Source organism: Cyrtonyx montezumae, unplaced genomic scaffold (genome assembly GCF_038088225.1).
Source record: "Cyrtonyx montezumae isolate F1298 unplaced genomic scaffold, pur_monq_1.0 scaffold_29, whole genome shotgun sequence".
Taxonomy (NCBI): domain Eukaryota; kingdom Metazoa; phylum Chordata; class Aves; order Galliformes; family Odontophoridae; genus Cyrtonyx; species Cyrtonyx montezumae.
This window is the reverse complement of record NW_027072033.1, coordinates 2,860,724-3,080,602: the sequence shown is the minus strand read 5'-3', so window position 1 is coordinate 3,080,602 and position 219,879 is coordinate 2,860,724. Positions and strand designations below refer to the sequence as shown.

Here is a 219,879-nt window from a genome sequence, read left to right as displayed (position 1 = left end):
CAATTTCACAGAAAGAGAAGGACTTGAAAACTTCTTTCACACAGCCTCAGTGACTGAAACCACTTCTGACCCCGCCCTAGAGAGCATCCCTTGCCGAACAGCCCATATGTTCCTAGAGATTCTCAGAATCAGCTTATACAGAGTTGTGCTAAGGAGGCTAGAGACACCAGTAGTCAAATCTGCTGGCTATTAAGAAGAGCTAGATGATGAAGCAGATGTTAGAACAGAGAGAGCAAGCAGGACTACAGACAGTCTTGCTGTCAACAGCGACATTCAGGAGAGATTTATCTGTTTTCTCTAACCATTTCCCTTTTTTTAAAAGGCTGAACAAACAGATGAGGCTTTGGTTAATGTGACACCAGGCACTGCTCAGGTCAGTTTATCGATACAGTGGGAGCTGCTGCTAAAGAATTAGTTTGCTGTGACAGAATGACAACAGAAAGGTTTTGTAAGAAACATTACTGAGACAATGAGAGGAAAAATAAATGTCCAAAATACCTGAGGACATGCTTGACTTCATGGAAGCACAGCCACCTCCAACCTGTGATCCTGTAACTGATATTTCATGTGTATGGAGACTGCACCTGAGAACGTGTGCTTGTAATAAATATATTTCTCAAAAGCAGTTAATTTTTGGGCAAAAGAAGCAGCAACAACAGAATGGAAAAGAAAAATCAGAACAAGAAGATGTTGTCAGACGGGCTTCTGCCTTTTTCCTCACATACTTACTACTGACCCTAACATCACATCACACAGCATTTTTGCCTTATGATGTTATACGTGTGGAAATACAGCACTAATGAGTTTCATCCTCTCCACAGCTCCAGATTAGGAACTGTTGTTATCTCTGAGGTTCCAACACTCCGATACACAATGACAACCTGACCTAAATTCAGGAAGCCTTGGGTAGCTCATGTTTCCTAAAACAAAACATGCAGCTCATGAATATACAGCAGAGTAGATGGCATATAAGATAACTGACATAGCTCCCACAGCTCCCCAATTTTCTAAGCACGGGTCATGAACACTGTAAGTAAATTCACAGATGTGAGAGTCACCTAGAGCTAGACAGAAAGGAGTCAGCAAACTCTGTGTTCTCACTTGAAACCTAACCTGATTTAAAACAAAAACACTAAAAACCAATCCGAATGACACAGTTTAGGTAGTAAAGTGACCTGCAGTGGTCCCCGCAGCTGGATGAAGCTGCTCCATTCCCACACTACAAGCACTGCCTCTGTTAATTGCGCAACATTTAAAACAAAAGTAACCTCAGCTTTGACTATGAAATGCAGACTTTGTTTGTGAAACAAACAAGTAAATAAAATTAATCACAGCAAGTAATAAAACATGATTTACCTATTCACAAAATAAATAAATGCATACTTCCTGAAGTGTGACAGAGCTCTAGGGATAGCCTTAGTACTGGTTAAAAAAATAACAACTGTTAATGGAAAAGAGGCTCAGGGGACAAGAATCAAGTGTGTGCTAGAAGGGAGAAGGTGTATACATCCGACACAAAGCTGCACTTCCTGAGGATGGATTCAGGTAGTTGAGAAGAGCATCCCATGGTTCCACAGCTCTGTTCTGACAGAAGCATCAGGGACAGAAATCCAGGTAGAAGTGAAAGAGAACCTGAGGACTTCTCTGGGAATTCCCAAACAAATTGGAGTATGTTGCCATGGGGCTGAAACCAAACCTTTACTGTGACAGGTGACGTGAACTGGTGTGCTTAAGTCACCATGGTCATGAAAACCACCAACACGCACTGGTGGCTGCCCTTCAGGCAACTCCCCACTCCCAGGCATTTTCCACTATGAAGCAAGACTCACATTAGAACACAGACCTAGAAACTGTGCCCTTCAGCCTCACTGCCATGTTTACTTTGCAAATGAATGGTCTCATTCCATTTTTGAGAAGCTCTCTGAATTTGGTGGTCAGGATTCACAGGCCTTAATGCAGCCGATGTCAACGATCAATTTCTGATTTAATGCGTTCTTCCTCCCCCCTATAAACGCACATTTTCATACCTGTTTGAAAATAAGCCAGACAGGAAAGTCTCCAACTTCAGCAAACTGTGCCAACTACATACTGTGTCACTGCTTTCTTTTCCCCTTTGTTGGAAGGACTGGTTCCAGGATTGCTACAAAAGCATGAAACTGATGCAGCAGGGCCTGATGAAAGTTACACTGTCCTTGAAACTGTTGTAGCAATTAAACAGGGCAGCCTTGTAATTGGAGATTTCCCTCCCTCCCTCCCAAGGAAGCGCAGGGAACACACACTGTCCATGGCTGCAGGCACACACAGACACTGTCGTCTGAATTCCCATCAAGATAAAGGCTGCTCTGAAGCAGCCCTGGAATATTTTGTCATTCCCCACTCAGGGAATATCGTAGTTCAGAAAAAAAAATCTGATGCTTTTACGCATCTGGATTTTATAAAGGTGCAGCAACACATCTCTTTTTGGGAGCCACATCAGTACCTGCACATTTTCATTGCTAAATAAGATTTCCTGGTTGTCTTTGCAGACATCAAACCAGGAAAGGGGGGATTAAGCAATCAAAACAGTTATCAGACATTTAATTACTTCAATGCTGCAATTCCAAGGAGCTCTGCAGAGTTCACAGCCCACGCCGAGTGCTGGGATCACCCCGGCCCCCTGCAAAACCACCCCACGAGGGACATGCAGTCACTGCACCACCAGGAAATGCAGCACTGAGGGCATAGAGAGACTTTGCATATAACAGTCTGTAAGTAATTATAACAGTCAGCTCACCTGCAAGTCAAAGGCATGCAGAAAGCCTCCTCTGGAGCCTGACAGAAGCTTTTGTAAGCACTAGACTACACCGAGTACAAACCTCACCATCTCTAAACGGCACACACAGCAGCTCCAGCTCTTTTCGGGAACGCTGATGCCCTATAAACGGGCACACGCAAACTTCTTGTGCTAATGCAGCTCCTTGCAACCCGGACCCCTGGGAGCTGGCAGGTGCTGCTGCTGGAGGAGCATGCACTCGGAGCCTTCAACCCTGAACGCCTCGCTTTCATCAGCCACACCGCGTGCGGCCGCTGCTGTTTTATTTTCTCCTGAATCACGGACCTAAATAACTACCTCGAAAATCTTTTTGGTTACACAAAAGAAAAGCAAAGTCATCCCAACGCGTCGCTCTGCCGCTTTCGACGGCTGCGCCCAGAGGTTCAAGAGAAGCCCTTTGGTGGCCCCTACCGGAGCGCGGCCGAGAGCCAACCCCCCGCGCTGCCCGCAGCCGCCGTGTCCGAGCGCAGGAAGTCACTGTGGGATTCCGGAGACGGACGGCACACCGCGGGAGCGGAGGCTTACAGACAACACGCACGGAAGAGCTCCGCTGATGATCCCCGCACACTCAAACGGCACGCGCTTTCTCACCCTGAAGGAACACCGAGACGGAACGGGTGTGAAGCAGGGACACGCCGCAGGGCACGCGTCCGAGGGGGTGGCCGCAGCACCGCCCCGGCCCGACGCGGGGCCGGCTCCTTTGTTTCACGGCTCCGCTAACTCGAAACTCGCCGTGACCCAGTTAGCCGCAGCGCGAGGCACGGCTGGAATCCACTCAGGATGTGCCAACAGAAAGACTTGAGGAATTTCGACTAAAACAAAGGCAGCCCCAACCCCGCCGTCGCGGCTCGGCGCCTCCCCTGCGGAGAGGACGAGACCGGAGAAACAAAATCCCTGCTTCACCCGAGGCGCTGCCGCCGCTTCCCACGTCGTATCGCGCTCTCCCGGGAAGTACTTAGCACGGAAAAAGTCACCGAGAACCGCCTAATCCTGTTAGCGACGAGCCGCTCCCCGGCCGCCCTAGGTGCGCGCCCCGCTCCCACCGACGAAGAGGAGGGGGAAGGGAGACCCGGAGCCGCACCTGCCCCCACGGCTACTCGCCTGCTGTCGGAGCGGGCCCGGAGAAAGCGTCCCGCCGGCCCGCAGCGGGCTGCAGATCGCCGGGGCTCGGCTGCGGCCGCTCCTGCCCTGCCGTGCCGCCGAGTCGGGCGATTTCCTGCCGGGGAGAGGGCGGGGGAAGAGCGGGGCGGGCTCCCGGGGCAGGTGCCGGCCTCGCCCCGAGGTGGGGCGGCGGGGACGGGACGGGGCGGGCAGCGCAGCGCAGCAGGAGCGCCGGCCCGCCCCGTCCCTGCGGTGCTTCAGGCTGGAATTCGGCCGGCATCAGCTTTCTGCCGTCCTGCTGCAGAAAGGAGGAGGAAGGCGAAACCAAACAGCCCGAGCAAGATTCTTTGGAGTCGTATTTCTCCCGCGTGTCACCAAGAATCCCTTATCTCCTCTCGCCATGAGAGCTTCTCTAAAATTAATCTGTGAAACAGAACCGGCTCGGAAGACCGCTGGCACTGCGCCATCCGCCCTTTCTCAAGGGCAGGTGGTTTGGGCTAAATATTCCGGATTCCCGGAGCATTCCGCACTCGTTTCCTTCTCTCTAGGTTTGTTTGCACATGGAGCCTCAGACAGAAACCGAGATAAGGAAAGGCAAACACCGCTCCTCGCCCAGGCACTGAACTTTGGAAGGAGGCCGGTGGCGGGGGGAGGCAGAGAGAGCCCATTTTATTGACATCACATTGAAACTGGACTCAAATGTTACTTATTTTCAAAAGAAAAACTGGTAGCTGTAGTTAATAATTAACGTGCCTCTGCATGCAGCGACCACAGCACTCTGTATGCTCTAAACAGCAAAAACAAATGAGGAAAAGGGCTTAATTCAGCAACTTGATGTTTTCCATCAGCTCTTGAGAAGCTCTGCCATCAGTAATACCACAGCAGCCCAAATCAAAGCGCTAAGGAGTGGAAATGTGGCCTGACACCCAGGCATGCCACATTATTTGGTTTACCCAGTGTCAGGTGTCTTTTTTCCTTAATGAATATTTTAAAACTTCATCTGTTCATTCTTTCTATCTTTTTACTGCCCTGAATTTACTCTGGCAACCATGGCTGTATGATGCTCAGTGCTGGTACGTCCTGAAGGGGAGAAACACTACTGACTTGCTATATTCCCCAGAGGTGCCACAACAGGACAGCAGCTTGCCCCGGTCTCCGTGTCCTGCCAACACCACCAGCCATTGGGTACAGCTAATCTCTTCCTGATTGTCTTCCTCCCCTCCCATGCTTCCGTCTTTATTCTGAATGTTCTTCTAAGTATTCTGGCAGGCCTCTCTTCCGTCCAAGGACTCACTCCTGCAGACTCCCACACATTCCAGCACTGGTTAGTACAATGATGGAGTTCAACCATTAACTGAAAGCTGAAAGTAATTAAACTTGATTTGCCCCCACACCAATCCCCATCCCCTAACTCACCTATGAGTTCTTCAGATCAGGTCTATGTCCCGTTTCTGAAGCTGCTCAAGGACTTCAGAAATGTTAAAGAAACAAGACAAGTTAACATATGGGACAACCATGCAAAGAGGAGATAATATTGCTTAAGAGTTACCACAGTCAGAAAGGAAACAAGCAAGAAACATCAGCCAAGCATTTAGGCACGTAACTCATGTTACAGCCACGACAGATGGAAAGCAGTTATGGCATGCTTAACTCTGCTACCTGAATGTACCAGAGGACTCGCTGGTGCAGAGGAAAGAAATGCTGAGATGTTCAGGCTGTAGGACAGGAGCAAACACTATCACCAACTGCAGAAAGGGTGATTAGTTGTTGGAGAAAACTCTGATACACCTTAAAAAAAACAACACACCTCACCTTCTCATGAGTACTCAGTAGAATTCCAGATGCCATTATTTATTTTTCAAAAGCACTCTACATGTTTTTTCCAACTGAGGATAAAACAACTGTTCGTTCTGTGGAGAAAAAGCTATCAGCAACACAATTATTAACTGTCTGTAACGAATCATAGAATCACAGGGGTTGGAAGGGACCTCAAGAGATCACTGAGTCCCCCCCCTGCCAAAGCAGGTTCCCTACACCAGGTCGCACAGGTAGGCGTCCAGGCGGGTCTTGAATATCTCCAGAGAAGGAGACTCCACAACCCCCCTGTGCAGCCTGTGCCAGTGCTCCGTCACCCTCACCATAAAGAAGTCCTTGCACACATTCATGCGCAACCTCCTGTGCTGCAGTGAGCACTAACGAGTCTCAAAGGATTTTCTTTCAGCTCTTCCTTATCAAAGAAGTGAAGAAACAAATGACTGACATGACAACGAGTTTGTAACTGTGGAGCAATCTGCTAATACAGGTAAGTTACAGAAGTAAAAAAAATACCACGGAAAACTTATTTGTCTTTGGGCAATGTAACATCAGGATTACAACTCCTCCTGTGCCTCCACTCTCAGGCACGATGGCTGTTTGAGGCCTTGCCCTAACTCAGAATTCCATACCAGTATTACAGCTGAATGAATCATAGGACATGACTCACTTCTTTCTGTATACGTGGATAAGAATCCCTCCTTCTATCTCGCGGATGCTATCTATCTTTCCTCGTTAGATTGAACTGCACTGTTACTCAGCTAGCGAAAACCAGGAAACATTTGCATAAATAGCAGTAGCACTAGAGGAGAAGGGGAAGGCATTTCAAACAGGAAAGCTGAAGTGCTCTTAGAAAAGCCACCCTGACTAGCAAAGTCCTGCATGGAATCTTTCAGCATTTTCAGAAACACTAATAATTTAACATAATGTGCACAACTGTGGTCTTTACCATCACATGTGGAAATAACACCCTCACACAGTGAATTCTAGATGCAACTTTATCTTCATGTGAACAACTGTATGAGGGAGCTCCAGGTTGACCTGATAGCAGCCTTTCAGTATCTAGAGAGGAGCTGCAGGAAAGAAAGGGAGATTCTTCAGCAGGGTCTGTGGTGATAGGACAAGGGGAAACAGCTTCAAGCTTAAAGAAGGTAGATTTAGGCTATGTATAAGGAAGAAGTCTTCTACAGTGACGAACAGTTTGCCTAGAGATGTGGCCTCATCCCTGGAGACTTTCAAGGTGATGCTGAACCAGGCCCTGGGCAACCTGACCTAGCTGTGTGCGTCCCTGTTCATTGCAGGGGAGTTGGAACAGGTGACCCTTAAAGGTCCCTTCCAACTCTAAGGATTCTATGATGATGAAAGGGCACAGAGAATGAGCCTCAAAACATGAATGAGATACACACTGATGACTAAGTTGCATGCAAATTACTTAGGAAAGTAATTTTTAGAAAAGTCAGTCAAAAAAATAATTAGACAAGTTATATGTGATTGGGCAAAGGAAGAACCAGGAAGAAACATCCCTGATTCTCTGATTAGGCAAAGAGCATCTTATCCAGGTCTGTCTAAATAGCTTTTGCAATCACTAGGAGATTGATCAGAATACCATCACTTTCCATGTGCTTTATTTTTTTTTAAAGTTCTGAATTCAAATAGCAAAAAGGTATTTTGTTTTAGCTTTCATTTTAGAAAAAAATACTATATACCAGTTGCTAGTCATCCAGTTGTTTCTATTTCACATAAAATTCTCCTTTTCTTATTTTGATTTAAAAGCATGTAACAGCTTGCACAATTTACATGATCACTGTCTGTGCAATCAAGTCATGATTGTGGTGCTCCAAGGAAACAGTACTCTCTATTTAGTTCATGGAGATAGATAGTTGGTAACAACATATACTTCAAATGCAAGTGCAGGGCAATGATGCTATCTAGAATTAATAACACTTGTAAAATTCTAGCTAGTCAAGCATCAAGACAAACTAATCAGAAATGTCCCAATGAACAAAGAGAAAAGTAACTTGCATTGAACCATCTTACACCATATACATATAACGTAATATTTTTTTCATTGTATTATCTCAATAATCAGTCAACAACTGTGCTTCCATTTCAAAGGCAATTAAAAATAGCCAGCAGCAATAATGCAGCACTACAAGTGCTAAAGCATTCTTGAGGTGCAAAGATGTGTAAAAGGTTTTAAATACTTCTACGTTGTATCACGGTGAAAATCCAAGCCCGCTTACTTAAGAAATGCAGCAGTGCAAATCTTTGCCAGCATGACACAACCTCCATTTACCAGCTAAAACACAAGCAATTACATCTTTTTGCTCTATGAAGAGTAGAAATAGGTAGAGAAAAAAATCACAGAAAGAGAATAAAGTATCGGCAGAGAGATTGTTGCACAGCTTAAACATTGCACAGCAGCCTTTTTGATTCACGTGATCCTTACACACAGACCTGTAGGTAGTTAAGCTCAGAAAAATATCCCCATGTCAAAGAATCCAGAACTTGGAGAAATAGCAAGTTCTGCAATACTGAGAGAAAAGTTATGTCCACCTCACAAAATACGAGTTTTCCTCTGCCACAGTCATTTTCTTCATGATATGCTCAGTTTGACTCTCCTGCATTATTTACTTGCAATAACAGTAAAACCTCATCAACAGCTGCAAATTGTAATGCACTGCATCACAGTATTTTAACTTACATCATTGTGACTCACAGACATTTCTTGCTTTGGCTTAGTATCACACCAAAAAATGTTTGGCTTTTGTGCACCAGTCAGAGGTCACCCAACCCCAGTCTCTCCATCTGAACAAGAGCACAGGCAGCTGACATCAGCTGTAAGATAGTAAATGCAGCGATGGGAATGGACACCTCATCTACCTGTACTGCACGGATACACATTCAAGCTGCATCAGAGAAAGTCAGACTGAGCACAAGAGAAAGATATATTATTTTCATATTGTTGCACATGGCGACATCAAGAAAACAACAACAGAAATAAGCTCAGGTACTCAGAGACCAAAGAAGTGCTTGTGGTTAAAGTCTTCAAATTTCCACGAGGTAGAACATCGTCAAGTATCTTCTTTTCCAGAATACATTAAGCAGGAGAAATCCAATTTAGTTTTTAATGCTGCTGAAAGTTCTTTTGATAGCAGTTCATGAAGGGATACTCTATCATGTGAATACACCCAGTTCCGTCCAGTCCAGTCATAGCGCTTGGGCCCACTGGAAAGCAAAACACATGCTGTGAGTACAGGCTATTCACAGGGAGATGCTGGAAGCACATGTATTTATAACGTAACCCAGAAAGTGCCCAGAAAGAGCGTGAACACGGATGTGTGGGAAGTGGAGCAGAAAAGGCCAGAGCTGCCGGCAAGTGCTGTGCCATCCAAGAGTCTTACGTGAAAGGTGACAAGATGTACCAGTTGCTCCAAGCTGACACAAGCTCCTTTGCTTCTTCCTTTTAGCACTAGTCATCCCCATCTCCTCCCTCACCCACATAACTCCCCCATAGGCAACTATCGTTGAGGAATGTTTGCATGAGGCTAAATTAATGCCGACCTTCGTAGCCACCTATTTTTCCACACCTGACACAGAAGCAATGATTGAAAGATGCTCACTACTGCTAACATTAGCTACAGGAGCTAAGAAAAGAGAAAGGAATAGAAGTTCAGCAGAGAGAAATAGATGAACCATCACTCTTATGCTTGGACTTGAGCTCAAGATGGGAAAAATGCCACAGAACTCACACAACCTGCACACAGGGTCTGCAAGAAGACAGGCTGTTCCTGTGTGCTTACAGGGGACAATCTGCAGATTCTCTTCAAACATTAAAAAAAACAAATCTGAACCTCAACTACCCTGAAGTATTCACGGTATTTAAAAGGCAAACTTTTAGATCACTAACCAAGCTATAAGAAGTTACAAAATAACTTCCACTGATATCTCACTTGCTGTATGTGAATGGGGAGCTTCTTTGTCTTTGCAGCATTACCGTGTGTTTATACCATCTTACACCTGGAAATGTGACTTGGTAAATACTAGTGATAAAAATCAGCAATGAAACACCACCACAGTTCTCCAAATCTCAATAACACTGTAGAAATATAGTGTTTTCATTTTTAATTTAAGCATGGATCATGTGAGCTCTAACAAATGCTTACAAAGGCTACGTATATTCTCACACAAGGTCTGCATACGTTTTTAAAGAGCCACAATAACACCTTCAGGTATTACTAAAGGATGCTATAAGGTTCAAAAGTCTTTCCAGTCAAAGGAGTTGCATCAAATTACTGCAGCTGCACTGCTGCCAGATTACGCACACAGTTTTTATCTTTTCTGTCTGTCAACAAAATTAGGCTACAGAAACACAACTTCACTTGGGTGTACTGACACATCATAACAAAGTGAAGCTCAACAATACTCAAGAAAATTTCACTATGTTATCTGTTAAGGAAGCACAAAAAGGAACACTTGTTGGTAAATCATTTTTCACAACAGATGCTGAAAAACACCGTCAGAGGACTTTCAGGCTTCTCTCTTGTATCTTTTTCCACTACTGAAACAATTAAAAATACTACAGCTTTGGTATGTGCTCACTAATTTTACAATTCAGTGCCTGGATGTCTTAGCTCAGCTAAGATTTGGCCCCAGAGAGGTAACAAATCTCTGGACTCTGGTTTCCGTAAGTAGATGAAAACTTTTTGTCAGTGAAACAAAAACCTCTTACGCAGAATCAAGGCTCAGGAATTTTATTTTGTGCAAAATACATGGAATTAATGAATGAATTAGTTAATGGTGTCTGAAGAATAAGCTTGCTAGGGCAGTGCCTTAAAAAGTCACATACTTTTTGTTTAATTAAAAAAAAATGGGGGAACTCTGGGATCAGAGAGGAGCTACTAGTAGAGAAACATGACTCACACCATAAGCTGTACAGCAACCTAAGTTTGCTACAGTAAGGTCAGAATTTTTTTTAGTCAAATTTCACTTCTATTAGAATTGTTTTTATTGAAATCTTAAACTTTCTACAAAATTTGACTACTGCAAATTATTCCCAGTTCTGCAATTCAGCCTTCTAGAAGTACGCTGGCTCATAGTTTCCAGCTAGCTGGTTCTTTCACCAGTAACAGCCACCTACTCCCTCAGTGCTCTCTGACGACAGGTGGCAGAGGACACTGTTTTTTGGATGGGGAGTCAGCTATATTTTCCCCACATATCTGACTGCTCTCCCAGATGAAACCAGCTAGAAAAACTAAATGGATCAAAACGCAGCATTAGAGAAGGCAGCAGAAACAGCCAGTCAAGACTCCCATAAAGTGCAGAAGCTTGACAAAAGCAAGCAGTGGGAGAGCACATATAAATAATATAAAGCAGGAAATCCCACAAGCTTAAAGGGGAAGGAGCCACCCTGTCTAAACACAAAGAGCAGTTTAGATAATAACACTGCCATCCCTCTTTTTCCAACAGAGCTTTGTTACACTTTTTTTTTAATCGTGGCTGGCTGCTTGTTTTTTTTTTTGTTTTGTTTTGTTTTTTTGTGGTTCTTGGGTGTTATTTTTTTCTCCTATTACTAGGCTCTATTCCTGCAGACATTGGTTTTGGACTAGAACAGCATATGAAAACATTTTATTACACATTTCCTTGATTAATTTGGGCATATCAGTATACTACATCATGCCACAAACCTCTGTAACAAAATTCTTAACAAACATTTAGATTAAATAATGTTTAAAGCATACACTAAGGAATGGGACTATTTATGGCATTAGATAATCCAGTCCATTCAGTGCTAAGAAAAAGGGCAAATACATTCCCGCTCAGTCTCCAGGTATGACGTACCTTACATGTAACTTACCTCGTGGGCGAGGACAGCCAAATCTGCCGGTTTGGTGTTTGCTTATTGATTACATATGTTCCCAGGTCTCCACCTAATTTAACTGTTAAAACTCCACTCTTAAATCACAAAGAAAATAAGTAGAAATTTAAGTTTGTTATGTGTTACTTGATAAGAAATAGATAAACACAAACTCACATATTGCATCACATTCCCAACTATTTTCCAGATAACAATAGTTTGGAAGAATTAACATTATGAATAAACAACATGCACTAATACTTAAGAAAACCTGAATATTTTTGAGCCTAATCTAGGCTTCAGACCTTCATTAATTTAATTTACTGTGTTTGCACCATTCACAATAGCACTACTTCAACAATACATGCGTGCTTTGACCTCTTAGAAGAGCTCATTGTTTTGGAAAGGCTGAAACGTGACTCAACACCATTTTTTTGTAAGCATGAGCTGGTGTGGTTCAGTTAAGGATCTTTATGTGCTGAGACTGAATTCCTGACATACCCAATTTTCCTTAACTTTTAGCTGAAACACCTAGCACTGGCACAGGCTGCAGAGAGAGATGGTGGAGTCTCCTTCTTTGGAGACATTCAGGACCCACCTGGTCACCTACCTGTGCAACCTGGACTAGGGAGCTGCTTTGGCAGGGGGCTTGGACTTGATGATCTCTAGAGACCCCTTCCAAACCTCTACAATTTCATGATGCTGTAACTGTAACAGTTCCCAAGAGATAAACACAACTCTATACTCCAATAATTCTGATTAAGTGCCTAGATCCCAAATCACACCTTAAAAAATGTTCCCCTTCTGATCTCCAGAAGGCCTGTTTTCTTTTAGGTGTGCCAGTGTTAGACCTTGATCCTAGCAAGCATTTCTGTTCTCCTTCTTACTCACATTTCTTAATGACAACATGATTCATCATCTTTCTGACATCTGCATTAAGTATATACTGAAGAGAAGCTGACAAAAATGTTTATGGCCTAACTTGAAGCAAAGAAAAACAGTATTTGGACATGAGTTAACTGACAAGTGATCTGAATTTATGCTGGTCAAAAATTCCATCTTTACCAACTGTAATGTGATGATTTGAGTAGAAAAGTTGGTCGTATTTAATCTATAGTTTCTCAAGTACTTCACAACCTACAGCACAAAAAAGCTGCTTTAATGGGTCAATATTTTTCTCACCTTACAGTGTATTAATTGAGCTATTCTTCTAATGCTACTACTTGTGTATAAACACTTAACTGTGGGGAGAGATCATTTTCAGCTACCTACTGCCTTCCCCTCTTACTCTGTAGCATGCAGCAGCTTAGTGCTGCTTTCTTCTCCTACAGAGTAATGCAACGTTCCTGACATATCTGGATAATTATCAGCAATGAAATAATACTCTCAAGGTCTGATTTTTTTTATTCCAATCCCCATGCTATTTGTACTTGATAATACCTCTAATAGGTGTGAGCAATAACATATACATAAAGACATGGCTGGTTACTGCTGCCCTCAGGTTGCCCAGCCAGTTATGTTAACAGGAAATTGCTTTGTAAGTTCAAGAATAGGTGACTACTCTGGTCACCATGAACTCAATCTTTTCTGTATCTCAGCAGTCCTAATCTGTAGAGACAGAGCAGAACACAAGCATGCAGGATAATTAGCCCTGATGAATATGGCAACAATAATCTCAGCATTCTTCTGTGGGCTCCTCAGTGCCATACATTAGGAATTCAGCATGACATTAAGTTGTACCACAAACAGACTGTAAGAAAATAGGTTTCTGAGGAATTAACACAATTTTTTACCAGTGCTTACAGTACACGCCAGCAGTTGGGGAGTGCTACTGCTTGGTCAATGCAAATTAAATAAAAGTCAGTTTCTATTGCTAGGTTTAAAATTCTGAATCATGTATTTTACAGTATCTTTGTAATACTACAAATCACAACTCAAGTTTTTATGAACTTAAAATATAATATATTTGAGCTGTTTCAATACTCTGGCATGCAATTTGTACTACTGTATGAATGTTTGTTACCTCCTGGTAAAACATACTTATTTACCATAAGAGATTCTCCTCGCACCCTCCCTGGATTTGAAATTACAAACTGTGTGAGAAACTGAAGTTCCTAAGAACTCACAGGCACGAGATGACCTTTCCCATGTCCGCCACCTTGTGGCTTGCTACAGTACTCATCTTGCTTGTCTGAAACAATCCCTGGTAATTTCAGTTAAGGGAATTTAACAGAAACTTTTAAGATAATATGCCATTATACAGTCTGTGCAACGAAAGACTACTTTTAACTAGGCTGGATGTAAAAATAATTCTGTAGAGTCTCACAGGGAGTGAATGTCGAGCACATAGCACTCTTCAGTGCCTGAAGATAAAATTAGGGCAGAAAGATGACTCACGATCCTCACGCAATGAAGTGCTTAAAAATACTGAAGAGATTAATGATAATCTTTTTGCTCATTTTGTCTGATATGCTAAAATATGCTGAATAGTAATGGTTAAGCTATTCACCAGAAAAGTAATTAGCCACAGCACTATTGCATATTTGATTAAACCAACAATAAGTACAATAAGTACAATAATAAAGTACAATAAGTGAATAAGTACAATATTTCTATCCTAGCTATGAAAAATAAATAATGAGCATGATGATGACACAGTTACGGAGCAATGAACTACAAGTTGGACTGTTTGCTTTGCACAGGGCAACCCAAACCACGTGGTTCAGTACCCCGAGCACAGAACCCTGACTGATGGGGCTTGTGGACAGCAATCTTCAAGTGGTAAGATGCAAACTGACAGCAGCAATTTTGCAAAACTGATAAAATGCGTTAAAGGAAAGACCTGTGATGGCAGTACAGGGAGACATGCAGTCTCCTCCAAGACACACAGAAGGCTGTAAAATACAGCCCATTTCAGGAATTTTATGTAAAACTGATAAAACTCCTTAAAGGAACACAGCAGCATTTCTAATCAGCCTGTCACCTCTGTAAAAGAATTTCAGTGGGTGACCTGCTAAAGGCTCCAACTGTCAGGCTAGCAGCTACCCCACGTCCCATCAGACTGCAGTCTTCTCACTGTGGCAGATTCACTTCTCATTTTTGCAGCCACCTACTGCAGTTGCTCCTCTCCAGCACAGGAGACTCAGTACTCAGAGCATTCATATGAACTGCTCTATCAATAACATACAGTGATGCACATGTTGTGTTCTGAGTAGGTCCGCCCTAGTATTTACCTTGAGGGAACTGACTGATGATGTCAGAGGTCAACATGAGTTTGGAAAAAAATAGGGACAAATAGGTATCAGTTTCCTTCTCCCCTTGGGCTCATCTATTATTCTATGCAGTGTCTTTTTCACATAGACTAAACTGTCTTTAAATCTTCAACTTACATGAAAGGCACATTTTTAGCAGTAAAGCTGTATAAAAAAAAAACAACAAAAAAAGACATTTTAACTACTAATACTAAGGTGAGTACTGCAAAATCCTCTTTCAAAGAAAAAAAATCTACAGGAATTAGAATGGTTAATACAATCATTAAAACATACCCCTAAAGAGACATCATAATCTTCTGGGGTGAAAGGCTTATCTGTGAGGTCCTCAAAGAAATCTGCCAAGGAGTCCAGTGTTTCTTCAGCCAGTTTTTCGTAAGTAGTCTCATCTAAAAAGCTACAAATAACATACAGTCACATAATCAGGAGGGGGAGAAAACATGGAAGGTGGAATTTAATTATCATTTTTATCATAGGCAAATTACCAATATTGTTTCACTGTTAGTCCTTCCTCTAAGGACACAAATAGTCCTATCTTCCTTACGGTGATGTAGGTTGCAATGCACCTTACACGTGGAGGTGGAATTTTACTATCTGGGTAGAGTGTATTTAAATTGTGTACTTAGTTTTATAGATATAAGGCCTCTGAGTATTAAGGAGACAGACCTAGACTTCTAAATATGGAGAAAGGACTGTGCACGAACCAGTGTTTGAAGCTCCACAAATAGATTCAAGCATCTCCTGTTGAGGCACATATGCCATTTGACAGTAAGGAGCTAGAGGCAGCCACAAGCAGAGCTAGAGGCAGTCACAAGCAGAGCTTTAGAAATATCAACGTCAAACACTACACCTACATGCAGCATTAGGTCTGTCAAACTTCACAGAATCTCAAAGCACCTTTGTAGCCAATAATTAAGGCTTACAAGACATGTGAGACAGCTTCTGTCACCCTCTTTAAGCAAGAAGTGAGAATGAAGTGTAAATAATTTTAATTAACCACATGTAATGAAATCACCTATGTTCTTCCACCTATAGCAGCGTCACTTCTGAGTGTGTAGGTGGCTATCTCTAGAAACAGACAACTGGGCTATTTTGCTAATGGGTGTAGCAAAACAGCTGTTACAATGAACTAGGTGACTCAGTGTCTTTCGACTGACTATTTTGGATTTTTATGTTTCTTATAAGACCATTACTAAAAACTGCACTCCACTTGAGTCACGGGATGCCCCAGGAACACCTACGGGTGTGGATGACTGAGGGCCTTAGGATCAGACAGGATGTGTGCACTGATTCTGGATGCAATTCAGGATCTGCAGTAAGGCTGTTCCAGGCTCCTAGTAGCATTTCCTGGGCCTCTATCTGCTGCTGTGTTCAAGGTCAGCTCTCTCAAGAGCACCACACCGCAACCTGCCACTGCACAGCAGCAACCTGATGTTCCCTGCTGTATGTGGAATGGTGAGTTGCCTACACTTAGGCACGAGTCATTTCCTCTGTAACTTGTCGAAGTCACACCAAATGATCCTCCCAAGAACTACACTCTTCTGGTGCATGGCTGTATTGTTACATTAGTCTGACAGCCCTACCAGCCTAAAGACACACAGATTTTCATACGAATGAAAGTACTCCCAGAGTATCCTTGGAAAAAAAATTACCTTATGTCATTCAGAGTTCCTGTACTTCTTAAATTCATGAAGTGAACAGTACTGCTCTTCACCTCTGAAGCATATTGCAATTGCTGTTGAAAGTAAGTTAAAGGGAATTAAAACGTGAAGACTATGAACTGAACAGCAGTCGCATAAATCAAACAAGAACTTGAAGACTTTCTGTCTCCACATTAAACATTCATATTCTCTATTCAAACCTATTAGAGGAATAACTGTAGCAGGAAGCCTCCAGTGGCTGAGGCAGACTATAGCACTCACACTTTCTGTTACAATCTACAACACATGTTGGAGAACCAGGAAGGAGAAGCACTAGGACTATTGGTGTAGCACAGAAACAGTTTGGGCTCCAACAAAGTAGAGATCTCCTCGATAAGAGTCCAGTGGAGGGCTACAAAGATCGTAAAGGACGTCGAACACCTGTTTTATGAGGAAAGGCTGAGGGACCTGGGTCTGTTCAGCCCTGAGAAGACTCAGAGGGATCAGATCTACGTCTACAAATATCTAAGGAGCGGGAGGCAAAGGTACAAGGCCGGACTCTTCTCAGCAGCGTGCGGTGATAGTTTGAGGGGCAATGGCCACAAACAGCAGTACCCATCAGGCCGGTGGCAGAGAAGGGAGACCCGCCGCACCGCCGAGCCCCGCGAAGCGCACGCCGCCGCAGCTGTGCGCTCTCGACACTCCTGGGGGCCGCGCACGCGCACTGTGAGGCCGCGGCCTCGTCGCCGCCGGCACCCGGCGCACTGCCACGGGCGGGCCCGGCCAGGCCTCGTCCGGCGCTGTGTGACCGCAGGGGCTGAGGAAGCGCCCGGCGCCGCGCCCTGTCCTCCCGTCTCCGCCCCGGGAGCGCCGGCACCCCGCCCTGCCCGGCGCCGCCAGCTCGCCCCCTCCCGCCCAGGGCGAGGGCCGCGCCCGCCGCCCGCTCGCTCTCACCGTCCGGCCGCGACAAGCGGCGGCGGCACCCGCCCTTAGGGCCTCCCCGGGGCCGCCGCTCTTCCGCCGCGCTGCCGCGGCCGCCACCGCCCGCACGGCAGCGGCCGCCCTCGGCCGCCACATGTCGGCCCTTCTCGCTGCGGAAGCGGCCGGGGCGGAGCCGGCCCCGCGCGGCCTCTACCGCCCCCTGCCGGCGCCACAGAGCATGCGCGGGGTCGGGCTGAGGGAACAGCGGGAACGGGAGCGGTCCGAGCGCGGGAAGCCGGGAGCTGAGCGCCGCCGTGCGGTTGGAGAGCGTCGCTCCGAGAGACGGGAAAGGTAAAATCACAGTGGCACAGAATTGTAGGGGTTGGAAGGGACCGCCAGAGAGCTATAGAGTCCCGCCCCCTGCCAAAGCAGCTCCCTAGCCCAGGTTGTCCAGGTGGGTCTGGAACGAGTCCAGAGAAGGAGACTCCACCACCTCTCTGTGCAGCTGTGCCACTGCTCCGTCACTGCACTGGGAAGAAGTTCCCATGCACATTTGTGTGGAACTTCCTATGCCTCAGTTTGTCACCATTCCCCCTCGTCCTTCACCAGACGCTGCTGAGAAGAGTCCGGCCTTGTCCCTTTGCCTCCCACTCCTTAGATGTTTACAGACATGGATCAGATCCCCTGAGTCTTCTTTTCTCAAGGCTGAACAGAAACCAGCTCTCTCAGCCTTTCCTCTTAACAGTGGTGTTCCGTATCCTTTATCACTTTTAGCCCTCTACAATACTCCCTCCAAGAGATCCCTGTCTTTTTTGTACAGGGGAGACCAGAACTGGACACATTACTCCAGGTGAGGCCTCACCAGGGCAAAAGAGAGAGGGAGGATCACCTCCCTCCGTGTGCTGGCCGTACTCTTCTTAATGCACTACAGGACACCTTTGGCCTTCTTGGCCACCAGGGCACACTGCTGGTTCATGGCCAACCTGTCATCCACCAGGACACCCAGGTCCCTCTCCTCAGAGCTCCTCTGCAGCAGGTTTTCCCTTCATCTGTGCTGGTGCATGCAGTTATTCCTCCCCGTAAAGGCACCCAGAGGAAGCAGTAGCAATCTCTGAAGGGATGAGAAGCACTTCTGAGATGAAACTGTAAAAAAGTGTATTACTGTGGGAACAGAAAAAAAATCAGGTCTTTGCAAAGGACAGGGTTGTGTGGGTCTGTGTGCTTGCTGCATTTCCCTGACAACAACCACCAAGAAATGGTCTCCTGTTTCTTGAAGACCAATCCCACATGCTTATCACCTCTAAAAGAAAATCATTTACGCTTTCTCAGCTGCAGCAGTCTAAATACCAACATAAGTCTGGTAGGGAGAAACAGCTTTCATCAGACCCAAGAATGCACCAATAAAGTGGTTTCTTTTTCATACCTCGGTGAGCAAAGCAGCAGGAAGAACGGCAGATTGCTTGATTATTTAATGTGTAACATTTGATTTAAGTAAAAGGTAGTTCTTGTTCACACCCCAGCACTTTGGTGTCAGCCCTCCTTAAGCTGGCATTCAATAACCACCCAGCAGCTCCAGGTGCATAAGCAGCTGGAGGATCAGCCCTGTGCCCTCACTGCGGGCAGAGCTGATGTTCTTTTGCAAGCAAATGCATGCACTCCAGCAGAGGGGTGAGAAAACGGCCTGTATGTAGAACAGGCAGGGTGCATTACTAGCTGCTCCTTATTGCTGCCTGTCGTCCAGGATTGGACGAGTAGTGCTGAGTTGGATGAAGTTACCTGTGCATAAACAAAGCCAACAAAAAAACACATTTTGGATCAGGAATTTGTATTCTCAAGCTACAGGGTTTTAGTGCTAGAAAATGAAGTACTCAGTTGTTTTTTGTGTTTTTGTTTGTTTTTGTTTTGTTTGTTTTTTCACTGGGAATGACGTTAAGGTGCCTTTGCTAAAGGCAAAACCTGGCCCCTGAATGCTATGTGATGAAGCTACAGAGTTATACATACAACACTGGAGTTACTCCCTATGTATCACCCTGCAAACATCAACCTGTGCTTTTTTTCTCCCAGACAGTGTGCAGGGCCAGAGTATCTGGATTCCTTAGCTCACGGATTCCCCACATGTCAGTGACCTAAATGTTCAAGTTTTGCTCCCTGTGATGAACTCCATCTGTTTGGTCTAGGAGAAATAGACTAATATATCACTATAACACCCTGGAGAGTTGACAGTGCCCATGCCTTCTGCGTGCATTTCACTTTCATTTGACATGTATTGCCACGTTGTCTTCACAGATAAGTAAGCCGAAAGACAAATATCTGGACACCACACCCTGCTGGATATTTGGGAAAAATGTGATAAATATTTGCCTTCTGGAGGTTAGCCCAGTGCTAAAAACTTTAATTTGCCCCAAATAGAACTAGTGATAACTAACTACTTTGCATATGGCCACACTTAGAATGTTCTACACACTATGCATGATCAAGCACTTCTAATCTACAAAATTTTCTGCCCCTAGGGCATGTAGGTTTGTCTCTTGTATTTCTGTGAGGAATGACACGAGGTAATTATTTTGCTGAGACCGAGCAACCTAATTTTAAAGCATGGAAAAGAGGTAATCATGAAACACAGGCTCAAGGTCAATAAAGAGGCTCTACGAAAAGAAAATCAGTTGACTGTTACATTTCTCTACTCTGCACACAGTAACAGGGAAAGAACCCCATCCTTGTTAATGTTACAGTGTAAAAGGTACCAATGCAAAATTCTTCATAAGTACAAACCGTCACCTTGGGAATCAGCTCTTGTTTGGCAGTCCATCAGGTTGAACTCTACTTATTCCTAGAATAGCTGCTATTATCAGTGACTTCCATAAACTTCCAAACTGACAGCTGGGTAGCTGCTGCTTTTTTTGTTTCATTCTTGTTTTTAAACACTGCTGCATCAAGGTAAGAGGTCTTTGCCCGATGGTAACTGGTGCTTGTGATTGTCTCTCAGCTGCTAGGGAAATGAAGGGAACTAAAACAGTATCTGTATTTATCTTGAAACAATTGCTCATAGTGAAAACCTGACATGCTGCTGTGAAGCTCTTGAGGCACTGTTATACCTTTTGCCTTTTCCTTTCTCTTTTCTGTGTAACTTTAAGATTCCCCTCTTCGTTAAGGAGCTGGCAGAAGATAAATTCAGATGCCATCTTACAGTCTGGTTGATGCATCTCCTGAGATGCCCCTCAGGACCATGAGACATACCAGAACAGGAGCACACCGACGGCTGTGATAGTCTTGAGAACAAAATACTTTATTCATCAATAAAACTATAGTTTACAGTAGTATTTACTAAATAAATTATATAGTTTCTCCTTTACAAGAAATAAACTAAAATCAAAAATATTTCAAAGACAATATATATACACAACATAAGGCCTTGTTATAAATAACATTTTTTCTTTTCACCAACAGTGAAAATGTCTTTGAAGGCTCATTTTCATATCGTATGTGCTGAGGCTTACCCCACACCATCAACTTCGCATCAACTTCTGTGGATCTAAGCAATTAGAACTGAAGGGTGAAAATATGCAAAAATTAATTTATTTTATTCATCACTGTGCTTATTTTTAAATAGGTAAAGCAGATAATATATACTTTTTGGGTGCATAATTACAAGATGCATGCAAATGAAATCACTAGAGAGCCAATAAGAAAATATTACTTTCAAGTCCAGAAAAGGTGATTGGCAATATAGTAGAAAGCAGCTCGAACACACAGGTCTTCACAGCTTAGCAAGCAAGAGCAGATGACAGCAGAGTGCGGAATGTTTCACGTCACTTTTGCCAAGTCCATCCATCCTTTCTATAGTTCAAAGATCCTGACATTTCTTAGAATAAGTTCAGCTGATTATTACTCTCTGTCTACAAGGCTCAGGAAATCCCTCCTTCTTAAATCAGGAGCGCAGAAAGTGCTCTTCATTAACCATGGTCACTTCTCTGTCTCAGTTTTAATTCTTCTTGTGTTTTCTATTACTGTAAAAACAGAAAAAAACAAAGTTAGAAATTGTGTTTATTTGTTTTCTTACAGAATTATAAACTGGTAACATAGTTATTCCACTGCAGAAGCAGAAGCACAGTTCAAGTAATCAAAGCCACTGGGTACTCATCTTCGTACAAGAACCAACTCCTACAGTTTTGCAGACACTGCACGGCACTTACGTTTCCAGAATCCAACCACTTGTTTATGCAAAATGCTGAACACTCTGGGCATCACAGAAGACAATACAAACTGAGGGCACTCAGCAGCTCCTAACTTTTTTTTTTCTCACCTCAGTGAAGTACTTGGGGCTGATTAAAAATGTTGGGGGAAAAGTGAGGTTTTTGCTTATCCTCTGTACAAGTCCTGCTAACTTCCACAGGACATCCTCCCAGAAGAAAAAACATACCTATCCAACCTTTCACACACAACTGATGTTCTCTCTCATTCTATTTCATGAAAAAAAAAAAGACTTAATATTAGTGAGTTCATTTTCTACCATATCTTCCACAGAAGCATTGTTAAATAATATAAACTGCTGAGTCACGGCCTGAGCCACTGAATGAGCACCTGAAGGAAGGACCTGGTCAGCTCTGGGAGCATGGGTGAAGGCAATTCACCCATGTGACCAGAGGGGTGGAGCCAGGCTCCATCTTCTCTTAGACCTCATTTAAAGGCTGACTGACAATAAGGAAAGATCTGCTGGTGGAGCTCTCTCCTTTGTGGAGTTCCTTCCCTGAAAGCCTTGACCTTCAGAGACAGGTGTGCATTCATTTTCCTTCTTTTTGTAACAGCTCCTTGTTCATACTGGTCTCTTTGCCTTTACAAACTTTAAAGAAAGACATTTATGTGCTGCAAACTTCAAGCCTTCTGCTGTGTTGTGAACCAGTGTCATGGTCAGGGCATTCACAATCAGTGCTGGTTAGCAAAGTACTGCCTTCTCAAAGACTGTTCCTTTTCTTTGGACAGCTGCAGTCTGGCTGCCTTAAGGCAGAAAAGTAGTCAGGGAGTATGTATTTACAGGATGCAGAGCAATTTAATATGCAAACGAAAACTGTTGGACAAGTGAGTAAAATTAAGTCCTATTTTAAGAAGAGCATGACATGAGAATAAAATGTTGTTTGTTTTTTTTCTTTTTTTTTAAGCAGTGAATTACCAGTTTGGCAAAAAAGGTTCAACAGTTAAAAGTAAAGCTAAAACCTAAAGCTTTATGAAGCCAGTATAAATGTGATTAAATGTTCTCTGTCAGCATCCTGTTTGTGGCTGAAAGCTCAGAACTGAATGACTGCAATTCCATTTTGACAACTATATTGATAATTCAACACAATTTCAAACCTCCAGCCTTGTCACTTCTTTTCACTCTCTTGGCAATACTGCTGATGCTCACTTTTTGCTCTGCCAGTAGTACACAATTATGACTGACTCCTGTATTTTTGTTCCTTTAACTCAGACCTTTCCAAAGCACTTCAGGGGGATCAAGTATGGAAAAAAATACCTGCAAAAGTTACATTTCAGAATTGGAAAAGACTGCCCTGATAGAAGAATAAAGCAGCTGCCTGAGTGAGTCACAGAAATGCTGTGCATGCAGCAGGATTTAATCATTCTTGTTTGCCACGTACAGTCCACTTCTGTGCACATTTCTGTGGAAAAGTCTACAACAGAATGTACATAACACAAGCAACTGTCACCACTACACAATGTTACAGATGTAGAAAACAGCATTTTCTGATGGAGGCTGCATTTGACCACAGCAAGTGCATTTGAAATGATAATTAATGGCAAATGACCCTACTAGACACCTTCCTGTAGTCACTATCTGAGATGTCTCATTCTGGTTCTGTAACATACCTACAGTATTGGGAGTCTTTTTGTGCTTCAATTCTCTTCTTGTGGATTTAGTTTTGATTTCTCCATAAAAAATTAAAATCTTTAGGGCATGAGAACTTGTAGTTCAGCAACAGTAGAAGCTGTCATTTTAGCACATGGCATACTCAGGGTAATGTACTAACTGTAATCAGAAACAGTATGCTTTTAATCTACTCTAACTCTTTGTTCCAGTATCTGATTTACAGACAAGTGTTGCTGTTGCTTTCTACGTAACATTGCTTCTGCAAAAACTCTTCTAACCAAATGACATTCAAGAGCTTGGTTCTTGGAGCTTGGTTCTTGTTTCACCTTACACCAACCTTCAGTTTTATGAGAGACACAGGCTTCTTTTCCCCTGATAGAGAAGATAATGCATAGCTGAGTACAGACATAAAATAGATTACAGAGAAGAAGTGAGCTGTTCCTCACTGTGTGGAACATCTAGGTCTTCCCTCTTTAAGCCTTGTCTGACCCTGCTTCGAGGAAACAGTGCTTAACTGGTTCCTATATGTACACGGAACAGAAAGATTTTTCTGCTCTCAGGGGAAACTCACTCCAAGTGTCTGTAAATAAGGAGGCCTGAATTTTTTTCTCACAGTCCCAAAGGTAACATTCATTTTCTAACAGTATCTTCAGTGGAAATGGCAAAGCTCCAGAAAGAGAGCAACATGTCTAAATATGAGGTATACATCACAGTGTGACTGCGCATTTAATTGCTGTTTTTTACATGTATCCCGTCAGGGAAATGCTTTAACTTCCGTCCTGGTTGTGACTTCTTCACAACAGTGCTCTGAAGAAAACTACAATATGATTAGAGTTGGATCAAATGCTGTAAAATACAGAGAAGCAAAAGGTTTTTGAATGAAAAACAAACTTTGTCAAGGAGTTACGGTAGCAGGTGCAACACCATAGCCAAAGTATCTAACAAGAATCATAGAAGTCATTGGTTTGGAAGGGTCCTTAACAATCATCTTGTTCCAACCCCCTGCCCTGGGCAGGCTTCCCTACCTGGCCTTGAATGTCTCCAGGAATGGGACATCCACAGCCTCTCTGTGCACCCTGTGTTACTGCCTCACTACCCTCTGTGTTGAATTTCTTCCTAATGTTTAATCTAAACCCACCCTCTTTCCATTCACAGTCATTACTTCTTGCCCACTACACTCCCTGAAGAAAAGCCTTCCCCATCTTTCCTGTAGGCCCCTTTTATGTACTGGAAGGCCACAGTGGTCTCTCCAGAACCTTCTCTTCCCCAGGCTAAACACACCCAACTCCCTCGGCCTTTCTTCACAGGAGAGGTGTTCCTATCCTCTGATCATCCCTTGTGGGCAGCCTCTGGACACACTGCAACAACTTGAAGTCCTATTTACGCTGGGAGCCCCAGTGCTGAACATAGTACTGCAGGTATGAGTGAAGGTTCATTTGATCAGTCAGGTGAGAATTCTTATTTTTATCTGCAAGAAGAGTTCACACTAGGAGAGAGTAATAGTGCTAATTCAAAATTAGCTGTAGGGGTGAAAACATTTCTAAGAGGAAGTAATTGCAAAGATGAGGGATTAGATAGTAAACTGGCTGTTGGAGGAGCTGAATACAAACTAGGAAGTGTTCAAAAGGAGAATTAGGCAAATACTTAGCTATAGGAGTGAGAACAGAAGAAGTGCAGTGAAACATGAGAAAAGGGAGGCAGTTTTGCTAGGTTTCTAAACAGCACAGACAAGCACTCAACAGTCTACTTAGCTATGCATCTACATCCACAACACACACAAAACAGATCTCTTGCTAGGTTTTACAACTTCAGAACCATATAATAAAAATGGCATTTGGTCATAAGCCACAATATGGGTAATTCTGAATGTAATAACATTATTGATGCCATTCATCTGACAGATTGTAGCTACACTAACTAGACTTCAAATATGCTGAGCCTCCTCATCACTACAGTTACTTTTGTCTTTTATTTCACTTGAAACCCTTCTCAGTCCTTTGCAATCCTCTCTTCAGTGGTAGTGTCTTCCTCCAAATCATATACAAATAACAGTTGGCAATGTTGCATTCCCACAAAATTATTTCTCTACTACCAAAGAAGCTTCTACTATAGTTAAAAACAGTTCTTCAAATGAAATAGAATCATAAAATTGTAGAATTGCTCAGGTTGGAAAAGGCCTTCCAGATCATCAAGTCCAACCACAACCAAACCATACTACCCTACGCTAACAACCCACCCCTAAATGATGTCTCTGAGCACTACATCCAGATGGATTTTAAACACAGTCATGGGTGCTGACTCAGCCACACCCCTGGGAGCCTATTCCAGTGCTTAACAACCCTTTCTGTAAAGAAGTGTTTCCTTACAACCAACTTCAACCTCCCCTGGTGCAACTTGAGACTATTTCCCCTTGTCCTGTCACTGTGATAAGAGACCACCCCCACTCTCACTGCAGTCACCTTTCAGGTACGTGGAGAGAGCAATAGCATCTCCCCTCAGCTCCACTTTTCCATAGTCAACAGCCCCAGCTCCTTCAGTCACTCCTCATAGGGCATATTCTCCAGACCCTTCACCAGCCTTGTTGCCCTTCTTTGGTCGTGCTCCAGCACCTCAGTGTCCTTTCTGCACTGAGGTGCCCTAAAATGAACACAGTACTCAAGGTGGGGCCTCATCAGTGCCAGAGTGAGATCTCACCAAGGGGAAATTACTGTTCATAAATGAAATGCTATGGGCAGGATGTATACTTATTCAGATTTGTATTTACCACCAGTTGATTTCAGCTGTAGAGCATCGTAACAGAGCAAACTTAGGTTTGTCACTGTAGAAATTTACATGCACGTTCTTATCCCACTATAAACATACTGAGAATCAAACTACTTACAGTGAAACATCACACACAAAATCACAGGAGTTGGAAGGGACCTCAAGACATCAGTCATCCTAATTCTTAAACCTTACTACTCTGACTTTACTGACACTGTAGTTTGTCTCCTGTAGTGATGTCACCTGAGAGAACACAGTGGAGTAGTTTTTAATTTCATGTTACTCTTTCATGGACAGAAAGCTTAACATTGCAGGCAGGCATAAAAGGGTGACTTAACATCATATGTTGTTTTTTTATTTTATTTCTACATCAAAATGCAAAATAGAAGAGTGTTTATCCCTCTGTACAGAAACACCTTTTATTTATCTCATGTGGAGATATGTCTTCAGTTCCTGAGTATCTGTTCTACCTTTGCACTACACATTTAAAGAAGCAAGAACCCTCTAATTTTCACTTTTGTGGAATAACATTTCAAATTCCCACCTACTAAATACATCTGGTTCTATCTCTGTAATCTTTAATGAAAAACTGTAACTGCTTTGGTAGAACATTAACAGAATCACAGATTCACTGGTTGTTTTCCACTGTTTGGTATGAGGATATTTGGAAATAATATGAATTGGGTTATACTTCCTGCTCAGTGTGGATTGTAGTTAGCTGTGTTGGGTTTGTCTGTTTGTTTTTTTGCCTCTAAAAAAGTAGTAGCTGGGTTAAAAGATTTAAGAAGACATAAATCAATTACATTTTAAACTCAATTTGGATTTAGTGTTGTTCCTAACAGTGCTGCTTAGAGTCACAGGTGAAGAAAATGCTGCTTTGCTGAACCTGGTCTTTGTTGATAACTGAGGAATTCTGCACTCTTGAGCTACAAATTTAAAATGTTTCTCTGTCTCCTAAAGAAAATTTTTCACTTTATCCAGATCAATTCTCAGTTTGGGAAACAGCTGCAGTGAGTGAGTCTGCATGGGAGTGCTTTGATGTAAAACTCCCACAACAGCCCTTACCTGTAGGGGAATCTCTGCTCCTTCATCCTTTATTTACTTTCTGAATTTGTACACAACACTATTCTGACAAATAACATTTAAAATATGTTTTTATAGGAAGTGAGGATAATGCCATTTAACTACTTCTTTTTCTTATTCATGAATCAAAACATCCTAGCTTCTAGTTTATGATATGACTACAGTCTGTCTGAGAACTTTAGCATTTCAATGCAGGAGGCAAAGACACAGAAGGGACTAGTGGAGAGATTTAAATTAAGGAAGTTATTTCGCATTGTACTATCTAGTAAGTAAGACTACACTAGCTTGCAGAGGAGGAAGAAAGGAGATGTTTGGAGTGATGGTGTTTGATTTCCCGATAAACTATTACATGTGATGAGCCCCGATTAGGGTGCTCATGGAAGTGGACCAAACATTGGAAGTTGGAAGTGACCAAACATTTGTCTGATGATGGAAGCACTGAATCAATTCCTTCTGCTCTGATTTTACACGCTGCTTTTGATTTATCTGTTATCTCAGTCCTTGAGTTTTCACACTTTTACCCTTCTGATTCTCTCCCCCTCCCCACTGAGTGGGAGTGAGCATGCAGATCTGTGAGGCTCAGCTGCCTGTCAGGGTTAAACTACAAAAGCTGTAGATAGCAATAAAAAATTTTAAACACCAATATAGAAGACATGAAGACAACCAAAGACACAGAACTGAGCTTACTGCCTGTCTTTCAGCCATATAAACTGTTCACTCGGAAGCAAAACAGCAAGGAAAAAATAACTTTTACAAATATACTCCAGCCACCCTAACTGGAGAACCCTTCAGAGCAAAAAAGGAAGCTATTAATGTACTTCATGTTGTGCTCTACATTTCTTCAGAATCACTGATGTAGACACAAACCTTGTCTCTCTGGAAGAATGTATTTCCTCAGTTGTGGAATATTGAATATGAAGACAAAAGATATTTGTTTCCTCCTATAAGCACGAAAAACAAGCAGTAAACCACCCCCACTCCCCCTACCATTACAGAAAACCTGAAAGAAATTTCAGTATAATTCATTATTAACACAATATTCAATACATACAAAGATTATTGAAGAATTTGTTTTGGAAAGGTATTTAAGCATATGTCTAACTTAGAAGTACCTCAAATAACCCCTGGTTCTTTAAGTTCAGTATATATTCAAGTCCCTTGCTGAGCCTCCATCAGAGGAATTACAGGAAAAAAGGCCTATCAGAAGCAGACTTACCAGGTAGACATCCAAAACTGAAGCATTATCATTTTCCATTTCCAGTGTGCTCTGCTCTGATGTCATATAGATGGCACTATCTTCTAAAGTGAATGTTGAACTTGAAGGCAACTCTTTACTGGAAAGCAAAGGGAGATTACTGTCAACAACAAAAAATACGAGTTTCAGAGCTCACTCACAGCTGAAATCCTAAAATTAATTTCTTTCTAACATACAAGCTTCAAATACTTCAGAAGTAGGAAAATGAACAAGTATAGGCATATAGCTAGTTAACTGGGGGCTCAAATTTGACTAACATATGCAAACCATGTTATTTCTAATTTTGTCGTCCTTAGAAGGGTACCGTGAACTCTGCTGGAAGAATTAATCTACACCATAGTATATGCGTGGTAATTTCATTAATACCCACATCACAACAGTATAAATCCTGAGAACATTTTTAAGATAAAACAGAGGAAAAAAGAGACTTAGTAATAATGCACAGTAGCATTGGACTTCCTCATGTAGATAAGACACCACTTGCAGCCAAGAGTTCAGATAGGAAAGTGGGAGAAGAAAGAGAGCATACTGATATTAGAACAGCTCTGCAAGCAAGAAATGCTGGCCAATCAGGTATGCAGTGTTATTTCAATCAGGGATATGATTTATGTTCACTGATATGGAGAAAGAATGTGAAACTACAATTACGTCTGCACAAGAATCTTGTTTTGTACATAGTTGGAACCACAAAGCAGACTGTTGTGCTTTACAGGACTTAAGCACCTTTATCACTCATCCTTAGTGACTGCCAGAAATGAAGGGACTTCAGTTTTGTACAGCCATATTTCAAATGTTCTTGCCTATGTACACATGAAGTGAAATGCAAACAATCCTGCATTATAACTGGCTGTTAAAACATGGCCACAGCCATCAATCTGGAAATGAGGAAAAGATTTATTTTCTCCTCCCTTTGCAGTACTTCATGGTTTAGGTATGTTTCAGATTATCAATTAGGAAGGGTACAGCTGGAAAGCAAATAAAAATGGTCAAGAAAATAATGAATCATCAGTCATCCTCATGTCACATCAGTATTAAGTGCACAGTGCTACATGCACCGCCATATAATGCTCCTTTCACTATATGTGTGTATTAGGCATCTCTTCAAGTGCAAAACTAACTCATTTGTCCTGAGGGAGATTCAGCTCCCACTGGGTTAGCAGCAGTTTTCTAGCACCCTCTACTTGCACTGTATTATGGAACATATTTCAGACATAGCAGCTTTCTGCCAACACTTCATTTTACTAAAAGGAAAGGAAGAAAAAAAAGGGGCTGCTGCCAAATGGTGATTATGTTTTTATCATCTCCCACAAGATAAGCTCTGGCATTAAAGATACTATTTTTGATAAAAGAGAAAAAAAAAAGCCACTTTTGCTTGGTTGTGTAATTTTGACTGACTGTGATGCTCAGTTCAGCCTCAGAATATGACGAGGCCCATGTAAGGAAACCATGTGACACCAGATGAATATGCAGAAAGCAGCTACTACTTTTATAAAAAGTACGCTAAGTCAGTGGTCAACTGGAAAGCAATCCTTGGCATCACTAAGAGCAGGTCAGGCAGTCTGGAGCATACTTGCTTTTTATTCCTGTATTATGTAAAATATAGAAGGAAAAAAACAAAAACCTAGGAACAGCTATTCACTTCATGTAAGTACTCAGCCACATCAGTGCTGTTACACTTCTCCCACTCAGAAAACCTCTGGCACCTGCACTCAGACTAGGTGAGATTTTCCACAGTACACACCAGTGCATTTTATTTTATGGCTGCCTTCTCAGAAGGCCAAGGCCTGGTCCTGCTGTTCTTCTCTGGTTAATTCACCAGCTTACTGTTACACGTACTTTTCCCTTTCTCACTTCTCCACTACCATGTGGGGTTTTTGTGCTGCTAGTTTGTTAAGTTATCATCTTCACATTCTGATGTTATCATTCGCTTCACAATCTGCCTTGGATTGAAAACAACAGCAAAATGAGTTCAGCACTCAGTGATGGGACTGTTAAGCTACTGCTCTGTGACATAAAATAAAGACCGTGCCATCTGCCCCTCAGAGTACACTGCTTTTTATGGTATGCAGTGAGTCATGCAGATCTGCCTGCTGCAGAAATCCACTACACAGACAGGAAGAAAATGAAGGCTGACACAAAAACAACATGGAAAGAAAAGTCAAGGAACAGCTCCTATTAATGTTACAGCTTGGTTATTTGTTAGTGAACTTCCTAAAAAGGTTCTAGAGAACATACAGAAATGGGTAACATACAATACCGTACAGAAATAAAAGAGAGAAAAAAAGAGAAGAAAGTACAGAGTAAACTTAGGCACAGAAAACCAGCAGGGGATAAAGGCTCTTGAACAAAAACAGGCATGAAAGAATATTTCAATTACAGTCAAATCCCCAGAACTTATTTGCAGGTAACAATCTTCTTGCTACTGCAACATTCACACCGAACAGTTAGAGATCAATTCTAATACTCCTGAATGAAGAAATGTTTTCTAAAAGAACAGAACTGCTGAATGACAGAGCTTTCTTTCACATATCCTAAGTTCAATAACTGGATAGATAGGGCAAATTCCAGGAACTCTCTTAGAAAAATCTTCGTTTTATACCTAAAAGAACATATACAGTCCATTTCGTGAAGCTAATCAGGACTAAGTGCATAAAGCAGAAAGAGGAAATTTGACGTCACTGCCATGCTAGCCTGCCTCTAGAGCCCATGCTGGTGTCAGTAGGAATGCAACAACTTCAGCCAAGAGCTGAACTCTGCCGCAGTTACAGTATACTGCTTATGTGCAATAATGCAATAACACCTGTTTTAATTGTATCTTTCTAGTTAGAAATCAATTCCATGGCAGAAAATCACATTTTTGTTTACTGAAATTGCCTTGTATTGACATTATGAAAAAAAATGCATCCCTAAGATGAACATAACAACATTTCCAATATTCCTATGGAAAGTGAGGAAAAACAAGCTTTTTATTTTAAGTCTCTGTCTTAATGTGGTCCGCTTTTTAAAAACTAAATAAATATTTTGGTCTTATGATGAAACAAGGAGAAAAGCTGTACGCGGGCCTTTCTAAAACAGCATACTTCATCACATTTAATAATAGCAATAAAGCTTAAATTCTCTTCTTCTTTGGTAGAAAATCAGAAACACTTCATTTTCAAGAGTCCTTCTGATACATCCTCCTGGACATGAGAGGCAAAAAATTAGCTCAAAAAGTTGAAGTTAGTTAGGGATTGCTTCTTTTAAGAATGGATAACAGGCTTTGGTGTGTAAAATCTTCAGCAGGATTGTTATGTAATTGTTATGCAACATTTTAGAGAAAATTAGCAGCTCACTGCGTCATAAACTTTAAAATGTGTTCACAGAGGTTAATCAGAAGAATGTCTCACAGGATCAGTGGGCAGTAGAACTACTGTTACAAGATACTTCTCAAATAACAACTACTGTGGAAAATCTGCCTTGCATACAGCAGGTGTCTGTGGGTCTGTTCAACACTGGTCTCGTGTTTACAATGTAGAAATCAGTTCTAAAACTCCATCTTGTGCTTTATAAATTTCACACGTCTGAAAAAGTAGGACAGACATAAAAGCTTTGGCAAATGATCTTTTACTAATGCTGTACACAGGCATCAAAGCTACAGACTTGAAAAAAATCTAAATGCTGCCTTTGCCTTCCAAGTGATGGACTCTGACACTGATTCTGTGCCACTAAACTCACACTAATAGCAAAACACAACGTGTGGACTGAGTCATAAAAGTCACGCTATGACTCTATGGTTACATGAAGGTGAACTAATGCATAATTTAATTGCAGGTGCCAATTAAAGTCATAAGGCTTGTTATTTTCACACCTGACATATATATGTAGTTGAAGAGCCCGTAGGTGTAAGCAATCGGAATTCAGGAACTCAGCCTAGGCTGTGCAGTGTTGAGTAATGGCAGCCTGGTGAGGGATCTACACATGAAGTCTGCTTGAAGAAGGTCCTCAAAATCTTCCTTGCAGAAAGAATTAATTGTGAAATAAGAACTCTGAGGATAAGTATGGACTATCATATGCACCTTCAGGGACAAATTCATGCAGGGAAACTCTTGCTCTTTTTTTCTGTGAAGGGAAGGACCCATGCTCTTTTTAGGTCTCTATTAAAACACAGAGCGCACAGGTATCAACTCCTGAGTGGGATTAAATGCAGTTAATTCAGAAAGCACAAATGGAAGCATGCCTACTCTATTACATACACAGAGATCTTCCTATGAAAACTCATAGCAACATGACAGACATCTTTTAATGGGCACCAAAAAGAACAACAACAAAGAGCACAACAAAGCTCGACTGCAATGTCAGATGATGTCACTTCTCTCATCTAGCATAATGGTCAAGGAGCCTCATGAAATACAGAAATACAAATGTGAGAATTCACTGTTGAAAGTGATGTTGATGAAGTCTGTAATACTTCTGCATACTCACTTCCTATACGGCAGTATGTCCCAAGGGAAGACAGTGCAGAGTACCAAGGTCTGAGGTGATACTGTGTACTTAACAATAGCAAATTATCAGAATGTTCACTGCAGTCAGATATGTAGTACTGTTTTTATATACTCAAAACAGTGAGATTTAAAATAATAAAAACCTGTACAAAGGTGTGCTAGTGATGTGCTAGTGAGACAAGTCTTGCCAATACCTATTACCCAGAAATCACTAATCCCATTCATTTGATGGTTGGGTCAGGTAATGTCATAAGTACCAGCAGAATCCCAGATCTACACAGAACTGCTGCACACAGCACTGCCCCTTCTCAGGAAGGTTTTATTTTTCTGAATTAGTGGAACCACCTTGTGAATGCTTTTACCAAAAGAAGCGTCCTTCAGTGGGACCATGTGGGCATGTGTGAGCTCACAATTGACACATGAGGAATTGAGGAAAAACTGAGGATGAACCCAAAAGCAGGTGACACCCCTTGTTATTCATCAGAACTTATTTTAAGAAATGTACAGACTGATCTTTTGAGCAGAAAATAAACTAAACAGGCACAATGCAAATAGAGTACTATATTTACTGCTCTCTGTTAATTATTACATTTGCCTGATATCTTGAAGATTTCTGTAACTGGTAGTACTGTCTAAAGATGTTTTGAGAGGACCAACTTTTTAATCAGGAAATATGGTCACCTATGAAATCACAGAGAGTAGTTCTCTGAAAAAAATTGTGCATCTCTTCCACATACATATACATAAGGTTGGAGTAGAAACAGATGAAACTAAAGGGTTATTCAAGGCAATTACAAAGCGCCATACTGTACCACTTGCTCAAAATAGATGGAGGAACCTATGTTCACAAGGCTAGCCCTTTACTCTTGGTGTGTTTCTGGTTCCATCGCATTGCACACCACCTTTTGCTTTTCAAGTCAGCACTGATCCCCTCTAGGGAAAGAACCTCCACTTTACAAAAGACCAGCCTTACGAAGGACTCCTCTTATGCACTTTCATTAAGGAAATACTCCTGCTAGTTGACAGAAAAATCTAATTTCAGATTTATTTTTCTCAAGACTATAAAGACCACAAGACAGAGATCATTATACTAGCTGTAATTTGAGACATGCCTTAGTAAAGGTATCATCAGTGAAACTGGAGCATCATCCAGATTTACCTTCCACTTTGCATTTCAAGTGAGAAGCTGTTTTTGTGGTTTTTTTTTAACTTTATTACATGTCCAGGACAAGCATTTACTGTGCAAGATAGATCCTCTCTTCTATTTCCACAAATGCTTCATAAAACATCTCCAATAAATCCAAATATTAATTTTTGACACTACTGGAGATGGGGAGAATTCTGCTTGCTTAGACGACAGTATTATATATGCTGGCACTGGAAGAACAAATTATCAGACAGTAAAATTAAATGCATGTTAATCTTCTCTCTAACTGTTTTCCAATGCTCCTTCAGGACTGCAGGTAGCAGTGTTCTGCCCTTTAAACTAGTGTTTTTCACTTGGCTTTTCTGCTACATTTCTTCTTCTATTATACTTCACAGAACTGCTGTTCCAGCAGAATGTAATGGAAGCAGGACAATTTTTTAACTCAATTAAGTACCCCAGAATACTTATACAGATAAAAAGGCATATTGCCTAGGTCATTGACTACTACAGCAGCAATCTTATACCAGAAGAAAGGAAAAAAAAAAACCAAACTGATGGATACGAAGCTCCGCAGATATTACAAAATACGTGTTCTACTAGTACATAATGAGATTTCCAAACTACAGACTTTTCTAAAATTAAACAAGTGAGCTGAATCTAATATGGATGTGAGGCATGTATAGGAGTAAAAATTACTCATGTATGTATGTACAGAAGTATGCGTGTATGTAAAATACCATGTATGTAAAATACAAATGTGATCAAATACAAATGATCATTCTGTTTGAATGCAGACTTCCAGCAGAGCATTCAAAGACAAATTGGAGGTGGGGCAGGATCAGAACAAGAGAAGACCCTATACACATCGTGTACAAAAAAACATGTCACAGGAGCAGAGGTTTTGTACAATTTCAGCGATGCACGGAGTTCCAATTGTTAATGTGCAGATTGAAAATGGAAAGAAAAGACAAGCAAAAACTTAATTTTTACAGTTATTTCCTCCCACTCAATAAAGATTACCCATGAGTGAGCTCAACTGCGCTGCTGCTCTCATCATCTTAGAGGAGTCTATTTTATATCTTGGCTCTTAATTCAAAAACAAAACACAAACCAAAAACACAAAAAGCAGAAGTAATTCCGTCAAAAAAGAACCAGGAAAGCCTTATTTTCTTTAAGCTTCATATTACATATTGCGTCAGTTGCATTCAAATTTTCTTTCTTTTCCATGGGGATTTCCCCACTGTTTCTGTGCTTCTGTTTCTAGCATTGAAGTCTTCTTTCTCCACTTAGTTGCACATTTATATTCAGCCAGCATACAGCTAATTTTAATCAAATTTAGGCAGATTTGTCTAATGCTTAAATATAACATACAAGAGTTTGCCCATACAGAAAACCAGACTCACATAAGGCATATTTCTCTTATAGGGGGAGAAGTAATAACTTCAAATTCTTTCCACTGAGAATAAAAACAGCAGAAAGCTACTTTTGTTTCCTAAGCAGTTTTAAAAGAGATTATTGGATAAAATGTCAGGTCCTGGACATTGCAGTTCAAGCCGGGGAGTTTCAGGAAGTTTTAACCATGTAAAAGAAAATAATCCCTTGAAGACTTCCAAAATTTCAAGTGGTCTGCACCACAAAAATAGAAAAAAATAGAAATGCAAGATTGTTCACTGAAGTTTAAACACAGCTAAGAATCACAGAAACATCAAGGTTGGAAAAAGACCTCCAGGATTATCCCAACCAACCATCCACCTTTCACCAATACTTCCCCACTAAACCATGTTCCCTAGTACAACATCTAAGTATTTCTTGAACACCTCCAGGGACAATAGCTCCACCACCTCTCTGGACAGCCCATTCCAGCATGTGAACACTCAGATAATACATCTTTCCCAGTGTTCAACCTGAATCTCCCCTGGCACAGCTTGGCCATTCCCTCTAGTCCTACTGCTAGTTACAGGGAAGAAGAAAACCTCACCACATCCTCCCTTCATATACTTGTACAGCATGATAAGGTCTCCCTCGAGCCTCACCATCTCCATACTAAACAATCCCATCTCCCTCAGCCACTCCCCAGAAGACTTGTGCTCCAGACTCCCCACCAGCTCCAGTGTCTTTCTCTGGACATGCTCCAGGACCTCAATGTCTTTCTTGCAGTGGCAGGCCCAAAATTGAATACAGTACTCGAGGTGTGGCTTACCAGCACTGAGTACAGCAAGATGATCACTTCCCTGCTCCTGCTGGCTACACTAACAGAATGCTATTGGCCTTCTTGGCCGACTGGGTACACTGCTGGCTCATGTTCGGCTAAGCACTGACCAACACTCCTTGGTTAATTTCTTGCAGTCTTCCAGCCACTCTGCCCCACAGCTGTAGTGCTGCCTGGGGCTGTTGTCCTGAAAGTGCAGGACCTGGCACTTGGTCTTGTTGAACTTCATCCCACTGGCCACAGCCCAGCAACCCAGCCTGTACAGATCCCTCTCCAAGGCCTTCCTGCACCCAGGTAGATCAGCACTACCTCCTAGCTTGGTGTTATCTACAAACTTTAAGAGTGCACACAATGCCCTCATCCAGGCTACCAGTAAGGATACTGAAGAGGACAGGCCCCAGTACTGACCGCTGGGGAACACTTCTCATGACACATCATCAGTTGGATTTAACTCCATTCACCACCACTCTCTGGGCCTAGCCCTCCAGCCAGTTCTTTACTCAGCAAAGGCTACACATGTTGAAGTCATGGGCTGCCAGCTTCTCTAGAACACTCCAGGACACAGCACTGAAAGTTTTCCTAAAGTCTAGGTAGACCATGTCAACAGGCTTTCCCTCATCCTCTCATTAACTCAACCACAGATGGAGATGAGGTTGGTCAGGCAGGATCTGCCTTTCATGAACCCACACTGGCTGTGCCTGATCCCCTGGTTGTCCTGCACATGCCGTGCGGTCTCCCTCAAGGTGATCCGTTCCATAACCTTATCCAGAATGAGGACAGGCTGACAGGCCTGTAGTTCCCCAGGTTCTCCTTATGATGGGAGTCACAGTGGCAAGCCTGCAGCCCTCTGGGACCTCTCTGGTTGACCAGTAACACTGATAGATAATGGAAAGTGGCTTGGCTATCACCTCTGCCAGCTCCCTCAGCACCCTCAGGTGGATTCCATCTGGCTCCATGGACTTGTGGCAAGTCCAGGTAGAGTAGTACCTCTCTAACTGCCTCCCAACTGAATTCTGGGGAGGTTATTCAGTCTCCCTGTCCCAGACTTCCAGGTCAGGAGACTGAATACCTCAAGGATAATTGGTCTGACTTTTAAAGACAGATATAAAGAAGGCACTGAGAATCTTAGCCTTTTCCATAACCTCAGTGGTCATGTTCCACTCCTCACCCCCCAACCGTTAAAGGATGGAGATTCTTGTTAGCCCTCCTCTTACTGTTAACACATTTGTAAGAAAGTTTTCTGTAATATCATAAAACCATGACAATGATTACATCTGCTATCTTACTAAATGAATACTTGATCTTGCTAACAACAGGACTTCTTAACTAAGAAACAGCCTTTTGACAAGCAAGGAAGCCTACACCTGCTGAATACTGTATCATATGATGTTTGTCCATTTTTTCCTTTTTACTTCCCATTTTTAGATAAAGTTCCTTCTACACTTAAAAAAACAACCACCTTCCCCTCCACACTTACCCTTCTGCCACTCCTTCATGCTGCCTAGGTAACACCTCAAGTTACTGTAACTCTTCAAGGACTGAGGAATAATTTGGCGAAAAATAACCAGCAAGCAGTCAAGACAAACACTCAGAATCTAAGCCATACGTCTATGACTGCTGCTCAGTTCCTCTTTTTTCCAGGATAACCGGTCCCCCAGAACTGCTCTGCATTATCTACCAACTCTGATAGTTCTCGTAATATGTGCAAAGTCAGGATTAGATAAACGCTCCTCAAATGACAAAGTCTCAGGAGCCAGCTCCAGCTCAGCAAATCACCTCTGGTTTATAGCCACACTGGCAGCAATTCCTCACATCACAGATGCTGAGCAACTCCAAAGGTAATGAGCCCTCTTCTGAGATAAAATTCTCCCTCCTTAGATAATGTTGTTTGTGGTTGATACAAACAAGGTAATTCCAAGAAAATAAGGTTAAAAATATGATGCATGCCTCAAGGTATTCAAGGTACTCTCTTTTTTGTGAGCCAAAAAACAGCATGTCTTCTCACTGTGTTGACACACACCGGTCATTGTCACTGCTGGGAGTTACGGAGCCATACATACACTGCATTGGTACTACAGGATTTATTTCCCCTTAATGTCATAAAACAAATTTCTGATCAGTCGAGAGGAAATTCTTGTACTCTCTACTTTGTGCTAGGACATTCTGAAGGAAGAGGAAAGTAGCCTAAAAAAATGCCAAGCTAATTCTATTAAATAATTTAGAGTAGAATTTCATAGTCAATAACATATTCAAAAACTGAAAGCAGGTTCACATTTGTAAACAAATCATTCATTTAGGCTTTGTTTCAAAGTCTGCTTTGGGCTTTATGTTATCAGAGACAAATAGACAAGTGCTGAGTCCTCCATTGCAGCATTCTGTAATACTCAAAAGTGAGAAAAAATTTAAGGCATCTAAACCTCAAGGCACCATTATGTCTTCGGTGTTTTCATTTCCCACCTTTTCTCATGGTAGCACAGAAATGTCTCAAAGGTACCACAAAAATATGAGTAAAACTTCAGCTGCGTATACAAGGGCTGCTCTGCAAGTAAGATTCCATTTTATCTTATCTTGCTGGCTCACAGTGTCAGGGGCAGCTGCTGGTGGTGGTACAGCAGTAGAGGCCCAACCTTTCCACCAATACACCATTACATGTTTTTGCCATGTGACAGATGGCAGCACAGGGGCAACTCTGACTTGATGGCATCTGACACGGAAATGCAGATGAGGCAAAAGTGTCACTGAATTCCTCTATGGCGAAAAAATGGCACCCACTGACACACACCAACACTTGCTGAACATTTAGAGAAATCAACCAGTGGATGTGAGACCAGCGAGGCAGTGGGTGGTATATTTCAGCAGTGGCAACAGTAGTGTGAAAGATGAGCCATGTCCTGTCCAGCCATGCACATTTTCATCAGTGCAGCATGCAGGCTCTTGTTCATTGCTGGTGAAAATGCAGAGCTAATGGTGACTACATTTAAAAATAGTTTTTGTAGCTGAGAATTTGCTCTATCAAACAGTGTTGTTGTACTCTATGTGCCTGTTGTAGTTTCCATGGAAACCAATGGAAGGCACTTTCAGAGCAACCTACATATTAAATAGTGCCACGAAGAAGGAAGGATCGCTGGTGAAGAAAGTGGAACTTGGTACCAAGCTGCTTAATCCTGAATTGAATTTAATACTCAGCATATTCAGCAGCTTTCTTAACCTGTAAAAGAAAGCAGTTAGCTCCGAGACAGAAGCTAATCCTTGTGAACTGTATTCATATTGTGACATGAATTAGAAGTTGGCTGAAAGAAAAAAGAAAAAAACCGTCACAAGGAAACCTGGCTAAAAAGGTTACAGCACTAGCAAACTTGGCTGAAAAGTTACAGGGGGGCCAGGAAGGATGCAAGACCTTAGTGGTAAGGAGATCACATGACTATAGTGCAAGTCCTCTGTCTGACAGAGAGCCACATGCCTAGGAATACTGATGTGAGGTTTGTCCTGATAGTGTGCCGTGTGGTACTGATAAATCAGAACTAAATGTGGCCTGCAGATACCACAGTCCTTTTCTGATTTTATAAGGTAATAACAGGTAGGGTTGCATTACTGACAACATTTTAGGTAGTTTGAATCACATCTGGAGATCAAATCTAAACATAATATTGCTGTCTAGATCTGCTAAAAAATTGGTTCATTTTACAACATATTTACATGAAAAAATCATGGCTTGCTCATACTTTTTCCCTACAGTTAATTTGTAGACAGCAAAAAATATTTGAAATATTTTATTTGCAGTAATGAACTCATTATTTAATGAGTCAGCTCCGCAGTTCTCCTTTGCTGACTGATGATAATAAAATACTTACAAAATATGATGCTTAAAGAAAACAAGAAAAACTAAATCTAATAACCTTATTAGACATTAGATATAAATACTGCTTATTTAACAAAGCTAAACCTTGTTTCAAGACTAAGGAATTTTGAGGCCCTACAACCATCATAAATTGGACAAGACTTACAGAAGTTAAATTGAAGGAGCTCCATTTCTGCTAATGCGTATTCAATAGTAATGCTATTTGTCATACATATGAAAACTTGTCATAGTTCTGTAACAAAAAACTCACTTCCAAACCATACCTAATACAGATTTTATTTTTCAAAACAGAGCTGTGCAAGATGCCACATCAGTGAGCTTTCCTTCAATTTAAGAAAGATGAAATCCTCAAGGAGAACTTTGACCAAGGAACTCTGCAAGTTGTTTTACTTTCTACATGAAAGCAGTTGATGAAATTTTAATAAGGAAGTAAAATTCTACTACCTCAAAATTAGTTGTAAAACTCCTTAATCTTTTTGGACAACATACTAACTATTTCACGGTACATGAATTACTAAATTACTAGATTTACACAGACACTATATAATGCAGGATTTCAAATTATTACATAGAAAATTCAAGATGCTTGATTTCACAACAGTTACTCTACCTGACAAAAAACAGATAAAGAAATTGCTAGTCTGTGACATCACATACAGCAATAAGATCTCTAAGCAGGTAAGACTGTACAATATAAAATTTCTCTTCTGCGATCTTTTGGTAGCATTCAGGTACACAATTTCCCACAAGCCTTACTGGCATAACAATGGTACTGTACAGACATAGCAGCAAGGTATCCAAGCTAGCTCACAAGTTTCATCCAAACATTCCCATTTTTATCTGTTCTTGATTAAATGGGATTGGCTCTTGTCACAACCACTGGTGAAGGTTCAAAGAAATTCACTTCAGCAAATGGTCACTTCTAAAGAAGTTAAAGCAGACCATTCAGCACTGAGCACCTAGAATAAAAATCAGCTATAAAGGAGTTCTCTTTTTCTAGTAAACAGAAGGTTTTTTTTTTTTTTTACAGCCAAGCTACAAGTAATCCCAATCTTAGTACAGTTTGGCTTGTGGAACATGCTAAGTCCTACGTAAATTTTTAATGCCTAGTTTAGCTTTGGAAAATGATAAAAAATACTGTCACATTTATGCTTTTTACGTTGTGATCCCACTGCAAAATACATAAATCCAGTAGGATTATAGCAATTCTCCTCCAATGGAAATGGTCAGGACTGGTCTACACAGAAATCTCATTCAGATTTTCCCTTTGCAGAGCCTCCTCTCATTAAACACTAGACTTTTACCAGACGGAGGGGGAGTCCTCTTCTAAATGTAGCTGCTAGGATAAATTTACCTGCTAGAATAGAGCATAGGCTGATCACGTTGATAACGCTCATCTACACTCAAGGAAGAAGAAGAAATCGTGGTTGCCAGAGAAGCTGCTTCAAACAGAGATGGAGTGCTTGGCACTAAATCCGGCCGGCGGCGTGAGCCCAGTACTGAATATACAAAAATAAAGAACAACGTTAAGAACTTTCATTTCAAATCGGACCCAAGAGTCCTTATGCCACTATATGGGGTCACCTGGTGCTCCCACCTGTTAAGAGGCTTCAAGAAGCATGTCTGAACAGCTGATACTGTGATATTAATGTGCCCATACCAACACCTTACAGGGCAAATTTCAACTACTAGCCAGTATATTTATCGGAATAGAAAGTAACCTGATGGACAAATATTACAGAGCAGCATGAATATACAGTGAATTCTTCTAAGAGCCAGGACTGGTCTCACACTATGTGAGCCTTCTTTTCAGATGGGATTAGGTGGTTGGTTCTCCTCTGCATCTGGCTGGAAATGATCTCTGAAAGAGGCAGATTCTCTCTCTTTAAAAAGACTCTTAGGCAAACAAATTGAGCTTGAAAACGATGTGACATATTCACTTAGGAGTCAGAGAAAAGACGAGCTCTGGCTCTGGACTTAATCTGGTAACTATACTGGACAAATTGTTTTAGGATCTCCTGCAAACCTTGATATACAAACTACTTTTTCCATGCAGTATCCAAGAATATTCCAAACCTGAAGTTCTGAAGACTAGCCAGACTTCAGACCTTCTAGTTCAGGCTTTTACAAAATTCTTATAAAAATACAGTTCAGACTGTTGATTTGAAAGGTATTACCTTCCTCATCAAGGCTGGAGTAACTTTGTCCTTCAGTAATAATGCTGTGCTTTTCATCCCTCCACTCCTGGCTAACGGCAGACACTATTTCTTGTGATGTTGCCTTTAGGGCTGTGATGGAATTGCACCGTTTCTTGGAAGGTGAAGACCTTAAAGCTGTGTCACCAAACGAACACAGGTGTTGAATTGTCACTTTAGCGCTCTGTACATCTTTAACAGCATACAGAAAGGCAGGCCACCTACAAAGCTAGAGCTTCTGGGTACAGATTGGACTGCAGACTGTATACATCCAGATTAAAAAAACACTTATCAGATAGCTTAGAACTTAACCCGCAGGCACCGGCTGGATGCTCATCTATGAGCAAAATACTTCTGTATGCTTGCTTTCTGGAGATTCCTACTGATCACAGAACAAAAAACTCACATCGGTCAACTCAGTTTTGCATCACTGTTAGAAGTCTCCTATGTGTTATCAACCTGCATAATCAGAGAGATTGATACATAAGAAAACACAGACAGGAAAACTGAAAAGTTATGGTGTCTTCTGAGCAGTTACGACCATTTCCTTGAGCCGTGAATTATTCCTATATAATGATGTATGTGCTATTATGGAATTTCTTCCTCAGCAGCACGTGAAACCTGAACATTTTGGGGTAAAATAAACACTTCCAAGATGTCAAAGGATTGCATACTCAGAAAATGCTGTTTACAATTCTCAGTAGGGATTTCCTACTTAGAATAGCACTTGGAGTGATAAAGCACAGTAGAAATACATATCAAAGGGAAGAATGCCTACATTCAAACACGTTGGAGATGGTATTTAATCAATCTTCTCTTATTCAAATTAAATAAGGTCACTGAGGCTATTGCTATGACCAGAAGCAGCACAAGACACAATTAACTCACATGATTTATCTATCAATGTCAATATATGGAAACCTATCTTATCTTCATGTGTCCCTTAACACAACAAAAACAAGCAAACAAAAAAACACATAGGAAATATTTCTACATAATTCCACTACCAGAGTACAATCCCAGTATCTCTAATGAAGAAACTCAAGCTCTGCTAATGTAAGTGCTACATGACCATAAAGAAAGGACTCTTGTACTACTAAGACAGAAGCATTGCAAAATAATGACTATGAAAATACCTAGAAGAACAAACCTGACTATTTTCTTACCTTGAACTTTCTTGAAAACTCTTGTATTCATAAATTTTAAAAATCTATCAGCATAAAAACTTGGTCTGTGAACTGAAACTGTATCCTGCAAGATTGAAAAAGGTCTTAGTCACATTTTCTGTAAAAAAATCAAAATTATATTGTCAAGATATAAGTTCAGCACATCAGGTAAACTGCACCATATGTTTCTGGTCTACTCTACAAAACGTTTGCAGAATTTGAAAATGGTATTTTTCAGAACACGAGTTTGTTAATGCCTTGCTAACTAGCCACTGTCCTGTGTAAGTCATAAAGGCAAGACCATTCTACCTGCTTTCTGAAAGGTCAACAAATAAAATCAGAGCATGTATTGAGAAATCAACCTAAAAGATTTCAGAAACAGTTTAGATGATGTGGTGACATTAGACTACAAAGATACCAGAAGTCTCTCTTCCCTGATTAATATAAAACAAAGTTCCATTACTTAAAGAATCAGCAATTAAAAAAATAAAACCAAAAACATTTACCCCATCATAAACAAGAGCTTTCCATGAATGTTCCAGCTTCTTCATTAACCTAAGTGTAGAAAAAAAAGAGTCAGAACTGCTCTATAAAATTTCCACATTCACAAATACAAGTATGAAATTCAACTGTCACTCACCTGTAAGACTGTAGAATATCAATAATCCCCATAAACAGAAGCAGCTTTTCTCCTTTATGGCTTTTAGCTGGAATACCTCCCATTCTGACAGAAACAATAAAAATGTACTTAGAATATCTGGCTGTTGCTTTGTAGATGACCTACTGTACCTACTTACAAATCCAAAGAAACAAGACAATTTTAAAGCTAGGTGCCATGATGCAAATTCAGATGTAACTCACTTAGCACAGAATTGATTTTAAATGGCAAACTTGAAGTACTTTAGATAGACTGGTAAATACTTATCATAAACAAGGTATATCTGGGGATGACTTTTTGGTAAGACTGCACTGTGCTTTCAGCAGCAATACTGCCCTTCTAATTGTCTGAGTAGCACCCATTGTCATCACTGTTACATGATACCTTGTCTTCTATACATAATAACCACAGGAGCTTTCTTGGATGACCTATGTAATCCACTTTATCCTTCAGTAAAAACAAACATCTCAAACCAAAATCCAAAACCAACACCCCCTGCCAAAAGGGCTCGCCCAACACCTCTGCCATCATACAAGAACATTCATCACACCATGTGTAAAATACATACTGTAAAAACTTTATGAAATTCAGCTCTTTATCTAATTTGTATTCTAAACCTTAAAACATATGAAAACTCTACAAATGCTAAGTACCATGATTCTCCCATTTGTCTGCTGCAGGTTTAAATACGTTTTTATATCGTTAATTGTATTTACACAGACAGCTCCCTTGAAAGCTGTGAGAAAAGTAAATCCTACTAATATGCAATTAGACCCTCATTATACTCAAGAATTGACTATACAGACTAAGAACAGTGATTGTAATATCCTCACTGATTCTGAATGTATTTCAAAGGAAACAACAGAATTATACAGAACAACTCCCTTATAAATACATTACTACAGCAGCTTTTGCTAGACAGAAGTATAAGGGAAAAGCAGCCATTCTTAACCTCAAGAAATACTGTACATGAATAGGACTGCATTCATCAGTGATTATACAGGCCTATGTATTGAACATACTACTTTGACATTGTAGAAACACGTTTCAACATTAATAGTTTTCACTTATGGCTCATCAGGCTGTTACTACTTAAGACTAGATTATATCTGGCACTTGTATAACGGTTGTGTCATAACATTTCTTTCATAAATGGAACTAACAAGATTTGCTATCTGGCATTTAAAAGTATCAGTCAACTACTCAACAGTTTTACTTTCAATCTCCAGCAAGCCTTGATGGCAAAGCGTTGAAAAAGTTAGAAGGTAAAACCTTTCAATTCCTGAAATGCAAACTGAGTCGTGAGTGTTTTGCCAATAATTAACACGTGATGCTGACTGAAGAAATTTTAATGTCAACACTAAGAGCGTGTTATGGCACTTACGTGTTTGTTGTCTCTGTTACAACAGAGTCCCCTGACTTCCCAGGCCCCTGTATAGACTCCATGGCTGTGGAATAGAGAACTTTCTGACCTCCAGGACGTTTCCCATCAGACGCGTTCTGGGAGCTCTCACCCTCTTTTTCCCTCATGTTACTGTTCAGTATGTGTATTCCCAGTAATAGACTGTAATCCATGATCTTAAAACTTTCTAGAACCTATGAATAAAGCAGAAGCGGCTGCAGTGAAACAAGAACAGGCTACATACAATTGCATTATGTGGCAGCATTTTGAGAACCGCAGTAAAAACAGGCCTTCATAGCACACCTCCCCGTGACTGAGAAAATGTGCAATGTGAGACCCAAAAAATAATCTTTTACTACTCTTGTTACCTCCATGCTTCTTCAAAAACTAGAAAGATACTAATCTGAAATGAAACATGATGTTACTCTGTAATAAAAAAAAGACACATTCACTCTTTTTTGTTTCTTTGTTTATAGCATATAATGCGTTAACAGCTCCACTACGCGCTTATGAACTACGCATTTTTTCTAAAGTCATCTCCAATGTTTGTTCCAGATCCTTTATGGAGAAATTCTGCCTATGCTAAAGAAGTACTCTCCCCTCCAGTTCCTTTTTTAACACAAAAAGTACTCCTGAAGCATTTCTCAAAGTCAGAAAAACCTCTTTCTTTTCTAATGCTTGTGTATCATACAATTCTTGTCAGTGACATCATTGTGAGATCTGCCATGCCTCCATTAAAATGCAATATATTCAAGTCAGCGTGTAAACGTGAAGTAAAACAAGCAGTAATCACAGCTAGTAGGGTAACAAAAATGTTAGCAGACAGAGGCTGCATTAGTATCCCCTATAATGGCAGTGCTGTGTGGAAGGAGAGAAATCAGTTGCAACAGGAAAAAAATTTGCAGCACCATTCAACTCTCCTTCAATTCATGTAGCTCAGCAGTGATTTATGGTATGTTTTAGCACGCAATGCCCAAATGTAATGGTGTAATTTTGGCTGAATTAAGAGGTAGCAGTACATCTTTTTACCTCAGTGGGAACAAAATGTGATGACAAATAAAGAGCAGTAACTCTTAATGTCAGCTTACCAAATGCATAAATATTTTTACACAAAACACTGAGTTGGCACGTGAACTCTATGACATATATTGCAAATCCAAAATGAGATTTGTTGGCAACCTCCAGGAAAGGTTTAATGTTCTGTGAATTTGTGTAAGAAGGAAAAGGTAGTCTACAACTTAATACCCATCTCCAGAGACAATTTTGACTTCAATGACCAAATAAATGCAAAGAGGCAGGAAAGCTCCTTTCCACTCCATTTATATTTCTTTTATACTTGTCAAAGTAACTAGAAGCTGAATTATTTCCTGACAGCGGTATTTATTTCCATGAGATACAATTTTTGCACCACTGTTAGTACATGAAGTGAAGAAAGCAAGAGTAACACAAAGTAACCTAAGTGTGGAAAGGCATGGGCTCATACTGATTTCTAGAGAGAAAGAAGTAGATGAGACAGTGTGGTAAGTTCAACCTTACTGAGAATATCCCACACCAAGGCAGGTTAGTTGTGAACGGGACAAGAAATATGCACACATAGGTATGGCTATTAGCACTCCAGAGCACCTTTTTTAAACAGAACCCACCCATCTCCACTTCAGGATGCAAGAAGAAAACATATTTTAAATTACCATGTGACAATATAAGGAAATGTTATTGCTCATTGTCTGTTGGTGGCTATTAGCTTCCTGTTTTATAATCACAAACTGCAAGAATAGCACAGCAAATAGATGTGAAAGCCCAGACACTTGGCATCAAATAAATTCTAGAATTTCCCTTAACATTTGCTAGCTCCTAAAATTTGCAAAGAGTTTCTCATTAACTGCATTATATAATAATGTATCTAAAATATGCAATCAGTAGAAGTCTGCCACCACATACTGAACTAGTAGCTGTGCTGGCTGAAAAAAATACCCAAACAAGAAACACAATTTATCCTTGATAAAATTACCTCAACAGATCAGCTAATAACACTGTTTATGCAAAGCCAGATTTCAGCAGCTTGTCTAGCTTGGAAAAAAAGCATCATCACTTTTTACAGTTATAATTCCTGGCAATTTTTCCTTCAATCTATTGCTTACCCTCTTCTGAATTAGATTACATTAGAGTCATTATGATTTTACTGCATTTATTCATTATCTGCATTCAGGATTTGATGCAACCTCATGGAAAGCTATGCTATTATGTGCTGGTCCTTCTTCCTCAGGGGCCTCTTACGTATTAAAATTAATTTTTCTGACTACATCAATTCATCACTGCCACTTAAACCCACAGAACTTATACTGTAAAACAGACAGAAAAATATTTTGGACAACTTAAGATTGTGTTCAAAATCAAAAAAATCACTGGAAAGAAAAGAACTAGGAAAAAAAAAAAGAGGCATTCTGCTGTCCTAACTACTTTTCATAAGCAGCAAAAAGTTTTTGCTATAAAGATATTGAAATAAGTTCCCAATCTATTGCAAAACAACAACAAAAAACACTAAAAGAAATCACTGTTCTATGAAGGCACGTATTTACAGCAAAATGAGAAAGTGAAAGAAACCCAATCTTTATTCATGTAATTATTCTGAGACATGCCTTGCCAGCAGAATGGTACTGGGAATCTTTTGCAAGAACATTCTTGTACTTGGTAATGACAAATGAATGTTCTTGTCATTAATCCAACATGTACCTGTTTGTGCTTATATACCTGTGTTTCTCATCAGGATGTTGTCAGCTGGCCACCACACAGCAGGGCAATCTTTAGCAGCTCTAGCAGCCTCCAGCTGCTAAGCCTCCCAGGATCCTTCTAGCTGTAAAAACAACCTTGTCTTCATACTACATAAAAGCCCAGTCAAGCTACATCTCAAAATACATCGTTTCTGATCAAGGAAAGGTAACTCCTCGAATTAGATTTTCTCCCTTCTAAGCTAATCAGATGTTAAAGTGTTCCATGAGTCACCCTAGACAAAGTCACATCGAACAACTTCAGCCAGTGACTAAGAGAAAAAAGCACATATTTGTGCTATGTAATTTCCTTTTTATACCACATACAGGCCAAGGTAAGTTCCGACAGTGAAACTGTGTTCATGCTGCTAACCACAAAAGGCTACTGCAAGTCAACACGCAAATTTCACAGAATCAAAGAAGATACTACTTAAAAAAAGGATAATTTTTAAGTTTATGAAAAGAGAACTTGCAAGGCTTTAACCACAAAAGCAAGCAATTCCTCTCCTATAAGAATTTCAGAAAAGGGATACAAGAACTAATATGACAAATATGTACTTAAAAGCTGATTATTGATCACATTTCAACAAAATGAGAAGCGTTTTCTTGTTCTGAAAAGAAATAAAGGAAGAACAGAATATCTCACAAAAACATGCACTTCTCAGAAGCAAGTGTACAAATGTCCAATGCCTATTGACAGGCATCAAACTAAATAAAAACAATTTAGTCGAAAAGAAAAATAAAACCTTACTTAATACATGACAAACATTCCTGGTCTCAGAGTGAGCTGACTTTTCAATTTGTGCAAAACAACATCTGTCAATGTTTTAAATCTGATAGATGTCTTTAGCAGGCCCACTGAGGTGACGGAGAAGAACAAATTCTGACTTTATATGCAAGCTACTTAATATACTTCATTAGGAAAACAAAAGCCACTCTTGAGTAACAAATGAAGATCACTAGTGCTTTTATAAATACTATTTTTCTTTCTTCCTCACCATCCCACCCCCCCCCCTTTTATTATTATTTTTTTAATGTAGAAGTGGAATAAATCTTAAGGTTAGTTTTTAGAATATCATGTCTTTGCAATTTCTCTGGGGAATTTTAACCTCAGGATAAATAAATGCTGTACAATTTGCATATACAGTTTTTCTATCTCCTGTATTTACACCCACTGCAAAGTGTTATGCAAGAGGAGAAATACTGGGAATTGCATTCTCGCTGATAAAAAGAGGTTACTGCAGCATACGTAGACAAACGTCTTACTGAGCAGACACTAAGAGCAAAAGAACACTGCTTGGAAGAATTTCTTCCATTTGGCCAGTTAGTACAGTTAACTGAGCTGACATAAAGCCTTAACTAGCCCTTTACAATTTTGTTTTCTCTTGGATCCACCTGCAGGTGGAAAGGGAAAACACCATCAGCCTATTTTTAATAGAACAGTCCAAATTCCTGCATATCACTATTCAAGGCCATTCTGTATCTGTGCGAGCACATGAAACAAAGATTTACAAGAAAAAAAATTCCATGGCTATCCTTCTGAAATTCATGTTCTCATTTCAGTTACACTAATATGTTCCGAAGAGCTTTTCCTACTGTAATTTTTAACATATACCCTATAAAATTCTTATTTTTTTATAGATACAAAATTCAAAAGGCAACTTTCCTTACTCATATGTTTGGACTGTAATTTCTTGTACCTGAGAACATGCCTGATGTCTCCTCCTATGCTTTCTACCCAGAAAGTAGTAGTTTGCATATAGGAAATTACCTAAGAGCTTCAGTAAAGACCAAGCACACAAGAAAGGATACCCAGCCTTACTTGGACTTGGTAGCACCTATGAAAAACAAAACATTACTATTGATTCAGTTCTAGGCTTTATTACACAGAGTCATGCCCACATTACTTGCACCTAAAAATTCAGTGACATGGCTCATTCTTTACCTAAATATTCCTCCATACAGAATTCCTATGGGATTAGGTGTTTATAATAAAAGACAACAGATAACTTTGATGTTTGATGTGTTCATTTTCTGCCTTTAACAAAACAAAAAAAAAAAACATTGAAAATGCACCTTAGATTCTTTTACTGATTTTGATTTTGCTTAGTATTTGCTTAAAGCTATTATATCTTTGTCTCACCCTGATAAGAACAGTTTCTGTTAATTGTCAGAATGGAATTTTATTTGGTAATCACAGAATTTGCCTTGTTTTTAGTAACTTACAGTTTCACACAGCATAAGCATAAATAACAGCAGAATTACTACAAATAAAATACAGTTTAAATAGCAGTTATTTAAACAACTATCTTTTGATACTCTCAGTATTTAACGTTATATAAAATACAGGCACACTGGTTTCAGAAATTTGAGGTGAATAAGGCTTCAAAGAAAACATTTTCAGTGAAGGTGTTCAGGCCAGTAAACGTGTACCAGTTAACATTTTGGCTGCATTCCCTCTCTACTCCCCGTCACTACAATACTGCCTGCACACAGGAATATGATAGCTATTCTAAGTCTCCATGATAGTATGGAATTTGAAAGCTAGTTCAAATTTCCAACTGTATTTACACTCCTTTACCATAAACCAATTAATCGGTATGAACACTGTAATATTACAATTTTTCACTTAGCTAGGATGCAAAAAGCACAAAGATGTGGATAAAGCTTTCAGTTCCTACCACCTTGACAGCAAACACAAGTGTGGGGACATTGGAGCTGGATGTAAAACACACTGAACTTATACATGTCCTGAAACAGACAATCCAGAACGGAAACTGGAAGCAGCAGCCTGTGACAGATTTCCACAAATCACTCAGCTCCATCCTCTGTCTCAATAGGTATCCTCTTATTGCTGCAAAGAGGAGCAATGCATGCAGACTAACTCTCTAGCCATGGCCCAACTCTGCCATACCTGCCAGCGGACTTCCCGGGGACTGAGCTTGGCTGAGAAAGCCACAGCATGGCTTGAATGGGAAAAGACCATATAGCTGGGACAAAACAGACAGGCTACAAAGAAGGAACTGAGACACATGACCTGGACAAGTAAAGACTGCATACATTGTCAGTGAGACTACCTTTCAAGGTGAGGTGTTTAAGAGGTGTCTTTGGGCAGCAAGAAGAGTTTCTAGAGCTACAACAGCACTAAAAGGCTGACCAAGGAAAACGTTGGCTTGCTGCCGGGCTGGGTGTGCCTGTGACAGCAGGCACAGATAAGGTAGTTCCTCATCATGTTCTCTCTTGCCAGCAGAAAGGCCTGCCAGGCTTCTTGCTTACAAGCTGGGGATATTAACATTAAAGAAGCAAGAATAAAAGGTGCTGCTTACTGACTCTGAAGTTCCATACAGCACTCAAGTAACACATGCCAAGATTTAACCAAAAGCTTCTAACAAAGCTGGAAGAGTCCACGTTCATACACAACAAGTAAACTATAAATTCACATTTTTACTTTCCAGTTGTTCCCCATTTTAGATTGCTTATTACTTTCCATGTAACAGGTTACTCTCCAAGCTTTGCCTGGGTAAGTAACCTTCCACAAGTGGAGGAGTGTGCACAAAAGGATGTCCAGATGTGACATTCTGCATTATCACACATGGCAGTAACTCAGGAAACGCTCACTGCAAGGGGCTACAAAAAGAACAATGCATTATGTTAGATTAATGTCTAATGCTGAACATGCAGCTGAATGTTAGCTCAACCAGCTTTACAAATCAAGCACAACACGTTGCCGAATTCTGTGTTAATTAAACAAAAAGTACTATTCATGTGCAAAAAAACACTTTTCCATCTTGCACCAGAGGTGGCAGTGAACAACCAACTGATGCACTGGATGCCCCTTCTACACCTTCTTCCATCTATGCATTTTTCTATTTTATTTCCAAAGATTATTAAATAAGTCTTTTCTTTCCACAACCCTCTTTGATTACTTTGGACCTCTGTGGGATTTGAATAGCTCCTCTTTTTTCTAACTTTACATTTTCCTTTTTTTTTTTTCCTACAGAAAAGAAAACTGTTCTTTTACAATTCTATCTACAAGAGACACTGATTCCAGTTGACAGGGTCACAATGGCAGACACCCCTCCCTACCTCAGAAATCTTACGTGGATATCGACCGGTGCCTTTCAGCTTGGGGAACTGTCCCCGAGACTGCTGCCACAAGACACACCTCCATCATTCAGCTTTTTAGTTTCTGTCCACTTAGGAGACAGACTCACCAAAGCAGTGCTGTTCTTGCGACTCTTCCCTCAACACTCTTCAGTCTTACATATCAACAGTACTACAGGTCTATGTGCTGTGCATCAGAAAAGATTCATTAAAAACAATTAAGTGGAAAACAGTAATAAGAAATTTTTGAGCTACTCTCATAGATACAGCTGTACTTCCACGAATGGGTCTTAAATCCTATTAATTAACTAAAACACAATCATCATCGATGCTTGGACGTTCTTTGCTTTTTATAATTAAACTGCACGGAGTGGGACATGGCAACATAGAAAGCCATATCCTGCTCCCTGTTTTGTTGAAGGAAATCTGTAACAGATGTGAACACAAAAGCTGACATCATCAATAAGTTTTACTTACTCGACAATCCCGCTGCAATGTTTTCATTAATGCGCTGTGAGTTTCAGAGTCAAAATACAACCCCTCATGCATGTCTTGCAAGAAATCCAAGTCTTTGAATGTTGGGTTGGACTTCTCCCTCTCTTTTCTTGATGCTCGCCGTTTATACGTGGAGCCTTTCAAGTCATATGTGAAATGCATTCTCAAGGCTCGTGGCAAAACATTGTTCATTACAACAATTCTAATATTAATGCCTCCTGACTGAACACAATACAGCCCATAAAATTTGGGTAGAAGAGTCCTTGGATTCTGGTTCAGATTCTAGAATAAAAGAGATACTTTTAAATATGCTTATTTAGATTAACATACACTCTTGTAAGTTATTTTTATGCCAAAGAACACTAACAAAGAGCGAGAGAACAGAACATGCTTTCCTCTTAAGTGCAGTTTCCTTGAACAATTGATTTTCTTAAACACAATAACTATTATGAGAAGAAACTGAAAGTGAGAGGTCTACCATGGAACAAACCTCCTGTGAAACCCAGAGGCTTCACAAACCATACTGTTTTTTCAATGAAAAGGGAGAAACAGAAGTCTTGAAAGAAAAAAGAAAAAAAGGATGCTGCTACCAATGCACACTGCTTCTTGCCTGCTGGTTCCAATTTAGTTTGAACTGCCACAATCACACTTCCTGACAAATATGAATGCATCTCTGATTCTGCATGTATGGCAGGTTTCTCTTTCCCACATCCCATGGAAGTGTAGACTGAGCTAAACTTAAACACAGTCCAAAGATTTAATTCGTTATTCTGATCTGAAAAACTTTTGCATTTCACGTGTGGGAAGAAGTCTGGGTCAAGTGTAGTTCTCGCAGCCCTAACATGGCTTCTGAAGAAGAAGAGTCCCTGTCTCCATGAGGCTTTTAGTAATGAAGGTTAGTGCCAAATGATCGGGTTGTCTCCACTTGAGTCTGAGGTCATAACAGAATCACGACATATCAAAATAGAAAGGTGTTAAATGATCCAAATGCCACAACAGGTTAAAAAAAAACAAAACACATCCTTCTGAACACAACTTCTCTCAGTTTTTGGCATGAAAATACTATGAGAGGAAAAACTAGTTCAAGTCTTGCATTATTACCAGTTACAATATATACCTACGTGAATAAACTGCTTTCGTGGAAACAGATTAAAGCTTTACATCTCAGAAACCTTTGCATATGTTAAGAGCAAGAATAAAGCTTCTAGAAACAAGGAAAAGTAGTCTTACATTTACTTGCAATAACACTCAAATTTTCGCTGAGCTGATTATCCTGATTACAAACAACAAGAAAAAGGAGTACCCTGTCACTGTTTGTTTTTTTTTAATGCTATCACAGCATCAGTTTTTTATTAAACAAATACTGAATTCCCAATATATTACTGTAATAACGATTACTTAGTACAAGTGGGAGGGTAACATTTTAAGTGTTTGTTTAGGAAAACAAAAAAGAAAAGAAAATTTGGCCAACAATAATTAAAAGTGTTGTATTCGAAAGCCTTGTAAACTACCCAGAAGAATCTCTGTTTATACACACATTGTATAGCTTACGTTGAAAAAAAAAAAGAAAAACTGATTTATTTTGAATTGATGATTTCCGTTTTTAATGCCTGACATACATAAAGCCATACAATCAACTTAGCATTAGCTCTCAGAAAAGCTCTACTTAAAACTTAGGTATTGAACAAATTAAATGGGTAAGAATACTTTCAACACTGTTATTTTAATGCATGAGAAATGGAAGTAGTTCAGAAACAAAAGAGAAACTGACCGGTCTAGTTTCTTTGTCCACTCTGATTGAAATGCAGAGGGTAGATAAACAAAAAATGGAGAAAAGAGGTTGAATTAGAAATTTAGGATTCTTATTACTAACTTATAAGAAGCAAAGTTTGGAAGCATTTTTAGAAGATGAAGTTCAGCTTCATCTTGAACGCTAAAGGAATAACAACAGTTATCTTAAATGTTTTCTTGATTAATATCCATTGTTTCTGATGGATGTGGGAGTACAAATTTGAAAGGTAAAAAATGTAAAAAAAATATTATGAAAAATATGAGTAAAGTCATGAAATTAAACTGAATCCTTAAAAGTGTGATCTGAAACTGGGCATATACAGGTAATAATTAAAAAGGTGGAACAAACTTCAATTACTTACCATATAATAACCTGGCAAGAGCTTTTGAAGAAACTCAGCTTCTTTGTGTTGAACTGTTTTGATGATGAACTCGTCATCACTAGTTACAAAAAATAAGGACCCACTGGCACCTGGATTGGATAGTTCAATTAAAGGCTCACTGCAGATTGAATACTGTAAGAAACAAAAAGGGTTTTTTAATGGCAATGCACACATTACTCAAATGGAATTTTAATACAAAGAACTGCAGCTGCAAATTGACAAAGTCCTTTGGGCTCCAACGGCAAGAATACTACCGTACCACAAGCTAGGTCACAATACTTTGAGGACACACTACACAGTTATGGAAGCAGAATAACTTTCCACATATCATCCCTCTACATGAACCACTGCTCCAGATTAATTCCCTAAGCGAGCAAGGTGGAAACAATCCATCCTCACACCATCAGCACTGCCAGTCCATGAATATGAAGATGATATTTTCTTTGTAACTGTTCACTTTTCGCAGACATTTATTTATGAAGCACATGTGGGAAGTATGTCAGAAAAAGACACAAGGAGTACAAGTGTTGTACAACACACAAATAAGGAATTCATATTCTATGCAACCAGGGTTGATATCATTAGATATCATCTCAGTATAACTGAGAATGTAGTTTTCTGATAACTTACCTGCTTGAAACAGGATAACTAAGTATTAGCAAGTAGGAAAAAAATGCATTATTGACCATTATTTTCAAGGCTTAGACAGGCATTCTCTTTACAGAGACTCAGTAGTACTTATGATCACATTAAGGGGGAAGAAGTAACAAACGAGTATTCTTTACTAGTAGAACCAGTCCTCACACAGAGGCTAATGCACATTTATTAACCTTCCATTAATTTACACTTCATGCTTCATTCAAACTAAGTGGAGAAAAGATACTAAGCTCCAGAGACATAGGGAAATCATAAAACTCAAGAACTTATTTGAAATATAGTAACATTAAGCTTTTCTTCACACACGCTTTTCTTCTGTTATATATCAGTGGCTTTAGATATTAGATGACCTAGCATGCAGTCCAACAGTGCAAGACTTCAATCTCTGAAAGAAATAAAATTACACAGGACCTGAATTATGAGCAATGCAAGCACCAAGAAATCATTCTTAACAGTGCAGCAGGTCATAACAAAAGGAATAACTGTTTCAGTAACAATGTAAACTTGGCTTACTGGATCAGTGCCTGACATGACTTAAGCATTTCCATGGCAGAAAAAAATAAAAGAAGAAAAAAACCAAGATCAACAAAACCCAAAAAGTTTTATTTACTGAAAACCACTTTCATTAAATTTAACCAGAATCTGGCCAGTGATTTCAGACAGTTCTGATAGCAAAGAAAACTGATAAAAGAAAAGGTAGCAAACGTGGGGATTTTTTGACACGTAAGCCAAGGAAGCACGCCTCCCATGTGGTCAAATCGCTACCTTGTGCATCTTCTTATAGTGGTGCCAGATGTGATTTTTCACATTCTTGAAATTTTTAAGACTCGTGCATGCCATAACAATTTTGCCAGTTCCTCCCTCTGCTTTAATGTTCACTTAGTTCCAATTAATGAAAGCTTTTTGTTGTCTCATAATAGAAATGCAATGGTCTCATAATAGAACAGCACTAGTAATCTATAAAGCTACGTAGACCTTCAGAGCAAAGCACTGGATTCCGAATCTTTCTTGACAAAATATATGAAGATTCACTAACAATTTTCATCACTGTAAGCATATGAATTTTTTCTTTTATTACCTTAAACACTAAACACAGCTTCAACACCATTTATTGTAAGCAAGACGTAGAAACCTCCACTGTATGCTGGTTATTTTACAGTTGAGTTAATTCCTGTAAAATAAAAGCCTAAACATCAAACAATTTTTTTACCTGCTGGGACTAAGTGAAATAAAAAACTGAAAACTACCAAAACTCCCCAAAGCCCAGCACTTAAGGACTTTGTGATCAAGAATTCCCACACAAAGGTAAAACCATAAATCTTCTAGGCTCTGTTGATTTGCGGAACAAACTCTATAACTCAATTAGGAGTTATAAAGCAGGTATGTACTTTGCCAGCAGATGCAGGGAGATAACTCTGCCCAGCTCACACACTCTACTGTCTAACAGACAGCTCCTTATAGTGTACAGGTATGGATATACATAAACACCTAATACATATTTATAACCTATCCCGGCTTCATATTACAGTGAGTTCTAGAAGGGTCTCTTCAAGCTTGCGCTTGTACAGTGTCTCCTGTTGCCCATGGGTTGTGGTCTCAGGGATGAATAAATACTCCTCTCCTTCGTGAATTCTCCATGAACTCAAGGTGTGTGCAGGCACAGTCCCACCAGGCAGACTGGAGCTGGCCTTTGGCTGATGCTTACCTTCCAGACCCTCTCTTATCAGTAAGCGTTTACCAGTCAGTTCCTTCCCTAGTGACATCCAGGGTCTTCAAGGCCTTCACTAACAAACAGTGAAGATCCTGGCAAGCTAAGTCTTTCCTAATATGGTGTTCGTTTATAATGAACCAAGTCCTTCTAAGTTTCTCCCTTCCTAGTGTATGTCTACTTACTGCTCATCACCATCATTGCAAATTAACCATGTAAGCCTACTTTCACTTGCTCTAACCCTCCCCTTATTTTGCTTTACTTTCTCTCTCCTCCCTTCCTGTTGAAACAAAAATTTGCATGCTCTTACAGTGAAGTGTGTCATTTTAGATTCTGGACAAGAATTATGGTCACTGCATGGCAGATCCAGATTTTACAAAAGTAAGCAGGACTACTGAGTCAGAATCCCAACACATGCTACTGAGAGGAATACTGTGATCACAGCTGATGGGGAACAGCATCCCAAACTAATTACAGTACACCACTGATCACAGCTGCCTCTGGGCCACAACGAACTGCAACCTGCTCTGGTTGCAATGTGACGCCCACTTAGAGTCAGAAACAACAAAAATGGATTCTAACTTGCTTGCAGAGTAAGTACAAACTCAATGGATGCCTGCATCACTTACAACAACACACTGAAATTCCAACAGAATTAAAAAAAAGAAAAAAGCTGAAGGAAATCTGCTTTAGTATTTTTAAGAAGAAAAGTGGTATACTACTGAAACAGTTAAACCCTCAGCTATCTGGAGTACTGTGCTCAACCTTCCCTCACTTTAGGGAAAGAGGAACCTACAGCAACAGGGGAAGAAATGTCCCAGACACATTGTCCCAGACACACTTCCCCCACACAACAGAACAGAGAAGCTTCATCCTTTTCTTCCACCAGAAATCAGAAGTAGCTTCTGAAGTTTCTCAACAGCTGCCCAAATTGAGTGAAAATTCAGAAGTAAGAATAAAAAATGCCCTTCTACAAGGTCTGCATGGAAACAAGATGTCAGTTTTATTCAGCTTTTTTTGTTTGCATTTGACTACTTAAATGCTTTCACCATTTCTAGCTCTTTAAACAGAGCTGGTCCTTTTCCTTGGTGTATTTTGCTCTTCAGAGGAGAAAAATAATCCAAAACAAGTTGCCTTCACTGGAAATTGCCAACAGTGATCAGTCACCTGTGATTTTGTAGCTGAACAAAGTGGCACAAATTTCCATCAACAGCAAGCATGGTCTTTTTGTAATCCTTAATTTATGCTACTGCAGATATTTCTTCAGGTGGAATAAAAAATGTAGGTGACAGTATTTACAAAGTACAGTCTTTACATGGAGCTGTCAACACAGCCTGAATACTTAGTATTTCTCTAGGTTCACAAAAGGAAGTAGAACATTTTATATAAAAAAACCTCTATAAAACTCCAACTCAACAGCATTTCCTAGCAGCTATCATCTGTAATTCAAAGGAATTATCTGTACTTACACGTAAGTATTGCCTGAGGGCTAGTAAAACCAATTCCACACACAGTGCTACAAAATCAAAATCAGGCACTTGTGTTCAACATAAATAAAAGCATGAGCAGCTCTGTTCTGCTTTTAAGTTCACTGCTTATGTTATGTTTAAACACACAGTCTGTGAAGAAATATATCACATAATATTCCAACACCATTTAATGCATACATTTTATTCAGTGACACTGACAAACACCTCTGATTGCAAATACTCAGCCACCACTAATAAAAAAAAAGTATTTTAAAACATGTTCTAAAGAATTTAACTATAAAACAGATGCGTAAAACTGCTAACTTGTATGGGGGCTCTGATTTGCCCTCTGGACCAGCATGAGAGAGGCTGGATGTGAGAGAAACATCTAGAAAAAACAGCTCTCCCTTTTCACTCCACAGTTCCAAAAGTAGGAGGAGAAGCAAAGTAAGAAGATCCTTGTCTCTGGCAGTGCACAAAGTGATTCTACCATATAAAGCCTGCTCTTATGATAGTAGCAAATACATAATATTTTTTCTCACGTAAGCAGCTGAATATTGAAGAAGAATCTGACTTTCAAGTATACACTATGGATCCAAAAATATATACTCTAAAATGTTTACTTCTTAGGCCTCCACTCCAATTTTCTCAAGGTTAGATGGGAATGTTTGCAGACAAACACACCTTTAATAGCGAACAACACAAAAGCATTTATATGCTACGTACTCAGTACAGAAGTACTGAGTATAACCTCTAGAAACAATGAGCTGGAGAAGCACTACTCAATAATGGATAAGTACTACTCAAGCAACTCTAGTTATTAACAAGGCAGGTTTCTTTTTTAGCAATCATCTCAAAGATGAAGAATTTTGTAAAACTGTAAAAATATTCAGTAGTAATTAAATGCCACAAATACAAAATTCACTACCCGTTTGGGTACCATCAAAGCATCCTCCTCTGTACAAAACTAGTGTATACTATAACTACTTGTAACTCAAAAGAAAACTGCAAGTTCTTACCAAGTAATCATCAGGCTTGATACCAAAAAGTTCTCTGAAATATCGGAAGGCAAGAGGTGCATACGTCTTAAATCTGAAGTCAGGGTAATGATGAGCAGGCGTGAGATTGCTCCCTTCACTGTAAACAAAAACAGACCAAACTCAGTTACTGCCGAGCAATTTTTAGCCACTTCCTGCAAAGCCTATTAAAGTAAAGCTGCCTAACTCAATCACTGGCCTTACTAGCGTCAGGTACGTAGACAAATCTACCATTCATCAGTGTAACAGAAATGCCTGAGAGTGACAGAGTATCACCCGCAAACTCCTTTCACCCTCATTTCACGTAGTAAGTCTTTTCACCACCCACTTCCACATTCACAGAGATCATATTTAAACTAATGCTACAGCTTCTCACATCCCTTCAAGGTAAGCCAGTCTAACATCTCTGACACAGAAAGGGAAAGCTTGGTGAACTGAATTGGATCACAGGGTGTCAGACAGAGATACTAAAGATAGTAAAAATGCAAAACAAGTAAGAAGATAGAATAAAAGGATAGTACAGCATAGCAAAGAGGGCAGGAACTATGCAGACAGTAGTGGGAAGGAAGCAGGCCTACCAACTTTCTTTTTGTGTGCCAGCAAGCTCACCACTCTTTACGAAGTGGCATTCTCAACACTGATTTCTGCAGGCTAATTACAGTTACACTATCTCACTGTACTTGCTAGTACAGGGCAGAACTGAAAAGCCACCCTGTCATCGCTGAACTTTAACTGGTTTTCTGTTTGCTCATCCATCACAACACATATTCTATCCTGTCTCAGTCTAAACCACCACTGGCTTACATCCCCAGTTAATTAGGAGCATGAGCTATATAAAGTGTGGGGAATTACTGAAAATGGTATTCAGTTACACATAAGATACAAACTAGAAGATGCACAGAGGAAAACTACTGAGGTGGTCAGTCTTTCTCATAAAGTAGATAAGAAGAATGAAACCCTCATGGTTCTTTTTCTTATTTTACATCAACACTCCCTCTCTACTTTCATGATGCAGTTGTGTGAGTAATGAGAGGAACAGTACACTATTTAAGCTGAAGGAAAAGGTTGGCAGGAAGATGCTGCCAGAAGAAAAACATACAAAAAAAATTCGTCTGTGGTTTCCTTCATATTGGAAATTAAAAGAAGGCTTTAAACACAGCAATAAAATTCTACACTGTAATTTCAAAGCAAGAAGGAATAGCATGATGATAAAAGTTTTGTTACTCCATGCATGAGTTGGTAAATATTTGAGTACAAAATCTATGAGACTGGACACAGTGGTGAAAACCAGCTCTTTTGACACTGCTTTATTCATTTACCCTAATTAAATTATTCAGAAATGCAGTATGTATCTACTTGCTTGACAATAATATATAAAGTATGCGAAAAGCAAAAAACAAACAAAAAAACCCAACAGTCAAGAATTCACAAAAATATGAAGAATGAATGCTAAGTAGATTTTCTACAAAGACTAATTTAGATGCTATAAATCTGTAATCAAACACATCTAAAGAGCTTTGATCCTCTACAGTTAATGTTTGTCATATGAACTTGTCACCCACAATAATCAACAAGCTAATTACAGAATTCTTCCCATCCCATTTAGCTGCCCCTGCATGCATACCACCAAAACCCAACACAACTAAACTGCTGCTAATTAGGCAGTGTAAGCTAGACAAAGGGCTTTCTCAGGCTCCAGAAAGGCACCAACTTCAGATTCTAGAATATGAAATGAAAGAAAGAAAAAAACAACCTGTTTTCTGGCTGGAAACCACAATTCAAAAGATGTCTATAAATGAGAGAAGATGAGTACACATATCAGAATACCAGTGCTTCTTCAATTGCTAAACAGTATGGCTAGCAACTGGAAAACACTGCTACTTCAATTGCATATTTTGTAGTCCAACTCATAATGACTATAAAATACACTTATAGTTTTCTTACTTTATAATGAAATAATAAAGAGAAGTCAATAAGTTAATAGGCTGAACTTAGTACTTTTCCTTATAGCTAAGCTTGCCTAATGCTTTCCTTATGAACTCTTACTTCCAGCATGCCAGTTATCTCAAATGAAAGTTTACATAGCTGGATGCATCTCACTGCACTTTTCTGCAATACAGGGATGTCAAAGGGTAATACATAGCTATACTGGGAACTGTTCCAGTGCCTCATCACCCTGATTATAAAAAAAACTTTTCCTTTATATCCCATCTAAATCTCTTCTTCTTTAGTTTGAAACCATCTTCCCTTGTCCAGTCACAACAGACCCTGCTGAGGAGTCTCTTTCTTTCTTATTGCCCATTTCTTAAAGCAACCTGACAGGCTGCTGCGAGGTCTCCCCAGGGTATTCACTCCTCCAGGCTGAACAGCCCCAGCTCTTTCAGCCTTTTCCTGGGAACCTGGGGCCACGTTTCTAAACACATCACATCACTGTCACAAGTGCTAATCATCTACACTTTATTATGAAACCTTACCTTTTAGAACATGCTTTTACAAATCTGCTTCCTGCAGCCATAACTCAATTTTCTATTTTGTGAAAGTGTGACAAAAGGCCACACACATCCTTACTCTGCTAGAACACACAACATCGCTGAAACTTTACCTGGGGCCGAAACGAAGACTGAAAGTATTCTGTGATAATACCACGGGCTCAACTCTTTCCATAAATGCAGTATGTAGAAAAAGGACCACTAGTTAAAATTAAAACAGATCCTAAGATGGGAAGAAGTAAATAGCATGTGGAAATTTATTCCTGAATATTTGGAGAACAGAATAATTATTTTTTTCAACAGCACACACGTAAAGAACAAGTCCGCATAAAGTAAGCTTGTGTGCTTTATTACAGATAATAGCCTACTTCATTATGCAGACAAGCTCCTCTATTCTTTGTTAAACTGTTTTTTTTTTTTAATAAATCTTCTTACAAAGAATCTGCAAAGCTTGTTATCATGTCCTACCATTTCTGTAAACTGGTTATTTTCCATTTCATTGCCTAATACAACTGAAGATCCCAATAGCAAGCTTAACTGATGCAAGAAGCAAGCCTGACACAAATTTAAGATTTCTTGGTTACGTCTATGTAAGTAATTCTGTAAGGTTGTCTTGATGTTGTATCTTTGAATAGAGAAAGCACTGTGACTTCAAGTAGCTTCTGAAAACTGAAATCCTTTTGGCTGGGTATGAGCTTGCATTCACCTGAAAAGAACAGTTTCCACTGTTCAGATGTAAATATATTTCTACCTTATTGAAACATGGAATTGCCCACTGTGCATCCCACACTTACTTGAAAACTCCTGTAATAGCTAGGATGCAGTGCACACTATTTGCAAGCAAAAATGGCCTCCAGGTAGGAGCATTATCAGTATTTCAAATTACCATAAAAATTGTTATAATGAAATTTATAATGAAATAAGAAGATTCCTCTATTTTCTCTCTAGAAATAAACTACATCTCCCAGTCTAATTTAGTCTGTGTTTTCTCCCTGCATTTTGTTGGGGGCATTGTACAAATTAATTTCACACTGGCTGGATTAAAGAATATGTGCAAAGTACTAGGTAACAGAGTTTCTAATCAGTCTAGGCAGTTAGAACAAAAATGAAGGATTAAGCTTACTAGCCCAGTTGGCTTTTAATACTTAAAATACATGTCCTTTTAAATAATGCTAAGTGCGTCTTAACCTTTCTTCTAGCAAATTATGAGGGTTGATTAAATGTAGCCAACGCAATACTGAAGTAAAAATGAACTAAGCTTGGTGATATTTTTAATGGTTAAGCCTGTAACTTGCAAAAATTTTATTAACCCAGATGTACTCCTTGGCAGCTTATCTTTCCTATGGCTTCACCCCCGTGGGAAGAGCTGATGAAACAGCAGAGTTCTGAAGGTGCAGGGAAGACGAGCTGCATCCCTTGGTACCACAAACCCAGGACAGAGCAGCGTGAGACCATGATGTAGTTGTTTACAAAAGAAACAGTCACATTGCAATCATGGGTCTATGCATGGATTCTGTATGTAAAAAAGATTGAAGAGGATTAACTGAAGAGGAGAGAAATCTCTCAGTCCTCTCATGTGAAAGCAACTCTTCTTTCAAATCCAACATAAAAATAAAACATCTACAATTAAATTCTCCCAATATTAAAAACTACCAGAGCATCCAATCTTAGTACTTTTCTTGGAAAAAGATGCTCGTTTACAATACAGCAAGATGTGTTTACATATTCTATACAAGAAAAACAAACTGCCAGATCAGTGTCTACTGCAGTTCAGGTGCTGCTTTGGTGTTTCCTATGCACTATGTCAGGAAGTAAATATTGTCCCATAAGGTGGAAGTAGGCATTATGGCTACCTGTACAGACAGGTGGTATGCCTGGCTGGGTGTCTCCCCCCCACACACATTGTGGAGCAAAGTCTTGAAGTATACTCTTGCTATTCACTAAATGTTCTCTATTTTTGGTTACTCTACGTTATAATGAGCAGTCCCCTGCAAAAGAAGCTTTAAAACAAAAGCTTTGTGAAAAACAAATAACTTCAAAACAAGTCAAGCCAATCACAACTGTGGAACAGCTGAGTATACATGCATTTTCTTATCATGATGACATGACTACTGAACAAAACAATTAGATACGTCATTAATGAAAAGTGTCTAAGAGTAATTTTTGCATAGGTAAGTAGGTCTACACCACCATGTAGCCATCACATAATCACACAAGTATCTACACTATCCCTGTTTAACCAAGAATTTGATACTAACAGAATTTGGCAAGACCCATAGCTCAGCACACAGTTTTTGCTTTTGTTGTCACAGTATCACCATTTCAAATACTGTATGTTTTGCAAAAGGAAACTACTTTCCCCAGATTTTTGCTATCACTCTACTTGCGAACTATAAAAATAATGTCATAACTTGGGTCATTCTAAACACCTCTGCAACGGAAGCATTAAAAAAGAATGGTACTTAAAAAAAATAAAATCCTTCAGGCCATTTTCTTAGCTGTCTTGTGAATGTGCCCAGCAGGAATCATATACATTCAGGTAAGTTACATGACAGCTCAGCATTAGTGTGAACATTTAAATACCATTCACACTGATTGCATGAACATTAAGTACCACTTAAGTACCATTCACATTCAGAGTATTTTATGCTTCTTTAGTTACAAAGACACTGTTTGGCTCATCACATAACATTATCATTTTAGCATGAAGATATTTCCAAGATTGTCTGGTTTTCTCACTTTTCACAAAGAAAAAAAAAATACCAGAAGATGTACACTTCAGCTTCAGAAGTAGGGTAAACTGACTACTTGAAGTTTATCCAAGCTTTTACTCTTCTCAGTAATTTTCACTACTGATTCAAGTGTCACAGAAACACTACCTTACAGCAGTATTAAGCTTTGGATATTAAAGAGCAAAAAGAATCTGAATCATCTTTTACTGGCATCAGAAGAAAGCAATTTGCAATGAACCAGCTCCCTGAGCAGATGACTGAAGCTAGAGTGAGCATACAGGTCAATAGCATCAAGCAGACTAGTTTAAGAAGAAACCATACACAATGCAAGATCCGCACCCTGAAAATAAAGGCTATTAGCAAGGGGAACACAAGAGTGACTAACAACTTGTTGCAAAGGGTCAAAGCCACAGCTGTGCTTAGCAGCAGCCTGCATCTCAAAAAGCAAGAAGAGATGAAGCCTTTCTCCAAATGTTCTGCATTTCTGAAGCTGCATACAACTGAGTTCAGCTCACCAAGCTTCAACATAGAAAACATGCCTCCTCAGCCAGCGTTTGCTGGATTTGCTTAGCAAGCTGCCCACATTCCCATCTCACATGTGGCTGCAGAGCATAGTGACTAGTTTGAACGGCCACTGCCAGAAACTACGAGGCACGTTAGCTCAGCACCAGGCCTCACCATGGACACACAACTCCAAGCTGGCTCTGAACTTGAACCAATCAGTTGTGAGAATATTTCCATATCCACAACACACAAATGGAGGATTTGGGAACAAAATGAGATATCAAGACATGAACTGTTTCACTTCACTACAGAGGTTGGGGCACTGAGCATAAAGCAGGAAGACAAGAAAAAGCCCGACACACCTGAAATAATGGGCAGAGAAGGGAGGAGAGAACACTGAAGGATGCAGAACTTTCCCACAAACCTTCTGGTCATTGCTGCAATAGATAAGCTCCAGATAAGCATCTCCTTGCTGGATTTTCAAAGCAGTGTTTAAAGGCAGCTTGTGATTTCATGTGACTTAGACCTACAAGGGGAGTTAGGCTGAGACTTCAGATACCATATCTCCAGAATCAACTGGGTCATTGTAGTCTGCACTTGTTTTTTAGCACAAAGGGCACTTATGCATAGTATCATTTACACTCAGTCCTGACTGCAGGTCTAAATACACTCTCTTATAGCAGTCCCTAATAATACTTAACTCCCCAAAGGAATGTATTTTATACTCCTTAGGAAAAGGGAAATTTACAAATGGACAATGTGAAGCAGAAAGTAACAAAAGGATTTCCACAGCTGCAATAATGTACAAACAAAAGCAAGCAATTCTACAGTTCAGATCCATTCCTGCAAAGATATCTATACTTTAATGAAAGTTACTTCCTGAAACAAAGGTCTAAGAAGATCTGGGATAAACTATGACCCAATTTAACCCAGTTACAAAGTAACTCTGGACCAGGCAAAACCTGCAGTCCATGGGTTAATCCTGATTTACAACAGCTCCAAAAATAAGCTGCACAGTTATGTTCAGTATTATCTGTTCCCTTTTAGGGAAAAAAACAGTTTTCTCCCTCCTTCACAAACTCTGAACACAGCAGGAAGTTATTTTTCTATTGTCACCAAAGCTGAACTAGTCTGAACTGGGCCCGAGTGGCATGCAGAAGCTACTCTTCTCCGTAAATTACTTTTCCCAAAAAAGGGCACAAAGAATACAATTTTGCTTGCTGGAACACAGGCTGTTGTTTTGTTGCACTTCTACTACCTCAGATTTATTCTGTCACCGTCACTACAGCAGTGTTCATGCTGCTGCTAAAGAAGTCAGTGTGCTTGTGACTGCAGAACAACCATCCTCTCACCTCTGACCATATCACACTTGCTGAATGAGGCCATGGAAATTCAGTTAATATCCTGCCTGGAGTTGCAGCTAAATTATGTGTACTCTGAGCAAGAAGAAAAATGTTGCTTCTTGCTCAGTAATTGACAAAGCACCACTTCTGCTGCACTGCCTTGCCAAGTTCTTTTCCAGGTGCAGTTTTTGGGCAAAAGCATTGCTTCACCTCAGCTTGCTCCTGGATGCTCATCACCTCCCAGGCACCAGTCAGTTCATGGTATCTGCTAGCGTAACTAATTTCAACTTAATTCTTTTGACACAGACCAGTCAAAAGGGGGGAGAAAAAAAGAAAGTAAAAACCTAAAAATTCAGAGGACACAGAGTTCTTTTTCCCTAAACTGCATTTAAGTTGTAACTTAGGAAAGTGTAAAGAGCACCTGAACTACACCTTTGGAGCTCAGTCTCATACAGAAGGGACATGAGACCTTAATTTTTTACCTCAAGCTGTGATAGTGAAGCCAACTGTTGATAGGACTCAGAAGTTATCCATATAGCACCAAGACTCAACATGCTAATACCCTCAGTCAGCAAGAGTGAAGTCTGTAACGCTAAATTTGTACAATTCATTTAACACTATGCTATCCTGATTTATGAAAGTTAGTAGCACTTCAGATTGAAAACATTTTAGGCAAACATGCAAGTAACACAAAAACAAGAGAAGGACTTGAAATCTGAAATTTGTCAGTTTACAAAGTGAAGTATTAGGATTGTTCTTAAGAGACTTCTAGGGATAGCCAATTGTGGTTACACAGAGTGTTACCAGCAAGGACTCTATATAGAAAGGCTCTTTGTTACAGTCGAGATGAGTCACTGTATTATGAGTCATTGTATTATGTACTGCTGCTTTCTGGACTGCTATACAACAACAAGCAGTCAGATCACTTGCTGCTCTAGTTATTTCTTTCATTTATATCATTTTCCTCATGCTCATTTATTTATTTATTTTTGTTATTGTTAAGAAAGGAGCTATTAAAGCTTTTAGGATCAATTTTATGTTAGTACAAATTGGCTATTTCTTTTTTCTTTCTCTTCTCTTTCTCAGACAGAAATAATCTCTCCTAGTTCTCCCTTAAAAACATTACCAAACAAACACAAAAATGTAGTTTGAGTGTCCAAGGATGCAATTTTCATAAGGTCGATGATATATGAGATGCTGAAGACTACAAACTATTTCACTTGACCTTTCACAAATACATTAAAAAAGACATTACTTTTTTTTCCCCCCAAAGTTGTGCTGCATCATGAAACAGTTTTAGCATATACGTTTCATTTTGTTCCATGAACAATGAAGACAGTATAACAGCGGTGACTACAAAACCCTGCACAGCTATCACAGTTGAAGCCCTTCACTGATACAATGGCTCACTCATTTAAAAAAGAAGTGAATAAACTTTTTTACACGATATACAAACTTTTCAGTTGTAACTTCTGATCTGCTGGGTTTTTTTTGAAGAAGTGAAAAACTGTGATTACAGTGAGTGAGAAGATAAGTATAGGTTTGTTACCTATGTACTTATCACCAAGAGAAAGATCACAAACCTTACACAGCATCAGAACACATGATATGGATACCCTCAAGTCCTGCAAACTAGAGAATGTAATTAAATCCTTCATTTCACATAAGAAATACAGTTTCTTATTCTTGAAAAATATCCCAGTTCAGAGTAAATTAGGAGTTCAAACTAATTTACATCAGGAGAGATCAACTTTAAAAGTACCTACCTGCAATTATTCTGAACGTTGTCAATTTCTCCTCCCATTCATTGACATTAAAATTTTCTAAGCATCGCAAATTATTAGGAACAGTTTATGAAGTAACATTCAAACTCCACACATGAACCAAACTTGAAAATAAGATAGAAAATATTCCCCAGTTCCATGATTACTGCACAGAGAACATGTCTTTATGAAAATTATGGGAACTACTAGTACCTGCTCAGCCATGCTGGTTTCCTGCTTCCTATGCTTTATTTCTTACCCAGGGGGATGAAGAGCTCTTGTGCTCTCAGAAAGGTGTCCTTAAAGAGCTGTCAGCTCTGTTCCATTCCTATATTCCCAAGGACACTTTCCCAGGGGATCTCATCCAGTAATTCTTTAAACAGCTCTCCTTAAGTACACGGCACTGACTCTGCTTTTTACCAGCCAGGTCCAATAACACTTCACTTCTGGTTAGCCTGTCCAACATGCAGACCAGGAAGTTATCCTCGGTGGACACCAGGAGTCTCCTGGATTGCGTGCAGCCTTCTGCTGCCTTCTCTGCTGACATCCAGCTGGTTGGAACCTCCATCAGAAGGAGGGCCTGCAAGCATGATACCTTTCATAGCTAAAGCAAGAAGGCCATATCAACAAGCTACCCCCAATCAGGCAGCTTGCCGTAGGTGCCAACTACCATGTCCTGGTCCTTGATTTTTAACCACAAACTCTTAGCCTGGTCATGACTGTTTCTCAGGGGTGGCTCTTGGCAATCTATCTGCTTCTTAACATAGAGGGCAACTCCCATGCCCCGGATGCCTTGTCTATCCCTTCTAAAAAGCTAGTAGCCCTCAGTCATAGCGTTGCAGCTTTGCAACTCATCCCACCACGTTTCTGTGATAGTGATACTGTCATAGTTTTCTAATTGCACCATGGTTTCCATCTCCTCATGCTCATTTCCCATCCTGAGTGTACTGGTTCAGAGGTACTTCAGCCGGGCTAGCTACTGTGTTACCTTCTGTGAGGAGTTCTTTAAATTCCTCTCAAATAGATCTTAATTTTTTCCCCTGCTGCTTCCTAAAGTGGCACCATTCCCTATTTCTCCTCTGTCTCATCAAATCTGTTTTAAAGCTCTGGTGATAAGGCCAACCAGCTTGCTGCCCAGCATATTCTTGCCCCTGTTGGACAGCTGTACCCAATCCAACATCAGCATGCTCCATCTCTCAAAGGTCCATCCAAGTTAATTGTTTCCAGAACCCTGTGACCATCCATGCAGACATTCATTCAGCTGATCCAGTCTCCTTCTGCCCAGGTCCCAGTGTCCGACCACAGGGATCAAGGAGAACACTATCTGTGCTTTCAATCCCTTTAACATGTTTGCACCAGATGTAAAGTCTTTTTAAATATTTTTATATTTTCTAGTCACAAACTCTGCCAACCCAGCTAGAAAAAGCAGGAGTGGACAGTAGCACTCTGGCATTATCATACCTGGTAGCCTATTTCTGATGCCTTAGATGTAGGCTCCCAGCAGGGAGCAAACTTCTCTGGAGAGATTATTCAGGCAGCAAATGGGTGCCTTGGTGTCCATTAACATGGAGTCCCCACTTACTAATACCTTTCATCTTTTTTCAGGAACACTCATTCTGTCTTGGGTCTTTCATTAGACCATCTTAAAGTGGTCATCCCCTTCTGGGTCTGATCCATTATCTGCATTCTCTTCTCTTTCTATGCTCAGATCTTAATATTTGTTGCTTAGGGGCACTTCAGGGGCAAGAAGACTTCTGCCCTGAGCAGAGATGAATGTCCAGGCTCCCTTGTCTCAAATGTTTTTGCAGTCTATCACCTAAAGGTTGGAAGCCAGCTTATCTTCTCCCCCTTGCAGAAACTTATGACAGGACTAGTGCTCTGCCCACATCACTGCACGACAGCAGGCATCAATCTCTCTCCAATTGCTGGACACTGATCAGCCTGCTGGTTTCCTCACACAACCTAGCACCTGGATCAAAAAGTTTGCCAAGTGCCTTATGGCCACTTCCAGACTCTGGATTTCCCTGCAATGGATGTTCTGGTCAGCTCTGCTGCTCCTCAGGAGGTCTGCTTGGGTGCAAACATCAGCCTGGGAAGGTTGAGGACCATCTGTGTCTGGGTTTCTCCCTCAGCTTGACCACTGTGGTGCATGGTTACTTTCCTTCCTTAGACATAATAGGCTTCAAACCTTCCACTGAAGTGTGTTCTCAGTTTTTCCCCCTGCTTCCATTTTCACTGACAATATCAAGACAGAAGCATTTTCAAGTTGTTCTGCCTCAATCTACCAACTCGTTTTTGCCAGAACTGTAAAACAATCCTTAAGTTAAATATTTAGGTAGAATTTCATTTTGAAATCCTGCTAGCAAGTAGATTAACAGGCTTGTCCTTACCTGGGTAAGAAGACACTTTCAACTACGTAGAAGTCTTGCATAAGAACATCTCTATCCGGTTTTGAAGTAAGATTTCCTACTGTGTATCCTATTCCCAGCTGGATAGCACCTTTAATAGCTGAGGACGTAGTCTGTAAAGAAAGTAAGAATTCAAGCAACAGTTTCCTACAGATAGATTTCAGTTGTTTAAGAGTAACAATATAAATTTGTAATATAAATGCCACATCACCTTTCTTTCTCAGCCTTTAAGAGAAGAAGAAAACTTTCAACTAGAGGCAACTTCTTATCAGTTGAAAAGATTTAAAGAAATTCTGTGTCATTCCAAAAGCCTATCAGACACTCAAACCTAATCCAGCATCTGAAGCTGCTCATATTACATTCCAGAAAAAAAGTTAAAATTCCACAAAAATGCACAATGGCTGCTCCAAAAGTAATACCTCATATTTTACTATGTTGGCCCACAACATCAGAGGCGAAACTCAGCAGTATGACAGCAGAGGATGAACCTTCCCACCAACACTCTGCTGTATGTTGCTGATGTGTGATAAATGCAGGCAGAAAGACACTGACAAAATGGCATCTGACATGGAAGTGCAGATGAAGCAAAGAAAAGATGAAAGGACTGAATAAAGCAAATCACTGAGAAGGTACAGAAAGTGGATGAGAAGGGAAAAACTTCCCTTAGCATGGTGTACTTCTACTTGTTCAAAGATACCATTTTGATGCCTGTTTTCAGATGTTACCTCTCATCACACTAGACATTGTATCAGTGAAAACACCAGAAGTTCTATGGCCAGTACTCCTGCAGCGCTTGAACAAAAATACTTCAGGAGAGCGAGAATTACATAAGAAAGGGTTCACGTACACAAAGCTACACTTATTTCAGTTCTCAGAACAGCACATGCCAGAGCTGCTGCTTATTTTTAGAAAAGATAGAGATGCGTAGTTCCTCATTAAGACTGCACACCAAGCAGAAGTTGCAATTTGGCTGTTCTGAACTGTTATAAAAGTGGTGGGAACAAACAACGTTACTATTCTTTGACTGCATAAAAAGATGTGGCTTGTGGTGTAAGAAGATTCACATTTTTCGTTCTTTGAAAGGACTCTATTCATGCACCATTAATGCCCAACACAAGCAGCAATTATGTAACTTGGAACAAATTAACATACATGTACCTATAGTTTGTGCTTCATAGCTGGACACCCATCTTATTCGCTGCCACAGTGACGGGCTACACCTGGAAAACACAGCAGCTAACACAATACTACTGCATTTTACCAAAACCAGAGGATACACCACACACAAAAAAAAAAATGCCCATACAATGGCTTCTAATGACAGAGGCAGATGTCGGTGGTATGGCAGTAGAGCATGAACTTTCCCACCAACGTTCAGTTCTATGTTGTTATTGTGTGGAAAATGGTGGCAACACTCTGACAGAATGACACTGCACACAGAAGTGCAGATGAAGCAGAAGTGAGGAACTGAATTCCCTCATATGGAAAAAATTGCACCTGTTAACACTCATTGATGCTTGCCAAACAGTGGATGTGAACACAGGGACGCACTGGGTGGTGTATTGCAGCACTGGCAACAGCAATGTGAAAGAGAAGACATTTAGGACAGCCATGCAAATTTTTTACACACGGTATGCAGGCTCTTATTCATCACTAGAACAAATGAATAGCTAATGGTGGTGACTATGCTAAAAAATAGTGTTTTGTAGCTGAGAATTTGCTCTATCAAACTGCGTTATTGTGTTCTTTGTATCTGTTGTCATTTCCACAGAAATGATTACAAGGCATTACTGGTATTACTTTCAGAGCAGCCTACATATTATCAACACCTTCTGAAGCTCCAAGGAATCAAAGAATGAGGGCAACCTGGAAAATAAACAACCTCAATTCATGAATTATATGCCATGAATCAAATTATTTACACTGTGAGTACACCTGTCTCTGCTAGCTAACATGCACAAGACAAAGCTATTACCCTCATTTTGCTGTGATAAGGGTATCACTATCTATTGCACAGGTATACTGGTAGGTTTTGTACTGACAATGAAGACTGAAATGCATAAAAATGCTATAAGTATCTGTCTTTCATTGGCTTTTACACTGTGAATTCTAATGTGCCAGGCTCATAAGTGACAGGTAATTGCAAATTTTGTATCCTCATACATTTTATCTTAGTTATCTGCCTGGCTACACACACTAGGAACACATTCAGAATCTAACTCTGTACTCTCTGCAGTTTTAACTCTGTATATAAAAGCTTTAATTGTCTTCATTCTCTGGGAACAAACTTTTGTTGTTTGTTGTTTTTTTTTTTTGTCAAAAGTAACTGCATCTTTTCTCTGTATGTCTCCTTTACGTTTGCTGATAGCCCCAGAGATATGAAAGGTGATATGCAGAGTCAAAAAGCATAGTAAAAGGGAAAAGGGTGAAAACAGGATTTAATAAAGAATACAAACAGTTTGGAATATGGAATATCAACAATACATATAATTAGGTGCACTGTCTTATGAAACTACCAATCTCCACATAACTTGTTTTCCACTTTCTATTTCACTCTAAGCTGAAATCCTGTTTCAGAATAGCAAAATAATTGAGAACTCAATGTCTTTCAAATCAGGTATTCAGTTTGCACATGATCCATGAATGTACTAAGTAGAAATTTGGCATAAATTTTCCTACAAACATTCAGACTATTTCTGTAAAGCTTGAAATTGTTATTTTCATAAAAGGAAAGTATTAACTGGACATTGTATGTATCCAGTTAACAAGCAAACAAAAAAAAAACCACAATAGAAGGAATTTTAAATCAATGGAAGTAAGGTACAGGGTTATTGAAAGAACTGGAAAAGTGTATCCTTAAAATAAAAGAACAAAACTGTAAGTGCTATAACCATACTATACACAGTAAGTACTGAAACTATATTATATATTGCCAAATAATTATTTCCCTTAGAACATGAAGGTCATTACACTTTCAACGTAAATGGCTAGCAAAACTAATTAACCAAAAGATCTATAGGTAAGACATCAGTTCTGTGTTCATAGTAAACAAAGACTTCAGATATGGTAAATACTTTTAACCTTTTAAATGTTTTTTCTTACACGTTATCTATCTGTATGGGACCATTAATAACAACAAATGAATATTTTAAATACCAATAAACAGCCAACCATGAACAGAACAGAACTGCATAGGATTCAGCCTTAATTTTATCAAGTTCACCCTACTCTCATTCATTTTTTCCATTCTTAAGACTCAATCATTGTTTACTAAGTCTCTGTACTCCCCACAAGCAGTTCACGAATTCCACATTCTTGCCCTTTTTAGCATGTCCTATGAATGCCATACGGAACTTCATGGATGTGAACTTTGTCTTTTCTTATCTGTTTTCCTTCTTTATAACTCATTTTACTGCAACTGGAGCTTAGCCTATGAACTTTCAAGTGCAAAGATGGCAATTCTTCTGCAAGACAGTTGGCTTATTGCCAGCGCTACAAAGCACCTGCTATAATGCAGATACTCTTTTCCTCAGAAACTTCACCTCATTATAACTCTGAAAGGCAAGGTATTTTTTCCCCCACCCTTTGTACTACAATTATTCAAATAAAAGTAAGTATAACAATTCCAGTTTTTAAATTTTTCTAATGAAATAGTAGAGCTAACCAAATATGACAGACCTATGCATGACATGGGGAGCAGAAGGCACCTGATAGGAAACCACCACTGATTAACACTGTTCTGCAGCTGTTTTTCCCACACAGCTGCCATTAGTTCATTTCTTTTTACTACTATATGGGAGAAAAGGCTGCTCTTATCTCTTTCACCAGCCTGTTCTGCTGCATGGTAGGACTGAATCAATGAATTGGTTGTCTACTTCACAGCTCTCTTCCTTGCCAAAACACAAGATACCTCATCTCCAGTTAGTTGAAAAAAAAATTGCCTCATAAAAGAGCTCACACTCTTCTCCACACCTCAGCACCTGGAGCTTTAATAGATTGCAGCTCTTTAACATCAACTCTTCAAAACATTTATAATAATACTACAAGAAGGTATTTCTGCATTAAATGTTATAAAACTACTACATTACCCTGAAATCAGAATAAGATTGTAAAGAACCTGAGGCTGGCAATATAGCAAAGATTCCCAACAAAAGATATTCCTTGACCTGTTATTTAAACTGAAACACAAAGCACACTGCCTAAATTGTCAACACACTTATTTTTTAATACCATCAAAATCACCCCCAAGCAATGGCATTTCATAAAGGGATTGGTATAGAGCTGCATACAGAAGCTCTCCTGCATGCCGCAGCCTCGGTGAAATTAATAAATAAACAAATAAAAATCCCAAGGGCTTCACTTAGTCAAAATTAGTCTAGATGCATGGATTTTGAATTTGCTACTACAAGTAAGCATTTGTTCTTCAGTTATACTGGTTACCACAAATACTGGTAATCTAACACACCACCTCTCCTATGCAAACAGAGTTTATCTTTTCCAAACCCATGAAAAGAAATTAAGCTTCCATACTGTAAACTCCTAGGTCAAACCACCTGAGGACAGTTGGAAAACAGTAAGCCTTTTCCATGCACTATGTTAAAAAACTCTCTTTGAACATTAAAAAATTGCCATTAGATTCAATAGAGCTGTGCAGTTATTTTGGACTCCATTGCTTTTGCACTGTGTTTTTCCTGCCTTCATCACTTGTCGTAGTTTAGGTCTCATTGGCAGAACACTTCCAGCAGCTGCTTTTGCTGAAGCTTTTAGAGGCAGCAAGACCACCTCAGCATGCTCTCTGCAGCTGCCACATTTGAACTACCAGTTTCCTTTCAGAAAAAAAAGGCACATTAAAAAAAGAGCTACTAGAAAACTTCACTGACTATACTCTTGTGTTTCTCCACAACTCGCATTCTTCCACAGTTTCTTAAGTTTAAACTGCCTATTTCTCAGTCAGCTACTCACACAGCTGCCACAGGTCAGACTTGATCAATCTGGACTTCTGCCCATCTACTCCATCTCTGTATTGTGCTGTGGGGAGCAGGAGTTAATAGCTACTACTAAGTGGCCCCTCCTACAGAAAAAAAAAAAGTTACCTGAGCACTGCTAGTCTGCTTTGCAAAATGTACCTGTGACCTCCAGAGGAGGAAAACTCTACCCAAGGTTTTTGTTATGATAAGGCTATCTATCATAATAGCAAATAAAGTTTTTAAAAGGAGGTACTTAGTTTTATAATCCAGATGTAAATAGCAGTGGTGTCACAGATGTAGAAAAATACTTATTGTATTGCAGCAAAGAGAAGAAATATCCAGAGTGTATCTGTTCTCACTGAAAGGTACCAATTATACCAATCTATGCCACACTCTTTGGTCATTCTTTTTCTTTGCACCCTAGAACTATGCCTGAGTACGAAGCAGCGGAGCATTACATGCTGTTCTACATGGTGTTGGCTGTACATTCTATACTGAAGTCATCAATAGCTGTGCTTCCACAATATAAACATACATATGTACTTTTCTGACATACTGTGCTGAATGCCAGTATAAAGCTTGGTCATTAAACAAGTGCAAGTGCTATTATTGTATCATTTTCTTTCTTTACAAGTACAAAGCGTTCAGTAGTATGCCACTGAAAGCATATGTTCCAGTGCAGCACAAAGTCCAGAAGGGAAGTTATGGTGTTTGCAAAACAATTATTCTACCCACACTCATTGGAACTGGGATATAAGCCAATGACAACAGTGATGCAGCAATGCTGTCTGCCCAAGTTTGCAAGCTCTAACAATAGGCAGCTGATTTCCTATTTTTTTTTTTCAGATAAATTCCCTTTGCTCCTGGGCAAAGTGACTGACGCAAGACACAGCCAGTTTTTAAACAAGGCAAGGTGCTAACTGTATTGCACAAAGAAGAACTGCAAAATGTGTTACAACGAAATAAAACAAGTATGCATTTGTAGTAGCCTTTGGATTACAAGCAGAGATTTCAGTAAACTGGTAACAGGTTTCCAGAATAAGACCACTACGTGTTCTGATCTGATTTTCTTCTACACTTAAGTGCTCCAACAGATTTGTTCATGCCTCATTCTTGCTACCAGTATACTAAGTGTCAGGAAGTGGATTAAGGAACTAGAGTGTATTACTGATCACACTGCAGTGCACTAGCTGCATGTGTGTCAGCAGATTCTCAGAACTGAGTCTGCAAAATATCAGGAGAAAAATAAGAGATTGTTGCATACTCAAGATTTCAGTGGCAAAATTGCAACGGATATCTGTGAGAAGCTCTAGTCTAATGACTACATTTTGTTGCCAGGTTCCCTTGCTACTTTGCTCAGGAACTTCCAGCATCAAATGGAACACATAACTATAGCTCCTCTCTGTTCCTCAGTTTTTCTCTTTCCAAAACAAACAAACAAAAAATACATCAACAACAAAAAGTTCCTCATACACATCCTCAAAGTTTACATACTTTGAGAATTCTCACAGATCATAATGCTTGCAGCAAATAACTGCAGCTGAATAGCCCTACAGATCTACCTTAAGTAATACAATTTTCAATAGAAGATGTGAAATGGAAGTTTGCATACACTCAACCCACAAAGCTGAAGCAGAAACCTTCACTAAACAGTGTTACACAATTAAAAGCTAGAAAAGCATCTGTGTCAGACCAAAGAGGCAGAAAAAATAATTTATACCAAAAAAAAGAATGAATGATTCAAAACAGAAACTATGCCACTGCACTGATCTAGTTATGGATTTCAGAATCTGTATATGCTCATGTAAGGGCTTTAACAAGATTTTAGTAAATCAAGACATTATGTTTAGCTGAGCTAAGCAAAGTTATAAAGAAACTACTGGAAGAATCTAAAGTCCTAGAAATAGAACTGACAGGTCTACAGACTACTTACTGTTACAGGAAGCTTTATCCTGAATGAACTCAGAGATGTTCTCCTGGAGAAATCACAGGATGGTATGGTTTGGAAAAGACTTTAAATGTCACTCAGTTTCAGTCCCCTGCCAGAGGGATTTATGATGAAAACAGAGTTGTTAACACACTGATGGTTTACACAAAGGGAAGGACTTTTCATCTTCTCATGCTGCCCTACCAGTGAGAAGATGGGGGTGCACAAGGGGCGAGGAGGGGACACAGCCAGGACAGCTGTACTATCCAGGTCCTACAGGACCAAAGCTTCACCCTGTACTACTTGAAGCTGTTCATCAATAAAAGTTGGGGTTAAAGAAGGAAGAGCATGGGGTGGTGTTCTGTGTGATAGCATTTGCATGATAAGACATGCTACCCAGGAACTGGCTGAATATCCTTCCTACCTGCCTGTGGGGAGTCATGAACAAATTTCTGTTTTGCATTGCTTGCACACACCACTTTTGCTTCATCAAACAAACCATCTTCATCTTATTTCACAAGTTTTCTAACTTTTACCTTTGTGATTCACTTGCATACTCAGACATGGAGAATGAGGAAATGGCTGTGTAGAGCTGAGTGCCCAGCAGGGTTAAATCACAATACCTTCTCCCAGGCTGAAAAGGCTAGGAATCTCTCTGTGAGTGGCCCTGTCAAGCCCTCCCCTATTTAGAGCTACAGTGAGGCAAAGCAAATTGATGCACACACAATGACTTTTCAAACAGTGCTCATTTTCATCAATGAATGATTTAGATATTTCTTAAAGAACTACAAACTAATTTATCATAGGTAACTAGTCCAGAGATGACCTGCACTAGGTGATACCATCCTCAGCAGCGCACAGCCTGACAGCATGAACATGGTGCAAAGGACAGAATTTCAGAATGGAAACAACAGAAAAGGGAACAAATTAGAGTCTTTAGTTCTAATTCATCCTCCAGCTGCCCAAACTCACTAGCTACAACTGCACTGTCATACTCCTACTTCAGTCAATCCACTCAAAGCAGTATCTACACCAGATCCAGACTCTTTGGAAGTAAGGGCGAGTGATCCACAAGGAAAGAGTGGTGAATGTTTTCTACATGCCACTGAAGAAAACCTTTTCTTTTCAAATAACAATTGGATACAATTTATCTTCAATGGACAAGCTTAGTAAACAGTCATTCATCTTTCAGTCCGTGACACTGACTGTACAGGGCTAAACAAAGCAGTTTCGTTTACACTAGATATAAGCTACCTGTACCTCTCTCCAAGAAAAAAAATGTTTTTAAACATACATAAAATAAATTAAAATAAAAGTAATATATTTGCAATTATTTTCTCTAATTTTCTTCCATGTTTTCCTTATGAAGAAATTGTTCACAGTTCTTAGTAAGGGATATTTACATTTCCAGATCAAGCAACAAAAAAGTTGTTTAATACATATTGATTTGTTAGGCTTACTTCTCAGTGAATCTGACAAATGGGAAAATGCCTCCAAATGCACAACATTTATTTAACTTTATCCTATGAGTCACTGAATTTGACATCAGACATTTTCTATGCATTACTTTTCCTATTTGCATGCACTTTACACGTAAATGTGATGAAAGCTGTACAGACATAATCCTTCCACAATATTGTGAAAAAATGAGCAGACAATATAGCTAAGCAAAAAGCAAAAATTATTTAAAACAAAGTGATAGCTTGATTTTTAGAGACTGAGAAATGCTCCCTCTACCCCACCATTACACAAGGAAATGATAACCTTTCAGCAAGGTTGTATCAGCACATTACTTATCCATAAGGATTTCATTTATTTTTAGCATTACAAAGAGAGCAAGATCCTCTTCTACTGCTTGGAGATAGAGGCTAGAGAGGCACACTACAGCATTTTGCTCTGGGAGAAGGCTTAAGCTCAAGGAAAACTTAAAAGACTAGATCATTCGGCTCATGACAGATTTGCTACTGAGTCTACATGTGAAACACATGCAGCCCACAGCAGGAGATACAGGAGGATGACATTGACTCTTCCTTCACTAAGCCCTCTGTGATGGAAGCCGAGACTGAAATTGTCTGCAGGTTTCAGGATGATGAACTCCTGGGATTAACACTAGAAATCCCTTGACTCACCACGTAGATCTCGTCATTACAAAACTTTTCTAACATCAGTGTTTCTGAACTACATTTTAGTTGCTCGTTCTTTCTCTGGTTATATTCTTTGCTGCTCTGTTGAACTCCCTTAGATGTGCATCTCACAATGCAACTTGTTTGGCTACCAGACCAACTAATGAATCTCCTTAGAAGGATGCATCACTGGCATGAATATTCCAGATCAAAGATATACACAGTTCCATTTTAAAAACAGCTAGACAGCCTCACGTTGCAACTATGGATGCATATTACACCAAACATGTCACCTGTTAAACACTGTTTCTTGACAAAAGAAGAAGTGCACTCCGGCAAAATACTGAAGAGGTATTAAAGTGAGTTTGTAGCTCAGGCATATGGCATAAACATTCAAAGCATTTGGGAACTTGCCATGCTAAATTTCTGACAAGTGTGTTTGTGAACAGTTGCTAAGAGCAAAGAACTTCCACCAATCTAGCAATAATGTATACTTTAAATCTCTACTGCATTAGCTTATCATTTCACAGAAGGAATAAAATACTTTCAAATAACCTACAGAACATGCTTTGTTTGTTCTTTATTTAGTTCTGACGTATAGTTCACTTACAGCACATTTAAAGTACGAATACAAAAGGGAAAGTATGATATGAAAAGGTTGTCTTATTTACCTTTTTATATGTTTTCTCTTCATTTGGCTTTCCAGCAGTAACATCTCCATTTTCAGTAACCGACGACATCTAGTAACAGAAACTTAAGTTACATATTAAATACTTACTTTAGAAAAACAAGCATTAGGAAAAATATCATATAATTTATTATCCATTTTTTGCTAAGTTCAAATTTAGAGTACAGCAAGCCACCAAGACTGGTGACAGCCTATGAGAATTACATTGAAGTTATCTTAAGCTTTTGTCTTTTCCTTGCTTAAAACATCTCGAGCACTAGAAAGTAAATATTTTGTTTATAATTGCCTCTTACCTTCCTACAGGGGTAGCTCAAACTGCACTGGCGTGTCCTGTACTCCTACTGCAACTAAAATTCACTCTTTATTTGAAATATCAGACTTACTGCTAATGCCCTCATTATGTTTTACACTGATTATTTTACATCATTCTCTCTTTGAATAAAAAGCAATATGCTTTTAAGTATAACATACTGCCTATATTCCTTACCCTATTTGCTCTTGATTATTTCTTGTTCTACTACCTTTATGTACTTAAACGTTCTCAGCTCTAAACAAATGTCCCAGACTTGGTCTGTTAGGAGATGCTGCCAGCAGGCCACTGACACATTCAGCAGGAACCAGCTTCATCTCCACTAAAAGGGTTAATACTTTTACCGTGAACACTGAATTGCTGTACAATTGTCATCTGCTCTCTGGCCCTCCCCTAAATAAACCTTTACTTTCTCAGAAGTAAACATTCTATCTCCTCTCAGGTGAGCATGCTCCAGCCACATAACCACTCCTAGCACCTCTGCCTTCACTTATAGCCTACACAGAAACAAAGCAACTGCAGCTTTCCACACCAAAGGGTTATCAGCTGCCAAGAGCAGCAGCTCAAGTACTGGATATGCTCATGTCGATCCACTCACAGTAGCAAGGGTGGGTCTGCTGCTATTGCTACCACTGTGACTGCCACCATCATGTTCCTCTGGTACTAGCCAGGAGGCACTGCACTAGGCCTACCACAGCACACATGACATATACTGCTAGTTTCATAGGTGAATTCAATTACTGTTATTCTAAGTAATCTTCTGGATAATTAAATAAATGCTAACACAGCATCTGGCAGTAACATTAGAATTTATAGGATAAATTATCGATTTTCAACAGCTTTTCTCTACAGGCACTTCATAGATTAAACAACTGTTCATACCTGAAAGTCAATCTTTTAATGAACTTGTGTTAGTTTCTAAATTACTTGACCTGTGAGAACTCTAGAGAAAAGCAATGTCTGTTTATTAGATGCCTTATGCTGGCAATCAAGAGGAGCTTCCAGGCACTCTACAGTACACAAGGATAACACTTAGTTCACTGACCACATGAAACACTTATTGAAACTCAGAGGAATTTTATTTCCGTGTTCTCCTTCTGAGTTATGTCAACCATGCAATTTTCTTCCAAAGCAAATATTTTGCTTTTGTTTCATACAGATTTCAATAAAATAGGTAAGTTGTTCACATTCATACTGTCTTTGAACAACTGTATTTTGAAGACATCTTTAAAAACCTTCTTCAAAAAAATGATGTAAGAGAAGAACATTGTCTTCTATGCTGAACCACGGTGCAAGCAAGCACCTTAGAACCCTGCAGTACAAAATGAGTTATCAGAAGAATCACCCTGGGAGGGATTTTACATGCAGACTGTAAGGAAAACATTTAAACTACATCCAGCACACAACTCTGAGTCAAAATTAACAACTTTTTCTCCACACAAGTATGCAGCTCTGCAAGAAGACAGAGCAATGCAATCTTGCTCCTCAGAAGATTGCATGAGATTAAGTTGAAATGAACAATGACAAGCAAAATCAAATGTCTCCCGAAACAGATATTCACTGGCATTTCTGAGAGACCTGAAGCCTATGGCTACACTGACACACAGTATCTCCTGCAAAGAACATCTAAGTATTGACACTGCATTTCATCATGGCTGTAATGTAATGTTAGATCAAGAATAAAGGATTAAGTTAGAGATCACATGGATCAGACACTTAGAGCATGGCTGTCAAAGTAAAACAAACAAAAACAGAACAAACAAACACACACAAAGAAACCCAAACTAAAAAGCAACACGAACACTATTTAAAATGATACTAGATTTTGCCAACAACACTTTCATAAATGGAAGAGTACATACCCTTATGAAAAACAGGGCAAGTCATCTGGAGCTGGGAGCAATGATCAAGTCACTCATTGGTGTTGCTATTTTCCAGAATCTATTAAAAGAAAAATCTTTTATCACTATGCCATTACAGATGGACATCTGACAGAACAGCCTAAGATTTCTTTTTTCAATTGTTCTTCAGCCCAAGTAAATATCCTGCTAGATGCAACACCATTCAAGTATTGTCACAAGTAGTTTAGGTCACCTAATGTACTTAGGAAACTAGCAGCATTACACAGGATAAAATTAGCACAGTCCAACTTGCTTTTAGCCTAGAGATGTCACTGCTATGGCACCAGCATCTCTACTATGAAACATTTATATAGAGCAGTATACATACAAAATGTGGAGCTCTGCGAAATTAAATGCTGTCTTTGAAGAAATGGGCAGGGCCTGCCCATCTTTACTGGTGAACTGGACAAGGGCACTGAGTGCCGTAAGTTTGCAGATGTCACTAAGTTGGTTCGAAGTGTTGAACTGCCTGGGGGTAACCAGACCCTACAGAGGGATCAGGACAGGCTGGAGAGCTGGTCTGAAGCCAATGGGATAAGGTTCAACAAGACCAAGTGCTGGGTCCTGCACTCAACGCCAGGATACGCTACAGGGTTGGGGCAGTGTGGCTGGAAGACTGTGTAGAGGAAATGAACATGGGGGTATTGGTTGATGCCCAACTGAACATGAGCCAACAGTGTGCTCAGGTGGCCAAAAACATCAATGGCATCCTGGTCTGTATCAGAAATAGTGTTGCCAACAGGGGCAGGGAAGTAATTATCCCCCTGAACTCAGCACTGGTGAGACCACACCTTGAGTACTGTGGTCAGTTTTGGGGCCCTCACTGCAAGAAAGGCGCTGAGGCTCTGGAGCGTGTTCAGAGAAGGGCAACGAAGCTGTTGAGGGGTCTGGAGCACAGGCCTTACAAGGAACTGCTGAGGGAGCTGGAATTGTTCAGTCTGGAGAACAGGAGGCTCAGGAGAGACCTTTCTGCTCTCTATAACTCCCTGAAGGGAGGCTGTAGTGAGCTAGGGGTCAGCCTCCTCTCTCATGTAACTTGTGATAGAACTAGAGGGAATGGCTTCAAGTTGTGCCAGGGGAAACTCAGACTGGATGTTAGGAAATACTTCTCCAAAAGAGAGGTCAGGTGCTGGAATGGGCTGCCCAGGCAGGTGGTGGAGTCACTGACTCTAGTGGTATTTAAAGAACATTTAGGCACTGTGTTGTTGAGAACATGGTTTAGTGAGAACCAGTGACAGGTGGACAATTAGACTGGATAATCTTGTAGGTCTTCTCCAACCTTGGTGATTCTATGATTCTAAGAAAAGTTTTAAAATTAAATAGCATTATGCACTATACCCTTGGCATAGCCTATATTCCTCACCCCCAAAAAACAATAAAAAAAAGCAATAGGCATGATAGGTTGGAGGAATGCACAATGAATAGTTGTACATAAACTCATTATGGACATTTTTAACAATGGTATTAGCTACCATCATAATTTCTGTGAGCATTCTTGTTGAGGTGAACAATGTCATTGTTAAAATGGCTTAAATAAGACAAAATATTAAATAGATATATTTGACAACTCCCCAGAATGAGTTTGTCATCCCATATTACATAACTATTCTTCGCTCCATCACTAAACCTAGTTCCTCAACTTAATTTCTTAACAATTCTGAAAGAAAAAAATGTTATTTGCCCTTAATCAGTACAAACTATTTGAATCTAAAAGTTTGTTTTAAAAAAATAATTTTTTTTTAAAAAAAGCCCTTATTCACTGAATTTAATTTTCCAATTATCTGAAAAGTATCTGTAACATAGAAGACTTTTTAGAAGTATTTTCATCTCATTCAGGGATGTAGACTAAAAATCATTCCTGAGATTAAGTACATAAAGGAACAAAAAAAAAGAAACATAGAAAACTGGGTTCTCTGAGAATGAAGCAACGTATCCTTCAAAAAGTCTTTTCTGGTGTCACATACTAGTACTTTCCTACTGCTGCTAGCTACGTTGTACATCGTAGCCTTCAAGCAATTAATGTATTTCAGTTTCATTACTTGAATATGCAATGCCATCATCCTACACATGAAAGACAACTCAGTTTTGATAGCTTCTGGAACTGCCTTTATCGAGCATGTCTGTACTTAGAAATTTAATTCAGCTGATTCATGTTTGTGGCTCCACCATCACACAAACACAGACTTCAAGAACTTCCATTAAAACAATTTCAGTAGGCAGATTAAGTTTATTTTTTATTTTTATACTGACCCCTGAGTAGAACACTGCCAAAAAGAACCCACAAATCACTGTCCTCCACTCAATCTTGAAGGATTATTGGTACTTCTACTGCTCACAAAACTTCCTAAAATATAATCAAACACACACAGCAAAAGCCAAACCTGAACACAGCACCTGAATTTTCTTTCAGTAAGATATTAGCTGAAGAATGCAGTCATGCCAGACATGGAAGAAAAGTCTGTTCATCCCCAACTATTAGAAAACTATTGTGAACTCATTCATGTGAAAACACACATCTGCAATACTGACAAAGATAGGAAAACAGCAAGATCCCAGCTGCAGTAACCGCCATATATGAAAAGTCACACAACATAAAGAGAGTAATTTTTTCTTACCTATGCCAGTTCATTACATTCCTAGAGGCACCTACAATTATTTCAGTTCCTAGCCTTTCAAAAAACAGCCCACCATTCTAATTTAAACGCAGCTCTTAAACATCTTTCAAAGCCTTCACTAGGACAAACTTCTCATATCCCATGCAAAAAAATCTTTACAAAAGCAAGTGTAACATGGTGTATTTTCCCTCTGTGCAACAGCAGTGGCACAGGGCATCTTCTCTGCTGCTTTATGCTGTGTGTATTACAAGGTACTGACTCAGCTCTGCTGAGCTTTGGCAGTGAAAAGACAAGCCACTACTCACTTCTGGGACCCACTTCCAGCCCAAGCTATGGCAGCTGACTGATGGACTGACCGACTGCAATGGTAGGAAACTGCCATAGCTGATGCGTAGGTCTCTGCGTGCATGTGGCAACAGCAAGTTCACAACACAGCAAGGTTGGGCAGGGGCCTAGGAGGAAAGCATCTAGTTTCCCAAATACTGTTAAGTATTCAGTGAAGGACTGGGCTGAGCCACTTGGAACACCACAGTCCCTACCTCGTCACATGGAAAAGAAACCAAGTCCAATAAAAGTTTAAAGAGCGCTACAGAAAGCACTGTAGAGCACAGAAAGATAAAGCAGTGAATCCTCCACTTATTAACTAACAGAAACCACGATTTCCATGATTCTGAGGAACTTTAATACAGCACTCTAAGAGGTGAGGTTTGCAGGCTAGCACCTGGCCCAAATCTGGCCGCACTCACCATGTTGCTGGGCTGAGACAGCCCAGGGAAGCTCATTTCATACCATTTATCTTTCCATGTTCCTTATAGGGCAGAAGGCATTCATTCTGACAGATTGTAAGCAAATACCTGCCTTTATGAAAGCTGAGTTGCTTAGCCCCAGCTCACTGGCATTAACAGTTTGATGACCTTTTAGCTCAGTTTCAAGTGAACATCAGTGTTCCTAACAACATCACTGAACGCAAACTTCTATCAGGAATGCTGTAATTAGGTTCCTACAGGCCTCATGCACAAATTGAAGAAAAACCTAGTTCTGCTTGCTTTCTACTGTAAAATAAAACAGTGAAACAAAAAACCTATTTTTCAGCATCTTCTTATCATTTTCTTACATAAATCACACATTCCAACTGTAAGCCATAAAGCTTCTTACTACAATTGGTGCCTTGCCTGGGCTGACAGTTAAAATCTACATTTATTTTCTAGGTTTTGAGAGAGACATTGCATTGGATATACTGCTCTTACTCCCCCAAAAAAGATATTGCTTGCCTGGGCCACAGTGAATGAAGAGGAAATGCCTAGGGCTGCACTTACAAAGGCTGCTCTGAAAGTAATGCTTCTTATTTATTTCCACAGAAACTACACAAGCCTGTATGCCTCACCTGTAACAATCTGCACCAGCAGAGGTGAACCACTGCCACTGTCACTGCTGCTGAAATGTACCACTTAACCACCTCTGTGCTCACATCCATTCCAAAAATGTTCAGCAAGTGTCAGTCATTTTTTCTGCAAGTAAGAATTCAGTTCTACACCTTCTCTTCATATACACTTCCATCAGGCATCATTTTATCAGATTTCCCCTCTGCTGCCATCTATCACATGGCAACAGTATGAAACAGAATATTGTTGGGATGGCAGTACAGTTGAATCTTCCCAAGTATATCTACTTCTGGTACCATGGGCCAACATAATAAAATAGAAGGCATTACTTTCAAAGCAGTCCTCACAAGATAAATAACACAGTTCATATAAATACATAAAATTTACTTTACTTTTTAATGTCTTTATTAAAACATATAGAAAAAAAGAGCAACAAATACATCCTTTAAAACAGCTGTTTCCAAATATACACACTGCCAAAAAGCAGTAACATGAATAAGGTGTGATTGTGAAGTGAGGGATATTTTTCTCTGGGAAGACAGAAGTTATAAAACTCTGGTAGAGAGATAATCAAAAATTTTATGACAAATCTATTCCATTTGAAAATTCTCAAGTAATGTACTTAGCTGACTGAAAACAGTCAAACCAAAGAACTGATCAACTTTTTTTGGCAATCTTGAAACCCATTTTCCAATTCCTTTTGTGGAACGCATGGCTACATATTTGTCACTGTTCAAAGGACTGTGTTTAGCCAGTGTATCACAGTGCAAACAAGTATCTGCCATCACTCAGTTAGGACTGCACTGCACCCTCCCCATGACCCAGTTTCAGCCCTGAGAATGCCCACAGCACACCAATGCTTGGTTGTGGTGAGCAATAACCACACAGCTGGGGTCGGGCTGGGCCGCTTGGAGGGAAGAGCTGCCACCATAATAGCGTGGGGCAGTGGGTGGCCACAGGGCCAGCTGGGCCAGGCTGCGGGTTGGACATGGTTAGCATGATGTTTCATTTTAAATATGAAGAGTAAAAACCACAATGAATAAAAGGCAAAACAAAACTACCCTTAGAGTTCCCCAGTGTGCACTAGGAAAATACTGGAAGTTCAAGAGTACAAGCAGCAGTCATATCTGCTTTAGACCAGTAATATAAAAATGAAATATACATCCAGGTGTTGATAATTATTTTATCCACCTTAAGCAACTGGAAGTTTTCAACTGAAGACTGCATTCTTGACAGAGATAGTTCGTCAGAAAAACATGAAAAGACAATTTTTACATGTTTGTTTTACAGACATCTTTAAATCTACAAGCAGCATTCGTTACGTATTCCTTTAAAAAGAAAAATCATATTCACAGTTTGTTTGCTAGCCTTTGTCACTCCTCTGCTATAACACTGAGTCAGCATCTGCTAACATAACTGAATATTGCAACAATCAAACTGCAATACTCTGTTTTACAGGTAAAAATTGCTCTGTCATACTTGTAGCTGTGAAAAGTACCTTGTCAAGTCACTACCTCACTTCAGAACAAAGACCTGCAGATCTATCTGGTATACTTCCACCAAGCTACACCGTGGACAGAAGCAAAACCCTATCAGGCTTCCTCTCCAGGGTGAAACTGGAGATTTTTGTTACACAGTGATGCAGGAAGCAGAAAAACTTCTAAAACAAAAATGGTCCACAGAGGAAGAAAGCCATCAACACTTAGAAGCTACTCTCTTTCTAAGTACTTTCCTCCTGAGCTGACCTCAAATGCCCTGAAACTGTTCAGGGCACTGCATTCCAACTCTCACTGCCACCAGCCAATGGCCCTGTGTTACACTTGTGCCTCTTCCTAACACACTTCCCGCTTTCAAATCTTTTTCATCTATCTTTTCCTTCACCAAATACTCTCAAGTTATTAACAGTAAGGTTCACCGATCAGACAACAGGCATAATAGACAAAACTGCCTGCAGCTTTCTCATTCCTCTATGATCTCTCAGTTTCAGACTGCCATCTAACAGGAAGCGTGGCCAGTGTCTGAAAGATCAAAAAGATAGCAGACTCTGTACAAAAGACTTTCATGAACTGCCGTGTTCTCACACTACCACAGGGGGAGGGTGGGGAAAGAGTGGTTCCAAGAACAAAAGACACTAATAAAGTTAATCTGTTAAAGCAGATTCTCCTACCTGCTTGGAAATAAGGATGACCAAGACTGGAGCTTACACCTTCTTAAACACTGAACAAACAATTCTCACAGACAGTGCAGTTACAAAGCCTCCCTTCTAACTGGATTCTACAACACTCAATGTGATACATACATCAATCAGTAGTGTTTTTCTCTATTAAGTGTCATTTTAATTTGCCTGTTTTTCCATGAAACTCACTAGAATCCCAGACCACTATCAGAATTTGTTGACAATGGTCAACTAAAACTGACAATAGCTTTCCTGTTTTATCTGCAGCAGAATTTGAACAGTATGAATATTTTTAAGATTATTTGCAAAGGAAAAATCTTGGCACGCACAAGACATCTTCTGATAAACACACAACTTTCGCATATACATCTTGTTTCCATAGGAAAGCAAGTTAAAAATACCAGCATACTTCTGGGTGTCCCTGGGAACAGGAACTGAAGAAAGGACCTCAAAGGTTTTTTTGTGTAGTACTATTTTCAGAACCCTCAGGAGGTAGCTGAAACTTTAATGCGAAGTGAAAAGTGTGACCTAAATTGTTAGAACTTGTCAAAATTAATATTATTCCCAGACAGAAAGTACATTTTGGTTTCTTTAGAGGTTTTTTTTTTTTTCTTTAATTGCTTAATTGCTTCTGTTTAAAGGTGAATGGACAATTCAGAGCTGTTATTAAGAACCTGCAAGCAATGCTAGGTTTTGTGCCAATTAGGAAACATAAACAACTGAAATATGTAACTTGGTGAGTTAAATATATATATATATAACTTGGTGAGTTAAGTATATATATATATATAAATATATATATATACAACTTGGTGAGAGAAAGAAGACAGGCAACTTAAGAAATATATTAAGTTTTCTCAGTGGTCATCACAAATTAACCCCATTACCAAATAGCTTGTATTTTAAATTCACTTAAAGTTCTTTACATATGAGGGTCAGGACAGACAAAAAGCCCTGAAGTAAAAAGCAAGATTGTTTATGTAGTCATTCAGTAATAAGTAAATACATATACACAAGTGGTTTATTGTTTTTCCTTTAAGGACTAGGTATTTGTCTTGTCAAAAAGAGCATGGGCAGCAGGTCAAGGGAGGTGATATTCCCACTCAACTCTGCCCTGGTGAAGCCTCACCTGGAGTATTGTGTCCAGTTCTGGGCTCCCCAGTACAAAAAAGACAGGGATCTCCTGGGAAGAGTATAGCAGGTCTGTTCAGCCTTGAAAAAAGAAGACTCAGAGGGGATCTGATCCATGTCTATAAATATCTAAGGAGTGGGAGGCAAAAGGACAAGGCTGGAGTATTCTCAGTGGTTTGCGGTGACACGATGGGGGGAAATGGCCACAAACTGAAGCATAGGAAGTTCCACACAAATGCGCATGGGAACTTCTTCCCAGTGCAGTGACGGAGCAGTGGCACAGCTGCACAGAGAGGTGGTGGAGTCTCCTTCTCTGGAGACGTTCCAGACCCGCCTACCTGTGCAACCTGGCCTAGGGAGCTGCTTTGGCAGGGGGGTGGACTCTATGCTCTCTGGAGGTCCCTTCCAACCCCTACAGGTCTGTGATTCTATGATTCCAGACACCAGTCTGTGAAATGGACTCTTATAGCAGAAATCATGCAGCCGTCTAAGATCAAAGATTCTTGTATGTCCACATATCTTAAATATTCAGCATAAAAAAGCTAATATTTGCAGACTTGCATATCTTAAGTCATTGTTAACATACTGCAATGCACAGGACAACCATTAGAAGTTCTGAAAAAAGCTCAAATTCTGAAAAACTCTTTTTACTAAATCTGAAAATTCAAGGGGAACTGCAGTCAGATCCTTACGTCTGTCTGGCCTTACTGCCTGTCAGCCTCTTTAGTCTCTAATGTCAACTGCCATGGCTTCAGCTCTTCCCAAGAACATGGAGGATCACTTTTTTGTCTTTCCAAAAATGAGCTGCGAAAATGGGAAAATTTTTACTGCAGCAGAGACACCACTGATTTACCCTGCTAGAAGTCCATCAGAAGAATACATTCTGTGAATTGTAAAAGAGAAAGAATGAGGACAGGTAACAATTAGTTCTGTTATCCTGGCAAGTTTCCCTCCCAAACTCCAAACTGGTTATAGCAGTTTTAGATGAGACTGAAAGTCACGCCTTCTGGGTGAAATCTGAAGTAGTACCATAAAGGTTTTTGCCCTACTGAAAAATTGAAAAGGTTTCTAATTTCATTTTTAGGATGATTGATGTAAAGAGCTAAGAGCTGCACTGAGCTGAAAAAGCACCTCAGAAAACGTACAGCCTGTTACACCTCCTGCCTTGTACCCCTAGAAAAGAATTATTCCTAAAACAATCCACCTCATTCTATGCAGTTTCAATCTCCAGTTAATCTGTAAATTTTTTCTAGTTACTTTGCTATTTTGCCTGAAAGATCACAGGGGCATGCAAATAACACAGCAAGCAAAATGAAGAACTGCATATCCGAAATAAAATAAAATAAAAACCCAACAAATTCCTTCCTCTCATGGCCTCCATAATTACAGTGCAGTACAAAGGCTGCAGAGAAATGCATCATAAAGCTGCCACTCAAAGTGTTCACGTAGTTAAACCACCTCAGCTGTTCAAACCAGCCTTATTTACCAAGGCTAATACCTCACTTTTTATTAAGTGACGTGACAGATTTTTTAGAGTATCAGTAATTAAGCTGAGCTCAGCACTGAGATTCTGGTACTCTGCTTGATTCTCTCAGCCACCCCCGCTTCTAAGAATATAGTAGAACAGTTGAATTCAAACAGACAAAAAATAAAAGACTGCAATAGGAAAGATGTTATTTTCTTAGTTTGTAGGTATAATTTGAGATTTTTCAGAGCAGTTTGTACTTTGAAATATGTTTCTCTTGTAATGCAGGAAACATCGCATCATCTTTCTGCCTGTAGCTTCCAGAAAGGGAAAGCACATAGGAAGGGTAGAATATCAGCAAATATCACCTCTGTCTAAGTTTACAAATGCTCAAAATACAGACTACCAGGGAGATTTGACAGTTTACAAAAGCTGTACCCTCCTCCATTTAAGGTGGCATTTATTAAGCTGCTTTCTAGTGCAAAACAAACTACGTGTGCAATAACCACATGGAAAAATCCAAAACAGCAGCATAAGTTGCACAGTCTATTTTCTACAACAAATCACATTATTTGTTAAAAAATAACCTGTTTTGATTTTTCAGATGGAAACTTGCTGAAAAACAATGGAAATAAAACTGCAAATCTGCAAAATTAAGCATGGTGTACAAATTGCTTGAAACACAGCATGCAGTGCTCCTGTAACAAAGCTTTGTTTTTGAAATACTACATCTCAGAGGTAACTTGAATGTCCTCTTCAAAGTGTTTTCTGTTTGTTCATATGTTTAACTCTTTTCACAAACTTTTAAATTCAGAGCTTACGTCTATCTTACTTGTCCAAAGCCATGATTTTGGTCTTCACAGAAGCATTAAAGTATCTCTTTGCATCTTTTCAAACATTACCTACAAATGCAGTGCAAACTTTTTCCTGCATTGTAGGTGGTGCTCATTCATTAAGAACTATGGGAGTTGTCCAAATCACTGATACTAGTCCAGTAATCAGAAAGAACTAACATTTGATCCCTGACATAATTGACGTCACGTGTGTATTCTGTAGAAATTGCTAACAAGCCCTTCTTTTACAAAGTGAAATAGCCTCATAAATTTCTCATTATTTTCAACAGCCTAAAGGCACGCAGTATAGAAAGACATACTTGCACACAGCCAAAGAAGGCTTCCTAGCTCTTGTGTTAATAATCACAATTCTATTTGCCAACAGCAGCTTTTAGGAGATAATCATTCTATCTACACAGTCAACTGCAGTTGCAAGACTGAAGAAATCTCACAGTCAAAAAACGGAGTTCTGCTTCATTACTTTAGGAACTTCAAAATGACAGTGGTCCCAAGGCTATCAACACATATCAGACATTTCACTTTGAGACATTACCTCATAGTGCTTACTCTCTAACAATTTCTCCCATATATTGGGATAAATGGTTGATTAACAAAGCAAAGAATACAATCAGAGGAAAAATTCTTCTAAATTTGACTTTGATAGCATGCAGAAACTTGAAATGACAGGAATCACATGACACACAATGGCCAAGATTTATGTAAGGAAAGTAAGGCAAGCATTATTACTCACATAATTGGGAAGTACGATCCAAGAGGAATGGTGTTACATACAAGGAGAAAAAGAGATGTGTTCCTTGTTTTCTAAAGGAATGACACAAACAGAGACGCAAAGAAACCAAGCCTGCTGGATGAGGATTATCTATGAAAGAGGAGTTTGGTCATGCCAACCACTTTATTGGTCTGAAACTCCAGAAAGAATTATTCAGAAAATGGAGAACAGCTCAAGTGGCTGAGCAAAAGCATAAACTGTATGGACTGAACACAGAAGACCAAAAGCAAAAAGCGTGGAATGAGATAGAAAGAGACAGAAATAGAGGGGGAAAAAAACAGCAAGAAAACAATTTTTCAGACAAAGGAAACAGATTTTTTCCAGATACTCTTCACATGCTTAAAAAGTCACTCATCAACGACATCACCAGACTTCAAAATATACAGTACACCTTTGCAAACCCTTCACTGAAGGGCCATGCTAAGTTGAAAACTATCAGTAACTGTGATGGGATTAAGTATTCATGCTTAGAGACACCATAGGTTGTTTTTTTTTTGTTTGTTTTTGTTGTTTTTTTTTTTAAGGCTTAACACAACTTTGGTTTATCAACTATGATAGGCAGATTGCAAATATTCTTGCTGTTAGTACAAGAAAGACAAAGTGATAAGAAAGACAAGAACAAATTGAGTCCAGTGCTGTCTCTTTCCCTAGTGTGCTATTATCATGGAATCCTTGATCTTAGATGGCTACATGACTTCTGCTGTAACAGAGTGAGTCCATTTCACAGACTGGTGTCTGGATTCACAGAATCATGGAATCACAGACACGAGGGGTTGGAAAGGACCTCTAGAGATCATTGAGTCCACCCCCCTGCCAAAGCAGCTCCCTAGCCCAGGTTGCACAGGTAGGCATCCAGGCAGGTCCTGAATGTCTCCAGAGAAGGAGACTCCACCACCTCTCTGTGCAGCTGTGCCACTGCTCCGTCACTGCACTGGGAAGAAGTTCCCATGCACATTTGTGTGGAACTTCCTATGCTTCAGTTTGTGGCCATTTCCCCCCATCGTGTCACCGCAAACCACTGAGAATACTCCAGCCTTGTCCTTTTGCCTCCCACTCCTTAGATATTTATAGACATGGATCAGATCCCCTCTGAGTCTTCTTCTTTCAAGGCTGAACAGACTCAGCTCCCTCAGCCTTTCCTCATAACAGAGGTGTTCCACAACTTTTATCATCTTTGTGGTCCTCTGTTGGACTCTTTCCAAGAGACCCCTGTCTTATTTGTACTGGGGAGCCCAGAACTGGACACAATACTCCAGGTGATGCCTCACCAGAGGCAGAGTAGAGAGGGAGGATCACCTCCCTCCACCCGCTGGCCATACTCTTCTTAATGCACTCCAGGACACCACTGGCCTTTTTGGCCACCAGGGCACACTGCTGGCTCATGGCCACCCTGTCATCCACCAGGACACCCAGGTCCCTCTCCTCAGAGCTCCTCTCCAGCAGGTCATCCCCCAACCTGTACCAGTGCACGCGGTTATTCCTCCCTAGGTGCAAGACTCTACACTTGCTCTTGTTAAACCTCATCTGGTTCCTTTCTGCCCAACTCTCCAGCCTGTCCAGGTCTCACTGAATGACAGCACAACTTTCTTTTGTTTTTCCTTCCTCCCAATTTTGTATCATCATCAAACTTGCTGAGGGTGAACTCTATCCCCTCATCAAGCTCACTGATGAGGATGTTGAACAGGACCAGACAAAGCACTGACCCCCAAGGAACACCACTAAGTACAGGCCTCCAACTGGACTCTGAGCCACCAATCAAAACCCTCTGAGCTCTGCCAGTCAGCCAGCTCTGAACCCACCTCATCATCCAGTGTAGTGTTTAGAAGATCTGAAGTGGATGCAATGATAGTGCTCCAGTTAAGTTTTTTGCACTCTACCACTTCCTGAAGGGGGGTTGTGGTGAGGAGGGGGTAGGCCTCTTCTCCCTGATAAGTAATGACAGGACGAGAGGGAATGGCCACAAGTTGCGCCGGGGAAGATTTATATTAGACCTGAGGAAACATTTCTTTTCTGAAAGAGTGGTCAGGCACTGGAATGGCCTGCCTAGGGAGGTGGTTGAGGCACCATCCCTAGCGCTGTTCAAGAAGCGTTTAGATGAGGTGCTAAAGGACTTAATTTAGTAGTTGGGTAGAGATAGTGATAGGAGGATGGTTGGACTAGATGATCTTATAGGTCCTTTCCAACCTTATGAACTTATGAACTTATGAACTTATGAAGTTTTCAAAAGAATCCCATGAAACATTCCCAAAAACTTAACAGAAAAGATAAGATCTGCGTGAAGTTGCTCTGCAGTATCAGTAAGGTTAAGCTGGAGTACTTCACCCAGGTTTAAGTACTAAACTTAAGGAAAGCTAGAGTACATCTCAGATCATCAAGGGTAAGAACAAGAATAAGCAGATATTTAAAACAGGAACTATGCAGGAAAACATGAAAGAAAATGAATTTGGTCTAAACCACAAAAAGTAATGACTGATGAAAGAAAGACATTAAGTATAATCACAAATTTATAAATTACTGTGATGAAAAATACATTAGAAGTAACAATAACTTCATGCTAATTGTAATGGTGTCTTTCATGACCTGCACCTTTTCTCCATTCACTATAACCTCAACAAAATGTCATCCATAATACATTTTTCTTCACTAACTCAGAACTGCTGTGCAAACATAATTATATGCATCTGTTGTATAGTTAAGAAATTAAGAAGTTAATGGAAATTATTTGCTTATCAAAACTGAACACTCACTGAAAGATTGTTAACAGACAACACAAAACAGCTGTGGCCAAAATAACTAGCATGCACTAACACAGATGGCATAATTTGTTTATCAGTTCTCCACAGGTTAGTCACAACTTGCCTCTAGTAATTATTTTTCAGACCTTTAGCATATTAGCACATAGTCAATCCTAAAACAGTTTAGAGAAATGTGTTACAGAAACACTGGTATTGATGCTGAAGTGAATTACTATGATTTTTGAAGTCTTCTATGTCTTCTTATCTGGTTCCTGCAAGCATAACTTTTCTACATACTTTAAATGAGTGTTAAGTTAAACTCGGATTTTCAGAAGCCACATTAACCTTTCTGGGAAACACAAGGCTCTAAACATCCCATTTCTGTCTATTCACCTAGAAAAACAAACTAACAAAATGCAGGAAACTAATAATAACCATAAAGGAATTCCTTATGTTTGCAAGCACAGCTTTCACATGGACTCCCCTGAGATAAGAAGAAATGGGAATCGTGAAAAGGCTGAGGTTGGCAGAGACAATTAAGATCTCTGAGCTCCAACCCCACTTCTGTGGGTAGGGCTGCCACCTACCAGATCAGGCTGCCCAGAATCTCATCCAACCTGGCCTTGAACATATTCACGGATGGGAATCCACAATCTTTCTGGGCAACTGTGCCAATGCTTCATCACCCTGAGTAAAGAGTTTCCACTTAATACCTAATCTAAATCTACCCTCTTTTAATTTAAAACCACTCCCCTTTGTCCTATCACTATTATTAGACCATGAAAAAGTGAGTTCCCTCCTTGCTTATAAGCTCCCTTGAAGTACTGGAGTGCCACAGTGAGGTCTGCCTAGAGCCTTCTCTAAGATAAACCACACTAACTCACTCAGCCTTTCTATGTAAGAGGTGCTCCCATCCTCTGGTCATCTTAATGGCCCTTCTCTGGAGCCATTCCAACATCTCCACATCCTTCCTGTGTCAGAGGCCCCAGGCTTGGACTATGCTCCAGACGGGGCCCCACAACAGCAGAGCAGAGCAGGGCAATCACCTCCCTCCTCCTACTGGCCACCTCTCTTCTAATGCAGCTCACAAAACTGCTGGCTTTTCAGGCTTTAAGTGTGCAATGCTGGCTCATGTCCAGTTTGTACTCGTATCCAGGATTGTCCAGACCCAAGAGCAACACCTTGCACACAACCTTGTTGAACCTCATGAGGTTCACATGGGTTCACTCTTCAAGTACATCCAGGTCCTTCTGAATGGTGTCCCCCTCTTCTACTGTGTCAATAGCTGGGTATAATCTGCAAACTTGCTGAGGGTACACCCTATCGTCCCATCATCTGTGTCGCAGGTATCTAACCTTTGGCTCACCTGAGCCACACCGAGTGAAGAAGAATTATCTTGGGCCACATGCATGTAAAGCTGCTCCAAAAACAATGTCTCCTTTTTATTTCCATGGAAACTATAAGAGATACAATGAGCACACAAAGAAAATTCTCAGCTGTTGTTGTCACCACTGCTGAAACACACCATTCACAGCCTCACTGTGCTCACATCCACTGTCTGGTTTCCATATTGCTCAGCAAGTGGCGATGAACGTCAGCTATGTACATTCCATTTGAGAATCTGCAGATAATGTACTTACGTTGACTGAAAATGGCATTGCAAAGTTGATGACATTATTGGCAATCTTGAAACCTATTCTTAAATGCCTTTATCAGAATGGATAGCACAGCAGCATATTTTTCACTGTTCACAGGACTGTGTTTAGTCAGTGTATCATAATGCATACAGTTATTTGCCATCACTTGAGTTAGGGCTGCACTGTGCCTGCTTTATTCCCCGGTTTTGAGATACAGCAATCAGTATTGATGTTTGGTTGTTGCTGAGCAATGGGTGCACACTCAGCAGGGCAGAGTCACCACCGTGAAGGCCCAGGAGCAGAGAGTTAGCCACACTGCAACCTGTGCAGGATGCAGCCTGCACACTGGACACACCTGGTCTATGTCATTGACAAAGATGCTAAAAAGTACCGGTCCCAAGATCAGCCCCTGGGAGACACCACTCATGAGCAGCCATCACTTCCACATAAAGACAGTGATGACAATCCTCTGGCTAAGACCATGTAACCAATTTTTTATCTACTTAGCAGTCCAGCCTTCAAATCCATATTCCTCCAATTTAGAGATAAGGATATAGTGCAGGACCACATAAAAGGCCTTGCACCTTTGGGAAGATGATCTAGAAGGTGATGCAATATGTCAGACCTTTCATTTCTGTTAAACAAGAAATCCAGTGTATCGTTGTTTCATTCACTTACATACTTGAGCATAATCTCATGCTTGTGAGTCCACTTGTGACAAAACTGATACGCAAGATGGAGATAGAAGAAGGAAGTGTTAAAATCAGCACCCAACTGGCTGAGCAACAGCACTAGAATTAAATTCAAAATAAATTTAGGAGAAAGATCTGCAGTAACATATTTATTGGCCTGCCTTCCCTAAGGTATATTTACACAGTGACTTGTTTCTCTGGCATCTAGCACACCTGAAAAATGAAGTCACTCAAGAAAGGATACAGAGGAGTGATGTAAGCACCAAGTTTAAAATATATACCTAAATTCAAAGGCGAGACACTAGCTTACTGTACTGAACAATGAAGTCTATTATGGTTTAAAAAAAAACAACAAAAACACAACTTTTCCTCGGTAAAGCTAAGACTCAATTAATAGAAGTCCCTGGACTCTTCCAATTTAATTTTAGTTAGAATTTAATAGAAAACTCACTTTACTACTGGAAATCAGTTAAATAATAATATTTTTAAAAGCTTCTCATATACTATTTCCAGCACAGAACAACTGCTACATCAGTGAAATTCCTTTGATTAGATTATAAGTCCTCAGCTTCCTGTGAAGCAAGAGTTGCTCAGAGACTGCTCAGAAACATATGCAAACATATGGAAAGGGAGAGGATTACCTTATTTTATGAAATGGTCTATAAAATACACAAGGTGTAGACTTTTAAAGAAGAGTCTTCTCAACTGTTTCTTTTAAAACTACAGAGAAAACTTCAAGGGATAAAACAATTTGAGAAGCTGCCTCAAGAGAGAAGCTTAAAAAAAAAACCAACCAAGAACAATACAGTAAAATCAAATTTTGAACCCAATCATGGAAAGAATTATTCTCAGTGTATAAAGAAATAGCTGCTGTTTCTCATGGCTGCTGTCTAGCTGTCATCAAAGTGAGATTGCAATTTCACATCCACTGGAGTAGAACTGCACCATTAAATGCAGCAAACCAAACAGGTTTTTGTTTGTTTGTTTGTTTTGTGGTTGACTTAATTGTATAGGTTACTACTATCCATAAGCATTAATGCTTTCAGATACAGTAGCACTAAAAGGAATTGTATAGTTTTGTTCTTTTAGTCAGACTTAGTTAGGCAAACCAGAATGAGCACCTGAATATTTTACATCCTGACAGCACACTGAATTTGGCAATAATCTAAAGTTACAAACACACTTCTACTGTACTTTAACAAATAAAAACACATCAGTGTACATATGCATCCTACTGGCATTAAGAAACATGGTATATTTTGGCAAGGAATGACAGAGCTGTACATACATAGGCATGGAAAGTCAGTCATGGATTTTTTAAATGTCAACACAAACATATTCAAATAAGCATTTTAAAACAGTGATTTATAGCCAGGGATATGACTGTTTCCCAACAGACTTTCACCTGCCAAACCATACTAAAAATCCTCCTTGCACATTTTTGCTACCAAGAAAGTAAAGGCCTTAATCCACATTAATTGCACCAACATGAACATTTCTTACGCATATTTTAAAAAACACCCCACACACAAACTCATAAACGATATGTGAGACACCGTTCTATTCTCCCCTTCAGCTAGCTAGCTGCACTATTTCTTTTTTTTTAATGTTGTAGGAAAATTTAAAGTCTTGAGCACTTAAGAATAAGTCTATTATTAAAGGATCTATCATAAATCAGCTTTGTAATAGCACATAAGGAAAAGTGAAAACAATAAGAACAGGACTTAACCAGAAAAGGAGACAGTTCTCCAACTCCCACCAGTACTAGTAGTGGGTGAGCACTCTGAAGAACTACACAAAGCCTGACACAGCTAAACTTCAAAAACAGGCCAGAACCTGCCAGCTTTTCCAAAGGAGAGCAAGTACAAGTTTTCCCACAAATGAAAGCGGTCTCTGATTTCTTGAGAGGTCTGGATAAGAATCTCTACTTCACACAGAAGCCCTCTGAAGGATTATCTACACCTCTCAATACTTCATTATGGCCTGGTTATAATAGTCATACAGTGTTATCTGTAGCTCAGTTAGTAAGCCACATCACAGTTTTCAAAAGGCTGAAAGAGAGATTTCAGTATCCGTAAAGAAAAAGAACCATGAATCACACTACCAGAACTCCATCCCTCTTACATAATCTGTATCCTTTCAAGAATCATTAACTAAAAAGAGAACAAAATCCCAGTATGATAAAATACAGTCATTAGCTACAAACATTTATAATTTTCATAAACTGAACTGAAAGAAAGAGCAATCAAATCAATAGGTCCTTCACAGGAACAGAGAGTTCTTGCGATTTAACATACACAACACAAAACTCCACTTTCTGATATGCCTCACCTGACATGAATCAGCTGGAACACCTAATTAAATCAACTTGATTTCTTTTTGTCAGATAAGAACTTCCTTGCTATCGGATTGCTATTTTTTTTTTTTTTTTTAGTTCAAGGTGATGTAAGTCAGTATATTGAGCAGCACATATGTTTTACAAGTACTTACAGAAAATTGACTTTCAACAGTTGCTGTTAACAGCGTGTACTTAGTACTTCCTAAACCACCAATACTTCTCGCTCCTAGGAGAAAGCAATCAGACAACTAGCTAGGTAACTGGAAAACGACAGACATCAATATTTGGGACTGTCTGGTTACAATTTTGATTTATAATAAACAAAGAGATTGGTCTTCAATTTGCAATATAATACCCTCTGTCAGATCATTCTACTGCAGACCAGAACAATTTAATTAGGACCACCAAATATAGAGCACGAAGAAAACTGAGCCAAATAACAGCAACCCAAACAACCCTGCATGCCTACCCCCTCCTATTCATTCTGGCAGCAAGAGGAGACAAGACAGACAGAGATGCTCCCTCACTGCAGAAGCAGGCACAGCAGAATGTCACAAAAATGGTGAATGACAGTATGAACAGTCTTCATGAAAGGCATAGGATTATTCAGATGTTTGTAAGAAAAGGCCAATAATTCAAGAAGCTAAACAGAAAAGGAGCTAAAGATCTTTAACGAAGTACTCTAGTTGGCGCGTTGGTATGAGTGCTCGTTAGCACATGTACATGCATGGAGTGGAAGGCAAAACACCAAGATCCCTAAAAACAAGCTAACAAGCAGTGTCTAACACAAGTCTAGCACAGATGCCAGAAAAACTTGACATTATTTGTTATCTCCCTGCAAAGAAAAGTTTTTCAGAAGAAAGCTCTGTTTCAGAGATATAAGACTCAGAGATAAAGGACTAACGTTGCATTTTGGCTCAAGAGGATGAAGGAGTTGGTGAAACGATGGATGCCAAGTGAGGCTATAAGGAACAAAGATACAGCCTTAGTCTGGTGACATCTGGCAAACTATGATCCCTTCAGAGAGGTAAAGCACCAGTGACAACAGTTCTGCACTCTCTTTGATTGACTCTATACTTGCATATACCTGTATCATGGAGATAATGAGTTTGTCTAATTAAATAATATTTGATTACTTGCTCTACTAAACAATCTGCCTCTTTTGGGACAGTAATTTCTGGACAACCCCTCACAGCACTAAGCAGGCAGCTCCCTGCACAAGTTCTTCCACACCACCAAGCTTTGGGAAGCACAGACATTCCACTTCACTAACACAGATGTCAAAAGCTGACAGATGCTCAGATGGGCAGATGGAAGAAGAACCTATGGAGTATTTCATACTTGCTTATGTCAGTGAGGGAGCCCTTCATCTAGATCCTCAGAATGCTGTCAAAGCCACGGAAACTCTGCTGATATGAGCTTGCTTGTTTTCAGTGTTGTGTTTATGTCTTCACAGCAGGAAGAAAACTAAAACCAGCTAAAGAACAAATTTTTTTTCACTCTGAAGAAGGAAAGGGTACCACTGAACAGAGAGAGCAAAACAGGATAGGGAACAAGAAAGAAAGAAAGGAGAAAAACAGATGAAAAGGGCAGAGAGAGACTCAGTATGAGATTCTGCACTGCTAAACTGAGAGAAGAGGAATGGGGAGGAAAGACAGATGAAGAGCACAGGAATCAAATTAGACTGGAAATATACATGGATAGGATATACATGGACATGAAAAGCTTTCTGCTTTGGTCTGTTAAAAATGGACACACAGTGCCAATACTTTTTGATAGACAGAAAGGATACATAGGGGAGGAAAAAATAGAAAATTTATATCTGACAGTATAGAGTTATGGTGTAGGGAAGCCAACAAAGAACAATTTCATTTTATCCCCATGACAATATAAGTATTTTTGTCCCAACAAGCAGAAAGGTTAGTTCATTGTGGAGAACAGGTATATTCATTTAGGTCAGAAAAGGGACTTAAGATATTCAGTCCAGCCTCATTTGCCTACCATCAGGTGATTACTGCCAATACAAAATGACACTGACACACTGTCAGGAATAACTCAACACAAGCGAGATCAGTTTTCCAACTTTTCTTGAGCTGAAGAAAAACTGGGAGAACTGCATCTGCAAAAGCATCAGTGAAGGGGGCAAACAAAATGGCATCTGCAATGCAGAAGCCTCTTACTGCTCAGATGATCTCAGCAGCAGGCAACAGTAAATTGCTTCTGTTTATGTCAAGCTATTGTGAAGACTGCATCCTCCTGGCTTTCTCTCATTCACATATTTATGAACATTATTAGGTGGGCCACAAGCTACAGAGAGAAAACCAGTCTTCATGTCTAGCAAAACATTACAAACATTTGCCTCCAGTAGTTCCACCATGCAACTGCTACACCAGATGATGTGTATGATGCCTAGCAGTGCACATTCAGTGCATGGGATCATGCTCTCACACTGAGGCAGGATTTTTATTACAATTCATGACAGGCACAGCTCTTTTTTTTTGTTCTTGTTGTTATTTTTTTTAATGCCTGTAATTTCAAACAGCCAAATTAGAGAAAATAAAAATTCTGCATACCACTCTTGAAAAGTTAGAAGTCTTTACTGATGCTTCTCACCTCTTCTAGTTAGTAAGCCTCCTTATCCTCTTTAAGTAAGCGCCTGAGTACTGCTGGCTTGAAGATAGCCACTTACCCTGTCGGCTTTTTTATTAACAATAATATTTATATATATATATATAAATATATATATATATATAAAAACTGAAAAGTTTTTATATATATACTGAAAAGTTTCAAGCATCTCAATGATAAATAACTGTAAAGCAATTATTTACAGATAGATCAATCTAAACTATTACCCATGTATTTTTCATGTAAAATTTTGGCTGTGACAAAAGCAATTATAACAAAGCATTCCAGCACCAGGCAATCAGAGCAAAAGCAAAAACAAACAACTATGACAACCACATGCATCAGTTCTCTAAATTAATAACCCAATGTAACATTTATAAAAAGAAAGAAATGCACGCAAGAATTCAGCCAAGATATAAAATACTGCAGCTATTTTTTACAGTACATACTGCAAATACATGGAAACATGCTCCTGCAGTTACTTCAAATATATACCTACTAGAAGATGCTGGAAAAGAGTATTTTAAAACATCTTTTGACCATACTTGTGATGGCCTTCCAAATGGTGTTTTACTATGCAAAATACACAGAATTGGAAGTTAAGGTTTAGAATGTGCTATAGCAGAAATCAACATCTGCAGGCAGAAAGGAGTTTTTACTTCCATATTCTCTGTGCAGGATAGTTTGATGGTTAAAAAAAGAACCTCTGAACTAAAGGAAGCAGCCAATGGAGCAAGACATGAACCTGATGTGCTTGAACTTCTTGTATTTTGCAAAACTTCTGTTATACTGCAGTTGCAAACTGAACACACATGCTTCAGCTCTTTTCTTATCTTACACCACAGCCAGAAGTAGTCGTGCAGGGAAGAGATGTAGAATGACAATTAAACAGAAAAGACTCAGATGTCTGAAATTACCTCTGCAATGTTTTCTGTGTTTCTTGTTTTTTTTTGTTTTGTTTTTTTTTTTTGTTTTTTTTTAATGAGAGCCTTTATCATGGATATTTACACCTTACATACTCTTTCTTTTCCTCTGTCATTATATTTTGCAAAATAGATCACCAATTAGAGAGAACAGAGAATGGAAAGACTGTATGCAAAGTATTTTCCTTCTTATAACTCACGTCCATGTTAAACTGCAGGCACTGAGAAAAATATACAGGATATCACCATTGTGATTTACCTGCATTTTCATCTCACAGCCACATTTTCCTTAACTTCAACACACAGTTTTCCCAAGTGAATATCTCTGCACTGGTTTCACATGAAGTTCACACAAAGATGAGAAAATTGAGGGTGACAGAGCACTGAAACAAGCTGTCCATAGTGGTTGTGAAATCTCCTTTTCTGGAGATATTCAAAACCTGGATGCCTTCCTGTGTAACCTTACTGTAGGGAGCCTGCTTTAGCAGAGGAGTGGACTAGATGACCTTCAGAGATCTCTTCCAATCCCTTTAATTCTGTAGTTTATAACTGCAGAAGGAGCTCATTCTTCTATTTCTGCACAGACCACAGCAACCCTGTTCTTTTGCAAGGTCCACAGAGAAAGCATTGTGTTTGTCATTCAGTGCCTGAAGCTTTTTCCTCACAAATGAGAATAAGCCATCCAAAAGCCCAAGTCTCCCGCAGCATCACTCAACTACGATATGACAGCATAATTTCTAGGTATATCACCAGACTTAATACGTCACATATTCACAAATTTTAAAACATGGTTTTTCAGAGTGATGTTTCCTACTTAAAAGCTGCACCATCTTGTCTTTTCAACCAAGCCATGCATCAGCTAGATAACTGATGTTCTGAATGGTACTGACTACCCAATCCAAGAATAGTTTTCAAATTCCACCACTAAATGGTACTAGTGTTCTCAGGATAATCTGAAATAATTTTCTTTTCTGAATTTCGCAGCTAGCTTTGACAACTATTACCAGGAAAATGTGTACTTGATAGTAAGGGAGAGATCTAGCACAATTCTCTCCCAGTCCCAACACTATGCGTCTAATGAAATTCATTAGCTTTTTGAACATGAAGATAGTCCATACATACACTCTGAGCAGGCTTTTTGTGGAACGCATCACTTCATCAGTGTCTTATTTGAGACAGGAGTCCAAGAACTGCCTTTGAAGCTCATGAAATGATTTTGACAGGACACTGCAGTATCAGCAAGCTTCACCGCTAAATTCCCACACTCAACTTTGTCACTGCACACTGTCCCAATATAGTTTCCTCCTATCACTTGGCTCCATTCAACGTTATTTCTATAGCCCTGTAATATTTGTAAAGGTGCAATGATAGTGCCAAGACTGACTACATGAATGACAAGCTGTCCATAGCCACTCCTTCAAGGTGTTTTTCTGGACAACATTTATAAACAATTAGGAACAAGATTAAGCAGCCCAGGAAGGGCACAAAAGCAAGAGAAGCAACTTTACATGCTGTCTGAAGGAATCTTTCCTTCCAACTACACATGTCACGATGGCCTTAGTTTGGATTACTTTTACCAGCACACAGTGTTAGCCCATAAGAAATCACATGATGACAAACAAGAGCAAAGGAGCCAGCCAAACTGCAAACATTTTACTCGCATTTGAGTTTCAAGACTAGGAAAAGAATAATACTGCTATGTTTAACTGCTCGCAGAAGTAGGTCATGTTTCAAAAAAATAATAAGTGGAGGTATCTATATCACAAACTGAACAAAGATGCCACCTCTGCTGCAGTAGCTGCAGAAGTATCCACACAGAACAGAAACAGCAAGATCAGTCCAACAGTAATAAGAGGATACCACCCTTCTCCATAAACTCCACAGTTCAGAGCTGTCCAACAAAGCTTCTCTAAGTGGTTTGCCTTACGTCTGAAATTTCCCTTTAACAATAAATTCTCATGCACTGGGTCATCAACACTCACATCTTAAGCTAAGAAACATGTCCACCTCTTACGGGAAGAGATTCTGTAATTTACTCAGACAGCCAAGAACCTTCTGATCGTGGAAATACAGACTCTCCGACATCCTGATTTACTTTACAGAAATATATCATAACGCTCCTGGCACTTTCCTCATTCCTCACTTCCAAAAATGAAACTACATATTAACCACATTGCTGCAAGGATCAGCTGTTATTCTAGATTTAAAAGCACCTTGACTATGCTATTGCCTATATTGACTTTGCTTTGGAAGCAATTGGATTGCCTAAATTACAGTAAACACTGAACTATCTAGAACTGCAGAATTCCACAATGGCAACTGGTTCATGGGCAACAGTGAGACAGGTATTTAAGAATCCTAGACTATTTAAATGATGCCCTTGTTTCTGACATCTGTTTGATGTTCTGTATGTTCAGTACGTGTTTAGCTAACATAAAATTTGATTGTTTACACACAGTGATATCAAAGAAACTTCATGTCATTTGGAACAAGTCTTCAACTACTTGTTAGATAGAAGTATGACCTGAAGATTAATTTAGAACGGGGAGCGAGCTGTAACAAAATATTCATCTGAAAATTTTTCTTCCAGACAGGAAGAAATGATAGTTACAGCAAGTTTACAGCACAAAAAAAATGCTTACGTTCACAAAAAAAAAAGGCAGGAGGAGAGAAGTAGTAAGAGCATTAGAAGTCTGCTGTGAGAAGCAGGCCTAAATCAGAAACATACAGGAAAAAAAAAGTAGTTCTTGAATTTTCTATACAACAAAAGGCACTTTTAAAAAACCACATGGTAGCTAATAACAGAATGTCTAAACAGCAGTATTTTCATTCCACCTGAATGACCACTAAAAGAAAAGAAAAATGTAGAGTTTGAAGTTGTGAACTTCCTTCCTCAGGCTTGTTTTTTTTCTTCTTCATAAATGCATATCTCCATTTCATTAGTTATTATGAACACAATGAAGTCATATAACTTCAGCTTTTCCTAGTATAACAAAATTTGGACTTCCTTGTTTTTAAAAGTTACGTTTACGTGTATGTAAATAACACTACAATTTATTTTCATATATACAGCACCTTTCTCACCTGAAATTAGGAGATGAAAGTCCAGCACACCATATCTAACACAGGAGGCAGGCTACAGAGACATCCGTAAGTGTCACCCCAGCTAACATAATATACTAAACAGGTCTCAGGAGTCTGAAAAATTTGAAGAAAACACAGGAGGCCAGAAAAGTAGGTTCTCAAATTGAGAAGATCACCTTGGTGGATAAAGAGCAGGAAAGTGACTTAGGGAAGATCCCTCCTACAGGGCAATGGAGACAGAGAAACCACATGTGGTCTTGCAACAGACTGGAAAAAGGGAGCGCACCTCATTCGTTTGAGGGTGCCTCAAACTGATAGTCTGTCTACTCTGCAACGTCCCAGTGCCAAGCCTCTAATGTGAGATGATTTGCATGAGTTACCAGTAGTGCACATCATAACGCAGTCAGTATATTTCCTATGAATCAGCTGGAAAGAGTAAAGCCACACAGGGTCATCAGAGAAAATATTTATGGAAACAGTATCAGAAGGAGACCTGGATCTACCTCAATATGAAAGCATTTTCAAAGTAATTTCTAGTTCCACAAGTATTACTTGAAGTTGCTTGTAGCACATATCCAGAAGCAAAGTCCTGTTGTTAAGGAACATTGTTTTAAATGACATTTTTATGTTACAGCTATACATTACATCTGCTATACACCATGAGTCCAGGCAAGACTAACAAGCACTACTTCCCGTCCTCCTCCCAGCCCCACTTAAGACATATCAGCAATAAGCATGCAGAAACTGACAAGAGCAGCTCACTTTCCTACAGTCCTGCATTAAAACAGTGTATCTAGACAGCCTCATGAGGACTAATTTCAACGACTTCAGGAGTTGCATATGCTTCCTGAAACACTGAAGGAACAAGAATCTTGTTTTCCTAATTTTGTTTGCAGCCTGTCTGCATCATAGGTTGGAAGATGAGGGGGAAGGCTTAAGAGAAGTGAGAAGAAAGCAGGCTTTACTGAAAATAAACTAGCTTGTTATTCCAGGTATTCAGTCTTGCCATCTGCTTCAGTTTTTCATTAAACACATAGCCCAACTTAGATGGTAGACAGCAAAGATAAACTACCAGACTTTTCCAACCATGCAATACAATTTGCAGATCAAAACCAATACAATTTGCCTACATACAAGAAATGCTCCGAAAGTAATCTCCTATTTTAAGATGGTGGCCCACAGTGTCAGAGATAGATGTAGGGTGGTATGGCAGTAGAGGCTGAACCTTCCCACCAATACATCTTGTTGCTGTATGACAGATGGCAGCAGAGGTACCCCTGTGACACAACGGCATCTGACATGGAGTGTGTATGGGGCAGAGCTGTGGCACTGAATTCCTCTGTGTGGAAAAAATGCCACCCATTTACATTCATTGATGCATGCTGAATGTTTATAGAGACCAAACAGTGGATGTGATCAGTGAAGCAGTGGGTGGTGCGTTTCAGCACTAAATTTGCTCTATCAGATAGTGTTATGTTCTTCAGCATTATATAGGAGGCATTACTTTCAGAGAGATCTTGTAGGAGACTCCTTTCCTGCTAGAAGACAGAGTGGCAAAAAGACCTTGCAAGCAATGACACTTGAACACCAAGCATCACACTTCAATTCATGAATCACTTCAGAAAAGTTGTGGATTGTAAAGCATCACACACTTGATGCAGGAAGTTAAACGCCTTGTACTGTTTCTATACCCAAAGAAGAGGCAAGAGACTGAACTCCCTGATAAGCTTAAAACTCCACTTCCATTGTGAAAAACAAATTTTCATCAAACACGAGCAGGAAACGTGTTGCTATTAGTTATGGCTTATAGCAATTCTGCTGGACACTCACTAAGGGTAGCAGGAAGCATAATTATGCACATTTGCAAACACTGTAATGGCATACACTCATCTTTCTCAACAGTTTACATTAAGACAGCAGGCTAACAGAGAAAAAAAATTTTCCTTTTTTAATTCTTCTTTCCCCAACACAAACTCTGTTGGTCACACAGCTCAAGTGTCAAGCAACAATGTTGTCAAACACCTACAGTATAGTTTTGCCCACTTTAATGATGGCTGTGAACACCTCAAAAGGGGATGCCTATTGTTTTCACTACAGTACAGCAAAGCTCTATATAGGTGCTTCCAGAGGCCTATTTGAAAGAGTATTTTTCATTGCCAGTCTCAGTTGCACAATAAATACATACAGCTTCCAGCTTGCAAGCTCTCTTGACTTACATCAAGGAAGGTGTTACGCACTTTAAAAGCATCCTCTAGGTTTTCTTCTAGCAAGCAGAAGCTGCAAGAAAGAGCCAGCCCAGTGGATGACAAGACACCCACAGCATAAGTAACTGATTACGTTTCTACAGTCAAAACCTAATTATGCAGGATGTGTTCAAACTCTTACAGTGTCACAATAAAGATTCAGGGGAAAAAAAAAAGACCTCCTTAGCAAGTATAATTCCCCACCATAACACAATTTAAGATCAAAAAGGCTATACCACCAGTATTCATTAACTTACTCATCATCTCTTCCACTTTAATAGATACCATCTTGACCTTAACGCTACTTTAAGCAGACTTGAAAAACAAAGGAAAACACCATGATCTTTTAATCCCTGCAAAAACATTTATTTAAACTATATGCAGGCTTATTAGGCTGAAAGGAAATACAGAAAGCATAAATCCATGGACTCCAGACAGAACCTTCAGAAGTAAGCTGAAGAACATTTTCACATATGCATTGTTTACATATATATATAAACCTATAATTATATATAATTTATATTGCCTACAATATACATTTCATCCTTTATAATTTTACGTTTTACTATAAAGATGTTGTACATATGTATGCTGTACATATATGCTGCCACTAATAAGAGGTGACAAACTGCATAACATCCTCAGCAGAAGGTAACATCAGAACTGAGAAACAGTAAAGCAATTTATTCACATCTAACTTTTATACTAAGATAATTGTTTGTCAGTAAAAATCTAACATTATATAACAAATACAAGTTCTTATAATGTCTGAAATATAAATATCAGAGAACATATTTGACTGTTCTTACAAAAAAATCACATGAATTATTTGAATCACAAATAATGAATAACAGGTCCTTTTTCCAAAACCCTAACAGATATTATGCTTTCTATACAAAAGAAATTAATACTAGTTTTATACAGTATTTAAAATCGCCTACAATTTTGTTGTGCAGCACTGCAAGACAGCATTATAACTCAGTGACCCATGGCTTTTAATTCCGTATTTTTAACATAGCAAATTAGACAAGTGATTTTGCGCAGTTTTTTTACAACTCCTTATTCAGTTGAACTTGCTATTTTTGGCTGTAGTGCTGCACAAAAAGAAAAAAATTTGGTCTATTTTTGAACAAATATGGAGAATATTTTCCTAAGCAAATTATCCTGACTCCTTTGACCAGGTAAAAGATTCTCATTCCCTATAAAAGGGATACTTTATACTAGAAAACTAGGACATCATCAATAATAGGCACAGGAGCTGCACTGCCAAAACATTAACAGATCTTGTTCAAATCAATCTTGCTGTGGCAGAACAGCAAAAGGAATTCTTCCTCCCACTGCAACCTAAGTATCTGAGAATAGTGAGTCTCTGCACACAGGCTTATGAAGAAGACATTATTAATCATATTTTGCACTAATTCAGCATAATTCAGTGCAGTGGAAATGAAATAAGCCCTGTGCCATTTCCAGCCAAGCTAGAGTAACAGTTCTTCCAAGTTAGCTTCTGCTACTATTGTCATCTCCTTGTTATTTTATATCCTACAGCACAGCAAAGTTTAAACTGAAACAAATGATATTACTTTTGTCCCTCTACCTTTAGTAACCATTGCAGACTTATGAAAAGAGAGCCGATTCTCATGGATCAATTTCGCCACAGTATCCGCAGTGCTGCAGAGAGCCCAGTACTCTTGAACATCATGTAAACAAACAGATGGAGGAACCAAAAATGACCTTAAAACTTTCCAGCACCGCTGCTGGCATATCTAATTATTCAGCCATTGCGAAGTCTAATTCTCAGACCCTATGGTTCATCAAAACAGATACAGTAGAAGATATTATATTCCTGTATTTTGTAAGGACAAAGAAGAAGTCAGTTAAATGAATACACGACATGAAATACATTGTCAGGATCCATGCTGCTTCACAACAACAAATTTAACTATGCTGGAGTTTGCTAGAGAACCCACAGCCGAAGCAGTTCTGCAGCTGCCATTTTCTTACCATGCAGACAGGCAACCCTATCTGCTCTCCTGCACTACAGTGACAAGCTTAAGTAGATAGGTCATGTAGACAGCAGCTATCATCCTAAGATGTTATCCTTCTATATGCCCAGTATCCTGTATTTCTTATTTTACCAGTTAGGTCTTTACAAGTTCCAGCTCTTAAAACTGCATTGCTTCATGTCTCAAACACAGTGGTGAGCCTTTATAAGAACCTACCAAGACTCAACAGCTCCTGTAGGGTAAACCACAGTTTTCCTCTCATATGCCAAGTTTTAAACTACAGCTTGTTATTGACAATTTCACATTGTAACTGCAAGTTTTTTATGGTAAGGGAAAGCTTATTTTTTTATTTAACCTAAGTCACATTGTTGCAAAATGTTGCAAAATGTTTTTACACTGTTTATCACTTTATAGAGTAGATCTGCACAAAAAGAAATTATAGGAATCATGTGAAGCTCCAGCAACTCCTCAATCCCCATGTACGAACTAGCTTTAACTCTTCAGTAACATAAAAATGCATCAATCATGCTCTATAAAATTTTTGTGAACTTCACATACAATGCTAACAATCAGAAGACGGTAATCCGCAAACCTGATAGAAGTTACAAGAAGAACATGAAAGAATTGGATTCCTCTTACTTCCATTACCAAATTACCACCATACTACCATTCTCACTTTGTAGATACTCATTATTACACTCACCTAAAGATGACTGCAAATTGAAGAATCGACTCAGTTTTCACTTCACATTGTCCCTCAAAATATACCATAAAAACATCTAGTAGTGATGCTTTATCACCATATTGCAATGCTATCAACACTTACAAAAACATTTCTATTTCAATAAACAAGTTAAAATCCTGAAAGAAACCACCGTCCCTGTCACTGGTTCCACAGTTTCAAGTTAACAGAGAACAAAATAGAGAACACTGAAGGAATTTCAGATCATGTTACACCGACTAATCTTAAACCAAAGTACTGTAATATCTGTATGTACAACATACAAATAGAACAGATATTAAACTAAATCCTCTGGTATTAAACAGAAGCACTTTCTGGACCCCTACACAGCCCTGAGTTCCACAAGGACCTATGAGCTGTTTGATGTTAGCGTCAGAATCAACTCCAGCAAGAGCCATGTCATGCATGAAACAAAACAAAACAGTTTTAAAGAGATTTTATCATAATTACTGTGGTGTGTGTTTCAGAAATAAACCACTATGGAGACTTACTCTGCCTCAGGGTACAAAAAGAATAAAAATAGAACAGTGCACCATCACTCCTTGGAAATACAATGACATAACCAAGGATGGAATATGATATAGCATATGACACCAAACAACATGGTGGTTTGTTTGTTTTCCCCAAATGGAGAAGTTAAGCAATTCAGCTTCTGGTACACAGCATGTACAGAAGTTACTACTACAAATCTCAGTAAATGTCTTAATTTGGTAAAAATGCCTGCTGGCCATACTCTTCTTAATACACTTCAGGACAGCGACCACTGGGCCTCTTGACCACCAGGGCACACTGCTGGCTCATGGCCGGCCTGTCATCCACCAGGACACCCAGGTCCCTCCCCTCAGAGCTCCTCTCCAGCAGCTCATCCCCCAGCCTGTACTGGTGTATTCAGTTGTTCCTCACTAGGAGTAAGACTCTACACTTGCTCTTGTTAAACCTCATCTGGTTCCTTCCTGCCCAACTCTCCAGCCTGTCCAGGTCTCACTGAATGGCAGCACAGACTTCTGGCGTGTCAGCCACTCCTCCCAGCTTTGTTCATCAGAAAACTTCCTGAGGGTAGACTCTATCTCCTCATCAAGGTCATCGATGAAGATGTTGAACGGAACCAGACCCAGAACCAATCCCTGATATTGTGACCAAGGAGACCAGATAGTCCTCCAAACAGGTCAGCCGGAGGTGATATACATGCAGCAGATCTTGATGGCAATACATGTCACTTAAACCCTCTGCAGTTCTCCATTTGCTCCAGCACAGGGCTGATGTCTCTCAGTAGGTCTGGGCACAGTCACCTGTGGTGCTATGCCACAGTTCTGACAAAGACCACAGTTTAAGTTGCTTCAAGGCATGAATAGCTCTTGCACTCAGAAAAGAAATGCAGGCACACATGAAGAAGCTCTGACTGGGCAGGAGACCTGCTTCAATCTCTGCACAGACCTTTCCCCAGCAAGGCCTTGACTTCTGAGACCAAACATGCAGACTTCCATCCCACCATCTCAGCACCTGTCCACCTCAAAGGGATAACTACTGGAAAAAAAGCTGTGCAGCAAGCTAACAGAGGGAATGTAAACAGGGATGGCACTAAAGGCTCTTGATTAGGCTTTAACATCCTGTGCTCGCAGACTGTTACCTCATACCTATTGGGAGCTATGATTAAAATGTTGATGTAAAGAGTGCTTCTGAGAAGGACACAGTCTGTAATGTGTACACATGCAGGGAGGAGTCAAAGAGAGTGCTAAAGGTGACTGCACTTAATTGCACAGATGCTCATGCCTACTTACTAGTTAATGATTGACCTCCATGTAAGGTCAAGCAGCTGTTAACAAATTCTCATTTTTAAATCACATGTAAATAAACTCGGGCAACAAAAATATTAGGACACTCTCACACTACACAACTGCTTGAGGGTTGCACTGAAGTCACAACCTGATCTTAAACACACTTAACTACAGTCATCTTCCCTTGAGCGCATTGAAAGATGAGTTATTTGTTACACAAATACTATCGGGATCTTTACACCACTTTTCTCCTTGGAAAACAAAGGTAAGTAGAGCACTGGTTTCTCAAAAGAGCTTTGTATATCAATCTTCAGATCTATCTTCCATGTTCCTATAGGTAGGTTCAAACACCAAGAAGACTTATCAATAACATGCCACTCTGAGCATTACTACAGCGGAGTTCAGGTACCAGAGGAATACAGCTAATTCTATAAACTGAAGACTCCAGAGACAGATCACACCACAACATGTTTTGCTCTCTAAACAAGACTTTTACACGTTCACATGGTAAGAAATCGCTACAAAAAAAATTTAGAGATAATTTATTTTCTTAGTTTTGCAAGCTAAAGTTATCTAGCTGCACAATCAGCCTTTCTAAGGCAACTGCAGTGACTTCTAAAATTCAAGCGAGACACGTATCTAATAACTGCCCCTAACCTCTTTACACAGACAAGGTTATGCAGGAAAGCAAAAAAGAGTACTAATTAGGAGTAATGAGTTTAATGACTTACTGGATTGCTATTGGAAAGGCAAAGGTAATTGACTATTTCAGCTAACAGATGACACTAAGATCAATTTGAGCCACAGCAGGAAGAACTAGTAAGTGTAAAGAGTGATCTGAAATCCTTTATTTACACCGATGCCTTCTACACTAGCTCTTCAAGAACTAATAACAAGAACCAGTAACTTGGAAATGTGTTTTGAAATGTGTTTATTTTACATAGAAATTTTGTATACTAGCTGTTTACTAATTACAGCACAACAGGCAGGCTTGTGCTCACTTCACCCAACTAACTAGTTTATTAAGGAAATAAATGAGGAAAACACTGATTTCATTGCAGACTATACAGGCTGCATGTGACTTGGAAGTATTCCTTCACTGCTCAAAACCTCAGGCTTTGCTAGTCTGCTACAAGCAAAGTCAAATAAGGCAGACAGCGCTACGTGGGATCTGTCTGTCTGCAGTAACATTTCAAACTACACTATAAATATAATATAAAGTATGTTAAAATAAGTTGTATTTAAATATATACGAATGTGCAACAAGACATGATTTCTAATACCATCAAAAATTAAAGGAAGAGAAGCAATCTTGTTAACCCTGAAGTGAAGGCACAGGACAGCCTTACAAAATATCCAGTCCAGCTAGGCATTGATACCTTTCTCGGCTTTTTGGCATGAGAACACCACAGCACGCTAAATCTGTTATTTAACGTATGCAATTGATTCAAGTTTTCTCCACAGATCAAAATCAGTTGCCTGTATAACACAATTTCAGGCAGAATGCCTGGGACTCAGCAAACATGACACCCTACCCTTACAGCATCCCAAGATTCAATTAACATTTTGAGCTAGCACATCAGACGTTTCTGCAACTACTGGAATTTCTTCTTAAAAACACTAAACATAAGAGTTTCAACAAAACATCCTTAGGAGTACATTTCAGACCTGAAACAGTACACAAACCATCTTAACTTAAATATTTATAGTTATGAACTACTACTTCATTTAGTCCCAGCTTTGAAAATCTACATCTGTTTTGAAAAAAGAATTTAACAATGAACATTTTAACAGGTATACCACATAAATGAAGGAAAAACAATTTACCATTTGCATTTCTAATTATGTGGCCTTAATTAATGACTGATTTTTCTTTTTTTTTTAAGATCTGACATCTTTTAAATTTCCTTCTCAGTTTCAATATTGGTTAAAACTTCTGCCAAAAATTACTGTGTCATCTAATAACAAAAGAATTAAAGAATTCAAAAAGATACCTTAAAATTATACGGGCATTTGCATTTTCATTCAAGGTTTGTTTTTTGTTTGCTTTTTTTTCCACCATATACTTGAATTCCTTATTACCACATCCAGCTGTATCATGTATGTTCTACCTTGGGACAATATTTCAAACCACCCTTTCAACAACGTTATCTCCGCTTTCTGCGTGTGAATTACTAAACTGACATGACTGAAGATTGAAGCAGTCCCAGCAGCACATCTGTGTAAGAGAGCACCATCTCACACTTCAACATAAGTACAACAACCCAAGAAAAAGTAAACATGAAAGAGAACATTCCTTTGTCATCCACAGATCCAGTAGCTTCCAACAATTCCACATATGAGGACAAGCAAAGCCCTGAAGCAAATAAGATTTCAATTTGGGTTTCTACAGCTGCTCAGAAATACACTAGTATTATTTGCTAATACCTTAGTGTCCTACTGTACTGATCTACAAATAGCTGGCAAAGGGTTTACAGTGTAAACAAAATTTAATAACCTAAAATGTACAAGTATCATTATTTAATAAGATGGCTTGTTACATCATCATGTTTGTATTAAAAACAAAACCAGAAGCTGGGGACTCCTATGAAAAGGTTTTCTGTTTCCTAGCCAAAAACCTCCTTATAATACTTCCTTTGTTTCTCTGTTGAACAAAGTGACTGAACTTCATGGGATGTCTCTCTTCTCCCCCAGGACTCTTCCACTACTCTGAATGTGATTTTTTTTTTCTCCCCTCAAAGCACATATAAAGTTAAGTGGTGAATAAAGGACTAAAGCACTAGTCTCTCAAAGGCTTCTACGTGCACCGTCTTCATTCACTGAACTATATCTTACACAACTATCCATACTGACTTCCACCAGTTTAGCTCAAGGAGAGACACGAGCCTTGACAGAACCTGAGCGCCATGTCTGGCATTATGCATGATCCTTCATTGCAAGTTTAGTCACACATACCTTCTTCTTTCCAGGTCTTCCACTCAGGGCATGAACAATGCCTTCAGAGCCACAGAAGTACCATCTCATCTCTTGTCAGACTGGCAACTAGGAGCTGGGTGGACTGAGTAGGAGACCTCCGTAATCAGGATTTGCATGGTAGGAGGCCACACAAATCAGAACCACACCCTCTACTCCTTGAACAGACTCACACAAAATATACCAGAAAAGAAAATGGTGAAGGTCCTAAAGAGAGCATGCAAATGTGGATCTGATGGTTATGCTTTGTGCTATGAAGAAGTTAAAGGTGCAAATGATGAGCCAGAAATGATCAGACAAGAGATTGCATTGCAACCTCTGCATCAGCTGCAATGATAAACTCTATCACAAGATAAACCTCTTCTAATATGGTCAGCAGACACTTTGGGGAAAAAAAGCTTCCCTGATGTATCACTGAACAGGAGCATTTACTGCCTTAGCAGTGATGTTTTAGAATGATGCAGACAAAATTCAAATAAACCATATAGCCAAATCAAGCCCTCTCAAACATGTAAGATACTAGAAGTAAAGTCACACTGCAACCTAAAGCCCAGGACACACCTCACACATCTCATACTAGAATTCAGAACTGAAACTGAAATAGCTTTAAATAATGTAAATTATAAAAAACAAACTCAGCTCAGCTGACACTACTGATTACGATAAAGTTCAGTGTTCTTACCTAAGACAGTTTGGGTTCTTTTACAGCAGTTAAAAAATGCCTCTCTTTATCAAAGACCATCAGATGAACCACATTCCACTGAGCGCACACATCATCCTACTGAGGAGGAAGCATCAACAAGCTATTCAGTGCGAGCTGACACGCTGTAAATCTGGGCATGGCCTCATACAAAGACTGCATTGCTCTCAGGCAAAAACACCTGATGCATGACACATTAAAATCAAGCCTCTAATTAGGTACAAAGGCAAAGAATATCTGCAGAATCTTTCAATGCAGAAATCCACAGAATCCATACATTTAATTCAATCATCCATGGAAGATTTCTGTACAAAGCCATACCAGAAAGCACACAAAATTCTAAATTCTGTTTCAAAAACCTTGCATCTTTACAGTTTGGATTAGGAAACAACTATAAACACAAAAACTCTCATACTGAGCCCAAATAATTACTTTCATTAATCTCCTTCTTAAAGGTTGGCAGCAGCAGTTGCTGGAATGGGTTTTTTAATTACCCAGACTAAAACTTGGCTGCTCCACACTTCTCTGTGTCTTGAATGCTTACAATGGTTTACCAACAAATGAGTTTGCTGGGAAAATGAAAGCAGACAACAGAAAAACATTCCTAAATCTTGTAAACCAACTAATTGCAGTTCTCCTGATCTCTCAAGAGACCAGCAGAAATCTTAAGCAAGCCAGAAAGGTTGGATATAAGGAAAAAGTCTTTTACAGTGAGGGTGGTGAGGCACAGGGACAGGCTGCCCAGAGATGTGGTCAATGTCACATCCCCAGAGACCTTCAAGGTGAGGCTGGATAAGATGCTAGGCAACCTGATCTATCTATAGCATCCCTGCTCATTGCAGGGGAGTTGGAATAGATGGCCTTTAAAGGTCCCTTCCAACTCTAAGGATTCTACTCAATGGCTCTAACTATCAAACCATTTGAGACGTTGTATCTCATGCAGTTAATCTCTATTACCCTCACATCATATACACTCACATCTTCAAATTTGGGGTAAAAAAAGAGCAGCCTCTGGAGAAACCAAGAACTCTCTCACTGGCTCCCATGGTCAGTGGCTAACAGCAAGGAACTTCCCACGAGTTCACTCATCCAAGCAGAAGCAGCATTCCAGAGCTGGGACCCAGACAGCAGCAGCACAGTGGCACAGGACAGAGAGTGCTGCACAGGGCAGAGCGTCGGTCCCAGTTTGGGCAGCAGCTCCCACCACTGCTGGGACTAGTTGTGCTAAGGCCAGAAGAGTGATAGGCACACCCCTGCTACAATTAAGCTCTCACTTCGTTGTCATTTAGCTGACTTGCGTGGGTACCCAGGCCAAGAACTTCCCATGAAAACAAACTCTGCAGGAGAATAAAGCAAACGATTTTCCCAGATAGAGTTAACTGGAAGTTCTGAATAGAGAACAGCCCAAGGAGAATTTGTCCCATTTACCCTCTGCAGACACAGACCAGCTTTGGGGTTTCATTAGCTATGGCTTCTGGCTGCAAAGCAAGACCCAGACTAATGCAGGTTGGAGACCTGGTGTGGACAGCAGCTGTTGCAACTAAACGTATTTCCTTCTCTTGAGTAGATTACAGAAATGCTGACAGCAATCTCACATATGATTCTCTCAAGGTGGAAAGAAGCAGAAAGGTCTCTACCTGCTAACACTGTTTCTCAGCCACTTTCCCATCACCATTTGCAAAGTCCCTAGGTGCCAAAGTGCAGCCCCCCAAATGGCTGTACCAGCAAATCACCCACTGATGAGTTAGCTGAAAAACAGCTTCCCTCCACACCAGTATCTTTTGTTCTTGCAGTTATTAATACAGATCAGTTCAGTGATCACATATTATCACTAAGCCTCACCAACCGCTGTGCAACCACAGCCAGAAAAGTGGCAAATTGCCACAACAGTTGTAGTAGTTTATGTCAACTTTAGTACTGAAGGTAACATCCTATCGCTGCTCATCAAGCTTTAGATTTCAATACTAGTAGTTTCCTCCAGTTCAAAGAACACGGCCATGTTTCCAGAGCTGTAAACAAGAATAATCACATTTGTATTTTACATTACAATATTACAATAGCAATATTTCTAAAGCTATTAAAAACATTAACTATTTATAAAATCAAACCATCTTCATACTTGTGCTCATTTATAATTCTGACCATAAACTAGCAACTCCAGACAAAAGACACTAGGTTAGGCCTTTTAATTTAAATTATCATTTGCCAGGAAAATGCAAATCAGTGTATTTGTGCAGAGTCAAAAGGAGTAAAGTGGAACCCAATGCTGGATCCCTTGTACTTGTGCATGTAATGCAGACATTCCTAGGCCTTGAAGAGATGTCTTCAATGGTGTATTGCTGACTACAGGATTTCAAATACCACAGTTACACAGATGACATCAAAAATCAAAGAATGACAGATACAGGGAGCTGGAAAGATGGTGTGTGGTCACACAAGGCACCGATCTCAAAGACAGAACTAACATGTAGCACTCAACATTACAAGACACAACTGCCCTGCATCTATGCACGTACTCAGCATCATGCAGTCAGCTTCACAAGTAACTTCCCTCTTGTCTATGGAAGAAATCACAGCTGTGTCACACTGAAGAAATTAGTAACAGCTTACCATTAACTTAACTGTAAAAAACATAACAGATAAATCATAAAAAAAAAATCACAGCTGGACAATACACAAGGTGCCTGAAAGGTCTTCAATTTCCCCCTACTTTGACAACTGCAAATAAACAACAGTAAAATAGTAGATGTTGTACCTCGCAACGGGATCATGGTTTTTTTAGTTCACAATTGGAGAGTGAAGAGGGAAGGTAAAAGATGGGATTTCCAGGTCACGGAAGGAGAACCTGGTTTCTTGTCCCAAAGAAGGAGTAATAGCACTTTCTGGACTGTACAAACATGAAGAGTAAGACAACATGCATGATCTCATAACCACAGCAGGAATCTGCGATGACAAATCAGATACTTGATCAATTTAGAAAAAATAAAATTCAGAATATCAGCAGTGTGGTCACCAAGCAAGTACAGTATAAGAAGGACTCAAATACAAGTTATATCTACAGAGTGATGATGAGCAGCAGCTCTGTACCTAATGCCAGATAGCAGTGAAGGTTTGAGCACCCCCTTCCCAATCACTACCTTGCACTGCCACTGAGACTTCAGAGTAGCCTTTCATTGCACTTAGCTTGTCCTCGTTCTGCTAGTTTGTTTGGAGCATCATGGGGTTTTGAACATTACAACATGCAACAAAATGCTCATGTGTATGCTTCTAAGTGCACATTTTCTTTGGCCCAATTAGAGAAGTTTGCTTTTTGGCTTTTGCCATCTGTAAATTTCAACTACAGCACCATGTAACTGCCAGTAATAATCAAAGGCTCACTTTGCAACAACAACCAGTTGCAATCACTGTATAAGATTAATGCTCTCAGTAGCAGCACACTACCATGTCCTGCAAGGCACTGAAATCTGCTCAGACACTGTGCTCCTTGTAGCTCCCCTCAAAATCCAACAAAAAATGAGGACGAAGAGAAAGCAGCACCTTCTGAGCAACTGGTCTGGCACCTGAGGAAAGGCTGTTGCCAGCTTTTGTCCTGTAGCGGCTGGGAATGCCAAAACACTTGTCATGCCTTGGTTACACAGATGATAAACATACAGAGCAGACACTGCATACATGAAGCTCTAAGAATCAATAAGCACATTTTTAGCACTACCTGGACTACATGACGCAAGCTGCAAAGAAAGCATTTTATTTTGTTCTATTTTGCTGATGCTAGAAGTACAAAAAATTCCTTAGCTGCCTAGAGACTCGATAATAAACAGAAAGGAAAAACAACCAAGACCACTCCAAAAGCACACCAAACACTGTTACAGCAAACAAGGTCAATGCATTCTTACTTTCATGCATCGTGGTTCAGTTCTCAGATACCAGGAAGACTTAAGTATGCAACTGAGGAATACACATAGCCCTACACTAGCAGCAGCTGAACCCAGTGAAAGAAACCCCCACAGTTTTAATGATTCCAGGATCAATTCCTAAACTTAGAACACAATTTTCCACTTCATGCTTTATCTAAATGGGGGAAGGGAAGAATCCAGGAGAGATTAAATGAATTAAAAAAGAAAAGCAGGGAAAAACATTTATACTTGCAGGCTTTACTTTCTCTTAGATATACTAAGTATCAGAAACTCACCTTTAAAAACAAAACAGATTTGAGTATTTATGTTCAACTATTTTGTGAATCATTTTTGAGATAACCAAGAGGCAAAAAAAGAAATACAGTAAGGATGGAAAAAACTGAGCAGAATAAATGATGTTATAAATTTAAAAAATGTTTTTGATTTTTCTTTTTTTTTTTTTAAGTCCAGGGAGAGCTAGGTTAGAAACTTAACAGGCATTCACCTAACTACCTACTCCGCACTCTGAAGATCAGAGACCATTTAAATAACTTTATTAAAAAGCATCTCAGCCATAATAAGCCACGGGATAAACATTCCATGAATTTATATGGAGATTTAAATATATATATAAATGCAGGTGCTACTGTAAACATTCGCTAACTCCCATACTGCCAGCACACCTCACAGGAGGTTCATTTCAAACACAGTTTGTGTTTTTCCTTTTGATCTGAGCCCTCCCCGCCACCTTACATTATCCAAATGAAGCTCAAAACATTTACATAAATACATAATTCTCTATCAAACCAGAAGAACTGTTTCTTCACCTGAAGCAATATCCTCTCAGAAGAAACACAAAACTAGTCTACCTACATTTCCTTTGGGAGAGCTAACACAACACCTGCACAGAGCTCCCCTAGCACAACGCTACCCACAGCTCGGTTTTAAAGAAGTAGCACTAAAAAAAAAAAAAAAAAAAAAACAGAAAAGAAAAGAAAAAGCCCTGAGCACCTAAGCAGAGCCAATGGAAACACTGCCATTTTAGGAAAGCCACCTTATGACACCAAAGAGTGAGTTTACCACGTAGAGGGCTTTCCGCCGGTGGACGCGATGCAGGAAGGTGAGCATCCCGAGCAGAAGCGTCTCGGTGCAGCCCAGCCCCGCGTACAGCAGCTCGGCGGCTGGCAGGGAAGCTTCCCCGAGGCGTAACTTAAAGCACGTGAATAACCTCATCTAGCCGCAGCGCACAGTTTAATCCGGGAAAATACAGAGCCTAAGGCACGCGCCGATCCTACTACTTGCCGCTCTCTTACGCCCTTTTATTTATTTCTTCATTTACTGCTTTTTGTTGTGTTTGTTCTAATAAAAGCTACAATCCACCCCTCTCCTCGGTGGTGAAACTTGGGTGCTCGCGTCAAGCCTCCCTCCCACCCCCGCAGGCAGAAATCCACGTACAAACGGGCACACAGGTGAATCCACCGCCAGCAGCCGGAGCCGAGCAGCGCTGCCGGGGCCGCCCGAACCCAGCCCGCGGCCGAGCCCAGCCCGCAGCCCGCAGCGCCCGCCCCGGAACAAAATGAGCAAAAAAGCCTTAAAATAGACAATAAAAATAACAACCATGAAAAAGACAGTGCGCGCCAAAGTCCCCGCGACAGGACCCCCTCCCGCTCCCCGCACGAGAAGGAAAGGACGCACGGGCGCCCCGCGCCCGGCCAGCCCGCCAGGCCTCACCCGCCGGCTGTCCCCAGCGCAACGCCGCCCCCAGCCGCCCGGCCCCCTCACCTCCAGCGCCGCTGTGTAGCGGCGTGCGGCAGCGCGGGTCGGCGCGGCGGGACGAGGCCCAGGCCCCGCCCGCGGGACGGCCCTTCCCGCCCGCTCGCCGCCGGGCCGGGGCGGCGTGGGCCGCCCGGTGCGCGGCGGGGGCGGGCGGTGTCTCCTACCCGCCCCGCCCCGCCCCGCCCTGCCCCGCCCGCGGGTGGGCGTACGGTGCGATCCCGTCTGTCGCCTCTCGAGCTGTGTGTGCGGCAGCGGCTTGGGGAAGTCGTGGCCCTCTGAATGCGGTCCTGCCTTCGTGCCCAGGCCGAACTGACGGCGGGCGTGCTTGTCTCGCTGTCCTGCCAGCGCTTCGGCAAGGCTGCGTGCGTTTGTTCCTTGTCTGCTCCCACCTACGTCCTGGAGTTGTGCTTTGCAGTCAGCGCTGTTTTGGAGCAGGCCCACATGTGTGCACCCTGAGAGGGACAAGCAGAAAACTGAAGGCAGAACTCCACATGGGGTGCTGAACGCCGGGGTGTTTGTTGATCACAAATCATCACGTATGCTCAGCATTCATGTTCCACGGGCTGCATGGCGATGGACAGTTAGGCTATAAATCAAGTGTTGACTAAAGGTTGTGAAAAGGAAGCCGGGGGAACAAACACGCAAGCAACAGGGGGTTGGGAAGATCACATCATGGCACCGCTGCCTTCAGAGAAGCACCTCTAACTGGCAGAGGAGCCTGGGCTCTTTGCAGAGCAGGGTGGTAGGGCTGCACGGCCAAGGCTATGCTCCTGGACTCCCTGCCTACCTCAAGGAAGGCAGCAAAGCCCTAGCATCTGCTCAGGACCTTTTTATTCCTGATAGAGTAGGCTACTCCCAAGCTACACAAGCTGAATGCGTAATAGCTGTGCATTTATAGCTGTAATTACTGATATCGGATAGGCTGACTCATGCACGCTGAATTCCAACTGCAGAAGGAACTATTGTACTTGCATGCATATTGAAGAAAAGGAATCATAACACCATTTCAAGATGCTACTTCCATTTTGTTCAAGATCTTTACTGCACCCTGTTTTTTATCAACTATGGTTCTTATAACAAATGATAACAACAGTTACGCTGTATGTTTACTCAAATCAATGTGCAGTAGTCACAGTGCTTAGATAACAGTGACTTCCCTAGGTAACAGCAGCAAGAGAGCCCTCTTGTAGTCTTGTCTTCTGACACCTTGTTTTCTGCTTTTCACACCAGTAATACAGTAGCTTAGACAGAGCAGTCAGATGTGCCATCTGGCTCAGCTATAAATCTTGAGAGTGAATAACACTTTCTTAATGTATTCAAAATCTACAGCACTAACAAGCTTGTGGTCATAGGAGTATTTGGAAGGTTAAGGGTAAATAATTCAATGCAGTACAATCTCAGAATTTCTTTTCAGGCTTTGAAGTGGACTGCTTCAAATTAGATTTCATCTAAAGTCAGTGGATGTATGTGGAGAACAGTCAACAGTCCCAAACCAAAAAACAAGAGCAGATAGAACTCCTAACTCTTCTTCCTGAAAACCAACTAAATAAATAAATAAGCAAGCAACACTGTAAGGTAAAAGTGACACTATTCCTTGTTTATGCTCAGTCCTAAACTGAACAGGTACCTGAATGTTCTTCTCCATCTATGTGTATATCCATCCAATCACAGTGCTATATGATGTAGGTTGCTCTGAAAGTAATGCTTTGTATTTATTATCATGGCAATGACAAGAGATACAAAGAGCACAATAAAACTGTTTGATAGAGCAAATGATCTTCAACATTAGCTCTAAATTTTAACCTGCAATGAATAAGAGCCTCCATCCCATGCTCATAAAAATCTGCTTCAGTGGAGGTGACCCACTGGTGAAATGCACCACCCACCACTTAACTGTGCTCATATTCACTGTTTGGTCTCCATAAACATTCAGCAGAAAGTCAATAAGTGTCAGTGGGTGCCATTTTTTTCTGCATGGAGAAAATTAACTAACATTCTTTTGCTTCATATGCACTTCCATGTCAGATGCCATTCTGTCAGTCTGGCTCTCCACTGCTGTCTGTCACACAGCAATAACATGTAATGGAGTACTGATGGCAGGTTCAACCTTTACTGCTATCCCAACAACATCCACCTTTAGGTAACATGATAAAATAGGAGGCATTACTTTTGGAACAGCCTTCATATTTAATGAAACTGTCAGTTGTCAGTGGTTTACGGGCAGGTTCGGCCCGGTTCCATGATGATTGGTGTGGGGGACCCACGGACCCATGCCCCAGGAAAGGGGAAGGGGGAAAGGGAAAAGGGAAAAGGGAGATGGGCCTAAAACAAAACAGTGGTAACAATCTGAGAGGGAAAGCTAATTTACTAAATAGATATCGGAAAGCAAAATAACACAATATAATACAATATAATTTGAATTGAAGCTAATAAATCAAATAAAATGAGCAAGGGAGAGTATCTGATAAACCAAAGGCCTTATGCTAACGCTGAAGGCGGACGGCAGCGAGCACCCACTGCTGAGTCCATCCCAAAGGGAAGAGAGTGTCCTGTGACCGCAGACAGTTTTTATCTTTCCCTCTGAGCAGAAATACATAAAAATACAAAGCAGCACACAGTTCTCTGGGGAATGGAGTTCTTCTTCTCTTCTGAGACAGGTATACCTGGAACTATCGATGATCCACGGAGCTGGAGCATTAACTCTTTTAACTCTTAGTGCACTGCATGGTGTTATGATGTGGAATACCAATAACAAAAATTGTAAAACCATGGCATCAGTACATGGCAGATTCTCAGTATCCGTGTTCTTTTCACACTGCAAGGGGCTTGGCTGGTAGCTAAGAGCCCTGGGATCTTACTACAGTATCTTACCCAGGTGTGCAAAACTCAGCCTGGTATGTGTTGCTGCCAGCTGTGGTAGAGATCTCCTTATGATCTAACATTAAGTAGCTCTCATTTCAGTGGATTGTCATGCACTGAACAGCATGCTAAAACACCCTGCTGCTTATGCTGTATGAGCATACAAAGTAACTGCAGAAAATCTACAGCTGTAAGTGGCAGTGCAGCACTTTTTTTATCAATCATATAATAACTCTTGGATGATGGTGATATTTATGTACATGACTTTATGCTTATGTCTTCAAAATATGAAAGCATCTCACAGCCAATTTTTTTCTTCCACAAAATACTTAGGATGAGACAAATCTTTATTTGATTTTATAAATGAATGTTGGAAGACATGTACTGATGATAAACTATAGTCACTTCTATGGCTTGTAGTTTTAGATCAAAAGCACTGCAGCAGAGTGGTGACCTGGCATAAACTCACAGTGATGGCTTGGGCTGCATCCAACAGTTTATATCATTTAGCTTTATGCTGATGAATTCTGGGTGATGTACTTTTCCTCCCACAACCATTTACTGTGGTTTTCCCCATGCAGAACAGGTATAATTGTGTGCTATGCCTGAGACAGTTTGTCTGTGCTACAGGGGGAATCAGTGATGGACAAGATCAGGATAACTACAGCAGTAGAGTGTGCTCTGTTGCTGAAAGTTACTTCCATGAGATTCAGCTGTCCTTATTGGAGGAGAAGAGATCAGATGATTAAAGTGAAATTTTGTCTCAAAATCTATGACGAAGTGCTGTTCAGAGCTATTAAGTGAATGAGTGCAGCATCCTCCACAGATGGTATTTTAAGCACACACACTTTTTAAGTTCCATTGCCATTCCATACCTGGAAACCATGGACCAATTTTTGAAGAAAAGTCAGACATAAGAAGGCCTACTTTTTCTAAACACTCAGAAGAGAAACCAAGAAGAAAAAGTCAAGAAATCTGAAAATACAGTAATGGGCAACTTTGAGCCTTCTAAGTAGCAAGAGATAATAAAGGTTTTTGAATCAAAAGACAGATAGTGATTTATATAGGAGTTAAAATTCAAGGTGCTGTTTCAAGACTGACAATTGCGTGATATATTAATTTGGAGGAGGATATATCATTCTAACAGAATGTGAATATAAAGTCTGAACTTTTGTTCACTGGAAAAATCCAGGGCGGCAAATAAGGCCTTATAGGAGGACACTGAATGCTTTAATGAAAACAGATCTTGTTCAGTAGGAACTGCCTACTTTGCTTGAACTAACTGCTCATTTTCCAAAGTTTTTGCAACTACAGAAACAGCTGAGATAACTGAGTAGAACTAGGCACTCAGTTGTGCTGTAGAAATCAGAGAGCTCCACATGCAGATACTCACATAAGCCATGGAAATTCAGACAGCATCTATCTACGAAGTGGCAAATCAGTCATCTTGATCCTATCAACAAAACTTGGATATTTGTACCATAGATCCTATCATTCTGAAAAGGACATGTATTCTTTCTGTAACTAATGCTATAGGAAACTAACTCCTCCCTCAGTCCCTTTATACATCCCGGACAAGTTTATAAATAAATTCTTTTTTTTTTTCTGGACACCTCATCCATGACTCTTTTCTTCTTTGCCATCCACATATTCTGTTATCTGTCCTTATTAGTGAACTGTCCTCCTATAAGTAGGGTTTCTTAGTTTTATTTCCTTTGGGGCTGCAGAATCTGTATTGACAACATGTAGGCAGAGCTTAGTGTGAGTGTTGGCCGTTATTTTCTGTTTTTTTGAAGATAATCATATCATCTAGGCCAGGTCCATAGAGGAAATTACCTACAATAGAAAAGAAGTTACAAAAAAAGTGAAAGAGGAAGAAGCACATAGGTGAGTTAAAATGTCAGTACGGTCAACTAGGAAACATATGAAGTCCTGGCAGTTAATTAAGTATAGTTTTGCCACATGCTAGCTGGAAAACAGAGCTATCCTAGCTGTCAGAAAACTAGATTATTGATTCTGTTTCCCAATAACAAAGAATCATAAAATCATTAAGGATGGAAAAGACCAACAAGATCACTAAGTCCACCCCAAGCCACCCCAAGCCATCCCCATCATGCCCACTAAGCCATGGCCCTCAGTGCCACATCTCCACATTTTGTGATCACTTCCAGTGACAAGGAGTCCACCACTTCCCCAGGCAGCTTGTTGCACTACTTGACCACTCTTTCAGATAAGAAATAGTGCTTAATATCCAACCTGTAACTCCCTTGGCACAACTTGAGGCCATCACCTCTCATCCTATCATTCTTACCTGGAAAAAGAGGACAGCCCTCAAGCACTCCACAGCCTCCTTCCAAGCAGATGTAGAGAGCAATAAGGTCTCCCCTGAATTCCTCCAAACTGATCAATTGCAATTCCCTCAGCTTCTTCCTGTAAGACTTTTCTCTGGACATGTTCCAGAGCCTCAATGTCTTCCTTGTAGTGAGGGACACAAAACTGAGCATAGCACTCAAGGTACAGCCTCACCAATATTGAGTACAGAGGGACAATTGCTTCCTTGCTCCTGTTGCCTAGGCAAGTTCTGATACAAGCCAGGATGCTGTAGGCCTTCTTAGCCACCTGGGCACACTGCTGGCTCATGTTTGGCCTGCAGTTGACCAGTTTTCCCCAGATCCTTTTCCTCTGCACAGCTTTCCAACCACACTGCCCTAGCCTGTAGTGTTGCATGGGGTTGTTATGACCGAAGTACAGGACCCAGCACTTGGTTTTGTTGAACCTCATATGGTTCAGTCTGGCCTCAGCCCACTGTTTGGTCACAGTTTCTGGGAGTATTTGAGAAGAAGGAGAGTGAATGGCACAGGATATCCGTCCTTGGCAGGGGAGGGGAGAAATTGCAGTGCATGCAAAGGTGCCTCAGAATAGCCTGACTCCTTCTGTGGCATTTTGCAATACAACCAGTATCTGCTATGGTATAAGCCAGCCAATATATTATTATAGTTTTCATATATCAAATGATTGAATCCCTAGTAGGAACAGTCGTGGAAATCTAAAACAATATTTTCTTTTTGTGTCTATCTTTTTTTTGTCTGCTTAGGGGATATGGATGCCTGTTGTAGGGAACCTGCTTTGGCAGAGGGGTTGGACTCGATGATCTCTTGAGGTCCCTTCCAACCCCTATGATTCTATGATGATTCTATGATGCGAGATGCAGTAAAATTGTCAGGGAACAGAAAACGAATTAATAAAACACTCGAGTAAATGTCTGAGCTTTATTATTAATTAGTTGTCTAATTAGGGAAAATTAATTAATAGGTGTTATTTTAGGTAGAAGGATTGTTTGAACTCGCTCTTTTAAAGAAACTACAGATTTAAACTGAGATTACATTTATAAAGATTTTGTGTGTTCACTAATAATACATTCATTAATTTACAATAATCTGTTTTATTGGATTATAAAAGTCCTGCTTCATGTCTGAAGCAATCTGGAAAATAAAAATTTAATCTGAACACAAACTAGTATACAAGTTTGCAATTTTAAATTGTAGGAAAGCTGGAATTATACATAACAAACAACAGTGCAGGTACAAGTCTTTATCATGCGCACTCCTGACTTTTACTGATTTCTGTGGCCTCCTCCTTCTTCTCTTTGAGATCCTGAATCTAAGTATACTCCAGTACGAGTGCATGCTGTAGGTGTCTCTGACAGCAGAATATAAACCTCTCAATTTATTTTGTGTGGCTTAAAAAAGATACTTCCTAAGGAAGTCTAATGGCCGTGCACGATCTTCTATGTTAAGAGATGCCTTTTCTCATGCTTGGGATTCTGTCCAACTATTAGTTCTAATGTCTTTCACTGTGGTTTTGTGCGTTTTGTTTTAAAGATTATCACATCCTTGGAGAAAAATGTATTTATTATTGGTGTAAGGGACTTTACCTATGCAGTGCAGTGCATTTTCAGTGGGTCTTGGTGCTGTTTTGCTGATAAACTCATCTCTAGGTGCTATGCATATGAGTGTTGTGTTATGCTCATGTATATCATTGAGTAGGAGAAAACTATGTTTCTAAGAGTTTTCAGAAGTTCATAAATCACGTGTCAGTGTGACGTTTCAATATTTCAAAACAAGAAATTGCATATGGACTTCCATGTGCAAACAGTAATGTGTAAGTTTTATGTGAACACATGTTAGAGGTCTCCTGAAAGTGTGGATCATATGTCATTAGTAGCAGGTCAGGAAAGCATGATTTTACTCATATTATTTATGGCTGAATAGGAGCTCTAAACTTTGAGAAATATTCTCTACTGGACAGAGGTAAAGACATAGCAAGTGCTATTTTTCAGATGTGTTATTTTATAACTGAACAGAGTTCCAACATATTTCTGTTACAGTATCATACCATCATATGGAAAAACAAATGCTGATAAATACTATTCTTGTGCTAAGGCTTGCTCCTATGCCCTGTCTATGTGACTCAGTACAGTGTAATGCAAATACACTCAAGCAAAGGGCCATAGCAGCTAGAACTAACAAAAGCAATGTCTTCCAGCACTGTCTCTAAATGGTGCTAATTAGGCAAACTGACTTTTATCACACTGCATGAGGTGCTGCATTTAGCTGTGCCAGCAATCAAAAAAATGTTCTGTAGTTAACATGCTTCTTCTAAATCTGACACAAGTAAGCTAGCACTACTGTGAACTTTCTATTAGTGGAAAAAGCTAAAATAAGTATTAATAATTTCCTTCAACCACAAAAGAAAGAATAAATTAATAAGTATAACAGAGAACAAACAAAAGCAGCAACATTCAGAAAAGAATCACGTAAGACATTCAGAATTCCTTCTCTTCCTCCATAGAAATCCCATATGTTGAGGAGTGTCTGAATCTTCTTCTGACTTCATCTAGTGAAAAAGGTTTTCTAGAATACCTTTATCATAATTCTTCACATAAGGGCTTCATCCTTTGAATAGCTTTCTGCATTCAGATCTTGATGTCTGAACAGAACACTGTCAAAGACAATGAGATACTCCTTAAGAGATGTCTCTGTGTAGAGGTCATCAAAAAGCTGTAAAGTCATGTTCTGACTGCATGTTCCTGAGTTGCATATATGACATAATTGTTAGCATTTCCCATATTTCTGACTGGGATATCTCCTGAAAACATTGCTATATATAATTATGGTAGAATAAAAAAATATCTTTAATTCACTACTTTTAGTATAGATAATGATGTCATTTCTGCCTCAACATTTGTGCTGAGGTTCCCCGTCTTATCACTACATACCAGTATTCAAATATTATTTAGGTACAACTTTAAGACAAAAGCCAAGTAGTTGTTTTTCAATTACATGGAAATATGGAATAAGTTTCCAATCTTACCTGTTTTCTTGAATCTCTTTTGCACTCATGACTGCATTTCATCTCTTTGAGCACTAAAATATGAGGTTTATTTGTACAAAAAGATGACTTTCAAGAAGAGGCCAGAAAAACTTGACAGTTGGAATCGATCTGCAGGAGCTTGATGGCTTTGACCTAAAAGTACATGGATATTGAGGAGCAACATCTCCCACATCTATTGCAGTGATGGGAAACTAAAAATATAGTATAGACACATTCTTGTTTATACTTGTTCTTTCTAATTTCATTTAGGTTCTTTTTTATAGATGAAAAGAAAACCTGTCAATTTTATGACTGTTACTTGATTAGGAGTAAAGAGAAGCCAAGGCAGTAAGAAAAGTTATTTAAAATAAAATCTCCAAGGAGGAGAGAATCTCTTCCTTTCACCTGTATGTATGTTTGAGGTTGCTAGTTTTCTTAAGCGATATAAGATTAAAATCAGAACTCTTTCACTTGCTATCAGTTTTGTTATAGTAATTAATTAATTTTTGTTGGTAGGGTTTTCATCATTCCACTAATTATTTCCTGTATAACCTCATCCCACTGAGGGTCGAGATGCCCATGCATGACTCAGGGCAATGTTGTTTTGCCCCAGAACTTCTTTCCTCACAAAGGGACTAAGTGTAACAGAGTTCTGGTAGCAATTTTCTAATCCATTTTCTTCTTCATCCTGACATGGTGAGCAAAGCTTACCTTCAATTGACTTCTGGTGTTCACACAGCCTACTAACTTGCTGTGAGCTTCTCAGAGAGAGAGAAGCTCTAAACCCATGTGTGGGATTCACTGAAAGATAAACTCTAATCCCATGCATGGGATTGCAGGAATGTTTCAAACAATATTTATAGTTGTCCTTGAGGAATACAGCTGTGATTATGATCAAACAGTCAAGATTTATTAATGTTAGTGTTTTTGCGTAATCACAATCAACCAGGACTTTGGTAGTGAACTGGAAAGAACTACACTGGAAAAATGTGAATTTTCTAGAGTTTATGCATGTGAGTAATCCTTAAGATAGCCTTTTCCCTTCCTACAGTAGTGAACAAGAAGGGAGAGAAGCACACATAAATTCCAGCTGTTATCTCAATTCAGATCTCATGGCTGTATTGGTTGCTTGGATAGACCACAGTGAATATATTACCTATATATAGTGAGGCTGAAATAATGTTGAACTTCTCACCATATGTGCCTGTAAGCTTCTAAAATTTCTCTTTTAAAAGGTGACTGCTTTTATGGAATAGAAAACAGATTAATGTTTGTGACTGTTGCAAATTGAAGACTTGGAATACAAACCACATCCCAACTCCCGCATGTGTAGCTCTGGACACTTATTTTTCAGTAAAAATGCTTCCAAAGATGTACATGAAGCACTGAAAAACTTACATAATTAGTTTTTGGGTTTTTTTCAATCACTAGCACTTCAGTTCTTTTTGGAATCACTTTCATCTTCATTCTTTCTTTTTTCTATTTGTAATTTGTAATATTTAATAAAAATTGTTATTTTTCAATTTATTCTTTAGTTCTCACTTTGTCCTTGCAGACTATTCTTAACTTTTAACATCTCAGGTTTTCTTTTAACTTGGGGTAATACGCTTTGTCAAAGCCAGGTATTGGGATTTTCCTCAGATTTTGCTTGTTCCTCTTCAAAACACATTCTTTTCTCCAGTTAAAGGTGTGTAGGTTTATTTATTTAAGTAAAACTTCATTAACCATTTTGGCTCTCTGGGCGGAGCTATGATTAACAGTAAAATGTTAGCCTGCAAAGTTTCCATGATCACTCCTTTTTACAAATGTTGCAGTTAGAAACATTTACAAAATAGTGTTTTGCTTTCTCTCTTAAAACTGATGCTAACAATCAGAAGCCAACATACACATTACTTTTAGTATTGAAAAGGGTTTGCCAACTTCTACTTAGTGTATATTTTAAAATTCCTGGCTGCTAAATGCCAGGCAATGTTTGAATGCTGGAATTCATGCAGACAGAGGAATTCCTTACTGTGATATAGAACCTGAAAGGCTATGATCTGAAGTACAATGGCCCACAGTTTTCTATGTATTAAATTGGTACATCTTTTGTATTATGTATGTATAGCAAGATTTCACAGAATTCTTGGTTTAAATTACACAAGTGTTCTCTAGTTTATTCGAATGGGGCAGTTAATCCAAACTTATTGTTTAGCCATTTTGGATGTACTTAACATTGTATTAGATTAGTCATTGTTGTTTATTGTATTCTTGTAGCTGTATTGAAATCTTGACTTGCTTTGTCTTAAAATAATTAAACACATTAGAGTGATTAATATGTTTTGTAATAGATGTTCAACTCTTGTGCAGATTGGATCAGTAATTTACATAGCCAAATACCATATGTGATAAGTATTAAAATATAAGACTAAAAATTTTAAATCCAGTTCAATTGATTTTAAACCCATAGTTGAAAATTAATGACACAGCTGAAAGACACTTTTTAGGAAATGAAAAATAATGTCTATTATGGATAGAGAGCTGTTGTTTCCCTCTCTTCTTTTCTTCTAAGTTATATATATGTTAGTTTACTTGTTTTGCTACTATAATTCAAGGTCTTTACACTTAAGGTATCAGCCATTTAATACTGTCTAACTTTGAACCATCAGGAAAGGGATGAGGTAATTTAGTCTCAGTTCTTTAGTGATAAGGACAATGGGAATTCAGTCTTCTTGGTAGTCTACAAATTTACCACAGTGCATTTCAGGGCACCAAGTTCTTTTAAAATTTTTTCAGATTACTCCAAATTATAATTTACATTTACACTTCCTAAGATAACACTGATCCTGCTCCTATGACAGTTTCAAGTTTGGCAGTCAATAGGAAGATATTCATTTCCATGACAAATTGAAAGATCAAAGTTAAGTTACAAAATCTATATTCGTTATCATGAATTACCTGTAATTTTTGTCAATATGAATTTAGACAGTAAATATTTAATTTGTTAGTATCTCCCAAGAAAGATGCTCAGGAAGTTTATTCAATTAACTATAGTCATTCCCTAGATATTTTTATGGTAGTCCTTGAGCATGGAAAGTCAAAAAGACTTTACCATATATGCTCATCTGAGGGTAAAAAACAATACCTAAAATCAGAGTACTGTCATAAACTTTTATTAATGAGCATTCTTTGTTTCAGAAGCAATTGCTGAAGGAAGCAGTAGCTTAAGTGCTTTGGGCTGTTGCTTTGCCTTTCTTAGAAATTATTTCACTTTTGCAGTGATTGTGAAATAACTGTTATCATCCCCTTTTCAACTGTGTTTGAATTGCATAACCATGTTAAATAAAAACATTGTTTTAGTGTACCACAGTGCAGTCTGACACATCCTGAGTCAGCAGTTTGCTTGGTGGATGGAACCTTTTTGGTGACAGTTAACATCTGGTGCACTGTTTCTGGAGAGTCTGGCTGAACAAAATCAGCATCCCCCAAGCTTTTTGGCAATGTGTAAGGGAGGAAGTGTGGAAGAATATTGTGTGCTGCAGCTTATATTGCAAAACAGAAATAACTTGTTTAAAAAAAATTATTTGGAAGACTGAAAACTTTATTATTCTCCTCATGGAGAGACCATTCAGGCTACTAAGGATAAAGTCCTATTGCTATTGGAACTGATAGCAAAATCCTCAGGGATCAAATGCAAAAGCAAATGGAGTCCCCTGAAGTTACCAAAATGATGATATAAGTGTAGCAAATATAAGCTATGATCTTTTTTTTTTTATTAGTTGCCAAGCACCTTGTACATGTTTTTATGTATCTTTAAGACAAACCAGAGACTCAAATGCAAAATCTGGTGTATAGCCGTATTACAGAATTTGTCACAGCTGAATGTCTTGAATTGTGAAAAAAAAAAAAAAAAACAAAGTGAACCTTCTCAAACAGTCTGTCTCCTAACAAGATTATTTTTGCCTGGTCCTCATCTACACGAGTTGCCTGAACAGTCACTGGAGAAGAAAGATGGACTGCATCCTCCCTTCAGTAGGTATCTGAATTAAGGTAGTCCATCAAGTCTTCTTACACTTCAAAGTGCACAAGAAGTGAGCTCAGACCAATTTATTGTTCCATAAGAAGACTAGTTCCCTGCTGTATGTGCCCACACCTAGCTACTAAAATCATATGTGAAACAGCCAGAAGGAAATCTTGCCCTAGAGCAACTTAAAAGCTTACTCACCAAATGACACATCTTTTGAACAGCAACTAACCTGGACTTTCTTAAAAATGTGTACATAATTTTTCTTCTGTTCTCTTTCACCGATGCATTTTCATCTTGGAGAAGGAATGTGAAAATGGTGGCATGGTGATATTTAAAACAGAGTGAAAGCAGCCATTTGTGTGGGTGTCAGTTTTTGTCCCTTTTATCATTAACCCATATTTTGTGGTGCTGACCATAGGTATTAGATACAACTGTAATAAGCAAAACAGAAATTGGCAGGAGAGGTATGCAAATAAATAAGAGAAAAATAGTGTTTGGCAAAGTGACAATGATAGTATAAGAGAATGGAAAGAGAAAGGAAACAGAAAAATAAAAGCAGAAGTAGTGTAATCTTTGCACTTGCTGTCTATGGTGTAGTTCATCTGTCCCAGAGGTCCTCAACTACAGAGAAGATGAAATGGTTTCAGTCTACACTTTCATAACTCCACCACTGAGCAGGTATTATTATGATGTTTGACTTAGTATGACAAAAGAAAACCAAAACAAAACTTAACACAACATTTATTTCTAAGTATCCAGGCTTTTCATATGATATATGCAGTAGGTAGACATGCAAATAAATGGAGGAAATTAAAATGAGCTAGAAAGGCTGGAATGATTACTGCCAACAGTCTGATGAAGGGCTTGAAACCACTCATCTTGTATATGTAAACTTGCATCTTGTCTCAGTGTGAGACACGTCTGTAGTCAAAAGCTGTACAGTGATATAATTAACCAGAGTCTGAATGGTACGGATGCTATGTGCTCAGTGTGGATTTCATTCCAGCTGCAGCAGGGGAACTGCTGCAGGATCCATACCCAGACCTTGCAAGCAGAAAAGGGCACTCCTTAAAATCTGGACAAAGCTTAAAAATAGAGAAAGTCATTCAAAAGCAAATCTGTTTCTCAGATAACAATTTGAAGGATGACGAAAGGGTTTTCCCATACTTTTGTTTCCTATTGTTTTCAGATGCACGTTTGCTACTTTGGTGGCAGCTGCTTTGTGGTTTGCAGGTACTTTGGGTATGCATGTGCAGCCATGAGCTTTGTGTTCAGATGTGTCACACTATCATTTTACAGTGTCATGTGAACTTTCAGATTTTCTGGAAGAACCTCTTTTAGGCAGGCAGGAGTTGGGATAAGCATGTAATCTCAAGTTCAACATTTGTGGAAGCATGTGAAGGGGTTGAAATTATCATAATATTGATGATATGGCTTATAAGTTACAGTGTTTTCGTATCCAAGGGAACAACTCCAGGCTATAACTTGTGTCTGATTTTCTTTCCCTTTCCTTCATATGAGGTCTTAAACTTTGGAAGATGGCTGTGAAGATTACATGTTTGAGATTACCTTTGCACCCTTCTTTGTAGGAGTGCCCCAGAGTACCTAGAAGGCAATCTAGCCCACCAGAAGAAAATTACCTGCTTCAGAGAAACACATTGAAAAAATAAAGACAGCTTTGAGAAACTCAGAGCTTGTAATTTTTTTTTCTTTATTCTTTTTTCATCTGGTATTGAGTAAAACTTTCTGAAGTATCTATTACTGTATTGCATTTCCAAAGTGCTCAGAAAATGTAATTGGCATAGAGTGGGTTTACTAATTAGTGTGTAGTATAGTGTTACTGAAATATTTTGTTTGCAATGTTTAGCAGTAAAACTCATAATTGTCATATATTATTAATCAAGGTAGAAAATGTCACATAGGAGAGCAGCAGCTTTGCTGACAGAACAAAGTTTGTGCAGAGAGGAGAGCATAATTGTCCCATCCCTGAAAGGAAGCATAGCTGTGAAATGAGATAAGAATCCACTGCTACTTTTAGTATTAGCATAATTTATTGTCCTCTGCAAAAAAAATGAACTCAGTTAACTCTGTCATCATGTGCAACTTGTCAGCAGAGGCTGTGATACTGGTAGAGTGACATCATTTTAAATTCTTAGAAATTATTAATCTGCTTGGAGTCAATATTTCTGGGATAGCCTGTTTACAGGAAGACAGAAGATACTTCTTTTGAGGCCACCAAGTTCAGCTCTGTGCCGTAAGGTGTGAACTTCTTGATTTCTAAACATGCTCCTTTAAAATCAGATTCAATCCTGAATTGGCCCTTGGACAACCCCTGGGTTATGAAAGCCGTGATGCTGCAGTTGTGCCTCATACAGAGTCCCCTGGACAGCGTGATCACAAGATGTGTGACCAGAGGTGCCACAGCTTAGATGCTCCCTAGTGCTGTGTGTCTTCCTGGTGCCCTGTGGACTCCCAGCACAGCTGCCTCTCCTCTCACCCCCTAGCCATCTCCCATCTGCCTAGGCACTGCTTTGCAACAGCTCTCCCCTAGCATTCTGAGCCCCCTTCTGATACTGGGAGTGGATTTTCTGGTTTTGCAGCAAGTGCAGATGTTTAAGAGAGCAAAGGTTGGAAATTTTCAGGGCAGTAATTTATTCCATTTTGCTATACTTGGGGGCCTAATGTGACTGATATTGTTTTTCACACATTTTCAACGTGTAAGAATGGAAACTGTACAGTAAATTACAGGAAAGAACAGCACAGAAGGGTTCTGCGTGGTGTCTAGGAAGCTCTGAGCAGAACAGCAGGTCTAACAAGGCAGCCTAGCACAGCACTGAGCCCAGGCTGGCGCTGCCTCTGGAGACAGAAGGCTTTCATGGCTAAAAAGGTAAGCAGAAGTCTGTGTCTGCAGGAAACACAGGGCATATGTTTGTACCTTCCTCTTGACCATGATGGGGGAGATCTGTCCAGTGCCAGCAAAGCATGCTGCCCAACAGTGCTGCCACATTGCCAGCAGTCCTGAGGTCACAGGAAGCCTCAGCAGTGTGATGGAAACAAGTAGAGCATGTTAGGATTTACCAAAGAATAAACAATAAACCAGGCAGTTACAAACCTCAAGTTAATAACCCTCTTCAAGGACAGCGTTCACAGTATCCCCCCTCTCTCTAGCACTGCAAGTGGCCTCATCATCCAAAGGTTAAATAGGGTCTTATTCTTAGCAACTTTGTAAACAGCAAGGAGCTGTTACAGCTTCCTTAGCTGCTGTCAGCAGAGGTGTTTGGAGTTGCAAGGTGTTTTGCTGCTACACTTTGTCGTCCACAGTGCCACTCTGTAATTAAGGATTTACTGCAGTCCTCACGGAGTGAATCTGCCTGTCCCATCTAGTGGGAAATCTGACTAGGTGGCTGGAATCGTACCTCTGCCTGGTCTTGTGAAGAGCTAGCCACGTTCCTCATCCATACACAGAGGATATTGCTGTCTGTATGTACCTTAAGAATGTGTCACAGATTTGGTGTATTGCTTAAAATATTACATTTTGTCATTTATTTTACTTAAATGTTAGATGTTTTCTCTGTTAAGAGTCCATTATCATCTCTAATTAGCTGTTGCTCTTCTCATGTGCCATAGAAAGCACAATCAAAGAAGACATAACACGTCACTATATAGGACATCATAACCAAAACTGTAACTGGAAAAACATACAGATTCTGGTAACAAATGGTCTCTAAAAAATTCCAGTGTTACAATATAAGTGAAAGGCTTGTCATATTCCCTGCCACATTTTTTATGACTATTCACTGCTTAAAATAATTCTGATGTACAATAAGCATTCAGGTCTGAGGAGAAACAGCTGGATGCCTATTAGGAGTGAATTTGTTTCAGTGTTATGGGTTGCGTTCCACAGGCTTTAACCTCCTCCATTAAAGCCAGCAGGGTTTTCTTTCACTTCAACAAGTGCAGGACTTAGTCCCCTGTAACTCTTTCCTGTTTTCTAATTACTAAGCTACCTCCTGTGTTGAGCAAAGCAGCACAGTTACGCCATTAACCTGCTTGAATAAGCTGTGGGGACAGCTTACCCAGAAACTGCTCAGTAAGAAACTGTCAAATTGCTGCTGCTTTCTGTTACCCCTTAGACACTGTCATCTGCATCACCTGAGCCATGGTGGCTGCACACTGCTGTCTTTACAGGTTGATCGCAGCAAAGACACTTTCCAAGAAGCATAGTAAAGCAGGGCATGTAGCAGTCTGCAGCATGATACTAACTTCTCTGACAACCAACAGTGCTGGTGGTGCTATTGCTGCTAGCACAGCCATCTCCAGTAAGGGAAGCACACTAGGTGGTTAGCAGAATGCTGCCTGAAGTACTTCCAGTCTGAGGTACACAAGCAAATAAAGCATAAACCAAAGAGGCATCTGCTCACAGGTGGAGTGCTTCCCACAACAGATGGGTTCTGAGGACAGTGTCAGGGAACAAAAGGAAATTGGAGTGACCTTTTTTCACATTTTGTTGGCATGTACAGTGTTCTTCTGAACAGAATTAGAATACAAATCAGGTCTGGGTAGCTTTTACTAGTCTTTGATAAACCTGGGGATATGGAAAAAGATGAGTAAAACAAACAAGCAGGTGTGTGGTGGCAAATTGCCATGTCCCAATGAGTTCTCATGTGAACATTATTAAACTTCAGAAGTGGCTCTGGCTCCCACATTTGCCTATTTATTTACCTGCCACCTAGGTTGATCCCAAATTCCAAAATTGATGGGAAAAATACATTTCTCTAGGTTTAGAACCAACAAACCCCAAACTGTTCAGGCTTCCTGTAGATTTGCTTTCCTAACAGTCACTCTCAAAGATTACAGGGTGCTACTAGTCATGGAGGAGTCAGACAAGGCTGTTACTTCCCACTTCCCTCCTTGGAGTCAGACAGATAGTGAACCTTTTACAGTGTTGTGAGAATGATATGGTCCATAATAACAAGAAAAATGTATTTGAGAGGAGTGTGGGGGATTCACAGCTCAGGCAGTATTTAGTTGGACTGGGTGTCCAGAGGTATCCAAGGAGCTCTGAAGGGGAGAACTAGGGGAGCTGGATGCCTGGGGCACTGCAGCAATGTGGCTGTGCCTGCCACATGGATGGTTTGGATGGAATGGCCCATGCCCTTCTTTCTCTGGGCATTGTGGCAATCTCTGGAAGTAGTCCATCTGCCCATGCACCCTTCTGCTTCATTGCTGCTTGAGGTCTGAATGCAGAATGTGATTTGTGGTTTAAAAAGAATGATATCTATATCTATAACTCTTTTCCTTGGGTATTGCACCAAAATATTGATAGTACAAACTAAGAAGAAAATATCACTAATATCTATTAAAATGCCACAAAGAATAACTGTGCTTTCTAACTTCAAGTCCAGTACCTGCCTAATAAATTGTTTTTGTCATTATGCTTACTATGCTGTGGAGAGAAGGGGTTTCCTGGGAAACAATTTTCTGCTTAGCATAATGTTGTTTCCATATTTAACCCATAGTTTTTATTTGGAGAGAGAAGGACTTGAAGGAGGCATGGGAGGAAGGGAATTGGCTTTTTTTTTTTTTTTCCTATTTAGTTTGTGGAGAACAGTGCACTATATTTTTCAGAAAGTCAGCTGTTCATCACAAACATTATCTCCTACAGAAAAGATATGACTGAAGAATTCAGATGTTTTCTAAAAAACAATGTTTAAGTAATGCTTGCAATGCTGTTGAGTTTCACAGAAGCAGCAGCCTGTGCTGACCAGTTAACCAAGGATTAAAACTCTGTACGTGGAGTTGAATATGAAGTTTTTCCACACTTCCTACTGAGACTTTGTCTCATAGATTATCACGCAGACTGAATCAAAAATGGAATTTAATTGACGTCACTTCATGCTAGAATATTAATGGACCCAGAAAATATCTGCTTAAGGAACTTGCTGATCTTAATGACTTCTGTGATAACTTATCTAGCAAAGAATGTTATTCTTGCTTACATCATAATGTGAGTAAGCATAATAAGAAAAGTAAGGAAATAGTCTAGATCATAAATTCCAGTTCCGATTTTGCCAAATGAAAACTGTATATACAAGGTAAGGAAACTGAGTTACATTTCCGAAGTATATTTCTACATGAAAAAGTGTTCATCTTTATTATTTTCAATAAATTCCTCCTTTGTTTGGCACTATTTTGATATGTGCTTAAGTAATCAGCCTTTCTGCTGTGATATCTTTTAGCCACTCTTTTTTTAGAACTAACATGAAAATAACAGCCGAGTTTATTATTATTAAACCTCTTCTTTTCAACAGTATCCCTTAATTGTTTATTCCTATGTACAATTTACAATTACAAATCCTTCAGTACTATACTAACACATTCCACTTTGTAGAGTGCAAACCACAGGAGACCTCATATCACCCTCAAAACCTATACCTGATAATATCTGCCTCATTTCTCTCCTTAAGAAAAGCACTGCATCTTCATGGCTCAAGCAGTTCAGAACCAGGAAGAATGAGATGCTTTGTTTAACATTCAATTCCATGCACATTTTTAGCCTAATATTCAAATTTCTACTGACATGCTAATATTTCTCTGTCTTTTTTTTTTTTCTTCTTACTGTCAGTCATGTCACTATACTTATTTTAGCTGAGAATAAAATGTATGAACAGAGCCTGAGAAAAGTCCTTTCTGCCTTTCCAGGCTGGGTGGGAAGGACAGTCTCATGAGAGAATTGAGTCCTATTTTGGTTTTTTAACAAAAAGCATTTAAAGAGATTAGGAGAAGACTCAAAAATCTCCCTCCCCTCTCTTCCCCTTTCCTTATCTCAACTCTTGAGGGTTTTTTTTCCCATCATATTTTCTCCCTGTTTTTCTGAGGAGGAGAAAAGAGAGAGCATTCTGGTGTATTTCAGCTACTCAACAATGCAAAATCACCACAGGTTTCCACCAGGTCCTGCTAGTCCATTTTCTACCCAGTAGTTCACAACTGAGTGGCCTCTAGCATGGTAATGGGATTGTTCCTCCCCAGGTGTAGAAATTTGCACTTCTCATTTAACTTCTCGAGGTTGCTGTCAGCCCATTCTTCCAGCTTGTCCAGGTCTGTCTGGTATATCATAACACTTTGGCATATCAGCCACTCCTCCCAGTTTTATGTGACCTTCAAACTTACGTCATCCAGACTTAATGTTAATGCAGACATTAAACAGAGCTGGATCCGGTATTGACCCCTGGGGTTTACTGCTAGTTATTGGTATATAGTCCAGAGAGACTATTCTGCTTGCTGATCACTACCTCCTGGCTTTGGCAGTTCAGTCACTTTTTGATTCACCTCACTGTCTGCTCATCCTGGCCAAACATCAACAGCTTACCTATGAGTATCATGTGTGGGACTGTGTTAAACACCCTACTGACTTGAGGTTGAGGAAACTGGGCTTGTTTAGTTTGGAGAAGAGAAAGCTCTGGGGAGACCTCACTGTGGCCTTCCAGTACTTGAAGGGAGCCTATAAGCAGAAGAGGGAAAAACTGTATACATGGATTGATTGTGAAATGACAAGGGAATGGTTTTAAACTAAGACAGGGGAGATTTCAGTTAGATATTAAGAGGAAGTTTTTCACTCAGAGGGTGGTGACACACTAGAACAGGTTGCCCAGCAAGACTTCCCATCCCTGAAGGCATTCAAGGCAAGGCTGGATGTGGCTCTGGGCAGCCTGCTCTGGTGGTTGGTGAGCCTGCCCACGGTAGGGTGTTGAAACTTGATCTTTGAGGTCCTTTTCAACCCAGACCATTCTATGACTCTATGATTCTTTGACTGAAGTCCAGGTAGACATTATCCACTGATCTCCTCTCCTTTGTCAGGCCAGTCACTTCAATGTTGAAGTACATCAGGTTGGTCAAGAATGACTCCCATTGGGTGAATCCATGATGATTATTCCTGATGCCTATCTTGTCTTTAATGTGCCTGGAAATGGTTACAAGGACTAGCTGTTCCACCACTTTCCCATGGATCAAGATGAGGCTGACCAACCAGTAGCTCCCTCAGTCCTCCTTCTTGTCCTTCTTGAAGGCAGCAGTTCCTTCTGTGTTTCCTTCCATTCCTTGGGCACTTCTCACCATTGTTAATCAAAAACTATTGAGAGTGGCCTTGTAGTGATGTCTGAGAGCTCTCTCAGCCACTGTGGGAGTGTCCCATCAGGGACAATGGAATTATAATGTCCACTTTGATTCCTGATCTGATTGTCTTCCACCATCTTCTTTCCTCAGCCTCTGATCTAGAACCTGGGATGCCTGAAGACCAAAGAAGAAGTTGAATGCCTCAGCCTTTTCTAACCACGTCCCTCATCTTGTTTAGCAGCAGGCTTGCATTTTCCCAAGTCATTTTATTGTTTTTGACATCCCTGGACAGATTCAATTCCATTTGGGTTAAGGTTTCTTAATTTCATCCCTGAATGCTTGGAAAATATTTATGCATGCCTCTGAGATTACATGTTCTTGATTCTACCCTCTGCATGCCTCCTGCCTGTGCTTGAGTTTGGCCAGGAGCTCCTTGTTTTTTCATGCAGGCATTTCATGATAGCATTTCTGCCTAAATGACTGCCTGTTGGGATGGACTGCTTGGAGCTTGCAGGAGGAGATAGTTAAATATTAACCTGCTTTTTTGAGCCCCTCTTCCCTCCAAAGCCCCATCCCACAGGACTTTTCCAAGTAGATCTTTGAAGTGGGCGAAGTCCTCTCTCTTGATAGCCGTGGTTGTGAGCTTGCTTTTTATTGTCTTCCCTGCCCACAGGATTCTGAACTCCACCATCTCATGGTTACTGCAGCCAAGGCTGCCTTTGTCCTTTCCAGATCCAACAAGCCCCTCCCTGTGAGTGAGCAAGAAGCAGAGCTCTTCTCCTCATTGGCTGAACTAATTTCAGCTGAATTGCAAACATGGGCTGATGATCAAAAGTAAGTTTAATTTCAAAATGTAGTGTTCATAGAGATGATTGTCATTGCTGAGGCAAATCAAGGCAGGTGATGGGAAAGGCAGTATCTAACATAGAACTCCTCCCTATGCAGAAGTACTTCATATCAGAGGCAAAGGCAGCCAGTCTTCAGCTGCTTGTACACATCTTGCTTCTTCTGGTCTTGCAGGCACCTTTCCAAAAAAGCTATTTAAAAACTGCACCACCTCCAACAACAAAAATGTTAGTGCACTGAATCCCAAGAAAAAGTTTGCAACAAAATGGAAAATAAAGATGGCAAGGAGAGATAGAAATGTGCTGTTTGCCTAATGTAGGAGTGTATAATGATTTCTGAATGAATACAAGAATGGTGCACATGAATCAAAGTTGGATATGATATTAAAGCTGGCTACCAGAATAATTAGTCCAGCCATTCTGAGCTTCTTTTTGTAGGGTTAGATCTACTTCCTTGAGAAGCAACAACAGACTTTACTACTGACCAGCCAACTTTCCTTAAGCTTAGGACCCTGGGCAACCTGATCTAGAGGTTGGCAACCCGGCCTGTGACTGGAGGGGTTGGAATTAGATGATCTGTAAGGTACCTTCCAACCTTAACTGTTCTATGATTCTATGACACCACTGTTCATTGGTATCAAAAACGTTGCATTTTACAGTAGCGCTATCTTTGCCAGGATTAAACTGTGATGGCTGTGTAGGTGCTGAGCAAATACAATATGTGAGCAGCTCTTTACTCCAGTGAAAGTAAAGCTGTGCATGATGCCCAAATCATGTTTAACAGCAAAAACAGATGAGGTTATATCTACAGGGGACAAACTTCTAAAAAGTGTGATGTTTGCATTGTTGCTGTTAAGAATTTGTATTACCTGTTTTTTACAATGATTATTAATTCTAAAATAAATTCCCTGCTGAGCCAATAAATATGTTTGCACAGAGATGTTTACAGACAAGACTTCCATCCTGCTCATATCTGCTGCAAATTCTGCATCCATTCATAAGTTTTCCTCTGACGAAAATGGTCTGTTACAAGATACTGAATTGTATTTCTAGTATTACTTTATTTAACACCATGTAATCTGAGGCAAAAGAGGTCTTCAAGTTGACATGTGAAGTATAAGATTTCATGAAGCAGTCTAACACTATGGTTGATTTTATTGAGCAAGCACCAAAAATGCAATTGTTTGAAAGCCTTAATAAAAATATAGGGCCACAGGCAAAACCATAGTGGATCAGATCGTGTTTCACTATGACAAAGAAATACTTCATATGTCTCAAGTACATGTACTGGAATGGATATTTTTGGAGCAGCCTATTATAGATCATTTTATCCAGCACTGAATTTCTGCCCCAAAGCAATGAGAGTTCTTTTGCTATGCTTATAGTACTAATTAATACATAACAGTGGACAACCACTGCATTCATATAAATGCATAAAATGCATTGAATCCGTGGCATATTCTGGACAATCATTCCATTCAAATCATGAGATGTACAAGACAAAGTAAATATATTACTTGGCAGGCATGCGTATTTCCATAATTGAAATTTCAGAATAGAAAGAGATTTACTTTCAGTTACTGATCCAAAGTTCAGTACTTTATTTCAGTTATGAGCCTGATTTGTCCTTTTTATATTCTTTTTGACTCCTTGTGTTTCCAACCTTGCCTGAAAAATGTGAGCTTTTCAAACCTTGTGATGATTTGTCAGGAACAGCATAGGTTGTCTGCTATTTCCGATACATCCAGTTAGAGAAAGCATGTGTTGAAACAGTAACAGCATTCTGTGTAAAAGTGCATTACTGAAGTTAACTAAAAGTAGGGCACTACAGGTGTATTCTGCATGCCTCTGGCTGTGGCCATTAAGCTTCTGATGACTCTGATGTGCAAGAGCTGCGTAATGTCCAGCACACCACATGTGTGGTATTCATTTTAGAATCAGTACTTTGACATTACAATTCTTTCAGGTAACTTATTTTTTAATTAATTGTTTTCAGGCAGTATAGGAATTACTGTATGAAAAGGAGTAAAACAGCCTTCCGTTTCCCCTGCGTTGAAACTGTTAAGAATGTGGCTCTGCTCCCTGTCCACCATGGGTACATGGGTATGGAGGTACAGCCCTAAAGAATCTGGAGCAAATGACTGTTTCCAGACCATAAAGTCTGCTGAGATATGTGGAAGAAGAAAACAAACAACCAAAGCAAACCAAACAAACAGAAGTATCATTTCAAAACTATTTTTGTGAGGAAGGCACTTATTAAAAATGGAAATCTACCAAAATAATAATAATAATAAGAAGAAGAAGCAGAAGGAAAAGAAGCTTGTGGTGTGGGTAAAGACTTTCTTCCTTCTAAAAGGAGAAACAGTGACAGATCCTCACAGATGCCCCTGAACTGAAGAAAACTCGTCTGGCTGAGAAGGAAACAAACCATGGATAACCTTTACAAGCAATCACAGGGAAAAACTTGCACTCTTAAAAGCTGCACAGCTAATATAAATGAGTTCATCTATTTTAGTTTTAAATTGAGTAGTTGTGTGTGTGAATGTTAATCAAAAGAAGAGCAGGAAAGCACAGGGTTGTGTCTTTTTGCATGCTTTGCTGTGTTAATATAAACTGCCCTTTAGATGGTGCTCTCACAATCTTCCTGTGTGCTGCAGCAGTGGTTTTCCAGACAGGTGAGCAGTAATGAATGTAGTGCTGCACAGTAAGATGGAAGAACTTACTTCCACACATGCCATCAGACAAGTCTTCATCATGTTCATCTTCCTTCCTGAATAACTAGCATGATCGTTGCTGAAGGCATTTGCCAGCCTTTTTTTTTTAAGTACATCACGTGTTGCCAGCTTTCTACTTTGAATAGCCACTACCTGATATAGTTCTGCTGCAAGACTGACTTCTGTCCCCTTTCCTGTGTAGCTGCCAATAAGTAGGGGAATTGGAGAGTCTGGAGACAAGGGAGCAAAAAATCCCTCTGTGTAGTGTGGTGCTGTGCATGACCCATCACTGAATTCCTGGTTGAGTTCCAGGAAGCTGCTTTTTCTGTTTGCTGGACGGAGAGAGAGCAGAGGTGAGAAAGATAAGGGTAACCATGTACCTTTCATTCAAATACATTTCATTTCTAAATTGTCAGGTTTTTTTTTTGTTTTTTTTTTTTGGGGGGGTGGGAGTGGGAATAGCTTGTTCTGTCATCACAGTTTACAGGCTTTCTCACTTCTTTCCCTCCCACATTTTTAGCACAGAAATTAATTTGACATTTAAATAGAAGTGTACAGCTTTTCTTGTGGTGTTCTCATTACTTCCTTGTACTGTTATATTGCAGAAGCAGGAAGTGTCGTGTATGTACAAAGGGTGTAAGAATACAAACATAGTTCTCAAAACACGCCTCAATTTACGAGAACAATAGCATTTCTCAAGACTGTAGTCATGTTGCATGTGCACAATCCTTTCCCTTTCTGCTAATTAGAATCATAGAATTCTCTTACTGCTAAGTACTAATGAAAGAAAGAGGGCAAACATATTCACCAGCTGATTTTTCTCTCACAAGAATATGAAAAAAAATTAGTGTTAGTGTAGTCAAAATTCTAGCTGATGCCACTAAAAATTTCCTGCCCACAATCGTTAAGGAAAATGCAACTCCCTGGCTCAGAATGAAGTCTTGAGTTATGAGTTGCCAGCACATCTCAGCAGGACAGTTGGTATCAGAAGTACTTAAACACTGTAGCTAGAGGATATCTGGTTCTCCACTTGGGACAAAGCTTCATTATACCAACATGAGGAAACAGCACTAAGGTATGCTTAGCTCCACCTTGTCACACAGACATGGCTGTGTCAGTAGCCTCCCTGCCACCCCTCAGGTCCAGGCTATGCCTTGCTGACAGTGTGACTGTCCACCAGACCAAGGCATGCACATGCTGAGTGGGTTACTCTGAACATAACAAACAAAATGAAATACTAATTTTGACTAGACTTCTGTCTACGTAGCTCAAGGTTCTTGAAAGAAACCTGATTGTTTGAAAGTATATTCCATACTTCTGTGCAGACTCAAAGATGAAAACAGTTGAGAAGCCAACTGCTTTGCCCCCTTGCCCAAAGTCTCCTTCTCTGGAGATATTCAAGACCCGCCTGGATGCCTACCAGTGAGACCTGGTCCAGGGAGCTGCTTTGGCAGGGGGTTGGACTCGATGACCTCTAGAGGTCTCTTCCAACCCCTACAGGTCTGTGATTCCGTGTAATTTTCAAGTCTACCAAATTTCTTACAGTCTTTGGTCACCTCTTTTTGTCACAGTAGATTCCTCTTCTCTTAATCCAAAAGTTTTGCTATCCCATCCCTTCCTCCCTCCCTCCCTCCCCTTACTTTCCTCACTTCCCTTCATTTCCTTCTTTCTCTCCTTCTCTCACTTTCTCTCTCTTCTGGCTCCCTGTAAAGCTGGGCCTATGCCATGGTGATTTACCTTTCCTTTCACACAGATCAATTAAGAAAGGACTTAGGCCCTTCTTTGCCTCAGCTTCCACTGTTTTTTTCTCAAGAGTTTTATAATTAGAATTTCAGACTTTTAACAAAACAAGAGATAAACATATCCAAGAATTTGAGGCAACCATTTATTCCCTGTGCAGGACCCTCTGTGGCCTGTCCACAGCTTTGTAACCTCTGACGCAGCATCATATCATTAGTCCCAGTGTATAAATATTTGCTTTTTTTCCTCACGAGCAGATTGCTAAGACCTCTTGCTGATTTTACTACCCGAAGCAGAAGAAGTGCAGTGCTGTGCTCATTGTATGTCAAACCTGCACAGGAAGCACTCTGGTTATGTGAGTGTACACTGACCTCAGTAGCATCCTATGCAAGAGACATAATGAAAACATTTTGGTTATACTAGCCCATTTAGCCAAGGTGATCCACATGGTGTCATATGGTATGGAAAATCCCTTTGGGCAGTTTAAGTTGGCTGTCCTAATTTTGTTTCCTCCCAGCTCCTTGGGCTCCCTGTGCCTTCCAGCTTCCTTGTGCTACCCCCCCATGCCCCACTGGTAGGGTAGAAGGAAAAGCTGAGTGTCCTTGGCTTTATAAAGCACTGCTAAGCAGCAACTAGAAATACTGATATGTTACCAACATTGTTCTCTTCCTAAAATTGAAACAATCATCTTCTGTATGGGAAGGTCTGAGAGCCAGACCTTGTTCCTGATCCTTTCTTAGCTGTAGGGGAAGCTTGCCCATACTCACATAATTAAAGAGACAATAATCATAATAAAGCTAACAAAAACCTATGCAGAACAGCATGACTACCCAATTTCTTCTTTCACACTCAGATTAACAGGTGTGTCATATTCAAATCTTAACCATCAAACACGTTGCAGGGTCTTTCTTCTGCCAGTCAATATATCAAATTAACCCAGTACTTCACCACACACCTGACAAAACCCTTGACCAAATATGGCTCTACTGAGTTCACCAGTGTGAATAATGGAAAGGAACTGGGAGCTGTTAGAGGACAGAGCCATGCTGGAGGACCATTGAGTTATGCTTATTTTTATTTTCTAGTATTCACAAATTAAATCCTGCTATGAATACCAGTTTTTAATGTGGTTAACGACAGCGGGAAATGTATGTGTATTTAAATTCATTCATGAGCTGTCCTATGCCAAGTAGCACAAAAACTGGTTGTTACATCACCCCAGTAAGATCTTCAGCAGTAGTGAGGTCCTAGAAAGGGTGCTGCTCACCAACAAAACTTCTTAGCAACTCACTGATGGGCTTTAATTGTCACTGGACTAGGTTCATAGGTTCGTTGGAAAGGACCTACAAGATCATCTAGTCCAACCATCTTCCTATCACCATCCCTACCCACTAAACTACTAAATCAAATCCCTTAGCACCTCTAAAAAACTAAAAAATCTGGAGCTGTCTATCTTTTCAAAATAGATTATGTAGCCCTACAAGCATTTTTTGGGAAATTAATCAGACTTCCATGATGTGATGTAACATCAACCAAAGAAATGGGAAGATTTTTGTTGTTATCAGTGGACTTCAGACCAGGTTAATACCTTGACTGTAGAATTAGATTTCTGATCTTAAGCCTGAAATAACAAATAGATTCTTTGTATTTATTATCTTGCTATCTAGCAGTAATGAACTATTCCTCTTTTATTTTAAAACCTTTTCTTGATGAAAGTGATGACTTAGATCTTCTACAGGTTTGAAAACACAAATAGCCTGGTATACTGAGATATCACTCTGACACACAGATTTGAGTGCACTGTGAAGAATGCAGATTTGAAATAAAGCTCATGGTAGCATTCACAAAGATTAGAAGTTTATTTGGAATACAAATATAAGCTTGTTTTTAAACAGTATAAAAACATTGGTGGAGGCATGGCCTCAGAGACAAAGATAACATCTTTTATTAGACCAGAGCAGAACAGAAACTGAGAAAATTATCCAGTACATATCTACAAACTAATTGCCTTTTTAAGAAAATGCACCTTGTACATGTGAAGCAAAAGGAGTTTAATCTGCAGTAAAGAAGAAATTAAAAGTAATTTGTTTTATCAGAGAAAGAGGAGAAATATTTTTTGGGATGTTTAAATTACTAATGAAGGCAGACCTTGAAACGTTATTATTTTTCATTCCCTGGTTTGTGGTTGGAAGGAAGTTCCACCTCTGCCTAGTTACCTAATTCTCTCATTGTTTTATACTTCTCTTGAACAAACATCTCATTATACCAGTCTTAAAAGAACCACTGAGCAAAGTGTGGGGTAAGCAGCTTGTGTCATAGAACTAGTTAATGAAAATAAGCTCAAGAACTTTAACTTCCTTTTTATATTGTGGACCCCAGAACTGCACACAATATTCCAAGTAAATCTGCACCAATGCTAAATATGGTAGGATAATCAAATCTTTTGACTGGCTGGTTATCTTGTGTTAATGGGCCCCAAAATGTGTTTTGCCCCATTTGGATATGAAAGGGATAGAGACAGGCTACCTTCAGTGGTACTCAGTAATATGACAGAGGCAATAAGCACACACTTAAACACAAGAGGTTCCATGTGAGCACCAGGAAGCATTTCTGTGCTGTGCAGGTGATGGAGCACTGGCAGAGATTGCCCTGAAAGGCTGTGGAGTCTCATTGTCAGACCTTCAGAAGCTGCCTGGACATAGGCCTAGATGGCCTGCTCTGGGTGGCTTTTTCTGAGCAGAATGATTGGATCAGGTGACTTCCAAGAAGTCCTTTCCAACATCAGTCATTCTACGGTTTTGAAATTCTCAGTGAGTTTAGCCAAAATTCATCGTTTTCCAATAGGAAACAGCTTAAACCAGCTTTAAGGTGATCTTCTATCATAGGATTACCTAGGTTGGAAAAGACTTTCAACATCAAGCCCAACCACAACCCTGACCTAGTTCCATCACTAAACCACGTCCCTTAGTGTTACATCCTCACATCTCAAATACCCCTGGGGACAGGGGCTTCACCACTTCTTTGAACAGCTTGTTCCAATGCCTAACCACAGTTTCAAATGAAGAAATTCTTCCTAATATCCAATCTAAACCTCCCCTAGTGCAATTTGAGACCATTTCTTTATATTCTTTTACTTGTAACCCGAGAAAAGAGACAAACAGACGTGAGGATCACTTAAAACTCCTTTCAGGAAGTTGTAGAGAGTAATGAGTCTCTCCTGAATGTCCTCTTCTGAATAAATAGCCCCAGTTCTCTCAGCCACTCCACATAACTTGTTTTTTAGTTCCTATGCCAGCTTAGCTGTTTTTCTCTGCACACACTCAACATAGGCAACATCCTTCTCATAATGAAGGGTGACAAACCAAAGACAGTGTTTGAGATGTACTCTCATCAGTGCTCCATACCAGAGGACAATCACTTCCCTACTCCTGCTGGTATACTATTTCCAATGCAGACCAGGCTGTCATTGGCCTTCTTGGCCACCTGTGCACACTGCTGGCTCATGTTCAGCTGGCTGTTGATCATCCTCTCCAGGTCTTTCTCTGCAATGCAACTTTGCCCCAACTGCCCCAAGCCTATAGTGCTGCATGAGGTTGTTACAGGACCTGGCATTTACTCTTGCTGAATGCCATGCAGCTGGACTCAAACCATCTGTCCATCCTATCCAGATCACTCTGCAAAACCTTCCTACCCTCAAGCAGATCAACAGTCCAGCCTAATTTGGTATGATGGGTGCAGATCACTGATAAAAATGTTAAAAAGTGGCTCCAATACAGAGCCCCAGGGAAATCCACAGGTGTCCAGCCACCAGCTGTGTTGAACTCCACTCACTTTGACTTCCGAGTCCGGCTGTCCTGACAATTCTTAAGCAGAAAACTGTATACCTTGTCCATAAGCAGCCTGTTTCTTCAGGAAATGCTTTAAGAAACAGTGACAAATATTTTAATAAAATCCAGGTAGATGACATTTGCAGCCATTTCCTGCTAAGAAGGTCATCTTGTCACAGGAGATAAAGTTAGTCAGGAATGACCTCCCGTTCATAAATCCATGCCAGCTGCTTCTGATCTCTCACTTCTTCCATGTTTGTTGTGTAATGACACTCAAGATGATTTGCTTCATGGCCTTCCCTGGTATTGAGGTGAGACTGATGGGCTTGTAATTTCCTGGATCTTCCTGCCCTTCTTGTAGGTGCTCATCACATTTGCCAACCTCCAGTTAACTGCATCCTCCCCAGACAGCAAAGACAGATAGAAAATTACTGAATGTTAATTGCAGGCTCCTGTAAGACTGCAGACTTTGTCTCTACAATGCTATGTTCAAGATTTTCATTTGATTTTCTATGATATATTGACTATTTTACAGTACATTTTTTCCATTACAACTTTGCTTTTGTTTTCCTTTTGCCTCTTGTTTTGCTGTTTAGCTGTTATAGCAGAAAGGAACAATTTCACAGTAAACGTTATATAATCTCTTGTGTTCACTTTACTAGATATATTTTCTTTCTATTAAAAATGATGAAACTTGTGTGATCTATAAAATGAAGAGCAACTCTGATTCAGTGTCAATACATACCTTTTTTCCAGGTATTCTAGTTTTAAGCTTCCTATTTGATTACATTACAGACTTCTGGGCTGCTGGTGTAATGTATCTAGTTAATGTGATTTTGTGCTATGTTCTCTGATATTGCTACTTGCAGAAAGGAGGAAAAGAGAGGCCAGTACTGCAGATGCAAAATACTTAATGTCTCATAGTCCCTTGCTAGCCTTGCAAAGTTAGTTAAGAAACACTAAGAGATAAACATTTGCAACTAATGGTTTTGTCAGTAAGCACAATTTAGTTAGCAAAGAGGGGGTTTACTCATAACAGGGGTGGACTATTACTAAAATGAAGTACCGTTTAGAGCCTCCTTATCTGAAGAATTTCAATGACTGTTGTTATCTACCATAATCTGTTATCTGTGTTTTGGTGAAGAAGGTGTTGTATAACCCAAAGGCACATAAACTGTAACTGACTCAGATGGGCAGAGTTCACAGCAGCAGCCTGTCATCCTGCTGATCTGTGCACTCCTTTAGTTACAGCAATAAACGGCTTCTGTTCTCCCCTGAACTAGCATGTATTTCTGCAACACTGTTAACACATTTTTTCTAGGAAATCCAAATTTATTAATGAGAGTGAAAGACTATGGAGCTAATGATCCTTTCAATATTAAAACGTACAGCATTAGACTTTTGTCTTTAGTTTACTCTTTCTTAGTCATCAAGCTTTCAATATCTACTCAAAATATCACAATACCTCTTATTTTTGGTGATGGTGAATACAGACAGTAAATGTTATGTCCCTTTAGGTGCAGGAAACCTTACTTTCAACCTGCACTAGAGGTAGAAAAAAGTTGTACTTGGAGAGGATCCTCCTCCCTTATAGGCTCCAGTTATTTCTACCACAACATCCACTCTCACACAGCAAAGGCCAGCATGAGGTACTCCAGCAGATGTCCTAAAAGTGTCTTTCCATGTTTTCTGCCAGAATATGGCAATTACAGTTAACCTTCTACTGACAACAGTGCTGCAGTAAGCACAGGCATAACCTGAATGGATGTGGGAGACAGCATCATCTGTTGGCAGTATTATTGTAAATGTATTCCTTTCAATAGCAAGAAATAATCACTAGAGTCTTGTCACGTTTGCTCAGTCATTACTCAAAGTACGAGCAAGCACTCATCACAGCTCAAGGCTTCCTTGTCATGTTAAAGTACAGACCAAGGAAGGTAGGAAGAGAATGATGTTAATGAATAATAATAAGCAACTTGGTTAAAGCATTGCAGCCATTTCCTTTGCTACCTCCTCCCTCAAAATGTGTCACTGGGACCACCAGTTTCATTTTCTCTTTTGGATGTTGCTGCTTTTCCCCTTGCAACTTGAAAATTAAAGCTGCCCCTTCAGCCTTCTGTAATGAGAACAGAGGTGAGTAATAATGCAGGCCATTCCTGGACAAAAGGAAGCCTGCACTGATAGTACACAACACTCTTCCTTCTCCTTTATTCTGGTTTCTATGGCTACATCAAAGTACTTTATGACTTTTCACTAACAACAACAGCTGTAGAAATGCATCATCAGAACACAGCAGTTCTTTTCCAGATGTGTGAAACGGTGCCTGGGTTTGATAACTGCACAGATAAGCTATCGATCTGCTTTTCTTGGCACAGAACACTAAAATTCAGCTAAAATATTTGAACAAGAAATCTGCCAGATTCAAATACAGGTAACTAAATTCTACTTACATAAAATGGTCCCTTTGATCTGAACTAAATACAGTGTATATCAGAAGACAAACATGTTCAGACTGAGGAGCAATTTATATCTGGATCACAGCAACCCACCGTTTACAAGAAGGATTAATGTTTACCAACTGTTTGACAGGATGAGTCGTAATTCACCAGTTAGACTTCCGTAAGAGTACTGACCACACAATCCTTATGCAAATATTTACCTGACTTTCTGTTTCTGAAGATCTTTTCTGCTGCTGAGATGGCACACACTGTCCAGATCTGCAAATACTGAAAAAGAAAAGACTGGATGACATCTTGTGGACATCACATGAATATCAGAATGAATGAAAAAACATGAGTATACATCTGCATATATATAGACTATAATCAGAGATACAGTTCGTTATTGCCAGGAAGAAACATGTGATGAACAATATAAATACGCTTCACAGGGCTTCTGTTTTCTTTGTCTGTTTTGCTCTACAGATGGAATAACCTAAAAATTCCAGGAGCCAGAGTGTCACAGTGTTGACTGCCGCGGTCCACTTTTAGATAGGTAATTAAATAACAATTTATTCATTTGGACTTAATCACATATCACAAGACAAACCTTTTTGTGACACTTTTTTCTCCTGCTGTCAGACAACAGAGCAGAACGAACACAGTGCTGTTCTCTTTAGGATCCCATTTTCTTCCAATTTTCCTTCTTTTTCATTTTGTTCCGTTCAGCTGTGGTTACAGGAACAACGATTGCATGGGTCAATCCTGCTCAAGCTGGGGCAATGAATTGAGATGCTATGGATGGCAGAGAACTGTGATGAGAGAAAGAGGAAGGTAAATCTGAGGTAGAACCATTTCTGAAAGTGATGGTGAGGTAGAACCATTTCGGAAGGTGATGAGAGTTTCTGCATGGAATCATAGAATTGCTCAGTGTGGAAAAGACCTTCAAGGTGAACCGGTGGCCTCCAGCATCAGCAGTGGGCTGCAAGCAGTGTGCCCCGGCTGCCGCCCCCTACTGGGCGCTGCCGCTGGGCTGCCGGGAGGCGCCCACAGGCGCTCGGCTGACAAAACCAGCGCGCAGAAGCCCCAACGAAAGCGGTGACATTTCACCCTACTGATGTGCTTTTGTGTCATTGCGGTCACGCGTCCCGCTCTGTCAGCGCCCAACCTGCCATGTTCCGACACAAAAAGCGAACACCAGGAGCAGCGCAGGAGGAAGGGCGCGCCCGCCCGCCCCCCGCCTCGGCGCACGGGAAGGGACGCAGGGCGCGGCGTCACGTAGGAAGGCTGCCCGGCCCGGCCCGGCCCGGCCCGCGCCGCCCTCAGGGGCACGTTCCCGCACGGCGGCCCGCCCCACCGGGCCGAGGAGGGGGAAGCGGGAGGCGGGGTCGGCGGCGGAGGAGCGGGGAGCCGGGCGCTGAGCGGAGGCCGAGCGCGGCGCCGCCCCCCCTCCGCGTGGTGGTGCCCGCGTCCGGAAGCGACGGAGCGAGGCCCGTCCCCGCCAGGCTGGGTGCCGCCGGCAGCGCGGGGCGCTCCGCGGCCGCCATGAGGCACCTGCCATACTTCTGCCGCGGGGAGGTGGTGAAGGGCTTCGGCAGGGGCTCCAAGGAGCTGGGCGTGCCCACCGGTGAGCCCGTGCCGGGGGTCTTCAGGCGGGCCGGGGCTGGCGGGGCGGGGGCCGGTGCGGGCAGGCGTGGTGCATGGGGCAGCCGGCTCTTTGCGCCTGCTGGCGAGCGTGTGCCTTCAGCGGCACCTGTCCTCCTCAGTGCTCGCTGGCTTTTTTCCTTTTTTTCTGCATTACCTTTTCCCTTTTTCTTCCCTCCCTTCCCCTCCTTCCTTTCTTTCCTTTTCCCCTGAAGCGGTTTCCTTCAGGCTCGTGTTTACTCAGCAAGTCATCTGACGGTCATTCTGCTCCGCACAGCTGAGGTCACGCGGAAATGAATGGAGTGGAAATGATGCAGAGGTTAAAGAAACGCTGCGGGTGGGGCTGGCCTGGAGAAAATACTCTTTTCTATTGTTCCCCTCTTGTTTCGCTTACCTAAAATGCAGACGAAAGTGTGATAAGAACACACTTCATTCCTCTTTAAAGGACCACTGAACAGAGCTTCCTGGGAGAAACCCTCTGGTGCTGCATAATGTATTACATAATTATTTTACTAGCTAGTCCATAGTTCTGAGGTTATACTTTATAGTGCAGAAGAAACTTGATTTTTCTTTTTGACCGTATTGAAGCTGTAACAGTCGCCCTAGTTTTGAAATGAATGCTGACTTGATATTTTACTTCGCATTTATTAATTTTCACTGCAGAACAGAATGTGTGTACAGTGGTACATGCAAGAGATGTGGTAACTTTGTTATTGCTATGAGTGTTGTGAAGATGTTTTGCATTTTATACTTTGCTAAATGGCACGTTTTGTAAGGATGATCATCGTTCTGTTTGTAAATGGCAAGCGGGCAGAAGTTTTACATCTTAGAACATTCTGTGACAGCCCTGGCTTCCACAAACTCACTCATTCTTTATTCTTTCTAATATCTTTGCAGCAAACTTTTCTGAACAAGTAGTTGAAAGCTTTCCGTCTGATATCTCTACTGGTATATACTATGGATGGGCCTGTGTTGGAAGTGGAGATGTACATAAAATGGTTTTGAGCATAGGATGGAATCCATTCTATAAGAACACTAAGAAATCAGTGGTAAGAACTTCGCTTTGTGTGGTGCTTTTAGTTATAACAAATGAGGCAGATGTTGATTTTAAATAAGATAAGCAGCACGTGACCCATAAATTAGACCTAGAAATGGTGTTTGCTCTTAGAATTGTGTTTGATATCAGTCTCCTGTGTTTGTGTTCTGAAAAGAAAATGGTCTGAATAGCCAGAGAGTATATAGCTGTAGATGAATGACGTTTATTTTCTTGGTCCTATTCCATTATTGCTTCGATATTTCCAGGATCAGGATTTAACTGTATTTCTGAAATGGTGATTTCTTTTGGTGCAGATTCTTCTCTTCTGTGACGGAATCCAGAGATGCGGTGCTGAGTATCAACATAATAAAATGATATTCAAAACTGCATAATAATAGCAAGGAGGAATGAAAGTCTGGAGCTGTGACAGTTGTGTTTTTCTTGTTGTCAAGTCCCTGCTGCTTTTCCTGATTCTTACAGATTTCTCTTAATTGCTGAAAACACTTTTATTTGGGCAAGAATCTCTTAGAGTGATGCTCAGCCTTACAAAATACACTCTAAATGTTTTGCAGCCACCTTCTCTGAACAAGGTGTGGGATGGGGAATCCTTCCTCTGCCTTCACTCCTAGAATTCTTTTACTCAGTTCCCAGAATCTTACCATTTAGAGCTGGATGTAAAAGCTGTGCATTAGTCAGCTATTTCAATTTCAAGTCGTCATAGTTCTTTCATCAACTTGATGATGAAACATTAAGATTTCTTAAAAGCAAAACCCCTAGCCTCTTTGTATTGCATTGTAGATGTTGTAAAAGAAATGTCTCTGTTTTATTGATACGTGTTACAGATAACTTGACTTGCAGATATTAGATAAACATCCCTTACAGTAAGGAAAAATGAGCTCTAAGTCCATTGCAAAAACTAATTTGTTTCTTTTCCTTTAGGAGACACACATTATCCACACCTTCAAAGAAGACTTCTATGGAGAAATTCTTAGTATAGCAATAATTGGATATATTCGACCAGAAAGAAACTTTGATTCCTTAGGTCAGTATTGCAGGCCTAATTGTTTTATTTATTTGAGAGCTCTTCCTTCACTATTTGTTTCTTCATAATTAGCTGCTTTACCTGTTAGCATTTGAAATTTCAGTACAGTGTTTTCATAAGATGTGTTAAGTTAAATTAAAAAGAAAACAAAACAAAAAAACCCACTTTCCAGCATCTTACTTCGGTCTAAATTTCAGTTGTCTGAGAAGTAATTTCAAAATCGTGATGTTAGTGTAAAAGCATTGGCCTTGGCTGTTCACTTTTTAAAACAGAGCTCTGAAAGGATTGAAACAGTTCAGCAAATTCTGTTGATCTTTCTCTAAAATTCCTTTTGGATCAAGGAGATAGCAGTGCTTACAGTGGTGGAAAATGGAACTCTGATGTGTTTGAAAACAGGAAATTTTGCCTTTCAAACCTTTTAGTAACCGCTATATTTTACCTCTGTAGTTTTCTGATATACTGTGGAAGGAGATATTGTCATTTGTTATTTTATTCAGCTTTAAAACATCCCTGTTTCTCTGTTTTTAGACGCACTCATCGCAGCAATTCAGGAAGACATTGAAGAGGCAAAAAGACAATTAGATTTACCAGAACATCTTAAACTCAAAGAAGACAACTTCTTTCACCTGCCAGGGGGCAAAATAGTAAACAACCACTGAGCAAACCCTTGCTTTTTATTTTTTTATTCTTATTTTGTTTTTTGCAGAGCTCTTGCATTTGCACTGCTTCTGTAGGTACTTTGTTGTCATATTTTTTGGGGTAATGAGTTTGGAACGAACTCAAACTAGTCATTTAAAATGAGTAAAAGCTGAATTAGGTTTTCATTGATAAACTGTGTATCCTAAAGTTAGCACTCATGGAGTATGACCAAAGTTAATTATGACCTCTTCAGCCCTAAAATATGTAGAGTTCATTTAGGTGAGAAGTGTCAGTTTCTAGGACAGAGTTTATTCCGACCTCTTTTCCCAATGTTATATCATTCTTACGTTGGCATTCTAAGTAGTAGCTTAGAAAATTTCAGTATTGAGCATAAAATTTCCTGTGGTGCGGGAAGCCAGTGATTAGACAACAAGAACAATTCTCTATGGTTCTTATTTTTTTTATATGCCGTACAGCTGTTCTAGTTGAAACTATCATTTCAACTGAAATTATTTATTTTAACCTGATTTTAAATAGAGGAAGTCACTGTTGCTTGTTTAGTTACTGGAATTAGATACATTTCTGTACAGTTGAATGTGCATATGACAATGCATGACCTTTGTAGCTTCCTTCTGAGGAAGTGTATCGCTGAGATTCAGGAAATAAATGACGAGATGCAAGTTGATGTACTCTAAAGTTTTAGGCTCTAAAGGCATGGAAGTCTTACAAAAAGACTTCCGTTTTTTGGGCTCTAAGGCAGAAGGGGTAACTGCATTTTATCCGCTGCTGGCAGTTGTCTTTGATGAGGAGAACCTTAGGGTTTTTCACTATGCTGACAATGTAGTGGCTGACTTCAAGATTAAAGTTTGTGTAAGGCACAGGAAAAAAATCCTATCAACCCTCTGGACCAGGGGTAGGTAGGCTTCATTGTTTGGTTGAGCAAGTAGTCAATACAAATGAAAGCCTTGAGGAATTCATGAAATAACCTGTCAACTTTATGGTAGGAATTGAATATTATTACAAGTAATTGCACTATTTTTCACTCTGAAATGTATGCACAGATAAACCGAGGGGTATTATCAAGATGAATAGGAGTTTGGATACTACTACTTAACTCAAATAATGTGGGTCCAAATACAAATGTGTTTCTTTCCCTGTAGATTTTTCTATCCCCTTCTCAGTAAGGGGAGCTAGGTAAGTAGCCATGACTGTTCCATCTTTATATTTGATACTGGCTTATGATATAGAAGGAATATTTTCTGAAATTCAAAATAATTCTGTGGATATGTGTAAGCTACAGTTCTGTGACAGAGCTGTAATCTGAGGATGTGCTGTTCCTATTGCACTTGCAACTATGAATTTACTTCTCATCCTATTCTGTTTGGATGCTACGTTTTGGTTGAGCGAAGAGGGTTTTAGGCAGATAACCTGCTGTGTCTTGTCTTCTTTGTGACAGGTGCTGTTACAATGTTAGTTCCAATTCATATTGTTTTTAACTTTCAGCCAGTATCAGGGGATATTACTAGGGAGGAGGCCTTGTGTGAATCAAGGAGACCTATTAGCTATGAAGAAATTATATAGGAACTTGAAGTCATTTAGATGAGTTGTTCATCTGTTTTGTTGATAGGAGACAGAAAGAATTGAGGTGGCACTCATTTCCACGCAAGTACTTGTTGGAGTAAAATGTTTTATCTGTGTTGCCAAGATTATCTATACACTTCTCTCCAAAGATGCCAACAGTTTTGTTGCCTGGACATTAAACACACGTCTGCCTTCCTCCTTGATGAGTCATAGGAAGAAAATTCACTTATTAGCAGTTAGAAATACTTTATTTGGAAGAAGAATGAAAATGGAATTCTGTATAACCTGTTGGGAATTGTATGTAAAACTCTTGTAAAAATTGTTGTGTAAGAGTGACAGTTGATTTTTTTATTATTGTCTTTAAATGGAGAGTATATTTAGGTGAAGGTTTGAGGCATTCTTGAAGTTGTAACATTTTGGCATTATTACATTTTACTCTTTTGGGGATGAATAAATAGTAGCTACACTAGTCAGCTGATTATGTTGTCATATATATTCAAATTAAACAGATGTTTATCGTAGTACTGTAGCTAAACTCTTAATAGCCTCTGTTAATTTTTTCCCCACTTAATGTGTCTGTTGTGGAAACCATAGTGCCTTAAGCTGGTTGTTTGAATAATCCTTTTCTGTATCTGCTAATAAATGATACTATCCAAAATTTAATTTGCTGTTTTGGCTGTAGAACTACTGTACTGTGGAGAGAGAACAATGAGAAGGAGAAAAAGTTTAAAAACTATTAGTTTGCTCTAAGTTCTCATCTGAAGTGTGACGTGGTTACAACAGACTATAATAAACTGGTCTTTGTATGTTTGTCATCAAATTAAAGAAAATTTTACTAGCTCCATGTGATTGAGTGTACCTGTATGTCCATGTTATTTAAGATGAAATGTTATATATCAGCTGTTTAAGCTCAGTACTTAAATCCTAGCCCAGTACAAACTTTATTAAGGGTTATATTTTTATATTACTTATAAACTATTTATTTCAGTTGATGTTGCTACATTGTACCATTAATAAAAGAATGGAAATAGACAGTCCTTCTCATCGTAGATTTTCTGACTATCTGATTACTCAATATCTGATGTGAATCTTTGTATATTCATAAGAATGTTCTGAAAGAGGTACTTCAGATTTATTTAATTACTCTGCCTAAACTTGTTATGGTTTCAGAAGAGATGTTTGTCCTTGCATTGCATGCTGTAAGTGTGGCATAGACAGGTTTCTTACATCAGTTTTGGTGAACTAGAAGGCAACTTAAATTTTTGGAGTTTGAGCAGTACAAGTATTTTCAGTTTCAAATATTCTTAAGTAGAAAATAAGTCTTTTTTTCTTACTTTAACCCACCTTCCTGAGTTCTGAAATGACATTTTCTCCAAGCTGCAGGTGGTTCAAGATTGTAAAGTGAGATAAAGAGTGAAGAGAGCTTGGCTGCCTCCTCCACCTGTTCCTGCCCAGCCTGAATACCTGGGCTCTCTGCCAGGGTGGAGGATTTATCTGCTGCTTTCTCCTTTGTGGGTTCAGCCAGTAAGTTGAGTACTTGTGTCTGAGTTACACAGACACATGCACACAGGGCCAGGACACCAGCTGGTTATCAGCAGGTCTAGCCTGAAGCGGGCTGACTGCAATTGTGCACAGCCATTGTTCAGTCACACCACATTCAGAAGTCTGGGTGTGCCATCTCATCAGTGCAGAAAAGACAGTTAAAGAAATATTAACTAGAGAAAATGCAGGACAGTGGGATAGCCTGTGGTGATCAGGTGCCTCCAGTGATACCTTTTCCTACCTGCTCCCCATTCCTCTGCACACAGTAATGGGTCTGCAGAACTCTGTGCTTTTTGCACTCTGGCAGTCCAGGCCCCTCTGTTCACAGACTGAAGTTTAATCCTGAAAATGGTGCCTGTAGCTGGCTGGCTCACCTATTGGCGTGAGTGGGAGGTTTGTGTCCTTTAGTTCTCTCCCACCTTAGAAGTCCTCAATCAGATCATTTTGCTGGAATAATGTGCCTACACTCTTGCATGCCCTCATCAGTTAGTGTGACTGACCAGACTTGATTCTCATCACTGACTCCCTTTTATTATCCCTTGTAACAGCTTCTTGATCAGACGCCCTTAAAGGAGCAGACAGACATTCCTGGACACCCTTACAAGATGGCTGTTAATGCTGCCGTTGGATTAACAGGTCCTAATAGCCTGAATTGTCTGGAATAGTAATTCATACAGACAACCATTACTAGTAGTTACGTTCTTTATTGAAAGCTTTCTTAGAAACAGGTATGGGATGTATATTGTTGGTGCCCTTAATTTGGGACAGATTAATGTATTGGCCTTCACAGGGCAACCCGCAGCACAGCTGTCAACCTGAGTAAGCACAGACCATGCTCCACAAGTCCTGTGGCTGCAGGGCAGACTCAAGCAGATCATTGTACTGGACGGGCCTGCAGGCAGATCTGTACCAGCCTTTACACCACCTGCCTCGCTTTGCCTTACAACAGTGCTGATGAGAACATCCTTGTTCTTTTATGTCCTCATGAGAGCTGTTGTCTTGCAAGACCAGTGCAGCTGGAATGATGGTACCTGGTGAGTGATCTCCCCATCCTTTCTTCAGCCTGAAAGCCTTTATTTTCCTCATTTTCTCTCCTTTTGAGGGGAGGTGATGTGGGAGTGCTGAACTGCCCATTGGCATGAAACCAGCACAGATAAGTGTAGAACCTGAACTGTGCCTGAAAAAAATCCTTATCAAAGTGCTAAATAGCTTATATAAAAGAGGAGCTATAAATAACATCTATCTTTCTTTTTAATACTCTACTGAGTACAAAGTACAAATGCACTTGTTTTGTTGGTTAAGGAGGTGTTGCTCCTGCTTAAGCCTGCATAACAAAACATGAGGAGTATTTCAAGTCAAGTATGTATTTATTTGTCAAGAGAAAACCAAATGTCTCAATGCTATTTGGAACAGTTGTATGGTAAGTTAAGCAGTTGAGTTTTTCATTCCTGGAGGCACTCGAGTCTGAGTTGGGTGGGGTCTGGGCAGCGTGAGCTGGTGGGTGGCAGCCCTGCCTGCAGCAGGGGGCTGGAACTGGGTGATCTGCAAAGTCCCTTCCAATCCAAACCATTCTGTGATTCTATGATTCTTACATTCATTCCTCTTTCTGGTTTGAAATTCTTGTCTGAGTTCTTAGCCAGAAGTCATGTAATAGTTATAGTAGAACCATAGTTATATGGATGGTACACTACAGGAACGCAATCTGATTTAAGGAGTAGTCTGTAATGGAAGGTGGCCTTGGCCTTAAGGCATATGAACTCCTATCATCTACTTCACATCCTTCCTTGCAAACCTCCAGAACAGTCAGGGAAGAGGTAAATTTTTCTCCATTTACATATATTCCACTGTACAGGGAAAGGATAAAGTGTGCTGGTTGTTCCCTCTTCCCATTAAAATCAAATTACTCAGCTGAATGAGAGATAAGTGGGTGGTAAAATTGTGCAAGGAGACATGAATTTACATAATCTTTTTGAAAGATCACTATTAATGAGAGACTAATGAGAGATAGTATCTAGGAATGAGAGAGAGTACAACTACTTGGAAAAGAGCCTGAGGCTTGAGAAACTCCATGGGTAGAAGAGAATAGCAAAGATGGAGGTACAGGGTGATGAAAGAAGAGAGGAATAGGAATAGAGGAATAGATGAAGAAAAGCTTGAGAAGAAAGAAATTTACCTAAGAAATATGGAATGTGAGGCTGAAATTCTGTTAGGAAACAGGTAAAAGAGTTACCATTGCAGGTTGGGTTTGTTTGTTTGTTTGTTTAAATGTATTTGTTTCCTTCAGGATATCTTTCTCAGTGTGGTAAGTGAGTCATGGAATCACAGAATTGCAGGCATTGGAAGGGACCTCAAGAAGTCATCAACTCAAACCTGCTTAAGAAGATTTCCTTTTGTGCTATATTCTATACTTCTGTTACTGGCTTCCTTCATTGCACTGCTCCCTGTGAAATTGTCTTCAGCAGTGTCAGTGAAACTGACTGCCAGTGGCTCTTGGGCAGATGACAAATTATATCGTTCTTTTGGTCTCTCTGTGTGCTTTCAGCAGGTAAAGGGAGGGAAATGTCATGAAGTTCATATGAATCTGTAGGTCTCTACTTTCAAAGGCAACTACCTGTCATCTTGTAAAGCATAGGCATTTTGACCCTACTATACAAGATAAAATCATCTTCTTTCTACTGTGTCTTGAGAACAGGCATCTGAATAAAAAACCCCCACAGCATTTGGAAAGGAGATGTCAGTACCACTTCTCTTCTAATAAATCTTTTTCTTCCTAAGAAATGTCTCAGCTTTGTACCACAAGGTTCTGAAAGCTTCTCTCCTACTTTGTGACAACTGGGGGTCCCTAGCAGCATGTTAAAAGCTCTGAAAGCCAGAAAAAAAAGTCTATCAGACTGAAGAAGTGAAAGCGTATGCAACTATTAAATCTCAAAATAAGGTTCCTCTGTAAAGAACTGGTATTTGAGAAAATTTCAGATGTAGGTCTAAAAATATAATGTTGTTCCAGTCTTACTTGTACAATGATAGACAAAATTCTCCTAAGAAACAAGGTTTAAATTTATGTATGTATGTATTTATTTATTTTACCTTTGGAGTAACTTCATATATAAAAGTTTTCATAAAATAATGATGTTTGTCTGAGACCCTGTAAACAAAAATCTCATCTGCTTGCAGTACTTTCAGGCACAGGTTTAGTTTTGATTAAGCCTTTGAAATCTTACAAGGATTGGGTTATACAAGCCACTGACAATAATAAAAATGTAACATTAACCCAACCAAGTGTAGGAGGGTATTCACTAATTTTATTTTTCAGTAATGCCTTTTGGATGCATTTTTTATCTTTGTTTCTTCCTTTGTTTGTGTATATATATTATTTATTTATTTTTCAGAAAGTCCTCTGGATAAGAATGTGAGCTAAAAGGATGGAGCAGATACACCTTTCCAAAGTGCTATATTAATGTATTGCTTTTGATACACGTAAGTACTTGTTTTGTCTTCTGTAGTACTTCATGACTTTAGATTCCTGTCTTACAGAAGGTGCAGGTAGCCAAAATACTAAAATCCAAAGTTAAAGTATTACACCGCTTCAATGAACTCCTTTAAACTTATCTACAGAAAGTTTCCAAGGTCTTCAGAGATATTTAACACAAGAGTCCACTGAGGAGTAAGGCTGTAAACACTAAGGTTTCTCAAACTTAATTCTTTTTAGAATATGAATATAAGTGATTTACTTTTATTATTAAGGTTATTATTAAGTGATTATTTTATTATTAAGGTTATTACTGGAAATCTAGAATCATAGTAACATAGAATGACTTGGATTGGAAGGGATCCCAAGAATCATCAAATTCCAACCACCCTGGCGCAGGCAGGGCCACCAGTCTCCAGATCAGTAACTAGATCAGGTTGCCCAGGGTCCCATCTAACATGGTTCAGGGGTGAGGCATTCACAGCCTCTCTGGGCAGCCTGTTCCAGCACCTCACCACTCTCTCTGTGAAGAACTTTCCCTTGACATCCAGTGTAAACCTTCTGTTCTTGAGCTTAAAAACATTCCCCCTTTGTCCTATCACTTTTTAATCACAAAAAGTTGATTCTCCTCCTTTTTTATAATCCCCTTTTAAGTACTGGAAGGCTGCAATGGGGCCTCCTTGCAGCCCTCTCTTTTCCAGGCTGAACAAGCCCAGCCCCCACAGCTCCAGCCCTTTGATCATCTTCGTGGCCTCCTCTGGACCCCCTCCAACAGCCCCACATCTTTCCTATATTGGGGGCCCCAGACCTGGATGCATTACTCCAGGTGGGGTAGAGGGCAGAGTAGAGAGGGACAATCACCTCACTGTCCCTGCTGGCCACCCCTTTTCTGATGGAACCCAGGATGCTATTGGGCTTCTGAGCTGCAAGAGCACACTACTGCCCCAAGTTCAGCTTTTCATCCACCAGGATCCCCTGGTCCTTCTCTACAGGGTGGAAGTATTCGGCAAGACTGCAGGTCAGAATCAGTTCACTCTCCTAGTGAATGCAGCAGAATGTTGATGAATAACTACATTTTCAAGGTGGATTTGTGCAAATAATTTGTTCTTCCATAGTAAAGATTCATGAAGAGCATCATTCACTGAAGTATGATGCATCATATGTATCCTAGGCAGCATCAAAAGGGGGGGTGGGGGGGGCAGTAGAGCGAGGGTGGCGACTGTCTTTGCTCAACCCTTGTGAGGCCCTATCTGGAGTACTGTGTCCAGGCCTGGGGCTTCCAGCACAAGGAATATGTGGAGCTGCTGGAGAGGGTCCAGTTAAGTGCCACAGAGGTTATCAGAGGCCAGGAGTGCCTCTTCTATGAAAAAAAGGCTGAGGGAGGTGGGGTTGTTTAGTTTGAAGAAGAGAAGGCACCCAGGGAAAGCTAATTGCGGACTTTCATTAACTAAAGTGAGCTTATAAGCAGGAGCAGGGCCAACTTTTTATTCAGTTCAACAGTGATAGGACAAGAGGGGATGGCTTCACAGTAAAAGAAGGGAAATTCAGGCTGCATATTAAGATGAAATTATTTCCTCAAAGGGCAGTGAGGTGCTGGCACAGCTGCCCAGAGAAGTTGTGGGTGCCCCATCTCTGGATGTGCTCAAGGCCAGGCTGGATGGGACCCTGTGCAGCCTGAGCTGCTGGGTGGTAGCCCTGCCCATGGCAGGGGCTTGAAGCTGAATTGGGTTTAAGGTTCCTTCCAGCCCAAGCCATTCTATGATTCTATGATACAGAATGACATATGTAATGATAAAAAATGACATTTTTGTGTTCCTTAAACTACCAAAGGAGTGCTATTTGTCATAGTCTGAACAAGCTGAACCACTTCCAGGAGGAATGAAAAAATCATTTTTTAAATGTTGTCTGTATATTTCATTTTTTGGTAGCCCAAGAAGGCAGAAAAAAAGGCATACATATAGACTGTATTTCACTTTCCCCTGCGTCTGTATATGTAATGACATGTTATTTCAGAAACAGAATTAAGGTTTAATCAGAAATTGACAAAGAATAAAATATTTTAGATATTTTTCAAGAAAAGATGTAGCGCTGAGGGGCATGGAATAGAGGCATGGTGGAGACAGATGGATGAATGGACTAAATGATCATAGTAGTCTTTTCCAACCTAAATGATTCTAGGATTCCATGATTCTACGAATCACTGAGCCACATGAAACTTGAATCTTTAATATCATGTTATAGATACACAGCTTTACTGGCAAATATACTAACAGACTGTGAGGAAAAACCCATTGGCTTTGAGGAGTGCATATATACCAGAGAGAATCAACACAGAAAATTTAATGAAAACAGACAAAATTACTTGTATTATAGTACAATTATAGTTGCATATATCCACATACTGCTAGATCTCTCTGCATTGCCACCGCGAGGATAAACATAGCTATCTTATTCATATCTGCAGATTTTTGTAATGATTGGCAAGGTTCTCAATAAATGTATGTACAGTTTGAAGCAGCGTTTACATTAGTTACAATGCACATAAATAACCAAATGTACATAACTAAATAGCTGTTATTTATTAAGGGCAGTCAAGCAGAAAATCTTGAACAAGTAAAATCATCTAAAATAATAAACTGTTCAAACTCATCTTCTTTGTTGTTCTTCAAGAGATCATACTTAAATGTACAATAAGCTTTTGCCATCCTGTTCTTTATATGCCCTATCGTTTTCTTCATCATCATCTTCATTTTCCACACTAATTTCCATAATCTGTCACTTGATCTTCCCAATCCTGTTTGCTTGTGCTCTTGTAGCAGTTACTGAAATGGGAAAGAAAAGCTTTGCAGTGAGCTATCAGCTTTTTCTGTCCACCTTCATTGACAGCTGCAGTTTTGGCTTGCGTTTTCTCCAGACAGGTATAACATCTCCATTAAGAAGTAAAATTAGGTAATAGCAAAGAAAGTGGTCTAGCTTGCCTGAGAAACATAAATTACCCATGAAATACTTTCATTTTTAGTCTTCTGGCACGTGGAAAGATTTGAACACAGCTTGTGTTGCTTGAGCCTGTTTTTCCCACCTGTATCATTTTGGTTGAATGAACACATTCCTTCCCTCTACTAATCTTATGTGTGGAATGCTGTAACTGCTTCAGAGAGGATGATTTTAACATGATGGGCCTTCAGTGTGGTGATTCATATTTCTATTCATTGAAACCAATACTTCCAATCAAGTGGTTTATGAAATCAGGGACATTTACAACGGTAAGTGTCAGAGAGAATGGCATCTCCAAACCAGTAGCTGTTATTTGAGTAATGTCCTTCCAATTCTGGTGTTAGAGCAGGGGGAATATACTGTGTGCTTGGAGCTCAAAAGCATGTTTTTGCTGTCTTCTGCTTTCCATTTTTAAAGGTCAAGCCCCGTCAGTCATAAGGCACTGCTCTCAGGATGGTGCTACCTTGTGTTTTGCTGCAATCATAGCACTGGGATGTCTGCCAGCTACTGCAGAGGCTGTCCTTTGAGCTAACGATACAGGAAGTTATGTGCCTGAATGCTGCATTCCCTGGAAAAAAAAAAAAGAATATCACATCAAAAGAATTTGTCATCCAAATCCCTTTCAAAAACAATACTGAGAACCCTTACCAAAACGAAGTGTTGTTTATTCATCGTGAAGAATCAGCAAGAGGAGGTGAGCATTAAAAAAAAATGGGACCTAGTCTTGAAACTGTATGTGCCCACAAAGTGTATTTCTTCTTTGTTTGGATATTTGTGAAAAAGCTGATTATGAACTACAAGGACTGTATTGGGCTTTTGTCCTTTTTGTTGTCACCAGTGCTGCAAATGCTTTGCCACCTGCTTTGAATGTTTGTGCCATGCCTGCACATGGGTGCTCAGAGGCATTCAGGAGAATCAGTTGCATCAGTGCACTGAAGTAAAACTGTGGGACACCATGGCCAAATATTCACATTTGCAAAGCCAATAGGTCTAGCTAGGAATTTTTTAAACTGACAGTGGGTATTACTTTTATGTTTAAAACGGCAACATAAATTATTCAGTTACATAGGAAAAGCTGGTGCTTCATTAGGTGCAAACAGACTACATAATGTTAAAGTGCCTCAATACCATTCCCTACAACTAAAAATATTCTGCCTGAGATGAGGAAAAATGGAAATGTTAGTTAGCAGCAGGTAGTGACCTTCTATGACCCACATAATTTACTATGTGAATATTCTGCCCCAGGCTTGTTTTCTGCTCCTGGGGAAGAAAAGACTGCATAATTTCTTGGCTCCTAGACATGGATGACACTGCAGATACATACCTCCAGGTCTGTCGTTTAGAGATATTGATTTGTATTTCATCTTAATATCTCTGTAATCATGATAGAAAATCTGCCCTGTAGTATTAATACTGAATGAAATAAAACTCAGTCATTGGAAATAGTCTGCAAGTTGAAAAAACAATCTCTTTTTGTCCCAAATCCAAGCAACAATATTACAGTAACACTGCAGTATCTTTATACAATTGCATTTTAATAGTTCGTGAAGGTGGCTTCTTTCCAGTTATTTCCACAGTTTAAAGTACTGCTATGCTGTACTTAGTGATCTATGCTATTCAGTAATTCCTCTATTCAAGAGGGTTTTTATCTTTAGAATACAGTGTAGTCTGACCCTACAGTAGTAGTGTGGCTCTGCTACCTGTCATCTGATGATGTGGAGACCTGACAGGTCTTCAAGGGGCATAATGCTGCACAGTTTATAACTGTATACAGTATCATTTATGAAAAAAAAAAAGAAAAATAAACTGCCACAAAACAGATCAGTCTTGCAAAGTTAGCTCTGAAATATATGCAACTGTATTCAAAGTAGCAGACATCACAGTTTTGTTTTTATTTTCCCTCCTCAAAGACATGTTCTGTGGCCTTTTGTTTTCTTGAATTGTGTTGATGGCTGTTCATTTTCCATTCTTTCCTTTGTAGAATCCCAGATTCACCTAGGTTAGAAAAGATCATAAAGGTCAAGTCCAAGTCAACTTACCTGACCTACTGAGTTCCATCATGTCCTTACTGCCTTGTCCATGTGTGCCACACATCTCTTAAGTACCTCCAGGGAGGGGAACTTCACCACTTACATGGGAATCCTGTTCTAATGTTTGATCCTCTGCATGAAGTTTTTCCTAATGTCTGGTCTGAACCAGTCCTGGTACAACTTCAGACGCTTCCCTCACATCCTACCATTTGTCACCTGAGAAAAGAGACTGGCACTCCCTTGCTGCAGCTTCCTTTCATGAAGAAGTAGAATGAAATGAGGTCTCTCTGAGCCTTCTCCAGACTACACAATCCCAATTCCCTCAGTTGCTCCTCATAACTCTTGTTTTCTGCTCCCTTTCCTACCTTTGCTACTGTTGTCTGAATGCTCTAGCAACTCAATGCCTTTCTTGTAATGAGGGGCCCAAAACTGAACATAGTACTTGAGGTGCAGTCTCACCAGTGCCACATACAAGGAGGCAATCACCTCCCTGCTCCTGCTGGCTGCACTATTTCTTATTCAAGCCAGGATGCCATTGGCCTTCTTGGACACCCGAGCACGCTGCTGGCTCATGTTCAGCTGGCTGTCAGTTAACACCCCCAGGTCCTTTCCCGTGTGACAGCTTTCCAGGCACTCTACCCCAAGACTATACCACTGAATGGGGTTGTTGTGACCAAATTACAGCACCCAGCACTTATCCTCGTGGCATATCATATAATTGGACACAGCCCATCAATCCAACCTGTCCGGATCACTGTGCAGAGAGGAATCCTGATGCTTCCCTGCACTTGCCTATCCTCTATTCCTCTACCTTCAGAAGCTATCAAGGCTGAATTCTGATTTCCTCATTGAAATAGTCTATGGAATTTTTATAAATACACAATGTATACAGATTATCATTTCTTTTCTCAGCAGCATTGTATATCTTCTGTGTTACCCCGTCTTATATTTTATTTCATATCTGGACGGTTTTAAGTGCTTTAACACCTTCACATGCATATAAATAAGCAAATCAGATGTACTACTATGTGTTGAAAAGAGACCTTAAGTATGATAAAGAGTTGATGTAATACAAAATATAAATAGCAGTAAAGTAAGGCTAAATAGAGAACCTGTTAAAGATTGCTGAAGATTTCATACAGAACCTATAATAATTTCAAAGCATTTAATCCTTTGCAATTAAAAGAATATATATTTATTATTTTTCTTCAAGGAAGTCCTTTTATTTTTATTATTTAATTTTTACCCCTTCAGCATGCTCTGTTGTTTTCTGTAGTACTTGCCAGTCACCGCCAGAGGGGAATGTACAGCAGTTCAACTTCTGGCATGGGAGACGAACGTTACCATCAGATGTAAACGCGTAAAAGTCTTAAATTAAGCACTTATAGAAGAAATATGAAAATCTTACAGCTCACTTTGTTTTCAATTATGAACTTTTAAAATGAGTTTTTGCTGTGACAGAGCTCTTCTTGAAAACAGAAGGAGTAATATCTTTGTTTATCTAAACCTGAACAAAGAAACCCAATCTTTTCACATTTCAAAACGTTTCTAGAATGGACAGATATGATGCAAAAGTCCTGTTCTGCTGTATTTTTTAAGGTGAAAAGGTATGATTTTTATACCTACTGATCTGTATTTGTCATTATGTTTATGTTCTTTCTTTTTTGTTTTGTTTTCCTTTTCAAATTATAATGCTTTCTATTTAATTTAAAATATTTCTCAGTCCAGATTCTGACTCAATGTCAGATTGATTCTTGCCTCTTCATCAGAATGAGTTACAGATGCGACATAAACTCAGCTCCGTCTCCCCTGCTGTTTTTCAGGAATTGACAAATTGAACCATGCTGTGCCCCTTCCTGAGCTAAGGTTTTCTGCTACAATAGTGCCTTAACTACAGGGTATGTTCCAGCACTTAAAAAAGAAATACTGGAGGAAGACTGGAAAAATAATTAAAAAAAATCATATATTTAATTGCCACTTATTACTGCCTTCAACAGACACCACTGAATGTTCTCAGGAGATACAGCATTTAGGAGTTTATGTCACCTAAGGATTTATTCTTTAACTTTTGATTTTTTTGTTATTATTTCTCTTAGTAATGACTGACCTAATATGAGTTTTCCTAACAGTCACTCATAAAGCTCAGTAGCATGGAAAGTCCTTGGAAACCTTTAATAAAACTGCTAGAGCATTTGTTTCAGCTGCAACATCAGCACTCTTCCAAAAGGCCTGCATTGCTGCAAGCACCTAGTGGCATTGCATAGTGGCATTATAATTGTGTTTTGCTGCAGGTATCCTGTAGTCTTGCAGATATCCCTGTGTAAGGCACACAGCACAGGTGACAAGGAGCTTGAACTCATTTAACAGTGACCTGAACTGGAAAACCTCAGTTCCTCATTCAAAATCCTGCTTGGCCTTGCTGTGATAATGCCACTGCAGATGCAATTAAACCAGCTCTGTTTTCCTCAGCTATAAGGTGAGGACTATTTTAGACTCTGCTAGAGTATGACATAGTCTCACTGTATACATTTTCTTTGTAAACTGTAGGATGTTTAATTTTTTTTCTATACAGGAAATGTATTGATGGACATGATTCTAATTTTACACCAGTGAAAATATCAGCTTAGCATATCACCAATTCAGTGCAACTGAACCAGGGCTAAAAGTGTGAGAATAAAATTATTGATGGGACACTGTATTAAAAACAATGAACTACTGCATCAGTGCAAGAAGGCCCACATAACCTTCTGTAATCTCTCTATTTCTGTGTGCTCCTCTTGGAAGCTGAGGAAAATCACCCTTCTGAATTAATGCACTTTAGCTGGGGGCCTATGTTTCGGTGCTACAGATGTGGCTGAACTGGCTGGTAGCTAGTCTTAGTGCTCATGTTTGGGCCTGGTGCCAAACTCTGTAGCTGTGTGAAGCTTCAGAAAGCCTGGACACTCACAATGTGTATTCATCAGTGCAGTGACTCTAGAAGCTATGATTTTGAAAAGAAGAGAGTGAAGGAAAGACTATTCCACTTTCTTAAAGAATTTTTTCTCTATCAGTGGGAGTCACCTGGCTTGACAATATGTAAACAAGGATTTTGTACACATAAGAAGAGCAAAACACTAAACCACAGGTTTCCAACATTTTGCCTTGCCTTGGCCACACTGAGTGAAGAGGAACTGTCTTGGGCTGCATGTAAGACATGTAATACAGGTAATGTTTATAATTAACAAAACATTTTGATATTCATGGTTTTTATTAAAACTCAGAGCAAAACCCCCATAAAACTAGCAAGATGTTTGATCTTATTTTTGTGAAACTAACACACCAGGCTGGTTCAATGGAAGTGGTTGCAATTCTTAATGAGTTCTCAAGGTGTTCATCAGAGATTTTTAGTCTAATTTTGCAATTCAAAACAGTTGAAAACAGTAGTTTTCAAATGTACTTGGTATGTACTACCAAAAAGCAATGACATGAATAAGGTGTCATTTTAAATGACAAATATTTCTCTCTGGTAGGACAGGGCTTATAAAAGTCTGGTAAAGAAACACGATCAGATTTTTGAGTTGAATGTCTGATTGCAACTCAGAACATTCCATTTGAAAACTGACACAAAATGTATTTGAGTCGACTGACGATGAAACTGAAAATGTATCAAAAAATTATGTGGGGTTTTTTTTTTTTTCAATCTTGAAACCTATTCTCAAATCCCTGTATCAAAGTGGAATACATGGCTGCATTTTGGGTTTTTTGCTATTCATGGGATTGGGTTCAGCCAGCGTATCACAGTGCAAACAAGTACTTGCCATCACTTGAGATAGCACTGCATTGTGCCCCTGTGTCCCAGTTTCAGCCCAGGCAGTCCCCATTGCACATCCACGTTCGGTTGTTGTGAGCAATGGGTGTGCACCTGGGGCCAGGCTGCTCGGAGGGAAGAGCCACCACTGTGATGGTGTGGGGCAGTGAGTGGCCACAGGGCGGGCTGGGCCAGGCTGCAGGTTGGACATGCCTGACCTAAACTGTCTTGGGAAATGTAATGAGACAAAAGAATTAGATCCATTCTGAATCCCTGAAATGAACAAGTTACATTATGATATCAAGAAAACCAGGGCTTGCTCAGTAAAGGAAGTGGGATATTTAAAATTTGGAAGTTGTAGATTTTGCTTTTTATTTTTTAATCTTTTCACTCTAAAGAGAATGAATCTTGTTTGAGCTACTACTATTTCTTTTGGAAAATAAATTATGTCCCTAATATTTTTTTCCCCACTTGCTACTCCTTCACATAATTCAAGTAGTACTGCAGACACCTGAAATTGGCACTTTTTTTACTATCATACATCAGTATTTAGCAGTAATTTCACAGTAAGTAGTGGAGAAATAGACAGACATGATACTATTGAGTACTGAGTGGTCTTAATATAAAATTCTTTTGAGAGCAATGGATTTTGAAAAACAGATAAGGAAGAAAAAGTCAGTTATTTCAGGAAAATTCATGTAAACTAAATGTTTTACATCATTTTTTTTTCCTGGCCTGAAAACACTAAGAAAAAATTTGGACTTCAGATGAAGAATACTAAAGAAGAGAAGCAATAAATTGTCTGAACTCAGGGTATGTAAAAGAACTAACTGGCAGCAGAAAAATAAATCTCATTAAGAGAATTTCACCACCCTTGCATACTGTCCCTACTAGGAGTACACTATAGTTTGGGTTATAGTAGCTTGAACAGCTTGTTCAGTTTCTGCCTCCTTGACTGCTGCAATCCAAACAGCTGCCGTTGCATCTGAAAGGGCAGCAAAGGTTGCTCTGTCCACTTGCCAAAAACAAGAATTATCAAGAGACCTCTTGTATGCTGGCTGCAAAGGGATTGTTTACTGTTTCCAGCTATATCTGCTGCCCTATGGTAATTAAATACTAATAAAGATTACCTCTCCCTGCAATCCAGTCCTGATTCACTCCTCCAGCAACTCTTTCTATATAACAACAAAACTTGGATATTTTGAACTATGCAGAAATAAACAACAAAAATACTGAATGGATTGTATGTCCATGTTCTAGTAAGGGTCACAAAATATCCCTGTGAGCAGTTTGTATAACCATTTGTTCTAGCCCTTCAAACCATAGAATCATTAAGGTAGGATAAAACCATTAAGGTCGTCTAGTCTGGCCATCAGTACGTCACCACCATGCACACTAAACCACATCCCTAGGAGCAACAACTCCATGTTTCTTTGACACCTTCATGGACAGAAACCCTACTGCTTATCTGGGCAACACTGCTTCTGACCACTCACCAGCTGGATTTAACTCAATTTACTACCACCCTCTGGGCCCGGCCCTCCAGCCACTTCTTTACCCAGCAAAGAATGTCTCAGTCCAGTCCATGGGCTGCCAGTTTCTCTGGGAGAATACTGTGAGAGACAGTCAAAGGCTTTGGCTGCTGAAGGCTAAAATCACCACCAGGTGGTTCAATTGATCACAGGAGATGAGATTAGTTAAGCCTTTCATGAAACCATGGTGGCTGGACCTGAGTCCTGGCTGTCACCCACACACTGTGTGATCACACTCAAGATGCTCTGCCAGAGACAAAATATGCTGTATTACTGGCAAGCTTCTACTATTGCCGAACAGACAAATCTAACCAAAAAAAAAAAAAAAAGAAAGAAATAATGATGATCATGATTTTAGAAGCCTTTCTTCTCTTCAGCTGACATGTGAAGAGTAACATCACGCAACAAAGATACATGGTTAGAATAAACTATGTCATGCAACTTCTTTTCTTCTGGAAGAAATTGATACTGGCAGCTCTAAAGCTGCCACAAAACCTATCAAAAGTTTCTTCTTTCCAAAGGAAAATGGAGGGTATGATTAGAAATTAGAATGAGTTTGAAAGCAAAGAAAGCAATCAATGTGCAATTTTGACAAGCAAACTCAGATTTTCATGTCAGTTGAAAGAATTATGCCACATAAAAATATGTTAAAGAACTACCAACAGAAATAAGATTCTATATGTTGCACTTAAAATACATAATTGTGAAGTAAAATCAGAAGTGAAGTACAGAGGAAAGAAAAAGCTCCTCATAAATGTCAGTGAGTGCATATGTTGAACAGGATCGGTAACTTGAGTCACACTCACTACTGTTATGGTATTTTACTTCTTCACAGTAGATTGCACAGTTAATGCAATGTGAAGTGTTGTAAAACATACGAAAAAAACCCAAAACAATGCAGTTTTGGCTATGAGCAGGTAGCAGCAACAGAGGATGACAAGGTCATTCACAAACCCATAGTTGTCTTTGAATAATGGAGCAACTAAAATGTAAGTGCTTATCATCTTCCTTCACTGATCTAATTTTACAAATTTAGAGACAGTGACAGCTCCAAGGGGAAATGAAATACAATTTTGCCCATGGTGAAATAGCAGCTTTTTATGAATCTATAGCAAATACCACCAAGTAATAGAGGACAGAAACAAATGAACATTGCCAAAGGGTACTGAGAATGTAAGTACATTTTCCCGTAAGGAATTTGGCACTAGGTCAGAACCACTGCATTAGAAAAAGAATAATGTTGAGAGTCTTGTGTACAAGACCTCCTCTTGAAAGACTAGCTCCATTGGTACTTCACTACAACAAAAGCTAAGATATGATTCACAAAGGAGAAAATCACAGCTCTTTGACAGTAGCAACTTCCTTTGAAACCTCCCAACAGAACACCAGTTCTGCATGGCTTGGGTAATTGGTCTAGAGTGCAGCCAGAGGTATTCTCATTGTAAGCACTTTTGAGTGATAGCAGAAACAGGAAGAAAAGATAACAGGAAGAAAAGAAATAGCATAGTCAGGTTTCCACATTGTTCATGTTTTTGCATGATAAGATGCCTAAAGCAAGGTGATTTGTTTGTTTATTTATTTTTTTAAGCAAGACTTCTCTAGCACCTCTTATGGAACTTCAGTTTCCATCCAAAATTCCTCTTTCTTTAAAAATGGTCTTCAGCTCTAAGGAGTACCACCCAAAGTTAAATCCACTGAAAATCATATGTGCTCAGCCCCATTGTCTATTTTAAAGTGTGAATACTCCCAGTTTGTTAAAAAAATAAAAGAGAAAAAGGAAAAAACCTGCTAATTAGTAATTCATCAGATGTAACCCTTGTTTATTATTCTTCCTCAGAGAGCTTCACAAGACAGATAGCATTATCATGTTTTTACACAGGTCAGAACTGTTCATTTTTCCTAGTTTACTTAACAAGACCAGTAATAAGATCAGAACTCGAACCCAGGTCCCTCAAGTCTTACACTGGTCCCTTTGCATGGATATAACTCTGACAAGAAAACACAGCATGCATTGAAATGACCAATATAAAATACATGCCCTATAAATCTTCATTTATTTGCCATGTCCACACAGATAGTGTTCTTCCAAAACATTATCAGAATTTGTCTCAGCTTACTAATATTGCTCAAGAAATCAGGAAACTTTTCATTTTAGAACATACACCCTCAATAAAGAATCACTTGTATTAAGAGCTGTGCAGACATTTGAAAAAAAGAAGCACCACATAAATAAGAAAAAAATTGAAAATTCTATTACAAAATGTAAAGGGATCTAGCTATTTATGCCCTGGAAACGAGCAATATGCAGCTCCAAACAATTGGGAATAAATCCACTTTGACAGAAGGTAGAAGCTAATGGTTTCAGTGTTCATGGAATGCTTACATCCTAAAATAAGAACTAAAGATATTGAGTACTTACCTCATACATTTTGTAGTATAAACAAGACATTCAATCTTTTATAAATGTTAAAACATTTTTGGACTTTGGTTCTTGGAAAAAAGTAATCCACCTATTCACAACCAGAAAGTTGTACTGGTGCTTTGTGGTCTTCTTTCTTAAGTTTCAGAGAACAGATTTGTTCCTCTATCAACAAAAAACATCCATTCTTGTTTTTATCCTGGCAGACATATGGTTGAACATTAGTGAGCAATCTGCCCTTGCTGGTAAGAAGTCTAACAGAGAGGTTGTGGAATCTCCCTTTCCAGACATTTTCAAAAGCCCAGTCTTAAAAAACACAGCCCTGGGCAATCTGCTCTGAGTGTCCCTGATAGAGTGGATCAGAAAACCTCCAGAAGTCTCTCCCAGTTTCAACCATTCTGTGATTCTGTGAACATGTGAATGTGAGAACGTCATGCTATAGCAGAGTCAATCCTAAGATAGATATTTGGAAGACAGAACATATGAAAAGACACAATGAAAATAATAGTTTCTGACTATTTCGGGAATTAATCAGGATTAATAAAATTCACCAGGAATAATTCTGAAATAATTTTAACTGCCATATCTTAGGTCAAAAAAATACTGATGCTAGTTTTTGGTATGACTGTAACTTATATTTCTCTAGAAATGAAATGTCTTCTAAAAATCAATTGTTAGCCAAAATGGCACAAGAAAATACGATCAAGGCAGTAACAGAGTGTGAGAAATGAGGGCTACTCACATCTAAACAGCTATGTGATGGCTTATAAGGCTTTTCAGATATTGTGTTTAGTGTCATCTATCACCTCCTTACAGTGGGCTGCTTTTGCAGCACTCTGATTTGGAATTCAGTGTGTCTTACAGTTTTCATTGCATTTTTGGAAAGTGATCTTATCAACAAGAAATAAATGAAAACATCCCAGAAAGCACTTGGCAACTGTGTTTAAGAAAATTGTATGTCTGTATTATTGCATGACTGATTTCTAGTTCAATATCAAGAACAGAAGCCGCAAGCTAAACTACAGTTGTGAATTTCTACCTATCAGTAGCTCTTCCGGTCTACTATCATACTATTTAGATTATTTTTTAGCATTTGAGGTAATAGTTTTATTCTTAGAAAACAATTATTGTTTGAGGTTGCTAAAAATTTCCCTATGTACATTTATTTCAGATTAGGCACTTATGACATGGATATAGAAGGTCCTTCCATATACCAGCAACATGATTCAGTGGCCATTTAATTTACCTCCTAGGCTGTTCATAAAAGCAGCCTGTCCTGTCTCAGCTGATTCAGTGCTCATGGACATACCTGCACATTTATACTCTTAACAAAATCAGTAGATAGATTATACAACACCATTATTTTCATCTCAAAAACTTTTTTACCTTCCCTCTTTAAATCTTCTCTCTTCAAACATGCCATGTACTTCTCTGAGGAGAAAAGGCCGACATTTCCATTTAATTCTAAATTTCCATCTTTTCACCTTGTTGGGTGGAAAAGAAATCCCTTCACAAAGTGAAAATGGAAAGGTAAAACTAATACCTTCTCTTCAAAATGAACAGGCAGCTTCATGAAGCAGAGAGTGAAAAGTAAAGAATCTAGCAGAACAAAGATTTTGAGCTCATATTTATTTTCTAAGCATACTGAAGTCAGAGTATTTAAAGCACATTCTAGAACATATGTCCATATAATTGTGCTAGCCAAAGCTGGAAATGAAATTTGAGAGCTGTACTTGCCAATCACAGGAGGAAATTGAAGCCATGTGTCTCTCATGGCAGAGAATTAGTGCTTTTGGGTCATCACTTCACTGCAGGTAGTTAAGTTTGCTTCTGACAAACACAATTCTAACAGTTTTCTGCAGACGAGGAGTGTATTCTTCTTAAATCATTAGTGTAGCAGTCATGCAGGATTTCTCAGCTCTCTTCTTGCACAAGGTCATCCCTTTCTGGGGTGACGTAATCACTCTCTGTTCTGCAAGTTCTTGTACTGATCTTCTGTTTCTGTTACCTTTAAGTGGAAAAGAGATCCTGGCACAAAGAATGCTTTTTTTTTGAGAATTTTCTTTATCATGTTTACCACCAAATAATTTAGTAAGAGGATTAAGAAGTGAGATGGATGTATCAACATTCACTTTCCTTACAGGAGCGTATTCCGGCAGCATCCCCAGACATATTTTGGAACTCTATATAAAGAAACAATAAGAAATGCTAACTCTTACCCAGGTAAAACTCATTGAGGCCACCAGTGATACAGCCATTGGTTACCTCGTTCAGGCTGCAGTCAAGATTGACAGGTCATACACAGATCATCATGGTGTGTGACAAAGGTTTCAAAATTAGGTGAACATTTCTTACAGTTTCTTGACTGTACTGTAGAAAGCAGGTGGTCGAGTCAGAACACAGATCCTTCAGACAAAAGGGAAGAAAAGGAAGAACTGTTTATGAAATAACCTGCTACGTACTCCTTTGCAGATAGTGACTGCAAAGCGTAAGTAATTCTCAGCATTTCTGCTTTTCTAGTAATTTTGTTAGTAAGATGTAAGATGTAACCTTCCTAAGCACTGTCTCAAGCTGCCTTCTATATATTTTTTTTGTTGTAGGTGGTTGGTACGATTCCCTACTGGAAAGTGGATTATAAGTCAGTCATACATAACAATTTTTGACCACCTACATCTCTTCCTCCTATCTAGCTCAAATGCAATCACAAGAGCTGTAGTTGTATATACAGCCTTTGGAAAAACAGGATATAAGATTGGGAAACAACCAGGGAAAGGTGTCTGAAGGCTGTACTTTGTCTTCTGAACAGCTGGGGGATTTTTTCAACTAATCATAAGGTTTGTCAAAACCAGAGGAATACAAGCATCCTCTAGAGGGTGCTAAAAAGAGGAATACACGCGAGAAATGGACAACCTGCCCTGAATAGTCTGGGGCAGCAAATGGACTCTGTCCAGAGGCAGCAGGTGCTTCCCCAGCTGATAACCTGCTGCACTGCTGAGCATGGCAGCTCTGGGTGCCAGTGGCCAGCTATGCTACAGCAGCTGCTCCTTGTGTCACCATCATATGATAGATCAAACCCACCACCTGAAGTCCACATATTGTTAACGCAGGAAAAGCCTGTCCCAGCCCCAGCCTGCCTCACCAGAGCCAGACCAGGCCCGGATACAGGGCTGGTGGCCACCTAAACAGCCCACTGCTGTTTGAGCCTGGAAGTGCCAATTAGGGACAAGTTTTCCACTAACTTATTAATTAAATCCTGGAGCTATGATTCATAAGGATACATACGAAAGAAAAGATTCAGTAATAGGAGTGAATGGCAAACCAGTGACATACCCTTTGGTTAAAACTAAATAAATTCTGACAGTGGCAGCACAGTGAAACTTGAGAATGTTTATTATCCTCTGTAAAGCTTCTAAACAGAAATATAAAAACGTAGAATTACTTTATTAATACTTTCTTTTTGTTATTATATTTTTAAGTTGCACTGAGAAAAACTCTCCTTTAGAAATAACTTACGCAACTGCAGTATAAAGATGAGTTTTATAATTCCATCATTAAAGAACCATGGACAGAATCATTGTGTCCACTAGCCACCTAAATTGAAAAAAGAAAAAAAAAAGTATTATAAACAGAAGGGTTAGGAATGTGTTGAATGCTTTCTGATCTCTTAAACACTTCAAGTCCAAGCCATTGACCCCACATTTACAGATGCCAGCCTCTGGGGCAAGAAGATTAAGTTTGCAATAATGGACATGTCAAACAGAGGCAAAGAAAGGCAACTTCTACTTCAGTAAGAGCTCAATAAACTGTCAGTGCTAGCACAATGCATATGGGTTCTTGTGTGGATGATTGCTTCCTGACTCAGCTGGTGCAAGAGCCTACCAGGGGAGATGCCTTGCTTGACCTACTTTTCACTAACAGGGAAGGACTAGTTGGGGATGTGAAGGTTGGAGATTGTCTTGGCCGGAGTGACCATGAAATGGTGGAGTTTGCTATTCTGGGTGCCGTCAAGAGGGTGACTAGCAAAACTGCTACCTTGGACTTCCAGAGGGCAGACTTTGACCTGTTCAGGACGCTTGTTGCAAGGGTCCCTTGGGACTTGCTCCTGAAGGGTAAAGGGGTCCAGGAAGCCTGGATGCTCCTCAAGATGGAAATCTTAAAGGCACAGGAGCAGGCAGTCCCGGAGTCCTGTAAGTCAAGCCGGAGGAGCAAAAGACCAGTGTGGATGAACCGGGATCTTTTGTTGAGACTCCGAGAGAAAAAGAGAGTCTATGTCCTCTGGAAGATGGGCCAGGCTACTTGGGGTGACTACAGAGAACTGGCCAAGATCTGCAGGCAGAAAATTAGAAATGCTAAAGCCCAGCTTGAAATTAGGCTGGCTACTGCTGTAAAGGAGAACAGGAAACCCTTTTACAAATATATTAACAGCAGGAGAAAAACTAAGGAAAATTTCCCTCCTTTACTCAACGAGGCAGGCAATATAACCACAGACGATAAGGAAAAGGCTGAGGTTCTCAATGCCTTCTTCACATCTGTCTTTAATAGACAGGACAGTTATCCACATGGTACTTGCCCTGACCTGGAAGTCCGGGACGGGGTGCATAATGCACCACCTGTGATTCAAGCAGAGACGGTCAGAGATCTTCTCCTCCATCTGAACTGCCACAAGTCCATGGGGCCAGATGGGATCCACCCAAGGGTGCTGAGGGAGCTAGCAGAGGTGATTGCCGAGCCACTTTCTGCCATCTATCAGCATTCCTGGTTATCTGGAGAGGTCCCACAAGATTGGAGGCTTGACGATGTGACTCCCATCTTCAAGAAAGGCCGTAAGGAAGACCCGGGGAACTACAGGCCTGTCAGCCTGACCTCGGTATCAGGGAAAGTTATGGAACAGATGATATTGAGGGAGATCACACGACACGTGCATGGCAATAAAGGGATCAGACCCAGCCAGCACGGGTTCACCAGGGGCAGGTCGTGCTTGTCCAACCTCATCTCCTTCTATGACTGGGTGACCAGACAGGTAGATGAGGGAAAGGCTGTTGATGTAGTCTACCTGGACTTCAGCAAGGCCTTTGACACGGTCTCCCACAGTATTCTCCTAAGGAAACTGGCAGCCCGTGGTGTGGACAGGTTCACTCTTCTCTGGTTGGAGAACTGGCTGGAGGGCCGTGCCCAGAGGGTAGTGGTTAATGGAGTTAAGTCCAGCTGGCGTCCTGTAACGAGTGGTGTCCCCCAAGGGTCAGTTTTGGGGCCCATCTTGTTTAATATCTTTATTGATGACCTAGACGAGGGAATTGAGTGTATGCTCAGTAAGTTTGCAGATGACACAAAGCTGGGAGGATGTGTCAAACTGCCTGAGGGTAGGGAGGCCCTTCAGAGGGATTTGGATAGGCTGAACAGCTGGGCTGAGCTAAATGGGATGAGGTTCAATAAGACCAAGTGCCGGGTCCTGCACTTTGGCCACAATAACCCCATGCAATGCTATAGGCTTGGGGCAGAATGGCTTGAAGAATGTAAAGAGGAAAAGGAGCTGGGGGTGTTGGTTGATGCTCGGCTCAACATGAGCCGGCAGTGTGCCCAGGTGGCTAAGAAGGCCAACAGCATCCTGGCCTGTATTAGAAATAGTGTAGCCAGCAGGAGCAGGGAGGTGATCATCCCCCTGTACTCAGCTCTGGTACGGCCGCACCTCGAGTACTGTGTTCAGTTTTGGGCCCCTCACTACAAGAAGGACATTGAGGCCCTGGAGCGTGTTCAGAGAAGGGCAACAAAACTGGTGAGGGGTCTGGAGCACAAGTCTTATGAGGAGCGGCTGAGGGAGCTGGGATTGTTCAGTCTGGAGAAGAGGAGGCTCAGAGGAGACCTTATTGCACTCTACCACTTCCTGAAGGGGGGTTGTGGTGAGGAGGGGGTAGGTCTCTTCTCCCTGATAAGTAATGACAGGACGAGAGGGAATGGCCACAAGTTGTGCCGGGGAAGATTTAGATTAGACCTGAGGAAGCATTTATTTTCTGAAAGAGTGGTCAGGCACTGGAATGGCCTGCCTAGGGAGGTGGTTGAGGCACCATCCCTAGCGCTGTTCAAGAAGCGTTTAGATGAGGTGCTAAAGGACTTAATTTAGTAGTTGGGTAGAGATAGTGATAGGAGGATGGTTGGACTAGATGATCTTATAGGTCCTTTCCAACCTTATGAACTTATGAACTTATGAACTTCTTATGCTGGCATAAGCAAGGGGCACCCCAAGGCTACTGGGTAACAGATGGATTGATAGAAAAGAATTATTCCAGGGGAAAAATATTACAAAATAAATCTAGGTAGCTGAATAAGGCATGCTTCTACTCATCATAAATAATATACCCCTGAAGGTGAATGGGAAAGGGCAGCTGAAAGCATTGGGCATAACTGGCAGCACTTTGGTAGTGCGTGAGGGACTGCAGAGGTGACTTGTTCAGCAGGTCAGGGGTCACTCTGTGTTGGTCACAGCTGGGCCCAGTTATCCCCAGAACAGCCCCAAATGGGACAAGCTACAAAAATGAGCACAGTGGCTCTGAGAGGTATATGTAAGAAGGGGTTGTAGCTACTACGGGAAAGAGATGTCGAAGAAAAGAGAAGACCCTCAGGCAAGGGCAAGAGAGAGGCAAATACATCCCTGAGCAGGGGCAAGACAAAGAGATGCCTGAACCAGACTGGAGGAAAGTGACACTAGGGCCAGTCACAGGGCAGAGCCATTTGAGCAGTGCAGCAGCACAGAAGACAAAGGAGGTGATATACTCCTAAGGGGGCTGCAGACTGTGCAGAAGAGTCTTCAAGAGAATCCAAGTAGGAAACAAGGAGCTGCAAAGGCAAAGCACACCAATAGACTGTCCTCAGCCTCCCACACTGCTATCATGTCACCCAAGGGAGGCAATGCAGCATTCAGCAGTGGGATAGGAGACCAGTAAGGGTATCCAGAGCTATCCAGGTTGAAGTCGAAGTGTGTATCATAACTTTTTGTTTAATTGATTCTCTCAGTGTCAGAAATAGTAATTAGAGGTTTCTTAATTGGTCATAAAGTAAATTAAGTAAAATTCCATCTTTCCTGTGACATTATTAATGTATCTAAAATTCATAGTCCAAAAAACCTGTGAAGAATGGTTAGAGAGCTACACAAATGGTTAGAATGTGACAGAAGCTTGGATCTGTTCCAGTGTGCAGACGAACCACTGTCACATGCTCTAGCTAAAAGACAGTAAGTATAGTTGTGCCAATTTTACTAAAACTATGGTTCAAAGCATCACCCAGGGCCACCAATATGCTAACATAATCAAAGGGAAAGCATTATGGGAAACAACACAAATAGACCACGCAGGCACTATGCAGAAAACTGACAAGTGATAGCAGCATATCCTGACTGATAATAAGTGACTCGGGAAAAATGCATAACCTATATGTAGTTATGCAACATTGTCCCCAGTAAGAGGATTAAAGTAATGTTTTTTTCTACACTCCCATCATCTCAAGAAACACAGTCTGATACTGGATGCCATTTTAAAAATAAAGAAGTACACGGTCATTAGGGCTGTGAGGGATCCCCCCTGTCTGCCATACTAACCGTGTAATAATTGTACTGTAGAAAGACAGAATGGTCTGCTAAAACAATTAAATATTCATGGACAGAATCTTGCAATTTAATGGAATTTATATTATCACCTAGGAGGAAATATTTGAAAAGCCATGGCAGTCAGATGAAGCCTCTGATGAATGAAAATAAGGCAACATGACACCCATTTTTAAAATAGGATAAAATGGTTGACCCAGGGAAATACCAGCCTGTCAGTATCACTCTTTTGCAGGGAAAGTACATGGAACAAATTTGCCTGGAAGCACATGGAAGACAGGGAAGTGATTTGGAGAACCATCATGGCTTCACTGAGGACAAGTCCTGCTTGACCAAACTAGTGGCTTTCTGTGATGGTGTGACTGCATCAATGGACAAGGGAAGAGCCACTGATGTCATCTATCTGGAGTTCAGTAAGGCCTCTGACATGATACCTCACAACATCCTTCTCTCCAAACTGGGAATATACAGATTTGATGGGTGGACTGTTCGATGAACAAAGAACTGCAGAACTGAACCTGGAGAGTTGTGGTCAGTGGCTTAGTAGATGGAGATCAGTGATGAATGGTGTACCCCAGGGGTCAGTGCTGGGAAAACCAGTGAAGTAACTTGACATGCCTGTGAATTATGTCAAGCAGGTATTCCCTTTATTTAAAGTGCTGGGTGCATGGGGATTGACTGGTTCTCAAAACCATCAGGCTGTTCTTACACACCTGGGTAACACTGTCCAGGTTAACAGAGTCTTTTCTACCCATCTTGAGGTTTTCCATCTCAAAGGCATACAACTTTTCTTTGGCAAAACTAGGCAGAAAAATGCATCCTTCAAATCCAGTATTGTTATCCCCAGCTACTCGGTTAATAAAGCATATGGACTTGCCACCTCTAGGTGTATATCTTCAACAATTCTATTCATTGCCTTCAAATCTTGTACCCCTTGCTGTCCAAACCTAACTGGAAAGATTGGGGTGTTGTATTTGGATTTACATTCGATTAATAATCTGAACTACAAGAAGTTACTTATTATTTCTTTTATCCTTCTACGGTCTTGTATAAAAACCAGCAAAGTAACCTGACATGCCAGTGAGTCATGTCAAGCAGGTATTCCATTTATTTACAGTGCTGGGTGCATGGGGATCACTCACCAAACATGAACACCTAAGAGAGACCTGACAACATGTTTAAAGGCATAGAACATACATATTCATTATGTTCCAAGACATGGGCAGCCGCTGTATGCTTTTAGAGCTATTTCTGCTTTCCTCAGTTATAGCAATACATACACCCAGAAGAAGAGTAAAATAAGACTGTTAACTCTTGAGGTGTAATCTAGATATTATGGACTTGCACGTCAGGTGAACTACTGCAAAATGCTTGTATAGGAAAAAGTCGCACGTATGTATCAGGAGATAAAACAACTACAGGGCAGAATTTAACTCCTACTGACTTGACTTTGTCTTTCCTTTTTACTGAACAATTCTGTGGGGTGAGGGAATACTTTACATAATGAGTTTTCCAAAAAACAAATTGTTGCTAACTACTGTGATAACTGTAGCTTGGCACTTTCTGTGAACTTCCTATGGCTGCCTAAACAAGCTACCTGCATGACCAGACCCTGAGATCTGGCTTGTAAACAGAAATTCAATGTTTGCAGGTGGCTGTGAGGTTGCTTTTGGCTTTCTTGTAATAACGTCATTTTAGACAAAATGAAATTGCTTTTTAATGCTGAAAATCCACAAACCATTTTTTCACTTATTAAATGAAGCCAGAAGCCCCAGAAACTTAAAAGAAAATCTCAGTTTTGTCTGTGAGTTAGTATATTCACCTAATAAAACAGAACCAAACTGAAATAAAATTTCCATAGTCTTGAAAAGCAGGGGTAGCTTTTTTTCCCTGCATGTTTTAGTAGCTTTGAGAAAGCAGAGGCCTCTGGATTTCAGCACTAATTTGAGTTCAGATTATTTATAATTTGTTAATCAGTCTTGTTACACAAGTAAATGAGTTGTACGCTGAGGAGATCTAGGGAGATTTGGAATTCTTACATACATGTTGCTCGTATCACAATTTGAAGACACATTCCTGTGCTGCTCCCTCTACTGCAGCTTTTGCTTTCTTTTAGACACTAATTGCATGTTATGTGAGAAAATGTGTATGTTGAGGAAGGGGGAACAAAGAAGCATCTCGTACTTCTGCACAGCTTTCAGTGACAGCCACATAAATGGAGAAAGATGAGAACCATACCCCAGTTGGATTATATCTGATCTTATCTCAGTCTTTAGTGTATGGCTTATACATGTCTAAAACAAAGGTATGTGGTTAAAGCCTCACAGAAAACAAACGAACAAAATTAAACAAACAACCTCTCCCCACCAAAGCAAACAAACAAACAAAAAAAAACCCTCAACAATTTGTTTGAGAGAAATCCCTGCACCCACAGTTTACATTTCTGCTTGTGACTCCTCTCAGACAGTTATCTCAGAATTCATCACAATCATCTACATGCAGTAGTCGTTAGTGCTTACCTACACTACATAATAACAGAATGCACAAATATGTTAATATTAGGTCACACTGGTAAAAGGAATTTTTCAGATAACTAACAGTCTAGCAATGCAATATCCTAGCTAGTAGAGACATGGAGTTTGTTTTGCCATACTGCCCTACTCTAAGCTAAGTTGTCTCTAGTCAGTTATTGTGTATCTTGAAACATTTACCAAATTCCAGTTCATTGACTATCTTTCTTATTCCATTTTTTAATTTATTTTGTTAAAATTCTGATATTTTGGTTATATAAAAATACCTTTGAAAATAAGAAATGTGTAATATCTATTCTGAATGGCTTTAGATTTTCTAATTTAGACATTGACAACAGCAAAGTATATCAAATATAAAAAGAAATTAAAGAGTGGAATGCACAAATCTTGTATTCTGAAGCCTATAGTGCTACTCAATACTTGTAAAAATGCTACAGCTTTTCCTGAGCTGAGCACGACTGGACTGACAGTCTTAAAGGATCTTACAGGAATGCTTCTGCACTGAGCACCATTCTCTGGAATTAAACAAGGCTGGCATGCCCTAATGTCTCCAGCATGCATATGTGACCCGTAGAAATAATATAGCAAATTTAAATAAGTGAAATTCTGTTGTATTTTTATGATAACAATAAATGGATATATATCAAAGAGCACAAAAGAAAATGGAATAGAGAAACTGCTGCCCTAGGCTCATAAAAAATAGTTTGACTCCATCAAAGATGAATCACAACCTGTAATTTTCAACTAGCACAAAACCCAATAAAATAAGACAATGAAAAAGATCAATTTTTTGTCTACAGCATGAAATGTGAGCAGAAGGAAAACAACATGTATGGCCCATTCCAAGACCAAATTCTACCCCATGGATGCCAACAAAAATTCAGATTCCCAGGGTATTCAAAAGCTGTTAAAGAAAGTTACATTCATAATATCATAAATTGCCTGTACCCTGTAGAATGCTGAAACATTCTTCCATAGTTCAGACACCTTGATGCTCCAGGGAATGTGAATGCCAAACATTTTTCCCTTTAAGTTCCATTGTTAGGTTGTGAAGGAACAGTGCATTTTCTGCATTATGTTTTACCGTAAAAATCCTTCTGAAATGGGGGGTCCGACATTTATCTTTTAAATTTGTCTGAGCAAATGAAGACACATAAAGCTAGAACAGTTTATAGACTGGATTCCAAACTCAGGAGTGAGTTAGGAGAAGAAATGGCTCAGCTTTTTGTTCTGTTTTTTTTTCACTCATTTCAAAGGCAAACTAGTCCTCTATTATCAACCCGCTTGACCATTATTTTACATGTAAAGAAAAAAGCTGAGACAAAGTTATCCCAAATTATTTTCTTTCACTCCTACATCAAGGGAAGAAAAGATATTAACTTCATGTCAAGACTTAAATTTGTGTCTCACCCATTCTACAAACCTGCTTAGAAAGTCTAATGCTTCATGTGTCAAGCCACTGCAACTTGATGTGGAAGCACTGTATTTCAATATACATATCTCTAAATTTCCAGAGATAATTAAGGTCTTTAGGGCACACTTTTGACTGAAATTACAAAAAGTAAACAAATGCATGTCTTCAAACAACTTCTTAACTAGGAGAAAGAGCAGGGCCATATACTGAATAATATTAAAAAAAAAAGATCTGAACAATTGCAAACTAAGTGAGAGGAATCCATGGACTGAATGATGCAAGGATCCTGGTTGGATAGTAATCACACAAAAGAGCTGATGATTATGATTATCTCTTATTTATTATTTATTTATTTATTATTACTTCTTATTTTTGCCTTCCTATTGTAGAACCAAGCTATACATTCTAATGTATGCAGTACTTAACTATTCCTGAGTTGGAGTTGTAGTGCTGAAATAGAGAGAGACCAATATCTTAGAAAATACAGCAACAATACACAAAGCTTAATGCCAACAAACTGTCTTTTGCTGGGTATGAAAGGGATAAAAGAAAGTTTTGGAAACTTAGCAAAGTGGATGTAACATAGAGATAAAATTAAAACTAGCTAAATGCAATTATTAGTTCTGCATTAGTAAAGTTAAGAGACTGCTATCTTCATGTACAGAGGACTTATTTTATTGTGAGGATTTTAGAATTAAAGAGAAAATGGTAGTAATGGTGGAAGAGCCTTGGACAATCATTGTGGGATTAATTGCTGTGGGATATAATCTGCTATATTTCTATGTAGGGCGATTTTGAAAAACAGCAGAAAACTTGAGGTTCAATGCTGAACTCTGCAGCTGCTGAGCAATTTTTACAGAAACACCATTAGTTAAAAGTTGTATACCATTCTCATTTTCTGTATGAGGTAATCTGAACAAAAAGTGCTCATTAATGGATGATGTAGCACCTGTGAGTCATCCTGATTTTTTTGGAGTGTAGAACTGATCCACTGGCTCGTGTATGTGTTGCACTACTTTAATTTAGGTTCTAATGCTGTACCTCGGCTACCCTCTCTGTGGATTCTTCTTGGAACCTCCTCATGCTGTCTCACTGCCATGGCATGGCTCCCAGCATGGCTTGCAATGTGGAGGCCCTTGGCAGAGCAATGTGTGCAAGCTTCCAGCAGGCCACAGAGGACTTTATCACCTCTACTTCAAAGACCAGGTGAAAATCTCATCAATTTTTGATACATTTCCCTGTGTCATGGAGAGCTAGTCCTAGGTCCAAAGGAACACAGATGCAAATGTCCACCTGCTGTTTGCTGTAAATGGGAGATCCTTGGTGGAGCTCATGATACTGACCATGCGAGTGTGTAAATCTGTGGTAGCCAACACTCCCCCTATGAAGAACAGTCACCTACTGGAGGGATGCCCTTGGCTCCTTGCTGTTACAACTGATTTAGAGCACAGCATCAAGTTATCCTTCAGTGGTGGGAGAAGCTGAAGGGCTGTATGACACTGGATGAGGCCCAGCATTCTGGCACTCCAAGCCCAGCATTCTGGCACTCCAGGCCTCTGCTCACAGAGAACACAAGTGGTGCTAGAGACACTGTGGAGACTTTCCACTCTGGGAAATAAATTGGAAATCTAGAAGGAAATCTACTCCTCTAATGAACTGGGAACTGAAGGATGAACTGAGGCATGACTGAGATTGGCAACCTACATTATATCTCCAAGGGAGTTTATCAAAAAAGCATTCTTAACAGTGTGTTGAAGTAACAGATGAATATCTTACATTTCCTGTTTGCACCCTTCCTCCTTTTATTTCTTCTTCTTTTTTTTTTTTTTTTCTTTCTTCCCTGTTATGCCTGGATCCAGATTTTGGCATCAATATCCTGGAAGAAGCTTGTGCAATGCCATCACTACTCAGAAATAATACTGGGAATGTTTCAAGTCCCTCCCCAGAAGTGTGGATGAGTTTTTCTATTCTCCTTTGGCTCAGTTTGTGACAGTGACTTTTGTAAATCTGGCATGCTCCCTGAAGATGTAATGCTTTAATTAAAATTAATAAAAACAGTTTGGAATGGATGTGGAAGCCCAGCTGTTGTGAGACTGTAGCATCTCTCTGGCCCCAGTTCCAACCAGCAGGGAGGCTGAGCATGGGTTCCAGGCAGACATGTGTAAACTGAACATGTGTATTTAACACATGAGCATGTCTTCAGACATGACCAGCCACACAGATAGCACGGACATGCACACGGAACACTCAGACAAACACAGAGAATACCAATGGCCTTATCTGGCTCTCCCAGACAAGAAGGCTAAAACATTATTAACAGAAGGAGATGGTTACTTGCTCCACTGGAGGAACCAGAAGAATAACTGCCTTGTTTTTACACCTTTATACCTAAGTGATCAGTACCTGCACAAGTCTGCACTTCACTTCCAGAAGATGACCATTTTCTCTCCAGCAAATATTCCTCATCTACTGCTATTTCAAAGTGTGAATTTGCTACAAACTCCATTACATCTATATGAGAAATTTTTTCATACGCTATGCTTTAATTATGTTGAGCAAACCAGATACAATACTTTAAAACCTGATATTTTTAAATTCTCAGCAGGGAGGAAGCCCTCCATTAATCAGTTCTTCAGCTTAACTTTTCTTCTTCGTAAGTCTCTATGAAAACAGCTCAGAGATTGTCCAGCTTGCCAAAGTTTCAGGTGGAACCTGAGGTCATTAAACATCTCAAGGTTGTAACAAATACCTTTGACTATACACATATTGGTAGTTTCACATGCTATATCAAATAGTGAATGATACATTTCTGCTATAACCTTTTCTTCAGTGCCCTCAGGAAACAACTAGTTAAAAATACTGCCAGTATCTGGATTGTACTGTGAACTCCTTGGAGCAGGATCTTAACTTTGCTTTTGTTTTCTAAAGTGTAAGTTTTGCTTAGGACGCTGAACAAGTAAATAGTAAATATTATCCATGAGGTTTGTAATCACTATTACATCAGCATGACCACCAGAACTTCCTCACAAAGGAGAAAACATTCTTCACTCAGTCATTACAGCTCTAATGGTATAATTTTGCACAGGTAAATAATCTTGAGCAATAATCTCTCAACAAAGCAATGCTAAGACATCTTCCTTACTAGTCATTAACAAATCAGTTTTATGGTGAAGCTTAGGGTTATCAACACTAGAGAATAATCAAAAACTGATCACTGTTACAGTTTCTTCCAGCGCAGAACATCCATCTGCCCTCATATAAATCCTAAAAATGTAATGTCCTTAATTTGATGGTACCAATGTATCTTTCTCTTCTGAACTGCAGCACTGCATAACATCTGTTCTCCAGAGAGAGGCAGAGATTGTATCTCATATAGTACTAAATAACTTCTGCAGCAGTAGCTGCAATAAAACCAGTGAGAGCCTGGACATGGTGCTTTTGATAAGGACTGGCTGTTTCTTCAAGTTTATTATGGTTGGCTTCTTCTTTTTTTTTTTTTCCATAGTATGAAAGGAGTCCTGATGATGCATAAGTTTGCATCTGATGCATCATAAAAATAGAACAAGAAACAATTCCAAACATGTTCCGATTCTTTTAGTTGTGCCTCATTTGTCATGTTCTGCCTCATTATAGTGCTATCCCAAAGAAACATATGGGAGGTACAGGTAACAAAGACACTGAAACGCTTCATCAGTGCAAGAGGTAAGAAGTTCCACTACCATCCTGAAACCCCCAAACCTGAAGTCACAATGTGTGTGGCAGGAGTGTCCCAGAGCCTCTGCAGAGCCCAGAGGCACAACAAAGTTCTCCCTGTGATAAGAAAGAAAAGCTGCATGCTATTTTTAGCCCCACACTGCTATTTGAGTGTGCAGGACAGAGGGATCAAGGTGACTTTGTTAGCAGGAAAAAAAGAGAGATTAGGACACTAAGGTTCAACTGACCCAACTTCTCGTGCAGCTCTGGAATAAGTTCTTCTGTCCCTTTCTGTTACAGCTACAACTCGTGGATACAGGAAGTCTGTTTGCAGAGCAGGTCTTTTTGACAACTTCTTTTCTCTCTGCTTAATGGATGAGGTCAGGATGCACATCTCAGGCTGCACTTGCAAAGCATCCAGTTTTGATGAATTTGGATACAGGGCTCCTAGTGTTTCATGAAGAACAATATATATATTTTCAAAGACTGGCACAATGATAAGTAGCAGTGAGAGTGTGGGTAATTAGCCAGCCTAATTACCAATGTGACAACTGACTTCTCAGAGATTCCAGAAAATACGTATTTGGTTTACTTCCTTTCTGAGGCATACCTCATTCAGTTTGCCACAGGTGCACTAATTTAGGGCCTTCAGCCAGGGTGACCCACCCTCAGACAGTCCTTCCTTGACAGCGATGAGTAGACTTAGCCATCCCTCTCCCACCTCTGTCTGACCCACCTAGGACTTGTGTAAGCAGAGCTCAACTGTGACACACTTGGGATGTCTCTTGGATGGCTTGCATCCAGCCATGGTGCTGGGACACCCCTCTCCTGAATGAGGGTGGAGGTCTTTGACACAGAGAGTTCCTTCAAAGGTTTCACTCATTTCCTAATCTGTAGCAGCAGTGACATGCTCTGAGCACATTGCCAGTCAGTGGCTGATCCCATGGAGAAACCACATGGAACTGAGCTGCTCCTTCAGACAGAGGGCAACCCCTTCTCTCTCTCCCTTCCCCATCTTTCCCACCTGCTACAGCAGTCAGCTATGCACACTGCCCCACATCTCTGAAACAAGCCCAAGTATTCTTGACTCTAGTTAAAGATATGGCCACCATGTAGAATGTGTCTGCGTTGGTTCAGTCTTCTTTGGAGCTGCAGGCAAATGGAGCAGCATGGAACATGATGGAAAAGGATCTAGATGGTCTTTTTCATTTCCCAGTTTAAGACAACAGTAAAAGTCTGTGGAGAAAGGCACATCCAAAAGGCAGAGAAAATTTAGTTTGTCTGATGAGTGAGAACTTTGTCAGTTTGCATTTTTGAGTCATGGAATCATGACTTGCTGTTTTAGGCAATAAACAAATGAACAACCTTTTTGTTCTAAGTGCCTTTCCTAGCCCGTAATAAGAAACTTCAAACAAACTGTAAACAATGGCAAGGCTTGGAAGATCTTAGAAGACTGCATCCACAAGAGGAAGTGCAGATACTCTGCTTTTACTTTTCCTAAGAAAGAAAGACAATAGTTGGATAGGACCGAAACCTGACTTGTGATGCTGCACCCCTTAACTCTGGGTCTGCTTTGTGTAATTGATGTGTAACATTAGGGCACCTGCTCTGAAGCCCTGAGATACACAGTGACAGCACTTTCCAGGAGCTTGGTGTCTTTCAGCTTATTTATAGTAAATCTGTTTTGTTTTAACCACATGAAAGGAAAAATCTTACCGCCATGAAATCAGTGGAAAATCAATTCTCTATTAGCTTTTAGCCTCACAGAGATTGCTAAAGTTGCATGTTTACTCGTCAATTACTAGAATTAGGGGGCACAGTCATGCAGCACAGATGGCAGCAGCACTCAGGCAGCTTGCTAACTGCTAGGGCATTAAATTCTGCTCTTACGGGCCTTGGTCCATAAACCCTGGCACGTAAATTGGTCTGTGCCTTCTTCATTGCAAGAGTGTGGCTGAGAGTGGCAAGTGGTGCTTCTGAGTTAAGTCCTACAAGTCTTGAAATTTCATGTATTAAGTCAGCAGAAATGCACAATTTAATTCCAAGCACTACGTATACCACCGAATCGTCTCATTTCTTCGGATCAGACCTTTTGCGTTGCTACAATGTATGTCGTATGTGTCCTGTGATACAGTAACACATTTAACACAGCTTATTTTCCTACGGTTCAAAAAGCTGTCTCTCTGTTGTTGTTATTGTTGTGCAGCCGAGATCTTCTGTTTCTCGAGCTCACATCCAGACAAGCCTAGCAGATACAAAACGACACGTGCTGATCAGAAAGCGCAGCGCTCACAGCTGAATTAAATTCCCTAGCTTCCTTTCCTGGAACATTTCAACAAGTGGACGAGCGCAGGGACAAGCCAGCCCCGCAGCAGCCCTTCTTGTCCCAGCAGGGGAGGACAAAGGGGACAGAGGGAGCCCTGCCGCCTGGGCACCCCTCCGCAGCCCCTGCTCGATCCCCTCGGGCCGGGCCGGCCGCCAGCACCGCGAAACGCAATCCGGCGGCTTCCCTTCTTCCCCCCGTAGCACTTATTTTAGAACTCGGGGCTCACGGCGGCACCGCAGCGACCAGAGGGAAGGGGCGCGGTGCCGGGGGCAGGGCAGCGGCCCGAGGGGTCCGGGCGGGGCGAGGCCGGGGTGCGCCGGGTGCCGGCCCCGCGCCGGGGCGGGGAGCGGCGATACCGCGGTCGGGCCCGTCCCCGTCCCCGGCTGCACCTCCCGGGCGGGGCGGGGAGGACAGAAGCACAGGAAGTCGGCGCCCGGGTGGGCTGGCACAGGGGCGGCGGAGGGCAGGCGCGGCGCAGCCGGCGGCCGCCCCTCATGTCGCTGCCGGTGGTGCTGCCGGGCTCCTGCTGCCCCGTGCCGGGGCTCTCCGCCGGCTCTCCGCCCGCCGGCGCCGCGGCGCAGCCGCCGGGCTCTCCGCCCGCCGTCCCCTCGCTGCCTCCGCTGCGCTCCCGCCGCCCGGGCTGCCCGCGGCCGCGCCCCGCCGCCCGCTCCTCGCCCTCCCGCCGCGCCCCGGGGCCGCTGCCGTCGCGGCCGCTGCTGTCGCTGGGGCTGCTGCAGCTGGTGCTGGGCTGCTGCATGGTGGCGCTCAGCTTCGGGGCGCTGTCGCTGAGCGGCGCCCCTCAGGTGAAGAACGCGTGTCCGTTCTGGGCCGGCTCCTCGGTACGTCCCCGGGCCGGGCGGCGGGACGGGACGCGTCTGCGGGGCGTGCTCGGTGCTGGGCTCGGTGCTGGCGGCTCTCGGAGGAGCGCTGGGACTCCTCTGTCCTGTTGCGCTCTGCTGCGGCGGGGTAAGGCCGGGGCCTCGGCTCAGCCCGCCCTGCCGTGCGGGCTCTGCGGCTCGAGCCGCGCTGTCACCCCTGACTTTCCTGTTCTATCTTCTGCTTTCCTTCGCTTTTTAATTTCTGGTCCCTAACCAAAGGGAGTTTGTATGGATCTCTAGCAGCCTTGGGCTTTTCTTTTAACCCTGCACACGGAACTGCACTTACACTTTCAAAACGCTCCAAAGCTGCGCGGGTAAGCTGGAAATGCCTAAATTACTCAAACAATGAAAAAACAATTTTTGTTTGTTTGTTTTCATGCTGGCTCTGAAACAATCCCATATCCAGTCCCAAAAGAAGTACCAGAAGTGTCTTTTGAGCATAGCAGCATGAACGAAACAGCTGAGCCAGCAGCCATGTGGAATGCTATAGGGGCAGCTGAGGGCTGGCAGTGGGCATGTGCCTTTTTCTCCTTTTAGGTGTAACATCCTTCCTGCAGTGCGGTGATGAAAGACACTCTGCGGAAGGCATTATTTTCATGCGACTTAAAAGTTCAGCAAACGTAATGGAACCCGTCTTGGTGTCCCAAAGGCAGAAACCAATTCGTATAAGCACTGAGGCACTTTGTTATAAAATTGTCTGGCTACTTTGCACTCAGAGAATTAAAGAAATAAATAAATACTTTGTTATGAAACTGCAGCATTATGTATGTGCTTTTGCAACAGCAGTGGTGATACCAGGAGGTGTTTTGGCCGAGTCATGTATGCCTGTTATGCTCGGTCAGGTCAGTCATGTCAGGTTAATGAAGCATCTGAAGGGATTTGTTAAAAATGTTAGTGGGCAGCTTCCTCTTTGTGTTCCTGCTTGGTTTCAGGGTGGGAGTGCAGTCTGAATTGGCTTACTCACAATGGCCCCCAAATTAAGGGTAATTCCTGCTTGCACCCAAGACCAGCTGAAGGATGGGTTTGCCTTTCCTTTTGGTTCCCATTTGTCCAGTCCTGGGTGTATGGTTTGCTTCAGTTCTATAGCAGTGCTTTCCCCTTAACTGCTTTACCCTCTCAGATGAGGTTGTGGGGTCAGCCTGTAGTTTGGCAGGTCTGATTAGCAGCCCCCGCTGCAGAGGGGATGCTTCTGCTTTCTCCTCGTGTTCATGCTGGCACTCAGGCTGAGTAGCAAGAAAATGTGAATTTTTTTTTTAGTGGTTGATGAGATAGGAATTGTGGGCATAGCTTTCTGAACATTTTCTGGTAGAAGCAAAACAGTAGATTCAAATTTCAGTTCTAGTCGCGTTTTCCCATGGAGTGCTTTTTGAAGTGAATAACCTCATCAGTTTCTGCTGTAGAGTGTGCCTCATGTCATCTCAGTGCTGTTTTCTCACTCCAAAATACTTTCCACCAGAGCAGTGACAATATACTGTGTAAATGGCATTTTCTGAACAGTAGTTCCCTTCTTGGTAATGCTGTTTTCTTAATGTTACAGGTGATCTTATCTGGAATCATAGGTCTAACAACATGGAAGAGGCCAATGATACTACTGGTGAGTGTGGATTAAAACTTACTGTGGGGCAGTTATCAGTTTATCAGTAATCATTGGTTAAAAAACCCTGCTTCTTTCTCTTTGAAAAAACAAAACAAACAAACAAACACCAAAGAACAAAAAACAGACCGTATTGTTGAGTCTCTTTTGTAGACTGAAGAGCTGTAATTGTTGAAGAAGTCAGATGTCATGAAAGGCAGTTCTTCACGGATCTTGGTGTCCTTCTCAGAGTCTGTTAAGGACAGACAGGACCAGATCATGCCTGGGGGATGTGCTGATGTTCATGGAGCACTTTTTATGTAGGTATAGGAAAATACTGATTTAACATGTATTATTCATCTTGCTGAGGTAGTGCTGCTAAACCTTAGACTTAGTTGCTTTGAAAGCTGTGCTCTATTGTCTTGTGCAAATTCCTGATGGCAGGCTGAGCTAAACTAGGCACTGCTGTCCTCTGGTATCTAGTGTTACTGTTTCAAATACAGTTGACATGACATTGTTCTGAGAGGAGAAAATCGATGTGCAGGGTGTGTGAGCTGTTTCTGCTTGTAAGTGAAATTTGAAGCTGGATAGCTCTCAAACTCTTATAGATGGGATTTGCATAAAAACATTTGAAGGTGGGTTTGTTTGTTTTGTTTTCACTATACTGTCACTTCTGTAGTCCTTTTTCCAGAACAGAATGGTTATTTTGTCTCTGTGCAGTGCATCTTTGGGATGTGTGAGGTATCCATGTGGCCATCAATGAGATACCGGCATCAGAGAACAAGCTCTGGCCAAGCTGTGTTTCTTCACTTGGTGCTCCAGGAGCAAAACAAGTTTTTGTACTTCAGCTTTGGATACAAAGAAGAGTCTGATCTGGGCCCCCCATCATGGAAGAACTATGTTTTCTTGAAAACAAGTGTAGTTGCATCTTTTCTGAGAATGCCTGGGGCTTGCAGTTGGTGCCTGTTTCTGTAGTAAATGAGTTCTGTGCTGTTCCTGCAGCCTTTGTTTTCATTATTTCCTCTCATTTGTTGTTGACTCTTCAGTCCTTTCGTGCCTCCCACATATAAACTCTACTGAAGTAGGAAAGCAGCAAACTTCATCCTTTTATTTGTGTTGGATGATCCTTCAGATGGATGGGTGAGCTGATGGGAGCAGAATGCCCTGGGATGTTGTGCTGCACAGGAAGGTTCCTGAGATGGGAATGATTAAAGTCCTGCTCTGATTTCAGAGTTGACCCTGAACTGAACAGGAGGGTGAAGCAGGGACTTCCTGAGGTCCCTTCAACAGTTATTCTAAGACTACAGGTTTCTGTGAACCTGTCTTTTTTTTTCCTTTTTTTATGCTTGTATTTTATAGACAATTTTTAAAAAGCAAGATTATGAATTAAAACAACAACAACAAAAACAACCAAAAAACCCAGTACTAACTGGTACATTGGGTTTCAGTTGAAAGCAAAAACAAAAACAAAAAATAAAACAAACAAAAAAAACCTACCAAGAAAATAACTTTCAGAGGAAATCATACATTGATTTGGCTACAGTCTATTGAGGGAAGATTGTTAGTTTCTCTAAGCAAATTTATTTTGGGATACATTTATATTATAACTTGAATATTGTCTCTTGGGCATTTTCACCTGCCATGTAAATTGCAAAAGTAGGTTTCCTAGAGACCTAAGTCAAGTGTCTTTTTGGACAGTACAGCTTTGTGTTATGACATTCATAAATGAAGGCGTAACCCGCATTCAAGGCTAAAAGAGTCCCTGTTTCCAGCTGCGACTGCCTCTACTTTTTGCTTCTCATGAAAGGCTCTCATACTTGATTCTTGCAAGTGCACTTTAGAACCAACAGGGTTCCTCTCTGCAGGCTTTTGGAGTGGGTCCCTGTTGCCTTTGCCTGTTCAGAAATAGCACAGTGCCAGCTCCCAGTCATCATCATGCAGCCATGCTCCTGGCATGCCTAACTCTAGCTCAAGCAGGTGCCTGGTGTGGAAATGCCTTTATATAGCAAATAAGCCTTGCAGAAAGGATTGATTTCCCGTGAAGGTGGTTGTATGAGATTGCAGCAGAACTCAGATATTTGGTGTGTTGGGTATCTGTGCTAGACCCGTGCCTGAAATCTGAGGACTGAGGAATATTCCAGGCACAAGGTATGAATTACCACATTTTGCATTGCAGAAGTTTGTTAGTGTTTAGTTGTGTCCGTGTGGAGAACTTGGACTGTGCTCAACAGTTACAACATAAAGTAACTGGAACTAACAGTGATTAATATTATCTGTGTCTGTGTCTCAATTTACAGAGGCCCTTGTATCCATTAGGACTGGCCTATTCTTTCTTTTTATGGAGGGCTGTTGTCAGGTTCCATAGTTTCTTCAGACTCTGCACTCCAAGTACCTACTGGGATCCCTCATGTACATCTAAGTCCCCCAGACAGTTTTGTTTCCTACAGGGCCAGAGGAGGTGGCTGAGGACACCTGCGACTCCCCTGCAAGGTGCCAGCCTGCTGAAAGTGCCAAGAAGGGCAAGCTGAGGCTGAGGGATGACGTGACCTGGAGAGGAGAGGAGAAAGGCAGCTGCCTCTTTCAGCTGGGAGGCTGCAGTGGCAGGGAGCATGGCAGTAAAGCTGTTTCATCCCCAGCTGTGAGGCAGCAGAGCTGGTGGTGCTTGTAGGAGTCAAGGGTGGTGGGAGAGGGCAGAGCAGGCAGTGGGATTTCCTCTGGAGCAAAAGGGAAGGAAATATACATGAGTTACATGTGATGATGGGCTTCCAGCACCATGCTGAAGAGGAAACCAGTCTGGAGGGGAATGGCTGCAGAAAAGGATGGGAAGCGAATATCAGTTCACAGAGATGGGGTGCTATGAGGTGAAAGTGAATTGTCATCAAATTGTCATCAGCTCTTTTGAAGGACCTTCTTGCAGGGCCAGCACGGTCTTCAGCAACACAGCATCTGAGAAACCCTGGCCCTGAAATTTTATCTTGCTTGTGATTGCCTTGAATCTTATCTGTCCTGGGTATCAGATGTCAAGTGACTTCGGAAGTCAGCCTGTGCTGCTCATGCTCTGATCTTTACTTCAGAGGAGAAGCTTCCTCCTGTGTGTGCCTGCCCAAATGTGCTTATGGGAGAAGGGGATTTTTTTTTTCCTGAAGTTGTTTGGATATTGGCTGTGAGCAGTACCGGTCTGGATACTATTGTCCACCTGAACAGAAGCTGATTTCTTCCTGTCTACTCCAAAGCTCCATCCTTCCACAGGACTCTTCATTTTATTTTCAACTGAAGAAGGAAATCTTCTTTCAGAAAGCATGTCAACTTCTTGTTGCTTGTTTGCATACACATCAAGAGTTTATACCAAAATACTTAATATTTAGGTTTATATGAACTCCTTGTGTCATTCTTAAATTATAGCTCTGCTAGCAACAGTATAAAGGTCTACAAACAGAAGCTGCAGATTATGACCCATCACCCCAGCCAAAAGCTTCATGATAAGCGCGATTATTTGGCTTCAATGAGAGTTACTGTAATGGCAATTATTTCTCTGGATTTTGCAAGTTAAATAGTTCAGTGTTAATGTCTTGGGTCACACACCAATCTTCACCATTAATTCAAGAAATGATGTTAATACAAATTATTTGAAGTCATTTTAAATGACTAAAACATAAATGTGCTTTTAACTCAGAGACTATAAATTATGAGGTCTTATGCGTAGCCCAGTCAAGACTCTTCTGATTTTTAAATAGGCTGTTTAAATGAAGCTTTTTATTTATTTAGTTAGTTAGTTAGTTAGTTAGTTAAATGAATTTGTTTGTCTTCAACTTCTGTGTATCTTTTTTGGATGATGGGTATGTTGTAGGTCTCCCTGTGGCAAAGTAAATAGGAAATTAGTAAGGTCACGTAATTAACGCATAGTTATTGCTATTTCTTCTGTGTATATGGAAGTTAATACACTGACTTCAATTTTGCTAAAAGGATGTTGATAAAGCTTATGTGTAGGACATACACAGTTAAGAGTTAGTGACTGTGTAGCAAGTGTTTTCCTTCCACTTACTTCTTAAGTGCCTGCGTGTGCCTCAATTTCTCCCTGGCATTTAGACATTGGCTTCAACAGTGGCAGCAGCAGGACAGCAAGTGGTATGCCTGTACAGAATAAATGATAGTTTCAAGGCCTTATCATGTAAGTTTGTTTTGCTGCTGCTGTGGTTGCTTTTGAAGCTAACGAGAAAAATACTTCAGCAGAATTGGTTGACAGTTTAGACAGGGTCATCAAAGGGCAGAATGTCTACATTTTTTTTTACATGGAAAAGGTCATCCATGCAAGAAATTACCAGATACTGTATTTGACATTAGAATACACTTTGATTTCCTGGAGTTTAATTCATATAAATGTTCACCAAATCCTTTGGTAGCTGTTCCCAACCTATGTATATCTAACGCTCAAGTGATAAGGGGCAGTGGGCTAAACTAAAGCCATTTGAGGGTTTTATTTTTATCAATGCAGTTCAGTTCAGACTAGTTACATGTTTGGGCTTTTATAATAGCACAGTTGCCTTTGACTCTCCTAAATGTATGAGTATTTTTCTCCTGGTTCAAATAGAGATGAGTCCTTCTTTTATGGGGAGAAAGTGGATCTCCTGCTTTAACTTGTTGGTGTGTAGTGAAGGAGGAGCTCTTTAAATCTGCATCTGGAGGGGAATATACTATATAAAGCCAGCTGGCAAAGAGTGGGTTAGATGGTCAGTGGGGTAGTTTGGAAACTGAAAGAATAATTGGATCCAGAGGGTGGTGCTCAGTGGTGCACAGCCTGGCCAGAGGCCAGTCTGCAGTGCTGTGCAGTGATATTTAAAGTCTTAATGAATGATCTAGACAATGGAACAGAGCGCTCTCTCAGCAAGTTGCAGATGATAGAAAATGGAGAGAAATGCACCTAATGGTTGTGCTGCCATTAACACGGATTTGATCAGCTGGAGAAACGGGCAGAGAGGAATCTCATGAAGCTCAAATCAGAAAAAAATAGGGTCCTGCATTACAATGTATGAGCTTGTATTACAATGTTCTTCAGCTCTTAGCTGTTCAGGAGTGATTATTTTCCCATGTAATTGGTAGAGTGGCTCTGATTGAATGTTGGTCCAGATGTCTAGGTAGCTAACCATGATACATCAGCTAAATTTACTTGGAATACTGTTGCTGTCTCTTTGTGCATGTTTTGGGAGGTCTTGTTGCTGGATCTGCTGCAGAGCTACTTAGAGCAGAATTGAGCCTGTATTCATCAGGATCACCTCTTCTGCAGGTTTTGTCATTGCTGAATTAAAAATGCCAGTCAGTTCTCATACAAAGGAATCTAAGCACTTGTTTCATAGAACTGAGTGCTTAAAATGTAAATATATTGGGATATTAATCAGTTATTTGTTTCTAAACTACTGTTTTCCCTTGAAGTAGGTTGAAGATTTCGCAGGTATGATTGGAAAAGTTTTGACTTGTATTTAAAATCCAGATCCGTGTAGTCTCATGTTAGCACAGTCTATAGATTGTAAGGGCTTACATGAAGGTAGGACTTCATTTTATCCAGTGCTTCTGCTTGTAGTTTTTCAGATATTCTGTTGTTATTCCTGCCATTGCTGTTTTTCTGATGACTTTACAAAACTGAAGATATGGTCTGATTTATGAATTTAGACATTCAGATTTTGGTAGCCAGGAGGAAAGAAAATCATGAAGCTGAAGCTTAATCGTCTTCACTGTACTTTAACAAATATTCTTCCTCTATTTATGCCGCAGTATAGTTTTGGAAATTCTGTTCAGGATCAGTGTTGTTATGAGATATTGCATCTTCAGTTTTCTTACTAATTCAAACCTGCTGAGAGGTGAATTCAGTGGACAGTTACAGCATACAGTAGATTTCAGAAGTTTTGAAAACTTCTAAGATGCTTTGCAATTTTTGACATGCATTTCCCTGTTTTATTGGGGTGGTTGTTACAGGGCAGCTGGACAATTCAGACAGTGCTCTGGAGAACTGTAGAAAATTAGTTTCTGCAAAGTTCATTTCAACGATTTTAAAGTGGGCTGGAGCAGAAAAAGAGTTTGTTGGAGGGTTCCAGAAAACATCTCACAAGATGTGAGAGACAGATAATAAAGGTATGCAAAATAACAGTCTTCTGGGTTCAGGTAGGACACATTTGAGCAGTATGGTGAATTCTGAGCGAGGTTTGGAGGTTTGCCCAGAAGGAGACACTCACTCCCATCTTCAGTTTAGGAATGAGATTTACATTACTGTAGGTTCCTTGCATTGATTTCTTATTTCCGTTTCCTCTGCTGTTAACTTTGCATTGCTATTTCAGGTTAACCTGTTTGTTCTGCTGTCTGTCATCTGTGTACTGCTGAACCTGGCTGGATTTATACTGGGATGTCAAGGCGCTCAGTTTGTGTCCAGTGTACCGAGATGTGATCTGGTGAGCAGACAGTGATTTGTGCATATTTCTTTCCAGCATGCCACATCAGCTGCCATGTTGAATCTGCAAAATGTTCTACTGTTGAAATACAAGTAATGGATGTCTGGCAATTAAAATGTAGTATGTTGGGATTAAAAAAGGCAACTTGCTCCGTTAGGCCTAGATTCAATTCAGTTTGGGAACAAACTCAGTGAAATCCACAACACTATTTTTATTATCCGTGTCTATAAATGCTTGCTTTTTGGAGGTCTTGAGCCTTTATAAGCCTTTTATCTCCCAAAGGTAAAATCCCCCCAGAGGGTGTGTTGGGAGGGGTTTTAAAAGAGCATGCTCAGCCCAGAAATGGTTTTGTTTGACTTCACTGATAGCTGGCCTCTGTCTTTAACATCTGAAGACAGCTGATTCTGTGCAATGGGTTCCCAAATATATCTTGGAAAAATTCCTCTAGCCAGCGCTATGCACTGACTCTAATGTAAAAAACACTTAAAAATCCTTTACGCTCATTCTTATAGTCATTGAAAAAGATAAATGTGCTAACTCGTTAGCTTGTGTGAAAGTTTTTCCCATGTTGCAGTAAGAACCATGAGAGAAAAAATATGATTGTTTAAACCATGTTGCTTTCTCAGAACACTTCTACTACAGGAAAACCCAATTTGCACTATAATACAAAAAGTTTTTGTGAAATAGGCATCGTAAGGAGCAGAATAAGGTCTCTTTACATACAAGAACAGGTAGAGTAACTTAGCTTGAACGATATAGAATCAGTTGGGACTAAAATTGATTGTGTGTTGCAGAACTTCTAAGGATTGGAGGAAAGATCTTTGTTAATTTTCCCTCAATTATTGCTTCTCAGAAAGCTATCTTTGGTTCCTTAATGTGTTGGTTAGCCTGCTGCAGTGAGAGTCCGAGATTGTAAGCACTTGATACCAATGTATGGAAGCAGCATGGAGAACTGCTAGCGTTATTCGAGACAAGGTGGCTAATTGTTTCAGGAATTTCAAAGTGCCCTGTGGCTGGAATCATCTAACAGTACAGCTGAAAGATGTTCCTGAAATCATTAATTATTCTGTGCAGTGGTTTGTGCAGGTGGAACAGCTGAACAGCTAAACAAACAATTATCTCAAGGCACAGAATCATTAAATTTCTACTTGAAAACTGAGATAATAATGTTAATTTGTAAGCTGTAAACAGCAGTGGCATGCAGATAAAACTATACTGGTTTGACTGGTTTGAAACTGCAGTTTGAATATCATTCCATTTGTAGAGATACAAAATATACCCATGGATCAAAGAAGATGTATCTGCTCCAAACATAGCATGGCTTACATGTCAGTCAAGAAAGAATTTCCAGGCTGCTATGCACTTGCAGGAGGTTGGATACTAAAATTGGTCAGTAGTCACTGCAGCTTTACTTGTTTTTAAGTGTTTTGTTTTCAGGTAAGGGATATATGTAATAGAGCTTTACAATGCATTAATTGCTGGCATACTGAACAGTATAAATTTAGTTTCTTAAGATGTATTCCAGTCTAGATACAGTTTAACACACAAGCTCTGTATTATACAGCTAAAAATTGTGTATAATAGCTAATACCTTAAAAAGTGGTTTTATTTGTTTCTTTAAAGGTGGATGTGGGTGAAAACAAGATTTGTTTCTGCTGTGAAGAGTTTCATCCCACTAAATGCACAGAAAAAGAGAACACGCTGAAACTCTACCCAGTAAAGTCATGTAGTGCTGTTCACCTCCTTCTCAAGGTACCCTACGTTTGCCACTTAAAATGACTGCTTTGATAAAGTCTGAACTTGTGTGAAACACAGTGCTGAAGTGATGATTTCACTGTGGAAAAATTCTGATATCTTCTGGTCTTATATGCTGATTAGAAGGTTTGGGGTTTTTTTTTTTTGCTTATCTTTGGGTCTTGAACAGTGTACTGAAGGTGATCCAACATAGAGTTCTTGTCCTTTCTGTGCTTTACACAGTCAAAGCTGTAGTTCAGTTCAGATGAGACTGCATCAGTAAAGATGCTGTAAGGTTACACTGATGCTTAGAGGCCTCTGTCTCTTTCAGTAGCCTCAACACTTCTTAGCTTACAAGCCACTAAAATAAAACTTCAAGGCTGCATCATCTTCAGCTATAAAAGAGCTTTAACATTTCTTTAATGGTGATTATCAGACATTTGCATTTCCCACAAAAAAGCTAAGAGGAAGTTTGTAATTCATGGATGAATAGAAGGCCTACAAATCACAGCGTATTGAAGCCTCCTGGATCTCTCTGTCAGGAAACATTATAGGGCAAAAAAAGCTTTTGCAAATTATTACAGTCCTGGAGGTCATGAATGCAGAAGTCTGCATCACATATGCTACTAGGAATTAACTGTCATGGTCATCTTTTGTGTTTTCTCTGTTTGTTTTTTTCTTTCTTTTGACATTTACAAATACCTTGATTTAATCTTTTGATTTCCATAATCTTCATGTTCTTCAGAAAGTTATCTTTGCTCTTTGTGCCCTGAATGCTCTCACCACCACAGTTTGCTTGATAGCAGCTGCCCTGCGTTACTTACAGATATTTGCAACAAGAAGATCCTGCATAGTACGTGAGTGCAAGGCACTGCCTGATATAAACAGTCATACTAACAGTATTACTAGATTACACAGTTCAATAATTTGTTAGATCTCAGTTGTAAGCTTTGTTAACAGAAGTTGCATTTGATTAGGATGAATCTCAGATTTCTACAGAAGAAATCGAAGAACAAGGTCACATTTCAGACCCTGAAGATTTTGTCCCGCCAGTGCCACCACCCTCGTATTTTGCAACGTTTTATTCGTTTACTCCACGAATGAGTCGCAGGTAAAGCCTCAGATGCTCTTTCTTTCTTACTGGGATGTACCAGTTTCAGCAGTTCTTGAAGTTCAGTGGGGGCTTGTGGGTTTTGTAACCCCTCATTTTGCAGTAGTTACGTGCGTTTCATAGTAACTGGTGGGCTGGCTTTGTTTGTTAGTTTATTACTCAAGTGGGGTGAATATTTATAGGCAAAAATAGTGTGATGCTCAAGCAGACCGAATCACAGATTTAGAACTCCTGCATTTTGCTGTGTGCAGGACCATTTTGTTTATTTCATTGTTTCATCAGGAGCAGCATGCATGGCCTCATGGATCTTGCTGAAGTAATCAGTTTCTGTTGCAAGATTATCTAGAAAATGATGGGAGAGCAGTTTTAGACTGAGAAAGCCATCTAGAACTCCATACTTTACTGAAATCCATTGATAATGGACTATTGGTTCCAGCACCTAACGTGCTTGTTTGTTTAACTGAGTGGTGCATGCAGCCAGCATTCAGGCAGCAGAGGCTTCTATTGAAACGTGCTTGTCACAGCTTCCTGGCCTGGGCAGGGGCTGTTGTCCTTGCTGGACACAGCAGCCTTGATGGTATATCTTTTGTGCAGCAGTGTTTCTCTTTGCCTGTTTTCAGCACAGCAGGGGCTGCTGGGCTTTATTTGAGCCTTTTGTAGTCTGGAATAATGCAGCAGCCTCATTTGTTACTTCATTAAATCTTGTTGATAACATCCAAGCACAGTTGTCAGCTTTGTGAAGTGCGGCTGCTTGTGTGAATGCACTGAGGCCAGTTATGCGGTGGTGCAGAAGTCACAGCAGTAGACCAGCTTCCTTTTCTCTCCTGGCAGGCCAGGTGCTGTGTCTCGCCCTGGGATGGGCTGTGGGGTGGCTGAGAAGTGGCCTGGCCACTTCTTCACCCTGATACCTACCACCTGCCTGCCTGGGCTGGGTGCCTGCCATGCACAGGAGGTCCAGAAGTCTACCGCAGTGGGGTTTAAAAATTTGTATTATTTGGGAATTGGTGGCATTTGCTGAAGTGCTAATCTGTTTGCTCACATGGTGTGGTCTCAGACCTGATGTGCTCTCAGGCTGGCTCCGCACCACTTACTTCTCAGTGGCTCTGTGTGGCCTTGCTGTCGAGCCATGTTTCTGTGAGCCCAGAGCTGAGTGCTGCTGCTGGATGGAGTGTGAAGAAGGCAGGAGGCAGCAAAGATGGGCCCTGCTCTGAACTCAGAGTGCCCTGCATAGGTGCCCAGAGACAGCCTTTGCTCTTTCCCATGCCACTTCCAAGTCCTCGTGTCACCATTTCAGTGAGGGTGTTGAACCTAAATCTTACAGCTCTGTAGATCTCTGCAGAGAGAGTGGAAAGTGGGAAGCAAAGAATAGAGTGACGAATTATGGAAACAGTTTTTATACTAAGGCACTTAAAGGAATACTTTTCTAACTGCATATTCTGTAATGAGATACAACACAATAAAATTTTTCTGTGCAGCATTGATTTTTCAAGGTGTAACTGAGCTGTGTAGACTGGATTGTGTTTCAAAACGAAGTCAAAGTAAGGTTCAAGATCTGTTTGGTTATGTGTGCAGCAGCTGTAAGCTCAGCACATACGTAGAATAATTGAAAAATGTAATGCCAGAGGAACATTCATATCATCTGATGGAAAGCTTCAGATGATTTTGAAGCTTTTTGGGGCAGATGAAGGTGACTGAAATATTTCTCCCATTTTTTTTTTTTTTTTTATTAAAAAAGTAATGACTGGTTAACAAAATCCTTTTTGTTACTGTTCTTTTTCTCTTCCTTTCCAAGTTTTATTCCTTTCCTGTCTAAGCAGCCTTTTTTTTTTTTTGTCATTTCCATTCTCTGTCTCTTCAGATTGTGGTGTGAGGATCCTTCTCATAGCTGTTCTTGTTCCCTTTGTGTCCAGGGAAGCCTTAGGCTCATGGGAAAGGACTCTTTGATGCAGTGTCTCTGTAGACAGAATGCATTCCACTGATGGCTGGAAGGCAGAAAAAAGATCCAGAGAACATAATGACTGGTTGCTTGAGGGTCTCTGTTTCAGGGTCAAGTCAATGTCTTAAAATGCAAGGAAAAGCAGAGACTATCTTAGGCAGCCAGGTTCAAAGGCTTCTCTGAAGGCTGTGCAAGCAAGCTCCCCTTGGCAGTAGGTACACCACCACACTGCCCCAGTGCCAAAGGCTGCTCTGAATTCTTCCCCTTGTGAGCTGCCTTCTAAGAGGAGGATGATGCAGGAAAAGGATTTGAGCTGTATTTGAGACTTCTTTAGTGGAAATTGAGAAGTAACAGTTACCATGAGGTTTGTTTGCCTCATGTTATTGGCCTTTGTGAACTGATCGCCTGTAATATCCTCAGCCAAGCATCACTGCAGAAATAGCCTTTAGCCTCTTCCTGTGCAGCTGAATCTAAACATGTAACATGAGACGAGAAGTATCTTGAATTTCAGCTATAATTAGGAATTTAATAGTTCATGACAATCAGAGCTGGGTCACGATGTTTTGAACAGCCACCCGTATTTGGATCTGTGAGGTAAGCCTGGGTCCCTGCTAAGCTGCACCTGCAGTGGGCTCAGCCAGGGTTCTGGCTGAGGCAATGTGAAATCCTGGTGGCTGCACTGCAGGGGCACTTTCACAGCAGCCATTTCCTCCTGCCATGGGGGGCCTGGTGGCTCTGGGAGCTGTTGAGGGGCTGCGACTGAGAGCCTGAGTTGGAGCAGGTGCAGGGTGCTGGCAGAGCTGCTTCCCTGCTGCGGGCATGCCGTGCCAATGGCTCTGTGCTGTGTTGTATATTCCAGGATGCTGGGCTCTGATGTGATTCCACTGCCTCACATTTATGGAGCGAGGATTAAAGGCATTGAAGTGTTCTGCCCCCTGGACCCACCTCCTCCTTATGAAGCCGTGGTGAATCAGATTGGCTCTGAGCAGGTGTGGTTTGTAGAGGTCTCCATATGTCATGTCTGTCTGCTGTAAGAGTAAGATTAGCAGCTCACCTTGAAAGCTTTTCCCAGTTGGGCGTCGTGGGGGAAAACTACCCAAGGATGGAGGAAGGAGCAGGGTACACAGCAGAGCAATATCCTAGGGGGCTGTCACACTGCCTCTCTGCTTTGGTTTTGTTCTGTGACTGTGTACCTCCATGTGGGCCTACATCATAATCTGTACCATATTCACCAATCCCTTCTCACTGCTGTTGTGAATACAGATCGATCTGTTATTTTTTTCCACAGAAACTACTCAGCAGGATGAAATTGGCAGAACTGGGTGATAAAAACTGATTTTAGAAATTCACCTGTTTTACAGTGGAGTGAAAACCACTATAATGTATTCACTGTGCAGTTCATTCTCTGAGGTGAACGCTGCAGTTCTTGAAAAGTAGTGGAAAAAATGGTACTGGTTTCTGTTATTCAGCTTTTCTGTTTTATTCCAGGAAAGTGCACTGCAAGGGGCAGGTGAGGAAGTCGTTGCTGATTCAGCAGACACCAGTGGCAGGCAGGCCTCTCAAGGTAAGAACAGTTCTGCCCAATCAAAATAGTTTCATGTAGCATTATCGTTTCTTTGAAAGCCAGGGATGCAGAATTATGATTGGGCAGCAGAAACAGGGATTGACGTTTGAATTACAAGGAAACTGCATTAACAGCAAACAACAAAAAGAGAGATCATGCCAGTTGCTCCAAACGTAATGCCTCCATTTATTTCCATGGCAATTATAATAGCTAGAAAGAGCACAATAAAACTATTTGATAGAGCACATTCTCAGCTACAAAATACTATTTTTTCAACGTAGTCACCGCCATTAGCTGTGCGTTTTCACCAGTACTGAACAAGAGCCTGCATGCCACGCTCACAGCAATCTGCACCAGCAGAGGTCTCCCACTGTTGAACACGCACCACCCCCGCCTCACTGTGCTCACATCTGCAGGTCGGGCTCCAGAAACGTTCAGCAGGTGTTGATGAATGTCAGTGGGTGCCATTTTGTGCCACATGGAGGAATTCAGTGTCACACCTTTCATTCATCTGCGTGCCCCTCACACAACATCCACTCGTAAAGGGAAATTGGTGGGGAGGTTTAGCCTCCACTGCCTTGCCACTGTGGCTACACCACAAGTGGATGTCCACGTTAAGCTTTGTTCAGCACTGTTTCAGAAAACTGTGGAAGTTGCTCCAGGCTATTCTCAGCCTAGGTTTTCTATTTGTTGCTGTGTGCAATTGCTCTTAAAATATTGCTGGCTCCCAGGTAAGCAAAAGGCAGCTTTTCCACTGCGGGCCTTATAAAAATCAATTTTACTTTTCATTTTAAGTTTGCCACTGCTGTACAGGTTGTCTTTAGTGCAACAAATGGCTGTTTATTTTATCTGCACAATGATTTCACCTCAAGAACACTGAGAAAAAAGACACTTAAAACTTTTTTTTTCTCCTGCCACTGTGTACTATGGACAATTGAAACCATTTAGCTTCACACCAAGGTTTTTCTGTAGCTTCCCCAGGAAATCAGCAGATGAAAAAGAAAAGATTTAGAATTTGTTTTTTTTTATTTCCATAAAACCGTGCTTTAATTGAATAACAGCCCTTTCTGGCTTCCCTTACACTCCAGCAGTCTAACTGAAACTGCTGAAAATCAACACATGCTTCTGGCATTTTATCAATTGTGACGGCCAGAAAGAAATTCAAAGAAGTGGTAGCACAAAGCTTGGTTCTGTAGGCCTTCTTGTAGATAAAATAACTGTTTCTTTCAACGAGCACTTAGAAACTACAGGATATACAAGATGATACAGGGGAACTAACCTGAGACTGCACAGTTCCTGCTTAAAGCTGCAAGAACAGAAAATAGAAAAATTACAGGAGAGGCAACTTGTTGTGAAGGAGAGTCAGAAAAGTTTACAAAAAGAAAAAATAGAGCCATGATAAGGCATTGTTTGAGGTGCAAGATGTTAAATAGCCCAGTGCCTAATCAGAGCAGAGAAAGCAGAGCAGTGTGTTTCTGCTGGAGAGGCAATCTGTCAGCCAGAAGTGCTTGTGCTGATGTGTGAGGGGTTAGGCCTATTCTCATTGGATGTGGAAGCTGAAGATGCAGCTGCTTTAGTAGTGGAAGCTGCTTCAAGTTAGCTTGTGCTCTTCTTGCTGGGAAATTTCGGATCTGCTCCTGGTAGAAATAATGAGCCCTATTTCTTTTGTGTGCCTCAGTTTTGCAGGGGCAGTGAACTGAAGAAAAGAAAATATACTAAGCAGTATCTCCCCCTTTATTAATATAATCAGTGGATGTATAGCAGGTCTGTACTGATTCATTTTCTTCATAGCAGCCTGAAGGGTGCTATGCTCTGGACCATGGCCAGAATAGCACTGCTGCCCTGAGGATGCTTGGCAGTGCTTCCAGGCAGAGCATCTGCCCTGAGGAGTCCGGAGCGTGGCTGGCACAGTGTGGGTGCCCTGGGGCAGGGAGGGGCAGAGCAAAGAGCTGTGCTGCAGCCAGGGCAGAGGAACACCACCCACTGTCTCAGCTGATGTCGAGTAACAGTCTATAAATAAAAAGTGAAGTTATGGCTTACGCTGCTAGTCAGCTGTGCCAGCCATCTGTGTTGGATGCCACCACTGGGGCGGGCCGGCAAGGTGTAGCTCCCACTGGAAGTGAAGGCTGCCTGTTAGTTAAGTGCATCCCAGCTTCAAGAGGGATCCTGATATAGCAAAGCCAAGCAGCAGTTTCCCAGTCAATCGTTAATAGAAAGACTACTTCATAAAGCCTGTGGGTGCTTGGCAGCTGCCCTTTGTCATAGCAAACTGGATATTTCAGTACACAACTCAGCTTTAAGCCACTTACTCCTCTTAACACCTCTAATGTTAATATGGATTTTCATTAAGGCCATTAAATCAGTTTAGTCTTTTGTATAGTATTAAAAAAAAAAACCCCACAAAAAAAAAATTAACCTTCACCAGAACACCACTACCACTGTGTCTTAAGGAGTGACTGCTAGCACAGCTCCTCTACAGTTAGAACCCATTGCCAGTGTAAACTCTTCAATCCACCTGGCTCTTGGTCTGCCATGGTTTGTTGCTAGGTCCTGCTTCTTGGCTTTCCAGGCTGTGCCCCTTCCTTCTTTTTAGGAGACTCTAGATTGCCTTTCTGTAGAAGATAAGGTGCTATCCCCAACAAGTACAATTCATACGAAACCTAATTTTACCAAGTGCTTCATTCACTGGCGCAAAACAAGGTCTTTGATTCATGAACTACATAACTGCAAGCAGTGACTGACCTCTGTGGTTGGATTCTGTTTTGTCTTGGTACTTCTGCTCGCATGCAGGAGAATTCTAGGCACTGTGAGGTTTAGCTTTCACTCTGGGAAGCCACCCTTCTCTCCAATCAAGCAGCGATTTCTGTGAGGCAATGCTGTATTTGCTGTTACTCCAGTTGGATAAGGTGAATGGGTTTTTGTGAAAGTTCAAGCAGAACGTTCAAGAGTGTTTCTGGTGAGTGCAGGCACAAGCACCTCTACGCTTTTGTGTCCAATCATTGCAGTTATTTGGGGAGCAAAAAGAAAAACATCAGTAATAATCTGAAATGATTATGCCCTGAGATCTGCTTTGTTCTAACACCTTTCCTTCACCTTTGCTATTCTTGATTACTCAGGTGAAGAAATTCCCAAGTCTTCCAGCAGAGCGAGCCTTCTGCCTTCAGCTGCCAGCCCCACACCTGCAGAAGCTCACAAGAGAGCCTTCAGACCCTTGCAGAAACGGTCCAAAAGTGACCCTGTGCTACACTGCCGGTTGCCACAAGGTGACTTGACTTTCTCTGTCCATGCTTAAATGATGAACCCTTAGGAAAACATTTGCCAGAGAGGGCTGTCACCCTGAACCCACTGCCTACAGACACCAGCTCCTGTCTCCCAGCTGTGTCTACATCACAGCAAGCAGCCTGTGCTTTGTCAACACGTGCTGTTTTGCTTTCTCTGTAGGCTTTCACATCTAGGAACAGCATCTACAGCAGGCAGGGGCCTGCAGCTGCTGTGGAAGAACTGCTAGTGTGGCTGCACAGTTAAAATCCAGTAGCCCAGAGTCTTGCAGTTTTTACTGCAGTGTGTCGGAATCTCTGTAATAGCTGCTGATGTGTATGGGTGAGCACAAAATGGAAACGGGGCAGTGTTTGTAACAGTGATTTGTTTTGAACACTGGATTAAGTACTTTGTGGAACGTGTTCGGGTCTCCACTGAATCATCTGTTTTCTCTTTTCCTCCTATCAGCTTCCACCACGGCACCCCAGAGAATCTGCTGCTGAAGCAGTAGTTAAATGACCCAGTGCCTATTCAGAGCAGAGAAAGCAGAGCAGTGTGTTTCTGCTGGAGAGGCAATCTGTCAGCCAGAAGTGCTTGTGCTGATGTGTGAGGGGTTAGGCCTATTGTCATTGGATGTGGAAGCTGAAGATGCAGCTGCTTTAGTAGTGGAAGCTGCTTCAAGTTAGCTTGTGCTCTTCTTGCTGGGAAATTTCAGATCTGCTCCTGGTGGTGCTTTATCTGGAATAATGTTATCTTTACAGAGCTATGTGAACAACCTGCAGGTGTTCCTACTGTTTTAACAGGGCCAAAAATTAGTATTACTTAGATCAAAGGTGGTGGGTTTTTATTCAGACTAAAGGCAGTGGAACTGATGCCCCAGTATCCCTGGTTTAGTCCTTGCAAGGTCATTTTGAATGGCTTTTTTTTTTTCTTCATGAAATTTCTGCTTTGCAGTATTACTATCTCCCAGTTTGAGAAATAATTACATGTAGGTATTTTGTGAAGTGTTCTCTTAACAGCAGAAAGTTAGTGAAAGCCAAGGGAGGATCATAAAACCCACAAGCTGTGTTTAACCTGCTTTGCGTGTCAACATTCACGCTAGATGCTCACTCCAGCTCTAATCAATCAGAACAGAAGGAACTGATGGACACAGAATGGAAAAACAGCGTTCACAGAAGCATTCGTCCCCATGATGTGCACTCAGCTATAGGGCATATGTACTCTCATTTTACAAGTGCTCTCTGTAATGTCAATAAACACAGTAACGAGGAGAGCCCTGAACAATATCCTTACCATGCCAGACTGTTAAGTTTCACTTGACTGAACTGTATAATGTCTGATCATTGAATTAGTATTGAAGTCTCACTGGATATCTGTTGAACAGGATGTGACCCACGTAAAATTGTTTGCTTTGTTGATCTTTGTCTTCAGGTCCAGTGCTCAGCTGTGAAGCTGCAACTCAGACTGAAATAAAACCACAGCTCAACACTGTCACATTGCGGAGCAGTTTGAGAGCAAGAGCTTTGAGGTCAAGACCCCGGTCTTTGGTAGACTACAAGTCTTACATAGACACCAAGCTACTCGTGGCACGGTTTCTGGAGCAGTCCTCCTGCAGCATGACCCCTGACATACATGAGTTGGTGGAAAATATCAAGTGTGTTTTAAAATCAGATGAGGAACATATGGCAGAAGCTATCACCAGTGCTACCTTCCTTGAGCAGGTAGTTGCATTACTTACGTTTGTAGGCTGGCCTTGGTTTGGGAGTATACATTGACAACTCTATTTAATGCACCAAAGCTTAATTTCAACTTAGCATAGGGAATGCATAGGAGGCAGTGACACGTGGGATGTTCTGGCCTCGTGGCTGACAAAGCAAGGTAGGTCAGAAGACTGTACACAGAGTCTCTGGTTTAAATTGTCATGCAGAACACATTTAAAAAATTAATTTAGGTTGTGGAAGTAGTGGGATTTCCAACTGCAGAACCCTCTACAAATCTGACAAGAACTGCTGAAAGACACCTAGGAGAATTTTGTTTTTTCACACCGGCCCACAGCTTGTCAGTTCAGTGGCTTCTTCAGGAATAGGACATTCCTTTAAGCAATACCTGGCATTACGTGGTTTGGGGTGGGCTAACTTGTGCAGCTTTCACCAGGAAAAGAAAATTAGAAGCTGAAGAACGACAGCACTCACTCCTTTTCTCTATGGGACTTATCCCATCAATTCTCGTAGGCAAATACCAGCTTTACTCTCAAATACGTTATCTCTTTAGAAGATGAGTAATGCTTCAACTAGGTTCTTGCTGCTTGTCTGAGAAACCGTTTTGATGGAACAAGAGGTTGAAAACAAATTTTATCTGTGCTTGCTTGTTAAAGGTGATGGCGCCTGCCCAGCAAGATATGGGTCTGAGGGCCCACGTGTCACCTTCCAGCCGCCAGCCTGCGTTGCTGCACCTGGAAAGCTGCGGTGACCTGAGCACTTTCACTACAGGTGGAGATCAGCTCGCAGAGAGGAGGACACAGAGGACAGAACATGAACGGCCTCACAGTCTTATTGGAGTTGTCAGGGAAACGGTACTTTGAGTTGGTTTCTGTTCTCCAGTGTAGTGTTTCCGTCAGGCATACACGCTGCACAGGAAAATAATCTCTGACAAGTAGTGGATGGTTGTGTTGCTAATCTGTTTTTTATACCCTCGTGTTCAGACTCCCAGTGGGAAGCTCATTCTACAAACCCTCTTAAGCACATTGCAAGCAGTCCTTCAAATTAGGCAGTTCAGGTGCAGCTAGTGTCTTTGTGACTGACACACTCCTGTTCTGTTGCATTGCTGTAGTGTACTGCCACTCACAACAGAGTTGGTTTTTTTTTACTCGATCTACAAAAGTCATGGCAGAAGGGCTCTGCCCTGGCTCATCTGCACTCACGCAAGCACAGTTAATTCATGCATGCACTTTATATCTCATGGGTGAACAGTGCCTGAGCTGAAGCCTATGTTTATCTGGTGTATACTACTGTAGTTGTATTGATTTTTAGCTGGCTTGTCCCACCTTAACATAAAAAACACCTCTGGTAGCATCAACTGCCATCCATGCTGAAAGCATTTATACAGCCATCTCAAATTTTCTGCAGATGTGCAGGGAGATTACTTAGTATTATTTTGGCAACCCTAACCACTAGGCAACAGTGACCCACGAGTTTACAGTCTCTATGTAATAGATATATATAAGCCATTTGGCTCAAGCTGTTGGCTGCAGGTAGTCTGTCAAGCTCTGTTCTGTATCTATGCTGCTAACTGGGAATACACTAAGTACCTCCATAGGCTGGGATCAGGCACACAGTTCTGGCATGCAAGGCTAATTACAGCCTTCTATGTCTCGGTAGGTTGACTCCTGCTGCTATGTTATTGATAAAGCTTCATTCAACAATTACTAAACCGCTCTCGTACTGAAAACCAAAAAGCTCTACAGTGAGTTTTAATTAAGCTCTTTCAGAAGGGGAAACTGTAGCTTCACTTATGAAAGACGAGTAAAATAAAATGCTCATCTCTACACCTGACTTGTTGTTTCATTGTGGCCTGGTAAAGGAAATGCACTGTCCTATCAGTACATTTCGCACTCAGAATTAGGAGCAAAGAAAGTAGAAGTTGAGGGGTTTTGTCTTGTAGAAGAAAGAAAACATCACAAGAATGTTAGTATTTATCTCAGGTGCATTACATGTAAAATGCCCTTTTTTCTTGTTACGTGCATCACTCGAACTGCTCCTGTGAAAGCAAAAGCCACTGATACCTTGTTTGGCTGAGCTGAGTACAACAAACATATAAAATAATCACCAGGTTTCAATGCTGCAAACTGAAGTCTGGAATGCTGAGGAGTAGGGACTTCCAGGGGAGCATTCATGCCAGGCTGGTGGCAGAGAAAATGAGAATATCCAAAAGCAAATGGAGAAGGTAGAAAAGGTCACATCTAGGTTGTTTTATGGGTCCAGCAGCAGCCAACCTCTTTAAGCAATACCCGTAGTTCCCTTCCTCTGTGTGCTGCAGTTATCTGCTATGCACTGGGGTCTGTGAACCATCTCTCCTAACTAGCATGCCAGGTGACTGACTGTTGAGTTTCTTTTGCTTCCTAGGAATTGCTGCTGCCTTCCCTCAAAAAAAGGTCAGCATGCAGATACAGGGATAAGCCCTGTATACATAATCACATTTGTTAAATATAATTATATATCAATCATCTTCTGATTTGACTAATCAATCAATCTCATCAACATCCCAGTCTCCAAGTCAGCAGTCTTCCTCACGCACTATGACTATGGCAAACACTATGAAGAACGAGGGTAGTACTGATGATCTCCTCGAGGGTGTGGGAATCCAAGCTGTGCAGTGTTGATCTAACTGGCCTATGACCTGAGCAGAAAAAACAGTGGTTTCAGAAACTGTAATAAGCAAAAAAAAATGCTTAGTAAAATCTTGTTTATGAGCTCCCCCCTCTCCCTGGATTCAGTTACTCAGATGCTGGAATGTTACTTCTGTGATATAAAAGGCATCTTGAAATAACCTCCTGGTAGAAGGCTCAAACATAGTGACAACTCATATGGCAAAGACTGTGATGCAATGTTAGGTAAGAA

The 219,879-nt window shown here is 40.4% G+C and overlaps 4 protein-coding genes across 4 annotated transcripts; 2 read left to right on the top strand and 2 right to left on the bottom strand.

The window, feature by feature from the left end:
- Window positions 1–7,992: 7,992 nt before the first annotated feature.
- Window positions 7,993–17,604, bottom strand: FXN (frataxin). The gene is made up of 5 exons (XM_065740612.1): window positions 17,446–17,604; window positions 16,504–16,586; window positions 15,128–15,248; window positions 11,583–11,680; window positions 7,993–8,953 (listed from the first exon to the last, which is right to left on the bottom strand). The coding sequence occupies exons 1-5, from the start codon at window positions 17,566–17,568 to the stop codon at window positions 8,800–8,802; spliced, it is 579 nt and encodes a 192-aa protein (XP_065596684.1). The 5' UTR covers window positions 17,569–17,604; the 3' UTR covers window positions 7,993–8,799.
- Window positions 17,605–20,929: 3,325 nt separating this feature from the next.
- Window positions 20,930–123,714, bottom strand: PIP5K1B (phosphatidylinositol-4-phosphate 5-kinase type 1 beta). The gene is made up of 15 exons (XM_065740608.1): window positions 123,595–123,714; window positions 83,016–83,094; window positions 80,827–80,895; window positions 71,121–71,251; window positions 59,882–59,999; window positions 55,008–55,160; window positions 52,837–53,136; window positions 45,473–45,684; window positions 44,071–44,154; window positions 43,937–43,985; window positions 43,431–43,515; window positions 42,247–42,402; window positions 41,424–41,568; window positions 28,335–28,452; window positions 20,930–21,419 (listed from the first exon to the last, which is right to left on the bottom strand). Exons 3-15 carry the CDS (start codon window positions 80,893–80,895, stop codon window positions 21,417–21,419), a joined length of 1,623 nt encoding a protein of 540 aa, XP_065596680.1. The 5' UTR covers window positions 83,016–83,094; window positions 123,595–123,714; the 3' UTR covers window positions 20,930–21,416.
- A 33,234-nt stretch (window positions 123,715–156,948) lies between these two features.
- Window positions 156,949–162,225, top strand: LOC136051267 (riboflavin kinase-like). The gene is made up of 4 exons (XM_065740613.1): window positions 156,949–157,129; window positions 158,044–158,195; window positions 159,122–159,224; window positions 159,753–162,225. Exons 1-4 carry the CDS (start codon window positions 157,048–157,050, stop codon window positions 159,881–159,883), a joined length of 468 nt encoding a protein of 155 aa, XP_065596685.1. The 5' UTR covers window positions 156,949–157,047; the 3' UTR covers window positions 159,884–162,225.
- Window positions 162,226–197,233: 35,008 nt separating this feature from the next.
- On the top strand, window positions 197,234–218,478 carry ENTREP1 (endosomal transmembrane epsin interactor 1). The gene is made up of 11 exons (XM_065740606.1): window positions 197,234–197,611; window positions 199,188–199,244; window positions 205,550–205,660; window positions 207,284–207,412; window positions 208,140–208,247; window positions 208,372–208,505; window positions 211,301–211,430; window positions 211,930–212,005; window positions 215,122–215,268; window positions 216,695–216,984; window positions 217,638–218,478. The coding sequence occupies exons 1-11, from the start codon at window positions 197,267–197,269 to the stop codon at window positions 217,842–217,844; spliced, it is 1,734 nt and encodes a 577-aa protein (XP_065596678.1). The 5' UTR covers window positions 197,234–197,266; the 3' UTR covers window positions 217,845–218,478.
- The last annotated feature ends 1,401 nt before the right edge of the window (window positions 218,479–219,879 follow it).

Excerpts from the sequence above, each read along its gene's own strand:
- FXN (XM_065740612.1), bottom strand. The coding sequence starts at position 17,568 with ATGTGGCGGCCGAGGGCGGCCGCTGCCGTGCGGGCGGTGGCGGCCGCG. Across the intron at positions 15,249-16,503 it reads GGAACTCTGAATGACATAAG|CTTTTTAGATGAGACTACTT; the intron begins GTAATTTTTTTT and ends TGTTATTTGTAG. Across the intron at positions 11,681-15,127 it reads ATTATGATGTCTCTTTAGGG|AGTGGAGTTTTAACAGTTAA; the intron begins GTATGTTTTAAT and ends TTGTGATTTAAG.
- PIP5K1B (XM_065740608.1), bottom strand. The coding sequence starts at position 80,895 with ATGTCGTCGGTTACTGAAAATGGAGATGTTACTGCTGGAAAGCCAAAT. Across the intron at positions 55,161-59,881 it reads TCAAGCCTGATGATTACTTG|TATTCAATCTGCAGTGAGCC; the intron begins GTAAGAACTTGC and ends TGTTTCTTACAG. Across the intron at positions 28,453-41,423 it reads CCTATGCTCTATTCTAGCAG|TAAAGAGTTGCCTTCAAGTT; the intron begins GTAAATTTATCC and ends TTTGCTTTCCAG.
- LOC136051267 (XM_065740613.1), top strand. The coding sequence starts at position 157,048 with ATGAGGCACCTGCCATACTTCTGCCGCGGGGAGGTGGTGAAGGGCTTC. Across the intron at positions 157,130-158,043 it reads GGAGCTGGGCGTGCCCACCG|CAAACTTTTCTGAACAAGTA; the intron begins GTGAGCCCGTGC and ends ATATCTTTGCAG. Across the intron at positions 158,196-159,121 it reads AGAACACTAAGAAATCAGTG|GAGACACACATTATCCACAC; the intron begins GTAAGAACTTCG and ends CTTTTCCTTTAG.
- ENTREP1 (XM_065740606.1), top strand. The coding sequence starts at position 197,267 with ATGTCGCTGCCGGTGGTGCTGCCGGGCTCCTGCTGCCCCGTGCCGGGG. Across the intron at positions 205,661-207,283 it reads GTGTACCGAGATGTGATCTG|GTGGATGTGGGTGAAAACAA; the intron begins GTGAGCAGACAG and ends GTTTCTTTAAAG. Across the intron at positions 211,431-211,929 it reads ATCAGATTGGCTCTGAGCAG|GAAAGTGCACTGCAAGGGGC; the intron begins GTGTGGTTTGTA and ends GTTTTATTCCAG.